The sequence below is a fragment of the Nyctereutes procyonoides genome, unplaced genomic scaffold (genome assembly GCF_905146905.1).
Source record: "Nyctereutes procyonoides isolate TBG_1078 unplaced genomic scaffold, NYPRO_anot_genome, whole genome shotgun sequence".
NCBI lineage: Eukaryota > Metazoa > Chordata > Mammalia > Carnivora > Canidae > Nyctereutes > Nyctereutes procyonoides.
The window spans coordinates 14,609,783-14,892,568 of NW_026575025.1; the positions used below are offsets into that span (position 1 = coordinate 14,609,783).

At 49.7% G+C, this 282,786-nt stretch overlaps 9 protein-coding genes across 15 annotated transcripts; 3 read left to right on the plus strand and 6 right to left on the minus strand.

The window, feature by feature from the left end:
* Positions 1-25,114: 25,114 nt before the first annotated feature.
* On the minus strand, positions 25,115-64,875 carry CD6 (CD6 molecule). Its single transcript, XM_055315164.1, has 13 exons — positions 64,815-64,875; positions 38,223-38,291; positions 36,911-37,261; positions 35,972-36,283; positions 34,807-35,109; positions 33,580-33,645; positions 31,014-31,154; positions 30,591-30,689; positions 29,417-29,539; positions 27,628-27,747; positions 27,147-27,401; positions 26,743-26,844; positions 25,115-26,009 (listed from the first exon to the last, which is right to left on the minus strand). The coding sequence occupies exons 1-13, from the start codon at positions 64,873-64,875 to the stop codon at positions 25,945-25,947; spliced, it is 2,067 nt and encodes a 688-aa protein (XP_055171139.1). The 3' UTR covers positions 25,115-25,944.
* A 12,220-nt stretch (positions 64,876-77,095) lies between these two features.
* On the plus strand, positions 77,096-90,077 carry SLC15A3 (solute carrier family 15 member 3). Its single transcript, XM_055313626.1, has 8 exons — positions 77,096-77,649; positions 81,244-81,533; positions 83,637-83,784; positions 85,215-85,325; positions 86,039-86,207; positions 87,619-87,777; positions 89,158-89,313; positions 89,778-90,077. The coding sequence occupies exons 1-8, from the start codon at positions 77,104-77,106 to the stop codon at positions 89,930-89,932; spliced, it is 1,734 nt and encodes a 577-aa protein (XP_055169601.1). The 5' UTR covers positions 77,096-77,103; the 3' UTR covers positions 89,933-90,077.
* On the minus strand, positions 89,995-102,705 carry TMEM132A (transmembrane protein 132A). 5 transcript variants are annotated; one of them, XM_055313611.1, is made up of 12 exons: positions 102,530-102,615; positions 100,402-100,528; positions 99,923-100,137; positions 99,475-99,693; positions 98,400-98,731; positions 96,932-97,081; positions 95,475-95,673; positions 95,233-95,376; positions 93,225-93,427; positions 92,279-92,552; positions 91,700-91,891; positions 89,995-91,263 (listed from the first exon to the last, which is right to left on the minus strand). In XM_055313611.1, the coding sequence occupies exons 2-12, from the start codon at positions 100,406-100,408 to the stop codon at positions 90,238-90,240; spliced, it is 2,961 nt and encodes a 986-aa protein (XP_055169586.1). In that variant the 5' UTR covers positions 100,409-100,528; positions 102,530-102,615; the 3' UTR covers positions 89,995-90,237. The 5 variants fall into 5 exon arrangements, with proteins under 5 accessions (XP_055169586.1, XP_055169571.1, XP_055169577.1 ...); XM_055313596.1 differs by having other exon boundaries at positions 100,402-101,416; positions 102,530-102,570; XM_055313602.1 differs by lacking the exon at positions 102,530-102,615 and adding an exon at positions 101,350-102,490.
* A 1,086-nt stretch (positions 102,706-103,791) lies between these two features.
* TMEM109 (transmembrane protein 109) lies at positions 103,792-115,484 on the minus strand. 2 transcript variants are annotated; one of them, XM_055308533.1, is made up of 5 exons: positions 115,473-115,484; positions 111,983-112,246; positions 106,809-107,053; positions 105,842-105,944; positions 103,792-105,385 (listed from the first exon to the last, which is right to left on the minus strand). In XM_055308533.1, exons 3-5 carry the CDS (start codon positions 107,043-107,045, stop codon positions 104,994-104,996), a joined length of 732 nt encoding a protein of 243 aa, XP_055164508.1. In that variant the 5' UTR covers positions 107,046-107,053; positions 111,983-112,246; positions 115,473-115,484; the 3' UTR covers positions 103,792-104,993. The 2 variants fall into 2 exon arrangements, with proteins under 2 accessions (XP_055164508.1, XP_055164498.1); XM_055308523.1 differs by lacking the exons at positions 111,983-112,246; positions 115,473-115,484 and adding an exon at positions 111,781-111,926.
* Positions 115,485-116,130: 646 nt separating this feature from the next.
* PRPF19 (pre-mRNA processing factor 19) lies at positions 116,131-126,524 on the plus strand. Its single transcript, XM_055315144.1, has 16 exons — positions 116,131-116,360; positions 118,017-118,166; positions 118,352-118,428; positions 119,216-119,357; positions 119,441-119,514; positions 119,636-119,698; positions 120,579-120,620; positions 120,758-120,832; positions 121,175-121,250; positions 121,408-121,517; positions 122,923-123,078; positions 123,307-123,376; positions 123,606-123,691; positions 123,995-124,165; positions 124,289-124,394; positions 126,010-126,524. The coding sequence occupies exons 1-16, from the start codon at positions 116,342-116,344 to the stop codon at positions 126,105-126,107; spliced, it is 1,515 nt and encodes a 504-aa protein (XP_055171119.1). The 5' UTR covers positions 116,131-116,341; the 3' UTR covers positions 126,108-126,524.
* Positions 126,525-136,009: 9,485 nt separating this feature from the next.
* On the minus strand, positions 136,010-140,578 carry ZP1 (zona pellucida glycoprotein 1). The gene is given in 13 exon segments (XM_055315165.1): positions 136,010-136,049; positions 136,276-136,354; positions 137,427-137,569; positions 137,630-137,762; positions 137,765-137,875; positions 137,959-138,063; positions 139,467-139,505; positions 139,508-139,559; positions 139,638-139,698; positions 139,700-139,806; positions 139,809-139,843; positions 140,448-140,473; positions 140,475-140,578. Coding segments are annotated over 13 exon segments (1,035 nt in total).
* Positions 140,579-153,300: 12,722 nt separating this feature from the next.
* PTGDR2 (prostaglandin D2 receptor 2) lies at positions 153,301-156,678 on the plus strand. 2 transcript variants are annotated; one of them, XM_055315000.1, is made up of 3 exons: positions 153,301-153,365; positions 154,031-154,157; positions 155,468-156,678. In XM_055315000.1, the coding sequence occupies exon 3, from the start codon at positions 155,476-155,478 to the stop codon at positions 156,676-156,678; it is 1,203 nt and encodes a 400-aa protein (XP_055170975.1). In that variant the 5' UTR covers positions 153,301-153,365; positions 154,031-154,157; positions 155,468-155,475. The 2 variants fall into 2 exon arrangements, with proteins under 2 accessions (XP_055170975.1, XP_055170976.1); XM_055315001.1 differs by lacking the exon at positions 154,031-154,157 and having other exon boundaries at positions 153,354-153,365.
* Positions 156,679-157,909: 1,231 nt separating this feature from the next.
* Positions 157,910-163,911, minus strand: CCDC86 (coiled-coil domain containing 86). Its single transcript, XM_055308775.1, has 4 exons — positions 163,165-163,911; positions 160,532-160,661; positions 158,966-159,040; positions 157,910-158,772 (listed from the first exon to the last, which is right to left on the minus strand). The coding sequence occupies exons 1-4, from the start codon at positions 163,833-163,835 to the stop codon at positions 158,653-158,655; spliced, it is 996 nt and encodes a 331-aa protein (XP_055164750.1). The 5' UTR covers positions 163,836-163,911; the 3' UTR covers positions 157,910-158,652.
* Positions 163,912-219,515: 55,604 nt separating this feature from the next.
* Positions 219,516-228,803, minus strand: MS4A15 (membrane spanning 4-domains A15). Its single transcript, XM_055313859.1, is given in 7 exon segments — positions 219,516-220,470; positions 221,382-221,495; positions 221,852-221,944; positions 223,982-224,038; positions 225,034-225,110; positions 225,113-225,149; positions 227,676-228,803. Coding segments are annotated over 7 exon segments (933 nt in total). The 5' UTR covers positions 228,114-228,803; the 3' UTR covers positions 219,516-220,353.
* Between the last annotated feature and the right edge of the window lie 53,983 nt (positions 228,804-282,786).

Consider the following 282,786-nt stretch of genomic DNA (forward strand, 5'->3'; position numbering starts at 1 on the left):
CTGTGTTCTTAATGGGTCCTAAATGTGGGTCCACAGATCAGAAGCACAGGCATTGCTAGAGCCTTGGCAAGGATTTTCCAATTGCTTTAAAAAGCTGTCTATCAATTTACATGCCAACATGGAGACTTCTTTTAAAAAATATTTGCTAAATTAATCAGTCATCTTTGAGCTGGCTAAAAATCGGGAGCCTGATGCAGAGCTCTGGGGTGCCATGGGTGGTCACCTACAGTTAGTTGGCTTCACGACCTCCTGCATCCATTCTGGTTCAATCCAACAAACATGCAGAGGGCGTGAAGGGAGGATTGGTACAAAGACATCCTGAAATATTGCACAAAAAGACCAAATATCATAACGTAGAGGTTAAAGGCAATTCTCTCCATACCCAAATGGTATTGATGTGTGTGTGGTGGGTGGGAGGGTAGATTTTAAGTAATTTTCAGGTTCACCTGAAGGATAAACTGATGAGAATTACCAGGACATTTTTGAAAAATGGGAGTGGTAAAAGAAAGCTGCCTTTATTATTAAAATTTTAGTGTTTTATAAAAACAAAAGTAGAGGCTAATATAGGCCAGCGTTTATCTTTTTTTTTTTTTATAGTTTGCATGCTCTTTTTTTTAAATTTTTTTATTTATTTATGATAGTCACAGAGAGAGAGAGAGAGAGAGAGAGAGAGAGAGGCGCAGAGACATAGGCAGAGGGAGAAGCAGGCTCCATGCACCGGGAGCCCGATGTGGGATTCGATCCTGGGTCTCCAGGATCACGCCCTGGGCCAAAAGCAGGCGCCAAACCGCTGCGCCACCCAGGGATCCCGGCCAGCGTTTATCTGATGGAAGGACAAAGGAAAGGCTTACTAAACACCCAATAATAAAAAAAAAAGGAAAATGAAAGTAGGTTTTAAAGTTCTGTAAATAAATAGGCATCATGAACAAAAATATAAATTCATTATTGATACCTAAGCACATGCAACATATAATGGGAAGGGAGACTGGTGCAGCCACTGTGGAGAACAGTATGGAGTTGCTCAGAAAATTAATAGTAGAAGTACCCTATGATCTAGCAATCCCACTTTTGGGTATATATCCGAAGAAAATGGAAGCACTCTATATTGTAAGACACTCGCACCCAGATGTTCATTGCAGGATTGTTTACAATAGCCTAGATACGGAAACAATCTAGGTGTCTTCGATAGATGAAGAGATAAAGAAATGGTGGTATATATATGCAGTGGAATATTATTAAGTCATAAAAAATAATGAAATCTGGCCATTTGTGACAACGTGGATGGACCTTGAGGGCATTATGCCAAGTGAAATGGCAGTTAAAGACAAATACCATATGATTTCTCTTACTTATAAGTGGTATCTAAAAAAAAAGAAAGAAAAAAGAGGACGCCTGGGTGGCTCAGTCGGTGTCTACTTTTGTAGTCAAAAGTGTCTACTTTTGGCTCAGGTCCTGATCCCAGGGTCCTGGGATTAAGCCCCGTATCATCAGGATCCCTGCTCAGCGGGGAGCTTGCTTCTCCCTCTCCCTCTGCTTCTGCCTCTCTCTGGTGCTCATGAATAAATAAATTAATTAAATCTTTAAAAAAAATTTTAAAAAGAGAATTTAAAAAAAACGAAGACCGTCAATACAGAGAACAGATTGGCGGTTGTCAGAGGAGGTGGTGGGATGGGGTAGGGTAGGGTGAAATGGGCAAAGGGAATCAAAAAAAGAAAAATAGTAGGTGGAGGCATTCTCTACAACATTTTTATGCTTTCATAGATGAAGAAATTTTGATTAAAATAAGATTTCTCCATTTATTCTCAGCCAATCAATATTTTAAAATATTGCTGCAGAGCTAATTATGTGTCAGATATTATACTAGCAAGTGGTGTGCAATGATAAAAAAATTGTCATACACTATATTGAAGTTAATAATAGGGGCGCCTGGGTGGCTCAATCGATTGAGCGTCAGACTCTTGGTTTTGGCTTTGGTCATGATCTCAAGGTTGTGGGATCCAGCCCCCGTCAGGCTCCACACTCAGTGGAGAGTCTGCTTGAGATTTTCTCCTTCTCCCTCTGCCCCTCCCCCTGCTCTCTTGCTCTCTCTCTCAAAATAAATAAATATATCTTTTTAAAAAGTAATATTGCCCCAATGTTTTCCTACTGTTTACAGTGTATCCTGGTGATCCAAAAGGCTATAAATGAGAAAAATTATAGGAAGGACCCACAGGAACTTGATTCTGGCAACTGTCAATCTATTTCAAAATTAAAAAGGTAATATAAACAAAGTATACAGCCAAAAAGCATCAGGAGCAAAAATTTAAGCCATTTGATAACTCAAAGCACATATTCCCAACGTGGAGGAAAAAGGATGAATATCCCTAGGATTTATTCATTCCCTTAACATTTATTGAGTGCTGTGATGGTTGAGGCATTGTTATAAATGCTGGGTATTCACAAATATATTTAAATATTTTAATATATATTTAAATATAGAAGTATTTAACTTCTATATTTCCTTAAGAAAATGATAAGACCTTAATGGAAAACTGGGTAAATATGAGAGCAATTTGCAAATGGGTAGATAGGATTGGCCAATAGGCATATTTAAAAAAATTTCACTTCTCTAATAATCATGGATATGCAAGTTAAGTCATCAATGAGGCATAACTTGTCAGTCTAAAATAATTTCAACACTTTGGAACAGTTCAACTAAGTTTTGACCCACTGAAGAGTAGATTGGTGAAAACATTTTGGAGATAATTTGATAATAATTTTTAAAATTATTTTATTTTGTTTTATTATTATTATTTTATATTTTTAGAGAGAGAGAGTGCTCAAGGGGGCAGGGAGGGGCAGAAGAAGAGATAGAATCATAAGCAGTCTCTGTGCTCATCTCACGACCCTGAGATCATGACTCGAGCAGAAATCAAGAGTAGATGCTTAACCGACTGAGCCACCCAGGCACCCCTAGTTTTTTTATTGTTAAAAAATATGTGAGGGGCACCTGGGTGGCTCAGTCTATTAAGTGTCTGCCTTCATCTCAGGTCATGATCTCAGTGTCCTGTGATCAAGCCCCACATTGGGCTCCCTGCTCAGCGGGGAGCCTACTTCTCCCTCTCCCTCTGCCCCACCCCCCACCCCAACTCATGGTCTCTATTTTTTAAATAACTAAAACTTTTTAAAAATATGTGAAATTCTGTGAAATTCTAGAAATTCTAGCTCTGGGACTTTATCTTAAGCAATGAATCAGAGATGTAGCCAAGATTTACTGATAAAGATGATTATTATGGCATTATCACACACACATATACCCACACAGAGAGAAAGCGGCTGTCCGAAGTGCTCAACATTTGAATAATAGCTGAATAAATTAAGGTGCATTTACACATGGACTATTAGGTAGATATTAGAAACCTTGTTTTCTAAGGAATTTTTTTTAAAGATTTTATTTATTTATTCATGAGAGACACAGAGGCAGAGAGAGAGGCAGAGACACAGGCAGAGAGAGAAGCAGGCTCCATGCAGGGAGCCCGATGTGGGACTCATCCCGGGTCTCCAGGACCACAACCCCGGGCTGAAGGCAGGCGCCAAACCGCTGAGCCACTCAGGAATCCCCCTTTTCTAAGGAATTTTAATGATGTATTACTAGAAAAAACATAAGCTGTAAAATCCTATGAATTTTAAAATTATATGTGTTTAAAAGCACACAGTGTTCCATACATATATGTAAAGTTCTGAACAGAAGTGGCAAATTTTGGCAAGACGCATGGAAGCTTGTTGACTTTGGGGAAGACCTCTTATTTCTATTTTATTTATTTATTTATTTATTTATTTATTTATTTATTTATTTATTTATTTAATTTTTTTATTTCTATTTTAAAACCTATATTTTATTTTTGAATTATTGCCAGGAGGAAGTAATGCTTTTGTGAATAAGAGCTATGTTAGGAAGTTAACAAAGTACAATTAGCATCATTAAACACACACAGCCATTTAGCAAAACACACAGGAAGGAATTCTAGCATCTCGTTGATGATTCGAATTTTGAACCATACCTTTATTATTTTTTATGTTTTCTGAATTTTCTACAAAGTAAGTATAGCTTTCATGGCCAGGAAATAAACCACAGCCTAAAACATCCACGTGACACCCCCACCCCCACTCCAGTCATTTTTGCACTCTCCAGGTGTTCAAAATGTCAGGAAACAATATAAGCTTATTTTTTTAAGATTTATTTATTTATTTATTTATTTATTTATTTATTTATTTATTTATTCATGAAATACACACAGAGAGAGGCAGAGACATAAGCAGAGGGAGAAGCAGACTCCCCATGGGGAGCCCAATGTGGGACTCGATTCCAGGATCCCGAGATCATTCCCTGAGCTAAAGCCAGACACTTAACCTCTGAGCCACCCAGGTGCCCTGGTATAAGCTTATTTTAAACCAATGTTAGTTACATTTCCAATCTATTTTCTTCAACCTCTAGATACTTTTTCACGTGAAAGACTTCTACATTTGAAGTAGTGGTTCCAGTTGTTAATCTGAAAAAAAAAGTGCAATAAATAATCACTATTTCACAGTCATTTCTAGACTTTCTGGGCACTCTTGCTCTGGCGGAGGTAGAAAAACATCGAGCATGGTGTTTGGAAACTTCACGTGCTGTTTAAAAATGAGTTTAGCTGGTAGAAATATAAACATGGTACAACCACTTTGGAAAATGATTTGACGGTGTCATATACAGTTGAACATGCATCTACCATACAACACAGTTAACCCCACTTCTAGGTATTCACTGGAGAGAAATGAAAGCATGTGTCCAGACGCAGCTTGTACATGGATGTTCATGGCAGTGATGCTCATAATAGCTCTAAACTGGAGACTTTTCATATACCCATCAACTGGTAGAGGGACAAACTGTGGTAGATCCATATATTGTCACAACAATAAAAAAAGACAATGATAACACAACTGCACGATGAAACTCAGAACATGGCACAGAGGGAGGAAGGCAGAAGCAGGAGTGCATATTGCATGATTCTATTTTTGTAGAAGTCTGGAAATGACAAAGTCAGCTATAGTGACACAGAGACTGTTAGTGGTTGCCTGGGGCCAGATGAGGGGGAGTGTGATGGAGGGAATGGGCAGGTGGGAACTTTCTGGGGATAACGAAGATTGTGGTGGTGGTTACATGGATAGATACATTTGTGACAATTTGTTCAACTGTCACTTAAAATGGATGCACCTTATTGTATATATATTATACCTCTGCAAAGTTGATTTCTTAAAAAAAGATTTGATTTATTTTAGAGAAAGAGAAGGAGCATGGAGAGGCAGAGTGGGGAGGGAGGGGCTGAGAATCTCAAGTAGACTCCTCTCATCATGAAGCCCGATGCGGGGCTGGATCTCACAATCCTGGGATCAAGGCCCAAGACTAAACCAAGAGTCGGACGCTTAACCTTAAGTCTGAGCCAGTCAGGCATCTTTGTTTTTTTTTTTTTTTTAAGCACCAACATGAAGCTTGAACCCCCATCCCTGAGATCAATACCTGAGCTGAGATTGAGAGTTGGATGCTTAACTGACTGAGCCACCCAGATGCCCTGGTTGATTTTTTTTTTTTTTGAATGAGCTCATTCTATGCAGAGCCAACTACATAATTAAGAATTATGAAGTTAGGGATCCCTGGGTGGCGCAGCGGTTTGGCGCCTGCCTTTGGCCCGGGGCGCGATCCTGGAGACCTGGGGTTGGGTCCCACATCGGGCTCCCTGCATGGAGCCTGCTTCTCCCTCTGCCTGTGTCTCTGCCTCTCTGTCTCTCTCTGTGTGACTATCATGAATGAATAAATAAAATCTTAGAAAAAAAAAAGAATTATGAAGTTAGTAGCAGAGCATTAAACCATGCACAGTGCTCTTCTGATTGTAGGGCCCTGCATGGGTTCTGCACTCATGACGCTGACCCTGGTTCTGTTTCCTGACTTTTCAGATAACTTCAGGTACTCTCGTGTGTGTGTGTGTGTGTGTGTGTGTGTGTGTGTGTGTGTGTGTGAGAGAGAGAGAGAGAGAGAGAGAGAGAGATACTACTTTACATAGATGTGATCTCACTACAGATGCTGTATTTAAATGTATTTTTTCCCTCAAAAATATGCTGAAGTTTTCTCTCTAAACCAGTGAATCCAGCTGTACATTGTTCTCTAGAGAACATTCCACAGTGGACTGTGTGCTGTAAATGAGTAAGCAATCTACTTTTGATAGTGTTTAGGATGTTTTCTGTTTTCACCAGTACCAGCACCCACCCCCACTGTATGGGGCTTTGTGCACAGAAATTTCTAGGCCCTTTCCCAGAAGCCTGAGCCCCTCCCCGCCAGGGTACCATCTCTGATGTGCCTAAAGATTGAAATGTGCCTTTCACATTTGCCTTCCCACATTCTTTTTCTCTTGAGCTTTAAATAGAGTGGGTAAGTCTCTATAATCAACTTTCTTTAGCCAGAGGCTTCTGTCACTACTCCCCCTCCAGGGGACCGTGCACCTGACTGCTTGCACCCGGAATCTGTCTGTGGCTCCAGAGGCCTGGAAGGAGGGCCACAAGGCTACATGTTGTGCCACGTGGGGCTCCTCAGGCTCAAGCAGCTGGTGGCCCTGTGTGTAGGGTCATCACTCACTATACCCTGCATGTCCCTCAGGCCTGCCATGCCCTAGGAAGTGTACTGAGCACCAGGATTTTCAGAATGTACCATGGGAGGATAGTCTTGTATTCTCACTGGGGAGGGATACTGCCACATTTCAAAAGAAGGGAAGTGTCAACTTACATTTTTACCATATACAGCTTGATGTTGGCTTTCCATGCCCAGAAGAGTCTCTTGGGCCTCCTTGCTGCGGGCTTCAGAGCTGACCGAGGCTAACTTGTGTGCAGTGTGAGGGACTTGGAGCATCCTTCTGTCACTTGGGCACACATTTATTTGGCACATGTCATCGTGGCAGGCCACGTAGCCCCATTTACAAGCATTGGGGTTGTTTGAAATGGAAGAGGATGGTGGCCTCTGACTAGCTCTATGCCTCAGGAGAGTCACCCAGTTCTCTCAGCTTCCACTTTCCCTATACAGTCGCACCTTGGCACCAGGTGATCTTTAAGAGTCTTTAGGTTTTCTTCCAGGCACCAAATGCAAGTGTCCTCTCTCTCCCCCTCCAGACAGGAGTCTCTTTTCTCAGCTTGGAAGGACAGCTGTGGCTTCTCTCTGCAGGGAGTCTGCCCTGGGCTCCCCAGAGGACCAGCAAATAACTCCTCCGCTAACAGAGAAGGTGAGCTTCCAGGGAACAAGGACATCTGATCAGGGAAGCTTGCTGTTTTATCTCGGCTGGACAGGCTGATCCCCTGTCCAGGGTCAGTGTGAGCCTTGACCACTGCTGAGAAGGGCTCTCAGGCCCCATCTGGACTCGGATCCCACCGAGAGAAGAGCACTGTAGTCCATCAGTAGTTTTGCTACAGGAAGAGGATATGCTAACTGCTGACCTAGGGAAGAGAGTCTGAGGTCAGTTGAGCTCAACGGACACTGGCACAGGGTGACCGAGGTTGAAGAAGGCATGAGGGTGTGGTGAGTGGGAGCAAGGGGTAGGGGTGGGAGCAGAGTCAGGGAAATGAAAACTTCTAAAAAGCAGGTAAGAGGGTTGATGAATGTCAATGTGGTTAGGTCACCCAATGTCTGCTAAGTGGCATTTATCAAAGTTAAGGTTCTACCTTGACACAGAGGGGCAGAGGCCCTGTCCCTGCTGACAACTGCATTCAAAGGAATGGCTCTCAGGTCCTTGAGAAAGACACCTGGGGTGGTAAGAGGTGTGTGGTAATCTCAGAGGGACAGAGAAAATGTTTACAATTTTTTTAGAAAGATTTTTTTATTTATTCATGAGAGACACACAGAGAGAGGCAGAGACATAGGTAGAGGGAGAAGCAGGCTCCTTGTGGGGAACCCGATGTGGGACTCAATCCCAGGACCCCAGGATCATGCCCTGAGCCAAAGGCAGATGCTCAACCACTGAGCCATTCAGGTGCTTCAGAGGTTTACAATTTTAGGTTTTTAAATAAATACTCCATGGAAAGGGAGCCGGCCTCAGGTATTTTCTGGAACAAATGGTAAATTCTTTTGGCTACCTCAAGCAAGTGTTTAAGACAGGAACGTAAAGAGGCTGGGTCACCCCAGGGATGTGGTTGTAGGCTGCTAGAAGCCATGCGAGCTTGGTCCATCCCTAGTGCAGGGGCTTGGACTGGATAGTTCATGCCGAGGGTCTCTGCAGTTCTTGGCCCAGAAGACCTGCCTTTCTTCGTCTTTGCACCAGGCTGTTGGTCTTCAGATGGGAAGGGACCCCAGGAGTCTTTGGGGACTCTATTTCCAGCAATCTCCTCCCAGACCACGTCCTTTCATGCTCTTTCATAATTTTACCTTTTCCCCTTACTAAAACCATGCAGACCTAACACACCCCCTAACAAACTACTGGGACACCCACAAAGAGGACGATTTGATGTGTTGGCCATGGTGACAACCAAATGACTCCAAAAGTACAAATCAAAATTTACAAGTGGGATGACTTCTCATATTTATCTTCAACAGAATCTTGAAAATTAAAAATCTCTGATGCTAGATTACTTTGTGGGGTTTAGCATCTAAGTTGGAAACAGTTGGCAAAAAACTGAGTGGCATCACTATAAAAAAAAAATCCCTTCCAGTGTCTTCTGGTCAGCCTGCACATCTATAAAAATGAAAAACGCTAGTACCTGTCTTGTTTTAGCAATAAATAATATCCATCTATGGATACATTAACTAAATGAGAGGGGTGTGGGGGGTTCTAAACACTTGACTAAGAAAGAGATGTTTCCAATACAATTTAACCTTTTGTAGCTAATAATCATTCATCAAAATTTTAACACCCATGTTATTTTTATTTGAGTGCTAGGAATAATGGTAATGATGATGTGGTTGAGGAGGTAGATTCTTTTTTTTTTTTTTAAAGATTTTATTTATTTTTTCATGAGAGACACACAGAGAGAGAGGCAGAGACACAGGCAGAGGGAGAAGCAGGCTCCATGCAGGGAGCCCGATGTGGGACTGAATCATGGGACTCCAGGATCACGCCCTGGGCCAAAGGCAGGCACTAAACCGTTGAGCCACCCAGGGATTCCGAGGAGGTAGATTCTATCAGAGTCTCCTGACCTCAGGAAATGGTAAAGTTTTAATATTTTAAGTTATATATACTTTTGTTTTAAAACACAATAGGATGATTACTATGAGATGTAAAAGCAGGAAAACATATAAGGATAATTATATGGAAGGACGAGAATAAGTGTTCAACAAGGAAGAGGAATGCTGTGGAAGTACTAACTGCTGAATCAGCTTATCATTGTGTATGACAATTGACCCTTGCCCAACACGGATTTGGACTGAACCCCTATACATGGATCTTTTCCTATCAATATACATATAGCACTGTAAATGTATTTTCCTTTCTTGTGATTTTCTTAGTAACATTTTCTTTTTTCTAGCTTACTTTATTGTAAGAATACAGTATGTAACATGTAAAATATATATTGATTGGATGTTTATGTTATTGGCAAAACTTCTGGTCAACAGTAGGCTACTAGAGGTTAAATGTGGGGGGAGTCCAAAGTCAAATGAAGATTTTTGACTGCGAGGGGGCGGGGAGAGGGGGTTGGCACCCCTAACAATGCCCATGTTGTTCAAGGGTTAATTGTATTTTTGAAACAGGTGATGGCTGTACAGTATGGGGGAAGCTATTTTTCTTTTTCTTTTTTTTTTTAATTTTTATTTATTTCTGATAGTCACAGAGAGAGAGAGAGAGAGAGAGAGAGAGGCAGAGACACAAGCAGAGGAAGAAGCAGGCTCCATGCACCGGGAGCCCGACGTGGGATTCGATCCCGGGTCTCCAGGGTCGCGCCCTGGGCCAAAGGCAGGCGCCAAACCGCTGCGCCACCCAGGGATCCCCTATTTTTCTTTTTTTATGATTTTATTTTTAAGTAATCTCTACACCCAATATGGGGCTTGAACCTACAATCCCAAGATCACGAGCCACACGCTGCACTGACTGAGCCAGCCAGGCGCCCCAGGAGAGGCAGATATTTACCTCTACTGTCTTAGGTTTCTGGCTGGGCCTGACAAACTGCCATAAAATGGATTAGTCCGAAGAAGAAAAGCACCACATTTACGAAAGTGTTTACATGACCAGGAGGTCTCCTGAGGACCCAAGGCCATGGCGGAATCTGTGTGCTTTTATAGCACATTGAACAGCGAGGGGCAATTGTGGGAAAGAAACAAAACCATAGGAGGGGCTAAAGAAAGATAAGAATTATTTTAACAAAGTCTGTTCATACAGAATTTTCTCAGTCGTAACTTCTGGTCCTTGATGATAAGAATATTGCTTTGCTTCTGGTATTCTAAGGAAGACACCTTCCATATGGGGATTTCATCTCCTGCTTTTCAGAAAAAAGAAAGAAGGTCAGAGTGTTTTTCTTGTCCTTGCTGCTTTCCCAGTGTCTTTAACCCAGAATAATCCTTATGCCAAAGTGGTGTATTTTGGGGTGGCGTGCTCTGCCTCCCTCCAGTGCCCCTGCTACTGGCTGCACTATTCACCACAGCTAGAATGTAGAAGCAGCCCTTTGATAGATATGAATGGATAAGCAAAATGTGGCATAGACTTAACAATATTATTCAGCCTCAAAGGCTGAGTACAAAGGGAGGAATTTCTGACACCTGCTATAACATGAACGGCCCCTGAGGATGTTACGCTAAGTGAAATGAACCAGTCACAAAAAAGCAAATACTGTATATTCACTCATGTGAGGTACTTAGAGTGGTTGAAATCAGAGACAGAGCCCAGGGGCTGTCGGGGGGATGGGGGTGGCAGGAAGGGGGTGTGTGCTTAATGGGGACTGGGTTTCAGTTTTACAAGAACAAACAGGCTACGGGGATGGACTTTGGGGATGGCTGCACGTTACAAATGTATTATTACTCTGAACTATACACTTAAACATGGTTAAGATGGTAAAATTTTGTGTTGTAAGTATTGTACCACAATAAAAATATTTGGAAAGAGAATAGGATGATGATGGATGTCAAAGTTCTATTCCACTAGGTTCATTTAAAAAGATGATGGTAACAGTGTTCTTCTAAAATGTTGGCATCTAAAATATGACACCGAGTATGAAATACAAATCACATCCTGCTTCATTAGACACTTGATGCCGCATTTTAGAAGACAAGCAAAGAAGGTATGAGGGCGTCTGATGTAGCTTTCTTGAAACCCTTCCCTGGACCAGGAGCAAGCCAACTGTCGTCTTTGGGACACTGTCTTTGTCCCAGCCCTCTGGGGCAGGGTTGTGGATGGCCTGCAAATTAAAAATGGTTTTTACATTTTTAAATAAAATAAGTACAAAGAAGAATATTTTGTGACAATAAAAATTGTATAAAGTTCAAATTTCTGTGCCCATAAATAGAGTTTGGTTGGAATACTGCCAACCTCATTCATTCATTTATGTCTTGTCTCTGGCTGCTTTCCTGGCATTCTGGAAGAGCTGAGTAGTTGTGACATGGGACTTATGGCCAGCAAAGTTTGGAGTATTCACTATCTGGCCCTTCGCAGAAGATGTTTGCCTATCACAGACTGAGGAAAACCTCCTTGTGGCTCTGGCTTTGCACATCACTGTGGATAAACCATTCCACCTCTCTGGGACTCAGGCTTCTCATCTGAAAAATTGTGCTGCTTGGACAAAGTGGTGTTTGAGTTCTGTACCCTCTCTAAAAATTTGGCAAGTCTGGGAAAATAGTTCATATTCAGGTATTAATGGGTTACACCTCCCAGGAGTACTCACCTTTAAAAATGACCCCTGTGGGGAGGGTGTCTGGGTGGCTCAGCTGATTAAACATCCAACTCAGGTGATGATCTCAGGGTCCTGGGATTGAGCCCCACATCGAGCTCCACGCTCAGTGCAGTTTCTTTCTCCTCCCCCCGCCCCCCGCCCCCCCTTTCTCTCAAATAAATAAAATCTTAAAAATGAATAAATAAAAAAAATAAAAATGACCTGTGAGGAGACAGCTCCTTAATCCAAAGGGGTGGAGTGCTAATGGCAGGGTTCCAGGCACTGGCCCTGGGTTGGTGGCCACAGTTTTGGTGAAGGGGGCTCTTCAGCATCACTTGATCTCAGGATTTGTGAGCAAAGGTTTGGGCAAATCAAACTGTCCAGGAACAAACGTCCACCAGCTTCCCTAGAGGCCACTTCTGGTTTACTCCCAGCCCACAGACTTCCTGGGGAGGCCTCAGGGAAGGTCAGGCACAGAACAGACCTGAAACAGCGTTGAGCTCAAGCAGGACTGGGTAGGTGCTTCTCATTCCCGCTGTCTCTCTGTGGAAAGCCCCCCTTTCTGTGTTGGGTGTGCAGGGAGTGCAGACCGAGAACAGGCCCTCCTGCCTCAGATCCCCTGGAAGGATCCTGTGCAATGTCCCACCTACTCTGGGGGTCTGTGCTGTGGGGTCTCAGACAGAGGGAAGCACAAAAAAGCAGAAGGAAGGGAGTGCTGGGCATTCAGGGTCTCCCTCTGACTCGCCCCAGCTTCCCCAGCCAGTACCAGCATGCTCTGCTTCCCCATGGGTCAAACATGACTCCGCCGGCTTTTGGGGAGGGACAGGCCTTGAGGAGTGGGGAGAGGGGGTGACGAACCCAGTGCCAACAGGATCCCAGCCTGGGTGACAAGCAGCCCTGTCCCATCTCAAAAGGTGTCTTCTCTGGCTCCACCCGCAGCTGACTGTAGCCAGTTGACACTTGGGGGAGAGGGGTGTCAACATTTCCAATTTTTCAAAAGTAGCCAGAAGTTTGGAATTCAATGTGAAATCTCCTGATTTCCAAACGTTGGCAGTTCGTTTAAAAAATAATTAAAAACACCAAGCTGGCCTCAATGAGCACTTCTGTAGGTCAAATTTGGGCTCCAGGTGCAGGATTGAGGCACTTGAGAGGGCAGAGCCTCAAGTCTGCATTTGGGACCCAGGGTGTGCCTCTGCTCTGGCGCTGCCCATGTGGCCAGCGGGCCTGTCACTAAGGTCCCCAGAGCATCAATTTCCTCATCTCCCAGGTGAGGTCCTCGTCCCCCACCTCACAGGCATCCTCAAGGTGTCCCTCTTTTCGTGACTTGGAAACTGGAAGTATTTCCTGATGACAAGAGAAGTGAAATTGGGGCTGGTTACCTGGTGGGTCGGAGGTGCTGCCCGCCACTCCATTTCTGGATGCTTCTGGAAGGGTGGGCGGGGCTTACCGGGGTAACTGCCTCATCTTGAGGGCCCCTCCACCCACCTGAGGAAGCCTCTCAGACAGGAGATGCTTAGATCCCCTGATCGCCACCCTGGGGAGGGGGTGGCGGCTCAGATGGCTCTGATAATATTGTTGCAACTGTTTTCCGGTTTTTGTGTAGGTGTTTTCCCCTTACAGGAAGATTAGCGACGGTCTGCTGTGTGTCTTCCCTGCTACACGCTCCCTGACTGTGGCTGTGACTGTGGCCGGCTTGAGGCCATCCTCACAGCGTCCAGCCCCTGATGTGGCCTGTCAAGGCAGGTGGCAGTCCGTTGGCCTTCCACGCCACGGATCTGTTTTTTTGTTTGTTTATTTGTTTGTTTGTTTGTTTTAAGATTTAATTTATTTATTCATGAGAAACACAGGGAGAGAGGCAGAGATAGGCAGAGGGAGAAGAATGCTCTCTGCAGGGAGCCCGATGCAGGACTCAATCCCAGGACCCTGGGATCATGACCTGAGCCAAAGGCAGAGGCTCAACCACTGGATTTGAATCCCGCCCTTGGCCAGACTCATACAAAGGAGACACAGGCAGTGACAGTGGCCGGGGCAGATGTCTGTCCAGATCACTCAGGCACCTCAAGTGCCTGGTGCAGAGCAAACATGCAAGAAGGAGGAGCAGGGTGCAGATGGAACAAAAGCAAAGGAGATGAGCGAGGAGGAGGATTCATTCTAAACCCCAGATATGCAAGAATTATTTCTTTCTGCTTTTGGAGTGTGTGATGATCCCCCCCTTCCTGACCAGGCCCCAAAGCCTTGTTCTCGAATTCTGTTTCATCTTTTCATCTTGCTTAATTAAGAAGTAATATACCCAGGGACTCTGGTGTTCAGAGGCAGCACTCACGGTTCACTCCGGGCTCTGTGCCTGCATGAGGGGGGTCTTCCAGCTAATGCCTCCCTACAGCATGGGGGCTCAGTGACAGCAAAAGGATGCCTCTAGGGTGGGTCTGGGACCCTCAGAAAATGAGGCATGGTATGTTGGCAAATTGAACACCAATAAAAAATAAATTTATTACAAAAAAAAGAAAAAAGAAAAAAGAAAACCAGGCATGTCCCATGGAGGGCGGCTTGCTGGCAGGTGGTGGGGGGATGAGGGAGCAGGCAAGGAGCAAGGCTGAACCCTTTCATGGTCTGAAATTGGGGCAGAAGTAAGGGATGACAATGACAATCCTTGACAACTTCAAAAAAAACTCTTTTGGGGACACAGATGTTCAGGTTGCAGCACTCTCTATTTATAGAAACACGCATCAAAGGAACCAGCAAGCCTACTTTTCAAATGGAGAGACAATTAACCAGAGGCCTTCCGATGCTGTGTAAAAGCTGTAGAATTCTGTTTCTCAAAGGGCTCGTGTGCCTGTTGCACCTGACTCAACATCTAGTCAGGCATCTCCATCCCATCTTTTCCCAGCGACAGGGAGAAATGATGACATGGGCTGGCAAGAAGGGCCCCAGGACCAGGCAAGGGTTTTCCTGATAGCTTCTTGAGCCAAGGGGCCAGGGGCATCTCCTTTGCCTTCACTATACTGGGTGACTAAGGTTGACACTGGTTCTCACTGCAACCGAGCCTTTTCCGTTTTCCAGGGCACAAGCAAACACCACCGGGAGGTGGGTGGCAGGCAGTAGTAGCTCCAGTTCTCATTTATCCACTGATATGGGCGATTCCGACGCTGCTCCAAGGAGATGTTTAGAAGGATCTGGATGTGACGCGCGAAGTGCAAGGGTCTGAAAGGTACTCACACAAAATCAAAGACTGCTCCCCTCTTCCTCTTCCTGTCACTCCCTCCCTCCTATTCTCCTTCCCGCTTCTCTCCCATGGTTGCTCTCTCCTTCCCCTCCTCAAATATTTATTGACCACCAACTGTATTCCAGACTCTTCTCTGGGCACTGAAGATACAACAAATAGGCAAAAATCTCTACCTGCATGGAGCTGACAAGGCAGTTTGTCTCTCCTTATCCTGTGGTCCTCTACTTGTGATCTGGAAGTCTTGTCACGCTGGGCAGGAGCCAAGATCTTTCATTTAATGTTCAATGAGCATTTATGGGCAGCAGGAGCAACGGGAGAGTCAGCACCACGTCCTACTCATCTTTGCATCCCCAGAGATGAGCAGAGAAAATGGCTCATCATAGACACTCATAAATGTATCGGTTATGTTGCTTTTGCTTAAGGACATTTGGTTAGATCTTGGCGTGTAGGAGGTGAGGACAGAAAAAAACTACAAAGCTCAGGCTCTGTCCTTGAGGAATGTCCAGCCTTCATGGAGAAAATATGGAAAGTCTAGGAAGGAAAAAGAACATATAGAATCAAGCAGCCAAAGAAATGGGCAGCAGATGAGGGAGCCAGCTTCCCACGGCTGGCAGGAGAAGGTTTGAATGACCCAATGGTACTGCCTGGAGTTGGGGGCATTCTGTGAGCTCGTGTTTGCCTTCACACGCATACAGGTGGCTCTGCTGGAAGTAGGCTTGTTGACACACAGGTGAGCACACACACAAGTATTTCTTGCTCCGTCTGTGGAGAGGACATAAAAACGGACTTGCCCTATTTCTGAGGTGAGGGTTGCACACAGAGACTCCCTTCCAGAGAGTACGGAGTAAAGGCTCACACTCAGGGGACTAATGTATCAAGAGCAGTGGCATTGCTTTGAAAGAATTACCTTCAATTTGTAGCAAATGACACTGCTTTTCCCCTTATAACAACATATTTCTTTTAAATGTGTGCCTGCTTCTGGGCTCACTTTTAAATGTATTTAATTTAGTTAAATTAACTAATTTAATTAACTAAATTAAAAAATATTTTATTTATTCATTTCACAGAGAGAGAGTGAGTACAAGCAGGGGGAGCAGCAGGCAGAGGCAGACGGAGAAGCAGACTCCCCACTGAGCCAGGAGCCCAACGTGGGGCTTATCCCATGACCCCCGGATCATGACCTGAGCCAAAGGCAGACGCTCAGCTGACTGAACCACCCAGGGGTCCCCATTTTTAATTTTAAAACAATCTCAGACTTAGAGAAAATTTGCAAGAATCATATAAAGAATCTCTGGATATCCCTCATTTCTGAATATCTTCCAGGGTTAATATTTTACTACTTGACTACCCCCTCCCTTACCAACACTCCCCAGAGATTATTTTCTGAACCATTTGAAAGTAGGTTGTCACTTTACTCCTAAATCCTTCAATATTTTAGTGTGCATTTCCTAAAAGAGAGAATTTTTAAGAAGATTTTATTTATTTATTCACGATAGACACAGAGAGAGGCAGAGACTGCAGAACCCGATGTGGAACTCGATTCCAGGACCCCGGGATCATGACCTGAACCGGAAATATATTCTAACACGTCCCACAGAATATTTGTTTTTTTTTTTCTTTTTTTTTTAGAATATTTGTTTTTATATAACCATAGTTCATGTATCAAAATCTGGGAGTTAATACTGATAAAATGTTACCACCTAATCTGCAGACCTCATTCACATTTCACCATCAGCCCTGGTAATATCCTTTACAGCAAAAGGAAATCCCAGAACACACTGCATTCAGTTGCCAGATCTCCTTAGCATCTTTAGTTTGAAATAGTGCCTGGATCTTTGTACTTTGTAATACTAGCATTTTTGAAAAGCCCATGCCAGATATTTTGTAAAATGGCTAGATATTTATTTTACAATATATTTAAGTTTTAAAAAGTATGGATCCCTTTAGAGAAGAACTACAGATATACGTAGGATATATCTATCGCACGTTCATTCCAGAGCGCCACCATAAAGTGAATATCCAAATAAAGCCAAGTGAGCTTTTTGGTTTCCTAGTGTATGGAAAAGTTATGTTTGTGCTATACTGTAGTCCATTAAGTGTGCCACAGCATTCTATCTTTAAAAAAAAGTGTACATACCTTAATTTAAAATATTGCCCCAAAATGCTAACCATCATCTGAGCTTTCAGTGAGTCATCAGTTTTGCTGGTGGAGGGTGTTGCCTCGATGTCAGTGGCTGCTGACTGCTCAGGATGGTGGTCGCTGAAAGTTCAGGAGGCCTTTGGGCAGCCCGGGTGGCGCAGCGGTTTAGCGCCGCCTTTGGCACAGGGTGCGATCCTGAAGACCTGGGGTCGAGTCCCAGGTCGGGCTCCCTGCATGGAGCCTGCTTCACCTTTTGCCTGTATCTCTACCTCAGTCTCTCTCTCTTTCTCTCTCATGAATAAATAAATAAAATCTCAAAAAAAAATAATTGGGGTGGCCCTGTCAAGTTCTTCAAATGAGACAACAATAAAGTTTACCGCATTGATTGACTCTCTTTCACAGAACTTTTGGGCCACCGTAGGCTTATTAGTTGCCCTGATTTCAATATTGTTGTGTCTCTGGGAATAGGAAAGCCCAAGGAGAGGGAGAGAGGCGGGAAACTGCTGGTCAGTGCAGCAGTCAGAACACACACAACATGTATGAATAAGGTTCTCCGTCTTTCCTGGGCATGGGTCCTGGAGCCCCAAAACAATCTCCATGGTCACATCAGAGACCACTGCTCATAGATCCACAGCAACTATCACAATAATGAAATGCTGTGAGAATTACCAACATGTGACACAGAGATACAGTGAACAAATGCTGTTGGCAAAGTGCCGCCGAGAGACGTGCTTGATGCAGGGTTGCCACGAAAACTGAGATTTTTAAGACGCAGTGTTTGCAAAGCACAATAAACCAGATCGTAATAAAGCGAGGTACACCTGGATTAAGTAACCGAAGAACAAATAGTCCACCGATAGAGCAAAACCAAGAAGACACACGGAAAGCTGGAGTTTGAGAGATGTTGGTTTAAATCAACGTCCGTCTGCTCCTGGCTCCTCATCCCACCAGGTGAAAGACTGTGGATCAAATGGTGAGACAGAAGCTATTCTAGACGGCTGGGTGGAAGCTCAGGCTTGGGCAGGGCATCAGGGTCTGGGCTCCCTCCCTAGGGCTGGGCAGAGGCTGGGAGGAAGGCATGCTTGGAAGTGGACAGGAGTCCTGGGACAAACAGCCCATAACATTGAGAATGAAGAAACGAGCTCAACAAAGCAGCAAGAAGACTTGTGTATGGATAGGACAGATGAGTTCTCTGGAACCAGAGGGAAGGTAGCTCAGGATTTTTACTGGGCAGCTTCGGTCAATGCTGTTGTATCCCCCCACACTATGGAGTGTTCCCCAGCACCCAGAGGAGCAGGATGGCCAGGTTACGTCAGGTCCCACACTAACTGTCCCCAGGGGGGATGGCCTGGGGACAGAAGGTCATGAAGGCCTGTGTGATCTAAGACCCCACTGGGGCCTTCTCCAGGGGAGGGGCTGCTCTGGGCAGAGGGGGAGTGTGGGTGTGACCCTGGGGGTCCTGCAGGTTCCCAGAAAGAGGGAGGGATGCGAGTGACAGCAGGACATGGGGTGAGCCATGGGAAGCTGGGGTGCTGGTGCAGAAGGGACCACAGGTCAAAAGGATGCTGTCATGGACCTGTGACAAAAGGTATCACTGTGTCTCAGAAGAGTTGGGGGCTGCTGACTCCAGTCGTGTTAGCGTCTCCTCCTCAGGTGAGAGCAACCTTCATGTCAGGCCCAGGTGTCTGAGCAAGGCCCACAGGAAGGCTGGGCATGCTTCCTCAAACAGGAGGCTTCAGAGGGAAGTATGACCCCTGCTCCTGTATCCCCCAGGGAGAGCGGAGTGTGGCCCATAGACCCAGGTGGGGAATGTGTTTGTGGATCATTTTTCTCTCCCTGCTGCAAGAGACTTGGAGGGGGATGAGGTGGGCCTGGCCCCTTGCCCAGTGTAGGGGGGGGGCAGTGGCGGTGGCAGGACACCCTGTAACAGAGGGGGTTGCTCAGAAGGAAATGAAGGCCCGGAGGATGACTCCCCCTTTCTCTTGCACTTGGGGGATGGGTAGGTGAGAGGGGTCAGGAGGAGTCTGGGGGAGGTAGCCAGGACAGGGCACCTGCCTTCAGCCACCCTCTGTCCCTAAGAGAAGACGTTTCCAACCCTCGATCCTTGCTGGGCCTCCTCCAGCCTGTCCCGTCTCAGTCTCCAGCCTTCTACTTGCCCATCTTCTTCCCTTTTCTCCTTCCTGCCTACATGTGGAATCCCTGCTGGCTGGGGCTCCCTCCGGGCCCTAGCTGGGTGGCCTTGAGCAAGTTTCATGGTTTCTCCAGGCTCTGCTTTTCTTACCTAGAAGGCAAGGGAGATGGGAATATCTTGCTGCCCTGAGAGCCCTTGAGGGTTAAGTGACAGTGGATGGGTAAGGGACTAGGGCAGCTCCCAGCGCAGGGGAAGGGAGAGAGGCGGCTTCTTCTGTTCTTTGTTTTTTGTTTGTATATTTTTTTTATTGGAGTTCAATTTGCCAACATATAGTGTATCACCCAGTGCTCATCCCGCCAAGTGCCCCCCTCAGTGCCTGTCACCCAGTCACCCCCACCCCCCACCCTCCTCCCCTTCCACCACCCCTTGTTGGTTTCCCAGAGTTAGGAGTCTCTCATGTCCTGTCACCCTCACTGATATTTTCACTCATTTTCTCTCCTTTCCCTTATATTCCCTTTCACTATTTTTTATATTCCCCAAATGAATGAGACCACAGAATGTTTGTCCTTCTCTGGTTGACTTACTTCACTCAGCATAATACCCTCCAGTTCCATCCACGTCAAAGCAAATGGTGGGTATTTGTCGTTTCTAATGGCTGAGGAATATTCCATTGTATACAGAGACCACATCTTCTTGATCCATTCATCTTTCGATGGACACCGAGGCTCCTTCCACAGTTTGGCTACTGTGGACATTGCTGCTAGAAACATCGGGGTGCAGGTGTCTCGGCGTTTCATTGCATCTGAATCTTTGGGGTAAATCCCCAGCAGTGCAATTGCTGGGTCATAGGGCAGGTCTATTTTTAACTCTTTGAGGATCCTCCACACAGTTTTCCAGAGTGGCTGCACCAGTTCACATTCCCACCAACAGTGTAAGAGGGTTCCCCTTTCTCCACATCCTCTCCAACATTTGAGTCGGCCTCTTCTGGCCTGTCTCTCCCTCTGTCTGCTACAGGATATGCTGCCTCCCACCTGCCTCCCTCCCTGTCTCCTCACGCACTCCCAGCCCACCCCAACCTCCGTCTCCCTCTTCTTTGTCTTATTCTGCTGCTATTTCTGTCCTTCCTCGATGATGTTGGTGAGGGGTGAGCCTCTTTTCATGTCAGGATGCCAGAACCGTGTCAAACTGGTAAACAGCTGAAGGATGTGGTGGGAGATGAACTTTCCACTGAGGCTACTTTGAACTCATCCCTTCTTCGATGGGTCTCCCCTGCTTCTCCCCACTTTGGAGACTCCATCCCATCTTTACAAAGCCAGGATGGTGGGGCGGGGGTCTCGGGCTATGGGCAGGGGCAGGCTACACTGAGCGGCCACGCGGGGCTCTGGCCACCCCTGCCCACCTCCAGGACCATGGAGAGGGTCTCAGGAAGGGCAGGGTGGGGTGTGGAAGCAGAACCTGTTGATGGGGTGGCCACCAGGGATGGGGATCTGAGCAGGGCTGGGCAGATGTGCTTTGGAGGTGAGATCTCTAGTGGAAAATGTCGGGTGCCCATAGGAGACGCCCAGCCAGGGCAGGAAAGCCCAAGCCCGTGCCCCTGGGAGTGGCCTTAGAGCCACGTGCTGTAGCCTGGGGTGTGGAACAGAGATGAGCCCCTGGATAATCGTGCCAAGCCTCCTCCTGGCCTTCTCCCTCGAGCTCTCCCCAATGTCTGGAGGATGAAGATGAGCTGTGAGGCCTGAAGCATAAATGGTGTGGCCTCCTGGCTGGGCATTCAGATCAGTAAGCACAGACCCGAGCCTTTGCAGTGGCTCTTCCCACCTCAGGGGGCCACGTGGAGGGGGAGCCAGGGCCTGGCCACACCATGACCCCCTGACAACCCTGCCGAAGGTCTGGATCTTCCCAAGCCTTGGTTTCCTTAGCTGTGAGGTGGAGATAATGCTCACGGGGCCGCTGTGAACCTTAATGTGTGAGAACCTGGAATATTCCCAGAAGAGCACCTGATACATAGTAAGTACAGGGAAAGGAAGCTGTTTTCATGTCACTGTCATCTTATCGCTGTGGCTGCCATGTTAGGAGGTCACCCCTCTACATGTGATCACTCTCCACATCCTGAGATCCTTCTCCACCCCCAGTCTTGGCATTTGGTGCTTGGCGACGACCCCCCAACTGGTCTCCCTCTAACCAGCCTTCACCTCACAGCAGTGATCTTTCTAGAGTATCTGTCTCGTCCCATCACTTCCCTGCCTTAGAAACTACTCAGGACTCCCCAGTGCCTGTAGGATGACAACCAAACCCTCGGCGGAAGTTATAGACCCTCTGACATTCTCTTTGGCATTTTACCCACGTGTGGACCCCAGTCCGCCCCCCACCCCCAGGCTTCAACCAACCTGTACCGTGCTTGCACATGTTGCCACTGGGAATGCCCTTCATTCTCTTTTTGGTCCAGTGAACTCCTACCTCATCCTTCAATGGCCCACTCATTTGTTCTCTCTTTTGTCCTGCTTTCCCCAGCAGAGTCTGTCAGAGTTAGTGGCTGCTTCCCCTCTGTCCACACAGCCCTCTGGAGCACTGTGTCGGAGATGCACGCCAAGTAGAGGGTGTGTGCTTGGGTAGCACATGGGATGAAACTCGAACATGGTATTACTTCTGAAAATCCCTTCGGAGAGTTTTCTGGCATGCCTTGAGAAGTGAAAAGAAGCAAGGAGCCTAGGAGTGTGGGTAGAAGGACCCCCGTCTTGTATAAAAATAAGCAGGGGCATGGGGAAGCAAGAGATATTAGTATTTGCTTATGTTTGCATCAGAGAAACAATACTGTCTACCCAGGGAGGGGGAAGAGTGACGAGAGAGGGCAGATGGGTGGGTAACAAGATTTTGACGATGTGCATTTGTATGTGGTTTGGAGATTTGAGCCATGTGCCCATTTACTGTTTAAAAGACAGAAAAGGAAAGAAGGAGGAAAAGAAAGAGGAAGGAGGGAGGGAAAGAAGCGAGGGAGGGAGGGAGGGAGGGAGGGAGGGAGGGAGAGAAAAAGCAAGCTCCCGTAGGAAGCCTCCTGTATCTGAGTCCTGTGCTGTGTCCAGCCAGACAGTTCTCCTGCCAGCCTTGGATCGCCCAGACGAAGTGATGGCTTTGTGTTCGGGCCTGCCATGCGTGAAAACGTTTAGTTGTTGGTGACTAAAGTGGCAAGATGCCCAGGCGGTGCAGAGTTCTCAGGGTCTGGGGAAACAGGGCCTCTCACCTCTCTCCTCCCTCTGTGTTTGTTCACTGAGGGGGACCGCAGGCTCCATTGTTCCTCTTCTTTCTGTTTCATAGCTGAGCAGATACACTGAAGATCATGTGGGTTAAGTGTGCCCAGGATGCGTCCCACTGTGCAGTGAAGTGGTTTCACACGGGGCTTTGGAGTCAGGTAGAGAAGTTGTACCTACGACCTGACAAGCTGTGTGACCCCTGGCGAGTCACTTTGCCTCTGGATCTCATTTCCTTATTTATAGATCAGGGAGGATAATACCTTTTCTGAGAGCTCTTATGAGGATTATGTGAAATAACATATGCCTGGTGCATAGCAAGTGCCGCTCACTGCCGTCATCACTGCCACCGCTCTCCCGGTGTGTACTGCAGGCGCTGGTTTCTGTGTGTCTGCCCCAGAGACTTTCAAGTCCCAAGGAAAGGGCTCGGTTTCACTCCTCTCTTGCTCTGGGGTCAGCTAGGGCATGGCTCCATGTAAGTGCCCAGCTAGTGAGTTATTTTCCATTCCTGAGCACACCCAGCAGGTGCCTGTGCTGTTGGTGGACAGACAGGCTGGTGTCTCTAGATCCCAGGGCCAGGCTGGGGCTCTGGCTGTGCCCAGCAGTGTGGCTTCAGGGGCCCAGGAACAGGAACAGGTGTCCACTGGAAGTGCCATGGTTAATGCTCAGACTCTGAAGCCGGACAACCGGTAAAGTTGCCTCTTTTTTAGCTGTGTGACTTGGCCATTTTACTTAACTTCTCTGGGCCTATGTTTTCTTACCTGCCACATAGAGCTGGTGTGAGAATTGACTGCCCTCAGCCTCTTCTTTTATTGGGCTGGACCACCCTTTACCTTGTGAGCTACCTGGTTTTTTGTGCTGTCTTTGCTCATGCCATCCCATTGACTTGGAAGGCCCTTTCCTCCCCACCCCTAGATAGCAAATTACTACTCATCCTTTACAACCCAGCTCAGGCATCACCACCTGCCCTCCTATCCCCGGCAAAGGTCTTTCCAGATGAATGTCTCCTTCCCTCCAGCTGGATCAGGAGCTCTCCTAGGCCCAGTTCATTCTGTCACGGGCTTGCAGTCATAAAATTGCTACAGTGCCTCCGTGCTCCTATGTAGCCCCTCCCCCTGTATTGATGTTTCTGAAATCAATTCAGTGCCCCATCCATATAACATCTTGTATTTCCATTCCCAGATCCTTGAGACTAGTGATAATGCCTGGTCTCTTAAGAGTAGAGAACTCAGAGGGTGCCACCATCTCCCTGTCTAAGCCCTAGAGAGTGGTGGGGGGGGGGCGGCGTAGGGCCGAGTTGTGACTTGGCAATTAACTTTGAGTGACCTTGGACAAGTCCTTTCCCTCTCGGGCCTCAGTGTCCTCATCTGAAAGATAACAGTGGGACAAGATGCTTGCCTCCACCAGCACCAGGGCGCTGGGACCTGGGGGATTGGTGGCTCTTTTCTTTTCCCCTTCCTCCTTCCAGGGAGCTCTCTCACCTCTCCTGAGAGAGAACATTCATTGCTAAACCTCTCTAATGCTTGCAACCACCTGTGTAGTGTCTACTACTGCCATGCCCCCTTCACAGGCAAACTTTACAGCAAAGGCTCAGAAATGTTGAGTGCTTGCCGATGGCCACACAGGGAGGATATGGGATTTGAACCCAGGCTGTCTGATAAAAAAGGCTTTCACAAACCACCTTGGGGCTCTGTCCGGGCTCACCCCAGCACTGGCTCCTCCCCTAAGAATCCCCCGCCTGCTGGGGAGGGTTCAGAGGGTCAGGAGGGGGCCATCAATCGCAACCACATCCTGTGACAGTTGCCTGGGGAGCGCTAGCTTACTCTCCGTCTTGGGACAGGTGAAAGGAGAACAGGCCCTACTCAGCCCTTCTGGGAAGGATCTGCAGCCCAGCCTCCTTCAACACCTGCCTGCTCTAGGAGGGCTCAGAGGAAACCCGACCCCCTGCCCTCACCCAGAAGGCAGATCTGGGCAGGGGCCCTTGCAGCAGCCTAAAATCCCAGCCTCTGAGCAGCTGCAGGGTTCCTCTGTATGAAGCCGCCCCACACCCCATCCCCACTGTGTATTCCTCAGCCTCATCTCCAACTCCTTCCTTCCAGGCTGCGGCCAGTTCTTTGTCAGGTGGCTCTGAGCAAAAAATCCCTTCACATTACCCTGTCTCTGAAATTATGGGGCCACTGAGTCAGGGCTCAAGTGGGGCAGAGAAGAGGGGGAGCAGGCTGCTGAACTCACAGACATTCTGTGTCCACCTCCTTCAGGAGGGCAGGCCCTGAGTCCTCCTGTTCCTGTATCCTTAGCAATTTTCACAGTGCCGGGCCATGGTTTCCAGTTCCCCATCTCCCCCTTGATGGATAGAACTGCCCTCACCCAGCACACAGAGACAGAGACACAGGCACACACACAGGCACACACAGGTCTGGGCACTGTAAGAGCTCAAGGACTCGTCACTCCACGCACGGGTTTTTATTCAGCAATTACTTTAATCTCAGAATACTCAGAACTGGGCACTAGAAGCTGGTTCTGAGCCCTCAGGCTGCCTGCACATGTCTGTGCTCAGGGTGAGTCAGCTGCGTGTGCTTGTGCTCCTCAGGAAAGCCCCCAACGGTGCTAGCAGACACAGGGGCTCCTCTCTGTGCTTCTGTCCCAAGGGACTGGGGCCCAACTCTGGGTCGTTGGGGGAGCTGGGCTAGGGCTGTCTTTGTATGCCACGGGAAGCTCAGAAGCAGGACCTTGTGTCCAGGGATGGTCCCTGCAGAGCAGGGAGGTGCCCTGATTGGCTCCAGGTCTCTAGGGGTAGGGTCGACCTGCTTGCTGTCAGCCGGCTGATCCTAAGTGCCCAGGTGGCTGCCAACCTGGGTCAGTGGTGTACCACCCTCAGCCCCAGACTCCACCTCTCAAAGCAACAGCAGCCTAGCAGCCCGCACATGGGGGGCACTGGGATGGGGCCCATTTTCTGCTCGCTCAGTACCACCAGGCCCTGACCTGAGACTCAGGGAACTAAAGCACAGACACCCAAGGATCAGAAGGGGTCTCAGAAGTCATTATGTTCAAACCTTCTTGCAGTCTGCTGAAAGGTGGCCGCTTGTTCATCCCTGAGACAGACAGCTCACTACTTCTCAGAGGCAGCACCCTCCACCTCAGGGCTGTCTGGGGCCAAGGGAGGGCTGTGCCAGCAGCTTCCGTTTGATGGATGGAGATGGAGCTGTGGGTGCAGGGTGAGGGCTTTCCCTGCGTCTCTCCAGAGGAGGCCTGTCAGGCCCCTGGGGGAATATGCGGGAGGACGGGGTGGGAGAGTAGGGGCAGGTAGAGTAGAGCAGGAGTCCAGCAGGAGGGAGCCACCTGGAGCCTTGCTGAGTCTAGCCTAGGCTGCTCCGATGTCATCATAGTCTTCGCCGTCAACGGAATCAGGCCGGGGAGTGGGAGGTCCTGTGTGGCAGGGAGGCTCGGGTCAGGGGGAGGCTGGTCACTGTCTCTCCAGGCCCATCGGACAGAGCTGAATGGGTCTGAGTCCACAGCCCTCCCATGTGATGCTGTGTGGGTGCAGCGACAAGACTCCCATCATGTTATCTTGCTCATTACCATCTCCCTTGCTAGAATGTCAGCCTCATCTGTGCACTTTAGGGCTGTAGTGCCCACGCCTGCACAGGAAATGATGGGCGACTTGAGTGCTGGCACTCCCCTTGCTACCGCAGTCTTCCCCAAGGGGCCATTGGCTACTTCTGCTTGAATACTTCCACTAATGGGGAGCTTATTTCCTCTCAAGGCATTCTTTGGATCTTTCTCTGTCCCGTCCACATCCATTTTTCCCACCTCCTCATATTCTTGTTTGTTTAAAAAACGAAAACAAAAAAAAAATCTTGAATGCCTGGGGGCTCAGCAGTTGAGCATCTGCCTTTGACCCAGGGATCAATCCTGGGATCCAGGATCGAGTCCTGCATCGGGCTCCCTGCAGAGAGCTTGCTTCTCCCTCTGCCTGTGTCTCTGCCTCTCTTTCTGTGTCTTTCATGAATAAATAAATAAAATCTTAAAAAAAATAACAACAAACCTTTACTTTTCTTCTTGGGCTAATGAATCCAAAGGATCTGGAGTTCCCCCTCTCATCCGCCCCCTGCTCCCTGTCTGTTCCTCCTTCCAGGACCACCTCCCTTGCCACTGGTACCTGGACACTCAAATTGCTCCGTTGAGGGGGGCTGGGGCGGTGGCTGGAAGTTCTGGTACCACTCCCCGGATGAAGTGCTGGAGCTGTCATCAGCCAAGGGCCCTGCTGGAAAGCCCGAGAACCAATCACTCTCTGCCTGGAGACAGCCAGCTTGAGAGCTGCCAGAGCTGGGAAGCCCTCATGACTCACAAGACTCCAGTTCCTGGCTTGACCATGAATGAGGAAGTGAGGGCCCAGAGAGGGGTGGAGACTTGTCCAAGCTCACACAGTACGTGGCTACAGAGCTGGGGCTAGAATCCTGAGCTCAGCCTGGCTCAGGGCTTCCAGCTGTATGCTTCCTCCAGCCAGGTCAGCTATAGGATGGGAACTGGAGCACACATGGGATCCTCCTGGGCCCAGCTCACCTGAAAAAGTAGCTTGGGAGCCAGCCAGCTCCAGGTTCGGGGGCTGCTCCAGGTGGGGGATCCTCTCTGCAGAAAACACCTGGGGGGTCCACGGAGGTAGCCTGCTGCTGGGGCTATTGCAATAATCCTCCCCAGAGGATGTGCTGGATTCACTGCTGCTCCTTGGGCGGTGTTGAGAGCCCAGGGAGGGGGTGTCTGCCATGTAGTGTCCAGTACCAATGGGTGGGACCTGGGACACGTTCATCTCTTCAAGTCCTGGCCCAGGAAAGGGAGAATGGTGAGGAAAGAAGCAGCAATGCAGCAAGAGGGCTTTAAATTAGACCCAAGAAAGAACTAATGGCCAAGGGGAATGTTAAAATCAGAAAGGATCTATCGAGGGGGGCTGCTGTTGGCATTTCTCAAGGTGAGCTGAGTTGCTAAGTCTGGAGTCAAGGTTGACATCGTTATCACTGCCTCCATGCACCTCTCCAGCCTGACTCACCTTCCTCCGGGGGGAGCATCTGGAACTGGTTCTGCTGGACCTCCTCACCTTCTTCCAGGAGGGGCATCTGGAACCGGTTCTGCTGGACCTCCTCATCTGTGATGCGGTGCCGCTGGGAATCTACAAGCAGAGTGGTGGTGAGGAGGGGTGAAGACCTACCTCCTCGCCCCTGGAGCCTACAGGAAGGGCTGCAGTGCCTTGGCACTTGGTGGGGGGTGCCCTGGGGCTGAATAGTGTGGGAGGACAACCCCAGAAGTACAGAGGGCTTAGCATTTCCCATCAGCTCCCGGGCTCTTATCCGAGTCCAGCCAGTCCTGAATCTCAGTCTTTAACCAGCATGGGATGAGGTTGCTTCTGCCCAAAACCCTAGTGCCTTGCCCCAGATACCCCTCCTTCTGCTTAAGGAAACAGGGAGAGTCCTGGGCTGTCTCCTTGTGCCCTCGGGGCTGTGGGCAGGAAGAGGGCAGATGGTGCCCCAGCTAGGGCAGAGTGGAAGCCCGGAGGTCTGGAATCCCTGCCTTCTAGGCTCTGGGGAACTTTTGCTTGAGAACTGGAGAGGTGATATGGATGTGTTGAATCTTAAGGACTTGAGAACCTGGGACCTTGGAGTCTGCGCTCTCAAACCTGGTATATAGAACCTCACTGGCAGTGTCATGGGATTTTAGACTCTCGTTCTAGCATCTTGCATGCCTGAGAGCAGAACCTCAGGTTCTAAGGATGCCTCACCCTGGTGGCTCCCAAATGCTGGTGCATGGCAAGGCAGAAGCACAGTCAACCACCTCCTTCCACAGAGGCCCTGGTCCAGCAGGTGAGGCACAGACGACCAGCGTCCCTAATCTCTATTCTCCACCCCCCTAAGGACAGACCCTCTGGCCTTCATCTGGACACACAGCTGCCCAGGATAGAAGCTTCATCTGTGGCCTCTCCTGCAGCTGGGGAGTTAGACTGTGGCAGGCAAGGCTGAGCGTGGCAGTGAGGGGGCATCCTTGGTACCCTGCCTGTCAGTGCTGAGCCTGCCTCGTCTTCCCTCCCCCTGCTGCTGTCCAGGAGGTGGAAATGGCAGTGAGCCGTTCTGGACCATGTTGATGAGCGCAACATCTTAGGGACTACACAGCAGCAAGAGAGAGGAAGGCTGGTCCCTGCCAACTTCTCAGGATGCCATTGTTTGGGGGCGCCGGTGACACACAAACTCTCATCCTAATTCATAGGGTGGGTCCCGGAGGGAAGCTGGGGGATGTTTGATGAGCTCCCAAGGGAGTCCCCCATAGCTGTGGGATTCTTTGCTCTAATGTCCAGCATTGCCTGGGCCCTGCCTTAAGCACTGTCTATCCTCCTCCTGTCCCCAGCAGGCAGGGAGGAGAGCTGGAAAAGCCAGCTGGGGGTTTAAACTGGGCTCCCCAGCAAGGTGGGGGAAGGGGTGAGGTTGATGGGCAGGAGGGGGCACAGAAGGGGTGTGAGCCTGTGAGAAGGCGTCTGAACGTGTCTCTTGCCTGGACTTCCTTGCTTCACGCAGACAAGGCCACCCTGGAGGTGAGTGTCAAGGGACAAGTCCTTCCTAAGACCCTGTGTGGCCAAAGGCAGGAGGGAAGGAGACTGAAGACACAGAGGGGTCTCTAGGGTCACAAAACACTTGGAGAGCTTCAGCGTAGGACCACTTTGAGTCAAGGGACACTCCACCGACAGCATGCAGGGTGATCTGGTGGGCCCCGCGGAGCTCCCCAGCCAACGGGATCTTCTCCCTGGTTGGGGGTGGGGTGGGGCTCTCAGGAGCCCGGGCCCAGGCACTCACTGTAAAAGGTGGTCAGGGCCACGGGAGGCTGGGTGCTGAAGTCATAGTGCTCATAGTCTGAGTCCGAGCTGGAGTCCGAGTCCTTGGGGGGTGGGGCCTGCGCCTGGATGGGCAGCATGGGAACTGGGGAGAGAGCAGAGTCGGGCAGGGCCAAGTGGCAGGCAGAAAGGTGCAGGGAGCGGCAGGAGCGCGCAGACGGTGGGGGCCAGACACACGGGCAGGGACAGCGCCAGGTCTCCCAGGTCGCCCGTCTTGTACCAGACTGTCCAGCCTGGGTTTGCCAAGCTCCCCCCCGCCCATTGGCTTATTTCCTTTGCTTACTTCCAAAACATAGAGCAGTTGCTACAGGCCAGGCGGGACACTTAAAACATGATCTTATTTGGATTATTGTAACGACTCTGTGAGGTGGGTACGTCGGCGTCCCCATTTTACAGCTGAAGAAACTAAGGCACGGGGGGGGGTCCTCACTGGGCCCAGAGAAGCAGGCAGTGTGACTCTTAACCCTTAGACTATGATAGTCAGTGAGCAAATGCTCTGTGCTTCACCTGTGTGCCAGGTTCTGCATTCATATTCCTTCCTTAAACACATGGATACCTTGCACAGAGAGCATTTATATCATTTAGCTGGGTTTGGTATCGGTTTTCTTGTCATTGAATGCTTTCAAATAAAGGTGGTTTAGTATAGTCACAGTGCAATGTGATTAAGCCTGAGTTCCCTAAGAGACTTTCACGAAGTATAAATCCGTGTGTTATAAAAGATGGATGACCGATCCAATTTTTCTTTCATTTAGAAAATATCAAATAAAATGATGTTCCAGGAAAATCTTGATGGGGCCGTGCAGGAAGGCTGATGGAGCAGGCCATTGAAAGAGGCCACAGTGTCACAAACCTACCAGCCAAGTAGCAGGGTGGAGCTTTCCTCTGAGAAATGCCCAGAGTCTGTATTATTCTAGAACCCCAAAGCCTAGCCCAGAATGACTACCCTGGAAGATCATCTGCCATTCAGGCCCAGATTGAGACATGACGTGCTCAAGGTCTCACAGGCACCCATGGGCTACCCGAGGTCTCATCTCCAGCTGGGGCACAGCTTTGACCTAAACACCACTGGCCCTCCAGAAAGGATACCCTTTCTGCCTCCCCAGCCCTCTCCACCCCCAGGGTGGGTGACATCCTACCTTCTTCTTTGGAAATGGTGATGGGGACATCTTGATAGCTATTGATCCCTTCTGGGGTGGTGGTGAGTAGGTGTGGGTTGTTCACCATAACAGGGAGGGCTGAGGGAAGGGAGGCAGACATTCTCCAGGTCATTTTTTGCTCTCTCCCAGTCTACTCGGTCCTATGCTCATTGAGACACCTTCCTCCTCACTTCCCCCTCAATCACACACTCACACACGCACAGAGTCTGGTCCTCCCACGGGCCATTTCTGCAGAGCATGCTGGGAAAATCCTTTCCATCAGGAGGTGACCCGGGGCCACGGCTGGGTGGCCACTGCTGGATCTCTCCTGCAAGGCCCACATCCCCCTGAGAGGGCCACACCTCAGGCCAGCTTCTTTCCCCCTCTAGGCCTTTCCAGTGACTCCCAGAACTCTGCACCTACCATATTTTCCTTTAACTTTCAAGAAGATGAAGGCCATGGAGATGAGTAAGCCAAGGAAGAGAATTCCCAGAGTGATGCAGAGGATGAGGAGCATTAATTCCCGGGGTTTCCAGTCCTCCATTGTCATGGTCACAGAAGATTCTGGAAAGAAACAAGAGCCCCAAGTGAGGGAAAAGGAAGAATGTATGTAGACCTCTCCTTGTGCTTCTTGCCTCTCCAGCCTCTCTGCAGCTCACCCACTTCCCTTCTGGATCTACCCCCCTCCTCTCTTCTTTTTTTCTAATTTGGCCATCTGCTTTTTTTTTTTTTTTATAAATTAATTTTTATTGGTGTTCAATTTACCAACATACAGAATAACACCCAGTGCTCATCCCGTCAAGTGTCCCCCTCCGTGCCCGTCACCCATTCACCCCCACCCCCCGCCCTCCTCCCCTTCCACCACCCCTAGTTCATTTCCCAGAGTTAGAAGTCTTTATGTTCTGTGTCCCTTTCTGATATCTCCCACATGGCCATCTGCTTTTAGGTGACTTGTATATAGTAGGTGCTCAAGAAATGCATATTGAATGAATAAATAATTGACCGGAGGAAACTTTCCCATGGCCACCAGCCCACAGGGATCTCTCTTTCTGTTCAACAATTATTGAGTGCCCACTGTGTATCCCATTTAGGGATACAAATATGACATCAGCATCACAAACCTTAAGGGGAGCTATTGATACATAGGTTCAAACCAATATGGCACCATGCTTGCTGGGATGGAGGTACGGGCAGGCATGAGGCCCTACAAGGGGCATCTAATCTCTAGGGAGGAAGACTAAGGCTGGCTTTCCAGGGACGGTAACTTAGAGCTACCTCTGGTAGCGAACAGACTATCAGGAGAGTGAGATTTCTTTCTGTGCCCTGGATACATCCTTCCTACCAGATGTGTCCTCCCTGAGGGTAGGGGCGAGGGCCATGATTCTGGACCTCCCAGCTCAGCAGCCCCTGCAGCTCTGGTGTGGCTTACTGTTTTCTCTCTCTTGGCCCTATCCCTGCTTAAGAAGAACTCAAAGGATGGACAGAGGCTGCTGTGGGGCAGGTGCTTGGAGCCCTGGTCAGAAGAGGAGACAGGGACCACCCCCTGCTCAGCGTATACAGCCTGGGGTGCATAGGCCACAGGGCTAGGTAAAGGGTAGTGACAGCATCATGGATGGGTGGGCGGTGGGATGAGATCCTGATCCCCTGGCTGGGGACACTGTCTGCTCTCCCCTCCCCCCGAGATGACCCCTGTTCTCATTTCCTTCCCTCTTCTCCATCTGCAAAGGGGGCAACGTGGACCAGGCTGGGAATTGGACTTAGCAGCAGGAAATGAGTGCAAGAGAGAGGCTGGGCTGTGGGAGGTACGGGGAGACCAGTGAATGGAGAGGCCCAGAGGGACAGGGCTGAGGGTGGGGCTGTTAGGCCAAGGGCTAGAGTATGGTCCTGGGAGGTGGGCTCCCTGCCCTGAGCTCAGAAAGAGACAGTGTGCAAGCTGGGGTCTGGGTCCCATTTGGAGTTACCCTCAACTTGCTCCCCAGTATTTCATTCCCTTTCCGTGTCCTCATCCACTGCCAGGTTCTCTGTCAGAACTCGGTGGCCCCCCACTCCATCCCCACACCGCCATCCACCCTCCTCTGCTGGAAGCAGGGGTACAGCATAGAGCCTGTGAACTTGGACCAGCCCCTGTGGCTATCCTGGCAGTACCAAGGGGCCCCATAACCATACACAATAATCATGAGACTAATGCTCAGACCCTGCTTACTGTGGACTCTGCACTGGTCTAAGTGCTTTAGAAAAACTCACTGGAGACTCACAACAGTACTCGGAGAAAGCTGCCATGATCACCACCCCCATTTTACAGTCAAGGGATCTGAGGCTCAGAGAGGTTAAGGTGTCCTCCATTACACAGCTAGTAGGAAGCACAGCTAGGATTTGAGCCTCAGGAGTCTTCCTGGAAGTCAGCCAGTGATCCGTAGGTGGCGGGTAGACCAAGCACAGTTCAGAGCCTTGGGTGCACACTCCAGCCCACGTTGGCTGGCTGTGCCTTCACCCTCTGAACCTGAGCTTCTTTCTCTGTGTGAGGGCTCCAAGGAAATCTCCCCCAAGGGGACCCCAGGAACGTTACAGAGCTGGGAAAGTGTGTGGGGAGAGCTCTGGGCCAGTGCCCAGGACATTATAAACACACTGACTGTTACTCTTGGCACACCTACCACTGGCTGGTGTCAGACCAGACCAGTGCTGGCTCTCCCCAGCTCTATCTCTTGCCCAACAGGATCTGACAGGAGGCTGGGCTCCTTTCCATGAAGTACCATTCGGGGAGTTGGGGAGTTGACGTGGCAGGAAGGGGAGGGGAGGAGCAAAACTACCCACAGAACAGAGTGCATGGCAGGGTGGGGGCTGAGGGAGAGGCGAGTCCAGTGTCTAGAGATGGAGGATGAGGGATACACCATTGGGCCTCTCCCAGGTGTGCACACGCATTCACACACATATGCACACTTGCATGCACGCATCCACCTCTCTCAGACACCGTGAACCAAGTGACACTCACCCACAGTGATCGGCTGAATACTTGCAGGGACTTCAGGAGTGGACAGATTGAGCAGACTCCGGGAGCCTGTCAGAAAGCACCAGTCATGTACTCAACACATATCACCGAGCACCTACTGTGTGCCAGTCCTTGTGTTAGAAACTGGACAAGACAGACAAGTGACCTGGAGTGAGGGGCATAGTCCCATTGGAAGGGGGTGGGCCATATAGTTAAGGAAACCTGCCTTTCCCACCCCCTGCAATAAGAAGGATCTCATGGATTAAATGCTGAGAAGTTTCTTTGGTTACAATAAGAGGCTAATAAAAGGAAGTATCCCTTCTTTCTGTAAAATCTGCTACAGACCACAAATCCCCTTTTCTGTTAAGTCCTGGGTTCACTTTTCACATTGGCCTCGGGGAGCTAGGAAGCTGACATTACCATCAGTATCATAATCATTTGACAGGTAAGGGATGGAGCTCACAAAGTCCTTTGTTGGCTATCACTTGATTTCCCAGCTGCCCCGCGAAGTGGCTCATATCAGCATCCACATATTCATAGAACTGAACGAAGCCTCCCAATGGGTAAGTGGCAGAGCTGGAGTCCCTAGCCAGGTGCCTAAACACCCCATGGGGAGGCTAATACCATGTTTCTTTGGGCCTAATGCTTTGGCTTTTTCACATTTTAGCACTTCTGAAATTGGGGTGATGGCATCGAGTGCTGCAATTGATGACATGTCAAGAGTTTATTTTGGCAGCATTTTTGTCCTTTATGGAACATAAAATAATAAAAGTGTGACATATCGGTGCCACCTTAGATTTGGTGAAATACAGTAGAATGTAATTCATAGTGTGGCTTAGCTGAAAGGAGAGGTACGGGGTGCTCCCCAACGGCTGCCACATGATTGGGGTGCCAGGCTCTGTCTCCCAATATTATTTTCCCATGATCACCTGCCCTGGGATGGCAGCTGGCTTCATCTCCTGAGCCAATTCCAGTCAACAGGGACCACTTCTTAGCATATAATAAGGCCTTAATAAATATTTGGGGGCTGAGTCAAGGCTCTGTGGGAAAGAATGCCATGTCTGCCCGGACATAGTAAGGGCAATAGTGTCTCTAATGCCAGCAGTTGTCATTCCTGACCTAGCCCAAGCTGTGGTCTCCTGGGCTGTCAGTTCCTCAGCTTCGGATTCAGTTGGAATTTCTGGTGCAAATCTGGGGAAGGGGATGAGATGGGGGTGGGAGGAGGGATACCTGAGCAGAGGACTCTGGCTGCGTTCGACTGGCTGCAGAGGTTGGAGTTGTTGAACCGCCAGGAGCAGTGCGAGAGGGTGGGTTCCTCTCCTCTGCATGAGTAGTACATCCTGCCCGGCAGGGAGTGGGGCAGCCCATTGGGTATTCTGGCCACGGTCCCGCAGCCCAAGGCCCGGCAGAGTACCTGGGCCTCCTGTGAGTACCACTCACTGTTACACACTGTGCTCCAGACCCCACGGAAATGTACCTCCACCTGCCCCTCGCAGGAGTCAGCGCCCCCAGTCAGGCGCCAGGACTGGTGCTCTGCAGGGGAGAAGTGGGGGTGGGGAGCAGAGTTAGGTCAGGATCCTCTGGCTGGGGGTGACTGGGGGCACCTGGGGGGCTTATTGGTTGAGTATCTGCCTTGGGCTCAGGTCATTTAACCCCAGGGTCCTGGGATCAAGTCCCGCATTAGGCTCCCCTCGGGGAGCCTGTTTCTCCCTCTGCCTGTCTCTCTTTCTCTCTCTCTCTGTGTCTCTCATGAATAAATAAATAAAATCTTTAAAAAAAAATCCTTTGGGTTGAAACCCCCACCAGACCAGACTCATGAATGCAAACACCCTGCAGCCAATCAGTCTCCAGATCCTGTGTACTTTCCCTCCTGCATCTGTGTCCCCCTCTCATCTGCTCCATCTGCTCTGGCTGCCACTGCATGTCTGCTACTCAAACTGTGGTCCTTGGACCTGTAATGTCACCATGGCATGAATCTTGTTAGAAATGCAGAATCTCAAGCTCTGCCCAGACCTACTGAATCAGATCTATCTTTACCAAGACCTCCCAACCCCTATTCCTGTGCACATTAAAGGGAAGCCCTGGCTGGACCAGAACTTCATAGCCTGGACTAATGATGGCCTCCTCAGGGGCTCCCTGCCTCCATCTCCTCTTGCTGCTCTGAACCCCCCTCACACTTCCTCCAGGAGGTGGGCAGGCTTATCCTTCTAACTCTGGATTGCCAGCTCCTTCTAAACTTCACCTGGCTTCCTTTCTTGGGGCACGTATCACTCCCTTCCCCGACTGTGCTTATCTGGGTCTTATCTTCCCTCGTGGACTTGACTTGGCACCAGCAGGGCAGGAGCCATCCCGCCCGGCACCCAGGCCCACAGTAAGTAAGCCACTGCCTGCTGACCTGAGCACACCACGCCGGCGTCCTCCTTATGACCGCAGTACCCGTCTCCTGGCAGCCCCGGGCAGTCCCACAGGTAGGCCTCGGCCCCGGAGCAGTTCACCTGGTCCCGGTGGATGGGTCCTCGGCCAGGGGCAAAGTGCAAGCCGGGCAGAGCCTGAACCGCCCAGCCGCAGTTCAGCTGCCGGCACACCACGTGGGAATCCTCCAGGTCCCACGTGTCGTCGCACACTGAACCCCACTGGCGGTGCTCTAGCATCTCCACGCGGCCCGCACATGGACTGCTACCGCCCGTCAACCGCACCGCGCGGTTTTCTGGGGAAGGAGGGGAAAGCGTGTGTGGGTGCTTGAGGAAGGGAGGGGTGGGAAGGATGGTGGTGGCTGCGGATTCAATGAGAGGGGCTGGTGATTCGGTGGGCAGGAATGGGGAACCCTGTGAGGACTGAGGCCCTAGTGGGCAGAGGTGGGGGACTCAGCAGGGCTAGGGACCTGGGGGGCGGGCCTGGAAGAGCAGAGCTGAGGGCAGGAAACTGACAAAGCTGAGGGCCCCTGAGAATCCGGCGTATTTATGGACATGGGAGGTAAGGGCAGAGGTAGAGGTCCCAAGCGAGAGAAGGTGCGGGACCAGAGACCCAGTTAGGATTGGGGACCCAAGGGGCCGGGTTGGGGACAGAGCAGACAAACTGGAGATCTAGTAGGGGGAGACGTCTGGGGGCCCGATCGGAGGACTTGCTCAGGGCTGGAAATGGGGCAAAGCTGCAATCCTGCAGTGTGGGAACCAGCTATGTTTGTGTCGGTGGTGGGGGTTGGGGGCGGGAGTGCGGGAGGAGGCCGGAGGGTAAGGCTTGGGTCCAGTGGCCAGGGCTGGGGACAGGAATGAGGGGCAATGGCTGAAGGGCTGAGGGTAGGGCAGACAGGGCGCAGGTGGTGGTCCGCTCGTACCTGCGCAGGTGACCTCAGCCGGACTCCCATTACTGTCGCATGCACGCTCCTCCACGTAGCAGAGCCGCCACTCGGCACCTCTGCACAGGACGGCGGGCGCCAGGGCTCGAGTGGCATTCAAGGCCTCGCTGGCGTTCCCCGCACCTGGCCCGGGTGGCAGCTCCAGGGACGGCGAGGTGGGCTGGGTGGATTCCGCGGCCCCGCCACAGCCCAGCGCACGACACACGGCCTCAGAGGCGCGGCTGTCCCAGAGCGCCCGGCAAGCAGGCTCCCAGGACAGCCTGAACCAGACCTCCACCAGCCCGCTGCAGTGGCTGCTCCCATTCACCAGGCGGACCCCGAGCTGCTGCCCTGGAAGTGCCAGACTCCAGCTGAGGCCTCCACCCACGGAGACAGGACAGATCCCAGGGATGGGAGTGGGGATGGGCCGTGGCCAGGGGCTCTACCACCTTATCTTTGACAATACCCCACTGGGCCCTGGGCCTCAGCATTCCGGTCTGCAAAATGGGGCTGGGCTGGTTCATCCCTGAGCCCCCTCTGAGGCCTGACCTGGTTCTCCTTCGTGTCAGGAGAGGGGAGTTGAAGGCAACTGTAGAGGTTAGGAAGCCTTCATTAGGTTTGGAGTGATGGAGAACCAGGGGCCCCATCCCCACAAATCTCCCCCTGTTGCCCCTGTCTCTGGAGCACCCTTGTGTGAAAGCTAGGCAGAGTCCTAGCTTCAGGGCCCTCCTTGGTACTGTGGGTGCCATGTTTCCCCCTCTGAGGCTGTTCTGAGGGTACTACTGGGGAGGCTGCTGTCATGACCTTGAAGCCCTGGAGGATGGATATGGGATTCGTGATGCGGCTGAAGACAAGCTACTTGGGATGGTGGTTCTCCTTTCCCCAGACACCCTCCTTGGGGAGTCACCTGTCCGTTTTTGACCAGGATTGCACCCCCAGGGTGGCATACACCTTGGTACAGAGTAAGTGCTTAATAAATATCTTTTGAGCTAATCAAGGACCCGCTTGATGGAACCACACCATCCTCACGAAGCATTCTTCAGCTTGTTCTCAACAGATCTCCTAGAAATGTACATTGAACATTTTGTCCACGAGTATGTGACATTTGATCAGTGGCCTTTCAAAGACGGTAGTTCTAAGACTGCTACATAGTGAATGTAGCAGTGGCACTTTGGGCATTGAGCCAGGAAGAAGTGTTATCTGAAGTTAGAGACACTGCCTAAAAGTCTGTTTCCCTTCCCCATCACCTGAGACAACACCTGCCTGGTCTCAGAAACCTGGCTGTGGGCCCCCAGAAGGAGTCTCAACTCACCTGGCTCCAAGGTCTGGCTCTTGGCACTGCTGGTGTTGGGCTGATCAGATGGGGCTGGAGTCAGGTGACCTGGAATCAACCAGTAGCAGCTGTGGTGGGTGAGTGAGCTTAGGGGGAAAGGGCACAGAGGTTACCTTGAAGGACAGGGACATTTTCTGGAGCTGTGGCTACATGAGGACTTTGAAATGCCATGGTCCTGGGCCATGGGCATTGTTGCCTCCATTCAGGGTAGAGAAATTCTCAAGCTCTGTTGCTGCAACTTCTTCCACTTCATCTTTGAATTGTATAAATGTGCTCAGAAATCAGAGCAGAGCAGGGAGGAACAACTGTGGGCTTTGGGGCCAGATCTATGTACTGGCTGGGTGGCTATGGGTGGGTTACTAACCTCTCTTGACAGGAATCCCAATTTCCTGGCCATAGCACTGAGGGCCATAGCACTGTAAAATACTTGACTACAGAAGAAGCTCAAAAATTGGAGTTATTGTTAGGAAAAACATTTTGGTTTGGAAAATCTGTTTCAGGAAATCCATACCAGACTTTGGGGTGATTGGTGCATTGGAGAGGGACTATCAGACTGCAAGCGCTTTCAGATGCTGAGAAACTAATGTTTGCCAAGGGCCGAACATATGCCAGCAAACATTATTCACAGAATTATTCCATCTTCCTTCAACCACGAAGTGAGGTAGATATTAGTGTTCGCTTTTTACAAATCAGAAAGCCAGGCCCAGAGAATAGAAATCCATCTCCTGAGCCAAGTGGTTGCCCCTTTGTTCCTCCAGAGCCTCCAAAGCAGCCTCTGCCTGGGCCCTTTGGCTTCTGTTTGGCTCAGCCAATGGGAGCTCCAGCAGAGATGGGAGGGAGGGAGGAGAATGGAGTAGGTGTGCATATTCCTCTGGCTCCTCCTCTGTGAGATCCCCCACCTGAAGGCTCTGGGCCCCTCTCCTGGACTCCCTCCTTCCTGGCCTTACTGTTCACTCCCTGCTCTTGCCTCCTTGGGTCCAGCGTGGCAACAGCTCAGCTGCTTGCAGTTCTTGCTTACTTTATCCTTTATAAATGGTCTTTTTATGAATAAATCCCTTCAAACTCTCCTATTGTGATAGTGCCACCCATTTCCTGTTGGGTCCCTGACTGATCCATGGCCTCGAGGCCACCCCTGCTCTGCAAGAAACAGAACCTGGATTTGAACAGTCTCCCAGGAATGTGCTCCATGCAGGGCAGGGAGATTGCAGCTTGTGGAGGCACAAAGGGAGGGCTGTGGCAGAGACTGTTGTGCTCCCAAGGAGCTCCTCTGCATTCGGGATCTCTGGTACTTAGGCTGGGCCATTGCTGTCTAGGAAGAAGGCCATGTGCTCACTGATAGGCCCATGTAGGTAAGAGGCAGTGAGCATGTGCCATCTCTTTTTTTTTCTCTGTTGTGCTAGGATTTGAGGCTCTGATGCAACCTTGAGATGGAGGGGGATGCTGCCTCCACCAGAATTTTGTATGAGAAGTGAACCTGTATTCCAGTTCAGATCTAGGTGCTCCCTGCAAAAAAACAAAAACAAAACCACACAACACCAAAACCAGAAGAGAACCTTTAGTGGGTTAAACCATGAAGATTTCAGCCTGTGCTTGTTGCTGATAGAGGGGTTACAGACTGATGTATGGCTGCTATAGATTCTTAGCCTCACCTAAGCAGATTCTTTGGACTGTGACACCCAGATGTGAACACACACACACACACACCACACCTGGCCTGCAGACTCAGTTCTCCAACAAGTGTCATCTGGACCCCTCCATCCCTTAGATTGAAAGTAATCAGGCCTAGAATCGCCTGTCCTCACCAAGTCCCTGGTTGGCTGCCCAGCCTGACCCCCTGGAGGGGAAGTGAGTCAGAATTCCGAGCACAGACTCCATGGCTAATGTAATATTCAGAACAAGAATTCAAAGGTCCACAAATTACGATGGCAGGATCCTGGTTCCCACAGCAACGGCCCCAGTGCTCCAGAGCCATTTTGGATGTGTGTGCTGGGGCACGGGGGAGACTGGGACGCTGGCTGCAGTGCGATTGCATCTGTGTATGTGATTGTGTGTGTGAGGGGTGAGCGTGCGGTTATGACCATTTGGGAGTGAGTGTCTTGGTGTGTGTGTGTGTGCGTGTGTGTGTGTGTGTGCGCGTGCACGTGTGACCATGTGTGTGTATGCAGAGGGCCAGAGCTTGGTTGTGTGTATCTCTCTGGGCCTGGGAAGCCACTTTCTCATGTGTAAAAGCACACAGGCTTTCTGAAGACTGGGAAACCCTGGAGGGCAAGGCTGTGTCTCTGCTTCTCTTTCTGTCTCTCATGAATAAATAAAATCTTTAAAAAAAGACACATTATCATCAAATAGACTGTCTCCTTAATTAGGATTAGAAAGAATGACAGAACATTGAAGATAAAACAATTAAATATTTTTAAAGATTTTATTTATTTACTTGAGAGAGAGAGAGAGCGCGCGCCCAAGCAGGGAGAGGGACAGAGAGAGAGAGAAGCAGGCTCTGCGATAAGCAGGGAGCTGGACATGCGGCTCAATCTCAGAACCCTGGGTCATGACCTGAGATGCTTAATTGACTGAATCACCCGGGCTCCCCTCAATATTTTTCTTACCACGCGGCTCAGTGTTATTCGATACTAAGTTCATTTACTAAGTTCAGTTATCCTGCGTGCCCCAGAAAATCATCTTGAATTGTGCCCCCGCCATTCTGCAAAGGATAGGGGATGGAGGATGTCCTAGTGGGAGAAGAAGAAGCTTCCCCCCAGCCCAGAGGGAAGGCAGGTTTTCAGGGCCAGCCCCAAGCAGGACCGGACAGGACCTTGTACAGGGTACCCCGGGCAAGATGCCAAAGGGACATGAAATAAAGGTGATTGAGGAGAGGAAAAATGAAGAGTCACCTTGCCTGGAGCCTGGGAAAATGGGACACATGTCCTCTTGTGTCACCCAGACCCATGGGATTCCCGGAGGCTGAAGAACTGGGGGACATGGAAAGGGAGGAGACATATCCACTGAAGGAGAGGCTGAGGGCCTCGCTGGCCAGCCCAATATCAGAGCAAGCCAGGCAGGGAAGCTGTCGGTCCCTTCAGGAGCTCACCAGAACATTGCCCTGGGCACCCATACAGGCGTGAGGGAAACATCTGCTGCCCCAGGCTCCAACCGATGTGTCAAGGAGAGCATAGGTACATAGTGATTGCTGAGTGGCTGATGGGTGAGACATGCTGCAGGGTTGGGGTTGGGGGCAAAGCAGGGTGGACTGGGTGAGCCCCACAGAGAGGACCAGCATGCGGTGTGCGGCATGCAACACCTGCCACAAAGCATATTGTGGGTTTTTTTTTTTTTTAATATCAGTGTGAAGTGTTGTGAGCTCATATGTCAACAACCTTAAGAACAGCAACAACAACAAACAAAGCCCTTCTGATCCAGTATTTTCACTTCTGGGAACCTGTCATGAAATAATCTGGACTACTACACAGAGATAATCCAGAACCAGAAAGTTCTAGATTTCGGGACGCCTGGATGGGTCAGTGGTGGAGCGTCTGCCTTCCGGATCGAGTTCCCCATCGGGCTCCCTGCATGGAGCCTGCTTCTCACTGTGTGTGTGTGTGTGTGTGTGTGTGTGTGTGTGTGTGTGTCTCATGAATAAATAAATTAAATCTTTTTTTTTTAATAAATTAAATCTTAAAAAAAAAAAAAAAGAAAGTTCTAGATTTCTTTCTCCAGCTGGGAAGCCTTCTAACTGGGTGACTCAGGCAGATCATTTAACTTTTCCTAGCCTCAGGCACTTGCTCTATGGAACTGGAACAGTAGGACCCTCTGCTCCCCACTGTTGCCACTCATCATGAATATGAAATGAGATGACCCCTGAGACCCTGCATGCAGCCAGGACTTAGAGCCGCTGCGTGGGAGACAGTCTTCCCCAATGTTGTTTCTAATTTTCTAATAGTAAGAACATTAGAAATCCCCCTGAGCTGGATACAGCAAAATTGTGAGATCGGTTAGGAAAATCAACACTAAAAATAGATGCAAAAAACATTCACAAAGTATTTTTAATGATGTGGCGAAAGTTATAAATACGGCTCCACTCTCCCCTCCAGCCTCTGCTGCCCCTGCCCAGCCTGGTTTCACGCTTCTGAGGATCTTCCAGGACCCAGGGGGAACCTGAGGTTGGTCCCCTATTCTGTCCTCTCCTTGAACCCTGGGACCTATTTCCCCTGTGGCCCCAGCCACATCCAATCACAGTGGTTTTGGAAATGAGCTGTTGATTCCCATCAGTCCCACTGGATTCTCAGGGTCATGGGGACAGGGAGTATTTCTATTTTGTTCACTCCTGTATCCCTGGCACCTGGCACAGTGCCTCACCCAGAAGGGATGTTAAAAGGATATAAATAAATGAAATTCGATCTCTACTACAGGGGAAAAAAAGCCGTAGGAAAAATAAAAACACTAGCAAGAAATATCCCCATTTTTTCACTCACTAGCAGTGAGTTTTATCTTCTCTCTCTTTGTGTTGCTCTAAATTTTTAAGATCTTTTACAACAAAATAAAAATTCAAGGTCTCCAAGGAAGCAAACAGGCCTTTTCTTTCTGGGGGAACACTTGGCTAGCTCCCAGGATGTCTGCTCATTCTTCCCCCCAGAACCTTGGGAGAGGACCTGGCAGGTCACGTGGCCATGACAGCCAGAGCCACACTAGGTCCTGGCGGCGAAAGGAGCAGTTCCTGTGCTCCGTGGGTCCAGGGGCTTCCTCTGCTGTAACCGTCAGCACCACTGGGGGCAGCATGATGGGATCGCTGGACCGAGCTGGAAGGAAGCAGGTCCCGGCTGATTATCATCAGCTTTCTGTGACCGAGGGTGGGTCTTTTATACTCCCTGAACCTGTTTTCTCACCTGCAAGACAACAGCTTGATAGCTTTCTGGACTCTTCTAGTTCTTCCATTTTTCCATTATAACTAGATAAAATATATAATGAAAGGTAGCGTCTATTGAACACTCACTGTATGCCCCGGAGACAACTGCTATCATTGTGCTTTATTCACATGTAGCAGCTACTTGAATCCTCACGACTACCCAATGAGGTGGCTACTATTAGCATCCCTGCGTCATTGTGGAGAAAACTGCAACACAGAGAGGTTAAGGAAGTTACCCACAGCCACCCAGCTGGTCAGTGGTAGAGGCAAGATTAGAATCTGGGCAGTCTGGCTCTAAAAGCCACTCTTAAATCACTATATTGTACAACTTCCAACATCCAATTGGTGTAGATGGGAATTCTGTCCTGTACTCTCAGTCTATCATTTCAGTGGTGGGTTCATATGCAAAGAGTTCTTATGTATAAATGCAACAGAGGAGCAGAAACCTAGAAATGTTAGAGATCATTTTGTCCAAAATGGAGAATTGTGTAGTGCTGCACTGTCCATTGAAATTTTCATTTTACTCAGTTCAATTCATCTAAATTTAATTTAAAAAATGATTTTTGATCCAGTCATTGGAAAACTTAAAAAAAAAAAAAAGAGCAACTTAGACCTGCAAATCTACCTTTTCCATAGTGAATTTTATGAAATCTAAATAGAGTAAGTCCTGCTGATGAAAATTAATGTCTCGATGGAGGTGGGCTTTAAGTACCAAGCACACACCATATTTTGAAGACTTGGTAAGGAAAAAAAAAAGCACAAAGAATGTAAAATAGCTCATTGAATAGCTTTCTATATTGACAGCATGTTGAAATGATATTTTGGACATCTGGGTTAAGTAAAATATTTCATTATGTTAACTTCATCTGTTTTTACTTTTATAAATGTGGCTTCTGGAAAATTTTAAATGACAAACGCAGCTCTCATCATATTTGCATGGTGTCAGGGAGAACATGGACCTTGCACCCACAGGCTAGGGCAGGAGTCCCAGCCCCGCCCTCAGGACCCAGGAAGGAGTCATTTAGACACATAAGCCTTAGTCTCCCTGCCGCAAGCTGGAGTTCATAGTGCTTCTCTCAGAAGGCTTTTTGTGAGCAAGTGTTTTGTAAACTGTTGAGACCACCCAGATGTGATTATTATTATTACCACCCAGGCCTACAATCTCATTGAACTGATGCAAAATCTGAGGCCTTGGGTAGCGGGGGGGTGGGAAGCATACCCCAAAGTCCACAGCGAGTCAGACTCCCAGGACACTGGTCCTGTAGCCCTGCTGCTGCTCTAGGACACTGCCAAGGCAGGGGCGGGTATGCCCCTCTCCCTTGGACTGTGCTGCTGGAGACCACCGTGAATCTTATTTATGTAGACCAGCCTTTTGTGTCCTGAACAAGGAGGACAAAGGTTGCAAGAAAGCCCACTGGCCTTCTTCCTGAGGCGCTCACTCAGGATATTTCAAGGGGTCAGGACTGGATCAAGGAGCTGTCCAGAGCATCCGCTGGCCCTCAGCCCCAAGTTTCACCGGATAGGCAAGTGGGACCACCATTCCCAGTTTGCAGATGGGTATCTGGGGGACAGCCAGATGGGCACCGAGTGTTCTATTTCCGACCCACACCGACAGAAAGTTACCCATCTGAAGCATTCTGTGTTCAAAATGCGTGGAGGAAAGGGAAAGACATTGTGATTCTTGCCATTGCTCTGATGGGAAAGGAAAGAGAAGGCCCCAAGACATGCCAAGTACCCATCACAAACCTCCTGGCCCTGGCACAGCTCAGCGATACAGCTGACATATATTTGGTACTTTTTTACACACCAGGCCTTTTCCTAATACTTTAAATGAATTAATTTCCTAATACTTTAGATGAATTAATTTAATCTAATTTAATTTAATTTAATTTAATTAATTCTCACAGCAAGCCCACAAAATGAGGCACAAGGCCATTTTAGTAGTTTGCCCAAGATTAGAAAAAAGCAGAGCTGGGGTTTGAACCCAGGCTATCTGGCTCCAGAGGCCAGACTCTTAACCACTCTACTCCACAGGTTGGAGTCCAGTGTCCTTTTCTCTGCTTCAGTGACGATGCTGAGGGTGGGGGTCAGGGAGCTCGGACAAGCCAGGGGGTCTTCCAAAGTCCTTCCAACTCTACGGTGCTCAGCAAGCCTTGAATGTAGAGATGATAGCCCACCCCCCAAAGGCGATACAGCTCAGCACTCAAGCCCCAAGGACTAATTTCCAAAAGGAGCCCTGATGCCTAGGATGAGCTGCAATAAGGGAGACCACCCTTCCTCGGGCAAGGGTCCCTGGGATGGCACCTGTCCCACAGCCCTCATCACACGGAGGAGACAAGACCACCAGCTTAGCCACGAGCTGCCCCTGCCCCTTGCCCACCAGACTGGCTCCAGCACCATCTGAAGCCCCTGTTTCAATTCTGAGGAGAAAGGGATGATTCGAAGGGAATCAACCACCAACAGAGCCAGGGAGGTAGGAAAGGCTCCCTGACAGGGAGAGGGCCGTGACTATGTAAATGTTTTTCTTTCAAGAAATTCCTCTGAGGTTGTTAAGGGGGAACAATCCATAGAACAACCAGAAAGAAAAACAGGACAACCTAGAATTCCATTAAAATTGGAAAGAAGCATGGTGCTGGCTCACACAAGTAACATATAACTTGATTCAGGGATCCCTGGGTGGCGCAGCGGTTTGGCGCCTGCCTTTGGCCCAGGGCGCGATCCTGGAGACCTGGGATCGAATCCCACATCGGGCTCCCAGTGCATGGAGCCTGCTTCTCCCTCTGCCTGTGTCTCTCCCCCTCTCTCTCTCTCTCTGTGTGTGACTATCATAAATAAATAAAAACTAAAAAATTAAAAAAAAAAAACTTGATTCAGGGCAGCTCGCGGTGTTCTGTCTTTGAAGGGATACGGAGGGGTTGTGACACCCAGTTGGACTGAGCTTTGTCAGAGACTAAGGCTGGCTTGGGGGCTTGGTTGGATAGCATGGCCCTTGCTTACAGAGGGGACTGGTGTCGGGTGGCTGTGGGGAGCAGACCAGGTTGTACCTGCTGGGAATCACCAATCCCAAGAAGGTTGGGGTGACCTCTCTTCCCTTGGAACCTCAGGTCAGTGACTTGGTGTTTTGGCCTGAGTTTACTTTAATTGCCAGGAGTTTTTGTTTGTTTTTGCTCTCTCCTCTTCTACTTAGGAAAAGCTTAGGGACACAAAAGAGACTCAATGTACACGCTATACTCCCCCCCCTCCCCCGGCCAATCCTCCCCAGTGTGATAGGATTAGGAGGTAGAGCCTTTGGGAGGGAAGCAGGGTTAGAAGTCAGAGAAATCCAGCCTTTTTACCTTTCTTGTGTCACCCTGTCACATGACAGAGGATGTTTGCCTGCATGGCATCCTTCCTGCACGTGCAGGGGGGTTCTATCCCCTCCACCATCAAGTCCAAGGGGAGGTCAAGGACAACAGCAACTCATAAACTCCACAGAAAGGGAAGCTCTACCATAAGAAGAATACAACATAGGGGCACCCGGGTGGCTCAGTGGTTGAGCGCCTGCCTTCAGCCCAGGGCGTGATCCCGGGATCCCGGGATCAAGTCCCACATCGGGCTCCCTGCATGGAGCCTGCTTCTCCCTCTACCTGTGTCTCTGCCTCTCTCTGTGTCTCTCATGAATAAATAATAATCTTAAAAAGAATAATATAACATAACTGGCTTTGGGGTCTGTTAGATTTCTGGAACTTCCCTGTTCTCTCTCTTACTCAAGAAAACAAAGGTGTATGAGTGACATTATACTGAGAGCTGAGAAATGAGTCTGTAACTGGCCTGCATCCAATTCCATTAACACCCACTGACCTATCACCACGTGCCGTGCCCGGAGCAGGTGCCTGAGATGAGTGTGGCTGGGAAGATCTGGGAGTGGGAAGGTCCATGGCCTTTCCCAGGCACCAATGCATCTCTCAGGAAATCCTGAGATTTTCATAATTCAGAATGCAGACTTTGGAAATAGACAGAATAGTGACCGAAACCCTCTCTGCTGACCCCTGGCTGTGTGACCTTGAGGGCCACGGAACCCTGCCAGACTTCAGTTTTAAGCTGACACTGTACACGATATCTGGGCCATAGCGCGTTGCCTTGAGGACTGTGTGAAGAACACGTGCGACATGCATAAGACATGGCATATGGCCGCAGTCATTACTATCCTGCATCCTGAGGCTTTGGCCCACTTCCTCTTGTCCAGTCCTGTGAATGGATAGAGGAGGGCATCAAGATGACTGTGAGGGCCCTTCAGCCTTTTCCTCTGTAAAGCAACTACTCCAATTCTCCAAAGACTACCTTCCTTCCTCCTTCTTCCCCATCTTTCTTATGAACCTCAGCAGAGCTGCCCCACACTCACATTTTCCTGCCCCCTTCCCTGGCTCTTCAAGATGGCATCCAATGGTCCTGGAGGTGAGATGTGGCCTGCGGTTGCCCCGGTAACAGGAGTTCCTCCAAAAGCAAAGGCTCCTGTAGTCCTGACCCCAAGACTTACTCAGGTTCCCATGCCAGACTATACCTTCTTTTCAGGTGCCAGGCAGTAAGATGAGACACCACTGAGCACAGAGAATCATGAGCAGCTCAATATAAATCCCAAGAAATAACAGGAAGGATGGGTTTCCAGGAGAGCGCAGCAAGTCTTTCACGGGCCCCATCTGCTTGATCCCCTATAGAATTCAGACCCCTGAGAGCAGGAGATGGATGTCAGGTCCCTTCCCTAGAATGCTGATTCAGCAGGTCTTGGGTGGGGTGCTTGAATCAAACTTGCCCGGGTTTGAAAAAACCTTTATAAGTTGCCTGAGTCATATCAATTCTATTTGCGAATCATTCTTGTGAGCTTACAGGGGTTTTTAATAGTTGTCAATTCTTTCATCTCCTTCATGATGCTCAGACAAAGGTATTCTTGCTGTCCCCGTTTTATAGATGGGGAAATTTAGGGTCTCAGAGGTTAAGGAACTTTCCAGAATGACAGGGATGAGAAGAGGCAAAGCAGGACTTTGAACCCAGGCAGAGGGTTTCCCGGGTTGCCTGAATTGCCACTTGATAAATACCTCAGGACATACAGTAAATGCCCAACAGATCCTAGTTACCATTATTCTTTCACAGAAATCCCTATCACTCACCTCACCTCCACCAACATTTACAGAATCACACCATGGCCAGGCCCTCTGTGGGCTCTGCTGTGGGAAGGTGGAGGTGAGGGAGCCCCAGGTTGGTCTGCAACCCAGAGCCCGGTCAGGAGGTCTAGGTGTCAAGAGCTGACTCAACTCCTTTCTCTCTGGAGGCATGAAGGATATCCTTAAGGAACCCAGAGGAGAGAGAGTCCAGGAAGTCACTGCAGCAGAGGGAATCTTTGGGCCAGGCTTTGATGGTCAAGGAGGGTTTCACTGGGGCAGAGGGGCGGACCCACAATTACTGAGGATTTCCTTTGTATGGAGTGTTTTATCTACATTGTTGTACAGAATCCTGGTGACAACCCAGGGAAGAGGGTATTACCATGAAACCATTTTCCTGACAAAGAGGCTCACAGAAATGAAGTTACCAGCTCAAGGTCATACAGCTTAGACTTGACAGACCCCAAATCCAAATCCAAGTTTGCTCTCCATGTTCACCCTTTCCACTACCTCAGGCAGCCTCAGTGAGAGGAGGTACAAGGGCATTCTGGGTAGGGACCACAGCACGAGCAAAGGCCCAGAGGCAGGACAGGGACTAGTATGCTAAGGTAGAGTGAAATTCAAGAATAAAATCCCCCAGAGCTTGGCCCCCTGTGCAGGAAGCAAGGCTGGGTTTCTGGGTTTCAGTGGAAGCCGAAACCTTGCTGGGACACGCTGGGTTTTCCAGGCGGCCTGTCCCCACCCACTGGCTCTTAGGAGGGACTCTGGTTCGAGAGTCTGAGAGCTGCTGGAGCAGCAGTTTCTGGGTGAATGAAGCTCGAGTGTGGGCACAGGATAAAAATCCCCCCAACTCCTAGAGGTACAGCTAACAGCTTCCTGAGGTGGCCTAATGCCCCCTTAAGACAAGGGACCCCTGACGTCAGGCACCAAGAGCTGTTGTAAGACATCAGCCTCCCTCTGAGAAGGAACCAAGGCCTTTCCCAAGCAGGTGACTTCAGGCTGGGACCAGAATATCTCCGGGGTGGAAGTGGGGGCAGAATATGATTTTCAGGTCCAAGGCCAAGCCCACACATTCTTAGCTGCCAGGCTTCAGAGTGCCCCATGTTCCCCTCCACAAGTCACATGCAAGGTGCTTGTGAGGTGGCCCCAAAATCCTTCCGCATTCCCTTAGTCAAAGAGGTGCATTCATTCATTTCTCACTCTCAGCCAGGCTTCATCACAGGGCCCATGCTGTGGTGGACATAGATGGACTCACAGCTTATTATAGTTGGGCGTAATCATTATCCCAGGGGTCAGAGCAAAGTACTCTGGGAAAAGTAGAGGTGGGAGGGAATAATTCTGAGTCCAAAGAGCAGGTGACAATTGGACAGTGTCTTAGAGGACGAATAGGAGTTCTCAGGGATGAAAAAGTGATAGAGAGAAAGAGCTGTCTGAGCCTTAGACCAAGAACCTGGGACATCTAACCTGCATCTTTCCAGAAGCAAGCGGGCCAGGAGGAGAGATTACCAAGGGCAGCAGCAAGCCACCACTCTCCGTACATCCACCCATTCTCCCTGCTGGTGGCCTGGCATTATGGCCAGGCTTCCCCCATCATTCTCCATCGTTCTCTGCATAGGTGCTTGAGCCCTGATTTAAATACTGGGAAGACTTGTTATTTTCTCAGCCTCTGCCCCCGTGATGACTAAGATCTCTGGTCAGTGCTTCTCCTCATGGTGCCCAGGCTTTAGGCTTGAATCCGGGGTAAGTAGAGGCCTGGCTGAATGTTCGGTCAGTACCAAAGTATGATTGACATTTGGAAAGTCTTGCAGAGGTTTGAGGTGAGAGCCCCAGGCTCTGGTCACCAGCACCCATTGCTTTGGGCTGAGGGTCTGGCTCAGCCAACTGACCTCCCACCTACTCATTCCCACCTGCATTCCACCCTCCTGATCTATTCCTCTGACTTGTGACTCTGTTTCCAAACTCCAGAGTCCTGGGGAGTAGAGAAGCCAAGAAGCCACCCCCATAGGGCTGGGGGGCAGCACGGTAAAGTCGGAAGTGTGTGAGATTTAGAGTCAGACTAACGTGGATTCAAATCCTACCTCTTCCTCTTCATACCAGGATCTGGATTTCTTAACCTCTCTGAGCTTCCGTGATCTTTCTCCACATAAATGTGGTGGTGATTTCACCTTCCTAAAGCAATCAAGAGATCAGCAGAGAAAGGAGGCACCACAGGCCTGACTTAGGATGTTTGCATGCACTATTCTTTCCTGCCCTTCGAAAGCCCCAGAGACTCCCAAACTGAAAGAATTTTCATAACTCTGTTGGTGGCAACACCCGACCTGAACTGATGCAAGGCATTCATAGTCCCTGCTTACTCCATGTGGAAAATCACACATTTTGCTGCAGAAATATTAATGTGTTTGATTCCAGGGGCTGACCAGGCCCTGGTCATGACATTACAAAATATACAAAAGGGTACCATGTTCACTTTGTGAAATCCAAACATTGTAGATTCTGAATTGTGCCTGGCCTCACAGATTCCAGGAAGAGATGGAGGACATGAAGTGGTTTTCTGTCCCTCCTCCAAAAAAGTAACTGTGTGGATCAGTCCTCCAAATTTAAGGCCAGAAAAATTGCCCTAACTTCCCCTCCCTCTTTCCCTCTACTCACCTTTCCTAATAGAAACCCTCCTCCAAAAAGAAGCTTGTGTATAAATTAATAAAGAAAAGGCAAGCAACAGAAAAATGGGCAAACAGCCAGAACAAGCACATCATGGAAAAGGAAACACCCAAGAGTCATAAACTTCTAGAAAGTACCCAGCCTCACCATCATTAGGCAAATGCAAAGTAAGGCCACAGGGAGATACTGTCTTAATATGCATTGGATTGTCTACGATTAAGACGTGGGGGTGATGCTGAGTGTTGAGAATGGAGGTGAGCAGGGACTCTGTACACTGCTGGGGGGAGCAAAGTCGGGACAACCACTTTATTATATGTGCTGCTGAAGCGAACACGCGACAACCACTTTAGAAAACATTTCCATAGTCGTGAGCCAGAAATTCCATTCCTGAGCCACAGACACACAGAGACACAGATACTGCTATGGGTTGAATTGAGTCTCACAAAAAAGGTATGTTAGAGTCCTAACCTCAGTGCCTAAGAATGTGACCTTACTTGGAGATAGGGTCTTCACAGAGGCAATCAAGGTAAAGTGAAGTCATTAGGGTGGGCTCTAGTCAACAGGACAGATATCCTCATGAAAAGGGGAAATGTGGACACAGGTGTGAGCACATAGGAAGAATGCTGTGTTAAGATAAAGGCAGAGATTGGACTGGAGTTCCTACAAGCCAAGGAATGGCAAAGAATGCCAGCAAAACACCAGAAGCTAGCAGAGAGGCCTGGAGCAGACGCTCCCTCACAGCCTGGGAAGGAAGGAACCAACTCTGCTGACATCCTAATCTTGAACTTTCAGCCTCCAGATCTTGAGACAACACATTTCTGTTGCTCACACAACAATCTTGGTACTGAGTTATGATAGCTCTAGAAAACGAAGTCACTTCTGCCTGTTAACAAAGGTTGCCTTAGTAAGAGGCAGGAGCTAGGGAGAGTCCATGGAAGCTTCCAGAAGGGAGAAGAGGGGTACTCTCAGGGTGCATGTACGAGCCCCTGCTTCACTTTCAGATGGCCAGACTCTGAACCTGCAAGTGCTTCCTGGGACCGTTTCATGACTCTGTTGACACGGCTGGACCGGAGACTGCCTGCACACATGCAAGTGGCTGGAAATGGACTGTAAGGATGTTCAAGAGGGGTGTAAAGCCCATCTAGAGTGTAAGAATGGAGAAGCTGGCACTCGAGTGTTCCCATTTTCCCTTGGAAGGGCTCAGAAACTTGCCTAGGGCCACAGAGGAGGCACTGGAGCCTGGAATCAGAGGCTCTCTTTCTGGACTCCACGTTCTCACAGCCACCCTGACAAATACTGATCAAAGCCAGCACGATGCCCATCTGCACACTCACCTTCATGTGATGAGAATGTGTTTCCGCATCTCTCTAGGGACTTGCAAACTCCCTCCTTCCAGAATGAAAGGTTGAGTTGTGTGAGGGCGCTGGGTGAGATTTCTTTTCATGTGGTTATCAGAACATTTTTACAATAAGGATGACAAATGTTTACAGCATGTGTGAATTTTCAGCTGGTGGGAGTGACAAGGAAAGATGGTGGAATTAAGCCCAGCCATTATTAGGATTTTAGGTAAGTCCCTGCCCCTTTGGGGGGCCTCAGTTTCTCCAAGCTAAAATGGGTCTACTGAGGCAGCTGGGGTCTGACTACTGGAATGGGAGGGAGCTCTTTGGCCTCTGATTGCTCCTGGTCTGAGGGGCCCCGCAGACTATACTTCCCTCCATCACAGCACGGCCCTCCCCTGTCCCTGCTACCTCCACCCACCTGACCCTGCCACTAGTGCATTGTTTCCCCAAATCAGGCAATTTAAGATCGGATATCAAATAGTACTCATTTGTGTTCTCCCTGTATATCAAATAAATGAATAAAATCTTTAAAAAATAAAAGGGGAAATGTGGACACATGTGTATGCACATAGTAAGAATGGATTTGTCTTTTTCCATTTCGTCAGGGCTCAGGTTTACAAGTCTGGGGTGGTGCTGCTCAGCTCTGAATACCCAACACTCTGTGCAAGGGGAGAGTGACCCAGGCTTGGATAGCAAGCTCTTTAATGTCACTTTGTTTTCAGTTTTTTGTTGATACGGACATATTCTATTTATTAAAGTAATATTTGTCGGAGATATGTGATGGTGATAGGTTTAAATAGACTAACTTAAGAGTGCCTGGGGGGCTCAGTCGGTTAAGCAGCTGCTTTCAGCTCAGGTCATGATCCTGGGGTCCTGGGTTTGAGCCCCATAGCGAGCGCCCTGCACTGTGAGGAGCCTGCTTCTCTCTCTGCCCCTCCCCCTACTTGTGCTCTCTCTCTCTCTCTCTCTCTCTCTTTCTCTCTCTCTCTTTCTCTCTCTCTCAAATAAATGAATAAAATCTTTAAAAAATAAACTTAGGTTTAAATGTGGAGTTTATCACAAGAGTTGTTAAATAATTGTATACACACAAAAGCAAATCTGATCACTAAAACTCTCCAAATATTTCCCATTTCCTGTGGGCTCATTACAAGCACCTGTGTGATGAATGTTCCCTGACATCTGCAGCCTGTCCACCTCCTCATCCCCCACTCTCCCTCTCCCGAGGCAATCTCCTCTAGCATGTCCCTCACCTATCCTCGCACTCCAGGGCCATCAGGCCCGTGTCCTCTCCACCTGAAAGATCCCTCTCCCCCATTTCTTGATCTCTTGGGATTCCAGACTAATCTCATCATTCACATCTCTGCTCAAATGCCTCCAAAGGCCTTACCTGCACCCTGTCCTACTCAGTCTTCTTTGCTATGCTTTATTTCCCTTGCCTCACATTTTCCTCTCTGATGTGACACTGTCTTAAAACATGCTTGCTCATTTCTCTATTTTCCCCACTAGAATAGAAGCTCGAGGATTTGTCCCATATCCTCAGTGGCCGAAAACGCTGCCCAACATGTAGCAGAGCTCAACAAATGAATGGCAGAAATTGCAAGTGGGGAGAGAAGTAGCCCTGGGAGCAGCGAAGAGTTGGACTGAGTTCCAACGTCTGAGGCGGGCAAGTTGGCAGCTGCCAGAGGTTCCACCTGAGGTGCTCACAGCTCGGCCTCATGAGTTCTGAGCCAGTTGGCTCCTACCGCTGAACCAGCAAAGAAAGCCAAGTCAGCGACTAAGCTTGTAGAAAGAGTGATGGAGTTATAACATCACCATCGAGAAATGGTGGTGATAATAACCAATTCAGGCCAGAAGCATTAATCATGTTACAACAAGCAGGTAAAGGTTTGAGGGGGGAGGAAAACGTTTATATATTCTCAAAGAATCTGCCTACAAGATACATATTTGTTACAAAGGAGAAAAAAATCACTTTACCTAGCAGACATCATCTTAGCCAAGCAACCAAAATTTGAACACCAAGATGGGCCCAGCTGACTCCATGTACCCCTTGATATGATACATTGAGAACACCAAGCACTTCTGTGCTATTCTTACCAAGGACACACCACTAATCATGAGGAATCATCGAACCAACCATGATCGGGGACGTTACACAGAATAACTGGACTATGGGGGCACCTGGGTGACTCAGTTGGTTAAGCATCTGCCTTTGGCTCTGGCCCTGATCTGGGGGTCTTGGGATCGAGCCCCACTTTGGGCTCCCTGCTCAGTAGGGAGCCTGCTTCTCCCTCTGCCTCTGCCTTTCCCCCTGCTGATGCTCTCTCTCTCTCTTAAATAAATAAATAAATAGATACAAAATAAATAAATAAATGAAATCTTTAGGGAAAAAAAAAAAGAATAACTGGACTATACTCTTCCAAAGATCAATGTCATAAAAGAGAAAGAAAGTCTGAGAAAATGTTCTAGATTAAAGGAAAATAAAGAGACATGAGAAGAAAGCATAGTACACCAACCAGAATTTTCTTTTGTCTTAAAGGACATTATTGGAACACCTGGCAAAATCTGAAAAAGGTCTGTGGGTTATCAATACAACATCTACGTTGTATTGATGTCAGCTATCTAATTTTGACACATGTTTTGTGGTTAGATGAATGTCCTTAAAAAAAAAAAGACTGGAGTATTTAGGAGAAAGAAACATTATGTCTATAGACCTACTCTCAAATGATTCAGGACCAAAGTAAGAGATAGACAAAAAAAAAAAAAAAAAAAAAAAAGGGTAGGCTGAGAAAATGTAAAGCAACTGTGGTAAAATGTTAACAGCTGGGGAATCTGAGTGAAGAGCATATGGAACTTGCAAATTCTCAGCCAGTCTGAAATTACATTGAAATAAAATGTTGGGGAGAAAAAGAAAAAACCTGAGAGGAAAAGAAGACAGACACCGAGGAAGGGATGGCCGTTGAGGTGTGTAGGCAGAGGGGGTGCCGGAAGCCAGCTCCTCACCTGCCAAGCTAACATCTAAGGACCCAGTCACCTGTGCTCACCTCAGACCACAGTGGACCACAGCCCGCAGCTGAGAGACCGCAGGACCCCCCCCCCCCCGCAGACTGGGCTGCCTACCCCTGCCCTGTGACCTTGGGCATGTCACCCCCCACTCTGCACCTCGAGTTTTGTCCTCTCACAAACAGGAGTAGTTGACTGGCAGCCCCCTGGGGTTTCTTCTAGCCCTGATACTGTCATGATATTTCTAGAATCCTATCTGGAGAGGGAGGCACATTTCTCCAAGGAGTTTAATGCATGTAGAGAGTGCCTTTACTTTAGTTGAGCTGATGGACGGAGGAAAAGATTCACTTTTGAATCTTCCTGAGCAGAGTGAGGGATGGGCACGGTTTCCCACCTCTTGGAAACCATGCCCCTGGCCCGGCCCAGCTCCCACACAGTCCTCCCAGACAAGGTGAGCACTCTACCAAAATTTATCCTAAAACATAGATCAAATCCTTCCTTTAAGCTCCATTTAGAAAGAGGCAGATGGGGACGGAGGGCTCGGTGACTAGAAAGTGACTCTGGTCTCAGTTCTGACAGCAACTGGCTGCATGGCTGGAGCTCTCTGAGCATCAATCAGTTTGAGCTTCCATCAAATGTACTTCTATAAAAGCCAAAGCTGTGCTTGGCTTTGTGCATAGCCATAAGGACACAGTGACTTCATTTCTGTGACTTCCCTAGCTCAGGACTCAGCAGGTGGCTTCCAAATTAGAAGTGGGGTGCTCAGGTGAGATCCCCAAGACACGCTGAGAAACTCCCAGCTCCTCACACAGCCCAAGGCCCCCAGCCCCATACATCAACTCTGTGGGCATCTATCTGCCTGCACAGCCCAGAGAGCCCAGGTCAGCTCTGCCATGATGGAATGGTTGGGGGAGGCCTGGCAACTATAGGATGGCCCTTCTAATGGGCCCCACCACCCCGTAATACAGGTGGGGGCCCAGGGGAAAGCAAGGGGATCACTCGCCCATGATGGGGTCCCTGTGAGTCTTCCAAGGGACCCCCGTGGCTTCTCCCTCAGCACCCCCATGCTGCCTCCCTGCTCAGGCTGGCCTTCCGGAGATTCCCTTGGCTGCCATTTTCTGGCAGAAGGCAGTCAGGCCACAGGTGTCTACAAAATGGTGGGCGGAAACTGGGGCTTCCCTCTGTTCTCTCTCTCCTGTCCCCGTGAGCTCCTGCCGCGGCTCCAGGCCCAGCAGCAGTCATGGCCACCTTTCAACACCCCCAAGGAGCCGCAGAGCTCCCCAAGTATTTCATAGGCAACATCCCATGAAGCCTCATCCCAGACCTGGGTGCTGAAGGTTGCTATCAACCCTGCTTTACAGCTGAGGAAACTGAGTCTCAAAGTGGATACACAGCCAGGACATGACTTCTGTCTCATGAGTAGCTTCAAGGCTTTTTGTTTTGTTTTGACCCAGGTTCCATGACAGCCCAGCTGACAGTGGGTGAGATGAGAAGTCTCCAGAGAATGGGGAGACCTTTCCTGAAGATATCTTGAGATATCTGGGGTCCGTGGCCCAAGCCCTGCCCATTTCCCAGGGCTAGGAAAGAACATGGATTAGGAGTCATCAGACCAAGCTAAAGATCTGTCAGCTGTGCATCTCTTAGCTGTGTGATCTAGGAAGTCATCTTACCTCTCTGAGCCTCAGCAGCCTCATCAGCAAAATGGAGGCAATAACTCATATTTCATACGGCTGCAATGAGGAGATAGATTTCTGAATTTGCAAAGTGCTGTCTGGGCGGCCATAACCTCTGTGATTGTGCAGCTCACCTCTTGAGATACATGGTTTATGTGCGTACTTTCTGTGTGCCGGTCACTGAGCTTGGCATTTTCATGAGTATTAGCTCGTCGAATGCTCCTCGCACAGCAGCAGAGGAGTCAGAAGGAAGAAAACAGGCAGGGCGGAGGGCCACCCCTTCCTGTAGCCAGCCCCTCTGGGCTTTCACCTTTGCCTCTCTGACCTCCAGGCTTCTGCTCAAATCAGTCCTGCCTGGAATGCTTTTCCCCCCTTTAACTTTTTATCTTGAAACTACAGACTCACAAGAAGTTGCAAAACAGCGCAGAGAAGTCCCACCTACCTATCACCCAGCTTCCCCGCCATAGTGACATTTTGTATAACTAACTAGAGTAAGTCACCAAAACCAGGAGGTTGATATTAGCGCAACACAACTAACTGATAGACATTTTACTCAGACCTCAGCAGTTTTTCACGCACTCATTTTTACAAATGTCGTGGCACCCTCCTTCTCTGTATGTCTAGCCCCTGAGATATTCGTGCACGCCTGTCTGGGAGGCCGCCCTGTGTCTCTGGGAGGCCCAAGAGCTCCCTCCTCAGACTTCTAGCTCCTGAAGGCAGCGTAGCCCTGTGATGGAGAATGTGGGTTTGGGAGCCCTACAGACATGGGTTTAAACTCCGCATTAGCCTGGAACAAAATTCATAACTTTCTGCCTTAATTGACCACCTGTAAAATGGGACGATTGCCCCAATGTAAGGTCAAGACAGGATCAGCTTAGCTGCTGTCAGAACAGTTTGTCCCCTCCAGTGCATGGTGATTATGGCTGTCATTGGATTGCACCTGTTGTCACAACTATCCCAGGCTGACCTTTGTGTGTTTTACTATTTTCCCTACAACACGTCAAGTGTCCAAGGGCAAACCTTCATATTTCACATCTCACTGTTGTACAGGGCCTGGCACACAGCAGGTGCTCAATAAATGATCGTAGATGGAGCTTTCTGCCAGGCAAGCTTTCCCTAGATTCATGGCATCTCTTCGGCTTTACCCTCACCCATTTCTGGCCTAGGTAGGTAAGTGCACAGCAGACCCCACGAGGGCTGGGCCTTGGTGAGAGCAGCCCCATTTGGCCCCATATGTCCATGAGAAGCCTTCCAGGGGACCCCAGGCCCTCAGAGACCCCTCCAGCTGCAAGTAGCTGGGGTAGATGCCTCAAATTTGGATGGAACCCTGAGGGCAGACAGCCGAAGACAAGCCAGGCCACTCTTCCCTGGGAAAGAGTGAGAGCTGCTAGTTGGGACACCTAAGCTGAAGTCCTGACACTTCCTACTTACAGACTTCAGACCAGTCTCTCAGGCTTCATAGCCTCTGCTTTCCTCATCTATACACTTGGGGTTGTCATGTGGGTAAACGAGCTTGTTCGTGCAAACTGCGTGTTAACCACTAAATCCTGTATTCACATATACAAAACCCTTTTCCTTGCTATGTAACATTTATAAGTTAACATTTTAAAGCACTGTTATATTCAGGCATTTTCCGATGCATTATCTAAATTAACTTTCATACCATGGTGAGGTGGGTTTGGTTTTTTTTTTTTTTTAAGATTTTATTTATTTGAGAGAGAGAACATGCACAAGCAAGGGAAGGGGTACAGGGAGAGGGAGAAGCAGACTCTTTGCTGAGAATGGTAGCCTCACACAGGGTTCCACCCCAGGACCCTGAGATCATGACCTGAGCCAAAGGCAGACTTTTAGCTGACTGAGCCCCCCAGGCACCCTAAAGTGGGTGTTTTTATTTGCAGCATCAGGCACACGGAAGCTAAGCAATGACCTAGGTCACATAGCCGGGGCTGAGAACCCAATTCTGCCTGCGGCCAGGGTCTATCACCCCACATGGCAGATGCCAGCTGGGGTTACCATGTTGTGTCCACCCATGGGCTGGTTTCTAATAGCTGCATCTCTCCTGCCCTGCTCCACAAACGATAAAGCCTTGAGGCACCAACATAGACTACAAGGATTTTTTGGCTGGGTCTTTCATGTTCATTTTGCCCATTTTTCCAGCAAAGGAACTAGGGCCAGAGAAAAGAATGAGCCTGTCCAAGATTACTTAGCAATCAAGAGCCAGAGTGAGTTCTAAGAATCTACCGCCACCTCATCCTTCCTCTGGGCTCCTCCTTCCATGCTGCAGGGACTCGATTCCAAGAACTATTGGGAGATGTGAATCTGGGCACCATCGTGACTTCAAGGCTCAGCAGAAATCCAGGGGGCTGCCCAGGGGGCCTGGAGACAGCCTGATATGGGGTCCCTGTGCCCCTGAGAAGGTGACCAGAAGGCTCCCCCCGGCTGTGTCTAGTGAGAGGAACAGATCATCTATCCCCATTGTCATTTCTCTGGATCAATGCTTCCAAAGTGTGAGGCATGTACCCAAGGTTTGAAAAATGATTTAGGAGGTCACTGACATGGTTTACATTAGCTGTATGAAGGAATTAGTGCCCTATAGTTCTCTTTCAGCTTTTCTGATTACTTGGAGGAGAAAGTCTCCCAGGGCACTCGTCCTTAATGCCTGACATCTAGAAACCCTCCCGTCTGAGCAAAGGAAAAGCAGTAACACATCTGAATCTCATGACATTGTTTTGTTTCCATGATGTTTATTTTCACCATGAAAGTGATTTACATCGGCTTTTTCTTTAAGGGAGCAGCATAAAGTTTCTTCTAAAAATGAATGTATTTACACTTTAAAACATCAATTAAGAGTATTAAGTGAATTGTCAAATAGATGGCAGCTTTCGCAAACACTGGGAAGGGGCAGGAACCAGGGCCCCCAGGAAGTGCTGCTCTAACTCTGGTCACCCTGGCCCTGGGGCGGGGTGGGCCTGGGCGTGGGGGGATAGGAGGCAGTGCTGAGGGTGGGAGGGAGGGTTGGAGGACACAGTGAGTAGACTGGAGATGGGCTTGGGGATGCCAGTCCCACCAGGGTCTGCTCAGTGCAGGGCTGAGCATCCGCACGGGTGGCAATTGGTGGTTTCATGGTTGTTGAGCTGGCCTGGTCCAAAGCCTCAGTTGGGGCCACCTGCTTAAGCCCTCCGTGTCCCCAGGAATACGGTTGGTTCTTCAGCCTTGGAATCCAACAGCTTTAACACTTTAATTCCTGAGCTTTCTTTTCAGACAGGGAGGCTGACTCAGAGTGGGCCTTGATAAACACAGACCGAATGAGTGCGTGTGGACAGGGTTTCTTACTCCTTCTAGATCCATCTGTAATAACTCACATTACCCTAAGAGCTTCCTCGTCCCACATCACCACTGCGGTGAATGCCAAGTGAATGCCCCCACCAGCCATTGACCAGTGACCAGAGAGCCAGACTAAGCCTGGAGAAATACACGAATGCCGGTCATATATTATTTATCCGTCTGTCAGTTGCAGTCTTGCCAGCAGAGAAAGAAGTGAAGGGAGAGAAGAGAATTGCTAACATTTGTTTCATTTGATCCAATCAAGTGGTGAAGCCCTCTGGGTTCTGGGGCAGACACTGAGAATCAGGTTCATAAAACTGGGTCCAGAGGTCGTGGGTTGAGGGACCAGCCCAAGCAGAGGGCAGAGGCTACTGAAGAGCACACTGCACACCCATCAGCAGCACAGGAGAGTCACATCTTACATTTCAGCAGAACATTAAAAAAGCTGACCTCATTTCAGTCCATTAAGACAGAGACACTCCCATCTGCTGGGGATAATCCAAGTTACCTGCTATGGGACAATCCTTTCCTCCTCGGTAAGTGGCTTTGAAGCCCAGACAGATTAGAATTTTAAAAATAAAGATGGCGGCAGTACATGAAAACCCATAGTAATTCTACATCTATGCTAAGTGTCAGCTGGATCAGTTGCTGTGTGTTGGTGCATGAAGTCCCATATTTGTGGTTTAACAACACTTGGGTGTTAGTATTTCTAATGTGTGTGACCGAGTAATTGACTTCAGTTAAAATTTTAAGTCAAAAATTTAAGAGAATGTGGCAGTGTCTGTAAACTCTATTAGAATATTTAAGAGAACTTAATATTCACTTTAAAAGTCAGTTTTTAGATCGGAAAGTATCCTCTGAAATCCCCTGAAATGGTTTGTTTCTTATTGGTATTTGAAGCAATTATAAGAGAATCAATTCATTAAATTTGTAGATGCTGCTTAGATGATCTAAGGCAGCGCTATCCGATAGAAACATAAAGCAAGGCACATATATCATTTACAATTTTCTACTGGCCACATATTTTACAAGTTAAAAAAGAATAGATAAACTTAATTGTAATTATAAAATGCATTTAACTCAACCTATGCAAAATATCATTTCAACACATAATTCATGAACGGGTTATTAATGAGATACCTTATGTTCTTTTTTTGAACACATCTGCAAGATCTGTTCTAGATGTTACCTTTCCAACACTTCTCCACTCAGATTACCATGTTTCAAATGCATATTCTGGTGAATGCTGTATGGGACATCACAGATCTAAGGGCACTTAATTAGCTGCATTCGTGAGTGGTATTTATTATTTAAGGAAGCTTATTCCATTTGACCTGATTTGATGAAATATTCACCAAAGGCTTCCTGAAAGTCACTGTTAAAAATTACTGGATTTATAAATAAAATGAATTTGGGATACTGAATTTACTAGTGAAGGAAAAAAATCAGATTTTTAAGAATTTCTTTTTAAGACAAATTTTTTTTAAGTAGTCACAAATGGCCTTTTGAGTACATGACGAGGGCAGCCCCCAAGGCCCTCCCTGACCTTGGTCCAGATAGAATAGAGGTCACCAACCTCAGCACAGCCCTTGGCGGAAAGGCCTGGTTATTTGTTACTACTTCACACACAGAATGTCAGAGCTGACTGAGGCTTTAGGGATTTTCTGCCCAAAGCACCCCATTTCACTGGCGCAAAACCAGATCAGAGGAGAATGCATGGTGAGTTAGAGGCTGAGCCCAAGCAATACCCCAATCTCCTGACCCCACCCAATCCTCCCCAATTGGGCTTCAAATTCATTCTCTCTGCCTCTTTCTCCCCAGTTGGCTGATTAGGAAACTGAGGCACAAAACTGGAGGGTAGGTGGACAAACTGGTCCTGGACCCAGGCCTCCAGGGAGCACAAGCAGAATTAGAAAGTGCTCATTCAACAGCACACACCCAGGCCCAAGGAGAGAAGAGCCCAGAGGAATAGCTGCCTGAGGCCCAGGATGGAGCCTGGCGCTGGGACTGCAAAGGAGAGCAGGTTAGGGGAGACCTGCCGAACCCCGAAGAGCCATGGCCAGGCCTGCCAGGGCCTCAGGGGGCCAACCTCCACCCGCCTGTGGTCCCAGAGCATAGCCTGATACCCCTGCCAGGACTTCTCTCCGAGTGAAGGCCCTAGATCTCCCTCCCGGGCCTCATTCTCCGAGCTCCCCTAATTCCGTGTTTGTTGTTTTTCTTTCTCTCCTTGGACATCTTAACTTCCTCTTCCCAACCTGATCTGCCCCACACACTGATTTTGCCAAGGAGAACCTCACAAGTAGATCTGAGTCTATGGCACTGCCTCGGGCTCAGTTGTGCTGGGGTTTGGCTTCTGCTGGGGGAGGGAAGAACTGCTTGGGTAGGCCAGGGGGAACGGCGTCCCCTCCTCGGCTAGCTCTAGCCTTTCCCACCCACTCTTGGGCTTTGTCGCACGGTTTCCTTCTGCCTGCAATGCCCGCCTGCCAGGCCATAGCCCTCGGCAGTAGGACACACACCACTGGGGAGCCTACGGAGGCTTTAAGGAAGCAGCATTTACAGCTTCTATATCTCATGGCAGGGGATGCCTGGGTGGCTCAGTGATTGAGGTCTGCCTTTGGCTCAGGTCGTGATCCTAGAGTCCCGGGATCCAGGCCCTCACGGGGCTCCCTGCAAGGAGCCTGCTTCTCCCTCTGCCTCGCCCTCTCTCATGAATGAATGAATGAATGAATGAATAAATAAATAAACAAATTTAAAAAGATTTCATGGCAGGGAAACTATTCCCTGCTCGAAGTCCAATCAGTCCTCCTGGAAAGTCAAGAAGAAAATGCCAATTGGGGGCTGGGGTGTCTTTATCACTGCCCCCCCCCCCCCCCCCCGCCATCTCCATCTCCCCTTCCACAGAGAGCACAAGTGTAGGCTTCAGGCTCAAGGGCTTTTGCATTTCTTTTAACTTTTTGCTGGCACGGAATTGAAATTGGTTTCCATCCCCATTTATCTTTATGCGTACCTTCATCTTTTATTTATGACACATGATATCGGTTTTCCCCTTATGATAGTGACATAAAGTTTCCTTTCAAAACTAAACTTGTATTAGTAACAAGTGAGGCTATTGAGTATAAATGCAGCTTTAGGAACATTAAGTAAATATCTGTACTGGGAGTGGAGTGGAGTGGGCCGGTGAGGGGTGTTGGGAGGGGGCAAAAGGACTCGAGTGTAGGGACCTTGGCTCCGGGAGCCCCTTCATCTCACCCTCCTCCTGAGCTCTTGCTGGGGCCCTGAGGACCACTTGCTGTCAGAAGCCACTCAGAGCCAGATCCCTTGGGGTCCTGGGGTTGGCCAGCCAACCTCCTGGTCCCAGACTTCATTCTGAGCCGAGGCCAGTGGTTGGGTGTCATGGGAAAGGACGGAGGGTGGCGTGATAGAAATGGGGAAGGAGGGACTTCCTTCTCTGACCATCTGTCTTAGCTCAGAGGCAGAAGGTGGCTGATCTCCAGATGCTCCTGGTAGAGCAAGAAAAGCCAAGTTACCCGCACGGAGCCAAAGGCACACACTTTCCCGCTCCCAGAGCTAAACAGCTTTCCCTGAACCAATGTGAGGTCAGGAACACGTACCTCTACATAGAGAGGGAGAAAAGAGCTGCCCCCATCCCCAAATAACTCCCCAGTTCTCCTAGTGGGCTTGGATGCCTCTCCTGATGGGGCCTCCCTAGGTCTCCTTCTGAAAGCAAAGTGAAAGCACTTGGGATCCCTACTGCCAGGTGGGCTCAGACTCCCTGGCCTAGAATTCTGTTTCCATGCATCTCCTCCTCCCCCGAAACATGAGGTCCCAACAGAGGCATGATGGACCCCTGCCCAGTTTCTGCCAGTTAGGACACTACATGCAGCAGAGGCCAACAGCATCTGATGGGCATAGCTAGCCCCCAAACTTTCTGGCTACCTGATGCCCCAGCCTGGATTTCGAAGTGCTTTGGCACTCAGGGAGAGCTCAGGATGGGGGAGGAAGAGCTTTCCCATTCATTTGTCCCATAAACTACCCTTACGGGCTGCACCAGAGAGACCAGCTATCCTCATCTCCCGTTCCTTCCCCAAGTTCTGTTTCTGGACAGTTCTACCATGAGCGGTAGAAGCCTGGTGAGTCCAGAGCCTCAGTTTTGAGGTTGAGAATACAATCATCCGTGGTCTCACCTTTCTGGAAGGCAAACTACTCCTTACTGAGAGTTGCCAAGAAATAGGGATGAGGGAGTTCCTGAACCTATGGTAGGAGGAGTCACCCTCCTCAGACCCTGGGAGGCGGCTCAGGGGACACCAGGCATGCTGCCCACATCCTTTCATGCCTGGGAGTCTTCTAGCACCATCCGGGCACAGCCCTGACCCCTCAAAAGGGGGTTCCTGGACCCTCTCCAGGTCCCAGCTCTGGCCTCCCTGGGACAGTCTTGGGTAAAAGGCTCTAGAAAGATGAGTGAGAAAATGACCAGAAAGAGGATCAAGAGGCCAGGAGCCAGGACCTCCAGCATGAGTGGTGGGAGGTGGGGAAAGAGGCCTTACCTGAGAGGGCTGCTGTGAGCAATCCAACAATCGCAGAGAAGAGCCACATGTCTGGTGCCATCTCTGACCGCTACGTGTGCCTGCCAGAGGGAAGAACCATCCTGGGGCCGGCAGGTGGATGTGGCTGCTGTGTGTTCCTCGAACCTGCTCGGACCTTAGCTGCTCCCGTTTATAACCTTCTCTCTGCAAGAGAGTGCTCCTTTGCACGCATGCGACCAAACCCAGCCTGTGAGTGTCTCTCACGTTTCTGTGCTCTACTTGTGGTTTTGGTCTCCAGGAAGCCAGGCTGGTATCATAGGGGCTGAGAGGGAGAGCCTGGCTGCCTCTGCTGTGAGCCCACCCAGCCTGGTTGAACCCCAGGAGTCACAGAAACACACACACACACACACTTTCTCTAAGTGTCTCCTAAGGAAAAGGGAAGTGAGGGCATGCTTTCTTTCTGGAGACCTGATATATAGTAGATGTTCAACCAACACATGTGGGAAGAATGGATGCCTGACCCACAGCCTGTCCCAGGCCACAGAATCCAGATCTTCTGGGATAAAATCCCAAGACTTACTTTGTCCTTGGGTGTGTTTATGGCTGGGAAGAAGGAGGGTGTGGTCTTGCACTTGCTTCAGTTTCCTCTCAGAGATTCAAGTGAAGAAGGGTCTGAGACATGGTGTGCACCCCATCTCCTTACAGGGTGGAGGTGTCCTCTGCGATGGTGCAGGTGGCTCCAGTACCTGCCCCCCACCTGTGGGCACTGGGCTGGGTGTCTATTCCTCAGGGAGAGAGAGGCATGGGATCTGGCCCAGGAAGGACAAGCAGGGTTTCAACAGGCAGAGAGGGGGAAGGCCTCCGGAAGGGTCAGCAGGAACAGCAAGAGGGCTATTCCCAGTCCCAAGGGCCAGGGCTGCTTGGGAAACTCTGAGTTGTTCAGCTTGTCTGCAGTGGATGCTGTGGGAAGGGGACAGGGATTTAGAGTGGGTTTTTTTTTAAGATTTGATTTATTTATTTTAGAGAGAGAGGGAGAGCTTGAGTCAGGGAAAGGGCAAAGGGAGGGGGAGAGAGAATCCCCAGCAGACTCTGCACCAAGTGTGGAGCCTGAGTTAGGGCTCAATCTCATGACCCCAAGATCATGACCTGAGCTAAAACCAAGAGTTGGATGCTCACCCGACTGAGCCCCCAGGAGCCCCAGGGACCTGGTGTGTTTCATTCACCGCTGCACTCCCTGTGTGGCACAAGGTAGTTGCAGAATAAATGCTGTTGAGTGACTGAAGGAGCAGAGAACGTTCTTTGGTGGTTTAAGCAGAATCCTTGGAGAAATGGAGTCCAGAGGAAACTGGCTCCATCCTGGCCCTTTGTCGTGTGACCTTATCTCCTGCCTGATGCTTCCTTTCTCTCTGTTTGCCTTCATTCCCCCATCTGTGGAATGGAGAGGACTTCTCCACTGGGTCCCCATCCAAGGGGGCATCGGTTGCAGGTTTGGGAGCCACAGAGAGCCAGGCCCCCTCCTCCATGAACCCTGCCTAGACCTGTGAGCTGGACCGGACTGTGGCTGCCCCCTGGTGGAAGGCCCCTGGTAGCACAGGCGGTGAATAGGGGGCCTTCATCCCCTGGGTTCACTTCCATTCAACTGACACTTAGGGAGACTTTGGTGTGGGAAACTCTGGAATGGGCTAGGTGGAAGATAAAGATGGGAAACCATATCCCTGCCCTCAAGGAGCATGGAGTTCACAAACTCAGGTGACCAAAGCACAGGCCAGGGTACGATGGACCCAGGAGAGGTGTCCTACTGCTGGGCAACATCCTGAGAGAAACACATCTGAATGGGCTGGAGGGGATGGCTAGACTTCTATTTCTGACAATATGGTAAGCAGCAGATGCTGAAAGTTCTCCTGATACAAAACACCAAAAAAGGGGTAGGGGGATAAAAACATTTATAAATATCTTTAGAAATGCAAAGCTGAGGAGCATCTGGGTGGCTCAGGGGCTGAGCGTCTGCCTTCTGCTCCGGTTGTGATCCTGGGGTCCTGGGATGGAGCCCCATGTCGAGCTCCTGCTCAACAGGGAGTCTGCTTCTCCCTCTACCCCTCCACCCTACTTGTGCTGTCTCTCTCTCTCTCGCTCTCACTCTCTCTCTCTCTCTCAAATAAAAAAAAGAGACAGAGAGAGAGATCATTGAGAGCAGAAGCAAACGTTCCCCTGAGGTACCTGCTGATCCCAGGTGGCCAAAAAGTTCAGTTTAATGGGACAAAACCTAGCGCCTGAGCAAAGCAAAATCAGAAACCTACCCCCTAAAGCAAAACAATGAAAAACAAGACTCACAGTGAATGAACTAGGGAAGAAAAACCTCTCCAAGGGCTCTGACAGAGAATGTGCTTGGCTCAGCATTGACTCTGAGTGGAAAAAAAAGAAATGCCAAACCTGAATGCTCCTAACCTCAAGGCCACCGGCAACTGGGGCTGAGAGGGAATTCACAGGACCTGTGAGGCAGAAACACCACCACAAACAAATAAACAAAGAGCAGGAGGATTTAAAGCAGATAGTAGTTCCTGGGGCACTTGGCAGAAACAAATGCAAAAATTCTCTCTGAAGGGAAGCCATCTGGCCCTTTTGTGTTCTGGGAGGTTTCTGATGACTGCTTCAATTTCCTCCCTGGTTATCGGCCTGTTCAAGCTTGCCATTTGCAACAACATGGATGGACCTAGAGGGTGTTAAGCTAAGTGAAAGAAGTCAGACACAGAAAGACAGATACTTAGATGTGGAATCTAAAAACCAAACCAAACCAAACTCATGGATCTGGAGAACAGAGTAGTGGTTGCTGGGGGTGGGGAGGGCAGCTGAGGGTGGATGGGCACAATGAATGAAGGGGCTTGAGAAGTATAGACTCCAGTTGTGAAATGTGCAGGTGATATGGATGTGGTGCACAACAGGGTGACCACAACAGTCAGTGGTATTGTGGTGCAGATTTGAAGGTTGCCAGGAGGGTGGATCTTGGATGTTCTCGTCATAAGGAAAATAAAAAAAATTTTTGTAACAGCAGATGACCAGAGGTACTTTCACATCTCTGCCCCCACAGGAGGGCTTCTATTTCTAGTTAGTAACTGCCTATGCCCTTGTTGATGGAAACCAGACTTGAGTTTTCCTCCTCCGTCAATGGCAGCTCCATGGAAGCCAGAGGTATGAACGAGTTTAGAGAGAAACATGAACACAACAGAGGTCAGGGTCATCTGTTTCTTTCTTTCTTTCTTTCTTTCTTTCTTTCTTTCTTTCTTTCTTTCTTTCTTTCTTTCTTTCTTTCTTCTTTCTTTCTTTTCTTTCTCCATGAGAGACACAGACTGAGAGAGAGGCAGAGACACAGGCGGAGGGAGAAGCAGACTTTATGCAGGGAGCCCAATGTGGGACTTGATCCCGGGACTGCGGGATCATACTCTGGGCTGAAGGCAGACACTAAACTGCTGAGCCACCCAGGCATCCCCTGTTCTTATTTCTTTGCACCTTCTGGACCTGTTTGGGCCTGAAGCTATTGTGTACAGTGAATCCCTTACAACCTGGTGTATGTAATACCCAGCTTATGACTAGCTCTTAGATCACCCAGTCTTTGGTGACCCATCATCAGGCACAAGTCTCCATGTAGCCAGCAGGAGATGGTTTTCAAATGACAAGTGGTTCTTTGCTATAGGAGTCATAGATTTACTCCAGGGCTTTGCTTTTCCCCCTTTAGAGCCTTCCAGATACTCCACACAGCATCCTCATTTTTTTTTAAAGATTTTTTATTTATTCATTTGAGAGAGAGAGAGTATGAACAGGAGGAGGGGCAGAGGGAGACGGAGAAGCAGGCTTCCCACTGAGCAGGAAGCCTGATGCGGGGCTCAATTCCAATACCCTGAGATTAGGACAGAGCCAAAGGCAAAGGTTTAACTAATTGAGCCTCCCCCAGGCACCCCCCACATAGCATCCTTATTCATCTTGGCATCTTTGGCATGATTGGACTTTGCAGGTCTTATGATCAGGTTAGCACAGCGGTCTGCATCATGCCTAGAACTGCCATAGAGCCTTCTCTTGCTCTGGGCTCCACTCAGAACTGGCAGCCCCTCAAGTCACATGAAAAATGGGTCAGAACAGAATTGCTAAGGATAGTCTATGCTCCAAATTCTAAACAAATCTACTGTGTACTGTGCCCTGTTCTTGGTAGGAGGGGATGCAAGGTTCAAAGTCTTGCTCTTTGCCATAGAGGCAGTATCCTGGCATGCTCTAGACCTTTGGATACCTAAAATCTTCTCCAACATGGCAGCCACCTAAATCTTTGTGGGGTGTGTGTCCCTCCTTTTAGCACACAGAGAGCAGCAGTTCTCAACCTTGTTGGTCTCAAGCCTCCTTTATATTCTTAAAAATTATCAAGACCCAAAGAACTTTTGTTTACATGGGCTGTACCTATTGATACTTACCATATTAGAAATTAAGTTGACACATTTTATTTTTTTTAAGATTGTATTTATTTATTCATGATAGAGAGAGAGAGAGAGAGAGAGAGAGAGGCAGAGACACAGACAGAGGGAGAAGCAGGCTCCATGCCAAGGGAACCCAACTCGGGACATGGCAGTGCTAAACCGTGGAGCCACCTTGGCTGCCCAAAATTGACACATTTTAAACATTTATTTAATTCATTTAAAAATAACAACAGTGAATTTATAATATGTCATTGTAAATAACATTTTTGATGAAAAGTTAGTATATATTCCTAACCAAAAGATTATTGGGAAAAGTAGCATGGTTTTACATGTTTTCAAATCTCTTTAATGTCTGACTTTATAGAAGACACTTGGGTTCTCTTATCAGCTTCATTTAATCTGTTGAGATGTGTTGTTTTGGTCAAAGGCTATGAACAAAAATCTGTCCTCATAATAACCAATTGGAAAAAGGAGGAGATTTTTTTTTTACCTTTTTTAGATAATTTTAGATATTCTTCTCTGATACTGCAACAATATTTGACAAGTGATGTTTTCTAAAGGTCAGCTGCAGTGTGAGATCTGAAATTTTATCAATTAACTTTAATTAACTGTTAAATTAAAATCCACTGGCCTATCTTGCACTTTGAATAGATCTTTTATCCATGCATGGTTCTGTATTAACATATATCAGTCATTCTGGAACATACTGGCTCACAAAAATTATGCAGATCTCCCAAATGTTGATATATTTCATTATATAGTATCAAAAAATCACATTCACTAATATCATCTATGATATCATCAGGAAACCTTAAGTCCTTGGAAGCTGTCAAGAGCATGGTGGCAGATAAGAGTCTTTCTAAAATTAAAATTTTCACTTAAAAGCTCCAATTTCATCACTGGCAGCAAATACTGTCATGTGTTTCCTTTGAAACGACAGGTTTCCTTTGCTTGGTTTCAAAACTTTTTCTGCCAAATTCTCCAGTCTGAATAACCATAGTTTTCAAGTAAAGATGGTGTTCCATGAAAAAAATCCCAATGACACAGCCTGGTGGTGACCGTGGCGTGGTGGGACTCAGCGAAAGAGTGCTATGCTATTTTCATCCTATCACATACACAGAATACTAAAAAATTAGGGGTGCCTGCGTGGCTTGTTTGGTTGGGCGTCTGGCTTCCGCTCAGGTCATGATCTTAGGGTCACGGGATCAAGCCTCACATCAGTCTTCCTGCTTGGCGAGGAGTCTGCTTCTCCCTCTACCTGCCCCTTACCCTGCTCGTGCTCTCTCTCTTTCTCTCTCTGTCAAATAAATAAATAAAATCTTTAAAAACAATTTTTTTTAAAGAATACTAAAAAAATTGGGCAGCCTGGGTGGCTCAGCGGTTTAGCACTGCCTTCAGCCCAGGGCCTGATCCTGGAAATCCGGGATTGAGTCCCATGTCGGGCTCCCTGCATGGAGCCTGCTTCTCCCTCTGCCTGTGTCTCTGCCTCTCTCTCTCTCTCTCTCTCTCTCTGTCTCTCATTAATAAAACTTAAAAAAAAAAGAATACTAAAAAATTGTGCATCTAATTGTGATCTAATAATGTTAATGATTTTAACTGTTTCATTGAGAACATTCTTAGGTAAAACTCACATTTTCTTCCCTGCTTATACTCTGAGCAGAGGGTGGAAGAATGCTGTGGCTTCTAGGACAATTTCATGTCCCTGCAGATTTACTCATTATGGCTTTTGTACCAGCAAACTATGTCAGTAAAAAGGCACATGATGTCTTCATTTAGTATGAAAATAGTTTTGACCTCCTAGATCACAGAAATGGTCTTGGAGACCCACAGGGCACCCATGGGCCTTTGAAAACCCCTGGTTCACAGGGAAGGGCTGAGGGTCTCAAGAGCTGAAACCTCGAACACCCGGAAATCCTAGCTCTTCTCTGAAGCATTGCCTGAGCCATATAATCCTTCTTCAAGGGGAGCCTGGGTGGTACAGTCAGTTGAGTGTCTGTCTCCTGGTGTTGGCTCAGGTCCTGGTCTCAGGGTTTTGGGATTGAGCCCCCACATCAGGCTCCACACTTAGTGCAGAGTCTTCTTGAGTCTCTCTCTCTCCCTCTGCCCCACCCCTCTGCTCTCTCTCTCTCTCTCTCTCTCTCTCTCTCTCTCTCTCTCTCGTAAATAAATCAATCTTAAAAAGCAAACAAACAAACAAATAAAGCCCTCTTCAGGGGGGCCGCCCTGTGGACATTTGGCAATAGGGATGTGCTGCCCAGTTGTCTCTTCTCTCCCATGGGCAGGATTTCAAGGCCTTTCCTCCCCTCTGATTGCTACCCGCTGGACCCAATAGTCTATTAAAATCAGCCTGAAGTTGAGCAGAAGGATACCCTCAATACCAAATTTGATCTTTGTGTAACAGTGCCTTAGAACCACATTAGAGCAACTCTGGGAATTTAGGAAAAGAAAACAAATCAGTATAATCCCATCACCTTGACAACCACTGTTCTATTGTGGCCTCAGGTGACCCAAACAATGTTGACTCATCCCGAATCTGTTAATAAAATCCCCAAGGTTTCTTGTTGTTGTTTTTGTTTGTTTGTTTGTTTGTTTGTTTTGTCCTACTACGACTGAGCCATGTCATTTTGGCCCTTTCCACGTGTGGCCGAGTGTGCCATGGAGAGGGCCTGACATTTAGATCTATCCACTGTCCTGTGGACATCTTTTGGTGTCTGGAGTCCACTGGCCAAAGTTTTTAACTAACTTTTCAGCTTTGGGTGAAAAGTGCAGAGAAATCACAATCATCTGACATCAGTGACCACTTTCATAAATTCTCCTGTGGCAATTTGAATCTTGCATTAGAACATTTGATGTTGAAACACGCTCACTGATGAGGTAAGATCTTCCCGATTAGTTTCCTGTGGCTGCTGTTAACAAATCTGGTGACAGATGACAGAAATGTATTCTCCCACAATTCACAAGGCCAGAAGTCTGACATCAAGATGTGAGGAGGGACACACTTCCTGCAGAGGCCCTCACAAAGCCTGTCCTTTACCCCTACCCTCATGTCTCATGGAGACCCCAGTTCCTTGGCACTCCTTCATTTGCAGCCACATCATCTGCTCTCCACTTCTGTCTTCCCTTCTATGTGGCTCTGTGTCCTTGCCCTCTGCCTTGCTCTTATGAGAACACTTGTCTATGGCATTAAGGGCCCACCAGGATAATCCAGGATAAGCACCTCCTCTCATGACCCTTAATTTAATGGCATCTCTTATCATATCAGGTAACAATCATAGGTTCCAGGGATTAGGATATGGATGTATCTTTTTGGGGGTTACTATGCAGCCCACTATACCCTTCCCCAGCAAACATTTGTCTAACAGTGGTTTTCTGCCTGCAGGGGATATTTGGTAATGTCTGATGACATTTTGATTGTTACAACATAGGGGAAGGAGTACAGCTAGTATCTTGTGAACAGAGGCCAGGGATGCTGCTAGCTACCCTATGATGCACAGGACAGCCCTCGCAACAAAGAAGCATCTGGTCTGAAGCGTCAATAGTGCCAAGGTTGAGAAACTCTGATTTATAGTAAATTATGATTATATCATACTCTATCTAAAAAGCCTTCACTGTCATCTCCATATCTCATTTCAACTTGGTTTTTCATTTTAGCCTTTATCATATGTGACAATAAATGTGCCGTGTTCTCGTCTGTTCTGTTTTATTCCCTTCTCTTCTTTTGCTCAACTGTTGCCCAAGTCCTGGAACGTCACCTCCACGAGGGCCCAGATTTGTGTCCATTTTGCTTATTGCTGTATCCTCAGCCACTTGCACAGCCTCCAACGCACAGTAAGCAATATCAACATTTGTTTTATTTATTTGTTACTTACTTAAGGTGCAGACGTTTCCTGAGCTCTTACATATGCCAACCACCAGGCTGGGTTATCTTGTTTTGATACAAAAAAAGCATACAGGGTAAGTATTTTTCATTCTCTACTATTCAGATAAAGTACCAATGAGGTTAAGTAACTTAATGAAGATCACAGAGCTCTTGAGAAGTCAAGACAAGGCCTTTGCTCAGTTGTCCAGCCCTGGAGTTCATCCTCCTATGTGCCTGGAACAGAGATGAAGACACAACCCCGTCCTCAGAAAGTCTCTAGTCTAATGGGATAAATAGGCAAGTAAAGCAGGCATTTATGACATGAGTCCCTGCAGGTGCCTCTAAGGGCTAACCTGAACTTGGGAAACTAGAGGAGACTTCTTGGAAGAGGCGACATCTCGGTCAAGTCCTGAGGGAACAGGATTCGTTAGTGATGGGAGGTTCTAGGCTCTAGCGGGGAGCAGCACATGCCAACTTCCAGAGATAGGACTGGAAGCTGACAGTGGCTGAGGGGCGGCATAGAGGCAGGGGGCATGGAGAGGGAGCTGCTGGGGGTGAGGCTCAAGAGGCAGCTCCATGTCAGCATGCTGGCCCAGATTTCACAGACCCCCTGCCACACCCCTTCCCCAACTTCAAGAGTAGCAAGAAATCTAGATTTTCATCTTTCTGAATGTTCAAGGAGGTAAGTAATTTTTTAAAAATATTTATTTATTTAGAGCGAGCGAGCGAGCAGTGGAGAGGGGTAGAGAGAAAGGGAGAGAGAATCTAAAGCAGATTCCCTGCTGAGCACAGAGCCTCACATGGGACTCGATCCCACGCCTCTGAGGTCATGATCTGAGCCAAAATCAAGAGTCAGACACTTAACAGACTGAGCCACCCAGATGCCCCATAAGCTAAGTAATTTTTTAAAAGATTTTATTTATTTAAGAGAGAGAGAGAGACAGGGAACAAGAGCACACAAGCGGCAGGGTGGGGTCAGGGACAGAGGGAAAGGGAGAGGCAGGCTCCCCGCTGAGCCCGATGTGGGACTCAGTCCTGGCACCCAGGCGCCCTAAAAATGTTTTAAGTTAAAAAACAATAATGAAAGCAAGAACAAAAACTTCACATCAGGTGGCCAAATTCTGTCTGGATCAAACTGCTTCTGTTTATGGGTCATGGTCACAGGCCATCTGCTCTGGGTCTCCTCAGTACTGAAACTGCTCTCCAGCTCCCTTAAATGTGGGTAATCAATGTTTAACTCGTGTTTGGGTGACAGTCACGTCTATGTTCAGAATGCCACTCCCGCTATCTGTAAAAGGCAGTTTTCCCCAGTGGTCTCCCTCGGTAAGCAGATCCCAGGACCTTCCCTAGCACCCCACCCAAGTTCCTGGCCCCCAAGCACCTCAGGAATGGGGACTAGACAGAAAGGAAGCAACTTAATTTGTCTCTTCTTTGATGCCTTTCTCTCTGTTTTTCTTCTGTTGACTACATTGTTTCAATGAAGTCACTTTCCCTTTGTCCTCCGGCCCCTGAAGGTCACTGGCAGCAGACCAGTACTCTCTCTCTTTTTTTTTTTTTTTAGACCAGTACTCTCATCTGCAAAACTCAGCCCTCTGGGATGGCGTTCATCACATCCACCACACTGGTGATCTTGCCAAGAGAGAACAGAGCTGAGTCTGATGTGACATGCACTTCATCATCATGCCCTGATGATCCTGAGCTTCCTCCAAGAAGAGGCAAAGGCAGCTTAATCTTAGCATGAGGGAGAGGCTAGGAGACCCCAGTCTCTGCCCACGTCATCCAAAGCATCTGTTCTTGACTGAAGTGGCTGGCACAGAATCCAGGGTGGGGAGCTCTGCTTTCTCTTCACCACCTCATATTATACTTTACCCTACATGGGCTTGCCTCATCCATCACAGCTTGTGTTTCTCACCTGATATTAAATTTAAGAACCTAATTTTGAGGGACATCTACAGTTCTTCAGTAGGTGAATGAATGGATACATTGTGGTCCATCCGTTAAGACAGTTATTCAAAAGAAATGAGGTATGGGGCCATGAAAAGCCATGGAGGAATCTTAAATGTGTATTTAAGAAGAAGTCAATCTGAAAAGGCTACCCAGTGCATGATCCCAGCTCTATGACATTCTGGAAAAGGCAAAGATGGAGATAGCAAATTCAGTAGTTGCTGGAGAGTGGGGGGTGGGAGTGGTGGGGGTAGGGAGTGGGCACATAAATAAATGCAGCACAGAGGATGTTTAAGGCAGTGACAATACTCTATGTGATATTACAATGATGGGCACATGTCATCATACATTTGTCCATAGAATGTACACCAAGAGTGAGCCCTAAGGTAAACTATAGACTTTGGGTGATTATCATGGGTCAGTATCAGTTCATTCCTGTTTAAAAATGTACCATTCTGGTGGGTGATGTTAATAAAGGGGAAGGCTGTGCACATTAAGGGCAGGGGGCATATGAGAATCTCTGTACCTCCCTCTCAATTTGGTTGTAAACCTAAAATTGCTCTTTAAAAAAAATCAATTCTTAAAAAAAAAAAAAAAGGACAAAGTTCTTGGCCCAGTGGAACTTCTATTGGGGAAAACAATGAACCAGCAATTAGACAAATAGTATGTGCTCTGAAGATATGAACACAAGACAGTGTGACCGAGGATGGGGGCTGGGAATCCAGCAGGCAGCTACCTAGGACCACCAGGAAGGTCTCTATGAAGAGGGCACATTTCAGCTGAAATCTGAATAAAGAGAAGAAACCAGCCATGCAGGGTTCCGGAAGAAGAGCAGTTCCGGCAGAGGTCAGAACTCAGCAGTCAGGGGAGCAGAAAGAATGTCCCCGGGGCTGGACTTGAGTGGCTGGGGACCGTCATGAGGTTGGAAGAAGGCAGGGGTCAGAACTCAGTGGGCTTTTAGGTTGAGTGAGGGCCAGCTCTTCATCCAAGTGCACCGCAGGGCTTGGAGGAGGGAGTGTTGAGGCCTGGTTTGGGTTAGTCTGAGATCCAGGCTGTCCAAATCTCAACTCACTTGTGGGCCTTCTATGGTACCGCATGCTTCCTGAAGGTGTCCCTGCTTCCTTCCCCCCAATAGCAGTTACACAATCTGAATTGCATTTGGAGAGCTTCCCCTGTCACCCAGGAGCCCCAGCGGTGGTTCAACCCCAGTTCAGTGATCTGGAACAGCCATCCTGCCCTCCCCTCCTACAGGTCCTCCGGGCCTCAGTCTCTGCATCAGTCAGGTGGGCGAGGATGGGGAAGAGGGGGAAACCAAAAAATACAAATGGTGTTTCCAGTTGTGTCACAGTAGCTTTGGATTGTGATTGGAAGAGGATGCAGCCAAAGTGGGATGAAAGTGAAAGATGGAAACTGTTCCTCCAGGCTCCAGAGGTGGGGGCAGGAGGAATAGGCTGGGGAAAGAGGGAGGTTTTCAGAAAGCTGGGCAGGCGGAGACCCTGTGACCCGCGCTTTCATTTCTCCTAAGCACCCCACAGCACCATGTGACCCAGAGTGGCCACAGAAAGGGGAAGCGAGGAGAGCCCAGAATTTCTCAAGAAGCGGAAAGCTGGACGGAGGCTGAGCCAGAGGGAGAGGCAGAGGGGCCCAGGGAGCAGAGGAGGCAGAGGTGGGGGGGGGGGTGGCACAGCAGAGGAGGTAGCCAGCCAGGCCCGTGGGCACAGAGCGAGCCCCGCGGGAGGTGCTCCTCCCCAGAGTGCAGGCCGGGTGTCAGGGCAACTAACCGGGGAGAGCAACAGGAAAGGAGGGGAAGGGGCAGAGAAGAGGGAGAAGGAGGGCGGGCAGTGAGGTCGCGAGGAGGGGGAGGAAGGGCGGAGGACGGAAGAGTCAGGCGTGGGGGCGGGCAGAGCTGAGTGTTCGGGACGGGGATGCGGAGGGAGAGGCTGGGCAGCCACTGAGGTGGGCGGGGGACGCCGAGGGGGAGGTGGGGCACGGCGAAGGGCGCCCGCCTGCGCGCGGGGGAGCGGGGCGCAGGCAGGGCCGCGGGCCGAGGATGCCCGCGGCCGGCGCCGGGGGGGAGCGGAGGCCGCTGCTGGCGCGGAGGCCGCGGGCGCCCGGCCAGTGGCGGCGGGCGGCGGCCGCGGCGGCCGCGGTGCTGCTGGTGGCGGCGCTGGAGCGCGCCGCCTTCTTCGGCGTCTCGGCCAACCTGGTGCTCTACCTCAACAGCGCCAGCCTCCACTGGGACGGCCCGCAGGCGTCCCGCGCCGCGCTCGTCTTCCTGGGCGCGTCCTACCTGCTGGCGCCGGCGGGGGGCTGGCTGGCCGACGCGTACCTGGGCCGCGCCCGCGCCGTCGCGCTCAGCCTGCTGCTCTACCTGGCGGCCTCCAGCCTGCTGCCCGCCACCGCCTTCCGCGACGGCCGCCGCGCCCTCTGCGGGCAGGTGCCCGCGGCGCCGCTGGGGCCCGCCTGCCGGGAGCCCGCCTGCGCGCCCGCCGCGCCCGCCCCGGCCTGCGCGCCCGCCGTCTACTGCGGGCTGCTGCTGCTCGCCCTGGCCGCCAGCTCCGTCCGGAGCAACCTCACCGCCTTCGGGGCTGACCAGGTGAGGGGCGCGCCCCGCGGCGCGCGAGGCCCCGGGAGCGCGCGGGGCCAGCGGGGATCTCGGGACCAGAGCCAGGCGCGACCTCAGACGAGCCCCTTCCCCTGTCTGCGCTCGGTCCCCTTATGGAGGGAAGAGGGGGCCCTGACTGCAGCAGCCATCGATGGCTGCAGGGTGATGACTGCCGCCCGTTTGTTTCTCGGCCTGTGCGCTGCTTTCCGTGAGGTGCCTCCTTTCATCCTCTTAACCGCGCAGGAGGTGGGTGGCATGAGCATGTCCACTTTACGGATGAGAGCGCTAAGGTTTCAGGGTATTAATCGACCCGTCCGAGGTCATGTAGAGAGCAGGTCAAGGAGAGGAAGGGCAACGAGACTTCAGGCCTCGCCACAGCAAGCCCTACCTAGTGTTGTGGGGATCTGGGGGCTAGGGAAGGAGCAAGCCTCCTCCAACCAGCAGTGTGAGACGTGGGGTCCCACAGACTTTCTCAGATCCCAGCTCTGCCACTCACTAGCCAGGAACACTTGGGCAAATATCTGAACTTCTGAACCTTTCTCTGTATGCCTTTGGACAGCACGGGGCACATAGGACGGATTCAGTGAATATTTACCAAATGAATGAGTGAGTGCCTAACAACAAGGCCATATTTTGATAGCTGTACTCAATGGGATATTAGACCATGACTTTAAGTAATAAGTAATATGATGAAAACAACCACATATGGTGTTGGTGAGCAAAAGCGAGGCAGAACTGCAGAGTATGATTAAAGTCATGTGAAAAGACTAGGAGTCAGCTAAAAGGGGAAACCGGAAAAAATTGTAACAATAGTGTGATCAGGCCCTGGACTCATTGTACTTCTCCCTTACCGCCTCTGTTTTTAAAAGGTTCTTTAATTGTACGTATTCACCATCATAGAGGGGACAGTTTATTTGCCAACACATAGCATAACACCCAGTGCTCATCCCACCAAGTGCCCCCCTCAGTGCCCGTCACCCAGTCACCCCCACCCCCCACCCACCTCCCCTTCCACTACCCCTAGTTCATTTCCCAGAGTTAGGAGTCTCTCATGTTCTGTCACCCTCACTGGTATTTTCACTCATTTTCTCTCCTTTCCTCTTTATTCTATTTCACTATTTTTTATATTCCCCAAATGAATGAGACCATATAATGCTTGTCCTCCTCCGATTGGCTGATTTCACTCAGCAGAATACCCTCCAGTTCCATCCACGTCGAGGCAAATGGTGGGTATTTGTCATTTCTAATGGCTGAGGAATATTATCCCATTGTATACATAGACCACATCTTCTTGATCCATTCATCTTTCGGTGGACACCGAGGCTCCTTCCACAGTTTGGCTATTGTGGACATTGCTGCTATAAACATTGGGGTGCAGGTGTCCCGGCATTTCATTGCATCTGTATCTTTGGGGTAAATCCCCAGCAGGGCAATTGCTGGGTCGTAGGGCAGGTCTATTTTTAACTCTTTGAGGAACCTCCACACAGTTTTCCAGAGTGGCTGCACCAGGTCACATTCCCACCAACAGTGCAAGAGGGTTCTCCTCGTAAAGGGGACATTTTAAAAAGAATCATTGCATCCTGCTGATGCCCACTGTTCGGCATCCTACACAGTTTCCAGTGTCCTTACCAAGGATCTACTCTTCTAGCCTATTTGGATTCCTTTGGTGATGGGGGACTCAGTTCCCCCAGGGCTGCCTGTCCATTCCTAGGCTACTGTTGACCTTCCTTTAGACTAGGAGACCCCCAACATCTGCTACTAGGACTCTCCCTTCTACTACTATTTCTGCTGCTTCTTTCAAGATTTTATTTATTTATTCATGACAGACACAGAGAGAGGGGCAGAGACACAGGCAGAGGGAGAAGCAGGCTCCTTGCAGGGAAACCCGATGTGGGACTCAGTGCGGAACTCAGTCTCAGGACCATGGGATCACGACCTGAGCCAAAGAGATGCTCAACCACTGAGCCACCCAGGTGCCCTGGAATCTCTCTTCTCCCTTCATTCCACTTTTTCATTGATATCCACTGTACCCCAGGTGCCCTGGGCTGCCCTAGGGGTCTGAACCTGACCCACAAGACAGGTTGGAAACACTGAAACAGACAGGGGCGGATTTGAGTTCTTTAAAAATGTCTCTGGCTACAGTGGGGAGTGGGTGGGGGTAACAGGAGTGGGTACACCAAAGTACCCACTGAGGGGCTGCTGCAGAATTCAGGGGGGCAGTCAGATGGAAGGTATCTGGGCGGGAAGGGTTGTCATCATCTGGCAGACAGCCATACCCACGAGCTGTATTTTTAACACACTTGCTGATTTCAGAAAGGGCCGTCCATCATTCTTGACAAAGTGCTTGTTTTGGGAGAGCTCATTTATATCCTGAATGGGCTGCCTGGTCTTCCCCTCAGAGTTGCAATTGTCATATACATTTGCATCCAGTTAATAAATGGAAGTGCCTGCACATAATGGGACTTACTCCATTTTCTGCTTGAAAGTCTACAGCAAAAATTCCCAATGCATGGACATGGTCCTCACCCTCTAATGCCTGGAGGACCCCTCAAAATCTCTAAGGGCATGCATCTGTATGGACTATAATTTTACCTTTGGAAAAGGAAAAAGAAATACTTACCTTATCCCCAATGCACTTATAGAAAGTAAAGCTTGACAAAGGAGAACAGTGGATTTTGAGATGCGGTGCTTTGTTGAAAGGGTGATGGGCATAACAGGGCACAGAATCACCTTGAAAGCTGACCTCTAGTCTTCACTGCTTTTTAGAAATGCAGACTCCTGGGCTATCCCTGTCCCAGACCTGCTGGGTCAGAATCTGGGACGAGGGTCTGGGAGAGAGAGGTGGGATCAGCCAGTGCAGCTGATCCGAGCCAGCAGGGCGCCTGGGGCCTGACTGCTGCAGATTGATCCAAATCCTGGGTAAAGATTTTGAGTCTTTCTGTCCTTGCTGGAGGCCTGATTTTTTTTTCCCCAACCAGGCCAGAACCCACTCAGGGGGCTGTGTGCGAGGCCACCTCTGTTTTCCCTGATATGCCAACCTTGTTTGACTGGGCATATATTAGAGGAAGCAAGTGGAAGAGAAGGCTTGGGCCACACTAGAGAACTCTGCATCTCCAAATTGCAGAGGAAATTCTCCATTAGAGTTTTAACTGTTCTTTCAGCAATACACATATGTCCTACCTAATAACGTGAAACAGACCTGATCATTACTGGCTTTCTTCTGATGATAGAGGTGGTATGTACTGTAGGTTGTTCAAAGACAAAGGAATAAATCAAATAGAAGTGAACAAAGTGGCATGAGAGACATCTGTTGTGTGCACCACTTGGTGAAAATGAGAAAATGTGTACCATGGGCATACAAAAATAGCTGTGCCAAACTTTCCTGATCATGAACTCCCAAGGGAAAGGTTTCTTTATTCAATCAACCAGTATTTATTTACTGAGTGTCTATTTAGTGATCAGGGACCAGGAGAATGCTGGAATGTCCACCCACTGACTCAGGAAGTATCTCTGTGGGAAAAGGAGGGCAGGTACATCATGGCAGGGTGCCCCTGGGCCTCCCTTACTCTCACCCCTGCCCAGCAGGTGATGGATCTTGGTCGCCACGCCAGCCGCCGCTTCTTCAACTGGCTTTACTGGAGCATCAACGTGGGTGCCGTGCTGTCGCTACTGGTAGTGGCCTTTATCCAACAGAACATTGACTTCCTGCTGGGCTACAGTATCACCGTGGGCTGCGTGGGCCTGGCCTTCTTCATCTTCCTCTTCGCCACCCCCATCTTCATCACCAAGCCCCCCACAGGCAGCCAAGTGTCCTCTATGCTGAAACTCGCTTTCCAAAACTGCTGTCCCCACCTGCAGCACCGACACTCTGTCAGGTAAGAAGGGCGCTCTTGGTTACGGGGGCCATGGAGACGTGCTGTGCTTCTCCCGGGGAGGCGCAGTCCGCTTGGAAGAATGTTCTGGGTCAGCTCCCATGGTAGCCCTTTATGACAACCTGCTGTGCAAGGGCCAGAGCTGCCCTGCTGTGACCTTGGCTGGTGATGGAGCTCAAGGTGGTGGTGGTGGTCCTGCCCACGGACTAACTCAAGAGAGTATAAGGCTGGTTGTGCATGGTCTTGACAGTGATGATCGAGGTAGAGGGGAGGTGTTCATCAGCAGCCACGGTGAAGATAATTCAGCAGTGATTGACAAAGGCAGTAGGACTGGCTGATGATGGAGACGATGGTACCAGTGAAGGCTGTTGGGATATAATGTAAATAATTCAACACCACAAGGATAGCAAGTGTAAGAAAATCTAAGAGGGCACCTGGGTGGCTCAGTCGGTTAAGTGTCTGCCTGCGGCTCAGGTCATGATCTCCGGGTCCTGGAATGGAGCCCCACATTGGGATCCCTGCTCAACAGGAAGCCTGCTTCTCCCTCTCCCTTTGCCCCTCCCCCTGCTTGTGCGTGCGTGCCCTCTCTCTCTCAGGCACTCTCGCAAGTAAATAAATAAATAAAATCTTAAAAAAAAAAAAAAAAAAAAAGAATGTCTAAGAAATCAGCCAAACTTGCTCCTCCTCCATTAGCTAGCATCCCAGGGAGGAAGGTTCAGAACAGTCCTTCACACACACACCAGCTTCCTTTTGCCCCTGTCCTTCCTAAAGTTAATTGACCACTCTGCTAAGCAAACATGTCTCCAGACCTTGGAGCCTGTTACAGATCCTATCAGTAGGATCTAGATGGAAAAAGGACAGGACATGTTTGTCTAAGCTGGTGCATTGTGGTGGGGTTTTGTTTTAATGATCCAGCTCAGCCCAACAAACCATCCTGGAACTCAGTTACCTAAGCAATCACATTTTATTACCTCTCATGATGCTGTGGGTGACTGGGCTCAGCCAGGTAGTTGTTCCACTTCTTGTGATGTCATGGGGGTGGGGGGCTACAGTCATCTGGGGGCCTGAAGGGATTAGAGCAGCCAAGACAGCTCACTTATGTGGCTGGAAGTCCAACAAAGGCACCTGGGGTCCCCCTTCATGTGGCCACACGCCTGTAGCTGGAGCTCCTCACAGTAAGGTGTCTGGGTTGCAAGACCGAGCCATCACTTCTGCTTGTTCCATTGGTCAGCACAGCCACAAGGCCAGCCCAGATTCCAAGGCAGGGGAACAGATGGCCTGTTAGTGGAGGAGTGGCATCCCACCCTAGGAGGGGAGACGCTGATAGTGGCCATCTTTGGATATGACCTCACTGGTGTTATCCCCTTCGGCATCTCAAAGGATGAGGCAAGACTCTTGAGCAAGAATGGATTAGAAATTAGAAATATGTCAAGACAAAGGGCAAAGGCAGGGGGAGGTCATAGCAGTGGTTGATCTATCCTGTTTCCTTAACATTTCCCCTGCACCCCTACCTCTCCACTGCCTCCATCCTCGTCAGGTAGGGAGAGGGCTGTAATAATGCCTGTTCAGGAAGATGGACTTGGACACAGGGAGTGAGGGTGCATTGGGGTATACCAGATCTGGGCTGGCCTCTCTCTTTCTCTCTCTCTATCCCTGTCTCTCTCTGAGTCAGGCTTAGACTGGGACTTCCCTGCTTCCCGCAGCATACTGATGCTGTGAAGCCAAAAATTCCCGAAGACTCCGCTCACCACAGTCTCTGGTCTACTTTTCCCGGGGACCACAGCACACGGCTCTTGGCTGGGAAGGGTTTTGATCAGCCACCTGTAAAAGAAAGGAGAAGATAGTGAGGGAGTGTAATGGACAGTCACTGGGAGGCTGGCTTTGGGGACAGTCGCTTCACTAACGACAAGGATGGCGAGGATGCTGGCTGAGGTGACGATGGTGATGATGGAGAAGGTGAAGCTTCTGGTGGAGGGAGGAGATGGGTCATTTCAGAGATGATGGCTGTGGTCACTGGTGATAGAGGAGCAAGACTAAATAGGGGATAATGGTGGTCATGGTGGTGGCGATGGCTGCTGTTTTATCTGCTGCCCCATGGCCCCACAGAGACCCTCAAGGCGCCCAACTGCTGCCTGACCAGAGGTCTCCCCAGCCTGGCCCTTCCCCCCAAGAGGACATTGCCAACTTCCAGGTGCTGGTGAAGATCTTGCCCGTCATGGTGACCCTGGTGCCTTACTGGATGGTGTACTTCCAGGTGAGCACCCTGCCCTTTTGCTCTGAGGACAGTGGCTCCCCAGTCCCCGGATGGGGCTAAGCTCTCACCATAGAAGCCCAAAGCACGTGGAAATGGGAGCAGGGGTTCACAGAGTGACCTGGTGCTACCTGGGGCCTGACACAAAGCCATCCCAGTAATTAATAGCATGAGGAACTCTGGAGACAAATTTGAGGCCCAGGGACTCCAATGTGATCCCATCTGTCTGGGCCTCATGTATAAAACAGGGAGCTTAGGGGTTCTAATAGCTCTAGAGCATTCAGATCCTCTGATGTGGCAACTGAGGCCCAGAGTTACCCCGTGCCCCACAGCCAGCTAGGGGCCACCTCAGGGCATTGAATTCTTTGTAGCAGTGATTCCCCCCTGGGTCTGTGTCTCAGAACCACCTGCAAGCTTTTAAAGCAGATTCTGTGTCCCACCCCAGAGTACTGAAAAAAGAATTGTTGGGGGAAGTCTCTAGGAAAATAAACTTCTCAGGGGATACTGGTACTCAGCCAGGTCTGAGAGCCACTGTTTCCCACCATTTCTTACGGGGAAGGTTAGTGCGATGTGTGTGTGTGTAGGGTGGCTGTGACCTGACTCCAACTTCTAACCCCCACATGACAAAGTCTTTGCCTTCCATACCCCTTCAAGAGGAAGCTTGTTTTGAGTTACACAAGATGGGGGTTATGCAAGGCCAGCCTGCTTCTTGGGGGTGGCATAGAGGAGACAGGACAGAGACATGGGGAGGGGGTCTGTCTGTGTCCATGGCTGATTCTCAGTCATACTGGTTGTCAGAATACTGATGTACTTATGTACCAGTTGGTCAATAGCTGTTGTCCTGAGCAGCCCGAGTGCCCTCCCTTGCCCCAGACCCTCGTGTGGGATTGTTCTGGATCCCCTGCATTTTAGAATACTACAGGGGTGATATGTGATGTGAAACTGGGCCCCTTGGAGCTTGCCCCTGCAGCTGAGCCCAGAGCCATGCTGGTGGGTTGATGTCTACCCAGTGTCTGTGCCACGTCCGCCTGTGGGATGAAGCTTGGCCTCAGTGTCAAATGAGAGCTCCCCATGGGGACAGCCATGTCATTATCTTCCCCATGTCAACAAACGTTTATCCACACTTCCTCTGTGTCAGGCCTTGGAGACACCAAATGTGAGTCATAACAGCTGTGCCTAGGCTCTGGGATAAGGCTGCACACACAGCTCACGGGCCTGGGAACAGAGCGAAGGAAGCTCCCTGACTGAGCCTGGCTCCTGAGGCGGAAGCAGGGTAGGCAGGTCACATCTCCCCGAGGCTGGGAGAGGGGACAGCTGCCCAGCTGCCCTGTGCTCCTTCTGAAGAACGCCCGTCTCGGAGCTTGCGGTCTCACCTCTCCTTGCAGGTGAGGTGGCCAGCTCTGTTCCAGCCATGGCTCCATCTCTCTTGGCAGATGCAGTCTACGTATGTCCTGCAAGGTCTTCATCTCCGCATCCCAAACATTTTCCCAGACGTTCCTGCCAATAGCTCCATGGCTCTGGGAGCCCAGGGTAGCGGCTACAAGGTGAGACCGGGTATGCATTCAGCCCCCATGATGGGCCTTGCTGGGTGTGTCCTCTCAAAACAGAAAGAAATTAAGCTGTTTTCATACCCAGGAGCAGGGGATCATCAGGAAACAGGAAAAGCACCTGGAGGATGGGGAAACTTGTGCCCCAGCCCAGGCATCCTGCTAAGATGGGGCAGCTTTGCTCCCACCCACTGCTGCTCTGAGGCAGGTCTCACTACCCTGTCTTCATCCCACTGACTCTCAGAGAGGTGCACCCACATCCCAGTTCTACCTTGAGTTCCCACACTCTCCGGGGCCCCTGGATCCCCAGATGTCTGCCTTTCACCAGGACTTTCCAAACCAGTTCCATGGTGTTTCAAAGACTCCTAACATCAAAGATCCTCAGAGCTGGCAGAGAAATTACATTTGCCACTATACCTTCATTCCTTGCCTGGGGCAGACATCACTAATCAATCCTGACCATGTTTTCATGCTGAGCCTGAGAATGTTTGCAGCAGCCATTACCAACTGATAGAAGCCAGAGGAAACTATTTGCCACCTCTGATTTAATCCCATCCCCAATTTAACCCAGCTGAGGAGTGTGCATTCCAGAGAGGGGAGAGGGCTGACCCTGGGTCACCCAAGGACGGTCTGGAGGCCAGCGCTCCCAACTCCAGCCCATAGCTCCTTCTGCTCTGCTAGCCTGTCTTGCTTGGACCCCTCTTGTTCAGATCCCGGAAGCCTGGCTCCTCCTGGCCAATGTCGTGGTGGTGCTGATCCTGGTGCCCATGAAGGACCACTTGCTCGACCCATTACTGCTGCGGCACAAGCTGCTTCCCTCAGCCCTGCAGAAGATGGCACTGGGCATGTTCTTTGGTTTTGCCTCTGTCCTTGTGGCAGGTGTGTGGGCCCAAGTGGAGGGACGCAGGGAGGGAGGCTGGCCTTTGTCTGCAGTTGGGGGAGGTTGGCTCCACTTTGGCAGGTGTTGGAGCCGTGGGTCTGGGCCACATCCACCCTCCTGCCGTGGGTGCCAGTCTTGGCTTCCCAGAGGGTGTGAGCTGAAGGGGATCTTCCTCCTCTGGTCCCCGGCCTCTCCTCATCTTGACAGATGAGGGAGCTCAGGACAAGAGAGGGAGAAAGATTTCCCCCAGTGGGATATAAGCTCCCTGAAGACTGTTTTTTTTTTTTTTTTTCTTTTTCATTCACTGCTATGAAACTATTCATGGACACCCAGTAAATGGGTTAAATGAATTTTTCAGACACTCAGCCACTTAAAGAAAAAGAATTTATCGTTTTACTCTCTTCCTTCTCGTTCAAAAGGATTTGAAGCCATTTATTACAAAGAGGCTCTGGTAAAGAAGCCTTTCATGCCACTACACAAACCTCTGTCCCTTTCACTCCTGAAGTTACTTAGCATCTTTGTGCTCTGTCTTTACAATGGCCATAGTCATTCATGCAGCCCCAGTGCAGGACCTGGGTTCTGCCCTCGTGGAATGTGGTCTAGCAGGAGTGTTGTGAGGATTCAAAAAAAGGCAGAGCTGTGAGACATCCAGCACTGTGCCTGGATCACAAGGAGGAGGCAGGGAAATCAAAGCTCAAAACCCAGTATTGTGTTGCAAGGAACGAAAACCAACCCAGGTTCTTTTTCAGCTCCGGGCTTTAATGTACGTTGTCCTATTTCATCCTCACAACAACTCTGGGATTGTTATTCTCGCTTCTTGCATAAGAGCACTGGTTCTTAGAGAGGTTAAGTGATTGGCCCAAGGTCACCACTAACCAGTGGCAGGGCCAGGATTGGAACCTAAGTGACCTTGCACCACATGCAGTGTTCATGCCACTACGGCACAGCTGTCTTCTAACAATGACCTCCTAAAACTTGGAGGTCAGGTTAGAAATCCTCCTTGATGCTGCAGGAGAGAAGTCACGGGATATGAAGGAAATGGGGCACAAAGAGGTGGAAATCCAGCCCCAAATACTCATCAGCTTGTGTGACTCTGGGCTGATTACTTACTCTAAATTTCTTTCTTCATTTGCAAGAATGCATATTAAATGCCCAGCACATAACAGGCTCTCAATTAATACCAGTTGTTCCTATTCTTGAGTGCCAAAGCCTCATTCTGAGCTTCCTAGCAGCCGAGGCAAAAATCAAGGCGTTTGCCTCCACCCTGCCCCCAGGCCATGGTTCTCCTTTCCTGCTGTTCAGTCAGTCATCAGTGGCCTAGGGAATACCCACCACGTGCCAAGCTTTGCTGTGGGCTAAGCTGTGGACCCGGGGCCTGGCTATTTATAGTGCACCTCTTTCCCCCACCAGGAGGCCTGGAGATGGAGCGTCTACAGTACATCCATCGCAACCAGACAGTGTCCCAGCAGATTGGGAAGGATGTGTACTACGCGGCACCACTGTCCATCTGGTGGCAGATCCCTCAGTACCTGCTCATCGGGATCAGTGAGATTTTTGCCAGTATCCCAGGTACCCCGGACCCCTCCCCTGTTCTTGCACCAGTGATGGGCTCTGCCTGAAGCTGCCTCCCAAGTCAAAAAGTCTCATGCGCACAGCTTCTGGAGTTTGCAGGAGTAGAGGAAGGCCAGGTTTTCTGAGTGCGGCTGCATTCACCCAGTGGATACTTACTAGCTCCCGGTTTGTGCCAGGCACTGTGATAGGCACTGGAGATTTGGAAGGATTAAGACGCTCCTTGGCAACCTCCCACATAGTCCCTGGCACCGTGTGCCTCATTCCCCATGTCTGTGCGTTGCTGTTCCCAATGCCTCGGATTCAAAGTAAACTTACTTTACTTAAAATAAACAAAGTATTTCCCCTTCACTGCTGAGCCTAAATGCCAGCTCCTTCATAAAGCCCTCTCCAAGCCCCCTGGTCACAGGGAGTCCTTCTAGCTCCTTTTATTCATATCTATCACAGCACACGGGTCACTGTGTTGTAATAGTGCAGTATGTTTGTCGCCCCCGCCGGACTGCGAGCCAGAGCTGTGGAGTGCAGGTGGGCTCTTCACTCAGCCAAGTAGCAGAAGCTACTCAGCCACAGGCCCAGGGCTGGGCTTTAGTGGGACTTGCTCAGAATTTTGGAGACCATCACACGGACAGTAAACTCAGTGGAGGGCTGTAGAAGTGACTTGACAGTGTAGGGAAAGCCCCTGGGACGAGGTGGGGAGGAGGCTGGTAGGCAGGGAAGGTGGAACTCCGCAGGTAGGAAGGATGTCACAGGCGGAAGTGAAGAGCTAAGGCTTGTGGGGAGTGTGTGCAAGGCTGGGGAGGTGTAGGGCCAAGCCTGGATGTTGAAGTCGTTCCTGAGGGCAATAGCTGCCACCGCCCCCCAGCCCTCCACCCCAGGGGGATTTTGGCAGGGAAAGGATCCCATCAGAGATCTTTTAGACAGACCCATCTGGCTGTGTGAGCAGGAAGAAGGGAGGCAGGGGGGTTTACAGGTACTTGCAGAGGCTGGGCAGTAAGTGATCAGGACTGTGCTTTGGCCCAGGGCAGTGGGAACAGAGAGGAGGGCAGACAGTGAGATTTCTGAGGTTGAATCAAAAGGATTTGATGAGGATGTTGAAGGTGGGCAGAGAGGGTAGGGGAGAGGAGGTGTTGCCCCTGAAATGGGAGACCCAGGAGGAGACAAAACAATGCAGGGGCATCCAGGTGGAGGTGTCCAGCCAGGGGAACAGATAGATGAGCAGGGCAGAGGCAAGGGGTCACTGGTACGCAGGTGTCATCCTAGCCATGGGTGGGCAGCCATACAGGGGAGGCCAGGATGGAGGCTTGGTGAGTATGGCTGGAGGCCCTGAGCCTCATCTCTGCTCCTCCATCAGCCACTTGGGTTTTCCCCCTCCCTCTGCAGGCCTGGAGTTTGCTTACTCAGAGGCTCCGCGCTCCATGCAGAGTGCCATCATGGGCATCTTCTTCTGCCTGTCGGGAGTGGGCTCACTACTGGGCTCCAGCCTCGTGGCACTACTGTCACTGCCCCGGGGATGGCTGTACTGCCCCAAGGACTTTGGTGAGTGTGGAGCCCTCCCTGGGATTGGGACGTGGGTGGTGGGGGGCTTGGAAATTGGGTGGCAACTATCAAGTGCTTTGATGCCAGGCAGAGTAAAACACAGGCTGGACTCAGGAGAGCCAGGTTCTAGCCCAAACTTGGCCAGTTGTCCACAGTGTGGCCTCCCTGCCTTGGGCCTCAGTTTCCGTAACTGTCAAAAAGGAATCTGTGAACTTAGCAGACCTCCAAGGCTCCTTCCCACTTCTGGGAAGTCAGTCATTCTGGCCTAGGAGTCACCTTTCTCTGTGGTATTAGTATTTTAAACCCCTAAAGGAACAGCCAACACGGAATTGCAGACACCACAGGAAACACTGTGGACCACCGGGTGTGAGAGGGCTGCCTGCCCACCCACAGCCCACACTGTTTCAGCTGCCAGTCCCAGGGGAGCCATGCCCGACCTGAATGCCAACCCCTCCTTTCCCCAGGGAATATCAACAATTGCCGGATGGACCTTTACTTCTTTCTGCTGGCCAGTATTCAGGCCGCCACAGCCCTCCTGTTTATCTGGATTGCTGGTCGCTATGAGAGGGTAGCTCAGAGCCCGGCCTCCCAAAGCTGTCCCAGCAGGGATAGGGGCTGAACACCGCCACCCCCGACTCCCCCTCGCTTCTCTCCCAGGACACAGGCAGCAGCAGTCCCAGGTGGGGGTTCCTTCAGTTTATTCTGTACCCAATATTACGATGAAATGGTTCTCATAAATAAGGGGCATAAGCCCTTCCTCACGAGCATGGTCCATCATGGGGAGGGCGCAGGGCAGAGGGGGCCTGAGTGGGCGTCCTTTTGAGAGACCAGGCAGGGGACTTGGATCAGCAAGCACCAGAGGGGGAGCAGGAGGCTGCCTGGGCTGGTGGCTGACAGTGCTGGACCAGGCAGGCCGGGGAGGGGTCAGGAGCTGCCCCGGATCCTCTCCATGTAGCTGCGCAGCTCCTCGGGGTCCTTCAGTCCCATGTCCTCACATACCCAGCGGATGTCCTCCTCACCTGCCACCAGGATGGACTGCACGGCCGGGGCCCCTACGGACTCCTGAGATAGCTCAGCCAGGGGAGCTGGCGCAAACGTCACAAACTCGACACGTTTCCGCCGTCCCCCCGCTTCCTTCCGGGCCAGGGTGCTTGAGGAGCTACTGGTGCCCCCGCCAGGTGCCTGGGCCACAGTCGAGGCCTCCCCTCCTCCCCCACTCTCACAGGGGCAGCCCCCCTCCCCCTGGGGCAGGCCTGGGGACTGCCGATCCAGCTGGCGGCTTAGTTCTTCCTGGTCTGTACCCAGCCAGACCCAGTTGTGGGGCTGGGGGGAGGCAGGGTCAGTGGCACCGTCGGGAGGCTCCTTGCGCTGGTAGCGCAGCACGAAGACCACACCGTTGACCAGGAAGATGAGGATGGCCAGGCAGAAGATGCCCAGCAGAGCGTACATGCCCAGCTCTAGGTCGGTGACCCGCTGAGGGGCCGGGACCATCTCTTCCTCCTCTTCCTCTTCCTCCTCCTCTCTGGCCTCTGCCTCTGCCCGCTCAAACTTGCCCTTCACAACCCCACTGCCCCCAATACCCCCTGCCTCCCATTGTTTACCACCCTCGCTGGCCTCCGTGGCTGGTGGGCCCTGGGCAGGGCTAGATGGGAGGGCGGAGGGCGGGGTGGGAGCAGGGGGAAGCCCTAGCCAGGCAGTGCCAGAGGCCAGTGGGACCCGGTGGCGGCCCCGGCGGCAGGGCTCAGGTGGGTGGAGAGCCACGTGCAGGGGCAGCCCCTCAGCACCTGCCCCACTCACCACCACCCCAAGCTGGGCACCCTGGTCCTTGGCTGGCAGGATAGCACCAGGCTCCTCGGCGGAGACAGACAGTCCCAGGTCATGTTGGTTGTAGAGCTCAGCGGGGACCAGGGTGTGGTCAGAGAAGGACAGCCAAAGGGAGAGGGCCACCTCCTGTGGAGCACACGGACACAGGCAGAGACATGCGAGGGCACGCACGCATGCACACAGAGACCACTCCCACAGAGACAGGCCACACGGAGGAAGAGGAGGAAGAGGAGGAAGAGGAGAGATCAGAGAAAAAACAAACACAGGCGGATGGACAAAACACAGGGAGAGAGGGGATGTGTGTCAATCACCTGGTTGCCACTCAGCCCTGGGGTCTGAGTCATTGGGAGGGTCCTCAGAGCCATCTAACCAACCTCCCACTGCCACACTCCAGCCAGTCACTGCTTGATCATCTCCAGCTGCAGAGAGCTCACTACCTCACAGGACAGTCAGTTCTCATTCTGAAAACCCTAAGGGGAGGGGTCCAGGTGCCTCCCAGCCCCCTGTCATTAGCCCCCATCTAGAGATGTTGACCTCACTCCCCTCATCCCCAAGCTGTCACCTGCTTTGGGGCGGGAAAGGCTGACTGTGCCCAGCACGTGGCTGTGACCTCCCCAGGGTGGGCAGTACCCCGGCTCAGGGCCAGTGAGATGCCCATCACCGGCTGCACCTGCAGCTCCAGCACCGAGACCTTGTCATCCGTCACGGCCAATGCCTGCTCCCCCAAAATGGAGTCAGACAGCGGGGAACGCACCTGAGGGTGAAAGGGAGCTGCAAGTTGTGGGGCAAGGGGGAGAGCAAGTGCACAGCCTCTCCCCTCCCATCCCCATCATCTGGACACACTGCTTTCCCCCACCCTTTGCATCCCATATGCCCTATACATTCATACCTGGACCCCAATACCATCTCTCTCTCAAGACCTGGTTCCCCCATGCTGTGAGGGATGCTGCTGTGAAGCAGCCCTTCATGCTGTGAGGATGTCCCCCATTACACAGGCCACCCTCTTCCTACCCAATCCCACTGGGCTCACACATGCCCAGGTACACTCTGGGCCCGTTCTGACACTCCTCATCCCTGCGCATGAACATTCTGGGGGGTGCCACCTATGCCCTTCTCTGGGGGAGAAGGGGGGTCTGCTCACCTCGATGGAGGTGACGCCAGGTTCCCGGCCCACCAGGATGCGGCCGCCCTCCAGCGAGGCTACGCGTGGGTCTTGTACACGTGCGTGAGGCGCCACAAGGTGGGTCACATCCAGCAGCCAGTCAGGGCCGAGCAGGTGGGTGAGGCGGCGGCCACCGTCCAGTGGGTGAGCCGCAAAGGGGACAAGGAAGCGCACGCCGGCGCGCTGGTACTGCAGGCGGCAGCTGCGGGGGCGCCTCTCAGCCTCCTCAGCAGCAGCCTCAGGCTCTGGCATCCTTGGGGGAGGTGGGGAAGAGCGTCAGCTCTGGGCCCCGCCCCTGAGGGACCCCCAGCTCAGCGAGGGGTGTACAGTCTTCAAACTCTGCAAGTATGGTTGCACCTCTACCTGCTGGCCTGGCACCGCGGCCCATTCCTAACTGGTGCCTATGCCTGTCCATCAAGCTGCTCTCACCCTCCCCTCATTCCTAATCTGAATTCTTGGGTCCTGGGGAGGTAGGGAGATCTCAGGGTGCTCACTATCTGGAAGGCCTGGCTCAGATTCCTGAGGCCACCTCACCCATGTACTCTGGTGGGACTCTCTTGATATAAGGCTGGAAGAACACAGCAGTGAACGTAATAGACAAAAAAACCCTCACCTTCAAGGTCTTACATTCTTATGGAGGAGAATGAAGGTGGTGGGCATACCACAAACAAGATGAATCGGGCTATACAGTAATTAGAAAGTGATCCGCACTACAGGGAAGTGCAGCATGGAAGGGGGAAAGGGAGTGCGGAAATCAAGACTACAAATAAAGTGGCATAAAGTGGCCATAAGCTGGGGGGTGACAGGCAGGTGAGCAGGAGGAACCAGAAGCAACTGGGCAGTTAGATCCCCGCTCAAGCCCATGGCCAACCTCTGTGCACTATCTCTCAGGTCCCAGAGCAACTTCATCAAGGTCTCCACTCACCCTTCAGTGGGGCCAGGGACCCTCCAGCCCCGGACCTGCTCCAGGGTGGTGTCGGTCAGCTCAATGCGCAGGGGCAGCAACGGGGCCCACACTGTCATCTGCAGCGAGGCCCTCAGACGGCGCCACCAGAAGTCCACCTGCACCCCTTGGGCACCCCGGCTCTCCTTGCCAGACACAAACACAGCATCACAGGTCTCGGACACCTATGGGAGGGCAGGAGCTGGGCTAAGCCTGGGAAGACAGGTATGGAACAGAGAGGGCTGCCCTAAGCCCTTACCATAAGGGGCAGGGCTGAAATTCATTCTGCACTCTACTGGCATGTCTCAAGATTAAGATTTCATCAAGGGGCACCTGCGTGGCTCAGTTGGTTAAGTGTCTGCCTTTGGCTCAGGTTATGGTCTCAGGGTCCTGGGATCCAGTCCTCTGTGGCTCCCTGATCAGCAAGGGGTCTGCTTCTCCCTCTCCTTCTGCCCCTCTTCCCTCCACACCCACCCCCCACCCCCCACTCATGCTCTCTCTTTCTCAAATAAATAAAATCTTTTTTAAAAATGCATCCAAGATCCATTCTGGAGGAACCAGCCATTCCCCAAGTTCACCTGGAACTCAGCTGAGAAAACTGGCTATTTACATGCAAAATCTTTGTTCTGGTAGTGGAGAGTTCGAACCCACACATTTGGCTCATTAGCCAAGATTTAGGCGTCCCCTTTTAGAATTTCAAAATGGAGAAAGCTGCCCGCCTTTTTTTTTTTTTTTTTAAATCTCAGGATCATTATAAAGCTCTAATAATTATCATTATTTTTAGCATCATGTATTACATTGTATTACTCTTAAAAGTCGTCATTGTTTCAGCTCCTGCCTCTCTGCTGGTAGAGTGTCTTAGGGTGCTTTTAATTCTTTTTTTTTGTTGTTGTTTTATTTTATTTATTTATGATAGGCACACAGTGAGAGAGAGAGAGGCAGAGACACAGGCAGAGGGAGAAGCAGGCTCCATGCACCGGGAGCCCGACGTGGGATTCGATCCCGGGTCTCCAGGATCGCGCCCTGGGCCAAAGGCAGGCGCCAAACCGCTGCGCCACCCAGGGATCCCCCCCTTTTTTTTTTTTTAAAGAGTGGGAGGGAGTGGGGGAGGGGTAGAAGGGGAGGGAGAATCTCAAGTAGGCTTCATACCCAGCGGGGTGCTGGATGTGGGGCTCCATCTCACAACCCTGAGATCATGACATGAGCCAAAATCAAGAGGTGTATGCTTAACTGACTGAGCTACCCAGGTGCCCCTGGATGCCTTTAATTCTTGTAACAGTCTAATATATTAGACTCTCCTCTCTAATACTGAGGCTCAGAGGTGAGGAGACTTGTCCACGATCACAGATAACAAAGATGGGTTTCAAACTAAAATTTGTTGGTTTCAACATACGTGTGTGGTTTTTTTTTTTTTTTTTTTAAGATTTTACTTACTTATTTGAGAGAGAGAGAGCACACACACAAGGGGGGGAGGGGCAGAGAGAGAGAAGGAGAAGCAGTCTCTCTGCTCAGCAGGGAGCCTGACTTGGGGTTTGATCCCAGGACCCTGCGATCACCACCCGAGCCAAAGGCAGACACTTAACCAACTGGGCCACCCAGGTCCCCCCCCCTTTTTAAAGTAAGCTCTAGCTCTATGTCCAATGTGTGGCTTGAACTCCCGACCCTGAGATCACGAATCACATGCCCTACTGACTAAGCCAGTCACGTGCCCCCAAGTATGTGGGCATACTCTTAACTTTCCCACATCAGTTCATTTTTTCATTACAGTAACAAATGCAGAAGGGCCTAAGCCGGGGCTGCTGGAGTGACAGAGCTCCTTCCCAACTGATGTTGGAGAGAGGAGGTGGGAACAAAAGAAGTTGAATCTGTGGTTCCCCCCACGAGGTTTCTGGTGTCCAGAAGCTGCTCTCTTGGGTACAAGAGTGAGGAAGGATGTGCATCGCTCTGCACACAAGTGCACACTTGCCTGGAGTTGGCACATGCCACTCACCTGCAGCACCTGTGTATTGGTCGACTCACAGCCAATGTGCTCTGTCACCTCCACCAGGGCCCCCCCATTGTCCACGGTGACCAGGCGTATGGGCACGTGCCTCGGCTCTCCGGTCAGTGGAGCTGTGTTCACCAGTTCCTCGGCCTGCAGGTGCAGGAAGAGCTCAGCCCCAAGCCCACTGCCTCACTTGGCCCCAGGCCTGGCCAGCCACAGGCTGGGGGGATGGGGGGAGGACTCCTTACCTTGGCCAGTGGGACAAGGGCTCTTACATCCCGCTCTGACACCAAGATCTCCCACACCATTTTGTCCTTTTCTGCTTCGGGGGCCTGGCCTGCATACTCCAGCTGCCATGTGACAGGGCGAGTGACTGCCACACCCCCACTAGTGCCATTCTCCACCAGAAAGTCCACCCACAGGAACTCGGAGAGTTCAGGAGGGCTGCTGGCCAGGAGAGAGAGAGAGAGAGAGAGAGAGAGAGAGAGAGAGAGAGAGACTGAGTGCTTGCTAGCAGCCAGGCACAGTTGGAAGCGCTGGCTATATTCATGAGACAAGTCCTATGACAACCCCCAATTAACAGGGGAGAAAATTGAGGTATGAACTTCTATAACCTGCCCAAAGTCACAGAGAGAAAAGTGGCAGGGCTGGGACTGAACTCAAGTATCCTGGCTCCAGAGCTCAAGCTCATATATTTGCAGCTTCTAGAAGGTGCACGCAGCCACTTCACCACCCTCCTGGAAAGCCTGCTGGTTCTCCTGACTTCTTACTCCCCTTCCATGCAGAATTCTGCCTTCCATGGCCATCCTCCTCTTCCAAGGAGGAAGAGTCACTTCAAAACCCCAGGACTGGCACTCAACCTCCTGAATACTAACCCTCACAGGTCCCTTTGATCAAGCACTGGCTGGATGCTTGCTATATAGTATTTTATTTTCAAAAACCCTAAGGAGGCGCAGTGGTTTGGCGCCTGCCCTTGGCCCAGGGCGCAATCCTGGAGACCCGGGATCGAATCCCACGTCGGGCTCCCGGTGCGTGGAGCCTGCTTCTCCCTCTGCCTGTGTCTCTGCCTCTCTCTCTCTCTCTCTGTGTGACTATCATAAATAAATAAATTAATTAAAAACAAAACAAAAACCCTAAGGGATGTGTTATTATCCCTACTTTACAGGTGAAGAAACAGGCTCTGGTCAGGGGTGTATTTTTTGGGGGGTGGGGGGATGTAGCGGAGGTTAACTGGCTTGCTCATGGCTACTCATCCCAGTGTCAGAACTAGGGTTCAAACAGAAGCTACCAAGCTCATGGCCTTGGCCAAGGCTCAGAGCATGAATAGTTCATAAATGTTAACTGCAGCTGGGCTGTCTTTGAAATACTAATGGCCCAGAAAAAGGGACCCATTTGATGATTGTGGGAGTAGGGAAGTGGCTGCAAGGGCTATAACTGGAGTAGCCAGGATAGGCTTGTGTCACCTGGAATGAGACTCATGGACACTCACTGAACTTGGTGTGCACCTGGGGATGGATAAATAGTAGCTGGATGAATGAGTATCTGCTCTGCACTGCATCCTGGAAGGAGTCCTCTGTGCTCCCTCATGTGGGAGCATGGGGGCAGCCCAGTGGCCCCCTTCCCTTGGGCCGCAGAAATCTGCTCACTCCTTCCTCCGTCCCCCATCACTGCCCCCCCACCTCGCCCTGGGGAGGGAGATGCCCACCTGGAGTCCAGCCCTGTGTTGCCAGCACGGTGGCAGATGATGAGGGTTGTGTGGTGCTTGGAGCCCTTGAAGCGGTCCAGCTTGGCAGTCCAGAGGCTGGGTTGGGCTGGGCGGGCAGCTGTCACATGCAGCCCCTTCTTCACCTTGATCCTGGAGAGAGGACCCAGGCCCCATGTGTCAGGGTGGGTGCTGAGCTATGGACTGAGTAAGTAGGAACGCAAGGGACCAAAGGCATTGGCCTGCTGCCTGGCCTCCCCAACTCATCTGCTCACAATCCTCTGATCCAGAAGGACTCCACTGCAACTCAGGGCAATGCACTCATTGCACTGCAGCCCTCCTCGACTCAGAGATCTGCCGCTTCCAGGGTCAGGTCTCATCGCATCCCAGCATCTGGGCCCTCCAGGATCTGGTCTAGTTTCATCCTGGGCTGTGACTTCCATCTGTTACTCTGCTTCGGTGACACCGAGAAAGTTCTTTCCTGGACACACAACTCATTTATGTCTCTGAGTCTTTGCTCACGACAGCCCAGCCTGCCCTTCCTTTCTTCCTCTGCTCCTTCTTCAAGCCTCCAGCATCTCAAATACTATGTCCTCTAGAAAGCTTCTCCTGTGGCAAGATGAATTTCCCACTTCCCTCAGCCCTAACCCAGGCCCCCACTGCACCTTATATGGCCACCAGAGCATAGGTGCACCTCCAGTGTGTGCCACCTGGCTCCCTTCCCTGTTGCTGGGGCCCCTTCACGCCAGATGGGGACCAGGCCTTGCTCATCTCTGTAGCTCCAGAGTAGAGACATAGGGCCGGGCATGTTTTAAACATCTGGGAAAGATCTAGTGAGTGTGCGAGGGGGGCATGAGAAGGTGTAAGAGACAGGGGGACAGGACAGGTACCTGAGAGATCCACAGGAACAGGACACACATTAATCCAAATGTGGGAGAGGCAAGTGACACTCTGAAAATTCTTGTCAGTGGAACTGGGTTGGGGGCTACTGTGGGAGAACTCTCTGCAGGGAGGGACGCAAAAAAAGAGAGCCTTTCCTGTGGGGAGGGGTGGGCTCTGTCCAAAGGTGAGGACATGCAGCAAGGCGGCAGACGGGAGAGCTTGTAGATGAATGTGATTGGGGCAGACACCCATCCTGGGGCATCAGAGCATTAACCACCCCCAGGCATTGCACTTTCCAGTCTTCCCTCCCTGGAGCCTCATGGCTGCCCTGTGAAGCAGGCAACATCGGCCTCATAGGACAGGCGTCTCCAGGAGGTGTCGGGGGAAGGGGAGCTTCCAACATCTGATGCCAAGTTCAGGGCTGTGCCCACTGCTGGGGCTTGCCTGCTGCCAGGACAGTCACGGTTCTTGGCCCAGAGAGGGTTTGGTGGGCCCATATCAGCAGAGATCAAGGACTCCAGTAAGGCACCTGCTCAGTCTTTCTGCAGAGGTCCCTGCCTCCAACCCATGCCAGGAGCTCTGGACTCACCGCAGGGTCAGGATGCTGGCTGTGAAGTTGTGCCGAAGCAGGAGGGTGGCACTGAAGAGCTGGCCTGGCCGCACAGGCACATCAGGGACCCGCAGGGTCACCGCCTCATCCAGGGGCACCTCTTGGTACTGTGGGGGGTCCGCTGGGCGCAGCTCCACACCACCCACTGGAAGGGCTTGCTCCCTGGGGTCCTCCTCCTGGCTGGGACCGCAGCCCCCAGGGCCCTCAGCTGCGGGCTCCAGCGTGTAGGCCAGCTCGGCCCGTGTAGTGGAGCCCTGGGAGAACCAGTGGGAGGGAAACTCCAGCTCCACCACACAGGCGCCTAGGGAGGGCTGCAAACACACAACGGCCATGGTTGACATGGTGGGGGAGGGGGTTCCAACACCCATGGCAGGAAATGCAGAGCTGGAGGGGCCCGTGGAAGGCAGGCCCAGCATGGGCCAGGGACATTTCCCAGATGACACAACTAGTGAGTGATGTGACTGGGGCGAGGTCCCCGAACTCGTCCAAAAGCCGCATTTCTCTTGCAAACAAACTCATTCCCAAGGGAGCCAATCCTAATGCCTCCCCCTCACTAGGCCCCAGGACCACCCTATGCCTTAGGCTTTGAAGATTCCCAAAGCCTCCAAAATATCTCTCCCTGGTAGATTCCCAAACAGTGCAAGCTGCAATTATAAAAGTAATACTAACAATAATGCAAACACTCACTGAGTGCTTACTCTGGGCCAGGTACTAGCATTGTGCCAAAAGCTTTTTGCAGTCGTTTCATTTGTTCTTTATTCCAGCTCCATAGGAGATAGGAATTATTATTACCCCATTTTACAGATAGGGAAGCCAAGTCCCACAAAAATTAAGTTACTTGCCTGAAGTTGTATGCAACAGACTAACTTCCTGAAAGGACCCTAAAGAAACCTTTCCAAGGGTCCCCACGGAAGCCAACAGAACAGGAATGCAGTCCGCTTGTCTGGGACTCCTAAACCACCCGGGAGTGGTGAGCCCTTTCTTCCCTGCCCTAGGACTGCCCTCTGGCTGGCATAGCAGGTAGAGCCAGCCTAGGTAGGGCCTGCCCACTCACCTGGAAGTGGCAGGCTTGGTGAGCAGTGCCTGCAGGATGTGTGGCATGGAGCCAGGCGCAGGGCAGGCTGCCAGGCCCTGGAGGCCAATCCTGCCCTTTGAGGTGGAAGAGGACTCGGGCATGGGGCTCCGCTGGAGTCACGGCCGCTTCCACCGACACAGCCCGCACATCCCACGGCACTGGCCGTTGGTGGGGCTCAGTAACCCGTGGAGGGACCACCTGGAGGGAGAAGGGGGGTGCTCAACAAACCAGGGGGCTGGGGGGAAGCAAGATCCGGAGAGATGGGATGCCAGGCTTCCAGTCCCAGTGTGGCAGGAGAGAGCATTTACATGCCTCTGGAATATGCAGAGTGCAGCTGGGGGTGGGAAAGACCCTTGAGCCACACACAGCAGACCACAGCTCTGAATCCTATTAGCCTCGGAGTCAGTCTTTGGTGCCCTCTCCTTACCTGCTGAGTGGCAAAGGGTGGGTAGGAGGCCCGGAGAAGAGGCTGGACCCTGGGCCATGGCTGCAGAAGCAGAAAGGTCTCAGACCGGGAGCCCAGAGAGGAGTTGGCAGGTGGATAATGGCCCACTTGCTGCACACGGAAGTGCTCAGGGGCATCAAGGAGCTCCAGGGTTGCAGGCAGGTAGATGGTGTCCAAGGGGTCCTGGTCACAGTCCACTGAAGAAGGAGAAGGGATAGAGATGGTGACAGCTCCAGAGCTGACTGGGGCTGAACCAGGCTCCAGCCCAGGGCACCGTGGTGGTGGGCAGTGGAGGAAAGGAATTATAAATGTCCCATCCCCCCAGGATGTAGGGGAAGTGGTCTCATTTCACAGATGGGGAAAGTGGGGCTCAAAGAGCCTCCCACAGGTAGCACGGGACAGGGCCAGGATGTGAGTGTACATTCGGGACTGGATGCCAGCTTCCAAACCATTCCTTCTACCTTCCATAGACTCAGGCCTTCCTCCCTTGAGGAGAACCTTCTCAACATCTCTTCCCCATTCCTGTCCTCTACATACTTGCTTCTGATATCAAGGCATTTGTGGGGCACAGTTCTTCCCAGGCAGGGTCTGTGTAGTAAAAGATGGTGGCAAGGTGAGCTTGGTAGAAGCAGAGACCCTTTCTCTGTCCCTGAATCCTTGGCCAGACTTGCCAGGGCATCCACCCTCCTGTCCCCTTCATCATCACCATGGCAACTACAGCTTCCTAAATGTGCTCCCTTCTTTTCCATCCCAACTGGGTACCAGAGTGCAAAAGTGGGACTAGGGTTGGGTGGGGGTGGGGGGACCGTGAGCTTGGGGAGAGGGTCAAAATAGTTAATGAGTAGAAGGGCAAAGGACCCCTATGACCATATTTGGTTTGTACCAAATTATTATTAGTTAGCCCCAATAAGAATAAATACTTTTAACACTAACTATATACAGACTACTATTTAAGACATTTTACATATATTAACTCTTCAGTTTATGTAATAACTCTGAGAACTAGGTTCTATTGCTATTAAATCCATTTTATGGATGTGGAAGATGAGGCTGAGGTTAAGGGACTTGCCAGGATCCCTCGGCTGGAGAGAGCTGGAGCTGGGAGTCAGGGATCAGGCATTACACACAGAGGGGGTACCCTGTTTCTCCATCCTATACCCTCTGCAAGGGTGAGCACTTCTGGTTTCAGTCCCTGGACTGTGGGTCTCTCTTCCATCCCTTAAGTCATGTTGCCTCCTTAAGGAAGCCCTTCTTGATTGCTTGTCCTCTCACCATTACCCTAGTTGCCTCATCTGAATTAGCTGTCTTCCTGTCTAGGGACAGAGGTTTCTTCTAATCATTCCTGAATCCCCAAGCTGGGCAGCTCTCCCTAGAGAGGATGTTCTGGGAGCCTGGAGGGCTGCGTTTACATCTTAATTCTGCCTCAATGTAGCTTGGATCAGTCATCTGACATCTTCACCTGTAGATTCTCTTCACCTGTAGATTGAGCATTTAGTGACAACTGTGAACAAGGGAGGGCTTTGGAAAGTGTGGAGTGCTGTCTAGAGGAGAGGTGATGGCCGGCCACTGAATAATGGATGTGACAAGGCTTCCCTCATCTCTCCGTATGAGAGGTTATTAGGGCTCCTGCTGGGTCCCCTGGGGAGGGAGCAGGTGGCTGAAAGCAGCCCTACAGACAGCTCCTTCTCTGCCCTATCCTGGGCTGGGGGGCTTGATGGTTTCAACCTCCTCCAAGACCCTCCCCACCCAGGCTCCACACGTTCAGCCCCCAAATCTAACAGAGGAGTGAGGATGGCTTCTTGGGGGCGGCCCCTGACCTGACCTCCGGCCTTCCTCCTGTTTTCTATTGCCTGGATAATTACAAGATGCCCTGTGGCCTGGCTCCCAGGACTCCCAGCACCCAGAACTCCGCTCTCAGGTGGGGGTGAGGCTAGCAGAGAATGCCTCACTACCCGGCCCCCTCCCCCGTTCCTAGCAGCCAGAGCCCTGCCAAGGGCAGTCTGACCCCCACCCTGGGCACAGGGGAGTCGCTGCCCCTTCCTCCAGTGATGCGGCTCCCCCGGAATCCAGGAAGGCACAGACGGGGCGATCCCCGAGACTCTGAGGTCGGAGGCTCCTTGGGGCAGGGGGAGGGAGGCTGCGCTCCTCGCAGGTCCCGGGCAAAGGGGCTGCTTCCGTGCCCTTGCGGGCTGGACCGACGGGGTGGACGGGGCGGGGGTGGGCGAGGAGCCGCTGGGCGCAGCGCTGTGCACCGCGTTTTAGGGAGCTGTGCGCCGGGGCCGGGGGCAGCCGGGCTCAGCGCCCGGGCAGGAGGGGGGGCTCGCGGAAGGAGCGGCCGGGCCGGGGCCGGGGCCGGGGCCGGGGCCGAGCCCGAGCCCGAGCCCGAGCCCGAGCCCGAGCCCGAGCCGGCTGGGCTCTGCGCACGAGGGAAGCAACGGGGCAGCGCGGCTGCAGGGCAGCCCCGAGGGGCTGAGACCTCCGGGAGCTGCGGGCCACGGCGCTCGGGGCTCGGTCGGGAAACCCGCGGCCCCCGGCTCGCCGCACACGTCCAGCCCGGCCCCGGCCGCCCCCGCCCCCCCGCCCGCTGACCTCTCACGACGTCCAGGGCCAGGGCCAGGGCCAGCAGGAGGCAGAGCCAGGGGCCGCGGCGCCCCCGGGGAGCCGCCACCGCGCGCCCCGCCATCCCGGCGCACATCCTTCCCGCGGAGGGCGGGACTAGGCGGGCGGCGCCGGTGGCCCCCGCCCACCCGCCCGGCATCCCCCGCTCCGCGCCGCTCCGCTCCGCTCCCCGCCGCCGCCGCCGCCGCCGCCGCCGCCCGGGCCGCAGCTCCCAGACAATGGAGCTCGAGCCGGAGCCGGAGGAGGAGGGAGCGAGCGCGGCACGCGGGCTGCCCCTCCGCCCCGCCGGGTCCTAGTGCCCTTCGGCTCTCCAGGCCCGAGCTCCCGGACCGGCGGTCGGAAAGCCGCTTCCCCGGGGACCGGACGGGCGACTGGCCCGCCCCACCAAGGGACTCGACGCGTTCTGCTGCCTCCCTCTCGCAAGCCCCTGCCCGCGGAATTAATGGCCACTTCCTCCGCCTCACGCCCGCCCCACAAACAACTCACCTGTAAAGGCATCTGACGTCTGTATCAGAACTGGCATTCGGGATTTGGGGACCTGAGCCCCAGCGGCAAAAAGGGGCAGAAGGGGGCCAGGGGACAATCATCTGGGCCTGCCCTGAGAGTCCTAGGCCACTGCTGTGGAGGAAGGTCTCAGGGGCAGACAACTTGAGTTTCATGCCCAGCCACATCCGTGGGAGAGGCCTGCCAGCCAAGGAGGGGTGAGGGCCCCTTTGCTCCCCACAACGGAGGTTCTGCCACCCAGGTCCTGGACTCCTGGACCAGCCCTGCCTACCAGGCAGTTAGAAGGAGTCCAGGCCAGGGCACTTGGCTGCACCGTAACATTTCTGTGGCAATTTAAAAAGAAAGAACAAACAAGCAAACAAACCCCAAATACCTGGGCCCCTCTACCCAACAGCTGATCCAGACTATAGGCCAGGTTGAGAACCACAGTGCAGGAAATTCCCATGTAGTGAGCAAAGGAGGGCGGGCAGGGAAATATGGCTGCCTGCGAGCAGCCTTTCATACTCTTACATACATGGAGGCAGGGGTGCCTCCCTTGCCCGCCCTCACAGACACACTGTTCCAACAGTATAGGTCACTTTCTGGAAGTTTTGTAAAGAGGGCATGCCTTCCTCATTTCTTGCACTCCAGGAGGGAAGGGTACCTGGTACCAGCCTTCTTTTTTGCTCCCCCCCCCCCTCTCCACAGAAATGGATTAAGCTGTAGGGAGAAATGAGAGCAACCGAGACTCAGAGTAAATACATTTTATGTGGAACAAGATAATAAAATAGCGTGCATTTTATTTAAAACCAACCAAGCGCTGATAAAAACATGTATCACTGCAGCTGTGATTCCACACCAAATCTTAACAGTAAGAGCTGGGATTTGAATTCATTCTTCACATCAAGTGCTGGCCCTGGCAGGGGATACCCACCTCCACCAGAGCCTCAGACGAAGAATGAGACCCCTGGTGGTGAGAGGGCTCCAGTGGCAGGCACCCTGGCCCTCTCGGAGCTTGTGAAGGGAAGGGGCCATGGTGTGCAGCTCTGGTTTTTCGGCCCTGCATTCCTCCTGGGCCACTGGAGTAGAGCCTGATCAGCAACTCCTTGGTGGCAATGAGTGGAGGAAGGGGGTGGAGAACCATCTGGAGCTGTGCAGACAAGATGCTTCTCCTTCAGTGTCTCTGAAATCCCCACGGGGGACCTGATGGCCACTGCAGGGTCCCACTTGCAGGCACAAGCCTATGAAGCAGTCACCTTTTGCTTTGGCTGAAGGGGAATCAAGATTCTGAGAGGGAAAAACTCTCTTCTTGACACAAAGCAGCCACAGTGCAATTTCCTACATACAGTATAGCAGCGGGCAAGTAGAGGGCCCTGCTGGCTCGGATTAAGGCACTTGTAACAGACTCATTGTGCATCCCCATTCCCAGTCCCGGGTGGGAACCTGCCCCTGGGCCTCAGGTCCCTGGTGCCCTGCCTCTTCCCCACGGTGGTGAGGCAACAAAGAGGACAGGAACATGCCTTGAGGGACTGTGGTTTGGGTGGAATGCAGGGCTAGAAGGAGACAACCAAGAAAGAAGCAGAGACTTGACAAAGGAGGAGCCATAGAAGGACAGGGGAGCAAGAGCGTCAGGAGGAAGGCAAGGCAGCAGCAGAAGGGAGACACTGGCAGTGATGCCCATTGAGGGCAGATGCACAAGCCACAGGGGAGGCCCTTCCAACCTGGCCTGAGGCAGGCTGGGAGCAGAGAGGGGGTGAGGACAACCAATTCCAGGCAGAGAACCTCAGAAGACAGGGCCCCTGGGGACCAGCATGGTCTTCCTCTTTGACTGCTAGGGATGAAGGTTCTGACAGTTCAAGAAAGGAGTGGGGTGGGGGGCTGGAAGGACGGCTGTGCGATCCAAAAGCAGTGCAGTTCTTTGGTATGAAGATGGCCTTGCCCGGGGTCCTTCTCACTCCTCTTCCACACTCCGGGGCCCCTTGGCCGCCCGCCTCTGCCGCCAGCGCAGCTCTTCCACCTGGCGCTCCAGCCCTCGGACCTTTGCTTCCAATTGGGCCCCTGAGGCCCGGGTGCCACTGAGCCGGCTCAGCAAGGCATAGAGGGTCAGCAGGGCCAGGAGGAGCAAGGCCCGGGTGGAGGGGTCGGGAACTGACCTCACCAGGGCCACAAAGCCGACCAGGAAGAGGACGAGCTTCAGACCCCACAGGATCCGCCCCAGCAAGGCCAAGACCAAGCCAAGGAGCAAGGACAGAAGCCAGTAGACAACTAGGGCCCCTGCCCCCCACAGCAGGAACGTCTGGACCTGGCTGGGGCTGAGCTTCAGGCCCTGGGTGAGGTGATCTCCTGGAAGAGGGAGAGTCACAGAATCAGCCAACCTGGAATGGTCAGGGCACGGGGGTGAGACCCAAAAAGGGAAGGCTTGAAGCCCCTTGCAAAGGAAAATTCCTTTCCCACAGGGTCACAAAGATGGGAGCCTGAATCTCAGCTCCTATTCCTGCTGGCTGGGGGTTGATTACTTCTTTTGGTTGAACCCGATCCATCTGCAAAACGAGAGTGATTCTCTGGGCTGCAGGTAACAATTAAATGACATACTAGGGCTTAGCACAATGCTTTTCCTGACATGAAGCAAACACCAGGAAGGTGGTGGCAGTCATTAGCCAGCTCTTATACTTAACGCTGGGGAAACCTGGCAGGTGTCAAGCAGCTGGGGGGACAGTCTGGGCCCTGAAAAGATAAAGCCCCACCAAAGGAAGTGACAGGCTAAGCTCCAGGAGACCTGACTAGTTCTCCGCTGCTCACCATCTAGTCCCAAGGCGTTGAGCAGCTGTGCAGCGATCCCAGACAGCGCGAAGAAGGCCACTGAGATGGCTGAGGAGATGGCCCACATCACCTGAGACAAGGTCTGTGAAAAGAGCAGGGCAGGAGAGGAGTCCACAATCAGTCTCCTTTAAGCCTCTGAGCCTGACTGGGCAAGGCCTGGAAGGAATGTGTCCCATCTCTCAGCCAGACATCTGCCCACCAAGCCTGGACAGCAGGCCATCTGTCCTTCCTGACCTGGAACTCGGGACATCTGGGCCCTAAATCAAGTGATTTGCTAGAACACATTGGTGATGGTAGTAGGTGAATGTGTGTGAGGAATTCATCAAATCTCCATAGTAGTCACCCTGTGACACTGAGGTTCTCCCAAGAATCATGAGGTTGCATGAAGCAATATCTGTGAAGGGCTAGGATGTTTCAATGAAAAAGGAGTCAATCAGCTCTACTAGATGATGGATTTTATAAATAACCATCTCAACTGTTTAGAATAACCTATGGAAAATACGTGATGCCACATCTGGCATGCCATTAGGTAGAAGGGACAGCCCTGGCTTAAGCCCCTGAGTCAGACCTACCTCTATCTCTACCAGTGAAGGAATGGATTTGGGTCTTGATATTTTGCCAATTTAAGACTTTAGGTCAGATTTAGACCAAAATCAGACTTTGTCATCCAGTGACGTGGGTTTATAAAGACTGGCTCATTTCTTAGTCTTTTTGGCAAGAAGGGGCAGGAATAAGGGAAAGAGCTAAAGGCCCTAGGGCAGGACTCAATCAATGGGACTGCAAAGAGCAGGTACTGTCTGGCTTCATTTCGTGGAATGTGGGGCTCTCCGCACCAGAGATTATGACACACAGAGGATGTAGAGCCAAGATGGGGTGGCCATGAACAACCTCTCCTCCTTTAACTCTCTTCACTGTGTGTGGTCACAGCAGGGACCACTTTCCTTACCTCGGAAACCAGGTGCGTGGTCTCTGGCCCCAGCCAGGCATCCAGTGTTCCCCGCACAGAACGACCCATCTGGCTCAAGAGATCAACTGGAGCCTCCTTCTTGTGCTGGCCTGGTGGCACAAAGTCTGAATGGGATTGGGATGATGCTGAGTGGAGGAGGACGAGGGCCACTAGGACCATCAGGATGACTTTGAACACATGCTTGCCCCACGGTGAGCTGCTGCCTGGGCCTGCCATGGCTGGGTCTGTCAGGAGAGAAGCACAGGGTGAGCAGGGAGTTAGAACTGGAACGGACACCTACTGTCCCAGCTTTGACCTGTCCCAACACCCTCCTCCACCCCTACCCTGTTAGCTGAGAAAGGCAGAACTGGGCCTTTCAACTGAAGCTGGGCATAACCATCTGATTCATAGGTTCCTCTTTCACATTTTTTACCACTTGCATATTAATTAACCAACAAGCAATCTTCGATGCCTTCGGGTGGTTGAGATCTAGGATTATTCCAGTTCTAAAAATCTGAAGGCTCATTTCTGGATCTTAGGTGTTATGGGCATAAAAATATGTGTAAGACTGTAATACTTTGTCCCCATGGAGGTGTAATCTACTTAAGATAAAGCTGATATAAAAAACAACTTAAAAAATAGCCCACAAATACAATTACTGCTGTGTAATGATGTACAGAGAAGTGCTCAGGCACGTGCTCAAGCAAGGAAGAATGGCATATATGCCATCTGTTCTCCAGGACCATCTATATGAGGTGGGAATTACCTCCATCCTGGAAATAAATGAGAAGATATTGAGACTTAGGAGTTAGGCATTTGCCCAAGGTCACTGAGCTAAGTAGAAAGGTCCGGATTTCAACCTGAGCTTCTGCTTCTGAATTGCATGCTCACTGGGAGTGAAGGTAACAGTGGATCTCTACCATGCCTACTCACTGGCATCACCTGGGAGCTTCAAAATTACCGCCTCTATCCCTGAGCCCAGGGGTTTTGATGTTGCCATCTGGGTGTGACTTCCGCTTAGACCTGCAAAAGCTCCCCTAAGTGATCCCACTGTGCCAAGCTGAGATCTACGGACACAGAATGATCTCAACTGCCCAGCCTCCAACGTAGGCAAAAGGTTAAAGCAAAACCTTCAGGGAAAGACATTATTATTAATAACAAGCTAACCAGACACCAACTATCTCATATGATAGCTGGCAACAGGTAAGCATTGTTACTTTCCTCCATTTTACTGATGAAGAAATTGAGGTCAGAGAAGCAGGAAGTGGAGAAACTGGCATCTGAACCCAGGTACAACTCCTTGTACACACCAGCCAGGTGTGTCATCTCCAAAGTCAGTCTCAAAAGTGACTTAGAAAATCACACAATAGATTATTCATAAGCTGAAATAAACTTGGCATCTACCGATCATCTCTGTGAATTGCTGGTGACAATTCACTTAACCACCTTTTGCTTTGTGCTCTGAGCTTGTCTGTAATATAATGAAACAGGCAAGTTAAGACCCAACAAGTACCAATTCATTGAAGCAGGTGTGGATCAGCCAAAAAAACATTTGCAAATTCACCTTCTCTTTGCCACTGTGCTCGAGAAATATCAAACAGCACCAACAAATCCCCTGTTCTCTTCCAGGCTCGGGAATGAGCCTGTAGCTTCAGGGAGTTTCCATGATTCAGATCTGATGATCAGAGGCTAAGCCATGCCCCTGATGCAGGAACAGCCAGGTGTTTGAAGTTTTTGCAATTACCAGATAGCTCAGGGAGTTGGCCAGAAATGGGAGCCATCAGGATGGAGTAGAAGGAAGATGTTTCCATTCTTACTTAGTGAAAAGGATAACAGTCCAAGTAAGAGTTATAAAAATAACATATCTGGGCACTTCCTGGCCCAGAAACAGCTGCCATAAGTTCCTCTTGAGGTCTGTGGAATCAAGCAGGGTTGCAAAACACGCTTTTGTGGGGAGCGACCTCAGGCTGGGAAGCCTTTTATTCTACTCTGTTTGGCATAAATCAACAATCAGGTGGTTCCTGTCTGCCAGTGGTCAGACATGAGGGAAGTACAGGTCAATTCCTGAACTATCTGACTATCTGGGTCATAACCACCCTGGGAACTTAAGAGAGCAGAGCTGCTATCTTGGGTTGGATCCTATATCCAAGGACCTCCACCAGGAGGGATCAGATGTTGTCTCTCTTCTAGAAGGTCAGGGTGACGTGAGCTGCCCACCCCCCACCCCCCACCCCCACGGCAGCCTCCTGCATTCTGTGCTAGCCTTAACTTTCAAGCAGCCATCTGCCCCAGTCAACAGGAGCTAGGGGACCTTGGAAAAACATCCCCCTTCCCTCCCTGTGAGGCCATCATTGCCTCGCCAGCTGACCTTTGGAAGTGCACCAGAAACCAAATCTAGCAGGATTCTAGAGTATGCCTTTTGCAGATAAGAGTGCAGATCACTGGCTGGTGATCTCTTCAAACTGTTTTATTTAACAGGATTTCTTCTAGGTGGCAAGAATCAGACTCATCGTCATTATACCTCCTCCTCACTGCAGCCCAATCAAATACTTTTAATACAAAGAAGCCATGACAGTCAAGAGCCAAAGCAGTCTCGAGCTCTGAGAGGAAATAAGTCTCAAACATCTTCGTCTCCTGCAATGCCTGGCCTCAAATGGTAAGCATTCAACAAATTGTGTGTATGTGTGGTGTGTGTGTATTTCTATTTATATACACAAGTGGCCATCTGCCTCAGTTGATTGTGCATGTATAGTGTTAAGCATAGTTTATTTGTGTGTGTGTGTGCGCGCGCGGTGCTTTTTAATTTACAAACTGTGGGCAGCCAGGATGGCTTAGCGGTTTAGCACCTCCTTCGGCCCAGGACATGATCCTGGGGACCCGGGATCGAGTCCCACATTGGCCTCCCTGCGTGGAGCCTGCTTCTCCCTCTGCCTGTGTCTCTGCCTCTCTTTCTCTCTGTGTCTCTCATGAATAAATAAAATCTTTAAAACAATTTACAAAGTGCTTGCCTTTTCACTCTCTCATTTAACTCTTACAACAATCTGACAAGGTTCTGCTATTCTACATTTTACTCAGAAAACTATGGCTTAGAGAGGTCAAGGGACTTGTTCAAGCTCACACAATAGAACCAGGGCTTGCTTCCAGAACTCAGGATCTAAACCTTGCCTCTTTGCTTGTTCCACACCCCTGTGCCCTTTCAGAAAGACCAGGTCCCTGCCCTCAAGGTACTTAAAGTTCCACCAAATAGCAACAAGCTCAAAGTGAGAGGACAACCTGATTTCCACCAGGAGATGATCCACCTGCTGGACTTACAGGTCACGGTCTTGTACCAAGAGGTATGACAACACCAAAAGATTGGGGCAAGACCTGCAGGATGGCTCAGACAGGGCCAGGAGAACCCAGATCAGCAGGCAAACGGCTTCACTTAACTATGGTAGTGAGGAGGCACTATATGTTTAGGTGTGGTTTGCCAAGAGGGCAGGGTGGAGCAGTCCACACACCCCCAGCCAAGGCTCCTTCCTCTGGTTGGCTTCCTTTCACACTATGAATCACTACGTGGCAGGAGGGGCAGCTGATTGAGTGCCCTCTGCTGGCCCTGATTTTCCCCATCGTTGCTCAGAGCTGCCCACGGTTGGAGCCGTGGTTTTCACTTCTGGTCCCAAATCAGAAAGGTCTGTGGAGCCTGTTCAAGCAAGAATGTCTGCCCCACTAGGGGCCACCTTAGACTCTCCCGAATTTTAGAGCCCTTGAGAATTTCTGATGCATGACCACGCAGCTGCCACAAACCATCAGCAGCACAGGAAGAAGTCTATTCTAGGCAAAGCCTCCAAAGTGTGGCAGTGCACAAAGGAACCCAGATTTCCATCCCAGGCTCCATTAGGCCACAAACTAGAAGCCACTAGCATATACCTGTTACTTAACCTGAATTCCAACCTCTTCCCCGTAAAACGGGGTTAAGCAGAGTTAAGAACTACTGCGCGTTTCTGCAAGTTTTGTAGACCTTAAGGGTCGACCGAAGTGTTGCAGTACACAGACTGCCAACACACCACTCACTACACTGTAGCATAATTTAGCAGTTCTTAGGCTCAGCCTCCCACATCAGACTTTGAGCGCCTCCGGTTAGACGTGACGACTTTTTTTTGGAATCCCCAGCGCCCAGCACAGAACGGCTAAGAGAGGCTGGTTAAATACTAGAAGCCCGTCAAGAAGCTGTCAGAGTAGCGAGGGAGACGTAGGGAGCGGCGGCTTATTTCAAAGTTGGTCCAAACAGGCAGCGGCCGCTGGAGAAGCACAGCTGCGGTGACAGGAAGCTCCTTGACCGGCGAAGCTACCACTCCGGGAAATGAAGTCAGCGTCCCGGCAGGTGGGGGCAGCCCCCGCCAAACCCCTGACAGCTGCTGCCCAGCAACTGCTTGGGGGCAGGGCCACGGGCGCAGGGCCACGGGCGCAGGGCCACGGGCGCAGGGGCGGCTTCCTCCCCGGGGCCCAGCCCCCCGCAGACAGGGTGTCAGGGGCATGTGCTATTTCGGACAGCAAGTCCCCTGCCAAGCTCTGCTGGGTGGCGTCGCTGGCGAGGGACGCGGCGCGGCCCGGGGGCTCGGGGTGGTGCCTCGAGAGGCTCAGAGCGAGGCCCCGGGGACTCCCCGCTGGGCCGTGGGGCAGGAGCGAGGGGCTCAGCGCTAGCTCCGCACCCCAGCCCGCCAGCCGCCCGCCCGGCCGAGGCCGGACCTCGGAGCGGCGCTCGGAGCCCTTTTCACCCCGGAAGCGCGCGCCTCGCGTCACCTAGTAACGACTCTCCCTGTTGCATAGCAACCAGGATCCGGGGCCGCAGTGGGTTTCCCCCGCCGGGCGCCGTCGGACCCCTCCCCGGGCGTGCTCGCCGGCCTCGCGGCCCCGTCCTGCTCCCACTAGCGGCGGCTGCCGCCTCCCCGCCCCGCGTCCTGCCCCTGAACCCGTCTCCACCGGCACTCACCGGGCTCCGACCACGACTGCCCCTCACGTGCGACTCGGTTAAAACGCCGCAGCTAACCCGCGCCTCAACTCCGGGCGTGGGTTCACCGTCTGCGCACGCGCGAGGCGGGATGAGCCGGGAGACCGACCGCTTCTCTCCCCGCCCAAACGCTGTGCCGTGGGCGCATGCGCGCGACCCCGTGCCCCCGTTTGCCCCCCACTACCGGAGCGTTCCCGCCGAGAAAGAGCTGGATCGGAAGTCGGAGCTGGGAACGGAAGTCTCTGGCTGGAAAAGGAGGAGACGGGACTCTCTGCGGGCTGCGGAGTCAAAAAACGGGATCTTTGAAATTCGGAGTCGAAGTCCACCCGTTTCTCCGATCCCTCAGCGTTCCGGGCGGTGTAGTCTGGAGCCAGGCAGCGCCTCCTGGGGCATTGTGGGAAGTGTAGTTCTAACCAAGAGGTACCCAGTCGTTTGAGGCACTTTGGCCCTAAAAAGGCACAGAGGAAAAAGGTGTTAGAGGAGCGGTAAGAGGCACCAGTACTGAGAAGTTGCATCCACCTCGAACCCTGCAAATGGCTCCCAAATGTTTACTAAATTTTAGAGAAGGAAAGGAACCAACTCCCAGACCCCATTTCTAAAAAAAAAAAAAAAAAAAAAAGGCAAGATCGTTGGGTTTGGAATTCCAGAAACCAGGGGTTTGGAATGAGGTGATCTCTTGCCTGCTTTGTGATTCTAGGCACGTTGCTTCATCCCTCTTGATCTCAGCTTTTCAACTTTACTATACAGCCCTAAAATACCACTTCACTTCACAGTAGGGTGTGAAGATTCAATCAAGTAAGAAGAGTGAACATTAAAAAAAAAAAAAATCCAAGTTGCTGTCCGAATACCTCTCTCACATGGGCGCCACAGGAAATCTTCTCTTAGATGTTAAAACAGTTACTGAAACTCAGCGCTCTAAGTCAGAATTCTTTTTTCCCATCCTCCCTGGATCAGCCTTCTAATTGTGCCTTTTTCCCAGACTCCACAACTGTGCACCAAGCAGCCCCTCGCCTCCTCCAGTTGCTTCTTTCCTTTAAATGTTCTTCAGGTGCGTCCATCTTCCTGCCTAAGCCAACGGTCTCTTTCTCCCAGCATCCGGGGTCTCACCTTCTACCTTTTCTAATAGTTGCAGCTTTCCTAACAGTTGCAAATTTACGTGTGTTTGTGAGATGTTTCTGATTTGTAGGACTACCACTCTCAGGTCACAGACTCCTGTGCAAGAAATGCAACTCCCTCCACCCCACTTCCATATCTCCCCAATCTCCCCACTATGGCAAGTCATTTTCTTTTTAACTCTCTTCCATCTGAGTAGTAGAGATAATCTCAGACAGTTCGGGGTTCTTCCCACCTTGGTTTTCAGAGTGTGCACAGTGTTTGGAAAATTAACATGAGGCCAAAAAGAGTCACTAATCTTCATCGTCAGTTGAGCCGCCTTGTCTTGCCTACTCTTCTGCTACTTGTCCACACAGGTTGCCACTAAATCTACCTGGGAAATGGAGCTTCTCCTGGGCTCCTGGCCAATATGTCCCCTTAATTCCCGAGTAGCAGCAGCCTTGGCTGAAGGAGCAAGGCATAGAGTTCCTTTCTCAGGATCTAGCCTACAAATATGCATATATCCCATATTTACTATGTCTTCCTTTCCTGCCTAAGGGATCTTTATCTCCCCTGTGGGAGTTTGAGATTCAGGGGAGTGAAGAGGACACTGAGATCAAGTTCTTATCCGTAATATTTACCCAAAAATTGATTTCCCTGTATCCTTTCTATCCTTGAGGGGCTGGCCTTTGAAATTCACAAGCCTTGAATGGACTTCCTGATTTTTCCATTCTTCAGTCACTTCATAAGCTCCCCAGAATAGGGACATCTCTGCTTTTGCTCACAGTGGAATCTCTAATGCCTAGTACATTGCCTGACCAGCACACAGGAGTACTCAGTAAGGATTTGTCCAACTAATGGATTCCTGGCTATCCTCCTCCAACCCATCCAGTAAGTGACTTCCAGAGGAATCTTTTGGAAGTGTAGCTATGATCCCATAGCTCAGCTGCTTTTCTACTGCCAGCCCAATTGGGTCTAATCACCTCTGGTTCAAGGCCCTGATTAAATGGATCCATCTTATTTCCTATCACATCTCAATATTCAAGATGCTTGGCCTGTTGTGCAGCCTTTCATTCAACCAACAATAGCTATGAAGTACCTGCTGTGTGCCAGGTGCTGGTTAGGCTCTGAGGAATAACAGACCAGAACAATGATGGTTCTGCTATCACAGAGTTTACAGTCTAGAAGACGCAGATATCAAACAGATACTTGTAAACAATGAAATACTTAAATGATTATAGCTACCAGAATGACCTGGAAGAGAATTACAGGGTGCTGTAGGGACTAAACTTCACTCAGGGGTCAAGAAAAAGGCTCCAGAGGAAGTGCCATTTAAGAGGAGATCTAAGTTTACTTTGGAAGGAATAGAGGGGAGGAGAGAGTAGGAAGGTGTGCCAGGCCAAGTAGCAGAACCAGCCAGAAGGGCTAAGTTTGAGGACTTAAATAGCTAGTGTGGCTGGAGGGAAGATAAAGCCAAGTGGCCAAGTGATGGAGGTCAGTATGAGCTATATGGTGCAGGACTTGGGAGCAAGTTTTCTCTGCCAGAAACACTCTCCCTCATTCAGGTCTCAGAAAAAAATTTCACCTCCTCAGTGATGCCCTCCCTGAATACCCAGCTTAAAGCAGCCCATCTCTCCCATCCATATCACCTCCTATCCGTCTTTCTCTTATTTGTTTTATTCTTAGCACCTACCTACCACTCTCTGGAATTTTCTTATGTGTTGGTTGTCTCTGCCACCTGCAGAGAGTGGCCTTAATAAAAGAACGTAAGCTCCAAGAGAACAGAAACCTCGTTCACCATTTGTACCTTCAATTATCAGAGCAGAGTCTGGCACTTAGGAGGCACCCAATCAATATTTGTTGAATGAATGAAAAGCCTGGAGAGTAGCAGAAATAGATTTTTCCTGGAAAGTGGATCACTAGCTGTTCTGAAAAAGGTGGATTATAAAGCTAGGCTGGAAGCAGGACCAATTAGGATGCTATTTTACTGCTGCCCAGGAGAGAGAATCATAGTTTGAACAACCTTGCTTGGATTCGGGGATAATGATAACAAACACCAAAATGTATATCGTACTCTCTGCCAGGCAAAGTCCAAAGCACCTTCTATTTATTTTACATTATTTTATCTGTTTTTAGGTAGGCTTCAGGCTTCATGCCCAGCGGCGTGAGCTCAACGCAGGGCTTGAACTCACAGCCTTAAGATCGAGACCTGAACTGAGATCGAGTCTGATGCTGAAATGACTGAGCCACCTTGGTGCCCTCCCCAAAGCACGTTTTAAATATTTGACGCCTCGCAACAACCTTTGAGCTAGTTCAACCTTTCTTATCATTCCCCCTTATTTTGCAGATGAGGAAATTAAGGAAATTAAGGCAGAGAAGTTCACACAGTTTACTAGCTGGGTAGTACAGCACATGCAATCTGACTTCAGAGCCCATGCTCTTGGCTGCTGTGTCATATTGCCCTTCGTAGCTGCAACTTTTATTCTCTTTGAGCCTTTGCTCACGCTTTCTCCTCTTGGTATGCTCTCTGTTCCCCTCTTCTATCTGAATATTACCCATCTGTCAAAATCAAGCTTGTTCACCCCTCTTCAGCCGAGAAGATTTCACTGATCACACCTGGCTGTCCTGCTTTGTCTGGATCCTTCATAGCCCACACCATGCGTTCTGTACGTGATTCCTGAGCGCATCTTATAGATGGCCACTTAGAATCCCACAGATCTGAGCTGGAAGGGGCCTGGCAGTCACGTAGGAAAGGGGTAGAGAAGGTGATGACTTGCCCATAATCACTGCGCAAATCGGCAGTGGAGGCAGGACCAGAACAGTTTCTTCCTCAATGCTAGTTTCTCTCCCCATCTGGATCTGGGCTTTTTCCACCGGTCACCTAACAGTGTCTCTCAGAGGGTAGTCGGAGATACACCTGCCTCAGAATCACGTGGGGCACGCGCTGAAAATGCAGACTCTCGAATGCAGGCTCCCAGGAAGATGCACTTTAACAAGTTCGTTAGGAAGTTCTCATACACTCCAAAGTTTGCAAGAAGAGGGTCCCACGAGCAGCGCAAGCCCGGGTCTCAAAAAGACGTTGCTCCGTACGTTGGCTTTAAATCCCACTGCATCATGGGAAATGTAGTTTGGAAACTCCTCTGCGCCAGCCCCCGGGAGCGCTTTACGGAAGGCGCCGAGTCGGTCCGGAAATGGCCGAAGGTTCCCTGGCGGGCCCTTTCCTGCCCGGTTGCATTCTGGGGAAGGGCAATTTCCGTTAGGTGCTGGAGGCTGAGGCGCGCCACCGACCGCATTCCCACGTGAAGCGCTACGCGAGCGCCGCTCGGCGGGGTCGCTCCCCGCTCGCCGCGGAGCGTCCCGGAAGCAGCGGGGAACCGGAAGCGGCCCGCGGCGGCGCAGAAGCGAACCCCCGAGGCCGGCGTGAGGCGCCTGGGAGCGCTGCGGCGGCGCCATGTCCCTGATCTGCTCGAGTGAGTGTGGGCTGCGGCCGGTCGCGGGTCGCCGGGGGCCTGAGCGCGGAGCGGGAGGAGCTTCGGGCCGCTGCGGCGCCGGGGTCGGGGCGGAGGCACTCCCAGGGCTCCGGGGGCAGGGCGGCGGCCTGTCAGCACCGCGGCCCTCCTCCGCGGCGTGGGAGGCGTTCGCGCCGCGCTTCCCAGTTTACGTGACGCCTCGAGTTCATTGTCGCAGACGTCACCGAGCCCGAGGACCTCGTTTGCGCCTCGAACCGGGGCCTGGGGGGAGGGAGCTGGTGCAGGGAAGCAGCGGTGCTGGGGAATCGGGCCAGGATCCCCGCCCCCCCCCCCCGCCCCCCGATTGGCTTTGTGATCCGATGCGGGCTCTGGGCCTCAGTTTCCACATCTGCAAAGAGAGGGCATCGCTGGATGACGTCTGCGGTCCCGCTCGGGGCGGGGGGCGGGCGGAGAGTCTGCAGTCTGCGACCGTCACACAGCGAGTTAGAGGCAGTGCCGGGGCCGGACCCAGGTCCCTGGGCCTCACCCTGCGCGGCTCCCGAACCGCGCCCGTCCCTGAAGCCCTTGGTTGTGGCGCCAGGCCCGATCCCGTTTCATCCTTGCAGGACTTCTCCAGAGCAGAAATGGAGAGCAGGGTTTTCCAGACGAGGGTGTGGGGCTGGAGGAGAGTGTGGCAGAGCTGGGTGGTGGGGCTAGTTTGTCCGACCTGGACGCTGTTTTTTTTTCCTGCCTTGTGCCGCGTTCCCCTTCGGCACTTTAGTGCGGCACGCGGGTGTGTTTCCAGGCTCACTGCGCCATCAGGTTACCGGAACATCCCTTTCGGGTTTGCTTCCAGCTCGCGAGCCCTGCGCTCCCCGCGGAACCTCTCTGGGAGTCCAAAGGGAGGGAGAAGGCAAGGAAGGGAAATGAGGGCCAGAAAAAGGAATCTTCCATAGTGAAGAAGCCACAGCTTGCAAAATACTCCACGTTCATTGTTTTCTTTCAGTCTCGAGGAAGTTTTTTCCCCCTATTCCCAGCACCATTCTTCCTTTTATTTGATGTTTCCGTTGGATGTTTACTGGGTGCCTGCTGGGCATCTGCAGTGCACTGGAGGTCAGACCAGCTGCAACCCCTGTCCTCAGAGGTGCGTAGTCTACTGAGGCAGGTGTGTCGGGGGTTGCTGTGAGGATGAGTCAGTCTATAGAAAATGTCTACAATCCTGCTTGGCACCTGATAAGCACCATATAAGTGTCTCTTCTCAATGTGGCACTTGTCACAGTGCTTTGCGATTTTTTTTTTGTCTGATAACCCATCTTGGCTCTAGACTGAGACTTGAGTAGCCATGTGTATCTCTGTGTCTTAGAGTATGATGGGTGCCGGGGCATCTTATTCCAAACGGAGATGGGTGGGGATTGATGATTGACCCCTCTGTAGATGTGTGGCATGTAGCAGTTGTGTGGTGATTGTTGGTTGACTACCTGCCGGGAGAATGATGGAGAAGCTAGTCATGTAGCTGAAAGGATGCTGGGGATACTACAAAAGTAGTGTCATGGCCTGCGCTCTGTTAGTTGAAAGTGGGGACATGCGGTTTTGTTGGGGCCAGTAGCCTGTGAGGTATCGCCTTGCCCCAGGGTCCCTTTCACCACCCCGCGCTCACCGCCTGCCTTTTCTCCACAGTCTCCAATGAAGTGCCAGAGCACCCGTGTGTGTCCCCTGTCTCTAATCATGTGTACGAGCGGCGGCTCATTGAGAAGTATATTGCGGAGAATGGCACAGACCCCATCAACAACCAGCCTCTGTCTGAGGAGCAGCTCATCGATATCAAAGGTGCCTTGGTGGCTGGCCTCCATCCAGGGCTGTTTTTGCTCAGAGCTTGAGAGGCTGGGAGGTGGTACCAGTGCACTGGAGGAGGAGATGGTGTTCTGTTAATGTAGGCTAAAGGGGAAAGAGATGGGGGAGACGAGGAGTCCCCGGGTTAGAGTTCTTCATACCTGCTCTCCCTCTCTTGGCAGTTGCTCACCCAATCCGGCCCAAGCCTCCCTCTGCAACCAGCATCCCAGCCATTCTGAAAGCCTTGCAGGATGAGTGGGTGAGTCCCTGGAACAGAACTGATGTTTGTCTGCTTGAAGAGAAGGGATCACTGCACTAGGACTTGGGGTGGGGAAGACGAAGTATTATTATTATTATTTTTTTTTTTTTTTTGAGGGGCAGGATGATAGTGGAGGAGGAGCCTGGTTGTTGAAGTCCCACAGATCTGGGTTCCACGCTTAGCTCCCTTGCTCCCTTGCCACATACCCTTGGGCATATTGCTCATATGTGAGTCCTGGTTTTCCTGACTCTAGGACAAGGATTTGTGCCAGTCTCTCAGGGTGTGGACAGAATTAGAATAAAGGTAGAGTATAAACCTTGCGATATCAGGGATTTGATTTATTAATTGGTATATCCCCAGCACCAAGGGTAGCACCTGGTATGTAGTGGTGCTCTGGAAGATGAATGAGTGACTACATCTTGAGTGGTCGTCTCGCACAGTACCCGACACAGCGAGGGCCTTGATTAATGGCAGCCTTAGTGTTGTTATTCCCTTGTGGGGAGGTGACGGAATGACATTGAGATTTGCCTGTAAATCAGAGGCGATGAGGGTGGGAAAGAGCTGGCTCCCACTCCTGTCTGTGCCCAGTATTTGGTATGAGGTAGCAGCTCCAGAGTGGCCACCAGCACATTCATGGTCCCTCACGTGTTGTTTGGGTTACCGGTACTGGCCTAGGCTGTGGGAATACAGGGCAGTGTCCTCTTCATCTCTTGATCAAGGGCTGACTCTTCTGCTGGGTGTTCCCTGCTCCTCCTCACCCCCTCACAGTGGCGTTTCCCTTCTTCAGGATGCAGTCATGCTGCACAGCTTCACTCTGCGCCAGCAGCTGCAGACAACCCGTCAAGAGCTGTCCCACGCTCTGTACCAGCATGATGCTGCCTGCCGTGTTATTGCCCGGCTCACTAAGGAAGTTACAGCCGCCCGAGAAGGTGCCACCTATGCCCCAACATCCCCCACTCTGGGCTGGTCCTGCTTTGTAATACCCCATTTTTAATGTATTCTTTTCTCTCAGCTCTGGCCACCCTGAAACCACAGGCTGGACTCATCGTGCCCCAGGCTGTGCCGAGCTCACAGCCAAGTGTTGCAGTGAGTGCACCTCCCCCTTCCTGCCTGTCTTGCAGCCCCTGTGTGCAGTGTCTCATGTGGCTCTCCTGCAAGTGTCCTGGGTGTTCTGTGCCTCCCTCACCTTTAACCTTCTTGTCTTCAGGGTGCAGGTGAGCCGATGGATTTGGGTGAGCTGGTGGGAATGACCCCCGAGATTATCCAGAAGGTAAGTTGTGGCAAGTCACTTGGTGGGAATGCTGGTGGGCCCTCATGTCTCACCATCTGCCTTGAATCCAGTATGAATAGAAATCCCACCCATGTGGTACTCCCAGCAGAGCAGTGCAGCGCACAGACTCAGGCCACACTGCCCAAGTTCATGCTTCTATATCACTGCTTAGAAGCTTTATGACCTTGGGCTGACTTAACCAAGTCTGTATCTCATTTTCCTTTTTTTTTTTTACATTGAGAAAAACAGTGTCTGCTTTGTAGATCTATGGGAATTTAAAAGATGGTGATTACCGATAAGTGCAACTTGTAGCTCTTACTGTTACCGGGCTATTGGGGTTCTTTGCATATCATAAAACACTGGTTACATTTTTACTTTTTTTTTTTTTTTCCTCTGATGGAGACAGAAGGTGAATTAACCATTTTTAGTTTACAGATAAAGAACTGACACTAAGATTCAAAGGTACAGGTCACAGAAGGCAGAGCAGGCCAGATATCAGGGCCAGTGCTGTGTTGCACTCACAGAACTTGTGTCTGGTCCATACTCTGACTGCATGTCCTCTCTCTTGGTGGTATAGACTTGGTCTGGTAGCACCACAGTGCTACTTGAAGTGCTCACTGTGCTGTTTGTCACGTCTGAGGCCTTGGGCCAGTGACTTCACTCCCCTCAGGTCCAGTGTCCTCCTCTGTGAAGTAGGGCCAGCAGCACCCTGTCATCGGGTTGGGGTGAGAATAAGAAGAGGAAATGCACTAGCCCTTAGCACAGAGCCTGGCAGATCACAAGTGCAGGTGACTCTTGGGGATGTGACCAGCATCCAGCATGCTGCTGTCCTGGCAAAAGAACTTGCCTCATGTTGCGTCCACTCCTCTCTCTTGTCCAGCTTCAAGACAAGGCCACTGTGCTCACCACGGAGCGTAAGAAGGTGAGCTCTCCTGGAGCCTGGGGCACTAGCGGCGGGTGGGGTAGGTGGCTGCCACCTTTGGGGCAAGAGGGGGTGTCATTGAATCCTGCACTCACTGCCGCTCTGGTTGGGGGTGTGGTGCATTTGTTTTTTCTCAGAGAGGGAAGACGGTACCCGAAGAGCTGGTGAAGCCGGAGGAGCTAAGCAAATACCGGCAGGTGGCATCCCACGTGGTAAGTGGCCAGATCCCCGCTGATTGGGCGGCAGGATGTGTCCTGCAGTGTTGGGGATGGTGTCTGGGCCTGGCTGCCGGTGTGGGGAGCAGCTCATGGGCCCCAACCCTGCTTCTGGCCCCAGCTGCAGAGTTCTCAAGGCTGTTCTTCTTGCTTGGTACTGGCTTTCCCAGCAATGCAGCGAGGACGGCACTGCACCCAGGCAGAAGGCCAGGTGCTGTGGATGAAGAACAGCAGTCACTCTTGTTCCCTGAGGCTGGGGGTGGCATGGGGAGGGTGTGTGGCTTTATGGCCGGCCTGGATTCAGCTATGTCTGGATTTGATGTTGCGCCCTCTGCTCAGGGCTTGCACAGTGCCAGCATTCCTGGGATCCTCGCCCTGGACCTCTGCCCTGCTGACACCAACAAGATCCTTACTGGTGAGAGCCGGCCGGGCCAAGCAGGCCAAGGCGGGGAGGGCAGCAGGGAAGGTGCATGCTCCTGTCCTCTGCATGTCCTGGGGACAAAGTACCTTCTCCAGCAGAGGGACCCAGGTGGGCATGACTCATTTTGGGGTATCATTTGGGTCCTTTCTAGGTGGGGCCGATAAAAATGTTGTTGTCTTCGACAAGAGTTCCGAGCAAATCCTGGCCACCCTTAAAGGCCATACCAAGAAAGTCACCAGTGTGGTGTTTCACCCTTCCCAGGTAAAGGGTTCTGCCAGTCACCCTGCGTTCTTCATTCCTGAGCCTTGTGTCAGCAGTTTAGTGTCAAGGACCCAGTCATCTGGTGCCCCCCACTGTGTCCTTGGTGAAGTGAATTGGACTCGAAAGAGTGCTGAGCCTCCATAGTGGGCACTGGGCCTTTGTTTGCAGTCGGGGATGCCCTATACTCTGTGTAGTCCTCCTAAAGCAGTGGCCTTCACATCAAGGGGCAGAGAGCTTGAATAAGCAAAATTCATAGACATGTTTTGTGTTAGGAAAAGGAAAAACCCTACAGTGTCTGTGGTACAAACTGGAAAACAAAGCTCAGCAAAATCTTAGCATACCCAGGAAGGACGGGTTTGTCCACATTCCCATAGTCCTCTGGGGTTGGTGGGGGGACTTGATGATGACTGTTGACTGTTGAAAGTGGTGTGGGCTACAATAGATGGAGAAGTGCTGGCTTAGGGGCAAGGGCTGCTCATTAGATGAGATTACTGTTAAAGGATTTGAATCTTCAGGTCTGGCACAGTTTGGGTCTGAGACTATGGGATAGTGCCTGAGTATGTGCTTCCCAATCAGCCTTTTTCCTTTTCTGTAAAGAAATTAGAAATAGATAAATAATTTTAAATTTTAAACTTATTTATTTTTTTGCATGTTCTTTTAAAGTAGTCTCTGTGCTCATCGTGGGGCTCGAACTCATGACCCCCAGGTCAAGGGTCACATGCTCCCCCCGACTGAGTCAGCCAGGAAGTGTATTTCAAATGGAAAGGTCTCCTTTTCTGCTGAGTGTTAATGGGTTATTTCTCTTATGAAATCCTATTGACGAAAGATGGTAGTTGGTTCCGCCTTACAGTTTTTAATGTCCTAACCCAAATACTTGGTGGGCAACACTATGTAAGTTCTCTCTCTGCCTCAAATTGTTCTGAGGACTAGCTTGCCCTTGCAGTGCTGAAGTATGGGAGGCACTGGAGTATGCCCTTGCAGCCTTTCCCAGGCCAGTGCTGTTCAGTGCCCACGCTATCCCTGACAGTAGCCATTAGCTGCATATATCTATTTAAACAAAGTAAAATGAACTAAAACAAAAAAATCAGTTCCTCAGTTGCACTAGCCATGTTCCTCTCTCTTGTTCAGGGAACGGTGTGGGAAATTGCTGTCTGGAACAGCTGTCCTTCTTACCACTAGGTAGTTAGGCCTCCTCATCTAGGCCAATGCTGTTTGATTTACCATTTTACATAGTACCTACTGTTGGCTCTCTTAGGTGTCATTAGGTGGGTGGATGGTTTTAGGCAGGACAGGGCTGAAAGAGAAGCAGTTGTTGGGGTTATGCCCATCCCTGGCTCCCTTTTGTAAGATTGTTATGGTCCATCTCTTCTGCCTTTGATATTCTGCCTCTTTGCTTTCCTTTCAGGAGCTGGTGTTTTCTGCCTCTCCAGATGCTACTATCAGGATTTGGTCAGTCCCGAATGCGTCTTGTGTGCAGGTGGTTCGGGCCCATGAGAGTGCTGTGACAGGCCTCAGCCTCCATGCCACTGGGGACTATCTCCTGAGCTCCTCTGATGACCAGGTGTGTGGTCCCAGCCCACACCCCGTAGAGGCCAGCTGGTCTCCAAGCTCAGAAACATCCTGGGAGGAGGGAACATCTTACCAACACCAGCTGGTTCCCCAGAATCCCAGAGGAGAATATTCCTCTGCTCGCAGGGGCTAGCTTTGCCAGGGTTTGCCTAATGAGGGCCCCTGCCTTCCTAAAGGGCACCCGCTTTCTTATTGGCTCTGTTGTCTCTGTGTTTTTCAGTATTGGGCCTTCTCTGACATCCAGACAGGGCGTGTGCTCACGAAGGTGACAGATGAGACCTCTGGCTGTTGTAAGTTGCTGCAGAGGGGCTGGATTCTATCATTTGATATTTATAATTTATATTATTTATTTTTATGTTTTATTTAGTCAGTTGCTTGTTTGCTTTTAAAATACACTTACTGTAAGCCCCTCCCGAATGCCAGGTGTCAGGGTGGGCGCTGTGTGAAGAGCGAGGAACCTCTCGCTGTGCTTCTTTTTCCTGTGGGCTCTGACCACAACTCCATCTCCCTCCCCTACAGCTCTAACCTGTGCGCAGTTCCATCCTGATGGACTCATTTTTGGAACAGGCACCATGGACTCACAGATCAAGATCTGGGACTTGAAGGTAGGACATGGGAGCCTCCACCCAGGCCCAGGCTCTGAGTTCTTGACTATGCAGTGTGATTATGTGCTGACGGCACCTGGCCCTGGGGGTGTCACAAGGGTAGAGAGACCGTGGCGCTGTGTGTGTGATGTGATAGGTGTGGTCCGGGGTTCTCGGGCTTGGCCATCTGCTTCTGCTGTTCCTGCTAGTTGACCTTTCATAAAGGCTGGAGGAGGATGGCTCAGAGGTAGGTTTTTGGTGAATGCCATCTTCTCCCTCTCATGACCAGTGGATGATGTTGTGCTATCCATCCTCAAACTGCAGGAGCGCACCAATGTGGCCAACTTCCCCGGCCACTCGGGCCCCATCACCAGCATTGCCTTCTCAGAGAATGGCTACTACTTGGCTACAGCGGCTGATGACTCCTCTGTCAAGCTCTGGGATCTGCGCAAGCTTAAAAACTTCAAGACGCTGCAGCTGGATAACAACTTTGAGGTATGCCCCTCCCTCCCCTGCTGCTCTTCATTTGTACTCATCGAATCATCTGAGCTGCCTCTGTTGATCCCTGACTGCCTCGTAGTTTCTGTTCTCATGTGACCCCTCTCCTGGTTCCAACAGGTGAAGTCACTGATCTTTGACCAGAGCGGCACCTACCTGGCCCTTGGGGGCACGGATGTCCAGATCTACATCTGCAAGCAGTGGACAGAGATTCTTCATTTCACAGGTAGGGTCTTCTGGACTCCGGGATCCCCAGGTCCCGGATGCCCTGGTGCAGAGCAAAGAGGGCAAATACCACTGGACTGGGAATTTCTAGGGGCAGGCGTGAGTTTGCTTGGGCAGCTTTTCATCACTACTTGAGGCAACTGAGTTGAGTGACTAAGAAAATGAACTCAAAATCATACTGCTGAGCGTTAAATGCTAGCTCTACCACTTCAGGTCCTCTTCAGGTTGTGTGACATTGGACAGGTTACCTAGTCTCTCTGGGGAATGCTAATAGTGCATATTCCACGCGGTGCTAAGGAGGTTTCGATGAGTTTATGTATACACAAAGTCCTCTGTTTAGTGTGTATACATGTAACCTGAGGAAGTAGCTGTGTGTATATGCGTGTGTACAAACACATACGTAAATAGGACAGCGCCTGGCACATATTAGGGATTTGCCCTTATTCAGCATTGCATCTTTCCTGTGGGATTGGAGCCATGACTGAGATCTAGGCCTTGCACTAACGGAATTTCCAGTCAGCCTAGAGGAGCAGATGTGAGACAGGTTTACAAATAATCATTTAATTGTTGTGAATGCTGGAGAAGAAAAGTAGAAGGGGTGGCACAGTGGGTGATAGGACTGCTAACCTAATAGCTGTGTGGTCCTGGGTACCTGAGTTTCCCTCTGAGAGCTGTAGCTTCTTCCTTTTTTTTAAATGGTCACATTGATACTGCTTTGCAGATTGTGCCAGTTGGTGACATAGACGTGGCACGCACAGGGACAGTGTGCCTGTTGCACGCTGGAGAGCTAAGCAGACGGCAGCTGTTGGCTGTTCTCTGTTGATGAAATTCTCATCCTCATTAGCAGGTTGTGGGCGGGGCCCAGTATGCTTCTCCTGCCCCCACATTCTGCTGAGCCCTGCTCAGTTTGTATGCTGCAGGGGTGTCCAGGCCTAATCGTGACCTTCACTGGGCTCCGGTGTTTTGGAGTTGAGAGAGGCGGGGTAGTGGGCTGGAAGCACAGCCTGGGTTCTGTAGTCGGGGCCCCAGGTGTTATCCTAAACCTAGAAGGAATTTGCTTTGCTGCTTGTGACTACCGGAATCCAGGAAGGTGTGTCACCCAGCCTCTTGTGCCCTCAGCCCAGCCCTGCCCTACCCTGTGCCCTCCGTCGGAACCCCTGAGCTAGAACTTATTGACAGACTGTCTCACTTATAAGAAAGGAGGTAGAAATAAATACATATAATAGCATTGAGGTTTTAGATTGAACAGAAAACTCAGCTAAGTTTTTAAAAATAAGGTGAGAAGTGGAAGAATGAGACTATGTCTGCTTGGTCTGTCGCTCTCTCTGCCAGCTCCCAGTGGGTTCTAGTAGCACTTGAACTGAGCAGAATTGCAGCAGCCCCAAAAGCTCAGATGAGGGGCAAAGCTCAGGTGAAGGGCGCTGACATTCCTCTGTTCACTCAGCCCACAACAAGAACTCGAGTGCCTACTGTGTGCCGGGAACTGAGTAAGGCCCAGGGCACAGGTGGTGTGTAGGCCAGACTAGCACCCTGTCCTCGGGGGTATCGGGGTGACTAGGAAACACTGAGCACTGACCTGGGGAAGCCTCACCACTGCCTCTTGTCTCTCTCCTCAGAGCATAGTGGCCTGACCACAGGGGTGGCCTTTGGGCACCACGCCAAGTTCATCGCTTCAACAGGCATGGACAGGAGCCTCAAGTTCTACAGCCTGTAGACCCTGGCCCTGCGGATCTGGGAGCTGGGCCTCATCTCAGTAGAGGGGTAGAATTAGGGTGGGGGGAGCGGGGAGGAAGGGGAGAGACTATTGGGGGAGGGGGGGTCTCTGGGGCGGGGCATTCACATCATTTCACTCTGGTCTGGGTGGTGACCTGAGAGCCATGGCGGCGGGGACCACCCTCATCCATGCCACCTCCAGCCTGACAGGAAGGATCACGGGAGGTAGAACTGTCACCCTGTGAAGGCTCTGGTTGGAGCCCAGGGCCTCTCCCCTCATGGCGTTCATTGAGTTGCTTCAGTTCCTGGGAGATGGGGAGAGGCTGAGCCAAGGGAAGTGTGAAGGGGATGGGCGTGAGGGCTCTTGCAGGTTTTTGTAAGCAGTGATTTAGTTTCATTAAAAAAAGAAAACAATAAATGTAGCACTTTCCTGTGTGTGTCTCTAAAGGGAGCCCCAAGCTGGGAAGGTCAGGGGGAGGGAGCACATTTGCTAGAAAGATGTTCATGTCCCTGCAGGCCTTGACCTTGTGTTTCTAGGGTCTTAAGGGTCTCACTCATGCCACCACTTCCTTGTGGGGTTGGCTTCTACAGCAACTGAGAGCACCTGAGACAAGAGGGAGAAGTGAGGGAAGAATATAGCTTTTTCTTGCCCATGAGGAAGTGTGAACATATCAGCAAGGACTCTAATGCTGTGGGTGCTACAAAACCTGCCCCAAGCCAACCCAAAAGATTTTTCAAACTAGCTTTTGAATATGGAAGGAGAGCTGGTTCCAGGGGAGACAGCCAGAACAGTAAATGAACATAGAAGATGAGGTATCAAATGCCTCTTGGAGTGAAAGTAGGGCTCCTTGGCTGCTGCAGCTGGGGTGGCTTCTTTCATGTGATAATGAAGCTGAAGTCTTAGTGCTCTGGAGCTGAAATGGAGGAGGGGTGTTGCTGGCAGGGGAAGCTTCTAAAGGAGGGGATGATCAGGGTGCCCAGAGGGGTAGGGAGGAGGCCAGGGTGTGTGGGGACAAGGTGGGGTGGGTGGCTGAGGGAGGTCTTCAGGAACCTGGGGGAGAGCAGTCCAGGAGTGTGTTGGGGGGAGTGGGAACTGTCATGCATTGTGCTGGGGCCCTGGGGCAGTGGGTCACGGCTCAGTGATCTACACTGGTGCCGCAGAAGACTGCCTGTGTTCTGCTGGGTCAGTGGTCCATGGTCAAGAAAGCTTGGGCATGCTGTCCTCTCCCTTGGAAGCTCACAATACTTATTAGCGGGTAAAGCCTTTGAAAACTGCAAAAAAGAAACCCTGTAACATTTGAACCCAGTTTCCACAGACATCTGACTAGGATAGCCTTTGTGCGTGTTTATCTGTGATCATCAGGGGAACTGGCCTTTGGAACACACGCCAAAGTTGTAGCTGTTGCAGACAGCCGCTGCAGGGGCACCTTGGAGTGCCAGCCTCTTGTTTGTTCAGGTCAGTTACCGCAGGACACCCAGGAGGGGAGTGACGAGGCGGCGTTTGGAATACCTAGAGGTTTTCCCACATTGGCCCAAGTAAGGCCAATTTTGAGTATACTGATTTGAAATGTGTGGGGTTGGCCCTTTTTAAGAAAAGAGCCGTCATGCAGTTACACTTCAAAAGGAGGAAGGGATGGAGCTATGGTTTGCTGGTGGTAGAGCGGCCTCTCCCAAGGTGGGGGAAGGGCAGACTGGACCTCTGAGCTAGCCCAGCACCTAGCCATTTGGCTGGTTCTTGGCTGGATGTGAATATGTGTTGTTAGGCTGGTTTCATTTCCAGGAAAACTGCTAAAGAGAAAGAGGGAGGTTCTCAGGGGATCTGTGGGTTGGGAGGGGCTGTGGTATGAAGCGTGTGTCCTCTCCATGCTTACGTGCAGTTTTTTGACAGGGGAGGGGCTAGGAATACATCTCATCTCAAAGGGACCACCATCCTGTCCCACCCTATTTCAAACCACTGCCCTGGAACTGGGGCATGGCCCTGCTCTCTTGGCCCTGGAAGCCTCACGTTGGCGTTAGAAGTCCTAAAGTGCTTTCACTCTGTCCTGCCATCTGTGCACTCATATCAGCTGTGTGCTGGACACTCTATGTACATTCTCTCATTTTACTCTTGAAACAACTTTGTTTTTAGCTGTCCAGCTGAGCAGCTTCCTGGGAAGGACCATGGCCCTCCCCCTCCCCTGCATTCTGGGCTGTGAGGCAGGAGTGAGGCAGGAACGAGGAATCCCAGCTATGGCACTCTTTAGGCTGGGGCCCTTGGCCATATTATTTGACTTCTCTCTGTTCTCGTTTCTTCAGAAGTTGAGGATACTGTACTTGGGGTATTGTAAGGCTTAGATGAGTTAGTCCCTAGATAAGTTTGTAGACTGCTGGGTGCACATGATATGTGCTGTGTATATTGTGCCAGCTGCTGCCACCAGCTGCTACTCCTGCCCCCACTACTGCTGCCCCTCCTCGTGCTGCCACCCTTCCTGCTACTCCACCCCCTACTGCTGTTCCACCGTTAAGGGAGTGATGCTACCACTCCTGTTACCACTTATGCTCACATTCCTACTGCTACCACCACTGATACAGCTACCACTTCTGCTGGTACCACTTCTGCTGTTGCCCCCCTACCACTGTTCCTCCTCCTCCTCCTCCTCCTCCTCCTCACCCTTTCACTACTACTGCAACTGACCCTTGAACAACTCAGGCTGGAACTGTGCAGGTCTACTTACGCATAGGTTTTTTGTTTTTTGTTTTTTTTTTTTTCTTCAATAAATCAGTACTGAGTGTATTTTCTCCTAAGATTTTCTGAATAACATTTTCTTCTGAGATTACGTTATTGTCAGACGACAGTATATGGCACGTGCACACATATATCTTTATCACCTGTAGACATTATCAGTAAGGCTTCTGGCTATTGGACTATTACTAGTTACATTTTGGGGAAGTCAAAAGTCATACATATATTTTCATCTGCTTGGGGGTGTTCGAGAGTCAGCTGTATGGCTTCTACTCCTGCTAGCACCACTGTTAGCACTGTCACTGTTTTTACCAGTACTTGTGCTACTACACTGCTGCTGCTTTTACCATGACAGCTATTTCTGTCCTGCTACACTGTTTGCTCTCCCCGGATTCTCCCTCCCTAAAGATGGGCTCACTCCAGGAAGCCACTGCTGCCCATCCCTGCCCTGGCAGGTGAGTGACCTCCCTTGGCCACGGTTCCCAGCTCTAGCAGAACTATGATTTTGGAGGTATTTATGCATTTGTCTCTTTCAGCTAGATTTTCATTTCAAGGGCGGGGTCGTGTACTCAGTGCTGTCTTTTTCCCCCCTTTTGACCTTATGTCAGGTTGCTGCTAAGGGGCAGACAGATTCAGATTCAACCTGGGCTCTATCTCGGGACACAAGAGCAGGGGTTGACAGTCTTGGTTATTTTGACCATAACGGAATGGAGAGCTGCCACCTCTCCAGCCTGGGCTCAGCCGCCGTGTGGGTGAAACTTTGGCAGTAAGGCCTGTCTTCAGTGGGTGGATTGGGGTTTGGTGGATTCTCAGAGGGCTTGCCTTTTCTGGAACCGTATTGTCAGGCTCATGAGTTTTCTATTTAGGGTCTAGGAGTAGTTCTAGGGATCTGAAGGGAAATTGTTTGGGGGTGTAATCAATACTTACTGCATCCTACATGAACTTGAGCCCTGAGACCGTTCATGCCTGGGCTTGTGTCTGGGGCCTGGGGTCCAAACTCCTTGTCCCTCCACTGTTGAAGGCTGCATGGCCTCAGGGCACTGAGCAGGGCGGCCACCTGGGGGCACTGCGGTTACATCAGTCTCTCCGCCAACCCAGCTCCAGGACTGCTCCGTATCAGGACAGCTGTGCCAGCAGGGGCTGTTACCCCATTCTACAGATGGGAAAGAAACTCCGAGTGCCTTGGCTTCAGGCCACCCAGGAAGTAATGGAGCTGCGATTTTAAGCCATGCAGCTTCAGAGACCAAACTGACTACCCTGTCCTCTGGGAAGACAGTGGGAGCTAACAACCCTCTGCGCAGTTTCCTAGTGTAGAGTTGTGGTTAAGTGCACTCTGGAGTCAGACACCAAGTTTGGATCCCAGCTCAGCAGTTCTCTACGACCACATAGTATCTCAATTTCTGCATCTGAAAACCTAACCAATGGGTGCCTGCTTCACAGGGCTGCTGAGGGTTAAGCAAGCCGACATATGTGGAGAGCACACAGTGTTGGCTACTGTCTCCCCTGCTTTTGTCTGCACTGGCATCCAGTGACGCTCTATGGGTCACAGCCGCTGATGCTCAACACTTGTGTTACCAGAATGAAGGCTCCACTGATGCAGAGTGACCAGAACATAGGCCAGTCAGGGAGGTGGTGGTGTGCAGATGGCTACGACCACAGGATTAGTTCTGAGAGGGGTGCAGATGTGCAGGAAGGGGTGTGTAGCTGCATGTCAGGTAGGTCTGGGGAGAGGTGACCGGCACATTGCGGAGAGGTGGGCCAAGAGCCGAGGTGCAGAGTGGCTGGTGAAGAAGGGGCTGCCGCAGCCCCACTGCCTGGCTGCTTGAAGGCCGGGAGGGGAGAACAATGTGGAGGATGGGTGGTGGGGAGGGCAAGTCATTTGGAGAAGTGCCCAGCAGCTTGTTTTTAGATTAGAAGGTTGCAGATCTCAACTAGCAGCATGTTTCCTCAATGGGAACAGGTCTTTAACATTTTTAAAGTTTCTTATTGTGAGATATTGGTTCAAAAGTGTCTCAAGCATACCTTTTCAATTTAAAGAATACTAAACACCCTTATATCCAACACCCAGAAGGACAGTATTATGGGCCCTCTGTGTTCTTTCACAAACGCAGAGGAAACTCCTACCCTGGGATTGGAGTGGATCATTCCTTTCTTTTCTTTTTGTAGTTTCACCACTATATTGTGTGTGTGTTGGGGGGGGGGGGTTACTTACTCTGGAACTTTATATACATGAAATCATGCAGCTGGCTTTCCCTTCATTTGCTTAACATTGTTCTTGAGATTTACCTGTGTTGACACGTGGTAATGGTTCATCCACTGTTGGGCAAAGGAGGGGCCCAATGGGACGTCCAGCAGGCTACTGGAACAGTGCCCCTTGGAGATGGAGGTGTGGATCCTGTGTGGCCCATTCACCCGAGGGGAATGTGCTCTGGGCTGGGGTGCCCGACCTGGTGCTGTGGTGCCGTCAGGCTGTGTGGTCATGAGGCACAGCTCTGCCATTGTCACCAGGGGAAGGGGTACAGTGAGTGTGCTGTGTCTGCACCTTGGTTCCAGCCGTAATCTGCTAGTTCATCTTTTGCTGGGGTGGCTGCACCAACGCTTCTCCCGGATACAGTCCTGGATTTATGTCCAACTTGTGCTCTTGGAGCTGTTTGACATTCTTGCTTGGAGGAGCACCAGCCCCTTCTGACCTAATTAGGGGGCTGAGGTCCAAGCTTTGTGATTCATCAGTGCCTTGGGCACTTGGGAATAGCTGGACTCTGAGGAGCCTTGTCAGAGGCCAGCCCCCTGTTTGGGGAGGCCAGCCTGCAAGTGATAAATCCAAACAGGTTAATTAACCCTTCCCTCATTGGTTGTGAGGTTCCATCCTAGGAGTATACCACAATGCATTGATATGTCCTATTGTTAACAGACCTACAGATTATTTCTAATTTTTCAATAATAAACAACATTGGGATCCCTGGGTGGCGCAGCGGTTTGGCGTCTGCCTTTGGCCCAGGGCGTGATCCTGGAGACCCGGGGTCGAATCCCACATCGGGCTCCCGGTGCATGGAGCCTGCTTCTCCCTCTGCCTGTGTCTCTGCCTCTCTCTCTCTCTGTGACTATCATAAATTAAAAAAAAAAAAAAAACTTACAAAAAAAATAATAACATTCCTGTGAACATTCTGGAGCAGTGTTTTTTCCCAGGATATTAACTTAGGAGGGGAGTTATTTTACAGATAATACTATAGGTAATGAGAAGCTCTTTACTAACATGGTTGTATCAGTCTATACTGTGATTTACCATGTGGATGAGCATTCCTGTCTTTAATACCCTTTACTAGCCCTTAGTATTTGCTGACTTTTTAAATTGTTGCTAGTCTGGTGGGTATATAATGCTACCTGAAGTTTAATTTTCATATCCATGATTACTAACAAGGTTGAACGTCTTCATCCACATCTAGGCAATTTATCTTTCACAAATTGCCTGCTTTGTTATTTGACTTGTCTCCACCCCCCCCCCCGCCCCAAGATTTTATTTATTTGAGAGAGAGAGAGAGAGCATGAGCAGGGCTAGAGGCAGACAAAGAGGGAAAGGCAGGCTCCCTGCTGAGCCGGGTGTCCAACATGGGGTTCGACCCCAGGACCTTGGGACCATGACCTGAGCAGAAGGCAAAGCTTAACTGACTGATCCACCCAGGTCCCCTGGCTTGTCTTTTTCTTATTGATTTGTAGTTGTATACATGCAGATCTATACATATACTTTTTTTTTTTAATACCAATCCTTTGTCCGGGTGTTGCAACTGTCTTCCCAGTTTGTGCTTTATCTTTTCATTCCATAGTGTCTTATGATTTTGGTTTGTAAAGTGCTGATTTTATTGTGACTATGAGAATTCTTTGAGATTGTTTGAAATCACATTTTTTTCAGGCAGGATTTGCATTTGCTCCTGCCTGAAGCCCAGGGATCACTTCAAGCTCAGCCATGGAGCTTTCTCTGATTGAAAGTTTGAGCATTCCCACCTCTGCCCCAGTCTAAGAATTTGGACCACACACACCAGAGAAGAAGGATTTGTAATTCTCGGGGGAGTGCTTTTTGTTGTTTCAAACTATCCAGCACAGAGATCATGATAGGCAAGACCCCTTACTGCCCCTCTCTGTGCAGTGGGCTTGTTTCTCCATCACTCTTGCCCTCTGAAGCCCCAGCTTCCATAGCGTGCCCAGATCTGGAGTCCCCACCTTTGGTAGGCTCTGGGCTTGACCTGTAGTCCCTCATTAAACCAGAAGGTCAAGGTCGCCAGGGTTCTGCAGAAGGCCCAGAATAGAAGCTGGTTTTATTTCTCAGACTTTATTTTTGGCCTCTGTGCAAGCTTCCCCCTGCCCCCAATCCCCGTACTGCTCAGCAATGATTTAAACATGTTTTTAAAGTGTGTATATAATATGGCATTTTAGTTTACTTCTGAAGATTGATCCAGGCATGTAGTCTTCCTGCTGCTGGAATAGAAGTGGCATTTTTATAGGAGATGTCCTTACAGAGCTACTTGGGCATGCGGCCACACTTTAGGGAGTCAAATTTTTACCAGAGCTGAAGTAACAGGCTGTGAAGTGTTCTCCCCCTTCCTTGCAGGCAAAGTAGGTGGACCTGATCTCAGCCATAATGTAAGTGCGAGGGAGCGCAGGGGTAGGTGGAGTGGTAGGGGAGTCCTTCAGGTCCTACCCTCACTGCAGCCACAGCCCTTACCTCTCCTCCCCAGAAGGGCAGGAAGAGTGCAAACCTGAGAGGCCCCTAAGCAGCTCTGCTTCCTGCCAAAGGTCGGCACAAATGGTTTGTTATCATCCCCATCAGGCCTGACCCAACTTTTCTGAAGGCTCAGGTTCCTGCTTGAGTTAGGAGGTAGCTTAGGGGAGGGAAGAAGTTTTACACTGGGCAAAATTTGGACTAGATTTTGTGATCTAGGAAAGTCAAAGCTGAGATGGTTGTCTCCAGGGAGAGCAAGGGGACCTACAGCTGCAATGACCCTCACTGTTCATATATTTTGGACATTTGTTTCTGTAAACAGAACCCTCAGACATAGAAGTATTTATAAAATCTGTGTACAAGGACTGATTACCAACGTTCTTAAAATTCTTTACCTGTGTACACTTGATAGTAGGAGAGAAACCCCTGAACTACCATGTCAGTAGCAAAAAGCAAATGGATACTTTTGTAATTATGTAGGGTAATATGGTGTTTGCCATATTCACAGATAACAGTGTGAGGGAAAATTATGGCTGCATAATCCTCTGGAACAACAAGATGGAAGAGCTCCACAGAAGAAAAGGTGGAAGGCTGATTTGGCAGGAAATCCGTAAGATGAAGATGCTGCCCCCCGGACTTGGGAGAGCTCTCTGCAAACAGAGAGTGATCAGGGGAGCAGATAAGAGACACAAAGAGGCAGTTTACAAGACCCAAGTGGCTATAAAGATGCTTGTCTTCTAATCAAAGAGGTATGTTATTTAAGAGAGTAGCTTTATTTTTTGAAGATTTTAAGTAATCTCTACACCCAAAGTGGGTCGAACTCCCAATCCTGCGATCGTGTTCATGCCCCACCCACTGAGCCAGTCAGGTACCCCCAAAGGTATAGTTTAGATCAGCAATGCTATTTGGCTTAGGACACTCATGTGGCAAAGCTTTATTAGCACGATACTGATCTGTGATGGCAAGGCTGAGGGGTAGGGAACCAGCACCCTGTGCTCCTATAGAGCCCTACAGGACTGCTGGACCAAACTGTACCCCTTCTACAAGCTTCTTCTGAGAAGATAATGTACAAAGAATTTACATGCTTAAGTGAGGATAAGCTGTGTTAAGCACCAATAATAGATTTGGTTTCCATCAAAGGGAGGTAAAACACATCACGGTTTAACCGCAACATGGATGAGAAGGCGTCTATTAAAAGTGATAGGAAATAATACAAGATGTCTACCTTTGTGGTAGAAAAACAAACCCCGGAGATAAGTTAGTTACATAATGTGATTCCATTTGGTATCTGTACAATCACACTTTGTTCAAACACAGCATGGGCACAATTCATAGAACTGCCCTCCCACGCTGCTCCAGATGCTTACGTGGGCTTGGATGCTGAAGGCGCTGGTAAGAAGAAGAGTTGGGGCTGGTCAGAAGAACCAGCTCCCTGACCTCACCTGGAGCAAGCCAGCCTGGCTCCTCCAACCACCACCAAGCTCAGAACCATCATGATTTCACACGAGCCCTGAGGAGTACAGCCTGAGCTCCCCTCCCTTCCGAGCCAAGAAAGTGAACAGAACTGGCTCTCCCTAGTCACAGATGGGAAGATGGGCCCAGATAAGGGAAGCTACACAGCTAACCTCCAGAGCAAGTGTCTGGATCTTCTGGCCGAGTGTTCTATTCTGCTGCCTCCACTAGAAAAGCCTAACAGGCAGCACTTCCCCAGCCCCTCTTTATCTGGGCTATAAACTGGTCTTCATATTAAAACAAAACAAAAAAGTAAGCATTAAGTTTGGGGCAGGGGAAAAAATTCTAATAAATAGCACTCAGTAAATGCTGGCTGTTATATACCATTCTAAGGATTCTTGTTAGTTTCTTTTATCCAACACCCCTGTGGGGGTGGGTATTACCCCCATTTTACAGATGAGGAAACAGGCCCAGAAAGTTCAGTAACACAATATCACACAGCCAGTAAGAGCCAGAGCCAGGGTTGTCATGAAGCAACCTGGCTTGGGAGTCTCCATAGAGGATCAATATCCTAAAGACCAAAAAGATGGAGCAGGCCAGAGCCCAGGAACCCCCACACAGGGTCAAGGCACAGCGTCAAGGCCTTGTCACACATGCTCAGTAGGCTTGAGATTATGGTTTATTTATTTTATTCACCTCTCTGGCCTTCCTGGAGCTTCTGGGCTTGGCCTGGCTTAGGCCCACGGAAATGCCAACCCCTAGGACCAGGGCAACAGCCACCAGCAGGAGGACCACCCAGGGGAGAGGCCCCTGGTTGGCATTCCTGGAGGAGCCTGCAGGAGAGAGGGGGTTTGAGGGCTTGCAAGGCAGAGTGAGGCCTCTCCAGCAGTCTCTGTGCCGCTGGACCTTGGTGATCACACCCGCAGAGCTGACAGCTGCCCTGCCGCAGATAAGGCGGACTGCATCTCTTCGCTTAGTTCCCTGCTGACTGCTGTTATACCACCTCTGGTCTGCGCTATGGCTGAGTGTCCCCTGGCAGCACACAGCCCTGGCACCTGTGGGCCATGGTAGAGGCTCCTGCCTGTAGGAACCCTCAAGGCTCACTGGGTCTGTAGAGCTCACGAGGCTCTGGGGCCTTATAGCGTTGCCACAGGGAGCATAGGATTGTCGTGGCCCTGTGCTTCTGGGGCTAGTCTGCAGCCCCTGGTTTCCCAGAAGCCAGGAACAGGCCTGCAGACATAGGAATGAAGACCCTCTCCAGGGTCCTTTCCCTAGACTCACTTGCAGGCCCCAAGCAGCACATCATGGACCAGGTCTCCAGACCTGAGCAGGAGCAGTCTGAGGGGCTGCAGAAGTAAACCTGGTGGGAAGAGAAGCTCAGGGCACGGGGCTGGCTGTGACCCACTGGAGGAAGCACCAGGGCAGGGACCCAGGACCTAGGCCAAGTCCAGCCAAGCAGGCAGGTTGAGGCCTGGCTACGTGGACCAGTGTGAAGACTGCAGGCCCTCCTGCTGAGGCTCAGACCCAACAGGTGTTGCCTCACCACGTGGAACCTGCTTTCCTCCTTCCTGATGGCTCGGGTCTGCAGAAGAGTTCCTGGCAGGCAGCAACACTGCACATGGTGGAGCCCCAGCCTTTGTGTGCTCCACCAATGCTCACCTAACTGCAGAGCCCCCCACAAATCCCAGGAGTTCTGGTCTCTCAGGAGGCGGGACTTCACAGGGCTGCAGGGACACATGGAGCGGAGGACAGGGGACAGGTTGTCCCTGCTTCCAGAAACAAGGCCAGGGGCAGCTCCCCGAAGGGGCAGAAGCAGGAGGAATGGGTGGGGCTGACTCAGCCCCTGGAGGCCCAGCCAACAGATGTGCCTCTGTCCAGCAAGTGGGGGGTCTGCGGGCTCCAGGAGAGCCCAGTAGAGAGAGAGATAGAGTTAAGCCCCCCTACCAGTGCTAACCTGTGAAGTCTGCCCACATCTGGTATGATAATGTGCAGCTATATCAGAGTACAGAGGTCTGTGTGTAGTAATAGGAGAGAGAGGTACTGCTCAGTGGACCAAGTTATAGGGTAGCTGGTGGCCTGTTTGTGTGTTCTGTAGAAAATCTAAATATATACCCTAAGTTTGTTTACCCACCAGAGAAGCTGCTGGATTATAAATTTTCAGAAGAGATTTACGTCAAACACACTGTTTCTAGAGTCAGAAGCAAAGTCACTCTAGAACACTGTGGCCAGGATTCAGATTTAGGGTCGGTGGCATCCACTTTCCTTCCTCCTTCTCAATGCTTTATGGGTTGCCTCTGGGCTGAGCATCCCCCACGAAGCCCCATCTGGGGAGCTGGGTCAGCTACAGGTCTCAGAATGCTGGAGAGCTTTGGGAACCAGCTGACACGGAACAGATGGGGAATAGGCAGGAAGAGGCACGCGGGGTTTCTTACATCTCCTGAGGGTCCTCTGGGAACCAGGGTCTGGGAGGGCGAAGGTGGTCACAGTGCAGCACTGGCAGTGGGAGGAGAAGGACACCTCTGCCCTGTCCAAGGGTACCACTTGGGTCCTGTAGCTGTTCCTGTCAAAAGGACACCTGGGAAAGAAAGTGGCCAAGTAGGCAGCAGGGGAATCGGGGAGGTAGGTGGAGTGACACCCTGGGGCAGCAGAAACATCCCCTGCCACTCATCTGTCTGATAGGATGGGCCACTGAGGCTGCTGGAAGGGGCAGGCACCGGCAGAGGCCCAGCACTGGTGCAGCAGCAGGACCAGACTGGGGTCTGTGCTCTCAGGAGCCAGACTCCCACAGGGACAGGCTTGCAGGGCAGCCTAATGTTGGGGTAGTCCCTTTCCTCTTAGTAGGAGCAGAAAGTCTCATCTGTAGGGCGAGGGGCCTATAAACCTCCGTGGGCTGAGTGTGGGGGAGCAGGGCCAGCACAGAAGGCCTAGGGACCCCGTACCCTTGGTGATTGGAGCTGGAGCCACAGGGGCCGGATGGTGACACGGGGGCTGGTGGGGGCCGTGGAAAGATGGACACCTGGAGCAGCAGTAAGCCACTGGCATTGAAGATGCAGCACAGGTGAAGCCTGAGGTCAAGGGCCAGAGTACGCAGGGGTGGGGCGGGGGGAGGAGGAGACACAGCATCAGGATCTCTTTGCTTGGCAAGCTGGACACCCGCTCCATGGATGCAATGAACAGGGCATGGTCTGGCACCACTGAGCCCACGCTACGGGACCCCACACCCCTGCCCATGTCGTGGCCCAGGACAGCTCAGGCTGGTCAGACAGCGCCCTGTGGTGTCACCGTCCTTGCAGTGGTGGGTGGGGTGCCATGGGGACTGGGGTTGCCTGCTAGCCTACGTGATGCCACACACTCTCAAGTGCAGGGCCATGCCCAGCACACCGTGTTCTGCTTGGGAAGCTGACCTCATACTATCCCCGTCGACCTTTACCTCTGGCTCCTAAGCGCTCTCCCTTTACCTGAGAGGGGGTCCATGGGGAAGACACCCTGCAGCTAGAGACTGGGCCTGGCATGCACCTGAAGGCCTGGTCCGAGGAGCTGTCCGCTTACCCCTACCAGCTACAGCAGATATCCCGTCACGCTCCTTCCCTGGGCAGCCCTGGGGCCGAGTTCAGTTTTGGCTAGCTCCCCCAGCTCATAAATCCCAGGGTCTACAGCACAGCAGGTGCATCCTTCCCACCCCCTGGCCTGTAGGCACTTAGGATTTTAAAGCAAAAGACATCTGGGCTGGCACACGGGCAACCCACCTGGCCCTCGTGGCAGGTAGGTGGGGAGAAAGACACCTTGGCACCCAGCTGGGGTCACACAGGACTTTTTTCATACAAAAGTATTAGGTCTACCTGACAGGGTGAGCAGATAAGAGTTGGTGCTGGGGCCCCTGTACTCCAAAGGCAGGTGGGACAAGCACAGGTGCCCTTGGGGCAACCCCAGTGGCATCCTAGGTACTGGGGTGCTCCTGCCACCACAGTCTGCAGGTCCCAGGGACCCCTTTCCACCAGAGGCCCTCCCTCAGCTCCTGCTTCCAGCACAGCCCCAGAGAGCTTCCGCCCAGGTATCTCCTGCCTCATCTGTGGCTTCGTGACCTCTGAAAGGAAGAGGCAGCTACAACCACACTCACAGCCTCCGCTTTTTCCATGGGCCTTGAGGGGGATGCTTGTGGCTTAGTTTCTGAGCATGGTTCTTGGAGGGACGAAGGCAAATGGTCCTGAGGACCCCAGCTTACTCTCCCACTGTGGTAGCTTCTGCCTGCCAGGTGTGGGCAGCCCCCCCCCCACATCAGTCCTGAGGCAGGGCCATTCCCCCTGTCTGGTAGGGGAGGCCAGGGAAGTGCCCAAGGGCTCTCTTGAGACCACACAGCAGCTAACAGAGTTTGGACCCCAGCTCAGATGGCTCCAAAACCTGTCCTAAACTCACCTGTGCCCCCTTCACACCCAGGCCCACAGCGTGGCCTGTTCTCTGCTCCCCCTCACAGAAGGTGCCATCCTGCATGATGGAGCCCTGTGGCCCATTCAGACATCAAGGTCAGACACCAGCTGGTTCTCAAGGACAAGCTGGTTGCCAGCCACCTGGGGGGGGGATGACAGCTGGGTGAGGCCCTCCCAGGGGGAGGTCCTGGGTGCCAGCCCGTGGCCACCCCCTCCTACCTGGACTGTGGTCCCACAGTGGATAAGCAGGAAGTGGAAGAACACGAAAGACCCCAGCTCCAGTCTGGGAGCAGCTGGAGGGGGTCTAGAGCATGTGGATATGGGCCAGCGTGATCCCATGTGCCAAGGCTGTTTCTTGGGATACCGCCAGGACAAAGTGGCCACTTTGTCCTGCTCTAACTGTCCAGTGAAGCACTGGACAGTTGCTGGGACAAAGGCATATCAAAGAGGCCTATCGGGCCCTCGGGGTTAGTGTTCATGCAGCACAGACACGGGGGGCAGGCTGGGCCACAGTATTGAAGTGCCCTGGGACTTCGGAGATCTGGGTTCTCTTCCTTGCTCTTTGTGCCGGCGTTGGCTCTAGTAACCCCTCGATGGACCAGGTTTTCTCCTCATGACAACAAAAATGAACTAAAGAAGTAGGATTTTATCTCTAAACTGGACTGTTCCAGGGGCCTTGGGTTGGCTCAGTTGGAAGAGCGTGGGACTCTTGGTCTTGGGGGCATGAGTTCGAGCCCCAGGTTGGGTGTAGAGATTACTAAGACAAAACAAAACAAACCTTAAAAAAAAAAAAAAACCCAACAACTGTGATGTTGTAGATTGAAGATACAGGACTGCATGTAAAGACAGATTTGTTTCTGGTTCCCGGGACGTCCAGTTCCTCTGGACCCCATCCAGAGGTCCCCTTTGCAGCCATTTTGGGGCTCAGGCTCTCCTAAAAACAGGTGTGAGGGACACAGCTGCAGCGCTAGGGGAGGGGCTGGGGGGAAGCCCTCCTACCCTTCAGGATTCAGGTGTGGAGAGCTATACCTATGTTACCATAGTAACGGGGAACCTCTGCTGTTGTCATAGCAGCAATCAGCCTGCTGACAGGCTTCCTTGGAACCTCTCCTTACTCTGCAGGGGATGTGCCTGGAGGCCACCTGACACTGGTCCTGCATTGGATGCCGACCTGGGGAAGTGACTGAATGGGGAGGACATAGGAAATGGCCACACAGGGCAGGAGACTTCCACGGACATGGAGGGAGTTGGCTTCCTCAGCCCAGTCAAGGGCGAAGGGGTCACTCGCCGTTCCAGAAAGCCCAGACACAGTATGTACTCAGAGAGGAGGCCTATGTACCTGCGTAGGGTAGCTTGTCAACCCCCTGTGTTCCAGGGTGCCCCACTGGGGTTGAGCCTGGGTGGGATTGGGTGGTGGGTCCAGGTCCGAGGGACAGCAAGGCAGGGGCTGAGTGGACAAAGCTGTGCCCTGGGGTGGGGTGGAGGGGCTGGGCACGAGGGGTGGAAAGGGAGAAGCTTATGCATATGGTGCCAGGCAGGAGTCCAGAGTCCAGGCGTGGCCAGGTTTAGGACAAATCAGAGTGACTTCTTGTGTTCCAGCAACGTGACCATTGGGCAGGACCACTTCGACGAACACCCTCAGGTGGAAGTGCCTGTCCTGTAGGGAAGAGGGGGACCCAGGAGAGCAACTAGGGGAGTCCACCCAGCATTCCAGGCAGAGGCAACAGCAGCAAGAGACCAGCTGGGGGTCAGGCCGAGAACTAGGATTGTGGGCTGGTCCTGGGAAGTACCTGCACCCAGGATTCAGCAACCACCCCCTCCCCCTGCCCCTCCCCCCACCCGCAACCTTCCAGCCCAAACGCAGGTGTGAGGAGAGCAGCAATCAGCTGTGAGCTCCCTCTGCAGCCTGACACTGTGCCTGGGCAAACGGGCTCCCAGCTGTGGGCTGCCCCCTTCCCCCCCCACCCCCCCACCCCCGCCGGGCATAAGCCATCCCCACTTCTTGCAGCACAGGAGGCAGAGAAGACAGCAGGTCCCAGGGGCTTGGCAGTGACCCAGTGGTAGCAGGCAGAGCAGTTGCTTACTTCACATTGGTTCCCAAGTTCATCTGGGGCTGGGGAGAGACAGATGGCAGGGAAGCTTCAGGAGCTTTAAGGGTGAAGCCAGAGGCTATGAGATCCGCTGAGAAACCCCACTCCGGAGCAGGCAACACCAGCTTCAGCCTTAGCTTGGCTCCTGGTTTCCTGTGTGTCCTTGGGCAAGCACCTTCCCTTCCGGGCCTGTTTCTACATCTGTAAGAGAACAGCTTGGGCTGGTCTTAGGATCTTTCCAGCTCTGGTGCCTCATGAACAACACACAATAGGAATCAGGAATGGAAAATAGTGGAGAGAAAAGGTTAGTCGGGGCTCAGGCACCGGGCTGGGTTCTCGTGAACTGGGCTATCCTCATCCTGGATGAGCCTGCCAAGGCACGAGCATGAGCTTTCCTGGATGTGTATGATGTGGGATTTTGTGACCCATCTGCCAGGCTAACTGGTTGCTGCAGTCACTGGGCTGGGTGCTCACCCACCATCTCAGCCCAGAGCCCTGGGGCCTCTGTAGGTGCAGGCATCCCCCTGGACTTGGCAAGGTTGGGGTCATTTTCCCCATCTTACAGATAAGGAAACAGGGGTTCAGAGAGGTTAGGCCAGTTGTTCAAGAACACAAAGTTTTAGAAGCTGCAGATTCAAATTCTCCCTTTGAAGCCCGCCCCCTTTTCTCCATAGTAGGCCATGCCCGCCAGGGCCCTGCCACTCAGAGTGGTCTGACGTCAGCTGAGCACGGTTACAGGTGCAGAGCCTGGGGCCTACTGAATCAAGGCCTGCATTGCAGTAAGATGGCCGGTGCACACTTACCTGAGTGGCCAGGGAAACTGAGGCTGGCAACTCCCCTTCCTCTCTCCCCTTCCCTAGCATGGGGACAAGTGGGGGCTGAGAAGCCTCTCTTCTTGTTCCTGTTGCAGGGGAAGGATCCCAGCTCCCCACTGCCGGCCAGGGAAGTGGGGGCCAGGCTTCAGCTATACTCATCTACCACCTTGAAGCAGATAGCGGCCGTCAGCAACAGCACCACACAGCAATTCCAGGCTGTGGCTGAGGCTCCTGCCATCAGATATCCCACAGCAACCATGATAGTCCCCACCCACTCACCACCAGTGAGGCCCAGGACTTATAAGGGGGAGATGGCCAGTGGAAACTTTAGGGCCAAAGGGGGGCCCACCCGAGGAGCCCTGCCTGGCCTCCAGCGGCTCCTGATGAAATTCCTGCCCTGAAGGCCAGGGAAGGCACCCTCCTAGTCAGGGTCTCTGATGGGCTGCCCCAAAAGCTGCCCCTCACCCCGACTTCCTGCTTTCCAGCTGGGGCTTGATGCCACTCGGTCAAGTGATCCTGGCTGGGAGGGGGAGAGGACAGAGGCTTCTAGTACAGGGGAGGCTGCAGGTAGGTGGAAGGGCTGGTTCCAAGTCCTTCATCATCCCCTCCTCCCTGCCCAGGCTGGGCATCCCCAAGTCCTTCATCATCCCCTCCCTGCCCAGGCTGGCTCTCGAGGTCCTCCTGCCTGCATTGGCGCCTGCAGGCCACCAGAAGCTGCAGGGACTGTGGGGGTGGGCAGCAGGCCTGGTTAGGTCACTAACTGGGTTTTTGGGGCATCTGTGCAGGCCCCAGAGGCCGTGATGCTGTTCCTGCCCTGAAAGCAGGCAGATGGATGGGGGCAACAGGCTGGTAAACAGACTGTAGCCCCTCGTGGGGCTCTCCTGACAATCAGGACGATTGACAGGATGTGGCTGTTACTAACGGAAAATAACGATGGACGATAAACATAATGTGGCCTCCTGGATGGGATCCTGGAGCAGAACCAGACCGTAGGTAAAAGCTTAGGAAGCAGACTTAGGTTAATACCAGTGAATCAACAGTGGTTCCTTAACTATAATAAACATACTCCCTGAATGTGAGGGTCACCATATGGGACCCTGGGTGCAGTGCACATGGGACCTCTGTGCTTAAATCTGGAACAGTTTTGAGAAAAAAGTCTATTAACCACAAGAAGGCTGGCTCACAGGTGACAATGCTTCCCCTGGGCCAGGTAGTCCCAAGGCCTCACTCAAGGCCTCATTACCACTATCCTCATTTTGGTGGGGTGCCTCCCCCGGGCCCTGGCAGAGTCGGCTCTGCCAAAGCCAGTAAACACCACTGAGCATGAGTCGCAGTAGGGCAGCATGTAGCTTGGTAGTTAAGAGTCTGAAGATCTACACATGGCCAACAGACACATGAGAAAATACTCCACATCACTCTTTGGCAGCAGGGAAACACAAAACCACAATGAGATACCACCTCACACCCATCAGAATGGCTAAAATTAATAAGTCAGGAAATGACGGATGTTGGCGAGGATGAGGAGAAAGGGGAACCCTCTTGCACTGTTGGTGGGAATGCAAGCTGGTGCAGCCACTCTGGAAAAGAGTATGGAGGTTCTTCAAGAAGTTCCTTATGACCCAGCAATTGCACTGCTGGCAATTTACCCCAAAGATACAAATGTATTGATCTGAAGGGGCACCTGCACCCCAAAGTTTATAGCAGCAATGTCCACAATAGCCAAACTGTGGAAAGAGCCCAGATGTCCATCGACAGATGAATGGATAAAGGAGATGTGGTAGATATATACACAGTGGAATATTATAACTCATTCATCAAAAAAAATGAAATTTTGCCATTTGCAATGATGTAGATGGAGCTGGAGGGTATTATGCTAAGCGAAATAAGCCAATCAAAGAAAGACAATTATCATGAGATCTCACTCATGTGGAATTTAAGAAACAAAATGGATCATTAAGGGAAGAGAGAAAAGATGAAATCAGAGAGGGAGATAAACCATAAGAGACTCTTAATTATAGGAAACAAACTGAGGGCTGCTGGAGGGGATTGGGGTGGGGGGATGGGGTCACTGGGTGATGGGCATGAAGGAAGGCAGGTGATGTAGTGAGCACTGGGTGTTATATAAGACTGATGAGGGACGCCTGGGTGGCTCAGCGGTTGAGAGTCTGCCTTTGGCACAGGTTGTGATCCTGGGGTCCTGGGATCGAGTCCCACATTGGACTCCCCGCAGGGAGCCTGTTTCTCCCTCTGCCTGTGTCTCTGCCTCTCTCTCTGTGTCTCGCTTGAATAAATAAAATCTTAAAAAAAAAAAAAGGCTGATGAGTCCCTGACCTCTACCTCTGAAAATTCATTATATGTTAGTTAATTGAATTTAAAATTTAAAAAAAGATAAAAAGTGTATTTCTGACCTCAAATATCTAAGATAATCACTAAAGTATTAAAATAAGGGCTTTACCTCTGTCCAGTTCTGCTATAAGACTCTTACTATAAAGAAATATGAAAATTGAAAAAAAAAAGTCTGTCTCCAATCAAGCTCCTACCTCCTTCTAGCCTTGTCTGGAACACATCCATTTCTGGGATCATCTTCCTGCTTGTGAACTGGGGATGAGAATGCTTACCTCATAGTGTGGACAGAAAGACAGGCAGTGACCAACATTGTGTGTGACAAATTCTACATGATCACGATTTAGTGCTTGAACTTCACTGTGATTAGACCTGAAGAGGGGGAAGCTTGGAGGATCGCCCTGGGTACAGAGCAAGCGAGGCACAGACTGGGGTGGTGGTGGTGGAAGTCAGAAGTGTAGGAGGCACAGGGGTGGTGGTGGGAGTACTTTGTTGAGGCAGAAGGGAATTTAGGGTGATAAGGGCATAGGGCTGCAAACAGTGGATTTCAGGCTGATTGGGGTCCCCAGAGGGGTGAGGGCTGTTGAGATGGGTTTTTCCTGAAGGACAGTGGAAGGCTTTAAACTTTTTATTTTGAAATAATTTCAGACTTACCAAAAATAATTTCCATATAGCCTTCACTCAGGTCCTTCAAATATTGTTAAAAACAGGACAAGAGGCCCCTAATGGAGTCACTTATGCTAAGCCCCATGTCAATAAAACAATTAGTTTTGGCTCTCCCAGAAATGGAATCTTAAACCGGTCAAAAAAAAAAAAAAAGGAATCCCCTGATTAGTACTGGCTAGTAATCTGCTGCCCAACAGACCACTGCCATCCCCTAAAGGAAAGTGACCTTGCAATTAGCCAACTAGTGGGAGTCTTTTTGGACAGCTCCTCAGGGCGGCCTGACTCATGAATGGCTGCATAAAGCCAATAGGACGTTTAAACTTTACTCAACTGAATTTTTTTTTAACAGTGTCTTCTTATGTTTGTTTTAGTTCTTTTGCTTTCCATGTGTATAGAGACACCCACATCCACACTTTCTTCCATGACATTTGAGAGCTGTTTGTAGATGGCTCTCCTCTTACCTCTGAACACTGCAGTGTGGTACTTCCTAAAATATAAGTAAAATGATCAAAACCAGGAAATCAACATTGGTATAACACAAATGTCTAATTTACAAACCATATTCAATTTACCAACTGTCCTAGTCATGACTCTTACAGCAAAGGAGAAAGCTTTTTTCCTAGACCAGGATCCAATGTGAGACCAAGATCACACTTCCTTACCCTCCTCCAGCCTGGGACCATCCCTCTGTCATTCTTTGTTCTTCATACCCTTGATGTTTTGAGGAGTCCAGTCACTTTACAGAATGGCCCTTGCATGGGTTTATTTGGTGTTTCCTCCTGATTAGACTCAGGTTATGCATTTTTGGCAGGTGTATTAGTTTGCTAGGGCTGTTGTAACAGAATAGCATAGGCACACGGGTGGCTTCAATGATCGAAACATTTTCTCACAGTTCTAGAGGCTGGAAGTCCAAGATCAAGGTGTCAGCAGGTTTGGTTTCCTCTGCAGTCACTCTCCTCGACTTGCAGAGGGCCGCCTCCTCCCTGTGTCCTCACGTGGTCTTTCCGCTGTGTGCACACATCCCTCGTGTCTCTGTGAGTCCACATTTCTTTTTCTTATAACAACACTGGTCAGATCAGATTACAGCCTATCCTCACAGGCTCATTTTAACTTAATCACCTCTTAAAGGCCCTGCCTCCAAGTACAGCCCCATTTTCGGGTGCTGGGGGTTAGGGCTTCCACATATGAGTGTGGGGGGGGTCACAGTTGTGCCCTTCACAGGCAGGAATAGCCCGGAAGGGACGTTGTATCCTTCTCAGGACATTCTCTCAGCAGGCTCACCGTACTGGTTTGCCCTATTAGTGCGGAGGTAAGTTTGAATGCTTGGGTAACATGGGGTCTGCTGGGTGCCTCCACTGTACCATTACTGTTTCTCTTTGCACGTGGGAAGTACCTGATAGGGAGACCCTCTGAGACCCCTGTGTGCGACCATCCTGCTCCTCAGCAGACATTCACCCAGGTGTGGTGATTTCCCGGCTCTATCATCCCTTCCCCCTGTGTCTGTGTCCTGCTGTAGCCCAGAGCTCTTGCTGAGGGCAGCGGTGGGAGTTTCAGGTGGCGGAGAGAGCCCCAGCCAGAGGAGCTGAGAACCTGGATTCTATTCTGCTGCTCAGGAGCGAAAGGACCTTCTGCCGTCTGTAAAGTAGGAATGGGAATGATTATGGTGGGGATGAAATTAGATACACAGAAAGCTCCATGTGCATGAGGGCAGCGTGTCTCCTAAGGGCCTGGAAAGGCAAGAAAAAAACAAGGGAACTTCCTAATGGGTAAGGGCAGAAGGATGTTTTTATATATATATATTTTTAAGATTTTATTTATTTATTCATGAGAGACCTAGAGAGAGGCAGAGACACAGGCAGAGGGAGAAGCAGGCTCCCTGTGGGGAGCCCGATGAGGGACTGGATCCCAGGACCCCAGGATCATGCCGTGAGGTGAAGGCAGACGCTCAACCACTGAGCCTCGCAGGTGCCCCCAGAAGGATGCCTTTGAGAAAAGTTGTGCCAAACTGTCCTCGAAGGTGGGGAGGGTGAGCCCTGAACATTTGGTTAGGATTCCAATTCTTGCCATAGCTCACCAGCACTAGAGCTCATCAGCCAGAGAAGGATGCCAGCTCCTCTGCTCACCCCACCAGAGACCTTGGAAAAATCACCCACTCACTGACTCGATTTTCTCATCTGTGTAACGGTGGGGGCCAGGAACAGTACCTGCCTTGTAGGCTTGCTGTGAAGATGAAGTAAGAAGACCAACGGAGGGCAGTCTGCATCGCTGGCGTACAAGAGCAATACAAGCCACCGCTGTTTTTATTGCTGAGGGAAGAAGGTCAGATTAGAGTGACCTGACTTGGGATCTTGGCTTCCCACTTGGCCTCTTTTCTAAACCTGTTTGTCTATCTCTTAGCTCTTTAAATTTCTTTTTTTCTTTTTTTTAAAGTGGGGCTTCAATTTCTTTCTGTAGGATGGAATTAGGAACAAGATCAACTTGTGGGTGCCGAGAGCCTGAAGGGCTCCCTGAGTGAGTCCCCATTCTGCCTGCTTGTGAGAGCCAGGGACAGAGAGAGGGTGCCCCAGGGAGGAGGACTGGGCCTCTTCCGGCTGGAAAGACAAGGGTGGTCATGAGGTTTATATGAGCTTATCAGGCAAAGTGCTTAGCTAGCTACCTGGCACACAGTAAGCACCCCATAAATGTGAGATGTGAGATATTGTTACGTGTACTGGGGTGAGTAGTGTGGCCCTCAAAGGGTATGTCCACATTGTAACCCCTGGAGACTGGGAATATGACATTGTTTGGAAAAAAGGGGCTTTGCAGATAAAATTGAGTTAAGGATCTCAGTGAGATCGTCATGGATTGTGTTGGTAGGGCCTTAATCCAGTGGCCAGTGCCCTTAGGAGAGACACATGGGGAGAAGACCATATGAAGTGGAGGCAGAGCCTGGAGGGATGTAGCGCCAAGGGAAGGAGCCCTGGGGGGCTACCAGAGTTGAAGGAGGCAAGGGAAGAGCCTTACCTTGGGACCTTAGTGGGAATGGTCCTGCTGAGTCCTACATGCCAGACTTCTGGCCTTCAGAATGAAGGAACAGCACAGTTCTGTTGTTTTCAGCCATCAAGCCAGTGGTATTTTGCTATGGCAGCCCTAGGGTGCTAATCCACGAAGGTAGGTTTTACAAGGATTGACAGGCATATGTATGGGCCTGAGAGAATCAACAATAACAGGAAGTTCTTGTGTGGTGCCCACCATGGGGGAGAACAGAGTCAGAGTGAGTGGCATTAGGACACAGGCAAGGATGCATCCAGAACGGGTCTACCCGCCAATACTAGAGATTCATTCTGGTTAGCAGACATTCATTGGGGCCCCTGCACACATCAGGCCCTCTGCTTGGCTTTAAGTGAGGAGCTGATGAAATAGGAACAGTCTCTGTCCTCAAGTCATGAGGGTGGAGCAGCTGAGTGAGAAAGTCAGCACAGAGGGCAACAAGGCAGTATAGAAAGTGAGGCAGGGATGCGGGAGCGAGGAATGGGAGGTAGGGTCTGAGAGGATCAGCAAAGGCTTCCCAGAGGAGGTGACCTCTGGGCAGGGTTTTAAAAGGGTGAATAGGAGTTCAAAAGGCTAAGGGACAAACTAGTATTTGTTGTGCCCAAGATTGCGAATCCGAGAAAACCACCGAGGAGCCGACACCGATGCAAACACACGAGGGTTTATTTACAAGCTCGAGCTTGGGTCCAAGTGCACCCGACACAGCGGAGCAGAGACTTGGACCCCGAGGTGGGTTACAGCAGGGTTTTTATGGGCTGGTCTAGGGGATTTTCAGAAGGGCTGGATGAATTTCTTAAGCGCTGTTTTCATTCCAATTTGGGACTTTCTGTCTCTGTCGAGGGTGTTCTGAGCTCTGTTCTCATTCTGATATGGGACTCTCTGTCAAGGGCGTTCTGTGGTTTTTCCCGTGAAGTTCAGCTCTTATTCACAGGGGCCTGAGATGGCTGTACTTGTGCTGATGCTAAACTTGAGGTGGAATGGCCTTGATTTTCTCGGCCTCCACAGTATTCTCAAGCTGGGAGCAAACAGTATAAGAAGAGCCCAGAGATAGCCTGGCCTGCACAGGGTGTTGGGAGGTGTTGATAAATACCAACGGATGTGGGCTATGACTGGGGAGTGCCAGAAACAGAAGGGGAGGTGGCTGGGACCAGACCACCCAGCGCCTTAATGGCCAACACAGAATTAGGCCTCCTCTTGAGCTCCATCTAGGCTTTCCGCAAGGTCAAGTCACATTGCCTCCCTGCTGCTTGTGGGCGATGCCAGGGCCTCCTGGGCAAGGGGGTTGATGGAGTCTAGGGCAGGTTCTACCTGCTTCCTGCTATGCCTCTCACTTCCTGTTTGATTAACTTCTGTAAAAAGGTCAGAAAGGAAAAAGGAAGTCTACTTCCTAAGGTAGGAGCAGGGGGGGAAAGGTGGGGAGAAACGGGAGGAAGCTGGGGGATGCGTTCCCTTGGGGACCATTCCCTGGACCGCTGGTTAAACCATGTGTGATGTCGTAAGCAGTGTCTTGGGAGCCTGAGACACTCAGCGTCTGGGAAAGAGGGACTGCAGGATGGGGCAGGTGAGAGGAGTAAGGGATTCCACCCAGCAGCCATGTAAAGGCACTGGGGTGGCTGGAGATGATGGGGATGCTGGGGATGAGGGAAAGGTGCAGGCGCTGGTGGCTGGTGTGCTGGGTCCTCCCACAGGCTGCAGAGACCCAGGAGTAGTCTGCTGGGCTCGGGTTTGTCTCCCTGCCTGCAATAGCTGCAATAGATTACAGAGATGGACCTGATTTCTGCTCTCACTGGCTGGGACAGCAAGCTTCAGGCCACAGAGAAGCTTGTGCTTCAGGGACTCGGGCCTGCGCCCAGGGTGGGTGGGAGGGGTTATTGGACAGGTGGCCAGGGCTGGGCTGAAGACCCCCCACCTTTCCCCAGCCACTCATCCCAGGGCTCAGAGAAGCCCACCCCATGTGGCCCCGTGGGCAGCTACATCCCCACTCCTCAGGTGGGGACACCAGCTTCCCTGAGAGTGAGGCTCTTGAATCTCTATACCCTCAGGTGGGCCCCTCTCCCCTTCCTGGGCTCCCACACATTCTATCCGGGGAAGCACAGCCCCATTGGGGCCCACAAGTCAGCATCACTGCAGATGGCTGCCATGACAATGACGATTCCTGCTTTGAGTGCCTGGAGCCCAGAGGTTCTGCGGGTTGCTTCTTATAGCATGGCCTTCTTGGCTTCCAAAATCAAGTTTGCAGCAAATACGGAGGTGGAAGAGGCAAATGTAATGTCCAGAGTCAGGAAGAGGTTGACATGGAAACCCAGTGCACTAAAATAATTAAGTGGCAGCTGGCCCTTGCATCATCCCTCGGTGGCCAGCTCTGTCTGGCCCATCCCGACACTCACAGCAGGGAGGGGAGGCATTCAGGAAAGCCCCTGGGTAGCAGTGAGCAGCTCTCCCGGGTGGAGCTGCTGCTCTCTGCTCCCAGCACCCCAGGCCTAAGGACTCTGACTCTCCTTTCTGGGGGGATCAGTGTTCTCCATGCTCTCTTCAGTACCGGGGTCTGCTGGGAACCTGACAGAAATGCAATGTGACCCACTGTACCAGACACTCTGGGGGAGAGGCCCTGGGCTTGACCTGCCCTCTGGGAGGCCCGATGTGTGCTCAGCTGAGCTGAGAATTGCTGGTCTGTCCTGTTTCAGGCACTTCCCAGAGGACCCTAGTCACCCTCTACCAGACTCTACCCTCCTTGAAGGACCCTCAGCAGTCCTGGGGTCCTCCTCCTGGCAACACCAGCCTGACACTGTGGAAGGCTCTACAAGGTTCTCCGGTTGGATTCTCTCCTAAAACTCATCCTGAGCTCTTGATGTCTGGTCACTGGGGCCCCTGGTCCCTACTTCCAGCCAGCAAGCCCCACCTAAGGCTCCCTTCCCCTCTTTGCTTCTGTCTACCCCCAAGGCGCTCTCTGAGGGGCAGACGCTGGCTCCTCGTTCCTGATGCTTTTGCCTCCCGGTCCCAGCATCCTACACGCAGGGACCCAGGGACCGTGGCACTGCGGCTCCACTCCGGGAAGAATGCAGAAAGGTCCATCTCCCCCGTGGGAGTGTAGCCGAGGGGCCAAAAGAACCAACGTTACTGCCTCCTTGACGGGATGAGCACTGGGTGTTATACTATATGTTGGCAAATCAAACTCCAATAAAAAAAAATATACAAAAAGAAAGAAAGAAAGAAACTGTCTTAGGGTCTCGCACATCTGGACGACTTTTGTTTGTTTTAGCAACTTTCAGAAGTGACTCCTCAGGAGCCACCACAGGGATTACAGGGTTGGCAACAGGAGTTGGGGAAAGGTCAGAGGAGTAGAGGTGTCAGTTAAGAAGGCCATTAGCAGGGCTGCTGCAGGAGGTTGTGCAGATGTTCACTGCACAAGGGTACCTGATGGAGGAGGCAAGGGAGGGCTGTGGTCCTGAGAGGGGGCTCAAGCCTGACACTCCCCTGCTGAAATGTGCCCACAGGAAGGAAGGGGGGACTCTTTCTTAGCCCCAGGAGCAGTCTGTGCACCAATCCTTGCGTTTTGGGGCAGGGGCTGTACAGAAGGGGTCCCTCTTACAAATTCTACTTGACTGCTTGTGAAGTCACTTGCCCAAGGTCACACAGCTCGGGGGTGGCAGAGCCAGATCCACACGCAGGCACTCTGGCCAGAGTCCCTGAGCTCGCCACCACACTACACTGACTGCCCGGCCTCAGATGTCCATGGGCCTGTAGGTTGGGGGTGGAGGTGGGTGGGGTGGGGGCACTTTCTCCAAAGCAGGATGGAAACATCTGCCCATTTTCTAGGGAGGGCTGCAGGCACTCGTCTTGGGAAGACCAGGCCCTCCATGACCTACAGGAAAGGAGACTTCCCAGCATGATATTCTGGATAATCAAGTCACTTAATGATCTGCCATCTTGGGCTGCAATAAAAAAATGTGACCCTTGTCAGAAGGTCACAGGTTTTTACCCATTCTTCAGTCAGGATCACAGGTTCTCCGCAAGTTGATTAAGTGCCAGGCCCCGTGATGGAGCCTGGGTCTAAGTGGAGGACTCCTGCAGAGTCAATCCCATGGGAGGGAGTGCCCTTGCCTTGATGTGGAGGCACTGAGTTTTTAGATTTGTTTTACTTCTGAGGTGCTGGGACGCTAAGCTTGAATGAATGGTTCCTGACCCCAGGAGGCTGGGTCCTTGAAGACCTGGAGAACAATTAAATGCAAACTCCTATGGTTCTGTAAGCTCATCTTAGGGCTCTGAGCCTATTTTAAATCAAAGCTGTATTGCCCTTGCCCTACAGCCTCTACCCCCTCCCCCCAGGGGAGAAAAGACCTGTTTTCCATGAGCACTGACTGTGTGCCTGGCACTCTGAGTGAGGTTCAAGCTGCCAAGCCTTCTGGGGAGACAGACGGCAAAACCGGGGCCCCGCAAGGGGAAGTGGCTTAGCTCCCAGCTAGGGCTGCAGGGGCGGCCTGCCTTCTGCTCTCCCCACTGCTGACCCTGCCTTCCTGAGGATTCTGGGGTCAGGAGAGGGCAGCCCAGGCCAGTGGACGCATGCACGAGATGTCCTCTCCCTCATCCACCTTTCCTACACCGTGGCCGCCTCAACCACAGCCCCTTATGCACACTTCCATTCCCCCACATGCACCCACACCACCCTAGGGCTTCTGCAAGACCTCTTGTGGAAGGGGACAGGGGTGCACAGGGGCTGCCAGCAGTTCTGTCCCTTTCTCATTGATGGAGACTAATGTTACTAGAATACCAGTGTGACAACTCACCCTCTGCTGTCCCCGCCTCCCCACCCCACCCCTAAACACCACACACACACACACACACACACACACACACACACACACACTCTGGGGCGGATAGCCATTTCCTCCCTCAGCCTCACTCCCCTGCCTCTGCCTGCCTGGTGCCACAGCACCTCCTCATCCGGCTGCCAAGGGGAGCGGACTGTCTCCAGGGCTGAAAACCTGTGCTCCTTCTGTGCCCAGGTAAGGAAGTGATGGCAGAGGGGCTGGGCAGCCTTAGTGCCCTCTCTGAACCCATAAAGGAAGGCACAGTTTTGCCAGGGGAGCAGCTCCTTACAGCTAGCAGAGAGTTGGGTTTACCAAAGACCAGGGGGGGACAAGCTGCTGGAAGAAGGGAAGGGCATGGAAACCACACAGGCAGTGTGGGTGGGAGCATTACAGGAGCAGTTTTAGGGTAACTGACTCGAAAAGCTTGCGTTCTCTACCCCTAACCCACACCAGAGCAGGATCCTAGCTGCTGGGTTCCCTGGGAATCTCAGTGGGCTGTCTCCATGCAGCCAGAAAGATCAAACTGGATGGGTCCTGGGGGTGTAGCAGGACTGTGTTCTCTCTCAGAGTGTCCCCACGAGACCTGGCCAAGGGGCTGCTGAAGGGAATGTCTTGGTGCAGAGAGGGGATAGTGCTCATTTGTCTGCTGGGTGGAGTCCCAGCTGCTTGCTGCTGCTGAGCCACGTTGGGCAAGTTGCTATGTTTCTCTGAGTCTCAGTTAACTCTTCTGAAACACGGGGGTTCACATGATCACTGTGAGTGCAGTTGCTCTGCAAACTCTAAAGCGTGGGAAGCATGAGCATTCTCAGGGAGCACAGGCCCAACTGCTCCCCACGCACCTACCTACCTGCGGTCTCCAGCTCCAAGGGCTCATCTGCCTGGAAGAGTCTAGTGTGATTCCCAGGGGCCTCACCTCACAAAGGACCGCAGCACCTGGAGAAAAGTGTGGATTTTCTCATCTTAGCCAACAGTGTTTCCCCTGGAAATGTGAGTACTAAAGACCATCCCCCACTTCCCTTGCTTCTTTCTCCATCGAAACTTCCTTATAGCAGGAATGCAGGAAAGAGGACAGGCTGAGCCCTAAACAGTTGCTCCTCTACTTGCCGGTGTTATTTGGGGGCTTGGGTCTCAGTTTACTCCCCTGTAAAATGAGATGGAGTGGAGTTCTGAGCCTTTCTTCTCGAGTCCTGAGCCAGAGAGCACCTACATAAAGGGCCTACCCCTCTGCTCTCCCCAGTCTCAACCAGCTTTGCATCCGGTGGTCTTGGGTTTTTGATGAGGCTGTGGGTGTGCACATCTGAGGTGTCTGCACATCTGTCAGACGCTGGCTTCCCCAGCATTTACCTGAGAAGTTGCTCAATTAATATCTGCTGAATGAGTGAGTCACTGAGCAAATAAATGAGCATCCCCAAGGAGTGGGGAGCCGGCACATGGGCTCGGCTGTCCCCGGGTAGGGGACAGTTCTCTAACCCTATTGGGCCTCCAGGGCCCTAGTCTGGTAGTTCCTCATGCCCAGCTCTCTCCTCTCTCTTATCTTATTTCCTCTCCAACTATCAGAGTAGGGGCTGGCTCCACAGTTCAAGGCTAACACACCCAACCTACCCCTGCTGTGGGAGCAAAGGGCCAACTGGAGAAGCTGCAGAGCCAAGATCTGAGCGTGGGACAGGCAGGGAGGGCACATCCCTTAAAGGCACAGACTTCTCCCACTCCCCTTCCCCAGGCCACCTGTCATCTCAGGTGGGGCCTCCTTCTGGCTCCAATGCTGCAGGGATGGGGAAAAGGAATCCTGCATGGCCTGGCTTTGTATCTGTTTCCATGTGATCCTAGAGGGCCTGCGGAATAGTAATCTCAACACTGTGCTCGCTTAGGCGTACATATACTAAAATAATCTCAACACTGATGCGGTGCTTTCTGCACGCCGGTTCCGCTCTCAACGCTCATGTCTGTAAACTGGCTGGACACGGCCAGCAGCCCTAGGAGCTAGGGCCGGTTATGAACTGACATCCATGTCACAGATGAAGAAACAGGCTCGGGAAGGTTAAATGGCTTGTCCGAGTTTGCACAGTGAGCGGGGTGTGTGTGTGTGTGTGTGTGTGTGTGTGTGTGTGTGTGTGTGCAGCTGGGATGTAATTCCCCCCACCTTAGTGTCTTTGCTCAATTTCCCTGATCCCTCCCCCTCTCCCCACCCTCCAGGCTTCATCTATACAATTCATAGGTGGGATTCCAATGTCCTGGGGGAGGGGGTCCCCAGCTGCTCTGGCACCACCTACCTCAATGCCCCCTTCTCTCCGCCACAGAGCCTACCATGTCAGCCAACGCCACCCTGAAGCCCCTCTGCCCCATCCTGGAGCAGATGAGCCGCATCCAAAGCCACAGCAACTCCAGCATGCGCTACATGGACCACGCTTCGGTGCTGCTGCACGGGCTAGCCTCGCTGCTGGGCCTGATGGAGAACGGACTCATCCTTTTTGTCGTGGGCTGCCGCATGCGCCAGACGGTGGTCACCACCTGGGTGCTGCACCTGGCACTGTCAGACCTGCTGGCCACTGCCACCCTGCCCTTCTTCACTTACTTCCTGGCGGTGGGCCACTCGTGGGAGCTGGGCACCACGTTCTGCAAGCTGCACTCCTCCATCTTCTTCCTCAACATGTTCGCCAGTGGCTTCCTGCTCAGTGCCATCAGCCTGGACCGCTGCCTGCAGGTGGTGCGGCCAGTGTGGGCACAGAACCACCGGACGGTGGCCATGGCCCACAGGGTCTGCCTGGGGCTCTGGGCACTGGCGGTGTTCAACACTGTGCCCTATTTCGTGTTCCGGGACACCATCCCGCGGCTCGACGGCCGCATCATGTGCTACTACAACGTGCTGCTTCTGAACCCGGGGCCCGACCGCGACGCCACGTGCAACATGCGCCAGGCAGCCCTGGCCGTCAGCAAGTTCCTGTTGGCCTTCGTCGTGCCACTGGCCATCATCGCCTCCAGCCACTTTCTTGTGAGTGCGCAGCTGTGTCACCGTGGCCGCCGGCGGCCCAGCCGCTTTGTGCGCCTGGTGGCGGCGGTGGTGGCGGCCTTCGCGCTCTGCTGGGGGCCTTACCACGTGTTCAGCTTGCTGGAGGCGCGCGCGCACGCCGACCCCTCGCTGCGGCCGCTCGTGTGGCGCGGCCTGCCCTTTGTCACCAGCCTGGCCTTCCTCAACAGCGTGATCAACCCGCTGCTCTACGTGCTCACCTGCCCCGACGTGCTGCGCAAACTGCGGCGCTCGCTGCGGAGCGTGCTGGAGAGTGTGCTGCTGGACGACAGCGAGCTGGGTGGCCCGGGCAGCGGGCGCCGCCGCCGCTCCTCTGGGCCCCGCCAGGCCCCCGCCGCCCGCCCGCCACCGCCTCTGTCCGCACCTGCACGCCTGCTTGCCTGGCTGCAGGGCGTCCGCGGGCGGTCATCGCAGAGGGCCCGGTCCAGGTCCCAGGACGAGAGGGGCCCCCTGAATCGGGTGCTGAGCACCACATCGGGGTAGAGCGCAGCGACTGGGCACAAGTGGGGGGGGGGTGTCAGGCAGGGGAGCTGGGCTCCGCGTCCCAAAGCGCCTCGGGTGACTCCGTCCCATCTAGAACCGTCAGGGGGCAGGGCGCCCGGATTCTGTACTTCACCGAGCTCCCCGGAGGCGAAGTCAGCGCTGCTGGCCAGCGGACCCGAGACCAACGCGGGTTGGAAACCATAAGAATTGCTCCAACTTGAGAGGGGTGGCCACACGTTCCTGGAACTCAGCTTCACCTGATGGTTGGAGGGGGAAGGAGGTAAGGATCTTTACAGGAAACCAGTGATTGCGTTTTGGAGAAGTAAACTGGGACAAAAGGTTTGGGAAGCACTGGTCTGGTCTAACTTGTCATGTAGTCACCTACCCAACGTTTGTTGAGATGCTCGATCCCAGGGATGGGTTCTGTTAGCCCCAATTTCTACTCATGATCCAACTGAGGCACACACAGGCCGGGCCACTAGCCCAAAGTACAGGGTCTGCATACTCACTGTTATGCATGCCGAGGTTCCATTATCCCTTAGTAAGTGCAAAGGCACCCCCTGACATACCCAAGGTACCGAAGGTCTGGCTGTAAGGGGCCCCATATCTCTACCCTTCTGACCCAGCCCCGCCCAAGGGGTTTATAAGGTATCGAAGGTACCGTGGTCAGCCTGGGCTAATCCAAGTGCAGTGGGCATCTCTGCTGAAGGTCTTCTTGTTCTTAGTATTTGAATGTGCACAGCAGCCTCTGAGACCATAGCACATGACATGTACAGGCCTGGTATTCCATGGGATGCCCTGCGGGCGATGCTGGTAATCCTCATGTTTCCAACACCTGCGTCCCAACCACGTAGAGGCTGGGTGGCTGTCCTTTCCAGTGCGTGGATGTGACGGCTACCTTGGACCTCCCTTGTTAACACATGCACTGTGCCATGTTTCCTCTACCCACCATGCACTAGAGGACAAAGAGCACTGCACTTGGGTCTGTCCCAGGGCCTGGTGCAGAGCTGTGGCCAGTAACTGTCTGGTGGGTGAAATGCTAGTCAAGAGTGGAGGGAGAGACTTTCTTGGGATCTGGGTCCAGTGCTGCTTGAGCCACTCCTGGCTGGGGGCCTGAAGGCGGGCCGGCCAGCTTACTGTTTACACAGCAGGGGCTCAGCAGACTGAACAAACACCCATCTTATCACCTTGCCACACTCCCTGCTTCATTTGTAGCACTTCTCACAGTCTGATACACAATACTATTTCCTTGTTTATTATGTTTTTTCCATCAGAATGAAAAATGCCCCTTTGCGGGCAGGGGCCTCCGTCTGTATTCCCCATACCTAGAATTGTGCCTGTACACAATGGGTGTTCAATAAATATTTTTATTACAGACTGAATGGTTTGAGTGAATCAGATCTGTGGGGCTTCTGTAGAGTCCAAAAGAGGTGAGAGGGCGCTGGGGGGGGGGGGGGGGGGCGGGGCGGGGAACCTCATTCCCTGCAACCTCCTTCACCTTTCCGTGTTGAAAACTCGGGGAAACCGGGTTCCAACAGCTGGGTGACAGGGTCAGTGGGCTGCAGAGATACCCAAGGCAGCCTTTGGGATGGTGCAAGGGGAACTGGTTCCTGACTGCAGTCTCCTGGTCAGGGGCGAACCCATGACCTTGAGACAGAAATACACATTTTGAAGAGTCACCCTCCAGTTGTCAGCTCCCAAGGAACCAGAGAACTGACTCTTTGTGGTTGTATGGCACTTGATGAAGGAGGAAGGAGGCAGGGGTGGGCTGAACCTGTTCCCTCCTCTAGTTCTGCCAGGCTCCTGGCTTCCTAGGGCTTGAGAGCCCTCAAAGGCTTATAGCCTCTCTGGGGTGGAGTAGGGTGGCACTAGTGTTGGAGTACCACATCCCACAGAGGCGTGTGACCAGTGGCCCGACAAGTGCCAAGTCTGACATAGTGGCTGGTCACAGGAGACTTCTGGGTTGTCCTGAGCTCAAATCTTGGCTGCTGGCTGCTGGGATGGCTGTTTCTGCAGCAGTGCCAGCGTATCCCTCTTCTGAATGGAGCGAAGCTGTTTCTTCTTTGCCCGCTTGAGCTTGGCGGGGTTTCGGATCTGGGGGTGGTGTGAGAAGAGGGCATTAGTAGGTTGTAGTCTCTGCCCTGTGCCCCCGGGGGAAGGGAGGCTGCCCCACAGGGGTCTGGATTACAGAACAAGGAGAGGTCTCGAGGCAGGGGTGTCGAGGCATCTCGAACACAGTGCCCAGCCTGGCTGCGGTTCAGATCCCCGTGAGCAAGACAACACTCACCACTTGGACAACCTCTGCCCTCCGCTCATTCTCCAGGCGGCGTTTCAGGTTCTCAGCCCGGCGCTGTTTCTTCTCCTGGAACACACAGGGGGATGAGAATTTGAGTCTGGGAGCTGGGACAGCCCTGGTTGCTTAGGTCTCAGAAGAGTCAGAGCTGGCTGAGTTCCCAAGGAGAGGAAAGACCTTCACCTTAGTTCAATTGTTCCTGGTGGTATGTGGGGGTAGGGCCAGCAAGGAGATATGCCTGTGCCCGTGGAACCAGAGGCCCACCGTGGTGGGAAGTTCCTGACTGCAGCCAAGAAGTTGGGCACCTGGTCACGTAGCCTAGAGAGGAGGATGGTGGGTAGGGGGCAGTGAGACACAGGTGGCTCCCCCCACCTGGAAGCTTGGGCATACACAGTGGTCTCTTCCCTCCTTCCCACCCTCACAGGGTCGCCTAAGGTTTGTCCAGGTGTGGGGCTGGGAGGGGTGGAGGCCACAGGGAAGAGGCTCCCGAGCTGTCTGGCCCTGACTCAAATCCTGCCTCTGCTACTCCCAAATGGGTGACCTTGGCCAAGCTGCTGAACTTCTCTGTGCGTCAGGTACCCGGCCCAGTGGGGACACTGCAAAGATGGATCTAGGTGGAGTCCTTCTCGGGAATGGGAAGTGCGGTGCCTCCTGGCTATGTTGCCTGTTGTCCCTGGTGGGGCCTGAGGCCACTGCATGGTCAGGAGAGCAGAGGTGGCCTGGGCCCCAGAGGAGGAGAAAGGAGAAGTAAGATATGGGCTCCCGTCAGGGGAAGGGTTGGGCTGGGGGCGCTCCTGGGGGGCGGTGACAAGAAGTCGGGTCTTGCCCAAGAGGGAGTCAGGGCCACACAGGAAGTATGATAAGGAGTCGGCACACAGCAGCAGCCACAGTCTGCAGCGCCTCAGCCACAGGCTGGACCGGTGGGGTGACTCAAAGCAGGGGATAGAGGGCTGAATGTACTGGCCTAGCCCCTGCCCTCGGTGGCCAGGTTCTGGGTGAGGTGTTTGCCTTCTCCCGTGCCCTGGGATCACTAGGCAAGTAACATCCCTGACAACCCCAGGCCTGGTGTGCTGCCTGCTGGGGCTTCCTGGAGACTGGAAGGGGTCGATGGGAACCTCTAAAGGGGCATTTCTGGCCTGGGGATGAGTGTCAGGGAGCAAGCTGGAGGGAAGTACAGGCACCCACCTTGCTGATAAGTGGTAGCTGTTTCTTGGAGAATGATGGCCACAGTACGAGGGATAAGCCTTTCTCCTATGGAAGTGCGGACCCTGAAGCCCATCTCACCAAATGCTGCTATCAGCAGTGAGAGCCACCATCGGGGTGGGGAGCAGGGGGACTTTGTCCTGGGCTCCTCCCCATACTTGAGTCTCTTACAGAGCCCTGGGCCAAACTGGACCTTCCACTGGGCTTTCCCACCCTGCAGGCCATATTGGACTTCTGCTTCTGGCCAGGCTCCCTGCCTCCCTGTGGCAGTTAGGTGCCCCCCTCCAAGGCCTATTACAGCAGTCACCGGCTCAGCTCCCTGAGCTCCAGCCTCAGCCTGGTTGGCCAGCCCCTCACCTGCTGGCGTTTCTCCTTCTCCTCCTCTAAATGCCGGGCGAAGTCCTTGGCCAGCTTCCTCTCCTGCCGTTCCTTCATCTTCTGTTGCCAGGATGTACGCAGGGGCTTGCCCTGTACCATCTGGGAGAACCTGGATGGGAGACAAGGGATGAGTGCTCAGGTCATCCATGGGAGGCACCCATGCCTCTTCTTCTCTCAGCTCCAGGCTCTGGGTCTTCCTCCTCAGAACCCAGGCAGAACTACATGCTCTCCTGCCTGCTTGCCAGGCAGGCACCCCTCTGGGTCTGCAGAAACGGGGGCAGGAGTGGGCCCCTATCATGCCAGCTGCCATTTCTTAAGCCCTAGTTGTGTCCCTTTTTACAGAGCAGCAAACCAAGGCTCAAAAAGGTTAACTGCCCCAAGTCACCTTGTACCTGAATGGCTGTCAAGACTGAAATCCCTGTGTCTGTGATGAAAGGCCAGACCACACAGTCTTTCTGTAAGGTTCTGCTGCTTCTACCAAGCCAGGTCAGCTTGGGAGCTGATGTTTCTGGAAACAGGGCAGCCTGTTCCACCTCCTCAGAACAGCGTGGGTGGTATGTGAAAGTGTGGTGGGCATGAGAGGGTATCAGGGGACGTCTTGGATTTCCTAAGTGTGATAGTGACATCACAGTCCCAGGAGAAATGGGACTACCTCAGTAAGAATGCATACCGCAAGAACGTATGGGTGGAATAATCAATCTAGGACGTGCTGGGAAATATTCCAGGAAGAAAAATAAAGGAAGGCATGTCATGGAGCAAGATGAAGCAAGACCACTGAGCAGGTGAGGAGAATGGGGAGGGTCATGGACTTTGCTCTCCCCTTTCCTGTAGGTCTTTCCTCTTGAGCTATCTGAAGCCCCTCTGGCTGTCCTGTCCTTAGCAGATCCTCTTATAGTGGCCTTTTTTGTCTCCTCCACCAATTTCTTGACTTATGAAAGAGCTCTTCTTCATCCACTTCCATTATATGGTGCTCCAAACTGTCATAGCAGGCTGGCGGGCTCGCCCTAGCTTCTGAAGGCTGCAGGGCACACAGGACAGAGCCCATTCCCTCCATGGGAAAGGGTCAATACTGCTCTTCTGGGTCATCTTCTCCCCTTCTTGGTCTATAGGAGTCTAGTACACATAGCCTGGGGCTTGACCCCACGCCTATCCATCTTCAGCCTGGTTCTGACCCCAGGAACCCCTCGACTGCCCTCTCACCCTCTCCCCAAGGACTTCCTGCTGAAGATCTGACATCTTAAGCACAGGACGACGGGGCTGCAGCACACATATCCTCCCTACCCGTCACGAGAAACCCAAAGGGACAAGACAGTGAGGACTTGGACACACAGAGCCACAGTTCTGCCAAGCAGAACTTTCTGTAATGGTGGAAGGAGTCTATACTGACAGTCTGGTAAGGCAGCCACTATTCACACTGGCAGCTGAGCACTTGTGATGAGGCTGGAGTGATGGAGGAATTCAGCGTTTAAGTTTCTACAGTTTAATTAGCTTAAATTTAAATTGCCACATGTGCCTGGCAACTAGGCTATTGGGGCAAGGCAGTTCCAGAGCACCGGTTTTACAAGGCGGTCGAAGGCAGACAGGCCTGGGTATCAAGGCCTGGATCCACCTTCTACTACTTGGATGACCTTGGACAAAGTAGCTGGAGTTTCAGCGACTTCCCACGTTAAATAGAGACGAGAATGGTTCCTGTTCCAAAGGATGGCAGGAGGACTGAGACAAGACTGGAGAAGCATTTCAGCACAGTGATCTTGCCCATGGCAGGTGCTCAGTGAACAGTGACCTTCAGAGAAGGGAGATGGCACACCCGAGGAGCGCCGCGCAGGTGGCATTTGGTCTGAGCACAGAAGGGGAGGCTGCATCCACTGCCTCTGGGCTCGCTCACCACCCGCCGAAGGTGCTTCCTCAAAGACCCCAAACATCAATTCACTGGCCCTTGGGCCACAAGACCGATCTGTAGCTTCTGAACGTGTTCTAGTTCTATTGCCACCACCTCCTCACTGGTCTCTTTCACCCCTGATGTTGTATGGCCTGATAACCCCCCCCCCCATTTCTCTGCACAGCCTCGAGTTCCCCATATGTAAAATGAGGATGATCATAACACCAGCTGCTTCCCAGTGCCATGAGGCACACTGGTCCCTCTGTCTGCAAGGCCCCTCGCCCTGGCGGGTCCTTGCCAAGACGCTTGGCAGTGTTCTACATGCTCAGCACTCCATACTACTTTTTCCCACAAGGGCAAAACAACCGTAACAGATGCTAGCTAGTTTTTATCAAGTAATGTCTGGTTTACTTGAATCTGCTTCCCTCACTGCAAAGTGAGCAGAGGTAATGCTTGTTGAATGAACACACAAACCCAGGGCTCCGGGAGAGGTCCACGGGTACTCTGAGGAGGAAAGCATCGCAGAAATAACCTTCGTGGGCACCGTCTCACCCTCCCTGAGATCCCGGACCATCTTACCATATTCTGATTGTAATCACCTATTTGTGCGAGCACCTCCCCCCCCTTTCCCTGCAAATGCGAGCTCTCTTCATCCCTGGGTCCGGCTCCAGGCTACACTGGCATCCCAACACCACAGAGAACCACATCCCTGCCCAGCTGTCCCCAAATTCACCTTTTCCTGGAGCAGTCCTTCCACACCCGCCCCGACTTGGGCTTCCCCTTAGGGACTGCAAGAACCTCCTCCACCTCCTTCAACTTCTTAGACGCTGCGGCGGGGACGGGAGAAGGACTTGTCCGCTTCTTCGCCCCGAGGTCGCTTCTCACCGTCTCCGTGGCCGGAGGTGGCCGGCTCGGCTCGTGCTGACCCCGGGGGGGGCCGGGTGCCCGGGCGCTGGGCTCCCGCGGTGGCCGTGAGGGCTCCGGGCCCGGCGCCTGCTGACCCGGGTAAGGCTCTGGGGATCCCAGACCCGGCTGATGCCGGGGCGACCTCGGGGCCGGCTCCGAGTCTGGCTCTCCCCGGGCCCGGGAGGACTCCGCGGACGCTCCGCTTGGCTTTGGCTGGAAGCCGGGGGGTCCTAGAGCCGACTCCGCAAGTGTCCGGGGCGGCCCCGGGCCTCCGTCCTGCCGTACAACAGGCGGTCCCGGGCTCGTCTCCGGCCGGCGCGGCGGGGACCCCAGGCCGCGCTGCCGCCCACTCCGAGGAGACCCGGGCCCCCTCGTTTCCTCCGGGCCCGACCCGAATTCCGCAGGGGCCCGTCTCGCCCGCACACCGGGGCTGGCGCTGTCGGGGGCTCCAGGGACCAGGCCCTCCAGCCGCCGACCGCGCCGCAGCGCCGCAGCCATGGCCCAGCCCGACGGGCCCGAACCTGAGCTCACGTGCAGCCCCCACGGCGTCGGGCGGGAGCGGCGCGGCGCGGCGCGGCGCGGCGCGGCGCGATGACGTCGCAGCCGCCGCGACCCGGCGCCGCGGGCGGGGCCGCTGCCGGAGCGACCGCGCGGGCGAGGCGCGGGGCGGGGGGGGGCGGGGGGGGCGGGGGGGGCGGGGCCCCGGGGCCTCCGCGGCCGGGGGGTTCTCGCGTGGCGCCTGCGTCCGCCTTGCGTGCGGCTGACTCGCTCTCCCGGCCGGTGGGAGCTTGCGGGGGGAGGTGCGGCCGGCGGGGGCCGCGTCCGCGAGGGAAGACGCCGGAGACAGGTCCAGGGCCCTCGGAGACAGCGCAGGGCTGGGCGGACGCCTGCGGCCGACCCTCGCCCGCGGGACGGGCCCGCCCCTGGGGCCGCGGCCCGCGTTCGTCCCGGGGTCCTCGCGCGCGCACGAGCTGGTGCTTCGGGAATGGCCCAGAGTTCCTGCCACCTGGTGGGCCCTGCAGCCGGACGCTCTTCCGCCTTGAGGTCTTGAGTTACCTGCTGGCCGCGACCCTGGCCGTGACCCTTCCCCTCCCTCCCCGCGCCCTGGGCTTGAGCCGGCGTCGTAGCTCTCCCCGGCCAGCACTTTGAGCGTTCACGGTGAAGCCGAGGTGGCTTCCTCCTCCAACCCCAGTTCTGGAAACAGCCATCAGGTCATCACTGATCTGTTTTTTGTTTTGCTTTTTTAAGCCAAGACAGTTCCTCGCCCCAGCGCCCGAGCCTGCCTTCTCCCGTCCTCGTCCTCTTCTCCTCTTCGGGAGAGCCAACAGGAAGAAGCTTTGCTTCCTCGCAGCATGTATCTGAGGAAGAACGTCCTGGAAGCTGCCCAACTGTGTCCCTTAGAACTGCCTGGGCATGGCCCCCGGGGACCCCAGGGCCCTTGGCCAGCTGTCCTCGTGACTGCTTTTACAAACCACTGTTCCTCCAGCTGAGGGGCTATGAGAGGGCCTGGGAAGCTGTGCAAGGAGGGTGCTTAGTGGACAGAGAAAGAAGGTGGGGCCGACGTGCAAGCCCTCCTAGCTGAGCGCTGTCCCCACCTGCTGAGGCACTCTGCTGACTCCGGAGCAGGAGTGAGTGTCCGGCTGGGCCCAGGGTGTCTTGAGTCCTGATCAAGGAGGAGGTGAGGAAAAGAGAAACCCAGGCAAAGGTTCCTGGAGGAGAATCCCTTAATACCTCCCGCCCCTTGGCTGAGGCCACACAGCAGGCACCCCAGACGCATCCTGATGAGTTCAGCCTGCTGAAATCACCTCCCCAAGGGTAGCACGATGGCACGGCTTCTCCATTGTCCCTTTATGTCGTCAGAAGTGGTCGCAGCCATATACAGTAATAATGTGTCTGCCTCTGCCTTCCTGGCCCTTCTCAGTGGTTCTATCTGTAGGCTCGGGGCCTTCTATCTGTAGTTCTGGGGCAGCTCCGCTTCCCACTGCAGAAGCAACTAGGACCATCCCTCCTCACTCAGCTCTCCCAGCCCCCAACTCTTGGTGCCTTAAATTCTCTGCTCCAGCCTGGAGGCCCCAATGCCTGCCACCCAGAATCAAGCCTAGTGTGCATTCCAGGGTGGCTGGAGGAGACTGTTTCTGCTCCCTGCTTCCTGAGCCCCTGTCCTCAGCTGGAGGGGTTACTCACAAAGGCCAGGTAGATTGTACCCAGCGGGCCCTGCTTAAAATACGTCAGAGTGTGGGGTCTCAGATGCCTGCCAGGGTGGTGTGAGGAAGGGAGCTGTTTTATAGACATTTTTTGAATCAGGGTGGAGGCATCAAGTGAATCCTGGCCCCCAGCCCTCCACTGCCTCCTGAAACTTGGTTTGTCAGTGTTGTTATAAATGGTGTTCAGGAGTGCAGGGGAGATGCCTGAACTTTTCAGAAAAGCCTGATGTGGCAGTCACTGTTGGGACTCCTATGCTTTCTACTGCAATCATCCTGGCCTCCATGCCCTTGGGAGTGGGGAAACGCTGCTGAGGGATTCTCTGCCCTCCACAGGGGCCCCCAGCAGGACCGAGCCCTGTGGAGGAGGCTGAGAAGGCAGCCTGATCATTCATGCATGCTTTTTTAGCTTCTTCCCGGTCCCTGCCTCACTTTCTCACTTCCTTGCAGGTGCTCGCTGTGCTCATTTTCTGAGCAGACTATTTGCATGTAAGTCCTGTCTCACATTTGGGTGTGGAGGAACCCAGCCTAAAACGCTGGAGTGAGCAACATCAGGCCAGGCATTTTTTTTAAGGGTTCTCTCTCTCTAAACCCATTCAATCCTCACAACAACCCTGTGAGGCAGGTGCTGTTGATATGACTCCCATTTCACAGATAAAGAAACTGAGGCACAGAGAGGCTGGGACACTTGGAAAGGTCACACAGTAAATAAGTGGAGGAGGTGGAATCCACACCAGCTGTATGACTGCAGAGCCACAACTCTTAAGAGTAAGTCTTCCTGTTATCTGGCCGAGGAAATTGAGGCACAGAAAGGCTAAGGTGTTTGCCTAAAGGCACACGGCTACACATTGAGGTGCTAGGATTATAGTTCCAGAGCTGGGCAGCTTAGTTACCTCGCAAGTGCCCTTCACGTGGGCCTTGCTTGCCTGTTCCTCACACTGATCCTGGTCTGTGCACTCACTGGGAGGTGCTGGGCTGGCTACGTTGCCCCATGGGCTGGCTGTGATTCTGTATGCCTCACGCAGTGGGCAGGGCACACTGAATCAGCACTACCCGCTTACTTATGTATCGTGAGATCTGCTGACTGAAGAAAACTATGTGCCCACGAAGATATGGATCAGGTGTTCTCTGAGCCACTGGTCTTCTATCCTGCCTAGGGTGCTACAGCAAAAGGGGTTGACCGTCTCCGGATGTCGGGGGCCTGTATCTGTACAGTCCTCTGCTCAGCATTGAGATTGGAAAAGGCCAGGAAACGGGTCCTATGGTCCCCAGCGGCACTCACCGGGCAGTCACTAAGTGCCAGGCCTCTCCTGGGTGCTTGTGCCATCCTGTGGCACATCAGTGCAAGAGGGTGATAGCTAGCACCAGATAACATTTGCTGAACGAGGGAACGGGGAGGGCTGCTCACCGCCACCTTGCAGGGTGTGGGCTGGAAGGCGAACACCTGTGCCAGGTAAGAGGCAAACATCCCCATTTTCCTGACAGGGAAATCCAAGACTGGAAGGGGTCTGTCATTTGGCGCAGGGTGACACAAGGGGAAAGAGGCATGAGTGCAAGGACAGGACTGGAATTTGGGGCTTCCTGACGCCATGCCCACACCCTTACTCTCCCATCACTGAGCCAGGATTGGAAGCAGGGGGAAGGACAGGGTAGGGGGTAACTGGCAGTGGGACATCACCTGGTGTGGCCAGAGTGAAGACAGGGCCCTGATGAGGTGGAGGTGTCACAGGGCTAGGCTGCCCTCACGGGCCCACACGACTGGACTGCCCTCTCTTCCACCCTAATGTATTTGAAGACAGTTTTCTTGTAGCTTCCCCAGAATTGTCTTTTATCCTGGCTGAACATCTCCTGCTCCTCTAGCTGTCCGTCTCACAACGACACAATAAACCTTTGGGAAGGACAGTAGCGGTTCTCTACAACCCTTCCCAAATGTGGTGTCCCCCGGGGAGCTGAGAGTGTTTGTCATCTGCCTCTTCCACGATTCCTATCAGTGTGGCTAGGTCCCCGTCCTCTTCCCAATGACACTTGGCCTTGTGGCATTTGGCTTTGACCTGCTGGAGATCCAGCTTTCTTCCTTCAATACCTGCTCCCCTCTCTCTTTGCGTATGTGAACTGAGCTTCTAGGAACCTCCAATCAGACCCTACTGAGAACGTGCAACAGGACATGAGTTATCTCGTCAGTTCTTATCGAGTGCTTATCTCAGAGGTTCATCTTTTCTTCGTGTTCCCAGCAGCTCGCAGTGACTTTCAGGTCCTCAGGAGGAGGGGGCAGAGACCTCAGAAGAAGGGTGCGGGGGTGAGGTGGGGAGTGGTACCTGGGACCCTTGGCATGAGACCTCCCAGTTGTCCCACGGGGCAGGGAGGCTTGTTTACAAGTTACAACTTGTAACCAAAAGTTACATCTCTAGTTTACAAGGTTTGTCTAGACTGGATTGGGAAGAGGCCACTCTGCAGAGTTCTCACCTACCTGCGAAGCTTATCTCTTGATCCCTCATGGCATTTGTAGGTTTTGCTAAAACAGTAAGGGGGAGAGTAGCTCCCTCCCAAAAAAGACAAGACCTCTGCCAGCATCCGCAGCACATTCTCCTGCTCCAGGCAGGTCAAGGAAAGAGTGAGGGGTGGATTGGGGAAAGCACACCTGTGCCAGGTGGGAGGGAGAGTCCCTGGGGAGGGGCCATAGCAGCTCATACCGCATCTCATGCTTTCCCCACTGTGTCCAACAGCAATGTTTCTTAATCATTGGGGAGCCTTGGAATCATAGGAGGGCATGTTGAAACACAGTCTGGGCCCTGACCCCAGAAATTATGATTCAGTAGGTTTGGGGTCGGCCTGAGAATCTGCATTTCTATAAGCTCCCACGCGCTGCTGCTGCTGGTCCTTGGGCCACACTTTGAGGAGCAGCGTCCTGCAGGAGGGAAGCAGAGGTTCGTGAAGAGTTTTCCTGCTTCATTTTCCCAGAAAGGGCAGGGCCAAGCTCACCATCATCCTGTCACTTATTTACCCACCAAATGGTTATTGAATGTTTACTCTGTGGCTGGAGCTCGGAGTACAGCAGTGAACTGGGCAGTAGCGGTCCCTACCTGGAGGGTGCATACACGGTCTTGGGGCACAGACATTAAATGCTTGAATCTTAAAACTTGAGCAGAAATCCTTTTCCCTATTTTTCAGGCAAGGAAATAGCATTGCGGAGAGGTCATATGACTTGCTGCTGGCAGAACTTGAACTCAGGACATAGCTCAAAATGAGGCCACTGTGCCCAGGCCATGTGTCATCTCTAGTTTACAGGGTTTGTTTAGATGGCAGAGCTACAGGCCCTGGTGTCAGTAGGTGACAGCCTTCCTTATGTATGGAAGGGGAAAGAGCTTGACAGACACTCCCATGCCCACACCCACAACTCTCAGTTCCCAAGACCTTCATTATTGCTGAGTTTCACAGTGAGTCACTTCCCCTCCTTTCCTCTCTGTTGGTTAATGCCTCTCCTCTCATTCCCCCTAATGTTTGTTTTCTCTAGGCCCTGGCCCTTCATCACTGTGATGATATCTGCTCCACTGAGGGATGCCTCCTCCAACCAAGATGGCAGCCTCATCTCCATGGCAACCCCTAGAAACTTTGCCTTGGTGACCAAGTTGCAAATTGTGAGGTCCCTTTCCTGAAGCATGGACCAGCGAAGTCCCTGCTTGAGGATGGGATCTTCTGGCTCCAGGGCTGGGAACTCTCAGCTCACCCCACCTCTGCACACTCTAGTCGTGCACCGCAGCCCGCCCCAATTGGACTGAGCCGGCTCGCTGAATGCCAGCTTGGTGACAGGTGGTTTCTGCTGAGTCAACAGTCTTGCTTTTCTGTTCTTCTTACTCACTTTCCAGAATGACCTCAAGCTCTCTAGGAGCAAGATGGAGCAGCTGGCCCTGACATCCACTGGGTCAGCCAAGCTCATTTTTCTGGATCTTGCATCCCAAAAGCTCATTGTACCAAAGGACCATTGTAGAAATAAATAGATCTGTTCCTCCCAAAAGACCCTTCATATGTTTACAGATTTAAGAGCATATCATTTGTGGTAAATTTTAAGGACATAAAAACTGTCGTGATATTGATGAGAAGATATTTCATTGCAGTGGATGGAAAATACACAAAACCATGGCAGTTTACCTGGAAGTTTCAGATGGTAGAGGTTCTTTCCAGAGTGGCTACCAAGCACGGAGGGCGGGTGCTGGCCAGGATTATCTCATTTCATTCTTATGGCAACTCCCTGGGGAAGTTGCTCCTGCCACCCTGGTTTTCAGAGAAAGAAGAGGCAGCTGGTAAAAGGCAGAGAGGATTTGAATGCAGGACTCTGCCCCCAAAGTGTGTACGCCTTCATCCATACCTCCCTGCCTCTGTTTTTGCCGTTTGACCTACATCAAGAATAAGCCCTGCGGGCGGAAATTTCAGGTCACTAAGAAAGTGTATGCCTTCCATACAGAGCAGAAGCTGACCAAAGAGTTACTCTGCTGCTCTTTCACTTCCCGTTTAAAATCAAATATTACACAACACTCAGATATTATCACTTTGTGCCTGCATGGTTTTAGAAACCCTTCTACCTGCATGATGGTTCCAGGCAGATCTAGATACCCCTCTTTTTTTATTTTTATTTTTTGATATTACACACAGAAAGGGGGGGGGGTAGAAGATTGTATTTTCTAAAGTTGCCCACAACAGTATCTGCCATCCATGTGCTCTTCTTCCAATGTGACCTTGATACCCCTTCCCTTGATGAGTGGGGTCTGTGTCTCTCCCACATCCAAATTTGAAAAGACCTTTGTGATTTCCTTGGCCGAAAGAGAACAGCAGAACTGTTGCTGTAGGACATCTAAGGCCAGATGATAAGGATGTCATGCGCTTCTGCCTGGCTCTCATGGCACTCTCGCTCTTGGGATCAGTTGCCATGTTGTGAGGAAGCCCACATCACCATGTGCAGAAACCGCATGGAGGGAGAGGCCAGTGAAGGCATTCCAGCTGGAAGCCCAGCCAGGGTCCCAGCTGGCAACCACATCATCTGCCAGGCATGAACCAAGATGCCTCCAGATCCTTTTAGCCCCCACGTGTCAGGTCACTCTCCACTTTGCATCTTCCCAGCAGAGGTCCCCAAAATGATGGAGTGGCAACAACTCTCCCTGGTTTGCCCTGTCTACATTCTGCACCGCAGGACCTGTGAGCATCATAAAGTAGATCTTTACATCACAGGGTTTTGGAGTTGTTTTTGATGCAGCCATGGTAACTGGAACTGAAGGTATTTACTCACACTCAGGTGTCTAAGGAGGAACATCTCATGGCCTTTATTGTACCTTCTCTCGAGCAGCTGTGATGTGCAGGGGCTATGTTAAACATGATTGTATTATTTTAATATCCTATCTTTGAATTCATAGTAGTATGCATCTTAAAGGCAAAAGGGTGTGGTCCTCAAACAATTTAATCAGAATACCATCTTGATTGTAATTTATCCATTATCACATTTTATTTTATTTTTTTCTCATCACTTTTTTTTTCTCATCACTTTTTAATATTACATATATAATATTGCACCCAATCAGCCCTATGACTTCATTGGAGATAAATTGGTTGGGCAAGCTCTTCCTTGTTCTTTAGTAACAATAAATTAATATATTTTACTAGCTTACTTGTTTATTATTTCCCATCGGCTAGAATGTTGGTGCCCTATGGACAGGATTTTTTTTTTCCTGTTGTGTTTGTTACTGTACTCCCAGGGTCCAGACTAATACTTGGTACTTAGTAGTTGCCCAATAAATAGTTATCAAATCAGATAATGTCTGAGTGTTGTATAATATGAGTTAATGGAGATGAAATATCAGGTGGACACTATTTTTGATAGTGATTCCTCAAGAGAATTTTGTTAATTCTCCATAGGCTAGTTGTCACGATAACGTAACTTTATTTTGGGGGCAATGTCTAGCTCACACTGTGGTGGGAATTTCTTGAGAATCATAGCAAAGCATAGAATAGAGTAGAGATGAGAACAGAGAATAGTTAACAGACTTAAGAGTTAATAGGTAAGAATAGGTAAGAGTCCCAATCTTTTCTTGAATTTAAAAAAAATCATAAATGTGTTATGCGTGGTAGGGAGGCTTCAGGTGCATACTAAGGAGTTTATTCAAGATGTTTCTGGACATTCTCTAAAGGGATATAGAATCAGTCAATGAGTAAGAATTAATTCGAGCAAACTTTCTTTGTTCCCTGACATGTTCTGGGTGTCATGGGTCCATCCACAAGCAAGTGTAAGGTGAGAACACTGTCCTCGAGACAGTGTTGAATGCTTTGTTGAGTTCAACTGAAGCCTGTGAGGCAGCCAACCCAGGTGGAGAGGGAGGCCCAGGGGTAAAACTGATCGGGTTTCAGCAGCTGAGGTTCCTAAGGATGAGGGAATATCAAGGAGGACTTCTTGGAGGAGGCAGGTCTAGGCGGGCAGCTTCCCCAGGCACTAACTTAGAGGAACACTGAAACCCCATAGGGATTTATCAGAAATCTGCCTGTTAACTTGGGTTTCCACCTGTAGATTCTCACGGAGCTAGTGGAAAGAAAATTAGTGTCTCTTTTGCCAAAATACTCGTTTTTTAAAAAATATATATTTATTCATGAGACACACACACACACACACACACACACAGAGGCAGAGACAGAAGCAGGCCTCCAGGATCACACACCCTGGGCTGAAGGCGGCCCTAAACTGCTGAGCCACCCGGGCTGCCCCCAAAATACTCTTAAACAGATGATTAAGTACTTAAGTAGGTAATACTCTGAAGTACAAAGAAAATCTTCTCCCTAGCCACTGGCACATGTCCTGCCCGCCCCCAGGGGGTAATTTTGTGATGTACACTGTAAGTTGCTGTGTCCACTGACCTGTCCGGCCATGAGGCCAGCCTGCTGGCAGTCCCTGGAGTGGGCATTGCCAGTCAGCCCAGATCCTGAAACCAATTAGCGCACAGCAGAGGGCTGTTTACCAAGATCATACCTGCAAGCCTTTAAATGTCTCCTAAAAAGTTGTTGGTCACAATAGAACCTACAGAGAGAACACCAAGACAGAGTGTAAACCATGAACATCTGAAAACAAGTGGCAAATCTCTTTGGAGAGAGACTTGTTTGCTCCCCAGCAAGTCACTCTGCTCTGGCAACTGAGTGATGCATGCCAGTTTTGTATGACGTGCCCGAGAGAAGAAGCAGGAGAGAAAAGACAATTCCAAATAAGCTAGAGCTCTGTTTGCTGCACGGGATACAACTCCATTTTGAAAGTGAAGAAAGAGGGTTCCGACTTTTATTTATGGGAAAGACTTCTTCCTCTCCTAAGTTAATATTAAACAAATATGGAAGATTATTAATTGGAGGCATGCCAAGTGTTTCTGAGCTGCGCTGCAGGTGGGACCATTTCTTCCAGGTTGCATTGTCCTGTTGGTAAGCCTAATAAAACATGTGGAGGAAGTTTGGAACCTCCCAGAGGCCTTGATTAGGACTGTGGTCAGGGTGACCACAATTGGAGGAGTGGGTATCAGCAGGTGTCCTGGAAGAGCCCAGGAAGGCACAGCTTGGTGTCTCTGTCCTATGGTTTTCCTGGCTGTTCCTTCTTTGACCAATTCTGTTCTGTTCTGCAAATAAGTATCTTTCTGAGGACAGCCTTGGGCAGATCTGATCCACTGGGACCAGCAACCTCAGCAGTTACTCAGGTTCAGTGTTTGATGCCACACTACCTCCTGGTGGCCTCTCCTCATATTTCTCTGGGGCTTTCTGAATGTTGAGAACAACTCTCCTAGGGGCTACTGTGCGCTCATAGCTTATCATCCAAATGAGAGCCTTTGTGTCTCTGGGACCCAGGAAGATGGGTGTAAACTAGACCTGTTCCAAGGACATAGAGGTCACTCTACGTTGGTACCTCCCAGGTACTGGGGTGTGCATTCTGCAACCTGCTGTCATGTGACAGAGGTGGGCACCAGGAAGTGATGCTCTTCCAAATGTCTATCAACAGATCAACAGAGTTTTCTCCACCACGGTGAGACATCTGGTTCATGCCAGTTCACCACCAGTGTTGGATCCTTCAGAATCAGTTACACCAAGTGTTAGTGTTGCTGGCTGCGGGGTCCAACCACCTCAGCTGTGTGCTCCCAGGCTGTGTGATTGGAGGGCAGGTACTTTACCTCCCCCCAAAATTAGTTTATTCTAGTGTAAAATGGGGTGCAGATTGGCACCCAGGTCACAAGTGTGTTGGGAGGAGGGACTGAGATGCGTGGGTAGAGACCTGGGACATTGCTGGTGCAGGATGCCGCTAACTTTATGGATGACATCACTGCATCCATCAGAATTCTCGACATGGGACACACGCTCTTTCTGTCGCACTGTTTTCAGATGCAAACCAGGTAAGTTGAACAAACTTGGGGGCTGTTTTATGAAGGACTTGGGGTATGAATATTTAGGGCAAAAGCTAGTCTCCACCTCTCCTGTGTTCTCCTCTGATTTGACCGTGTGATCTCCTGAGAGGCCTCAGCATGTGTTTCTCTCCTTCTGAAGGACCCTTGTTCACTGGACCTAGTAGGCTTTTAGTCCTTCCCGAGATGCCGGCTTCAGGGTCACTTCCTCTGTGCTCCTGTTACACGCTGGAATCCCCCAAGTGCCAGAATGCCCAAGTTCCTGATGGTTTCGGCTAGATGCTGAGCTCTGTTGTGGGGAGACCACCCTGCCTGGCTTGCCCCCCTGTTTCCCCAGCACCTGCATTGGGGTCTGGTACAGAATGGGTGCTCATGCATTTTGTCCACGAGAATTTTCTCCACAAGGATTCTACTAAAGAAAGTCTGTCAGAGAAAGTCTGTCATATCATAACTCCTGAGATTTCTACTGGATTCTTCTGGGGGAAAATAGGGTATAGCACCATAGAAAGTGGGATGCCTTGGCCTGGGGTGAGTGGATGTTGTGATGATTACTTTTATGTGTCAACATGGCTGGGCCACAGTGCCCAGATATTTGGTCAAATATTTTCTGGATGTTTCTTTGGAGCTGTTATTTTGGGAAGAGATTAACTCAAATCAGTGGATTTTGGTAAAGTAAATTGCTCTCCAGAATGTGGGTGGACCTCATCCAATCAGTTGAAGGCCTGAACAGAGCAAAGACTGACTTTCCTCTGGTGAGAAGGCAATGTCAGCCGATAGCCATTGGACCAGAACTGCAAATCTTCCTGAGTCTCCAACCTGTTGGCCCTATCCTATCAGATTTTTAATATTTATGTATTTATGTATTTATTTATTATTTGTATATTTTTTATTGGAATTCAATTTGTCAACACATAGCATAACACCCAATACTTATCCTGTAAAGTGCCCCCTCAGTGCCTGACACCCAGTCACCCTATCCTTCTGTCCAACTCCCCTTCCGCTACCCCTTCTTCCTTTCACAGAGTTAGGAGTCTCTCATGTTCTGTCACCCTCTCTGACTTTTCCCACTCATTTCCTCTCCTTTCCCTATGATCCCTTTCACTATGTTTTATATACCCCATATGAGTGCAACCATATAATGATTGTCCTTCTCCGATTGACTTACTTCACTCAGCATAATACCTTCCAGTTCCATCCACGTTAAAGCAAATGGTATTCGACAATTCTTTTTTCTTTTTGTAGTTATTTATTTATTTTTTAATAAAAATATTTTTTATTGGTGTTCAATTTGCCAACATATAGCATAACACTCAGTGTTCATCCCATCAAGTGCCCCCCTCAGTGCCCGTCACCCAGTCACCCCCTGCCCGCCCACCTCCCTTTCTACCACCCCAGTTCGTTTCCCAGAGTTAGGAGTCTCTCATGTTCTGTCTCCCTCTCTGACATTTCCCACTCATTTTTTCTCCTTTCGCCTTTATTCCCTTTCACTATTTTTTATATTCCCCAAATGAATGGGACCATATAATGTTTGTCCTTCTCCAATTGACTCATTTCACTCAGCATAATACCCTCCAGTTCCATCCACGTTGAAGCAAATGGTGGGTATTTGTCATTTCTAATGGCTGAGGAATATTCCATTGTATATATAGACCACATCTTTTTTTTAATAAATTAATTTTTTATTGGTGTTCAATTTACCAACATACAGAATAAAACCCAGTGCTCATCCCATCAAGTGCCCCCCTCAGTGCCCGTCACCCATTCACCCCCACCCCCCGCCCACCTCCCCTTCCATCACCCCTAGTTCGTTTCCCAGAGTTAGGAGTCTTTTTCTTCTCCCTTCCCTTATATTCCCTTATATTCCCTTTCACTGTTATTTATATTCCCCAAATGAATGAGACCATACACTGTCCTTCTCCGATTGACTTACTTCACTCAGCGTAATACCCTCCAGTTCCTTCCACGTTGAAGCAAATGGTGGTTATTTGTCGTTTCTAATGGCTGAGGAATATTCCATTGTATACATAAACCACATCTTCTTTATCCATTCATCCTTTGATGGACACCGAGGCTCCTTCCACAGTTTGGCTATCATTGGCAGTCTCCCAGTCCGCGCCGGCCTGGATGCTCCGGGGGCGGGTGCTGATCTGCACGGCTCCGGGGCGCCCGGCGGCAGGAGGGTCCTCGCCGCCCTGTGTCCTCCCGGCCTGCGCCTGCCCCGGGGGTGAGCATAGGATCCCGGGGATCCGGGGCCTGCGCTGCTGGAATCGCGCTCCCGGGCGCAAGGCTCCCGAAGGCAGCAGGGCGCAGCCCCCTCCGCCCGGAGCCGCCGCCTGAGCTGACCGACCGGCTTCTCCCGGGGGCCTCGCCGGGCCCGCGCACGGCTTGCGGTGCGCTCACCCCGGGGGCACCTCCTCCGTTAGTGACTCGGGGAGACTGGAGGCTCCCCTGCCCCTCCTGCCGTTCTGCCCGATTCCCTGCTAAGCACTTTTCTGTCCAGGAAGGGCGGACGCGGGGTTTTAAAGTTCCCGCTTCTCTGGGGCTGGGCTTCCCTGTCCCGGCGGCTCTCGGCTTCAGCCTGGCTCCTCGCGGTGCCCCTCCCCCACTTGATTCTTTTTTATTTGACTCTTTTCCGCCTTCCTACCTTGCAAGAAGCCAAAACGCTTCTCTCTGTAGCGTTCCAGCTGTTTTCTCTTTATTTTCTTTTTTTTTTTTTAATGATAGTCAGAGAGAGAGAGAGAGAGAGAGAGAGAGAGAGAGAGAGAGAGACAGGCAGAGGGAGAAGCAGAGGGAGAAGCAGGCTCCATGCACCGGGAGTCCGATGTGGGACTCGATCCCGGGTCTCCAGGATCGCGCCCCGGGCCAAAGGCAGGCGCCAAACCGCTGCGCCACCCAGGGATCCCCAGCTGTTCTCTCTTTAAATCTCAGGTCGAATTCGTAGGTGTTCAGGATGATTTGGAAGTTATCTAGGTAAGTTGGTGGGACCAGGTGAGTTGAGGACCCTACTCTTCTGCCAGCTTGCCCGGCCCCCCTATCAGATTTTAGACTCAGCAAACTTCTGTAATCACATGAAATGGGTAAAGATGTTGAAGAAGAAATCTCAGGAGAGACTTCCTCTCTCCTCCACCTCCCATCCATCTGAAACTCCTTCCTTGGGAGGCATACTGAAACAATTATACTTTTTTATAAGTGTATTTACACTCAGGGCTTGCTACCTATACGTTTGCCCTCACTGGGCATTTTTCTGAGAGTTGCCTGGTGAGATGGGTGGAATATATCGTATGTAAAATATTTTTATTTAATGCAGCAGGGGCTTGAGACACAAAATCAGGTTGTTAAGTGAGGAATGGGTGAATCCTACTTGCTTGTCTATCTATGCATGTGGACATGATATTCCCAGGGTCCCCAGACACACGCACAAGATGACAAGATAAGACTTTAGTCACTACATCCAGACAGATATGATCCCAGCTGAATGTCAACCTTTTATTGATAGCAAAGCAGCAATGTTGGGAGATGCTTCCAAGATACCATGAGGAGGCCTGTGTCCATGCCAGTGTGTGTGTGTGTGTGTGTGTGTGTGTGTGTGTGTGTGTAACTGGGGAAATGATCTGTGAAGCTGGGAGGTCCGGCCCCACAGAGACAGGAACAGAGAGACAGCAGAGCCTCGGAGAGGCTCACAGGCCATGTTGAGCTCAGCTCCCAGGAACAGCAGGTGCCTTGGGCTCAGGGAGTGGCCAGGGGCTGCTGTACCTGCTGTGCAGGGCTTTCAGCAGAGGCTGCTAGAGCCATGGGCACAGCCTCAGCTGGGTCCAGGTACTGGAGTTGGGAAAGGAAGGAAGAGCCAGGCTACTTGCCTTCAATTCGAAAGCCCCTGCAATCCCATGATCCTTTCAGATCCTTCCAAGCCTGCTTCCCCTTGACCCAGGCTTCCCCTTCAGCAGGCCAGGCAGTAGCTGACTGTGGGCTTTGGGCTGAGTTCTGCTCAGAGCCATGGCATCCCCTGGAAAGAAAGTTGCCCAGCAGTCATATCTGGATTCTGGAGCTGGCTGTGATCTCAACTCTCTGAGCTTCACTTTCATCTGTGATAGGGGCATCACAATCCCTTTCCTACTCCCTAGAGGCCCATTATCAGGACAGGGAAATGAGCTGTTGCAACCATCCTCTATAACACAGGCTCAGCTTCAGGTGGCAGCCAGGACCCAGAGGCATCCCCCTGGGGGAATCCTCAGAGCAGCACCTCTAGCACAGATCCAGAGGGGCTCACCCTGGCCACTGCACATAGCTCCCCAAGTGTAGATCCAGAGGGGTTCACCCTGGCCATTGCATACTGCCCAAGTGTAGACTCAGAGGGGCTCACCCTATGCACTGCACACAGCCCCCCAAGTATAGATCCAGAGGGGCTTGCCCTGGCCTCTGCCCAGGAGCACCCCCAGTATAGACCAATAGGGCTCACTGCAGCTACTGCACAGAGCACCCAAGTATAAGTCAGTGGTATTCACCCTAGTCACTGCATAGGGGCTACAGGGGAGTGGCTTCTGTCCCCTACCCCCACCCCATGGGGTGCTCTTGTTGTCATTCCTTCCTTTGCTTACCTTGAAGGTGCTTCTGTCCTGTCCCACAGAGACCTCACTGACCTACTCACTGGCCACATGTAGCAGAAGGTGGCTCAGAAGCCCAGGAAGGTGGCCAAGGGAGTAATGCCCAGCTCCAGGACAGACGAAAACAGGAGCAGCAACAAAAGACTCTTCTGGGGCACCTGGGAAACCAGCAGCAGGAAGCCCCTCAGTCTGTGCTCCTGGGAGTCAGTCAGCAGATCTGACCAGGAAGGTGTGTACCAGGTACTGGGCTGAAGGCTGGCAGGGGAGGGGTAAAGGAAGAGAAGCTTCCAAGAGGAGTGGTCATCAGCCACCCCTTGGGCACCTGCTATGTGCTCATTTAAATCCCACTCAGGGGCCCCTGGGTGGCTCAGTGGTTGGGCATCTGTCTTTCACTCAGGTCATGATACCAGGGTCCTGGGATCTAGTTCTGTATCGGGCTTTCCTTCTGCCTGTGTCTCTGCCTCTCTCTGTGTGTATCTCTCATGAATAAATAAAATCTAAAAAAAAATCCTCATCACTTTCTTAGGTAGGTGCTATCATTATGCCCATTTCACAGAGGATGAAAGAGGTTCAGAAAAACAGAGCCACACACTTGTTACAATGAGCATTGGGCATCAGGTGTTATAAGTGACAAATCACTAAATTCTACTCCTGAAACCAATATTACACTCTATGTTAATGAACTAGAATTTAAATACAAATTTGAAAGGAAAAGTAAAATGATCAAAAAGTCAAAAAAAAAAAAAAAGAAGAAAAAGCCACACAGCTACTAAGTTGAAGCTGTCCAGTTCCAGATCCCACGTGATCAGCCACTTAGAGTTCCCATAGCAAAATTATAGAGTGGTCAAGTAAGCAAATAGAAGAGTGTCCAGTGTGTTTGGCACTAGATCACTGGTGACCTCCACACCAGAACTGGGGAGCTGAGGGGAGGTGAGGAGGCATAGATAGTAAGAGACTCTTGTCTGTGAAAGGGGCAGGAGGCAGGACCACAGTCAGAACTGGCAGGATCTCAGAACTTAGGAGGATGGGAAGGATGGAGGAGGGAGGTGAAGGTGGATCTAGAGTGGGGGAAGAACAATTTGTACTCTCCTGGCAAGGAAAGCATGGACGGGGCTGTGTGGAGACTCAGGTACACCTGGGATCATGGGCAGGAAGTGGAGTTTTGGGGCTGTGGGGGAAGGTCTGGAGTCACAGTCAGTAGGGCTGCTGAGGGGGTCAGGACAGGGCGGCAGCGGACAGTGTGTTTCTGCCCTCCCATGTTGGACCCCGTTGTGAAGAGTGGTCTGGCCCTTCTTGGTCCTTCCCTAGGACGTAAGTGGACAGACAGGACTCCAGCCAGCCTTCCCACCCCCTATTTTTGCCACACAGGGGGCAATGGTGGTGGCCGCATGATATATATGCCGGTTGTTCTGCAGATCTGTCCCAGACCCCAGTCAGAAGACAGTACTTCACTGGTGAAGCCCAGTTATCTGGGGAAAAGCCTGGAGCAGACAGGTCTGGGTGGAGTTCTGCCTCAGGCACTCTGTAGGTATGTGACCTTGAGCTAATCAATAAAGCAATTCAACCCCATTCCCCAGCTCAGGCTTTGGTAAGTGGGAGTTATAAAACATCTCTGGGGAGTTGTTTCCAGGATTAAAGGGTACACAGAAGGGTTTCAGGTGCGGGTTCTCTGGCCCCTCTACCTTCTGGGGTGGAGGCACTCACGTGGGTGTACCTGCTGCTAGCAGTCAGCTCCACCATGAAGGCGCATATCCCGAGGCTGGCGCACAGCAGGCTGACCAGGTGGAGCCCTGTGCTGACCTTCATCTGCCCAGGGGATTGGAGCATCTGTCACCACCCAGCCAGCAGAGAAAGGTGCTGGCCTCGTGGGCCATCCATCATAGGCTTCTTCCATGGGCTTTTGATATGGGGAGAACTGTTGGCCTGTCTGGGGGGCACTAGGAGCCCATTGCTACAGGGTAAAAAGACATCTCTGCTCTGACTGTGGAAGCTCATGGGCCACAGACACAAGATCTGCTGCTGCCCCAGAAGCAAAGCCAGCCTTATCGATCAGCCAGAGGACCCCTCTGGAGCCAGTGGCACACATACTCCTCCTCCTTCCTGTGCCATGGCAGACAACACTAATCAACCCTCTTAATCCGCCAGAGTTGGCATCGATATAAAAGCTACCCGCCCTCAGTTGTAGGTTTGTGTCCTCCAAAAAGATACGTTGAATTTTTATGCATGTGACTGGGATCCTATTTGGAAGTAGGATATTTGCAGATGTAATCAGGTTATTCAGGTCACACTCTGTTAGGCTGGGTCCTTAATCCAATACACTAGTGTCCTTATCAGAAGGGGGGAGACACATGGGAATGCCATGTGATGAAGGAGGCAGAGGGGAAGTGATGCAGTCACATCCAAAGAATGTCAGTTGTGGGGGGGGGGGGTGCCAGCCACCACCAGAAGCTCGGGGGAGGCCAGGAAAGCTCTCCCCTAGAGCCTCAGAGACAACCTGATCCTGCCACCACCTTGATTTGGGGTGTCTGGCCTCCAGATAGAGCAGGCTATGAATTTCTGTTGTTTTAAGCCTCCCAGTTTGTGCAGCCCTAGGAAATGAACACACCATCCCAGTTCCTTAGATTCAAAATCCTGGCTCTGGTGTGACTCAGAGGACAGGTCTCTAAAGCTCTGACCCAGTAGGGTTAATGCCATATGGGTCTGCATTCAGCCTGTCCCATCAGGGGCAACATGGTGGTGGTGGTGAGGGCCAGGCTGTACTGAGGGTGTGGAGGACTGGTTTACCTGACAGGCATAGGTGGACAATCTGGTGTTCACAGAAGGTTGGCAAGCCCCCCACCCCCACCCCAACCTGTGGAAAGGCTCCCATGAGGATCCACCTTCCTAGGAGGTTTTCCAGGATGAGGTAGAGGCAGTGGCTGAGGAACTGTGCAGTTTGCTGTTGGCAATCAGGGCGGCCACTACTGTAATGAAGAACTGCAGAGAGGCAGGAGAGAGGCAGGAGGACTCATGGCCCCAGAGAATCTGGGGCAGCTCTGATTCCCAGTAAAACCCTTGTGCTGGAAAGTTTGCCATCTCGGAAGGATTTACCCTGAGGTGAATCTTACTGGACATCTCTGGCTCATCACAACGTGGCCAATTAACAGGGAGGAATGGGGGTTATGGCAAGAGAGGACACACGGTCTCCCACCGGGCTCTGCAGAGCTCAGTAGGACAGAATTCTAGAAGGTGACCACTAAAGACTCCTAGGGACCTTGTTCACTACTTCTCAAACCATCTGAGCATACAAGAATCCTAGGCACTTGTTAAAATGCAGACTGATTCAGTCTGTCTGGGGTAGGGCTGAGACTGCATTTCTAACATGCTCCCAGGGAAGGCTGGCGCAACTGGTCTGCAGACCACACTTTAAGGAAGGACCAGTCTCTTAATATAAAGATGAAGAGAGGGATCCCTGGGTGGCGCAGCAGTTTAGCGCCTGCCTTTGGCCCAGGGCGCGATCCTGGAAACACGGGATCGAATCCCACGTCGGGCTCCCGGTGCATGGAGCCTGCTTCTCCCTCTGCCTCTCTCTCTCTCTCTCTGTGTGTGTGTGTGTGTGTGTGTGTGTGACTATCATAAATAAATAAAAATTAGTAGAATAGGTATGATTTCTTCTTTAAACGTTTGATAGAATTCCCCTGGGAAGCCATCTGGCCCTGGACTCTTGTGTCTTGGGAGGTTTTTGATGACTGCTTCAATTTCCTCCCTGGTTATTGGCCTGTGCAGATTTTCTTTTTCTTCCTGTTCCAGTTTTGGTAGTTTGTGGCTTTCCAGGAATGCGTCCATTTCTTCTAGATTGCCTAATTTATTGGCGTAGAGCTGTTCATAGTGTTTTTTAAATCGTTTGTATTTCCTTGGTGTTGGTAGTGATCTCTCCTTTCTCATTCATGATTTTATTAATTTGAGTCTTCTCTCTCTTCTTTTTAATAAGGTTGGCTAATGGTTTATCTATCTTATTAATTCTTTCAAAGAACCAACTCCTGGTTCTATTGATCTGTTCCACAGTTCTTCTGGTCTCAATTTCGTTGAGTTCTGCTCGAATTTTAATTAACTCTCTTCTTCTGCTGGGGTCGGGTCGATTTGCTGTTTTTTCTCTAGCTCCTTTATGTGTAAGGTTAGCTTTTGTATTTGAGTTCTTTCCAGGTTTTGAATGGATGCTTGTATTGCGATGTATTTCCCCCTCAGGACTGCTTTTGCTGCATCCCAAAGATTTTGAACAGTTGTATCTTCATTCTCATTAGTTTCCATGAATCTTTTTAATTCTTCCTTAATTTCCTGGTTGACCCTTTCATCTTTTAGCAGGATGGTCCTTAACCTCCACGTGTTTGAGGTCCTTCCAAACTTCTTGTTCTGATTTAGTTCTAATTTCAAGGCTTTATGGTCTGAGAATATGCAGGGGACCATCCCAATCTTTTGGTATCGGTTCAGACCCGATTTGTGACCCGGTATGTGGTCTATTCTGGAGAAAGTTCCATGTGCACTTGAGAAGAATGTGTATTCAGTTGAGTTTGGATGTAAAGTTCTGTAGATATCTGTGAAAACCATCTGGTCCGGTGTATCATTTAAAGCTCTCATTTCTTTGGAGATGTTGTGCTTAGAAGACCTATGGAGGGTAGAAAGAGCTAGATTGAAGTCACCAAGTATAAGTGTATTATTATCTAAGTATGTCTTAACTTTGGTTAATAATTGGTTTAAGTATTTGGCAGCTCCCACATTCGGGGCATATATATTGAGGATTGTTAAGTCCTCTTGCTGGATAGATCCTTTAAGTATGATATAGTGTCCCTCTTTGTCTCTCACTACAGTCTTTGGGGTAAATTTTAGTTTATCTGATATAAGGATGGCTACCCCTGCTTTCTTTTGAGGACCATTTGAATGGTAAATGGTTCTCCAACCATTTATTTTCAGGTTGTAGGTGTCCTTCTGTCTAAAATGAGTCTCTTGTAGACAGCAATTGATGGGTCCTGCTTTTTTATCCAGTCTGAAACCCTGCGCCTTTTGGTGAGGCCAGCATCACCTTAATTCCAAAACCAGACAAAGACCCCACCAAAAAGGAGAATTACAGACCAATATCCCCGATGAACATGGATGCAAAAATTCTCAACAAGATTCTAGCCAATAGGATCCAACAACACATTAAGAAAATTATTCACCATGACCAAGTAGGATTTATCCCCGGGACACAAGGCTGGTTCAACACTCATAAAACAATCAATGTGATTCATCATATCAGCAAGAGAAAAACCAAGAACCATATGATCCTCTCATTAGATGCAGAGAAAGCATTTGACAAAATACAGCATCCATTCCTGATCAAAAGTCTTCAGAGTGTAGGGATAGAGGGAACTTTCCTCGACATCTTAAAAGCCATCTACGAAAAGCCCACAGCAAATATCATTCTCTCTCTTTTTTTTTTTATTTTTTTTTTTATAAATTAATTTTTATTGGTGTTCAATTTACCAACATACAGAATAACACCCAGTGCTCATCCCGTCAAGTGTACCCCTCAGTGCCCGTCACCCATTCACCCCCACCCCCCACCCTCCTCCCCCTCCACCACCCCTAGTTCATTTCCCAGAGTTAGAAGTCTTTATGTTCTGTCTCCCTTTCTGATATTTCTCACACATTTCTTCTCCCTTCCCTTATATTCCCTTTCGCTATTATTCATATTCCCCAAATGAATGAGAACATACACCGTTTGTCCTTCTCCGGTTACTGTGGCCAAGTTCAAAAAGGGTGTTGCCTGAGTTCTTCTCTGGGATTTTGATGGAATCTTGTCTCACATTTAGATCTTTCATCTATTTTGAGTTTATCTTTGTGTATGGTGCAAGAGAGTGGTCCAGTTTCATTCTTCTGCATGTGGATGTCCAATTTTCCCAGCACCATTTATTGAAGAGACTGTCTTTCTTCTAGTGGATCGTCTTTCCTCCTTTATCGTATATTAGTTGAGCATAAAGTTCAGGGTCCACTTCTGGGTTCTCTGTTCTGTTCCATTGATCTATATGTCTGTTTTTGTGCCAGTACCACACTGCCTTGATGAACACAGCTTTGTAGTACAACCTGAAATCTGGCATTGTGATGCCCCCAGATATGGTTTTCTTTTTTTAAAATTCCCCTGGCTGTTTGGGGTCTTTTCTGATTCCACACAAATCTTAAAATAATTTGTTCTAAGTCTCTGAAGAAAGTCCATGGTATTTTGATAGGGATTGCATTATACGTGTAAATTGCCCTGGGTAACATTGACATTTTCACAATATTAATTCTGCCAATCCATGAGCATGGAATATTTTTCCATCTCTTTGTGTCTTCCTCAATTTCTTTCAGAAGTGTTCTGTAGTTTTTAGGGTATATTTTGAGAACCATTTGAATGGTAAATGGTTCTCCGACCTTTTATTTTCAGGTTGTAGGTGTCCTTCTGTCTAAAATGAGTCTCTTGTAGACAGCAAATAGATGGGTCCTGTTTTTTTATCCAGTCTGAAACCCTGCGCCTTTTGGTGAGGCCAGCATCACCTTAATTCCAAAACCAGACAAAGACCCCACCAAAAAGGAGAATTACAGACCAATATCCCCGATGAACATGGATGCAAAAATTCTCAACAAGATTCTAGCCAATAGGATCCAACAACACATTAAGAAAATTATTCACCATGACCAAGTAGGATTTATCCCCGGGACACAAGGCTGGTTCAACACTCGTAAAACAATCAATGTGATTCATCATATCAGCAAGAGAAAAACCAAGAACCATATGATCCTCTCATTAGATGCAGAGAAAGCATTTGACAAAATACAGCATCCATTCCTGATCAAAACTCTTCAGAGTGTAGGGATAGAGGGAACTTTCCTCGACATCTTAAAAGCCATCTACGAAAAGCCCACAGCAAATATCATTCTCAATGGGGAAGCACTGGGAGCCTTTCCCCTAAGATCAGGAACCAGACAGGGATGTCCACTCTCACCACTGCTATTCAACATCGTACTGGAAGTCCTAGCCTCAGCAATCAGACAACAAAAGACATTAAAGGCATTCAAATTGGCAAAGAAGAAGTCAAACTCTCCCTCTTCGCCGATGACATGATACTCTACATAGAAAACCCAAAAGCCTCCACCCCAAGATTGCTAGAACTCATACAGCAATTTGGTAGCGTGGCAGGATACAAAATCAATGCCCAGAAATCAATGGCATTTCTATACACTAACAATGAGACTGAAGAAAGAGAAATTAAGGAGTCAATCCCATTTACAATTGCACCCAAAAGCATAAGATACCTAGGAATAAACCTAACCAAAGAGGTAAAGGATCTATACCCTAAAAACTATAGAACACTTCTGAAAGAAATTGAGGAAGACACAAAGAGATGGAAAAATATTCCATGCTCATGGATTGGCAGAATTAATATTGTGAAAATGTCAATGTTACCCAGGGCAATTTACACGTTTAATGCAATCCCTATCAAAATACCATGGATTTTCTTCAGAGACTTAGAACAAATTATTTTAAGATTTGTGTGGAATCAGAAAAGACCCCGAATAGCCAGGGGAATTTTAAAAAAGAAAACCATATCTGGGGGCATCACAATGCCAGATTTCAGGTTGTACTACAAAGCTGTGGTCATCAAGACAGTGTGGTACTGGCACAAAAACAGACACATAGATCAATGGAACAGAATAGAGAACCCAGAAGTGGACCCTGAACTTTATGGTCAACTAATATTCGATAAAGGAGGAAAGACGATCCACTGGAAGAAAGACAGTCTCTTCAATAAATGGTGCTGGGAAAATTGGACATCCACATGCAGAAGAATGAAACTAGACCACTCTCTTGCACCATACACAAAGATAAACTCAAAATGGATGAAAGATCTAAATGTGAGACAAGAGTCCATCAAAATCCTAGAGGAGAACACAGGCAACACCCTTTTTGAACTTGGCCACAGTAACTTCTTGCAAGATACATCCACGAAAGCAAAAGAAACAAAAGCAAAAATGAACTATTGGGACTTCATCAAGATAAGAAGCTTTTGCACAGCAAAGGATACAGTCAACAAAACTCAAAGACAACCTACAGAATGGGAGAAGATATTTGCAAATAACATATCAGATAAAGGGCTAGTTTCCAAAATCTATAAAGAACTTATTAAACTCAACAGCAAAGAAACAAACAATCCAATCATGAAATGGGCAAAAGACTTGAAGAGAAATCTCACAGAGGAAGACATAGACATGGCCAACATGCACATGAGAAAATGCTCTGCATCACTTGCCATCAGGGAAATACAAATCAAAACCACAATGAGATACCACCTCACACCAGTGAGAATGGGGAAAATTAACAAGGCAGGAAACCACAAATGTTGGAGAGGATGCGGAGAAAAGGGAACCCTCTTACACTGTTGGTGGGAATGTGAACTGGTGCAGCCACTCTGGAAAACTGTGTGGAGGTTCCTCAAAGAGTTAAAAATAGACCTGCCCTACGACCCAGCAATTGCACTGTTAGGGATTTACCCCAAAGATTCAGATGCAATGAAACGCCGGGACACCTGCACCCCGATGTTTCTAGCAGCAATGTCCACAATAGCCAAACTGTGGAAGGAGCCTCGGTGTCCATCGAAAGATGAATGGATAAAGAAGATGTGGTTTATGTATACAATGGAATATTCCTCAGCCATTAGAAACGACAAATACCCACCATTTGCTTCAACGTGGATGGAACTGGAGGGTATTATGCTGAGTGAAGTAAGTCAATCGGAGAAGGACAAACAGTGTATGTTCTCATTCATTTGGGGAATATGAATAATAGTGAAAGGGAATATAAGGGAAGGGAGAAGAAATGTGTGGGAGATATCAGAAAGGGACACAGAACATAAAGACTCCTAACTCTGGGAAACGAACTAGGGGTGGTGGAAGGGGAGGAGGGGGTGGGGGGATGGTGACGGCACGGGGGACACTTGACGGGATGAGCACTGGGTGTTATTCTGTATGTTGGTAATTGAACACCAATAAAAATTAATTTATTAAAAAAATTAAAAAAAAAGATGAAGAGACTAGGGCAGTTTCTTCCCTGGTCTCATTCTAACCTAAGTCATGGGTCTGGGAAGTGATAGATCTGAGTCTAGAAATCAGATGTATGACTTGAAGTCACAGGGGAGCTGTTGCAGCAGGGGCTCTGTTTCTTGACTTATGGGCCAAATGTGGGACCCCTCATCCCTATCCCACCCCAGGAACTTTGCCTTCCTTGGGCTAAACCTCTCAGGGTAGGGGCTCCTTTCTCGCTGCTCCTTTCCTCCTCAACCCCATGCTCAGTGAAGCAACTGTAGCCTCCGGCTGACCACTCCATAGCCCAGTTTCCAACTTGGGCCACTCAACCCTGCATGAGTGTGTGAAGTGGGGTGAGTGAGAGCTTCCCCTGGAGCTCAGGACAGTTCTACATCCTGCAGCTTCACCCCCATTTCAGACTCAAACTGACCCCAAGGGCCCAGGGAAGGAGCAGAGTTCCCAGGTTCCTGTAGTCCCCCTGTGGCTCCCCAGACAGCCTGCCACCACTGGGCAAGATCTCTACAGTACTCACCAGCACTCCACCAACCAGCAGGTACCAGTAAGTGGTGGGAAACTCCATGAAGTTTAGGGCAGCAGCCAGGATACCCCCACTGCTGACAAGAAGAAAGCCAATAAGGATCTGCAGGGCCTGTGGGGTAGGGATGGGGGTGAGCTAAAGCCCCAGTGGTCCCTGGAAGGGCTCTTTCATTCAAGGACTCAAATGGCAGAGCTGAGCAAGTCTTCATCCAGATGTTACTGCAGGGATCTTAGATGTTTGTCCAGGTGTTACTGCACAGAAGGATCTTAGGCAACCTCCTCATCCACCTCATGACTTGGCAGTGAGGGAGACATAGGTCTGGAGAGAATGAGTGCCTTGCCAAGATCACCCAGCCAGTTGGGAGCAGATCCAGGACCCCCCATCCCCATCTGGGCACCACCAATTTGAAGCCTTGTGTTAGGACCATCTTGGGCATCCAGCCTGGTCCTCCTTTGTGAGATGTTATCAATTAGTGTGTTGGTTCTCTCCAGGGTGCCAGGCTCTGAGTGTGTTAAGGACTCTCTATGCATCAAATCATGTAGCAGTCAGACCCCTGGGAGACAGGCACCCTTGTCACTGTGATTCAGACAGGAAGTAGGCTCAGCAAAGCATGTCACTTGCCTAAGGTCTCCAAGCTGGCATGTGAGTTTGTGTGTGCCGAAGCACAAAGTCTATGCTCCTTTCTTGCTATGTATGGCATCTGTGTAAGCATCCTGGTTGTTTCAACCTTGCCTTCCAGAATTCTGGGTTGACTCAGCCTAGCCTGATGGCCCCAAATTTGTGGTCATTTGTTCCAAGCTGTGACAGGCACCCTCCTAGGCTTCTTTGATCCTGAGAGCAGCACTGTGACCTTGCCTTCGACATGCTGCATCTCTGACGGGTAGCTTCTCCCAGGTCCCCTCTGCTCTTTCTATCCTTCATGGCCCATTGGGAAGGTAAGTGAGCCTCCACTTTGGAAACAGGACAGAGTCTCCAGTTGGTGACTGCATGATTTGGGATTCAAATGTCTGGCTCAGCTGCTACTCTGACATCAGTGCCAGACAGACATCCTTGGCTCACACCTCAGCTGACCACTGACCAAGACACACTAAGGTGTGGCAGGGAGAGCCACATGCAGGTGTGGGAAAGGGAAGTCAAGGGGAACCAGAGAGAAGCTAACTTCTTTTTTTTTCCTCTTTTTTTAGATTTTATATATTTATATATATTTATTTTCATGAGAGATGCAGAGAGAGAGGCAGAGACACAGGCAGAGAGATAGAGAAGCAGGCTCTATGCAGGGAACCTGATGTGGGACTCATCCCGGGTCTCCAGGATCACGCCCTGGGCCAAAGGCAGGCGCCAAACCCCTGAGCCACCCAGGTGTCCTGAGAAGCTAACTTCTTACCCCAGAGTGGCCCCAGGAGGCTGTCACCCTGCTCACTCAAGTAGCCACCCTCCAGGATGTGGTGGCAGCCCCAGCCTTTCCTATTTTTCCAAACTGGAGGCCACGCAGATCTCTCAACCTTGCAGATCTGTCCTATTTTCCTGCTATTTTAACTTTTCCACTGGAATATGCCTTTGGCCCTATAAATCCTGCCTACTACATAGCTGCTGGGACTGGTGGTGGCTGTTTTGTGTCTACCTTAGAGGGAGGAGGGTCTCTGGGGATTGAGTGGTTCACTTACTCCCAAGGTGGTTGGCTGTCCCTGGAAGAAGAGGTCCTTCCTGTTTGGGTGGGCATTCCCTGGGATCTGGGGCTGCAGGGAGGGCTCCTCTGGGCTCTGCCATGGCACCCTTGGGCTTTTGGGGGCCAAGGATATCACTGGCTGCTGCTCCCAGCTTGTCACCACTGATAAGCTGGCTTCTGAGGGCAGTTGGGCTTGGGACTGGGCTGCTTCTGGCCTGCCAAAGGGAGTTGGGTTTGGGGTCCTGGAGACTGCCGTCTCTGACATCCCCTCCATGGAGCTTCTGGACACATACATAGGTCATGTAAGGATGAGATAAAACATTCCCAAGCAGATCCCCATTCCTGGGTCCCAGTTTCCCCATCTGAAAAGTAAAGCTTCATTGCCAGGAGAGGTCATTGGTAAAGTGTGGGTGGATGGCTGTGTAATTTGTATCATTAAAAGCAAAAGGCTGCATGTCTGCAGAGACTGATAGGTATGCATCTTAAAAAGGGCTAGGCAGGAAATAAAAGCCAGAAACAGAATAAGACTTCACAATGCCATCTGTGTAAATAAATACACACTGAACTGTTCACATACAAAAATACATACACTAAAACTACCAAAGTTGCTGACTGGGGCTAGAGGATGAGAGTGGGGATGCAGGTACAGGGAGCAGTTGAAGCAGGTGGGGGAGAGGTAATGTGTGGACTGGGTGATCCCCCCCCCCCCCACCTGGGTTCACACTTACCTTCAAGTATTTACAAGTTTGACAAGCCCAAACTCCATTTCGCTCATGGGAGATGGAGCTAGCTTGCCCGGATAACACGCTGGCCTCTGAATCAGGACAGCGGGCTACAGACTCTGTTTTTCCTGCTTGAGGGCACCACTCCCATGCCCTTCTTCCACCCACCTTCCCACCTTCCTGCTCAGCCAGGCTAGTTAATACCACCACCGACTCCACAGCTACAGCTGTGTGTACAGCTCATTAAGCATTAATGCCTTCAGGTAGGCTCCCCTGCTTCATTACTAAGCATCCCTTGAGTTGTGTAGGTCTGGGAGTACCATACCCTCTTTGCTTAGGTTAGATGCATGTAAATAGGGGGATTCTATAATGCATTCATGCCTTCTGAGCCCCATGTCCCATGTTCAGCCCACAGCCTCATGCTGCCTTCCTTAGCAAAAATGAGGGACATTATAAAACAAAGCCACAGAAACACAAAACACCTCAAATTACAAGTGAGCTCACAAACAGTGAGCTGAAAGGTCCCTGGAGTCCGAGGCTTGCAGTTCTGAGCCTTTTCCGTGACTATAGGGCCATCCGTCAGCAGCCTGGGCACCTCCTCACCTCCCCTAGCCTGGCCTCTACTTGAGCCATATCTATAACTCACCACCTTCTCCCTACTTCCGTCACTGCTGCTCAGTCTTGCTTGATCACAACAATCAGCTAGGTGCTTGCTAAAAATCACTGACACTTGGGCTTCACTGCTAGCCTGGCCTTTGGAATCAGCCTGTCCTGGGGAGGTGCCTGGGAATCCTGGCCTTGAGTACCCCCCTTCCCCAGGTGATCCCTCCACTCAGGCCAGTTTGCAGAATGCTGGCCCATTTACCCCTCCAGTCCTCTGGCCCCTGCTGCATTGCCATGGACTAATGAGGTCTCTTAGCTGTGAGCCTCTGCACTGATAGCTCAAATCCCACATCTGAGCAAGTCAGTTGGCCCCTCTGAGCCTCTGCTTCCTCACCTAAAAAATGGAGAGAAGTATCTATCCTTGAGGATCATGTGGGATGAAATGCCACGCTAAATGTAAAGCACCTAGCACAGTATCTGACCACATGAGTGTTAGCTTCTTCTTCCTGCCAGATGCAAACCATCTGCAAGAATAATGGATTAGAGCCTTGAAAATGTTCACCTCTTGGGTCCTGTAGTCCTGCCTCAGATGGACCCCCTCATATGCCCATCTGCCTTCCATGGAAATAGTTTCATCCCCTATAAAAGCCTGTGGGTTTCCTTTAATAAGTTGGTGTTTGCCGATTGCTTGCCAGCCTCATGTCTGCTCAAGACCATCAACCTGGTGATGGTCAGGCCAGCATCCCCCAACCCTCCACCTGCTGGAGGCATCCAGAACCCCAGGTTCACTATTTCACCAAGCTCATTGCAAACACCACAGTTGTCCCTCAAAGGTCAGCCCCTATTCCACTTCCTTTGCTTGCTGCCACCTTCACTCTTTCTGGGTCTTTTTTGGGGGCCGCAGTGGGGGGAGTAATTATTTTCCTAGACTTACTTCACCACCCCGAAGGCAATATATCTTGAATTCAGTGGGAGCTGGCAGATGACAGTAGAAGGATCACTGTTGGGAGAAGACGGGGGACGGGGCCTATCTTCTTCTTTGACTAAAGGTATTGACTTGCTGTTTGACTTTGGAGAGACCTTTCTCCTCGTGTGCCTCAATTTCTTCATCTGGAAAATGGAGATGTTGGACCAGATCATGAGCCCCAAGGCCACTTCGAACTCTAACTGGCATTCTTAGTCTCAAGTATACATTCCCAGTATAATTGTTATTGGCACAGAAAAAAATGTGTCCATTGTCCAGGTGTGTGTGACTTCCATGTCTAACATTTTTTTTTGAGATTTATTTATTTTAGAGAAAGAGAGAGTGAGCATGAGCAGAGGGAGGGGCAGAGGGATAGAAAGAAGCAGACTCCCTGCTGAGCAGGGAACCTAACATGGGGCTGGATCTCATGACCTGGAGATCTCAGTCTCACAACCTTGAGATCACAACCTGAGCCGAAACCAAGGGTCAGCCACTCAACTGACTGTGCCACCCAGGCACTTTCTACCATGTCCACCATTTCCGAGGTCCTGCCTGGACTCTGCCAATATTTCCACAGAATCTAAGTGCCATAAACCAGATGTTTGTGTCTCTCCAAAATTTATATGTTGAAACCTGACCTCCAATGTGATGGCATTTGGAAGTGGGGCCTTTGGGAGGTGCTCTGCCCTCACAAACGGGACTGGTGCCCTTATGAAAGGGGCCTTAGCAAGCTCCTTCGCTCCTTCTGCCATGTGAGGACACAGTCTGTGAACCAGAAAGAGGGCTCTTACCAGATATGAAACTGGCCAGCACCTTGATCTTGGACTTCGAGCCTCTGGAACTGGGAGAAATAAAGGTCTGTAGGTTAAACCACTCAGCCTATGGTATTTTTGTCATAGCAGTCCAACTAAGACATAAGATTTCAGCAGGACTTAGGGGCTCACCTGAGTTAACCAGTGATTGTTCTAAAAGTTGCACTAGGATTCCAATAAATATGCTCCCTTGTGACCAGGAATGTTGCCCCTCTGATGCTCGGCTTTGTCATATGTGTGCAGGGAGGGTATCCTCATGCCCGGCCTCTTGTGGGTGTTGAATCAGATCCTGCTATCTCCCCTCTGCCCAATTTGGGGAGGATTTCTGAGCCAAACCCCAGCCACATAGCTATTCCCTCCTTTAGACTTCATTAAAAATGAAGAGATTGGCCAATCTTCTTAGAAAAGGATTGGTCCTAAAAGGTGATTGATTAATAAATGGGGTAAAGGATCCAGGAGGATCTCAGTGCAGGAGGAGCTACCATGTGAGGGCCACATGTTCATCATGAGGAAAGGGACAAAGATGGAGTGTTTTGGGGACCCCAAGGGATGCTGACAAAGGTTCACAGAGAATAGGAGTTTGCTGGGACTTCCTTCCTGTGCCGTCTCAGGAAGAAACACGGAGAGATAAGCCCCAAGCCTCTGGTCCCCAAGAGCTTGTTGGAGGAACAATAATGAGTTCAAGTCCAATAATGAAACTCAAGTCAGCTCTGCTGCTAACATGCTGTGGGATGTCAGGCCGCTTAACCTTTCCCCTGAGTTTCAGTTTCCTCATCTGTAAAATAATAGGAATGGCCAGGAATGATTAGTATTGTCAGAATTCTATGTGATACTGTCAGCTCCATGCACATTTCTGGGGAGCCGAGCAGCTCCGTGGCTCATGCTACCATGGACACAGAGAAGAATCAGGATCTATTGGATGCACAATTGGAGATGCCCAAGGGGCAGGGAGGTTGGCCAGGTCTCTGCCATGCTCCCGGGGGATGGGTACCAAGGAAGGCCAGCAAGCAGTGAGTTCCCAGGGGAGCCAAGACACCAGTTTGGAAATTCAGTAATTCTGCCAACAATGCTCTGTCACCCCCCCGGGGCTTCTAATTTGTACCCAGACCACAGCAGAGATTTGGCAAGAGCAGTGTCCCACTCTGGGTTGAACACTTACTCTTATCCTCTGTGTTATTATCCAGACAATGGAAGGAGATATACTGATGAAAGGAGCTTGCCGTCCAGCAGGCAGGATGCTCACAGGTCAAGGGGCAAGCATCTGTGGCCTGGGATGTAACTCCCTGATTCATGAGCCTTGTCTGACCAACAGGGTCTTGACTTCGCTGTTTGGAAAGTAAGTGACTTGTTTCCTTGTTTTCCTCTTGTTTCCTCTGGACTTACACTTTCTTTATTCATTTATGCAACTTACTTGGCTCTTGAAGGGCTGGGAGTTTGAGACTCTTAAAACTAAAGGGTCACCTTGAGAGTCAGTGTGCCATTCTGGAAGGGGGAGGAGGCTGATGAGCTTCTCTAACAGCCACAAAGACCACCCTTGGAGAGCTGGTGGGTAACAGGCCTGCTCCTGGGCTTCCTCCCTCTCTCCTCCATAGAGCAGCCACTCCTCTGGGACTACTCAGCTGTCCTCTGGAATCACAGGTGAGAGGGTCTCAAATAAATGTGGCCTCTGGGGACTCCTCTGTTCCCTTCCTCCTCCCTTCCCTGTTCTCAGCCATGTTCTCCAAGATGAGGCAGAGGGCCTGGTCTTGGAAATCCTCTGAAGGAGTCTTTCCAGGATTTGGAGTGGAAGTGGGAACATGGGACAGCGGCCGCAGGACGCAGAGCAGAGACCTGCAGAGAGGGCAGGAGGTGAGAGTAGCATGGGGTTGGGGCTGGATGGTGTCACTCTGCCCCACATCCACCAGACAGGGACCTGGATCAGTCCCCTCACACTCATGGGCCTCGGTTTCTCCTCTGTGGCATGGGAACAACTGAATGCAGGCTCACCGCCCCTGTCTGAAGGCCAGGAGCAGGTGCCACGGCTTCCCTGTGGCTAGCAGGGAGACAGGAAGGCAGAGAAGACTGCTTGTCATGCCAGGTGGATGGGGCAGAATGACCTGCAGGAGGAAAGGACTGTGCCTTTCCCCTCTTCTCCTCCAGTTTGCAGCTTTGTTCCTTCCTCCTGCTAGAAAGGACAGACAGGTCTCCCACGAGCTCCAGAGAAAGGTCCAAGCTCTTCTCTCTGAGAGAGCAAAGAGAGAACTAATAAAAATAATAGCACCTTTGAGTTTGCAGTGCTGCCCTAAAACATGCTTCCATGCAGATCTCAGGGGATAGGTCTGACCTGCAACTGTGTGAGGGGGGGGGCTGAAGGAGGGAGGGAGAAGTGGGCGATTGGTTAGGAAATGTGAGCAGCCCTTCTTGGGGGAGGCAGCAGGTCTGGGGACAAATGAGATGGTGTGGGGTTCAAGAATGGTGGCCACCCAGGGAAGATCCCCAGCACCCAGCCTCCAGGGCAGTGGGGGGAGGGGAGAAGGGGCCCCCAGGCCGAGGGTGTAAAGGGCATCTCAGGGGTCAGCAGGCAGCAGCCTTTTGTGGCCAAAGGGGCAACAGAGGATGTAGTTCCCACCCTCCGCATTCCAAAGACAAATTCCTGGACTTTGTAGATGACCCAATGAAACTGAGCAGAACTCCACTCATGACAGATAAAAGATATCCTATCTTTCACTATCAGCCAGATTTAACTCAAGACAAGTAAAAAATAGAATGTTTTATTAGCTGCAGGATCACAGCCCTCTCTAGAGCTTTTCTGCAAGCAAAGGGTTGGGGGTGGGCCCAAGAAAGAGACAACCCACTCCAGGTTGGTGGGTGGCAATTGTAATACCAGCCAAGGGAACTTATGTACCAGGCTTGTGTTGGGTGGCAGTGTGACGAATGGGTCCCTAGACCTACCCTCCAAATCTTAAAAGTTTATCAAGAGGCCCTCACTGGACTCGGTCCTGTATGCCACGCAGGTGTTTTCAACAGCACATCACATCTCTAGGTTGTGACATTGGAGCAGCCTTTGGGGGCAGGAAAGTCCAACAGAACCCACATTCCAAGGACAGGAGTGGGGTGAGTAGCCTCCTTGTACCGGGGTCCAGCTCCCGGGTCATTGGTGGTCATGTTTTGGTTTGGTTTGTTTAAGATTTTATTTATTTGACAGAGAGAGAGAGGTCACAAGCACAAGCAGAAGGAGGGGCAGAGGGAGAGGGAGAAGCAGGCTCTCCACTGGGCAGGGAGCCTGATGCAGGACTCCATCCCAGGACCCCAAGATTATAACCTGAGCCAAAGGCAGACGCTCAACCACTGAGCCACCAGTTCCCCAGGCGTAATGTCTTTTTTTGACCATGTTTCCATGTTTAATTCCACGGAGGAGGGTAATGGGGTCAGTGCAGGGACTTTTCCTGAAATCATTCAGAGAAAGTTACTATATTTAAGTAGGTGCACGCTGACATGGCTTAGGATGAAGAGGGGAGGCCACAGGGCAAGACACCCACACAGATGTACACACACGACACTCAGACCCTTTTTGGGCCTATTTGCCCTCCTGCTGTTGGAGTCTTCGGCCCACAGCTGCTTTTGCTCTCCAAAGGTGCACCCTCCTCCTCTGAGCTGCTCTTCCTCTCTCAGCTCTCTCTGCACTGTGTGTGCCACCTCCCTGCGTGCCCACGTAGCTGCATGCTCCTACCTGTCCAGGTGGATTGGCCCTGGCTTTGCTGGCCTGTGAGGCCCCGCACAGTGTCTGAGGTCTCACCCTCAAGGCGACACATAGGCCCAGCCCCGCTCTGCTTTACACCTGCTGTGCCACCTTGGGCTAGTGGTTTAACCTCTCTGAGGGCTAGAACTGCTGGCCAGAGGAGGGCGGGAGACTGACTGCAGGGAGGGTCTTTACCCACCCTTTGTTTGGCAGGATTAAACAGGCAAGAAGCTCCCCATTTCCAAGCTCTTGAGTGCTTGGAAAGCACAGCAGTTTGCCCCTGAGCTGATGAGCCAGAGGTGTAATTGCTGGCTCCCACTGAGGTGGGAAGTTCTCCAGACTTTGTATACCGTGGTCTCAGAGAGATCTTTCTAGAACGTAAATCAGTGGGTCCCTATGGTCGACAGCACATGAATGGAAGCCCAGGCCTCATTCTAGCACAGTTCCCCAGCCTCGGCAATATCGGCATCAGGGGCTAGATAATACCTTGCTGGGGGATGGGGGGCTGCCCCGGGCATCGTGGGCAACTCGCAGCACCCCCAGCCTTCACTCACTAAATGCCAATAGTATCATCTTCCACGACCGAAGATGTCTCCAGACGTTGCCGATGAGAACCTCTCAACCAGTTAAATGCGAGTCATTGGAGGTAGGTTGTCGTGGGGGAGGTGTGCAGATTTGATTTTTTTTTAAGATTTTATTTATTTATTCATGAGACACACAGAGGCAGAGACACAGGCAGAGGGAGAAGCAGACTCCATGCAGGGAGCCTGATGTGGGACTTGATCCCAGGACCAGGATCACGCCCTGAGCTGAAGGCAGATGCTCAACCACTGAACCAAACAGGTGCCCTGAGTTCTGTGGATTTTAAAGGCTCGTGGGTGGTTCTGATCCAAGTCAGACCTCTGAGCTGCCCCCTGGGTGCCCCCCGTCCTGCCAGCGACACTAATCCTCAGCAGACCTCCAAGGTGACATGTAACCTCATCAGGGTCGACTATTCACACTCGGTGCCTTCTCTCCTGCCCTGTTCCAGGAGTTGAGAGAGAGGAAAGTTAGGGTTTAAAGAGCCAGGGGGGCCCCCACTGCATTCCTCAGATGCCCTCAGCTGGTCTGTTTTGTATTATTGAACATTGGATAATTTATAGGATTTTCAAGGATAAGTCTCTACATGACTTTGACGCCATGGCTAAAACTGAGTCTGCTCAGGCTGCTGTAACCAAGTGTCATAGGCTGGGTGGCTCACATGGCACATTTATGTGTCACGGCTCTGGAGGCTGGGATTCCCAAGGCAGAGTGCCCGTGTGGTGGGGCTCTGAAGCAGGTCCCTTCCTGGACCACCGGGGGCTGCTTCTCTTTGAAACTTCACGTGGCAGGGAGCCAAGACAGGGGTGAGCTCTCTCCTGCCTCTTTCAAGGGCACTAATCCTGGTGGCAAGGTCCCAACCCTAGTTGCCTAATTTCCTAGGGCCCCATTTCCTAATACCACCACACTGGGGATAAGGGTTTCGACACAGGCATCTGGGGTCGGGGAGACACAGACGTTCAATCCATAGCAGTGATTCTTATCTTACCTTCTGACTGTGGGTGCTGTGGAGGGGGGGTTTCTGTATTTGGAAATTCCATCTGTAATTTCATAACTGCTTCCTGCCTCCCTAACCTCATGCCTTTGCCCACTCTGTTCCCACCCTCAGGACCATTCCTCCCTCTGAGGCCCAGAGCAGACGGCCAGTCTTCCTGCAGCACCTCCCTGACTGCTCTGCCCCCTGTCCCCATGGAGCCCCACCTGGTCCTTCCTGTGGTCACCCTGTGGTCCTGTGTTTACTGTCACTGCCCAAAGCCATCCCTCAGGGGGTCTTTTTTATCTCTGTTTCAAGTTCCCAGCTCTTCCAGCACCAATCTAGGTATGTTGCTGTTGGAGGTGTTTCGTGGATGTGGTTGATGGACTGAAAGTGAAGGAGATGCTCCTGGGTGGTCTGAGTGGGCCTGATTCAAGCAGCACGAGGCTTGAAGCACAGAAGTGGAGCTTCCCTTGTGGGGAAGGAATTCCAGGTGTGGAAGGCAGCTGCAAACGGAGCTGGGAGACCCTGCCGGAGTGGTCTGCCTGGCAGCTGCTCCCCCTGCTGGGTGCTTGCCTGGCCAACCCCCATCTCTGTGTGTGTGTCTCCCACTGGCCTTGACTCCAGCTCAGTACTGACAGATCACACTGTCCAGCTCTGGCAGGGGCCTGGCACACAGTAGGCAATTTGCTATAGAATGCACACAAGGCAGCAGGAGTGCTGGGGCAGCTGTGGGGAGGTGTGAAGGAAGTGGTGGCAGCATAGGGGCCGGGGGGTGGGGTGGGGAAGGAGAGCTGAGCAGGGGCTGATGGCTGTGGCCTAGGCACAATTCTGGTCAGTGGGGACCTGGTGCTGTGGCAGTCCCTTCCCTGGGGGCCACGTGGGGCAGTCTTCAGGCCTCCACTAAGATGACCTCTGGAGAAGAGGACTGACTACTTCCCTGCCTCTGACCTGTGCCCCAATCAGGTCCCTGCCATTCCTCACAACCCTTCCACCAGTTACACACTTATTTGTGTGATGCTTAGTGGCTGTCTGCAGACATAGAGCAGTGGGGATGGGTCTTCACCTGTGGAAGGAAGGAATGAGCACAATGCTCTCATGCCTCTGTGACCTGCCTCGAGCTCCCAGGGAAGGAGGGGCAGCATGTCCTGGGTAGTAGGCAACAGCACCAGACCCAGCTCCAGCCTCGCCACAGTCTAGGGCCTGCTAGATAACCTTTCATACCCCTGTGCCTCAGTTTCTCCATCTGTCACATGAGGGGTTAAGTGAGATCACCCATCAAGATTCTTCCGGTATGAAAATTCTATGAGACTGGGAGGTAGAATCCCAGGTTCCAGGGCCTAAGTGAACTTTCAGCTCAACCACAGAGGGCAGACCTGCTTCCTTCTTGTCAATGGGATGGGATGAGTGGGTCCACTTGCCTTGCTTCCCAGACTTCAATCCATTCAAGCTCTACCTTCACAATTTGTATATATTCATCTGTATCTTGTATGATTATTTATTTAATGGCTTTCTTTAAATGAACCTTCTTTAAAATATTTTTTCAATTCATTGGCTTTTAGTATATGCACAAAGTTGTGCAATGATCACTACAATTGTAGAGCATTTTCATCTCTGCTTGCAAAACACCTGGACCCATCACAACTTTGTTTTAGCTCACACACAGGCCCTATACGAAAGAGCGCACTGTGTCACATCCATAATTGGGAAGCCAGTGTCACTTGCTGTCATAGAAGACAGCCATAAAAGCAGACCCAGGACAACAGAACAGCGTGGCTAAGTTCCGGCTTAATGCCATACCCCTGCACAAGGTCTGCTGTCTCTGGGTGGAGACAGCAGCTGGCATTAAAGAGGTGTTAAATATCAGAGAGGGCGACAGACCATGAGAGACTCCTAAATCTGGGAAACGAACAAGGGGTAGTGGAGGTAGTGGAAGGGGAGGTGGGCCTGGGTGATGGGCACTGAAGGGGGCACTTGACAGGATGAGCACTAGGTTTATACTATATGTTGGCAAATCGAGATCCAATAAAAAAAAGAGGTGTTAAAGATAAGGCAGTCCCAAAAGGAGACTTTCTCCCTAAAGGAATCCAAGAGACTGAAGGAGATTGAAGAGGAATTACCTCCGTCCACATCCGCACTGATGTCATTTATCACCATGCTCAGCCTACACCAGGGCCTCCTCTTCCCCACGTCTATGCTTCAGGGAACCCTAAGTCTATACTTTCACATCCACAGTCTTCTCTGACTCTCATGACCACTCTGTGGGGGAGGAACAACCATTCCCATTCTACAAATGGGAAATGGAGGCTCGTTTCCACAATGAGTCAGAGGTGCAGGAAGTTCTTAGTCCAACGACCTTCCCATCCCCTCTGAGGATCGCTCTCTCTCCCGCACTGACCAGGACCTGTGGCTCTGGGTGTGTTCATTCCTGGGAGCCCACCGCTCACAAAGCTGGTCCCTCCCCCGGCCTAGGGGTAGTTGGTGGTGTCTTCACTGGGGATGGAAAGGCCTCACTCTCTATGGGCCCTGGGGGACTGAGCACTCTGCTTTATTTGCCCCAAGGTCACCGAGGCATCCCTATTAAGCAATAGCATCTTGAGGCCAGCTGTGGCCATGACACCTTCCTTCTGTTGGCTCATTGTCACAGAAACCTAGTGTGCAGGAGCTCATTGGGAACCTAACAGTCATTAAGGCCAGTGTCCCCCAGCCCCTAAGCTCATGAATCCCTTTATGGTCTTGGTAATTGTATGACCCCTGGGAGTGTTTCCAGTTGGTTTTCATTTGTGCATGGCATACCACAAAGAAGAAACTTCAAGCAAAAAAAAAAAAAAAAAAGAAAGAAAGAAAAAAGAAAAAGAGCTGTTATCACTGTCTTCAATACAGTACTATGAAGTTAGTGTTTACTGTATTTGAGATTTATATACTGTACATTCAGCCATTACAGAAAGGCCAGTTTTGACATCTTCCTATTTGATAAGTGATGTGAGCTGTTCTCTTTTCTTTTTCTTTTTTTTTTAAAGATTTTATTTATTTATTTGAGAGAGGGAGCCAGAGAGAGTGCAAGCTGGGGGAGGAGCAAAGGGAGAGGGAGAAGCAGGCTCTGTGCTGAGCACGGAGCCTGATACGGGCTTGATCCCACGACCCCAAGATCATGACTTGAACTGAAATGAAGAGTCAGTTGGTCCCTTAACCAACTGAGCCACCCAGGCGCCTCTGTTTTGTTTTCTTAAAGCAAAAACCCAACAACTGTAGGAAAAGTCAGGTATAAAGAATGACAGTAGCTGTGACAGTGACCCCCATGCTTGGGCTTACTAACTGAGGGACAAGCAGGGCCTGGCGCCCAAGATGTGATGCAGCAAGAAGGGCCCAGCACCACCTTTGGGGAGCTCTCCCTGGCATTCATCCTGCATTGAACCAAGCCTCAGGGTCACTGTCAGGTGACAGGAAAGAGGAGGATGGGAGGGCACTAGGAGGATGAAGGGCACTAGGAGGAAACAAGCAGATATTCCACAGACAACTGTTCTTTTCATGAGAAAAAAGTTGGGAGGATTGTTCTAGATGAAAAAAAAAACAACAAAGTGATGTAACAATCAAATACAATGCATGAAATTTGATTGGATCCAGGTTAAACCTAAAATACAATAAAGAACATTTCTGGTCCCATGGGGGAAATTTGAATATGGACAGTACATTAGTATTATGGAATTATTATTAATTTGTTAATGTGATAATACTTTTGTGACTATGTAGAATGCCCATATTCTTGGGAAAGAATGCAGGGGGAAGAATATAGGGATGAAGGGTCATGGTATCTGCAGCCTACTTTCAAATGGTTCAACAAAAAGAGCTTATATGTGGATGGATGTGTGCATATGTGTGTATGTGCACACATACGGTGGGTATGGATGGAGAAAGAGGAAGCAAGTGTGTAAACCTGACACTTGTCTAATCTCCTTTTCATTGACTGATTGTCAAAGCAAACCACCATTCTAGTACAATGTCCTATTTTACAGATGAGGAAACTGAGACCCAGTAAAGGATGGGTCTGAGTCAAGCTCATCGAATAAGTTACAACCAAGCTGGAATTTGCACCCAGGTCCCCAGACAGCTAAGCTGAAGTTCTTCCCTTCATGTCCCTTGTCCTAAACATTTGCATGGCCCTTGACTCCCTGATGCTCCCTCTGAGCCCAGTGGCTTCTGCTTTACGTTCTGCTCCAAAGCCAGCTGCAATCTATAGAACCAGCAGATCAGAAGTGGAGAAAAGAGGCTACAGACAAGTCAGTGACCAAAACCAGAGGTGTCAGCCAGGAGTGGCAACAAGGGAGGTGACAATAAGAGAATTCAGACAACCTTGAACCCCAGGAATATTCAGAGCACCCTTGATGTGGAGGGTATTTGTACACAAGGGGATGTTCTAGGGCTGCTATCCCTACAACTGCAAACCTGGGCAACCACATGGCAAGCAGCCTGTCTAGGAGGATGGGGTGCCCATGAGCTTGGAGGGCTGAATTTGCCATGGAGACTGTGTGGTAGCTCTCAAACGGGCAAGTGTCATCTGACCAGTGAGAACACAACTCCTGGAGAGCAGGGCCTATCCTATAACCATATCAGGTGCTGCCAGGAGGCAGCACCTCACTTTGGAGCCAGAGCGCTCAGGTCCAAATCCTGGCTTTGCCACCTACCAGCTGGGTGCCTTGGGGAAGCTTGCTTAACTTTTCTGAGCCCGCGTGAAATGGGGATAGTAACTGACCCTACATCACAGAGTGATGGGAGGGGCAAATGATACCTGTGTTGGCCCAGAGTCAGTAGCCCAATGAAGATTCACAGAGCGAGTGCTGCCATACCCCAGGGATGAGAGTCCGGGCAGAGGAAGGGCAAGGGGAAGGTTCAGCCCCAGGGATGTGCCTGCAGCATTTGTGAAACCTCAAGGAAACTAGGATGGCTGGAGCAGAGGGAGCAGGGGGTGCAGAAGCAGTGGCTGACATCACAGCAGTCGGGTAGCAAGTGGATTTTGTTTTCACTGTGTTTACATTGTTTTTGTGCTTGGCTTCCTTTTATGGAAAGTTATTGGCTTCCTGTTTATTGTGGATACAAAGTATATGTCATGAGAAAGTGATTTTTCATGAGAAAAAAAATCCATCTATGGAAACAAAAGAGGAATGGAGTGGAGTCCACAAATAACAGAAACCCCAGATTGTCCTGGGATGATGGCATTCGGGAGAAGAGCAGCTGGCCCTCACTTGACTTACTTGGCGTGACTCCGAGCCTGCTGGTTCACTGGCCAGCGTGGCTCTCACTGCTGGAGTCCTGAACTTGACTCCTATGTCAGAGCTTTCCCCGCGGGGAGGCCCCAGATTACTTCATCCCCCTATCCTGTCCCCATATAGAGGGAGACACTGAGGCCCAGAGAAGCAAGGAGATGCATTCACGGTTTGCTGGGAAGAACTGGTCCCAGTTTCTATCCGACTCAAAGTCCCAGCTGCCCCCACTCCTGGCCCAGGGATTCAGATGTATACTTCCCCCCAGACTCACCCCACAGCCCCACAGGGACAAGCTCCAGTGTGTCCACCAGTGATCCGAGGAAGCAGATTGGGATGGGAGAAGGTGTAGAGTGAGGCCTGGGATCTGTTCCTGGGTGGGTAAGACCTGGCTGTGCTCTGGTCCCCTGATATAGCTCTGGCCAGCCAGTCGGGTCCTGGGGTGCTATGGGGAGGTGAGGGGCCAGGGACCTGCAGGTCCCTTCTGTGCCTGCAGGAATGGGGACCACCCCACCTCAGCCACCAGCACAGGGCAGATGGTTCTAGCAACGACACCGTTTGCTCCTTTCTGGCAACTACTCCCTCTGAACTGGTCTATGCCTGAGCAGGAAGAAGGGACCAGGGGGTGAACTCTGACAGTTTGGGGAGCCCAGGACCTCCATACCTGTGCTTTTGCTCATCTTACATGTCACCTCAAGTCATATGCTGATAGGACAGTAGAGGACTTGCTGGCCACCGCCTGAACTCCACTGATATGCCAGCAAAAAGGGACGAGACGTCTTTTTGCAAAAAAAAGGAGCCACTGTCCCTGCTGCTCACATTCATGGAGTGAGTGGCCAGGTAGAAAGCACTGACCACTGGCTCCCTTGTGGAAGTCTCAAGGTTCCCATGGAGGTGACGGCTGAGGCTCGGGGAGGGACTTTCAGAAGGCTGCTGTGCACCTCTCTCCACCTTCCTGTCCTGGAGGAGGGAGCGGGGAGAGGCCCATGGGAGACAGTGGACTGGCCCTTGTTCTGGACCTGCTCCTAGTGTGCAGGGAACCTGGGGCAAGTCACCCACTCCACCCAGTTCCCTGATGAGGTTGAGCCAGGTGCGTGGCAGGGTCCCTCCCAGCCAGAACACATGCTAGGGCCGCACTGCCCTGTCTTCATCTCTGGTTCATGACCAGGCTGCTGCCAAGCCTGTCCCTGGCAGTCTTTTCCGAGGTAGAAGAGAGCACAGAGGCCTCTGGGGGAGGTCAGGCTTGGCCACTCACTGCTTGTGTGGCTGTGGGGAGTTTCGTAACCCTGCTGGGCTTCATTCTTCCTGTTCAGAACAGGAGAGCAGAGCCTGCCTCCCAGAGTGGCTGCGAGCGTCCTGGAGACCTCAGCCAGGGTGGTGTAGCCCCCAGGGATGCCTGTGTCCTGGTGCCCCAGCCCAGGGACACATCAGGCCACATGGCAGAGCAGACAAGGCTGCTAATGAGGTTAAAGTTAGATGGGGATGATCTTAGATTCTCTGGGTAGGCGCCTGGACCCCGCCCCAGAGCCTCCGGCCGTAGAGCAGCCCTGCCAGCACAGCTGCGTGTTGCCCGCAAGACCCCTTCAAACTGCCAGTGTCCAGAACCGTGGGATCACACCGCTGTGTCCGAGCTGCAGAGTGAAGGATGATCCATAGCCATGGCAAGGGGAAGCAGTGGCCGCCACCTGCCCTATGGCGTTTAGCCAGGTGCCTGTCGCACAGCGATGACTGTAAGTGGGAGCACTTGTCCCACTTGTTAATTCCTGCAACCAGGGAGGGGGCCTCGGCCTCCCTGTCCTGAAGACTGACTCAAGGCTTCTCACAGCTCTCTGATGTCTTAACGAGATTTCTTGCCAGACAGCCTGGCCCTCACAACCAGATTGGGGCCACCACTCACACTTGTGCTGTGTGGACTCTCAGCGGATGGATGGCACCCACGAGGGAACCATCAGAGGGTCGAACTTGCAGGGTCACGGGGAATTTGGAGCTCGTGTTTTTATAGTGTTCTCAAGTTCCAATTCTAATAGGGACTTTTTCCCTAAAAGAAATGAGCCTAGAAAATCACATCTGTTCAGGGTCACTGGCAAGGGGAGCAAGGCCAGTCTATTCTAGAACGTATGTGGCCCCAGCCTGCTGCTCTGCTGTCCCCCCGGGCGGAGAGTGGGGGATGCAGGGCCATGGGTTAGACACACCTCAGTGTTCCCTTAAGGGCTGACTGGCCTTGGGAAGGGGACCTCCCTAAGCCTCAGTTTACTTATCTGTAGGATGGGGAAGTAAGTACCCACCTTGAAGAGATTGAGAAAATTAAGCTAAATCAAATTATGGGGCAGGGAGGTGGTGGTGGTTGTTTTTTCTTTTCCAAGTTATATTACTCTAAAGTGCTCCACAGCAGCAGTGCCCAGTAGCCTGAAATAGTCCCTTACGACACCCTCCTCACATGATCCCTCCATAGCCAAACCTCACAACTTGCTGTAGTTCTCCTGCCCTTCCCTGTGCCATCCCCATTGCCCGCGACCTTGCTTCTGCTGGAGGCCCCTTCCCCCACCTCACCTACAAGTCCAAAACTTGCCTGGCCTCCACCCATCTCCCCATGAGAGCTCCCTGCGCCTCGGGCCACAGAGCAGGGTGCTGTGCTGAGTACCTCTCACATTTTCCTTCCGGTGGTCCTGCCATGTCTTCCTCAAATCCACCTTCCCTGCCCTGGGCCTTGTCTCCCCTACTGGATGGCAGCCGCCTCTGTCTGTCCTCAACGCCCCCCGCCCCACTACATGCTCACAACATGACAAGGGAGTGAGGACTCGGCTCCTCACGCACCCCTGCATGCTCCTCCCCTTCCTGAGCCTCGTGTCCCCATCCCTTGCTCCAGGAGGGCCCTCACATGTGCCTACCCACGGTCATTCCTGCACACTGTGATGGCCAATGAGCTCAGCAGGAAGAACTCCAGGACAGTGAAGTAGAGCAGGGCCAGCTCTAGACTCTGGATGTGGATCTGGAGGAGGTTGGGGGAGAGGGAGACAGGAGGACTCCCTGGTCCCTACACCCCTCCGGGGGCCACAGCAGGGCTCACATGCAGCCAGCAGGGGGCAGTGGGGGCTCCCACTGCAGGTATTCCCCGGAGCAGGGTCTCCCTGGGGCTGAGACTGGGTCCTTCACAGTTACTGCTCTACACCCTTGCCTGGGACACTTGGGTCCTCAGTGAGTATTTGCTTAACCTTGGAAGTCAGGAGAATCTCGTGGGTGTCTGGTGGAAATGCACGTGGCTTTAAGTGTCCTCTCCTCTAGCCCCACTTGGATGGAGGGCTGAGGCTCAGAGAGAAAAAGCATCCTCTATAGTTGGGGAGAAGCTGGGCTTAGGACCACCATGCAGCCAGGGCCTCCCACATGGTACGAGCATTTGATGGGTGTGTGTACATGGTGGGCCGACAAAGAATAACCAGCCACCATGGTCAGGGACCCCGCCCAGAGCCCGAAGCCGCCACATGGAGGGTCCAGCCTGCCTCCTGCTTCAGGAGCACTGGTCTGTGCTGAAAAGGCACTGGGCTCGGAGTTGTAAGGCCTGGCTTTCAGTCCTCACTGCACCCCTGACTTGCTGTGTGGCCTTGGTCTACTAATTTGGCTTCTCTGGACCTCAGTGTTCACTCCCTTAAAATGGGGTTAATAAGGTAGACTTAGCCCAGTCTGCGAGGCTGCTATGGGGCTCACCCATAATGGGGTCACTGGGGCTATGGGATTTAGAGTGCCCTGAGCAGGGAATCTGCAGCTCTAGACTGTGGTCTTGAATTTGCCCCTTCCCCTCTCTCTTCCTCAGTTTCTATAACTATAAAAATGGGACTGGACTCCATGACTCGAGGCTTCACCTGGCTTCCTAATAATGACCAGGGAGAAGCCAGCATCCCCCTTTGCTCTGTGCCTCAGGAGGGACAGAGTGGGAAAAGCTTGGCTGGGAACCTGTGCCTTGGTTCTGGAAGGCTTCCCGAGAGCCAGAAATCTCCTCTTGGCTAAGCCCAAAGCAACCCTTCCTGGGAATGAGAGGACTCTCGGGCCGGGGTATTCACTGTGCTGGTGGGGTATGGCCTCCAGATAGGGAACGCAAAGGACTCTCCAGAAAGAGATCCTTGGTAATGACAAAGAGGCCAGGTAGCACATAGAAGAAGCTGATGGTTTGTGCTATCAGGCAAAGTATCTTCTATAAACAAAATCAAAAGTCAAGATCATTGTCCCAAAGCAGAGACCCACATCTAGGTCCTGTGTCTGGGCCTGTCAGGTGCTTGCTCTGTGGCCTCAGGAAAGACTCTGCCTTCTCTGGGCTCCTCATTCAAACATGACTTTCTGAGCTAGCTGACCCCCAGGGGTGAGGACGCCCAGGAAACTTTCACCTTCTATGGGACAGGATTGGGGCAACCCAAGGGCTGCCTCCTGATCTAGACTTTGTAAGTGAAGATGGATGTTCCCACCATGGTCTCCCTCTTAAAACTGGTCTTAATTATCCTGGCATCAAAAATGTTGCCTGGTCAGGGACTGGACACCCCAGTGTCCCCTCACCCATCCCCTTCCCCACAGGAAAGAGCAGAGGGAGCCTTGAATGTACCCAGTCCTCACAAACTCTGTCTCCTTTCCCACCATCAAGGTCCCTGAAATGCCTCCATTCATCACCATCTTGGGTGAAGCATTACTCCAAGAGCGAACCATTGTAGTGTGGAAAGGGTATGGACATATGGAACCTCTGGCTTATACCACAACGGACCTCTCTGCAGTAAAGTCTCCCTGTGCTCAGGCATAGGGAGGAAGATGCTTCTGGCTCTGGAAGGAGCCCAGCCCTGGAGCAATGGGCTGGTCTTTGCCAGCATCCCCTGCCTCTGCAGGGGAAATGGTATTACACTGTCCTGTTTTCTATGGTTCCTGAGAAGGCAGGGGACAGCCGTGGCCCAGCCCATCTTGACAGGCACAAATGTGGACCAAGCCAGGGCTTCTGGGGCAGACGGTGGGCTGAGGCCATGAAGTAGGAGAGGTAGGGATGGTTCTTTCATCGCTCATGTCCATCTGGTCAGTCTTGTGTTGGTGCCTACCCCGGGTGGCTGCTCCAGCCTACCTGAGCTAGAGAGATGCTCAGACACCTGCTGCCCCCACAGGTTAGTGTATGGGAGACAGACAGGAGATGGGGAAGTCCAACAAGCTCTGGGGACACAGAGGCCAGCCATGGCATGTCAGGAAAGACTGTCAGGTGGACAGGGGGCATGTGGGCTGAGTTTGGAAGAACTAGCAGGAATAAGTCAAAGCCAGGAGGGAATGTGCTGCTGGGAGTGGGCAAGGTGCTTGGGCTGGGGACAGCACAGCGCAGGGGAGGACAGTGTCGTGTTTGGCTGGTCGTGTCACTCAGAGATGAAAAGCAGATGGAAACCCAGCTGCAGGCCTGGCCTACAGGCCATGCTGACCTGCTGATGTTGAAGGGGCACCAGGGGGCACTCAGGCACCAGGGAGGGTGCATAGCTAACAGGGTGGGCGGTGCAGTCAGACTCGCTCTACAGAGCAATGGCTCTGGCTGCTATGGGCAGAAGGGGCTGGACAGCACCTCCAGGCCAGATGTGAGGACAGAACTGGGGCTGGCCTTAAGGACCAGGGACCCTTCTGCTTGGATACCCTTTGCTCTCCGGAAGACTCCCACTCCCAGCACATCGTGGAGACCTGCCTCCCAAATCTCCACTCCACATGGAGGCTCTTCACAAAGCTGACCCAGGCAGGGACGGAAGGGAGTGGCCTTAGTGCTCCCACTTCCAGATAAGTCTCCAGATATATGTCTGTCATTATCACCAGGATCCCTGAAATGAGGAACTGCAGGCCAGATTTGAAAGAGACGTTAAGAGAGGTCGGGGTTCCTTGAAACCCCCAAGTTCACTTGAAACCCCTGGTGGCTGGCTGGTGGTGGAGAACCATTCCTCTGACCAAGGAGCTCCCCCTGCCCACCACACGGCCCATGCTGGTCTTCTCTGTGCACACAAACTCCCACACTTGGGATCCAGCTGTGCCCTGCGCTCAGATGCCCTCCTGGCCCCTACCTCCTCCCTGCTTTGCCGGCCCAAACCACCCCTCTGGGATTAGCTGCACTATCTTCTCCACTCCGACCCTTTCTCCATTCCTGAATGCTATAGTTTGGAGGATATGAGCTCTGAATTCTGAGGTCCCTGGTGTATTCCTGCAATTATTCACTCAACTGTCAGCTGAGTGCCTACTGCATGCCAGTCACTGAGACCACAGGGGTGAGTAGGCACTGCATGTGGAGATGGCCCATCACTGAGCACTGAAAGCCCAGAGCTGGGGACAGTGGACTGCAGTGATGGTGGGGTCAGGACACCTGCCCGAGAGGGCACCGTGGGAGCTGGGACTCGGTATGTGTGCAGGACTCCAGGGGAACCCAGGGTGGGGGGAGGATGCCTTGGAGAGCCTTTGGGAAACTGTGTGCTCTGGTCTCCCCTCATCTCCCATCCTGGAGCCAAGCCTTGCACCCTGTGCTCCCACAGACCCACTCTGACAGGGCCTTATGATCCACAGACAGCCTGGCTACCCAGAAGCTGAGGAAGATGGAGCCGCCCCCAGCTCAGCTTGCTCTCCCCCTGCTGGATGCACAGGTTGGAGCAGGGGAGTGTGCAGAGAGTCAGGAGTGCTCCCCTGGGATGCAGGCCCCAAGAAACCTCCTTGGAAAGGACCGAGGACACAGAGGCAGAGGCAGGGGGACTGAAGAAAGAGGCTTTCCTCCCAGTAGCTCATTCTGGTTCCCAGGCCTGCCTGCTGACGCCGGCATCCGGCCCACGTTTTGGCACCTACTCACAGAGGCAGTCTGGCAGAATGGATACCATGACTTCAGTGCCACCAGGTGAAGACTTTTGATGGTAGAGACCAGGCAACTCCCAAACAACAGGCAGAGTAGAGCAAGGACAATATGGAAGGCCTGGGGGAGGGAAGGAAACAGGCAGCCGGCATTGGGAGCTTGGTGCCCTATGCCGACTGGCTGTGCTGAGTCCACCTCCTCCCTTCTAAGGGATCCTGGTAGGTCTGCAGGGCAAGAATGGCTCCTTGGAAAGGCCAGTGGGAATCAAGTAATCTTCCTTCCATCCGGGGTGCTGCTGGGGCCTCCTGGGGTATGGTGGGGGCAAGGGGGAGGGAAGGGAAAAGGAGAGAGATCTGTTGAAGACTTCCTAGGAGCATGACACTGAGCCAGACTTGGTGCAGGTGTAATGGCCTCTCCTACCCTTCAATGGCTTTTCCACTGGAGGCTTCCTCATCTCCCTCCCTCCTCAGGGCTCCCCAGCAACCCTCTCCCCTCCCCCTCCCCCCACCATGGTCCCAGGAAACAGGTACTCACACCCAGCTCCATGAGAAGACTGTTCCTTTTCCTGGACTTCTTCTGGTGCCAGGCTGGAGGTAGGAAGCTGAGTGGGGTCAGCAGCTGGGGCAGGATCAGCTGGCCAGGCTGGGTCAGTCTGTGGGACTGCCATGGTGGGAGTTGCCATGGCGGGAGCCCTCTCACTTCCGGCCTGGGAATCACTGCGGGTGCTCCATAGGCTTCTGGTGCCAGGACTTGACCCAAGGACGTCGGCGGTAGATGAAGGAGAGAGGCCAGGTCAGAGCCATCCCATTTCTGGGGCTCATACCTGGGTGGAACTCAGCAGCCCATCACCTCTGTTCTCTGATTCAGGGCCTTCCAGAATAGGCTGTCCTGTCCAGTAACCCCTGAACCTAATTTGACCTAGAACAACCTGGCTTCTGGGCATGGGGAGAAACAGCTGCTTGAAGCCTCGGTGGCATTGCAAGGACACCATTCCTTTGGGGCTAGAAGAAAGGGTCAGACAAACTTCCCAGCCATTGCAAGAACATCACACCTGGCGTTGATGATGCCTCCTGGGTTTGGGCTGCTGGAGAAGAGGAAGGAGGGAAGCTTCTGCGGAGGACCTACTAGAAGCCAACACTGAGCCAAGAAGTCTGTATTTACATATGGGTCAACATTTACAAGTGACTTCTCTGTTCTTGGCAATGGGATAAGCATTTTTCATGCAGCATCTGATGTTGTCCTCATCCCAACTCTGAGATAAATATATGCTTGCTTCCATGTTGCAGATGAGGCCCAGAGAGGTTAAGCCACTTGCCCAAGGTAATGACTGGGCTGAGACTCAAGCCTGGCAGACCAGCTCCAGAGTACATGGGCGTAAGTCCTGCAAGTACTGTGGCCTCAGTGAATGAAAGTAAACGCTCTGGATTTGAGATAAGAGCATGAGAAAGAGGTTGAGAGAAAACTTTGCTGGGGACTGGAAGCACCACTTGCTGAGGCGCCTGGTCACTATGTTGCATATTAAGCTGGGGCCCACAGGGCCTGGGGGTGCCTGCTGATGGTGAGAAAAGCTGATGTTTCCCAGGAGAACTGGGGTGGGATGGGGTTAGGAGGAGAGGAGAGCCAGTTTATGAGAATCGAGGCAGGACACAGTTCTCCATGGGGATGGTACTCACGAGCAAAGTGGGTAGGGTGTTCTTACTCTTTCTGGAAAAGGCAGGGTGGGGTGGGGGGGAGTGAATTCCCTTCCGTTTTAATTCCAGCCATATGAATTCAGGAAGGTGTATTAGAATACTTCTGTTTTGCAGTTTCCCTGCCATGGAGGTGATGGCAGTAGCAGGAAGAGCTTTGGAAGCCTGGGGGGACAAGGGGCCTGGGTAGTGAAATCCCAGATGGGGCAGGAAGGAATTGATAGCATCCAAGAGCTCATGGGTTGGTGAGCACCAGCTCTGCCCTAGGCTGACCTCTCTCCAACCCTGGAAGTTGGCTCCATTCTACAGAAGAGGAAGTGGAGGCTCAGGGAGGTCTAGGGCCAAAATCACACAGCCAGAAAGTGCCTGGGATTTGGGCCCTTGAGTGGTCTGACAGGCTGCTAGGCCCTCTGATAAATGGCTCTACTGGCCTGTAGTGACTGTCCTGATATAGGGGAGGGTGGGGACTCCAGCAGCTGAGCCCAGAGACACATTGTGGTATGACTCTGACCTGGCTATGCTTGGAAATTTGTCCTCTTAATTCCCAGCATTTCAGGGTGCCCGTGATACAGCCAGCTGGATGGAGGTATGTAGTTGGAGGCAGAGGCCTATCGCAGTAGCCACTGGCTACACCTCAACTTCTCTGGTAGACTCGGGAGGACAGAACATGGACCCAAGCCTGGAAGGAAGGAAGACTTTCTCAAAGTGTGTCCTATGGAACACTGTCCTCACAGATCAGCAGCAGAAGGGTTCCATGGTCAGATAAGTTTGGGAAACCCTGGATATCTACTTTTCTCCCTCTTTAGCATAATAAGTGTCCTGAGAATTCCTGCAGAGGAGTGCTCTATTGTAGTAGTAAGGGCATTTCCCAAACGTAATTGGCCAGGGAAGTTTTTTTCTCAAAGTGTATTGATTCTACTGTTGTTCTATGAGGAATACTTCTGGGCAAAGTGACCTTAAACTAACAAACTCTGATTCTAGGGGTCCTTGGCTTTTTTCCCCCTTCCATTGGTTTCTTCCTGTGCATATTGTGGTGGGGGTGGCGACTGGACTGCGATCTCTGGGGACCACATCCAACTTTAATTCTCTCCCAGGATAGGGAGCTGCTTTGGAGATGTCCTGCCACCAGGAGGGAGGGGTGCTGAGGGCAGGACTTGGCGAACCAGAGGGTCCCAGTTTCCAAGGAGGGTGTGAACTCTGAGTCTGTAGAAGGCTTATGCTCTGTTGCCCTGGCCCTCCATCCCTCCAGAAAGCAGTGCAAGGCTGCTTGGGGTGGAGGTGAGCTGACATTGGGGGTTGGCGAGAATGAGGGGCAGTGGGAGGGCTGCTGTTAGCCTCAGCCCCTCCCCCACCTCCAGCCAGCTCAGGACCCACAGGCCCAGCTAGTCTGGCATCCCCAGCCAGGGCCCAGATTCCCTTTGTTCCTTCTGCTTCTGGAAGGCAGGGCCGGCAGGGACTGAGGCGAGGAGTCCCCTCCAGCCCCCAGCAGAGTGGACCACATTATAAGTGCTGGATGTAGGTAAGCCTGGCTCAGATCCTGGCTCTGTTCCCAGGAGTCCGACCTTGGGCAGTTTGACAACATCTCATTATCTCCTTGTCACATGGAGGGTGGGGGTGCTAGTGCCTCTCCTGGGAGTGGGGATGGGTGTTGTAAGGATTAAATGGGATAATGTTTGCAATGTGCAGGGCCTGGCATCTAGCAAATGCTCAATAAACATCACTCTGCCACATGCCTGGAATCCCACTGCCCAGGCTCCACTTGATCCTCACCCATTTCTCTGTTAAGACTTGACCGATCCTGTCCTCATAGTCCTCAGGGTGATCATGGGGGAAAAGGGTGTGAGAATTTGGGGCTCCTCGGGGAGGAAAGAAGGGGTGCTAAGGGAAGGAGAGGACTGGGTGTACTGAACTGGTGGTCAGAGAGTCATTTGGGGAGTCTGAGCTGAACACCACAGGGACCCAGGCAATAGTGAGTGAGATCTGACAATGAGAGGTTTGTGATGGAGCAGAGAAAACCTAAGGCCCTGATCAGTCTGTGCCAGAGAGGCCTAGCTTCTGAGGGTGCTTGTGGTGGGGGTGGCGATTGTGTGTCAATGTGGGTGTGTGTCAACACGCGCATGTGTGTTGGTGTGCATGAGTGTGTGTGCATGTGTATATGTGCATGCATACACGTGTCCGCATGTGTGTCAAGCAGAGACTGACAGGAATTGAGAGATACTGAGTCACACCATGTGACAGAGGTGCTGGTGGGAGGCTGGGGCCATCCCTAATGGATGGGGTTTTAGTGGCTGCCAGTTAGAAAATGGGAGGGTCCCCCACAAGGAGCCCAGGGGCCCGCAGGAAACAGAGGCCTCGCTCTGGGGTGGAGTCAGGAGGCCTGGACTCTGGTAATACCGTCCCTGAGTGGTTCTGGGCAAGTCCTTTCCACTCTTTGGGACTTGCTTCCTCCTAAGGGTATGTGTGTATGAGTTTCTGGATTGGAATGGAAATCGCTGTGACTCCTCTCAGCTGGCAGCAGGATGGGCTTTAGGGAGTGAGCTCTTCGCTGAGGTAAATGCTGTTGGTACTCCCCACTTCCCATGGTCCTGGGGAGTCGGGTGCCTACTGCCAGCTGGTGTCATCTTTGGTGCTAAGGGCTTATAACTGCTCCCTCCTGGGGGTTTAATTATCCACCCCCCTAGCCTACAGCCAATGACTGACTGGCATGGAGTATGAAAGGACAGTCTCCTTGCCTCAAGGAGGGACCATGTGTGTGCTCCTGAGCACCCCTTGACAGTGGGATCAGGCTGCAGAAGCAGTCGGATGAAACCATATCTCTCCTCGGCTCGTTTTACCTGTTGTGCCCAAGATTGCGAATCCGAGAAACCACCAAGGAGCCGACACCGATGCAAACACACGAGGGTTTATTTACAAGCTCGAGCTTGGGTCCAAGTGTACCTGACTGACCCCGAAGTGGGTTACAGCTGGTTTTTTTATAGGCTGGTCTAGGGGATTTTCAGAAGGGGTGGAGGAATTTCTCAAGTTCTGTTTACATTGATGTGGGGCTTTCAAGAGCATTGAGCTCTGTTCTCATTTTAATATGGGACTTTCTGCCAGGGGTGTGGGCTCTGTTGTCTTTCTGATATGGGATTCCCTGCCGAGGACATTGAGGACATTCTGCAGTTTTTCCCGTAAAGTTCAGCTCTTATTCACAGGGGCCTGACATGGCTGTACTTGTGCTGATGCTAAACTTGAGGTGGGATGGCCTTGATTTTTCTCGGCCTCTACATTACCTACCTCATCCTGCTTTTTGCTCTTTGTCTCTTGAGAGCACCTCCCTCATCAACCAGTTGCCCAAGAACCCCATCTCTGGCTCTGCTACAGGAGAATCTGCCCACAGACACTCCCCTCCTTGTTCCTGCTGTGGGGGATCACTCACCTGGCCCTGGGACCTCCACTTGGAGCTTCCAGCCATGCTCTGCTCCCTGGACCCACTTCAGCCCCTCGGAGATGGGGCTGGAAGATCAGAACATCCTTTCACATTAGACTTTAGGTCTTTTCTCTCCCGGCCCCACCTTCTGCTTTGTACTCAGCAGTGCGTGAGTGGACTCCCCAACCCAGGCAGGTGGAAATCTTTGCACCCTCTTTACAGCTGGAAATGTCCTTTGGCAAACCACCTCATTGACCATTTAATCTGCTAACAGAGCAGGACCGATGGAGTGAAGATGCTTGTAAACCTTCGTAGAGTCCCTGGGTGAGCCTTCTAAAATATCTTTCTAGTTTTGGATACTTTCAGACATTCCCCAAAGTAGAGAGAATGGTCCAGTGGATACCTACATGCCATCCCCCAGGGTTGCAATGGTCAGGGGTTCACAACCCCCTTTGTGTACCTGCTCCTACTCCTCCCCCATCGGGGAGCAGCATCCCACAGTTTGTAAACATCGTAGTATTATCTCTAAAAAATAAGGACTCTTTAAAAAGACTATGACCATATGCCACAACTAAACAAACCACAGGACATTTTGGTGCCCACTGGTGCCCTGAAGCTCAGGGAAGTGCCCTGTGCATCTACAGGACTTTCTCCTCTTGCCCAGCCTCTGCTACATACTAGGTTTCAAATATCTGGTCAATGTTGATGTTTCTCTGATTGTCTCAGGAACATCTTGTTACTGTTGGTTTATGTGACTCAGGATCCAGGCCCTCAAACTTTATCAGTCAATTTGGCTGGAGGCCTAAGCACACTGTCCCTGCCCTGCCCCTGAGCATGGCGCTGCATTCTTGGAGTGTACAGATCTTAGTGGTTCATCTGGCTCCTCCTTCCGTGTTGCTAGGCTGAGGGTACCGACAGAGCCCAGCTGCCATTCCAGGTGGCCACCCTGTCGACGTCAGCTTGGTGAGCATGGCGGAGCACTTCAGAGCCCACTCTGGGTCTGAGCTGCCTGAGTTCAGACCTTGATTCTATCACTTTGTGGCTGTGAGCCTTGGTTTTCCCCTCTGCAAAGTGGAGACAACAATAGCTCTGGGGGGAGTTGCGAGAGGGTTCAGTGAGCTAACATATTAAAATGCCTACAGTGGGGCCCGAACTGTGTCATCACCAAGCACTCAACGGGGGTTCCTCATGCCCAGGAGTCATGCATGTCCCACATTAGGCACAAAACCAGGCAGAGGGCAACCACACGTGTGCTCACTGCAAGGTGACTCACCTTCTCTCAGGCCTGCTGGACTGGGCGGCCCTTCTGTGAGAGGTGAGGCCAGGCCATGAGCAGCTCTGGAAGATCCACTTCTCCTGGCAGCACACCCACCTACCTACCGCAGTCTCCCCGCTGATTCATGCCCAGTGACCTCCCGTGCTGTGCGCACCTGTCAGCAGGTGCTTTGCACCTATTCATCACCCACATCTTTATTATTTTTTAAGATTTCACTTATTTACCCGAGAGAGAGACAGAGAGAGACAGAGATAGTGAGAGAGAGCACAAGTGGGAGAAAGAGGGAGAAGCAGACTCTCCACTGAGCAGGGAGCTCAATGTGGGGCTCGATCCCAGGACCCCAGGATCATGGCCTCAGCTTCACTGACCCAGGTGAGCATCCCAGGTGCCCCAATCAGCCACATCTTTAATTCCCTAATCATGGGATGAACATTTTTCTAGAAGCTGTGGTTTTTCACTAGGTTAGAGGCTTCTGCTTTGCCATTCAGTCACATACAACATATAACACACGCACGCACAGACCATCCTGCACCCTTGGTCATTAACTGACTCACTCATTCACAGAAGCCTTACTGAGCACTCACAACGGGCCAGGCACGCTGCTATGTGTGGAGGCCCAGGGGTGGGGTAGAGGCCATCTGCCTGGCCTCAGAGGAGCTCAGAGGACGTGACAGGCAGGATAACGGCTCCCAGCATGTGCACGTCCTGATCCTGGAACCTGTGGCTTTTTCACCTTCCATAGTAAAAGGACTTTGTAGATGTGATTACGTTAAGAATCCTGAGAGGGGGAGAGTATCCTGGCCTACCGGGTGCCCCCCGTATAATCACGGGGTCCCTCCACCAGGGACCCAAAGGGAGCAGACCCAGTGAGAGTGACTGGAAGGGGTGGGGCTGCTGGCTTTGGAGATAGATGACAAGGTCACACACCAAAGGATGCAGCAGTCCCAGGAAGCTGGAAAAAGCCAGCAATCAGGTTCTCCCCTAGAGCTTCCACCAGGAACGTGGCCCTACCAATACCCAATATTTTAGGACTTCTGACCTCCAGAACTGTAGGGTGATAAACGTGTTGTTGAAAACACTAAGTTCATAGTAATTTGTCACTGCAACAACAGGCGACTGATAAAGTCCCGCGGTGGAGATGGTCAGGGAGGCAGGCAACTTTCTGGTGGAGAAGGGACATGACCCTGGATAGGTGGTATGGGAACAGCCCAACAGAGGCCACCTCACCTAGACCAGGGAGAGAAGAATGAGGATAGGGAAGGCTTCCTGGAGGAGGAGGCATTTACACTGAGATCTGAAAGCAGTTGGGAGTTTAGTGGGACAGACAAGAGAAAGGGCGGCAGGCTGGGGACTGCACTCCATGGAGAAGGACTTCCCAGCTTCAGCACAGCTGCGAATGTGGGTCAGGTGCTGGAAGAGGTGGGAGGAGACAAAAGAGGGCAGCAGGCTTTGTCTCCAGGGCTTTGTTAACCTTGTGGGAACATTTGGACTTTAGCCTCATGGCAAAGGAGAACCCCAAGTGGCAAAGCAGTAGCACCATGGCTTTTGTGCCTTAGGTAAATCCCTCTGGCTGTTATCTAGCTGACAGGTGGCCTGGTCAGCTGAACACTGGGGACACAGGCTAGAAGGTCCGCAGACTGATGTCATAAACACAGGTGAGAAGTGACAGTGGTCCAGAGGAGCTGGAAGGAGGGTGGAGCGAGTGGATGGGGTTGAGAAGGGCGGGGAGAATTGGTGGGGTGATTATATGTGAGATGGAACTGCTATTGTTTAAACAAAGCTTCTTAAAAGCCCATTGATCTTGGTGACAATGAGGTCAATGACAGCAGCCTCCGAGAGATTTCAGCAGAGTGAGCAGGAGGGGGGAGGCAGACTCCATTAAGAGGAGAAAAGTAAGCCCTCCTGGTGGGAGGGCTTTCCAGGGTCAAGACAAATCTTTTAAGCCTGGAGAGAATGGAACATACTACATTTTCACACTTGGAAAATTTAATTGGGCAAAAACTCTCTGCTCCAAGTCCTCCAATCTCGTTTCTTGCTTCTGAGAGCCAAGCTGGTTGTAACCCCATTCCACTTCTGCTCTCCCACAAGCTGGGAACCAGAGCTCCCTTAAAGGGAAAGCTGAATGGTGCCAGCCAACCACCTGCCTTTGGGAAGACCTCATAGAAGGGGCAACATTAAAATAGGGTTTTGAGGGATCCCTGGGTGGCGCAGCGGTTTGGCGCCTGCCTTTGGCCCAGGGCGTGATCCTAGAGACCCAGGATCGAATCCCACATCGGGCTCCCGGTGCATGGAGCCTGCTTCTCCCTCTGCCTATGTCTCTGCGCCTCTCTCTCTCTCTCCCTCTGTGACTATCATAAATAAATAAATAAATAAATAAAATTTAAAAATAAAATAAAATAAAATAGGGTTTTGAAGGAGCAGGAGTTCGTTAAATGAAGAAGTGGGGGTGCTGAGAAATGCAGCCCCGGCCCAGTCCTTGGGATGAAGAAGCAGGAGGAAGGAAAAGAAAGGGTTTATGGAGAGCACTTGGGTTTTGGACCTGGGGAGCCATGCAGTGAGACACAGACTCTGATGTTAGCTGGAGCTGAGTTCAAATTCCAGCATTGCCTCTTACTAGATCAGTGCCCTTGGGTTCTTTATTTGACCTCTTCAAGCTCCCGTGTCCTCCATTGTAGAACGGCCTATGAATGCCTGCTTGTTGGCACTCAGGTGGGGGCAGACCAAGTGCCAGGATCACACCACACAGACCCCAGCTCCCAGAGATGCCTCGGTTCTGTGACAATGGGACCCAAGTCTTCTGATAAATATGGAACAGATCTTTGTAGCCCCTGAGGTTGAAAAGAAAAAGTCACTGCAATGAGACCAGCTCAAAATGTAAGCCACACAGTTTATTTCCGTCCACAGTATGGAGAAGAACCATCCACCAGGACTTTTGACATTGTGTCTCCTTTGCCCCAGCCCCGTGGGTGGTCACCTTCAGAGGCAGCTCTGCTCCCCAGAGGGGGAGAGTGAGAGAGGGAGGGACCGCCAGGACTGTGTACCTGTGGATGCTGATGGGGTGCCGAGGGCTGGCTTTAGCCTTCCCCTGAAACCTCCCCAAACCTGGCAGGTGAGCAGTGCTGGAGTCAATAGCAACTCCACTTTACAGATAAGGAAAACAAGCTTTTCCAGAATATTCCCTTACTTAGAGCAGGACTTCAGGGATCCCTGGGGAACTGGAAGGGCCTTAAATGCCATCTAGTTAATGCTTTGGTTTCCAGGAAAACTGAGCAGCAGATGACAAAGCACAGAGCTGGTCTTGGAGCCTGCAGACCCAGAGGTCAGGCCACAGCTAGCTGTGTGGCCTCAGCGCTTGGACTTAGTACTCCTTTCTGGAGGATTCTGGGCTGCTGAGCTTAATGGTCTTCCCAAGGCTTGAGGGCAGCCATTGAACCTGTCTGCCAATGAGGCCTTGGCTGCCTCCTGTTGACCAGAGAGAAATACAGAGGAGCACATGGGGACATTCCTAGAAGGGGAATGGGGCCCAGGACGCTGGGGGACGGTTCCTTGACATCCACTAGCTCTTTTAGAAAGGAAGCCACCGAGGGAGATGTGTGGGGATGTCTTTGGGGAAGGCTTCACTCGGGCGCCACAGTAGTGAGGATGGGGTGGGGGGAGAGGCTGGGCCCACAGGAGGAAAGCTGGCTTCCAACCGCGGGGAGGCCTCTACTCCGATGACTCCTCAGGCATATACGCCACATTGTCATAGGCAGGCGGTGGAGAGGCTGCGGGGCTGGGGATGCTGAAGTCCGTACTCAAGAGGCTGGGCAGGAAAATCACGGGCTGCAAAGATAAAGAGAACCCTGATATCCTGGAGGGCGCTGGCGCCTCCAGGCGGCCTTGCAGCCGTGTCCCCCTGTGGACGTTCTGAGGACAGCGCCCTAGGAATGAACCCCGAAGTGAATTGGCCTGACTCATCTGTAGGATCGAATATTTCAAAAATACCTACGAGGTCCAACGATGACCAGGCGCTGCGAGTACAGCAGTGAACAGAACAGACAGAAGCCGCGATTCTCTAGGAGCTGAAGTTCTGGCGTCCTTTCTCCCTGGGCCTCCCCTGCCCTGGCTCCCTCTGGGGAGTGGGGGGCGGTTTAAGGTTCAAGGGGAACCCTCCGGGTTGGTTTCGTTCCCTGTGAGCACGCACTCCTCTGCGCAAAGCCTTTCAGCGGCCTCATCTCCAGTTTGCAAAAAGTCCGCTCCGGAGCAGCACCCGCGCCCTGGTGTCGTGGCTGCATTTCCCGCGTGGGGCCGGTGTCACTCCATCACCAGCTCCTCTGCCGCTTTTCCGTCTTCAGTCTTCTCCAGATTTGGGGAAACTAAGCTAATTTCCCCGAGTCGTCGTCGTGCTGCCTCTGCACTGGCCCCACCTGCTTCAAGGCCTGTGAGCTCCGGGAGGGTCCCGCTCAGCCATGCACGGCACAGCCGCTGGTCCCCCGCGCGCCGGCCCGCTGCTCGGCACCGGGCTAACAGCCCTCGGCGCTGCCGCTCCCCTGGGGCCTCGAGGAGCGGGGCGCCGTCTTCCCCAGGCCGAGGAGCGCGCGCGGGTGGGGAGGTACCCGGGGAGGCGTCTCGCGGCGCAGTCCTTCTCCATTGCTAGCCCGAGGAAAGAAGCAAGAGGCTGGAAGAGGAGCCGTCCCAGCCAGCAGCCCTCTTCAGAGGCCCCGGTTGGGGCAGACGTGGGGCAAGGGCGGTACTCACCGTGCTGCTTGAGCGTGGGTGGCTTGACACCCAAAGTAGGTGATGACCGCAGTGAAGAACTCCAGGGTGGTGACGACGGTCAGCACAGCCAGAGAGCCCCCGCCCGCATCCTGGGGCCCACACCCACAGTCAAGGCAAGCCCAGCACTCTAGGGTACAGGAGGAAAGGGCCCCGAGAGACCATAACTTGCCCGAGGTCCCACAGCCCCACGGGGCAGAGCTGGAGCTGGAGCCAGGCCACCTGCAGCTGGTCCTGCGGCCTCCCAGCCGCTTCTCCTGGGCTCTCTCCCCAAGCCCCGGTAGGCCAGTGGGGCTATCAGGACTGACAGGTTCTGCCCCTGCCCAGGACCCTGGGGCTTCCCCTGTCACACCCTCCTGCCTACCACCGCCGCAGGGCGCCCGCCGCCTCCTGATGTGGCTCTAACATCCTCTGAGCATTCCCACTCCTGAGGTGTCTGACAACACACCCAGCTAGTGACACCAAAGTCCGAGAGCAGAATGGCTGTCCCCGCAAAGGCCCCCAGGGCGCTTAGAACGTTCATCCCCAGGCTGCTCCTCACCTGCAGGAGGGAGACAGACATGAAGAAAAGGAGCAGAGGGAAGAAGCCAGGAGGAGAAAGAGGAAAGGACGGAGGCAATAGCCCTCCCTGCCTTGGGGTCCTGTGCCCAGGGCTCCGTGGCCACCCTGCCATGGGAGCGGTGTGCTTCCGGACTCCTCTTCCTTCTCCCGTGTCCCTTCCCTACCCCGGGCCTCAGGGGCTGCCCTGAAGCCTTCCTTACTCTGTCATCTTGGGAGAGGGCCGATCTCCTTCATGGCCTCTCTGGGTGCTGTGTGCAGCGAGCTCCAGGCTCACATCGTACCCCCCACCCCAGGCTGAGCACCCTGCAGCTGCAGCTGCCCCAGGGGCAGGAGTCAGGGAGACCTTCTGCTGGGACACTGAGGAGAGGTTGGAGTTGGAGAGGTGATGGGGTCATTTCTGTGAGGTCCCAGGTGGGCAGAGCGAGGGGATCCCTGGGTGGTCCAGGCCACCACTCAAGGCTCCCTTTGCAGCCAGAACTCGATACTCTTGACCCAGTGGCGGGAACCTGTGGCTAACTAAGCCTTGGCTCTATACTGGGGACCACTTGCAGGGAGCTGGGGCTGCGGGACCTGCTCAGGTTCAAAGATCCCTGACTCCTCTTTTTCTTTTCTTTTCTTTCTTCTTTTTTTAAATGACATTGAGGAAGTAATGGAGACCAGAGTGGCCTCACAGGAAATCAGTTAATTGGTTAATTAATCCAACAAAGTGCTACTGAGTAGCTGCTGCAGCCAGGCATTGTTCCAGCCACAGTGAGCATTAGGGACAAAGGTCAGGTCCCAGCACTCCTGGACTTTATGGCCTGGGGGTTCCTGAGTCTAGTTCCATCCGGTTATGATCCATTCTTCACCAGGTGCCCAGCACTGGACAGCTCCCAAGAATGCAAATAGGACAAGGAATATCCACTTCCACTCCCAGTGGCCTCCCTTAGATAAAGTCCCTTAAAATAAATCCCAAGGTCCCTTCTAAGCTCTGATTCATCTCTCTCCCCTCTCCCTCTCAGCCGAGTTGCACCCTCTCTACCTCCTTCGCCTCCTGTAAACTGCCCTGACTCCTTCTGTCCTGATGCCCAGGCTCTTCCCACCGGGGATGCTGGCGCCCAGGATCCTCTGTGACTGTCTCCCTCTGAACAGCGAGCTCAGAGGCACCTGCCCTGGGACCCTAAACTGTTCGTTCTGAGAGGAATGACTCCCACACTACCCCGTGTGCTTCCCCTGTGACACTCTTCATGCTCTGCAACTACTTTGTTAGTTGAGTTTGGGTGTCTTACCAGACACCGGAGTGTAAGCTCCAGGAGGGCAGGGACTTGACCTTCACTGCTGTGTTCTCTGAGCCTGGAGCTTGCTGCATGCTGGATGCACCTCAGTTCACAGCCCTCATTGCTTCTCGTGACTTGCAGAGGGGTCCAAGCCTCTGCCATGTGGACCTACTGCATCTCTCCACTTGCTTTCCCAGAGCTCTGCCCTGGTCAGAGGGAGCCCCATATGGTTTTCATAGCAACCCTGCCCATGGCCCCTCCTTGCCTGCTCGTTTTCCCTCTGTATTTTCAAATCCTGTTCTTCCACCAATGCCCAGCTTATCCTCTCCTTTTTCAAGAGACCTTTCTGGTCTTCCCTTTCTCTGAATGATCATGAGCACTTGGTCTGGGGACCCTCACTTTCTGCCCTGTATTGTGAAATTATCTTGGTTCCTCCTGTCCCATGTCTGGGAGCACTCAGCAGGCCCGAGGAAATGTTTGTTGAATGAGTGAACAGATGGGATGGGAGGGGCAGAGTGGAGTAGTCCTGGGTACCCGATTCAGACTTACCAAACAGGAATCCCTGGGTGGCGCAGTGGTTTAGCGCCTGCCTTTGGCCCAGGGCGCGATACTGGAGACCCGGGATCGAATCCCACGTCGGGCTCCCGGTGCATGGAGCCTGCTTCTCCCTCTGCCTGTGTCTCTGCCTCTCTCTCTCTCTCTGTGACTATCGTAAATAAATAAATAAAAAATAAATAAATAAATAAATAAAAAAGACTTACCAAGCAGCTGGTGTGGCTCTTCTCTGCTGCCACTGAGAGGGACCCAGAGATGACAAACTGTGGGGGGGAAGGGGGACCCCAGTGACTCTTCGCCCAGGACACCAGGTAGGGAGAGGGCAGCAGCCTCTTGGCTATCACCTGCCCTGCTTTCTGGATCTGTCTGTAAAGGTGTCCCCTGATTACTAGAAGGCCCGTCCAGGGAACTCAGGCCATAGCTGGCAAAGTGAATGATTTCAGTGACATCATTCACATGTTATGCAAACCTAGCCCTCTCTAAAGGGGGCATTGTTACAAAGTGATATCACTGTTTGCTGCAAATCCAGGGTTAGTAACTAGCTCTCACATGCCTTACTTCTAATTTCCCCAAACTCTGGGGTAGGCTGGGCCAGGACTATGCTTCTTAGATGAGGAAGCCAGGGCTGGAGATTGGGTAACTTGGCTAAGGGACTCCATGGTGACATGTGGTGGCAGTGGAGCTGGGATTCAGACCCCACTGACCTTGCTCCCAAGCCTTTGCTCTCCCAGGGTGGCTGGGAGACTCAGGTGTAGACAGGGCTGTGTAAACGCTGAAGTGCTCTCTTGATGTTGGAGATTTGCCATTAATCATGTGCTCCCCAATTCTGCTGCAGGGGACAGGGTGGGGGTGGCCAGGCTGGCCAGGGTATGGGCAGAGGAATGGATTGGGGGGCTTCAGGGCTGGTCAGACCCCTAGAGGACAGAGCTCTTGGTGGGCTAAGACCCATGGGAGGGGGCGGTTGAAGGGTTTCTGCAGGCTGGGGTTTGGCTGCAGGGTGAGGTTAGTATCCAGGTTGTACGGGGTGGTTAGTATCTCTTATCCCTGCACTCACCCCTGCATCCGTCTGTTTTGGGAACCTTCTCTGTGCCAGGCTCTTTCCTGGGAGCTTTTCCTAGGCAGGAGTGGCGCCTAGCATAGGTGTGTGATTAGGGTTTGCAGTTAGGACTTAGATTTAGACCTAGGTCCGCTGTGCCCAAGAGAATGTGGTATGGCGGGCGCAGAGCGGGAGGTGAGCCCCGACAGCCCGGGCACTCACGCAGGCTCCTCCCCAGAAGGGGACGCCGCCTTCAGTGAAGAGCATCCCTGCGTGGCCATGGCGGGCCAGGAGCTGCAGAAGCCCAGGTGGATGAGGCCGATGAGGATCTGCACTGTCTGCGTGGACCGCGCAGCTCAGCCAAGCTGGCAGGCCGGCCCCCCTCCACCCCTCAGCCTCTGGGAAGTAAACTCGACTCCGTTCTTTTGAGGAGACATCCACGTAGCAACCCTGAAAGACTGTCTAAAGAAGGAAAATCAGCTCCCACATCCACGAGACCCCCCACCCCCACCTATTTCCATGTCTTTACGGGTCTGCATCTTTGTGCTCTGACCCATAGATCCCAAGCATCGCTGTGTTGTTGCTACCTGGTTTCCTTAGCTTTCATTTCTTCTTCTTCTTCTCCTCCTCCTCCTCCTCCTCCTCCTCCTCCTTCTTCTTCTTCTTCTTCTTCTTCTTCTTCTTCTTCTTCTTCTTCTTCTTTTTGTATATATATTTTTTAAATTGGAGTTCGATTTGCCAACATATAACAACACCCAGTGCTCATCCCGTCAGGTGCCCCCCTCAGTGCCCATCACCCAGTCACACCAACCCCCCTTTCCACCACCCCTTGTTAGCTTTCTCATTTGAGCATCTATCACTGATTCATGCTAGCTAGGTGCTGGAGCTGCCTCCTACCCAGCTGACATCTGGACGCAGATCAGCACCCCACTGATCCATTTCCCAGAAGTAGGATGGTTTTCCCAAGGAAGGGGCCATGTGGGCTTCTGGTAAGTAATGCCATATGTTTTTTGTATGTTTTTTGGTAAGGATTGAATTCTAGAACTGAGTGGGGACACTGGAGGACCCCACATTCAACCTCTGCCTAATCCGGGAACTCTTTCCAGCTCCTGATTTCTCAACAAGCCCCATCAATGAGGAGGTGCACAGACACTCAAGCCATTGTGGTCTGTGTACTACTGGCAGTTCTCACTGTAAACAGCCAGAATCATTTTTTTGGGGAGTCATGTGGAAGAAGCATTATCTTTCTGACTTGAGTGTGCTGGGAAGTTAGACATTTATGGCATGGCCACTTTGAATCTTCTGTCCCATTTTCTCTTGAGCTGCATGTCTTTCATCTTTGCAGCTTGCTTAGGTGGCATGGTGTCCCAGCCACCAGCACTGCTCCCCTCTACAGGCTCTTCTCCTACTATTGGACAACCCCACTGCTGTGACCACAGATCAGAGAACATAGCTGCCTCTGCCCACATGCCCGTCTACACTGAGCAACGTGCTGTATGTTTTATAGACATTATCTCCTTTAATCCTAACATGATGAAGGAGGTATTTCTATTCTAATTTGGAGACAAGGAAACTGAGACTCAGAGATGTTTAGTAACTTGTCTGTAGTCACCTAGGATGAAGGGGCAGGCCAGTTAACTCTAAAGCTGGTGTTCCTCTACTGGGTGACACTCCCAAACACCTATTTGTAGTTTCCACATTCTGTGTTTTCCAGCAATTTATAATTGTCTTACCAAATCCCTCTGGAGATCATGGGTTTCCTGGTCTGCTCTGAGGCTTCAGGAGTCCAATGGCTGATGACACCACCTCTGTTCACTGTCTCTAATCCCTTCACACACCAGGGGACATGGTGCGGTCTTTAGTGTATTCAAGCCAGAGCTCCTGGATGCTACCAAGCAGGGGGTTGAAAGTGGAACCGTATAGTTAGGCCATCCTGGGGAACAGGATGCCCCTTAGCAACTGTGTGGCCTTGGACTTTGACCAGCCTTTGCTTCCTAATCTGTCCAAAGGGAACTGTGGTCCTGTCTCACAAAGTGGTGATGAGAATCTAAGGAACCAATGCATGCACATTCCATGGCTCTGTGTGTGCTCCTCTCAGGGGTGCTGCAGCCATCGTCACCACCACCATCATCATCAGCATCAGCACCATTATCATCATAAGCATCACCATCACCAAGGTCATCATCACTATTGCCTAAGCTATGTTTCCATCCTCCATTTGGAGGAACTAAGGCCAAAGGACAAACTGAAGAAACTATATTTGTAATGTATAAGGCTGAATATATTTATCTCTCTGTCTATTTGATATTTTCTTCTTGCCCAGAGAACTGTTCTCAAGGCCATCTGAGATTGGCAAAGACCTTATGGGACATCTTTCATGGATCACTCCAACTCCATCTCATCTCCCCCCTTCCTTTGCTCATTACATCCCAGCCATGTTAACCTTTTAGTTTGTCCTTGAACAGTTCGAATTCCCACCTCAAGGCCTTTGCATCAGCTGTTCCTTCATCCTCTGAGCACTCCCCTCTGCTCCCCATCTACCCTTGGCTTCAGCATCCAGGTTTTAGCCTAAATGAACCTGTCTGATCATCCTTGCTTGTTGCCCCTCCCACATCCATCATGTTCAATCTCATTACCCTGCTTGGGATTATTTTAGTCATTTGTCTGCTGGTGTGCTCTCTCTGAGCCCTGTGGAGGATGGGCCCATCTGTCTGGTATGCAGCTGAATCCTCAAGTCTCCACTAAGTATTAGGGATTGTCTCTTCCCCTCTGAGGTGGTGAATGCTCTTGTGCTGGAGCCATTCTCTCCCTGCCTGGCACCTCTGCATACACACATGCCTCAGAGGGCCTGGGGAGGCTCTTACCCCTAAAGCTTTGGGCTCTCCAGTCAGGAACATCTCCATGGGCCGTAGATCAGGCAGCTGGATGGCCCTTGGTGTCTGTACCCCCAGTGGCTCCTCAAACTGCAAAACCCCAGGAGGCTGGCACATGGAGGTGGGCAGGATGGCCGGAGGTGGGCGGAGGCCACTGGCATTGCTGGGTGGGATGACGACAAACACCGCATTGCTGGCGGGAGCTGCAGACATGGTGCTTGGAGGGCCTGGGAGACAAAGGCTTGGGAGATGATGATGACACTTATGCATTTGCATGGAGCCTGCGTAAGCCTGCTCACTGCAGCCCCTGAGGACATCCCCAAAATCTCTGATTATCAATTGTCGTTGAGGGAACTTCACTCCGAGAAGTGAAGGATGTCCTAAATCAAGGGCCCCTAGGTGAGGCAAGGCCAGGACTTGATTTCTCATCTCTGACCCCAGAAGCCCTCCTCTCAATCTTTGTGCTATATTACATGGAAAGGACGTTTAGGAGAAGCATGTACTTAAACTACCTCCTTTCTCTAGAGAAGGCAAGTGACTTGCCCAAGAACACACAGCTAGTGTGAGGCAGAGCTGAAGCAGCACAACCTTCTTTACTCATAGATTGGAACTCACCTGCCATTTCCTGTCCCTCAGCCTCGGCTGATGAGCTGGTGTCAGTTATGACCCTGGGCCATTTCTGGCTGTGGAGGCTTTCTCTTTGGCCACGCGAACAATTGCTATTAATGTAGCTGAGAAATACATGGATTATAGAAGCACTGTGTGGGGTTGGCCTAAGCAAACACTTTGGGGAAAAGCACTCAGCTGTCAGATGATGAGTTTACTAGGGCCCAGAAGATTGATGAATGAATCTGCCAGATCAGACAATGAAATTAAAAAGTCAGCCCTATCATTGGCATTAACAGGTTCAGTGCAGGCTGCAGAGACAGAAGTCAGCATTTGAATCCTGGCCTCTCTTGCTACTGTAAGACATGGGACAAGATGGTCACCTCCCCTTGCCTCAGTTTCCTTACCTATAAAATGGGAATAATGACACTGTTACCAATCTTATAGGGTTTGGCATGAATTATACTGGAATAATGCACATGAACTTGATCCAAAGCACTGTAGTGTGATTTGTTATAAAGCTATTTTTCTAAAATGTTTTCCTAAAAATAAGATGTATAAACTAGTCACAATGAACAGTTCATTTTTTAGCAGTTTAACAGGGCATTTTTTTTCTGTGCTCCGAGAGCTATCAGACACGCTTCTCACCACGGGGAGCCAGTTTGCAGACGATGCAGCAAATTCTCTGTGGGTCTGCAAAAGCTCTGAGCCTCCTGGTTCTTGGGGTGATGATGCTCACGTGTCTCCTGGGGGGCCTCTGAGCCATTTTTTGTGCTATATCTGACCCACATCGGTGGACAGAGTGCTGGACTTGCTGCAAAGAAAAAGCAAAGAGTACCCATAGGCTGTTAGGCAAGTTTTCCATGACTGGAGGCACCACCCAGGAATTCATAGTGACTAAGCTCCACCCTGCTTCACACTGCCAGGTACCAGGTTAACAAGAGCTTATAATAGACTTGTTTTGTTTTTGAGGATTTTCTTTTTTCCAAGCATTTCAAAAATGTTATTTCTTATACTCACAAGGATGCTCTGATAATTCCTGAGAGTTTATTTTATGGACAAGACAAGCAAGGCTCTGAGCAGTAGAGGGATTATTTGGGTGACACGGCTGCTAGTTGGCAGAGCAGGGGTTCAGGTCCAAGTTAGCCCATCTCCAAAGCCTGCCTGTATCCTCCTGTGGCTGCCCCAGTGATTGAGATCTGCCCATGGTTCCAGCTCTCTCATTCTGGGTGCCTTAATATTTGTTGTGGCCGCATGACTTGTTTTTGCTAAATAAATGTGACTGGAAGGAAATACACAGCTTCTAGGTGGAGGCATTTAGTTTCAGAGAACCCAGGCACCTTTCTCTCTTGATCACAGTGACTCGCAATATTCCAGACAGAGGCTGCTTCGTCCATCTGGGTCCCTGAGTGCAGATGATGGGGAGAGGAGCTCCCAGGGCAGATGAACTCAGGGAAGAGATAAATCTTTATTGTGTTAAGCCAGAGCTATTTGTGACAGCAGCATAATATGGCTTCTCCTGACTGTGACACTCTCCAAAAATGAATGGAAATAGGGATCAGACAGAGTCCGTGTCAAGGAGCCTAGAGGCTAATAGGAGAAGCAAGAGAAATTTGCTCTTCAGTCCAACAGGTGATTATTATGCATTTATGATGAGCACCAAGTGTAGGGGCTGAGAATACAGAGGTGAGTTAAGACCAGTGTCCTGCCCTCCTGACACCTCGAAAGGGGGAGAAGGGCCAGTGCTAGGAGAGGTCTGCAAAGTGAGGGGGAGCTCAGGGATGTCCCCAAGGAGGACATGGACTTAATACAGGGGTCCTCGGAGGCTCTGCTGTCACCTCCCTCACCCCATGCAATTGCTATTCTCTTTCTCTTCTTCAGTCCCTTCTCTTCCGCACACATTGGCCTCCTCCACTCAGACAGACATATTTGGGAGGCAGACACGGTTGCTGAGGACACTGCCAGCTATGACCTGGTCTGAGAGTCCAAGGAAGTGAAAGAAGGAGTGAGGAAGCAGAAGACGGGGAGTCTGGGCAGAGGAGGGCCACCTGTATCACAGGTCCCTGCCAAGGGGAGTATGCACACCGGACACTGAAGCCTTCTTTTCGCTCTGAGGGAGAAACAGAGGGGGAGGAGTGATGACTTTAAGGACCTCATTCACTCCTGGGTTTAAACCCTGCCTTTGTTGGAGGGAGGGGGCCAGTGCTTGTGCCCCACTCCCCAGAGTAAGGATTCTAAACCACTTGGAGTCCACAGAGCAGCAGGGTAAAAACTAACCACTGAACCCATCTAATTTTCTGCCTCCTCAAAGCAGTTCATTTAAAGAGATTACCAGTGTTCTTGCCAGTATCTAGAAAGGATATGTGACACCCAAAAGGAAAGAGGGACAGAATTTTAGAGTAAAAGGACAAAAGCTTTCCATGGAACAGATGCAACTTGGTTCACTGTTTTGCCTGTAGAGTTGTCATTTCATACGGGATGGGTGAAAACTGCCCGACATCTAGGGTGGGTTGTGGAGAGTTGCTGAGCCTTCCCTGTGGTCTGTCCTGGGTCTTCCCTGAGCAGCACTGGAAGGGAGCAGTTGGAATTAACAACATCTCTCCTGGGTCAGAGGTGAGAACGTGCTGAAACCAAGATCTCACCTTCCTCTCCCCTTCTCAAGAAGGGAAAACACCTAAAAATATCTTTCTGTTGCTAAGGTGGGACTGGGTGGCAGTCCTGAGCACAGAAGTGTCACAGAATTCCCGAGACTCAGAATCTCCCCTCTCCACCCACCCTTGCTGCTGGGACAGTGCCTCGGCACCCTCAGGCTGGGGACCATCCCTTGGTCACATTCTGGAGGCCACCTGGCCCATGCCACTGGCTCTGTGACACCCAGAAGGAAAACTTTTTTCCTTACCAACCAATCAACCAGCTCACCTTAAACACTAGTGCATGTGAGCCAGGGTCAGTCATGTGGAAAAGAGGGGAAGTCATGGTCTCCTGCCTCCAGGAGTTTATAGGGCACCCACCAGCAGAATATCACCTGTGACAGATGCAGAAGGCCCCCAGACACCAATAATAGGCATGTTATGAATGCCTGAATGAGCAAGAGTAGTGCTGGCTCCTCATATGCACAGCCCTGTACAGTTTGTAAAGAACTATCATCTGTAGGGGAACCACGGACCCTTACAACAGGCCTGTGAGGTAGGTGTTATTCAGCCCATTTTGTAAACTGGTAAAATGAAGGTCAGAAATGACAGTGTAGAATCCTAAAATTTGTGTGGAACTGCAAAAGACCCTGAATAGCCAGAGCAATCCTGAGAAAGAAAACCGAAGCTGGAAGGCATCATGATTCTGGACTTCCAGCTGTACTACAAAGCTGTGGTCATCAAGACAGTGTGGTACTGGCACAAAACTAGACACATAGATCAATGGAACAGAATAGAAGACTCAGAAGTGGCCCCACAACCATATGGTCAATTAATCTTTCACAAAGCAGGACAAAGTATCCGCTGGAAGAAAGACAGTCTCTTCAATAAATGGTGCTGGGAAAACTGGACAGCCACATGCAGAAGAAGAAACTGGACCACTTTCTTACACCATACACAAAAGCAAGTTTAAAATGGATGAAAGACCTAAATGTGGAACAGTAAACATCAAAATCCTAGGGGAGAACAGACAGAGACCTCTTTGACTTCAGCCATAGCAACTTCGTATTAGATACATTGCCAGAGGCAAGGGAAACAAAAGCTAAAATAAACTTTTGGGATTTCATCAAGAAGAAAATTTCTGCACAGTGAAGGAAACATTCAACAAAACTAAAAGGAAGCCTGTGGAATGGGAGAAGATGTTTGCAGACAATATATCTGATAAAGGGTTAGTTAGTATCCAAAATCTATAAAGAGGGCAGCCCCGATGGCTCAGCGGTTTAGCGCTGCCTTCAGCCCAGGGTGGGATCCTGGAGATCTGGGATCGAGTCCTGTGTCGGGCTCCCTGCATGGAGCCTGCTTCTCCCTCTGCCTGTGTCTCTGCCTCTCTCTCTCTCTCTCTCTCTCTCTGTCTCTCTCTCTCTGTGTCTCTCATGAATAAATAAAAAATCTTAAAAAAACCCAAAATCTATAAAGAACTTATCAAACCTAACAACTAAAAAACAAATATTTTAGTCAAGAAATGAGAAGACATGAATAGACATTTCTTCAAAGAAGACATCCAGATGGCCAACAAGCACACGAGAAGATGCTCCACATCACTTTCATTAGGGAAATGCAAGTCAAAACCACAATGAGATACCACCTCATATCTGTCAGCATGGCTAAAATTACCAACACAGGAAATAACAGGTATTGGCAAGGATGCAGAGAAAGGGGAACCCTCTTGCACTATTGGTGGGAATGCAAGCCACTCTGGAGAACAGTGTGGGGGTTCCTCAAAGAATTAAAAATAGAGCTACCCTATAACCCAACACTGCACTACTAGGTATTTACCCAAAGGATATAAAAATACAGATTCGAAGGGGTACATGCACCCCGATGTTTATAGCAGCATTATCAACGATAAGGAAACTATGGAGAGCACCCAAGTGTTCATTGACTGATGAATGGATAAAGAAGATGTGGTACATACATGTAATGGAATATTACTCACCATCAAAAATGAAATCTTGCCATTTGCAACAATATGGATGGAGCCAGAGTGAAATAAGTCATCAGAGAAAGACAAATATCATATGATTTCACTCATGTGTGGAATTTAAGAAAGAAGACAGATGAACATAGGGGAAGAGAGAAAAGAAAAAAAAGAAGGAAACAAGCCATAAGAGACTTAGTAGTAGAGAACAATGGAGAGAGGTGGGTGGGGGGTGGGCTAGATGGGGGATGGGCATTAAGGAGGGCACTTGTGATGAGCGCTGGATGTTGTGTGTTAGTGATGAATCACTGAATTCTACTCCAGAAATCAATATTGCACTGTATGTAAACTAAGTAAAATTAAGAGGAAAAAAAAAAGAAATAACAGTGTGGTAGAGTGGGACAAGCTGTGGACCTTGTCCTTGAGCATATTTGTCAAAAATGTTAAAACAGAGGTCTCAGCTGGGGGGTGACTGGGTGGTACAGTCAATTGAATGTCAGACTCTTGATTTTGGCTCAGGTCATGATCTCATGCGTTGTGGGATTGAGACCCAAGGTGGGGCTTCACACTCAGCAGGGAGTCTGCTTGAGGATTCTCTCCCTCTGCCCCTTCTCCCTCTCTAAAATAAATAAATAAATCTAAAAAAAAATAAGTCTTAGCTGAGATGATGATGATGCTGAGGTGAGCTATGTCACAGACACCCCAGGGGGACTTGCAAAGCAGGGGCCCCGATGACCTGCTAGATGATTTGCCAGCCTCATCTGCAGGGTTGGGAGTGGACACAGAGAGGTTTTAGATCTGGGTACTGCGTGTGTAAGGGAGGGGACACATCTCTCTCTGTTCACCTTGAGACAAGGGGGAGAGCTGGCTTTAGAGGCTTGGAGAAACTAATAGGCATCCCTTGCATTTTGGACTGGGAGCGGGGGAGATATAGGGGTTCCCAGGAGATGGGGGTGTCTCCACAGATCCCATAAAACCACTCTGCAGAGAGTCGGTCTGAACCCTGCCAGTGTCAAGGAGGGTGAAGCTAGCTTACTGGAACAGTGTCAGATGCCTGTCTCCCTGCCTCCTCATCTCCTTCCCGTTAACCAGAAAACACAGTTACTCAGCTGGGGGAAGCGTGGGGGAGGGAAAGCTGGTGGGACAAGCATGGGAGGCCCACTAAGTTCCCTTGCTCCCTGCCCTGTTCTGGGCCGAGGACTCGCGTGCCCGAAATCTAGTCATAACGTGACACAGGACTGGCCACTTGGGTGAGTAAATTGAGGCTGCTCATCTCACCTGAGAGCAGCCAAGGAAGCCATGGGACTGCCCCAATTCCACCCGGACACAGTCACTGTGAGTTTAAAACAGAGTGCCCACCTAGTGCCTGGCGCAGTGCCGGGCACACTGTCCATGCTTTCCAGCTTCTGTTAACAACCTTTTGAGTAGGCCCTATTATTCTTCCCATCTTGCTGGTCAGGAAACTGAGCTTAGAGATATTAAGTGAGGTATATGATCTGGGGCAGGTCACTTATTCTTCACAGGTCTCAGTTTCCCCATCTGTACAATGGGCCAGGGGGATAGTCCCAAAGAGTTCTTAAACCCCCTGTTGGCACTTGGACTCTGCTGCTCTGGAACTTGAGAGGAGGTGAACTGTGCTCTCCCTGGGGACTGTTCTCCAGGACCCCCTTGGACAGGCAGGGGCACACTCTACCCAGGAGGGAGGGCTCATTACTTGTCACTTTGAAGATGGGCAGGTGACTTGCCCAAGGTCAATGATCAGGATGAGGAATAGGGCTGGGATGCACACCTGTAGGTCCTGTGACTCCACCTTTGCTCTTCCCCAACTTCCTGCAGCCCCCCTTATCTAAGGGTTGCACTGTTAGGACACAGAGGCTGCCCCAGATGGCCCCATGGCACTGACTGCATGGGCTTCCCCGGCTTGATCCAAGGTCCTCTGGTCTTCAACTGCACTGACTCATGGACCTCACTGCCTTTGGCTGGGCTGAGCCCCCCATCAGCCAGGACTTGTGAGCATCTCAGGGAATCATCTTTATTCACATGGAGCTGGAAGCAGCTTTGCTCCTTCACAGTTGGAACAGCTGTGGGGAGGTGTTACCAGCTGGAGGAGAGAGGCTCTAAGGAGGATGTCTTGGATAAAATGTGCAGAATCACATCTGGCAGGGGGTGGGGGTAGGGGGGTGCTGCACGGCTGGGAGGAGGCAGCTTTGGTTAGTGGTTAAGGTCATGGGTCCTAGGGTTAGCCTGGGGAGAATCTACCTGACCACCCTTTGAACTTAATCAGCTGCATGACCTTGGGCAAGTTGCTTAACCTCTCTGGGTCTCACTTTCCCCATCTGTCAAATGGGTGGCTGTGATGTTGGTGGCAAGTGAGGGGCTCTAGGCTTTCAGGGATGCCTTGTCCACCTTCCCCCATCTACCAGCCATGCTTCCTGACCCCACCACTCTTGACCGGGCAGTAACGTGCTCCTTGAGTCTGACCCTGTGACATTGGGCTGCCAGGAGGCTGTCCAGGCTTCTCTGACCCCAGGCCTCCAGGATGGCTCAGACCTGCCCTACTGGCCTGCAAAGGATGCTGACAGGTGCACAACATATGATGGAGGAGGGCAGGCCTCCCTGCTGCCCTTGCCCTCCAGACTGACACATGCCCACAGCGTGGCCCCTCAGCAGGGTTCTAGTCTGCTCTGCTGCCCACACCTCCCTGGGGGCCTGCAGGCCGGGGCAGCCCTTTCCCCTCATTGGGCCTTTCCTTCCGCATCTATGAATGGGGCTCCAGGCAATATTTGCCCCTCAGTCCCTTTCTCCAGCTCAATATCCCTGCATGTCCATCTCTTTCCCTTGGAGAAGTGAAAGGGCAGGGTGCCTATATCTGGGTTACAGTCACCTTTCTGCCCCACTCAGGGTCGGGGTTAGGTGGAAAGGAAGACTCTAGTTCCCTGGGAGTATGATTAGGGTCCTAGGGTCTCTAGGGGATACCTGAGTCATCTCAGGCTAGCTTTGAGGAGAGAAGAGAGATGCCCCTCCTTCACCCACCACTGGAGGGTCCCGAGCCGGCGGATGCCTCTCAGCGGAAGACCAGTAGTTCAGATGGCCCTGGGGGCTGTCCTTCTAGATCTTAGTGCCAGGTGGGTGGGACCCCCCAAGGTCCCAGCATTCTTGCCCCAGTGGTCTCATCCTCCATCCCAGGAGGATCTGATGCCCCTGCCCCTTTTCCCAGCAAGCCCCAGGGAACTGGAAGGGCAGCAGGTACTCACTGGGCTGCTTCTGCCGCTGTGCCCGCGATGCTCGCTCCCCACTGCCTCTGCTCGCCAGCCCACAGCTGCCTCTCCTGAGTTCACACATCTTCATGTGAGAGGCTTCATATTTGTGTGAAGCTTGGAAATCTGCTCTGCGGTGAGCTGCTGCCTCTGGGACGTTTTCAATCCCCTCCTGGCTCTGGGGCCTCCACCCACCTGGCCTGGCGAAGGGGCTGCAGCAGCTGAAGGTGGAATGGCCCAGAAGAGCATTGAGTTCTTTCCTTTAGTGTACAGAAGGGGAAACTGAGTCCCAGAGAATCAAGTGGCCTGCTGGGGGCCCACAGTTAGCATCAGAGCTGTGAGTGGGATCCACCTTGGCCTTTACCTTCCTGCCCACGAGGAGGGACACTCTGACTGTAACCAGGAGGCTGCTTGACTTCCTCCCACTGAACTTGTCCCACACTAGAGAAGAGAGGATGGGTGCACTGCTTTCTCAAGGCAGGGGGCAGTGTGTATGGGTGTAGGAGTGAGTGTGTGTGCAGGGTGTGTGAGCAGGTGCGGGCACACAGGTGAGCATGAGGCCATGTGCATGATGGCATGTCAGTGAGAGAACATGTGGATGTGTGTGAGGGTATGTATGTATGAGTGTGTTGGCCTGAGTGTGAACGTGTATGAATGTATGAGCATGAGTGTGGGTGGCATACATGACTGCATGTGTGTGTGAGTGCATGTGATGGTATAAGTGAGTGGGCATAAGTGACTGCATTTGAATATGGGTGAGTGTGTGAATGTATGGTCATGTGAACGTGTGTGAGTGTACATGGATGTATGTGAGCATGTGTGAGGTGTGTTTGTGTGTGTGAGCACAAAGAGTGGTATTCAAGTAGCACACGCACAGAGAACTTGTGCCTCTGTTTCCAGATTTGGGTTTGTGCCACTATCACCCAAGAGGCCTCTGCAAAGTCAGGAATGAGCACAGGACCCGTGGCCTCAGGAGACAGTCGGGGGCCTATCCAGGGGCCAGCTGTCACCTAAACGAGGGACAGAACAGTTGGCACATTGGCTGAAAAATGGCCCCAGCTCTCTATGCCCTGGTATAGCCACAGCTATTCTAGAACTGGAGCCTGTTTCCCTAGGCCCTTGACCCTGGGGTCTTGGGGGGACATCCTTTGCCAGCAGAATGAGGTGGAAGCAGCCTTGTGCCAGTTCTGACCTGAGGCCTCAGGAGGCCTGGGCTGTTTCCCTTCTGTTCTGGAAATCAGCAATTGCCACAGAACACAACCAGGCTAGCCTGCTGGAGAACAAGACATGTTGAGCAAAGCCAGATCAGTCCAGTCATCCCCACCGAGGCCCCATGCACATGAGACAGGGAGTCACCAGGGTCAGCAGGGCCAACTGGCTAGCTCTCAGCTGAATGCAAACGCATATGAGAGTCCTGCCAGGCCCAGATCTGATTGAGAGAACTGCCCAGCCAACCCCTAGGCCCTTGAGCAAAAGGACGCACTTCAGTGGTACCCCTTGAGTTTTCGTTGTTGTTTGTCATGTGGTCATGTTGTGGTGGCATCGGACTGAAGCCATCCATGTCTTTATGGTGGGCTTTTCATGTCTCACATTAGTGACATGAAGCTGGGGACCAAATAAGCTATGCTAACTCGCTGAGAACTAGAAATAGCAGGAAAAATGGAAAGTCCAGACTGAGCCCAGCACGAAGCCCCACCCAGTCCTCTCCCAGGGCTTGAGCTCTTAGCCCCATTGGGGACCTGTTCCTTTCATGACTTGGCTGCTCTGGATAGGTTTTTCAGAGTGGCAGCGCCATTTACATTCCCACCAGCAATGCATGGGATTTTCAGTTGCTCTGCACCCTCATCAGCTCTTGGTATTATCAGTATGTTCCCTTATAGCCATCCTAATAGGTGAGCAGTGGTGTTTCATTGTAGTGCAATGACTAACTATTGAACACCTCTTCATGTGCTTATTTGAAATTCTATATTCTTTGTTCGTTTTTTGTCTGTTTTGCAATGGGATTATTTGTCTTATTACTGTTGATTTTGGAGAATTCTTTTTTAAATTATTTTTTAATTGGAGTTCAATTTGCCAACATATAGCGTAACACCCAGTGCTCATGCCGCCAAGTGCCCACCTCAGTGCCCATCACCCAGTCACCTCAACCCCCTGCCCACCTCCCTTTCCACTACCCCTTGTTCATTTCCCAGAGTTAGGTGTTTCTCATGTTTTGTCTCCCTCACTGATATTTTCACTCAAGAGAATTCTTTATACATATTCTGAAATGATGATATATTGATATGAAACTACACAGCATCCACAAAGTTAGGAGCTCTGGCTTTGAAATCCAAGCCTCAGTTTGTACTTTGTTACACTGACTTTGTCATGGGTGATCCTGTGCCTCAGTTTCCTCATTTGTAAGTTATGTTTTGGGAATTCCACAAGACAACAAGTATAAAGAGTTCCTGTACTATAAGGTTCCTTGTTGGATGGTGAGCTCTAAGAGGCCAGGGGCCATGTTGGTTCTGTTCCATTTTGTACCCTGGGCCAATGCTGCACTAGGGGATCACTGACACAAGATACTGGTTAATACTGAAATGCTTTCATTCTGGTCATCCTGGGCCCCTGAGACCTCCAGACTCATCTGTCCAAACTCAGGCCCCCTCACTTCCTCATGATCCAACAACTAAAGTGCTAATGCCTGGCTAGAAGCCTATGTGCCCCTGTGTTGGGGCCTTTGTTCATCTGAATTGAATGGTGCCATTGGTGTACCAGTTGCTAAATATTTGGGTTTTCACCCCGGGATGTACCCTGAGCACATAGCAGGTACGTATATATATATTTGTGTAGGTGACAGTATCTACATGCTGCCCAGCACATGGGTGTGTGTCCCTCCCCTCCCCCTTCACTGTCCTGGCAGTGCTCTGAATCAAGGATGCAGGTGAGGGGCTGCTTGGGATGCAGGTCATGAGCAGGGATGATGAAGAGGGTATTGTAGAGCCTTGAGCCTGCAGATTGTCCTCCCTAGTGGAGTGAGAGTAGATTCCCCCAGGAAGAAATATCAGAAAGGGAGATGGAACATGAAAGACTCCTAACTCTGGGAAGCGAACTGGAGGTGGTGGAAGGTGAGGTGGGTGGGGGGTGGGGGTGACTGGGTGACGGGCACTGAGGGGGACACTTGACGGGATGAGCACTGGGTGTTATTCTATATGTTGGCAAATTGAACACCAATAAAAAATAAATTTATAAAAAATAAAATAAAATAAAATATTGGAAATATTTCTGGAGAAAAAAAAAAGATTCCCCCAGGAATTCCTCCCCAGCACCATGAACAGGCACAGCTCCCAGGCCAGGGGTACCTTTTGTTTCCCTACCCATGGGGTTATACATGGGAACTGGAGCCTTTTAGAGAAGAAAGGAAGCAGGGGGAGTTGGAGTGTGGAGGCTGTGGACCTGTTTGTGTCCAATACTCTGTGACTGTGGCTCAGAGAAGGATTTTCCTGAGCCTCTGTTTCCTCATCTATAAAATGGGCTGAGGATACCTACTTATATTATTGTTGGAGATTAAATATTCATACTCTGTGAAATGTAGGTGCTGCACACATATTAGTTGTCCATCCCCCTACCCTTCCAGCCCTCTGGCTCTTGGATTAGAACGCGGTCTGGAAACATACTCTGAGCAGTCCATAGTGGTCACAGGGACCTCTGCTGATTGGTGACACCAATGTGTCATCCAGAGATCCTGGCCTGGGAGGCTTCAGGCTCTTGTGTGTGAATAGGATGGGGTTTGGGTTCTTCACACATTGTGCTGCTGCCTCTTCCTCCCTCCTGTTAGAAAAGATGGTTAAGTATGATTATTTATCGAAGTTATGTGTGAAGCAGATGTCATATTAGCAAGAGAAAGGTTTTCTGGTCATTTCCTTGATGTATCAGTTGGAAATAATCCTGGAGGTCTGTAAGGAGCCCTGCCAATTTCTTGCATGGCACCAGGAATATGGTTTCCAGCATTTTGACCTGTGGCCTGCTCTCAGACTGGAGCCGGGGCTCTGGAGGAGGGTGGAGAGGGACAGAGAAGGAGATGAGGGGGTGCCTCCCATAGCTGACTGTCTATGGGTTGAAAGGCACATGCAGGGGCCCTGTTAGTCCCTAGGGCACCTTTGTACTTACCTCTTGTCAAGTAAAAGTAGTGTTTTAAGTTTGCGTGTATGTCATTGTACACCTGAAAAGCACTCCCTCTGAGGCAGGTCTGGGGCATGTTTTCCAGAGCTCCAGCAGGCAGCACACACGCCTATATGCTCTTCCACTCACTCCCCCAGGAGCGTCAGCCATAGCGTGCGCACTCTCTGGTGCTCCTCCTGCTCCTTGGGGGTGACCGTATCAGGGTTGGACTTTCAAGAGTTTCATGGTAGAGGCACCACTCCAGCACTGGTCTCTATATAGTGTGCACACACCAGAAGTGACTGAGTAAAATGCACCCTGCCATTCACCAGGGTTGAAAGGTGCCTAGAGCCTGGGGGACATTTATGAATTAACAAGGCATTAATCACAAACAAAAATGAAGCTTAGGAATAAAGAAGGGAGAAGATGGCTATTCATCTGGGCTCAGCAACAGTGCTGAGGTTTCATGGGCATGGAGGTTTCAGGGAGAAGGGATCTTCTGCCACGATGGTTTCTCCTTGTCACTGAAACAGGCATGCTGTTCATCTATAATTGGACAAAGCCAGCTACACCTTCAGGGGGTTTTATCACTGGGGCATTGTTGGGATGGGAAGGGTTGGCAGGGCTTGTAATGTTGGCCAGGCTGGTGGTAGGGTACATAGGGCCCATGGTATAATTGGAGAGGATGGTGGCAGTAGTAGTGTGGGCTAGGTTGGCAATGAATATAGTTGGAGCTACTGTCATGGTCTGAAAGGCAAAGGATTTGAGGAGATCACCTTCCTCTGTGGTAAATTGTAGAAATAGCCACAAATTATTCTCCTTCCTGTTTCCATGTCTTTGGATGGACCCTCCCTCACGGACGCTGGGCTTGGACATATAATTTTCTTTGCTCAACAGAACAGTAGAAGTGTGATGCAAGCAGAGATCTGGAAATTCTTTGCACATTGTGGCTTGCTCTGTCTTGTTGCTCTTTGGAATACTGAGACTGCCTTACAAAGAAGCCTGGGCTGGCCTGCTGGACAATGAGAGACAAGTGGGCCAGTTGTTCCTGTTGACAGTCTTGTTAACTGCCAGACATGCAAGTAAGATCACCTGAGATCATTTAGCCACCTGGCAACTCATCAACTGACTACAGACTCTTGGTGAGCCCAGCAGGGATCAGCTGAACTGGCTGAGGTTAGGAGACCTGCCCAACAGACCCAGAGAATCATCATCTATATAAAATTTGAGATTGTTTGATATGTAGTAAGAGCCAATTGACAGAAGTTGGTAGTTAAAAGTGGGGTAACAAAAATTGAATATACACATTGTCTTTAGGATTAGGTGGCAAGAGGAGTCTGGAGAAGCAGAGAGGAACCTGCCCTAGTGGGCTGGATATACGGTTACTCATGGAACACAGTGGTTGAGCACTGTCACATTTAGGAAGACAGGAAATGTATGTAATAACTTTTGGATTGGGCTGATGAGATTGTCAGGCAGAATATTGAGACTGTGGAGCCCCTGGTTGCCTCCATTTGTGGTTGAGTGTCTGCCTTTGGCTGAGGTCGTGATCCTGGGGTCCTGAGATTGAGTCCCACATCGAGCTCCCTGCATGCAGCCTGCTTCTCCCTCTGCCTGTGTCTCTGCCTCTCTCTCTGTGTTTCTCATGAATAAATAAATAAAATCTTAAAAAAAAAAAGGCATATTGAGACTGTCAGCTGGTTGTTCCCAGCTGCATATGATAGAGTACTGCAAGAAAGGGATCAGATGGAGGATGATTCAGTTTGCAAGTAGTAATTACAAGGGACTATATAGATCCTGGAACTCGATGAGTCAGAAAATAACACTGCCTCCTGTTTCCTGGGTCCCCAACATATAAATGATATTCAAAGTAAAGCTAGGCCTGAAAACACAGACCAAATCTTTGTTAAGATCTTTGGAAGACTTAACCAGTACTAGTGGGCCCTCTTGGCTAGACTCAAAGGCTTCTAAGAATCTTGAATTTGTGGTCTCACAAAAGCCAAATCCCAAAATATATATGGGCAGATTTACAGAGAGGAGTGTCTACTAGGCCTGTTGGACTTCCAGCCTCCAGAATGCTTTTGCCTTCTTGCCTCCCCTACTGGTGTTTCCTGGGATAATCTCTGAGATAAATGACTTGGGGTGGGGGTGGGGAGAGGCCCAAATAAGACAAGGACAAGGACATAGGGTCAGCACCTCCTGTTCATGTGACAGGCTGTCCCTCAGTAAATTCCTGGGAGCAGGTAGTCTTGTGAGCTTCAGTGTGGCAGCCACTCTGCCTGATTGCTTTGGTGCCTGCTGCCTCTGAACAGGAACAGAGCAGGTGTGAGGAGGGGCCTGCTGGCTTCTGAGTCCCTGTATCCTCTTCTGTAAGATGGGGTTTACTGCACGTGCCTCAGGGGTCACAGGGTTTTGCTCAGGGCTAAATAACTTTTGGACCTAGCAATTGTCATACTAGGGTAGAATTCTGCTGTGACTCCTTCCTGCTCTGGAAGAACTTTGTAAGCAAGTCATCCAAGATTCTTGGAAGCATGGGGTTCTGGCAGTCCTGGTGCTCACCATCAGGGCCGTGATCAGATCTGCAATGAGAATGAAAATCCTGACCAGGACGAAGAGCATGCTGATGATGCTCATGCCGATGCTGCCATGCACCTGGAGGAGGCCAATGGAGAGGAGATAGTGAGCGCCTGAGGCCAGGCTTGCAGGAATTCTCGGGGAGCAGGAAGAAGGAGGAGCAAGGGTAGAACAGTTAGGCAAAGCAGGGAAGCACATTTATTCCACATGTCGTGACTCGAGAAAATTTCTCAATGTGCAAAGTCCCCAGAGTAGGGCAGGGGCTGTATGTGTTTGGGAAATTACCTCTATAACAGATGAGGGGCAGGAAAAGAGCTTCAGAAGCTGTGTTGGAAGGATGCTGCAGTGCTCTGCAGAAGAAATGAGCAGGGATTCGGGGGGAACATGAAAAGAGGCTCTGGGCTTGCCTTGAGAGAAGGAAGTGGGCAACATCTGATCCTGCTGATGGGAGGCTGGAGTCTGTGTGGCTGGGTTGATGGGGGAAGGTTCTCAGACCCAGAAAGTACAATATTCAGTTTTAAAGGATCTGCTGCCCAGTGCTGAAGTGCTGAAGTCAACACTCTCCGTAGCAGGCTGCCTCCCTGAGATGGGGGTAATAAGATGCAGAGGGAGAGGGAATGAGGAGGAAGGGACTGTGGTCTTTCCTTGGGGGGGGGGGGCGCTAGGGCAGCTGCCAGGCAGTGTAGAGACTGAAGAGTAGACTTCAATGGAAGTCAGACATTGGAATCAGGGGGGACCAGGAGCTCCCAGGAATTGGCAGAGATCTGGAAGGAAGCACTGGATTTCCTGGAGGCCCCAGGAGGAGCAATCCCAGTGGCGGGGCCAGCTCTGCAGCCCTGGAGTCAGCTCCCGCAGTAGCTCCGGAGCTCTCCGTCTGCAGGGCCTGGAGGCTCGGGGGGTGGGGTGGGGGGCGGCTGATCTGCTCAGCTCGGGGCAGGAGCGTCCTTGCTGTCCTGGGCCCTCCCGGACTCTGCCTGTCCCGGGGGGAGGCCGGATCCTGGGCTGTGTCCCGGCGCCCTGTGCTCTGGGGCCTGCGGTGTCAGAATCCCGCTCCCGGCAGGGCAGCCCCCTCTCCCGCCCCGCAGCCCCCTCCGCGGAGCCACCGCCCAAGCCCCTCCGAGCTGCTCCGGGTCCCGCTGTGCCCGCTGCAGCCCTTTGGGAGCTCGGCGCACTCTCCCCAGGGCGCAGGTGCCTGTTAGTGTCCCAGGGAGCCCGAGGGCATCCCCGCCCTCCTGGGTCCTGCTCCAACTCCCTGCGAGCACCTTCCCCCCCCCCCCCCCCCCCGGAAGGTTGGTGCAGCCCCTGCTTCTCCGGGACGGGGCTCTCCTGTCCTGGGGACACTCGCCCCGGCCTCAGCCCGGCTCCTCGCGGGGCCCCTCCCCCTTGGAGGCCTTTTGTTCCTTTATTTCTTTTTCTCCGTCTTCCTACCTTGATAGAAGCACGAACTCTTCTCACTGTAGCATTCCAGCCATTCTCTCTTTAAATCTCAGGCCGAATTCGTAGATTTTCAGGATGGTTTGAAGGTTATCTAGGTGATTTGGTGGGGAGAGGTGACTTGGGACCCTACTCTTCCGCCATCTTGTCCGTCCTCCATAAAAAGACTTATTATAAAGTATTGGGTCACTTGACTTTGGAGGCCAAAAAGACCTGTCATCTGCTGTCTGTAAGCTCGATCCAGGAAAGCTGATGGTGTAGTTTGAAGGCCTCAGAGTCAGAGGCTGATGGTTAGTCACCAGTGAAGAGTCTGATGGCCTGAGGACCAGGAGTGCCAAGGGCAGAATTATGATGTCTCAGCTCAGACAGAGAGCAAATTCAACCTTCCTGTGTCATCTCATGTTATTCAAGCCCTCAGTGGATTGGATGACGCCCATCCCACTGGGAAGAGCCATCTGCTTCATTCAGCTCACCAACTCAAACACCATTATCTTCTGGAAGCACCTTTACAACATATATAGCAATGATGCCTAACCAGATAAACAACTTTTAGCCTCTCGTGGCCCACTTAAGTTGACACATAAAATTCACCACCAGCACAGATGGCAGTAATATGAAACAATTTTAGAACAACCTTTGTTATTGTTTTTAAAAATTAAATGAAATTAAATTAGCTCCCTGTATCTCATGTGTTTTTTTCCAGTTTGATAATTCATTTTATGTTAAAGCTGTCTTAGATATCTTCTGTGACATGTTTGCATGAGACACATGTAGGTTGACACGAGTGTGTTGTACTGGTGACTTAAATGCCACAAGTGGCATGGCCTTTTCTCCTGTTATTTTACATGGTTATTCTTGATGAAGTCCCAAGTAAAAGTATATGACAACTCCATTCCTAGGAACTTCGACGTAGGATAAAGCCTGAAAGTTATTCATTGAGTTCTGGACTTAGATAATTACAAACAAGTTTATCTTCTTCATGAATGTCTCATGGGACATTCAAAAGTAATGAGAGACAATTCACCATTGTCTGATGATGTAGAAACCAGACAGCACAAATCCCACTATGGAATGGTACTTCCTTTGCCAAAGATTTGCTACAGTATGCCTCTTCAGGATGAGTGGAAGCATGTCCCTGTGCAAGAACTAACATCATGACAGGCAGTGAAATACTTCTGAAAGTCTATCCTAGGTTTGGTCTGCCCCTTTCTGTTAATAGTGATCATGCACTTTACAGGAAGATGCTAAAGGAATTTTGTAAAACTACAGAGACTTATGAATGCTTTCAACTGTGCACAGCATCTGGGATTAGTGGGGGCAGTAAAGCATGCAAGCGAGTTACAAAAATTAACTAGTAGAATGTGACCAGAATGTGAGCTAAAATGTCTAGAGGCTCTGCTCTCATGCTTACAAGCTTGAGATCAGTGGCAAACATTACACTTAAACTCTTCCCACATGAAATGTTAATGAGCAGGCTGGTGTGACTGCTGATTCCTCCTCTGGCGGCTGCCCACTGGCCTGAATTCATGGGCTAGAAAATGTTGTGTTAGATATCACAAAGTAGTAGTTAAGTTTTTAGGAGTTCCAAATGTTTTTAGGAATATTTATTCATGTGAGAGGAGAACTCACAAAAGGGTAGAGAATTGTGACCATGCAAGGTAGTGTGAACCTGCTGTGGGAAGGCAGGGCAGTGAGACCTGGAAAGGGCCCTCAGGTTCATGTGTTGAAACCAATGAGGATTTCTTATAGCGAGTTGAGGTGAGTGGATGGGCCTCCTGATACAGTGCTTCAGTTCTGATTATTAAAACATCATCATTTAAGCTCTTAAGGCTCAGAATTGATGATTTTTTAGACTTCAGTTTCACATATGATTCCAAGTTTGCCCCCTGCCCTAAGGAAGGTGGCCCAGTCTTTTGGTTCCAATGGTTTGTAGGATGGTTGGTGGGAGGGCTGGGGACTGCCCTCTACCTTTACCTCATTCTTGTATTTGTAGTGGGTACCAAGGAGCCACGACTTTTCATGGAGAGGGGACCATTTTCCATGTTTGCTACATGACTGCCTATGCATATAATCCCATGTCAAGATATGGTCTTCTTTCTGAAGATTCTATCTTCAATCTAGGTGGGTACAGAAGGCTTCTATTATCTATAAAACAAGCCATTCAATTCTGAGCACTTCTTTTAGGTGGAGGTGGCCTCTCTTGTAGCTTGGCCTCATCTTCCTGCTGACATCATCAACATGCAAATGCCATACTTCTGTTGGATGCTGAAATGAATGGATAAACTTTTGTAAACCTAACACCCTCTAGTTGAGTAGGGGCAATATAGTGCACATTACAGTGAAAAGGCACCTCCATTAATTTTCTAGGGTAGCGTAATAAAGTATCACAAAGCTGGAGGCTTAGAACAACAGAAATTTATTGCCTCTTTGTTCTGGAGGCCGGATGTCCAAAATAAAGGCATTGACAGGGTCATGCTCCCTCTAAAACCTTTAGGAAAGGATCTGTCCTTGCCTCTTCCTCACTTCTGGTGATTCCCCAGCAATCTGGCGTTTCTCAGTTTGTAGATGGACACATCCTCCAATTCTCTTGTTTTCATATGACGTTCCCTGAGTCTTCACATCATTTTTCTGGTGGTATGTGTGCCTCTGTGTCCAAATCTCCCCTTTACCTAAGGACACTAGTCATTAGAATAGGGCTCACCCATCTAAATTTGATTATCTCTATAAAAGACCTCATTTCTTTTTTTTTTTTTTTATTTATGATAGTCACAGAGAGAGTGAGAGAGGCAGAGACATAGGCAGAGGGAGAAGCAGGCTCCATGCACCGGGAGCCTGACGTGGGACTCGATCCCGGGTCTCCAGGATCGCGCCCTGGGCCAAAGGCAGGCGCCAAACCGCTGCGCCACCCAGGGATCCCAAGACCTCATTTCTGAATAAGGTCACATCTGAAGTACTGGGGTCTGGGCTCCAACATATCCTTCTGGGGGACATAATGTGACCCACAACAACACCTCCAGCAAGCTCTCAAGTGGTTATTTTGGACTTAGAATGTTGAGTGCATATTCTACTTTCACAGTGGGACTCTGGTCACTCATTCTTGGAAAATAAAAATTCCATCCAGCCTCCTATGTCATCGTGCTAGAGATATAATGATAAGGGCTAATAAATGACAAATAATAATTTATCGAGGGAGTAGCATAAACTAGGAACTCTTCTAAGTCCTTTAATGATGTATTATAATTTAATATTTGCACCTACTCTGTGGGCTAGGAACTATTATTTCTGTTTTACAGGTGAGGAAATAAAAGCACAGTGAAATCAAGAGTCTTGCAATTGCTACACTGACATCATGTCTGCCTCTAGAGTCAGAATATTTCCTTCTTTCAGATGAAGGAGTCCCTTTACTCAGGCCAATCTCCTCTAACCTGAGATAACATAGACCTGAGATAAAGTAGACATTAAACTTTACTCTCCTATGTCCCCTGGACTGGCTGTATTTGTCTGTGCTAAGTCAGATTGTTTTTTAAAAAGGGTAGAATCAACCTGTGATCAAATTGCATCCTTTATTGAAGAAGTAGGAAGATACACCAGAAAGGACTTCATTAGCATGTATTTTCCATGGGCCTCTTGAAAAAAGTTACTGAGTTCTTCACTAATTCACAGTTAATCTTTTGTTCTTGACTGGAGTCACACTGGTTCTTTGTACTTTTGTTCTTGACTGGAGTCACACTGGTTCTTTGTACGTTAATGTAGGGGCAGTGGATTCTGAGAGTGAAGGACCTGGGTTGGGTGGATGAGAACAGACTGATCACTATTGTACCGTAAAATAAGAGCCTCACCTTGAGCCACTGAGTCAAAACAAGATAAAACAACAGTAATGACAAACAAACAAATGTGTAAATCTAAGTTGTGATCAGCTGAAACCACCCACTCTGTCCTGGGGGAGATGTAGAGGTGCAAGAGACCTCTGGCCCATCAGTGTTTCAATGAATTACAATCACCACATTAAACTAAAATATTAACTCTTCAGAAAATAACTTTGACCCTCAGTTGGCCTGTGGTGAGTGTAAAGATTCCACTTGGGTCCTCTACTTAATAATCTAGGTCAGAAGGAGAAATAGCTCACAAGCCATGGAGTGTATAGTTGTCTGGCTTAGACTACAGGATTTGGAGGAGTCACTGCAGAAGACAGTCTAATGGGAATAGCCTATGTGGTGAGATGAAGCGAGGTGAACGAGGTAGGCATCATAGGATGGCATTAAACTACTACCGACTTGTTGACTGTCTATCGGGAGGATCATTGCTTCTACACACATTTGACTGAGGATAAGTGAAACCTTCCAAAGCAAAACCACAGATAACAGAAGACTACTATATATGAGCATAAAGTTTGACCAAGAAACCCAGCTGCTAGGAAGCTTTCAGCAGCACTCTGGTACTTATAGTCTAAGTTCCAAATTCTATAGTAGGGTGGTTGAGCCCTATTAGGAGCTGGCCTCAATGCACCTCTCCAGCTTCACTTTCCGTCACTTTTCTCTAAACACTATGCTACAAGAATTCTGGAAACCTGCCCTGCTGGCTCAAGGCAGAGTTTTAGGTTCACTTATCAATATGCATGTTCTGTGGGGGGATTTAATGATCTATTTTGGAAAAACTTAGACAAGCCATAGAGGTTAAGGAGATAAGATTATCAGCCATTATGATCAATTTCCTACTATTTAGTGATTGTTTCTATCCTTTATTCTATTAATGTAGTATATTATATTGATTTTTTTTTCCAATTAAAAATTGTGTTGACTCTTTGAGGAACCTCCACACCGTTTTCCAGAGTGGCTGCACCAGTTCACATTCCCACCAACAGTGCAAGAGGGTTCCCCTTTCTCCACATCCTCTCCAACATCTGTTGTTTCCTGTCTTGTTAATTTCCCCCATTCTCACTGGTGTGAGGTGGTATCTCATTGTGGTTTTGATTTGTATTTCCCTGATGGCAAGTGATGCAGAGCGTTTTCTCATGTGCTTGTTGGCCATGTCTATGTCTTCCTCTGTGAGATTTCTGTCCATGTCTTTTGCCAATTTCATGATTGGATTGTTTGTTTCTTTGCTGTTGAGTTTAATAAGTTCTTTATAGATCTTGGATACTAGCCCTTTATCTGATACGTCATTTGCAAATATCTTCTCCCATTCTGTAGGTTGTCTTTTAGTTTGGTTGACTGTTTCTTTTGCTGTGCAAAGCTTTTTTTCTCAGCCATTAGAAATGACGAATACCCACCATTTGCTTCGACGTGAATGGAACTGGAGGGTATTATGCTGAGTGAAATAAGTCAATTGGAGAAAGACAAACATTATATGGTCTCATTCATTTGGGGAATATAAAAAATAGTGAAAGGGAATAAAGGGGAAAGGAGAGAAAATGAGTGAAAATATCAGTGAGGGTAACAGAATATGAGAGACACCTAACTCTGGGAAACGAACAAGGGGTAGTGGAAAGGCAGGTGGGCGGGGGGTTGGGGTGACTAGGTGATGGGCACTGAGGTGGGCACTTGATGGGATGAGCACTGGATGTTATGCTGTATGTTAGCAAATTGAACTCCAATAAAAAAACTGTGTTAAAATACACATAACATTTATCACTGTAACCATTTTAAAATACCCAGTTCAGTGGTATTAAATACACATATGATGTTGTGTGACCATCACCACCACATCCATTTTCATAGTTCTTTACATCTTGTAAAAATGAAACCCTTGACCCATTGAACAGTGTGATTCTCCACTCCCCTGTATTGAATCCTGGTAACCCTCATTCTATTTTATGTCTCTAGGATTTTGACCACTCTACCTCTCTCACATGGAGTGGAATTACACAGTATTTACCTTTTTGTGATTGCTTTATTTCACTTAGCATAATGTCTCCAAGGTTTATCCATGGTGTTGCAAATTTAAGGTTTTCTTCCATTTTAAGGCTAATATTCTATTGTATGGATATACCACATTTTACTATCCATTCATTCATTGATGGACTCCTTCAATGATTGATTTCCACCTTGCCACATTTTAGCTATTGTGAATAATGCTGCTATAAGCATGGGTGTACAAATACCTCTTTGAGATCCTGCTTTTTGTTTGTTTTTTGCAGAGGAGTCTGTATTTTATTTCGAAGGCAAGGGGGCTCGCCAAGGGTTTTTTTTTTTTGTATTTTTTTATTGGAGTTCGATTTGCCAACATATAGTAGTTATCCCATCAAGTGCCCCCCTCAATGCCTGTCACCCAGTCACCCCATCCCCCGCCCATCTCCCCTTCCACTACCCCTTGTTCATTTCCCAAAGTTAGGAGTTTCTCATGTTTTGTCACCCTCTCTGATATTTCCCACTCATTTTCTCTCCTTTCCCCTTCAATCCTTTTCACTATTTTTTATATTCCCTGAATGAATGAAATCATATAATGTTTGTCCTTCTCTGATTGACTTACTTCACTCAGCATAATACCCTCCAGTTCTATCCATGTTGAAGCAAATGGTGGGTATTCATCATTTCTAATGGCTGAGTAATATTCCATTTTGTGTGTGTGTGTGTGTGTGTGTGTGTGTGTGTGTGTGTGTGTATACCTCATCTTCTTTCTCCATTCATCTTTCAATGGACACTGAGGCTCCTTCCACAGTTTGGCTACTATGGACATTGCTGCTATAAACACTGGGGTGCAGGTGTCTCAGTTTTTCATTGCATCTGTATCTTTGAGGTAAATCCCCAGCAGGGCAATTGCTGGGGCATAGGGCAGGTCTATTTTTAACTCTTTGAGGAACCTCCACACAGTTTTCCAGAGTGGCTGCACCAGTTCACATTCCCACCAACAGTGCAAGAGGGTTCCCCTTTCTCCGCATCCTCTCCAACATTTGTTGTTTCCTGTCTTGTTAATTTTCCCCATTCTCACTGGTGTGAGGTGGTATCTCATTGTGGTTTTGATTTTTATTTCCCTGATGGCGAGTGATGTGGAGCGTTTTCTCATGTGCTTGTTGGCCATGTCTATGTCTTCCTCTGTGAGATTTCTGTTCATGTCTTTTGCCCATTTTATGATTGGACTGTTTGTTTCTTTGCTGTTGATTCCTGCTTTCAATTCTTTGGGAGATATATCCAGAAGTAGAATTGCTGGATCCTATCATAATTGTATTTTAAAATTTTTGAGGAACGCCATCTTTTTTTAGCATCTGTACCATTTTACATTTCCACCAAGAGCGCACAAATGTTCTAATTTTTCCACGTTCTTGCCAATACTTCTTATTTTCCAGTTTTTATTTTTTTAAAAATTTTTATTTCTTTATTCATGAGAGACACACACACAGAGAGGCAGAGACACAGGCAGAGGGAAAAGCAGGCTCCAGGCAGGAAGCCTGACTCAGGACTTGATCTCAGGACCCCAGGATCAGGCCCTGGGCTGAAGGCAGCACTAAACTGCTGAGCCACCCGGCCTGCCCCAGTTTTTTTGTTTTTTGATAGAAGCCATCCTAATGGGTGTAAGATGATATCTTATTGTGGTTTTGATTTGCATTTCCCTGACGATCAGTGGTGTTGAGCATTTTTGCTTATTGGCTATTTGGAGAAATGTCTATTCAAGTCCTTTGTCCATTTTTGAATTGTTAATTTCTATTGTTCTCTCTATATTATGGATATTAACTCCTTATCAGATGTATGATTTACAAATATTTATCTGATTCCATGTGTTGTTTTTTTTACCTCTGTGGATTATCTTTTGATGCACAAAATTTTTAATTTTCATGAAGTCCAATTTGTCTGTTTTTACCTTTGTTGCCGGTGCTTTTGGTGTCATATCCAAAAAATCATTGCTAAATCCAATGTCATGAAGTTTTGTCCCATATTTTCTTCTAAGAGTTTTATTAATTTAGGTCTTCTATTTAAGTCTTTGATCCATTTTGTGTTAATTTTTGTATATGGTGTGAGATAGAGATCCAAATTCAGTCTTTTGCATGTAGAAATCTAGTTTTCCTAGTAGTATTTGTTAAAAAAGACTACTTTTTTCCACTCTTGATTCTACTGCACCAATTTTTAGATCTATCTTTATGCCAGCACCACAATGTCATGATTACTATAGCTTTGTAGTAAATTTTGAAATTGGGAAGCATGAGTCCTCCAACTTTTCCTTTTTTTTTTAAAGACTTTTTAAAGAGCAGTTTTAGGTTTGCAACAAAATTGAGAAGACAGTACAGAGATTTCCCATGTATCTCTTGTCCCTACACATTATTGACATGACTCACCAGTATGCTACATTTGTTACAAAGGGTTAATCAGCATTGACATAATCACCCAAAGTCCATAGTTTACCTTAGGGTTAACTCTTGCTGTTGTATATTCTATGGGTTTGGGCAAATGTATAATGACATGTTTTCACCCATATAATATACAGAATATTTTTACTGCTCTAAAAATCTCTGTGCTCTATTTATGTTCCCTGCCCCCCTTGGCAACCACTGATCTTTTTACTCCATAATAAGCAAACATAGCCATAGTTTTGCCTTTTCCAGATGTCATATTGTTGGAATCATATAGTCCGTATATTTTTTAAATTGCTTCTTCTGTTTAGTAATATGCATTTGAGGTTTTCCCATTGTCTTTCTGTGGCTTGATAGCTGATTTATTGTTAGCACTGAATAGTATTTCATTGTCTGGATGGACCACAGTTTATTTGTTCATTCTCCTACTGATGGACATCTTGGTTGCTTTCAAGTCTTGGCAATTATGAATAAAGTTGCTGTAAACATCTGTGTGCAGGTTTTTGTGTGGATATAGTTTCAACTCTTTTGGGTAAACACCAAGGAACATGATTGCTAGATTGTATGATAATGTGTTTAGTTTTGTAAGAAACCATTGAAACAACTATCTTCCAAAGTGGTTGTACCATTTTATATTCTTACCATTGCAATGTGTGAGAATTCCTGTTGCTCCATCTTCCCATCAGTATTTGGTGTTGTCAGTGTTCCAGATTTTGACCTTTCTAATATGTGTATAGTGGTTTGTTTTCTTTTTTAAATATTGGTTTGTGTCCTTTCCATTTTCATATGAATATTAGAATAAGTTTATAAAAAATCATCTGAGAATTTGGTAGGGATTGTGTTGAATTATAGATTTAATTTGGAGAGAATTATCGTCTTAATATTAAATCTTCTGATCCGTGACCATGAGTTTTTTCCCATTTGTTTAAATCTTTAATTTCTTTCAATAATGTGTTCTAATTTTTGGTGGACAGGTCTTACACTCCTCTTGTTAAATTTATTCCTAAATAAAAATTATATAAGCACTTTATTTTTTGATGTTATTGTAATTATGTTCTCAGGTATAGAAATAACAACTGAGTTTTTAATGTATTGATTTTATATCCCACCAACTCGTTGAATTTTTTTTTGAACTTGTTTAATCTACTAGATTTTTTTGTGTGGATTTCTTAGTATTTTATATACGCAAGATCATATTAGCTACAAAAAGAGTTAGTTTTACTTTTTCCTTGACCAACCAACCTGCATATTTTTATTTCTTCTTATCATCTAATTTATCTGGCTAGAACCTCCAGTACAATGATGAATATAAGTGGCAAAATCAGACATCCTTGTCTTGTTCCAGATCTTAAAGCAAAAGGATTCAGTATCTCTCCATCACATATGACGTTAATTGTGGATTTTTTTCCCACAACTAGATGACCCTTTTTAGGTTGAGGAAATTCCCTTCTATTCCTAGTTTGTTTGTTTGTTTGTTTTTTAAATCATAGAAGGGTGATGGATTTTGTTAAATGCTTTTTTCTATGTCTATTGAGATGGTCATTTTTTAATTTCTCATTTTATCAGCATGGTATTTATCATCATGTGTTACATTGATTGATTTTCATGTTAAACCAGCTCTGAATTCTGAATATAAATCCTAATTGGTCATGATGTATGATACTTTTGTTATATTGCTGGATTCCATTTGCTAGCATTTTTTTCTTTGAGGTTTACACATTTATATTCATAATGGATCCTGGTCTATAGTTTCCTTTTGTTTGATGTATTTGTTCGGTTTTGGTATCAGAGTAATACTAGCCTCATTGAATGAGTCAGGAAGTACTCTGTCCTCTTCTTTTCTGGAACAATCTGTAAAAGATTAAATTTTTTTCTTTTTTTTTTTTATGATAGTCACAGAGAGAGACAGAGAGAGAGGCAGAGACGCAGGCAGAGGAAGAAGCAGGCTCCATGCACCGGGAGCCCGATGTGGGATTCGATCGGGGGTCTCCAGGATCGTGCCCTGGGCCAAAGGCAGGCGCCAAACCGCTGCGCCACCCAGGGATCCCCACAATCTGTAAAAGATTAGTGTTAATTCTTTAAATGTTTAGTAGAGGGGTGCCTGGGTGGCTCAGTCAACTAAACATCCAGCTCTTGATTTCTGCTCAGGTCATGATCTCAGGGTTGTGAGGTTGTGCCCCATGTTGGGTTCTGCACTGAGGATGGAGACTGCTTAAGATTTTCTCTCCCTCTCTTCTGCTCCTTCCCTCACCACTCCCACCCTGCTTGCACGCATGTGCAAATGTGCTCTCTCTCTTAAAAATATTGTTTAGTAGAATTTACAATTAGCCACCTGGGACTGGGCTTTTCTTTAGGAAAAAAATTTTGATTGTTAATTCAGACTCTTTTTTTTTAAAGATTTTATTTATTTATTCATAGAGAAAGGGGGGGGGGGAGGCAGAGACACAGGCAGAGAGAGAAGCAGGCTCCATGCAGAGAGCCTGACGTGGGACTCGATCCAGGGTCTCCAGGATCATGCCCTGGGCACAGGTGGCGCTAAACCACTGGGGCACCGGGGCTGCCCGTTAATTCAGACTCTTAACCTGTGGTGAATCTATTCAGATTTTTATTACCTCTTGACACAGTTTCAGTAGTTTGTATGTTTGCAGGAATTTGTCCATTTCATGTAGGTTAACTACATTGTTGGCATATCATTATTCACAGTATTCTCTTTTATCCTGTTTTCTGTGAGGTTGTTGGTCATATCCCTCCTTTCATTCATGATTTTAGTAACTGAATTCTAATTTTTTTTTTATCTTGGTCAGCATAGCTAAAGATTTGTCCTTTTGGGGGAGTAGGGGTTCTTTTAAAAGAATCAACATTTGGGTTTTTTTTTTCCTGTCTTGTTCTATTCTTTCTTTCTTTATTTTTTCCATCTTAATCTTGATTATAACCATTCTTCCCATCACTTTGGGTTTAGTTTTATCTTCTCTTCTAGTTTATTATAAAAATATTTGTTTTAATTTTAATGCCACAATAGTTAACATACAGTGTTATATTAGTTTCAAGTGTACAGTATAGCGATTCAACAATTCTGTACACTACTCAGGGCTAGTCATGATAGGTATACTCTTTAATCCCCTTCACCTATTTCATCCTTCCCCCCAACGCCATTCTAACTTCTATAGGTGGAAAGTTGGGTTTTTGATTTGAGATTTTTATCCTTTTTATTTTTTTAAAATATTTTATTTATTTATTCATGAGAGAGACACACACACACACAGAGGCAGAGACACAGGCAGAGGGAAAAGCAGGCTCCATGCAGAGAGCCTGATGTGGGACTTGATCCCAGGTCTCCATGCCCTGGGCTGAAGGCAAGCACCAAACCACTGAGCAACCCAGGCTGCCAGAGATTTTTATCCTTTTAAAAAATATAGTATTTATTTATAGTAATAAATTTCCCTCTAAGCACTACTTTAGATCTATCAAATAAGTCATGGTATGTTGTATATTTTTTTAAATTCATCTCAAGATGTTTTCTATATTTCCTTTTGATTTCTTCATTGACCTTTTGGTAATTTTTCTTCACTTGTTATCATTTTGTTCCACGGAGCAGATAATTTCAATTGACCTGTCTTTAAGTTTGTTGATCATTTCTTTTATCAGATCAAATATTCTATTGAGCCCCTTGAGTGATATTTTCATTTTAGTTACTATGTATTTTTCTCCTCTAGAGTTTTATTCTTTCTCTTGAAACATTGCTTTAATACTTTCCTTTAGGTTTTTTACATATGGTTTCTCCAGTACTTTGAGCATACTTATAATAGCTAATTTAAAGTCTTTATTTTTAAGTTCAATATTTAAGGGTCCTTTGATGCAACTTCTATTGCTTTTTTTCCCAAGTATTTAGGTCACATTCTTCTGTTTCTTGGACTACCTTATTATTTCTTTTGTTAAAAACCACATATTTAAAATAATGTAGCAACATTGGAAATCAGATTCTCCCAGGGGTTGTTTTTGTTATTCTATTGGATGGTTTTCTGAACTAACTATGTATTTATGTTTGTATTGAGGTATTTATGTTAGGCTTTGATGTCTCTGTTCTGTTAGCTTAGTGGTCATTAAATGATTGGACATAGGTTTTCTTAACTGCTTTGAGCCAAGAAATTTCCCAGTCTTTGTTGAAAAGCCGTGTGTGTGTGTGTGTGTGTGTGTGTGTGTGTGTGTGTGTGTGTGTGTTTGGTTTAGTCTTCAAAGCCTTGGAAGACTGGGTGCGGCTCTACCTTAGCTATCACTTTGTGCTTGTAGACGGCTTCAGGTCAGCCAGAGGTGGGAGATTATTGCCAAGTCTTTCCTTGGCACACACACATCTCTGCATATGCACATGGTCTTTATTGCCAGGTACTGTCATAGTTTCAAGGTCCCTAGTGGACATCTTACTCCCCAGTTTTTTCTATGAAGTGTTTTTGGTAAGCCTCTTGTTCTTTCCAACTGTTATCACTGCTTTAGGCAAATGCAATGTTAAATGCCACTGATTGTTCTGACAAACATCTCAGATAAACTTTCACAATTACTAAGCTCTGAGACCCATAAGGAAGGCCTTGCCAGTGGGCATTTCCAGGGAGCTGCCAGACAATTCAGTAACAATGCTCTGGGAATGGGGCTTTTTTGGGGGAACTCCAATCTCAGGTTTTCTCCTCTTGTGGTGGTTAGACTGGTGTTTCTCACAGATACTGTGGTTGCAAGGTTGTTTTATTTAAATGTTACTGTGGAGATACAGCAAGGTGGAAGGAACAAGGCAAATTATAATCACAAAACTCACGGTTCGAGTCATCAATTTTTTCTTACATAAATGCTCCCTGGATTGTTTCAAGTTTTTTGAGTAATTTCCAGAGTTATGAAATGTTAATTTTGACAAGTTTTGCCGGTGTTCTCATATATTTTATGGAGGAATAGATTTTTAGAGAGCCTTATTCTTCTTTTCCAGGAGTACTCTCTTCAGTGCCCTCTAAAATCTTTATTTTCTGAAGGGATATGTAGATCCCAAACGTTGGAAACAAAAATTTATAACCTAAATTTGAATTTCAGAGTCTATAGCATTTGATGTCCCCATATGACTGGTATGACCCATGAAACTCCCTCAGTCTGTATATTGACTTTATTAATCTCTTGAGTGAGGCAAGTCTAAAAGACATTGGGGTGTATGCGTCCCTTTGAATCAGCACTTTGGGTAAATTCCTAGTAGTGCAATTGTTGGATCATAGGGTAGTTCTATTTTTAAGTATTTTTAAAAAGATTTTATTTATTCATTAGATACAGAGAGAGAGGCAGAAGCAAGCTCCACACAGAGAGTCAGATGTGGGACTCGATCTCGGGTCTCCAGGATCACACCCTGGACTGAAGGTGGCGCTAAACCGCTGAGCCATCCAGGCTGCCCTATAACTCAGGAATTTCCACACTGTTCTCCAGATTGGCTGCACCAGTTTGCATTCCCATCAACAGTGTAAGAGGGTTCCCCTTTCTCTGCATCCTTGCCAACACCTGTTGTTCCCTGTATGCCTATTTTTAGCTATGCTGACATGTGTGAGGTGGTAGCTATCTCATTGTAATCTTGATTTGCATTTCCCTGATGTTGAGTGATGTTGAGCATCTTTTCATGTGTCTGTTGGCCATATGTATGTTTTCTTTGGAAAAATATTTATTCATGTTTTCTGCCCATTTTTAAACTGAATTATTTGTTTTTTGGGTGTTGAGTTTTATAAGTTCTTTATATATTTTAGATATCTACTATCACTTTATCAGGTACATCATTTGCAAACATCTTCTCCCATTCCATAGGCTGTCTTTTAGTTGTATTGATTGTTTCCTTCTCTGTGCAGAAGCTTTTTATCTTGGTGGAGTCCCAAAAGTTTATTTTTGCTTTTGTTTCCCTTGCCTCAGGAGACATATCTAGTAAGAAGTTGCTACATTTATGGCAAAAAGGTTACTGTCTGTGTTCTCTAGGATTTTGATTGTTTCCTTGTAAAGAGGGTTCCTAACAGAAGCTGTTTTATCCTGACTGGCCAGCCAGAAACAGAATTACTCACTCTTTTCACTGTATTCTGGGTTACACAATGCAGCTACAATCCACCTGATAATGATGCATGTACAGATCACTTCTGTGATGGTGCAGAAGAGTAAATATTGTAAAAGCATACTACCAGCCAACTGAATTAAAAAGGAAAGAAACAGTCCTCATATTAATAAGCCATTTAAAAATTATACAAGAACAGCACTTAGTAAGAGGGAATATATACCATTCATCATATCAATCTCACACAACCACGATTATTTTGTGTATTTTTCATAAGAAAAAAATATGTTTTAAATTGATCAAATGCTTATATATGTACCTTGCCTTCTGTTAAGTACTAATTCTAGCAACAACCTGCAAGTTGGATACTTTTATTTCTCTTCTATACATGACAACACTGAAAAGCAGGGAGATTAGTATTGTGGGCTGCGTGGTGGAATTCATTCAGGGTCTGAATGCCCATCTTTATCTCTTTTTATACTTTCTCTTTGGTAAGACTGATTGCATGCAGATACCTGGGCAGCTCATTTGTTGAGCATCTGCCTTTGGCTCAGGAGGTGATCCTGCAGTCCCGGGATTGAGTCTTGTGTCAGATTCCCCACAGGGAGCCTGCTTCTCCCTCTGCCTATGTCTCTGCCTCCCTCTCTGTGTCTCTTATGAATGATAAATAAAATCTTTAAAGAAAAAAAAAAGACTGCATGATTTGTGTTTTTCCATTTAGTGCACACATAATTTGCATGTTCTATTTTCTTTTGACCCATGTGTCATAAACATTATTACATGTACTGGGTAGAGCCATTCTCCCTCTAATGGTTTCTAGTTTGTCTCAATACTCCTCACTTAAGATTCCACCCCCCCCCCTTTTTTTTATTTATGATAGTCACACACACACACACAGAGAGGCAGAGACACAGGCAGAGGGAGAAGCAGGCTCCATCCACCGGGAGCCCGACGTGGGACTCGATCCCGGGTCTCCAGGATCACGCCCTGGGCCAAAGGCAGGCGCTAAACCACTGCACCACCCAGGGATCCCGAGATTCCCCTTTTGAGAAGCAGAGATTTATCTCACTGGTGATTTCACACTTTCTGGGTTATTTTTTTTCAGCATTGTTTGTCTTTATGACCCCAAATACTGAGAATTGTCTGGTCCCAGCACAGGGAGACCTATCATCTACCTGTAAGGAGGCAGATAAGTTTAATTCATGGAAGGAGGTATCAGAAAGCTCATTTGGTCAGAGATTTAAAACTTGCTCTCCCACTATAGTAATCACAATAAAGCCGATAATTTTATCTACATCTGCTTGATTCTTGTATCTTAATTGGTTCAGAACATGAAAGGAGCAAAGTGAGTGGCTCTTTACTGGCCAGCAATATTAGTTTCCTAGGGCTGCTGTCAAAAAGTGTCACACCTGAGTGGTTTAACACACCTGAAATTTATTATCTCAATTTATTCTGGAGGGTAAAAGTCCAAAAAAAAAAAAAAAAACGCATCAGCAAGAGGATGCTCCTTCCAAAGTCTTTAGGAGAGGATAATTCTTGCTTCTTTCAGCTTCTGGTAGCCTCAAATGTTCCTTGGCTGTAGCAGCATAACTACAACCTCTGCCGCCATGTTTGCATGGCCATCTTCCTTCTGTTAAATTTCTTTCTTTTAATAAGGACACTAATTTTATTGGATTAATAGCCCACCCAACTCTCATATGAACTTGTCCTAACAAATTACGTCAGCAAAGAATCTATTCTCCAATAATGTCACATTCTGAGATAATGTGGATTAAGGCATTTCTTTTTTGGGGGACACAATTCAACTCCTAAGAGTCTGTCTCTGTCTTGCCTCTAAGTTTATGTTCCTCCCAAGTACAAAGTATATTCAACTGATCCCGATATCTCCCAAAGTTTTGACCTGTATGACATAAACTCCAAGACTAAAATTTGACCTAAATGTCATCAGATCAAAAAGCTTAAAATCTCATCATATAAATTATCTAAAATCAGTTATGGATGAGACTCAGTATTGTCCATTTTGGGGTAAAATTCCTCTCCATTTGTGGACCTGTGAAACCAGGAAACAAGTTATCTACCTAGTGGAACAGGCATTGGCTAGATATTCCAATCCCAAAAGGGAGGTATAAAGAGGAAACAAGGGGTCATGGGCCCCAAGAAAGCCCAAAACCCAAAAGAGCAATTTTTTAGATAGCCCAGGATCCCAGGATCATGACCCAAGCCAAGCCATCTGGGCACCACTCTTAGTTTTCCTTTTTGCTTTTTTTAGTCGATGTACTAATTCTATTTTCCAATGTTTTTATGCTTATATATTTTTATGCCTATTTATTTAATCTGTGATTTCCTTTTATATTAGGCAAGTAGAGCCATTACTATTTTTTTAAACGTTTTCTTTTTTATTTTATTTTATTTTTTTATATAATAAATTTATTTTTTATTGGTGTTCTATTTGCCAACATACAGAATCACACCCAGTGCTCATCCCGTCAAGTGCCCCCCTAAGTGCCTGCCACCCAGTCACCCAGTCACTCCCCACCCTCCTCCCCTTCTACCCCTCCCCAGTTGTTTTCCCAGAGTTAGGAGTCTCTCATGTTCTGTCACCCTTTCTGATATTTCCTACCCATTTCTTCTCCCTTCCCCTCTATTCCTTTTGACTATTATTTATATTCCCCAAATGATTGAGACCATATAATGTTTGTCCTTCTCCGATTGACTTACTTCACTCAGCATAATACCTTCCAGTTCCATCCACGTTGAAGCAAATGGTGGGTATTTGTCGTTTCTAATGCCTGAGTAATATTCCATTGTATACATAGACCACATCTTCTTTATCCATTCATCTTTCGATGGACACCGAGGCTCCTTCCACAGTTTGGCAATCGTGGACATTGCTGCTAGAAACATCGGGGTGCAGGTGTCCCGGCGTTTCATTGCATCTGAATCTTTGGGGTAAATCCCCAGCAGTGCAGTTGCTGGGTCGAAGGGCAGATCTATTTTTAACCCTTTGAGGAACCTCCACACAGTTTTCTAGAGTGGCTGCACCACTTCACATTCCCACCAACCATGCAGGAGCGTTCCCCTTTCTCCACATCCTCTACAACATTTGTGGTTTCCTGCCTTGTTAAGTTTCCCCATTCTCACTGGTGTGAGGTGGTATCTCATTGTGGTTTTGATTTGTATTTCCCTGATGGCAAGTGATGCGGAGCATTTTCTCATGTGCTTGTTGGCCATGTTTATGTCTTCCTCTGTGAGATTTCTGTTCATGTCTTTTGCCCATTTCATGATTGGATTGTTTGATTCTTTGCTGTTGAGTTGAGTAAGTTTTTCATAGATCTTGGAAACTAGCCCTTTATCTGATAGGTCATTTGCAAATATCTTCTCCCATTCTGTAGGTTGTCTTTGAGTTTTGTTGACTGTATCCTTTGCTGTGCAAAAGCTTCTTATCTTGATGAAGTCCCAATAGTTCATTTTTGCTTTTGTTTCTTTTGCCTTCGTGGATGTATCTTGCAAGAAGTTACTGTGGCCAAGTTCAAAAAGGGTGTTGCCTGTGTTCTCCTCTAGGATTTTGATGGAGTCTTGTCTCACATTTAAATCTTTCATCCATTTTGAGTTTATCTTTGTGTATGGTGTAAGAGAATGGTCCAGTTTCATTCTTCTGCATGTGGCTGTCCAATTTTCCCAGCACCACGTATTGAAGAGACTGTCTTTTTTCCAGTGGATAGTCTTTCCTGCTTTGTCCAATATTACTTGACCATAGAGCTGAGGGCCCATTTCTGGATTCTCTATTCTGTTCCATTGATCTATGTGTCAGTTTTTGTCCCAGTACCACACTGTCTTGATGACCACAGCTTTGTAGTACAATCTGAAATCTGGCATTGTGATGCCCCCAGCTATGGTTTTCTTTTTTAAAATTCCCCTGGCTATTCGGGGTCTTTTCTGATTCCACACAAACCTTAAAATAATTTGTTCTAACTCTCTGAAGAAAGTCCATGGTATTTTGATAGGGATTGCATTAAACGTGTACATTGCCCTGGGTAACCTTGACATTTTCACAATATTAATTCTGCCAATCCATGAGCATGGAATATTTTCCATCTCTTTTTGTCTTCCCCAATTTCTTTCAGAAGTGTTCTATAGTTTTTAGGGTATAGATCCTTTACCTCTTTGGTTAGGTTTATTCCTAGGTATCTTATGCTTTTGGGTGCAATTGTAAATGGGATTGACTCCTTAATTTCTCTTTCTTCAGTCTCACTGTTAGTGTATAGAAATGCCATTGATTTCTGGGCATTGATTTTGTATCCTGCCATGCTACCAAATTGCTGTATGAGTTCTAGCAATCTTGGGATGGAAGCTTTTGGGTTTTCTATGTAGAGTATCATGTCATCAGCGAAGAGGGAGAGTTTGACTTCTTCTTTGCAAATTTGAATGCCTTTAATGTCTTTCTGTTGTCTGATTGCTGAGGCTAGGACTTCCAATACTATGTTGAATAGCAGTGGTGAGAGTGGACATCCCTGTCTTGTTCCTGATCTTAGGGGAAAGGCTCCCAGTGCTTCCCCATTGAGAATGATATTTGCTGTGGGCTTTTCGTAGATGGCTTTTAAGATGTCGAGGAAAGTTCCCTCTATCCCTACACCCTGAAGAGTTTTGATCAGGAATGGATGCTGTATTTTGTCAAATGCTTTCTCTGCATCTAATGAGAGGATCATATGGTTCTTGGTTTTTCTCTTGCTGATATGATGAATCACATTGATTGTTTTACGAGTGTTGAACCAGCCTTGTGTCCCGGGGATAAATCCTACTTGGTCATGGTGAATAATTTTCTTAATGTGTTGTTGGATCCTATTGGCTAGTATCTTGTTGAGAATTTTTGCATCCATGTTCATCAGGGATATTGGTCTGTAATTCTCCTTTTTGGTGGGGTCTTTGTCTGGTTTTGGAATTAAGGTGATGCTGGCCTCTTAGAACGAATTTGGAAGTACTCAATCTCTTTCTATCTTTCCAAACAGCTTTAGTAGAATAGGTATGATTTCTTCTTTAAACGTTTGATAGAATTCCCCTGGGAAGCCATCTGGCCCTGGACTCTTGTGTCTTGGGAAGTTTTTGATGACTTCTTCAATTTCCTCCCTGGTTATTGGCCTGTTCTGGTTTTCTATTTCTTCCTGTTCCAGTTTTGGTAGTTTGTGGCTTTCCAGGAATGCGTCCATTTCTTCTAGATTGCCTAATTTATTGGCGTAGAGCTGTTCATAATATGTTTTTTAAATCGTTTGTATTTCCTTGGTGTTGGTAGTGATCTCTCCTTTCTCATTCATGATTTTATTAATTTGAGTCTTCTCTCTCTTCTTTTTAATAAGGTTGGCTAATGGTTTATCTATCTTATTAATTCTTTCAAAGAACCAACTCCTGGTTCTATTGATCTGTTCCACAGTTCTTCTGGTCTCAATTTCGTTGAGTTCTGCTCGAATTTTAATTAACTCTCTTCTTCTGCTGGGCGTAGGGTCGATTTGCTGTTTTTTCTCTAGCTCCTTTATATGTAAGGTTAGCTTTTGTATTTGAGTTCTTTCCAGTTTTTGAATGGATGCTTGTATTGCGATGTATTTCCCCCTCAGGACTGCTTTTGCTGCATCCCAAAGATTTTGAACAGTTGTATCTTCATTCTCATTAGTTTCCATGAATCTTTTTAATTCTTCCTTAATTTCCTGGTTGACCCTTTCATCTTTTAGCAGGATGGTCCTTAACCTCCACGTGTTTGAGGTCCTTCCAAACTTCTTGTTCTGATTTAGTTCTAATTTCAAGGCGTTATGGTCTGAGAGTACGCAGGGGACGATCCCAATCTTTTGGTATCGGTTCAGACCCGATTTGTGACCTGGTATGTGGTCTATTCTGGAGAAAGTTCCATGTGCACTTGAGAAGAATGTGTATTCAGTTGAGTTTGGATGTAAAGTTCTGTAGATATCTGCGTAATCTATCTGGTCCAGTGTATCATTTAAAGCTCTCGTTTCTTTGGAGATGTTGTGCTTAGAAGACCTATGGAGGGTAGAAAGAGCTAGATTGAAGTCACCAAGTATAAGTGTATTATTATCTAAGTATGTCTTAACTTTGGTTAATAATTGGTTTAAGTATTTGGCAGCTCCCACATTCGGGGCATATATATTGAGGATTGTTAAGTCCTCTTGTTGGATAGATCCTTGAAGTATGATATAGTGTCCCTCTTCATCTCTAACTGTAGTCTTTGGGTAAATTTTAGTTTATCTGATATAAGGATGGCTACCCCTGCTTTCTTTTGAGGACCATTTGAATGGTAAATGGTTCTCCAACCTTTTATTTTCAGGCTGTAGGTGTCATCATGATATCTATTCAGTCTCCGTTTTTGTGGATTGTTCCATTGGACTTCTTCTTAAAGGGGAATTTTGAGAGTCCCCCTTAAAATTTCTTGCAGAGCTGGTTTGCTGGTCACATATTCTTTCAGTTCCTGCCTGTCTTGGAAGCTCTTTATCTCTCCTTCCATTCTGAATGAGAGCCTTGCTGGATGAAGTATTCTTGGTTGCATGTTTTTCTCATTTAGGATCCTGAATATATCCTGCCAGCTCTTTCTGGCCTGCCAGGTCTCTGTGGAGAGGTCTGCTGTTACCCTAATACTCCTCCCCATAAAAGTCAGGGATTTCTTGTCTCTTGCTGCTTTAAGGATCTTCTCTTTATCTTTGGAATTTGCAAGCTTAACTATTGAATGTCGAGGTGTTGAATGGTTTTTATTGATTTTAGGGGGGATCTCTCTATTTCCTGGATCTGAATGCCTGTTTCCCTTCCCAGATTAGGAGAGTTTTCAGCTATGATTTGTTCAAATACATATTCTGGCCCTCTGTCCCTTTCGGCGTCCTCGGGAACCCCAATTGAACGTAGGTTTTTCTTCCTCAGACTGTCATTTATTTCCCTTAATCTATCCTCGTGGTCTTGTAATTGTTTGTCTCTTTTTTCCTCAGTTTCCCTGTTTGCCATCAAGTTGTCTTCTATGTCACTCACTGGTTCTTCCACCTCGTTAACCCTCGTCGTTAGGACTTCTAGTTTGGATTGCATCTCATTCCATTGATTTTTAATTTCTGCCTGATTGGATCTAAATTCTGCAGTCATGAAGTCTCTTGAGTCCTTTATGCTTTTTTCTAGAGCCACTAGTAGCTGTATAATAGTGCTTCTGAATTGACTTTCTGACATTGAATTGCAATCCAGATTTTGTGACTCTGTGGGAGATAGGACTGTTTCTGATTCTTTCTTTTGAGGTGAGGTTTTCCTTCTAGTAATTTTGCTCAGTGCAGAGTGGCCAAAAACAAGTTGTATTGCGAAAAGGAGAAAAAGAAAGAAAAGAAGGAAAGAAAAAGAAAAAAGGAAAAAAATAGAGAAAAAAAGAAAAAAGAAGAGAAGAAAAAGCGTAAAAAAGAAAAAATGGGGGGGATGTAAACGGAAATCAAAAAGCAAAAAACAAACAGACAAACAAAAAACAAAAAAACAAGGGGGAGTATCCTCTGATTCTGTATACTGTAAGTCCCTTGACTTCCCCTGGAACTTTCCAGTGCTGTTTGGTCAATAATTTGTTTTTCCCCTGTCCCTCTAGCTGGTCTTCTGGGGGAGGGGCCTGCTGTGCTGATTTTCACGTGTGAGCACTTGGCGGAGCTGCTCAGCGAAAGATATTTAAAGATATTTAAGGTGTTTATCCGGTGAGGCCACTGTGAGGCTCAGTGGGGGTTGTTTACCCCGTGAGGCCCCAGGAGGAGCAATCCCAGTGGCGGGGCCAGCTCTGCAGCCCTGGAGTCAGCTCCCGCAGTAGCTCCGGAGCTCTCCGACTGCAGGGCCTGGAGGCTGGGGGCGGGGGGCTGATCTGCTCAGCTCGGGGCAGGAGCGTCCTTGCTGTCCTGGGCCCTCCCGGCCCCTGCCTGTCCCGGGGGAGGCCGGATCCTGGGCTGTGTCCCGGCGCCCTGTGCTCCGGGGCCTGCGCTGTTGGATTCGCGCTCCTGCCCTGCAGCCCCCTCCGCGGAGCCGCCGCCTGAGCCCCTCCGAGCTGCTCCAGGTCCGCCGTGCGCGCTGCAGCCCTTAGGGAGCTCGGCGCACTCTCCCGGGGCGCAGGTGTCTGTTAGTGTCCCCGGGAGCCCGAGGGCATCCCCGCCCTCCTGGGTCCTGCTCCAACTCCCTGCGAGCCCCTTTCCGCGGGGGAAGGTTGGTGCAGCTCCTGCTTCTCCGGGACGGGGCTCTCCTGTCCTGGGGACACTCGCCCCGGCCTCAGCCCGGCTCCTCGCGGGGCCCCTCCCCCTCGGAGGCCTTTTGTTTCTTTATTTCTTTTTCCCCTTCTTCCTACCTGAAAGAAGAAGCGCGGACTCTTCTCACTGCAGCGTTCCAGCTGGTCTCTCTTTAAATCTCAGGCCGAATTTGTAGGTTTTCAGGATGGTTTGAAGGTTATCTAGGTGTTTTGGTGGGGACGGGTGACTTGGGGACCCTACTCTTCCGCCCTCTTGCCCCCCCCCCCCCATTTTCTTTGAAGAGAGAGTTTATCTACTTAATATTACTTGATTAAATTTTACCTTTCCCAATTGGTAAAGTGATCGCCCATTAAAATGTTTTTGCCTATACTAGATTTCTCAACTTTGTTCTTTTATCTATTTTTTTAGTGTGCAAATACTAAACCCTTTTTATTGTAAAGCCTAATAATAGTTTAATATCTAGTGCAGTAAATTGGCCCTCACCAACCATCCTGTGGCTTTCAGACTTTCTCAGCACTTTTCACCAATCTTTTTTTTCCATCCATACACACTTCAGAGTAGTTTTATTGCATTCCTTCTAAACTTTTGTCAGAATTCTAAATGGAATTGTATCACATTTATGTATTAATTTGAAGTATCTTGCAATGTTGTGATATTGTGAATTGCATTCAAGAATGTACTTTCTCAAAGTATTCAGTTCTTTTTTTCTAGCCCTCATTATGTTTTTATAGTTTTGTTGTTATTTTGATCGGGTTACTTATTGTTTTTTCTACTTCAATATTTAAGTGGTGATTGCTAGTGTAAAGAAAACATATTGGGGCACCTGGGTGGCTCAGTTGGTTAAGCTTCTGACTTGATATGGGCTCAGGTCATGATCTCAAGGTCACAAGATCAAGCTTCACTCTGGGTATGGAGCCTGCTTAAGATTCTCTCTCTCTCCCTCTCCTTCTCTAAAAATATATTTATGTTAATCATATACTTTTGTCTTTTACCCAGATATTTTACTGAACTGTTTTGTTCCGGTAGTTTTTTAGCTGAGTCTTTGCGATTTTCTAGGTATCTTATCACTCTATCTTCACATAATGATAGTTCTGATATCTCTCTGAGGCTTCCAGTGTTTCTTTAGTTGGACTAAAGCTGATTTTTTAAATATTCCCTTGGCAAAAATTTGGAGGATATGCAGTTTGTTTTTTATATTTCTATGCTGAAGGTAGCTGTTGAATTTGGTTGCCTTTTCTGTACCTTGCCCAGTACATCATACATCATTTAGCATAGTTTTCTTCATTTATGTCTAAAATTTGGATCCATTTGTTATTAAACTTGATACTTACATGTGTCCAAATATATTCATTGGCATCTGGATGATATGTGAAACAGGCAATAATAAATATAATCATACCAATTATAGAAAAGCAGGTACATAAGATGTTCATAACAAGGCTAGAAATAAGCTGCAAAAGACATAAAAAAGAAAACTGGTCATGGACAGCATAAACAGGTTTTGATGAAGCAATCATTTTGTTGTCCTCTCTAGAACATTCAAGTTGGAAATTTTTTTATCTGATTCTCTGGAATCCTACTGTGGTTGATGTCCTGACTCTGCCTCAAATTGGTCTGGAACCCAACAGGATAAAAACATTTCAGATGAGGTATTTATTCAGCAAATAATTAAACAGTGCCTACAACATGCTAAACATGCTAGGGATAAATTCAGGCTTCTACTCAAGAATCTCACAACCTAATGGAGGAGACAAAATGACAAACAGTTTCATTTAATAAAATTCCATAAATGTCATGCTATGAATAAGCCTCAAGTCCAGGATCTGCCAGTGTCATTCCTACCTCAGCAAAGCCACCATACCAGTTAATACTTTTCCATAGTTCCCAACTTGCCTCAAGATAGCATCCACTCAAAAAAAAAAAAAAAAAAAGATAGCATCCACTCTCTTGGGGATGGCATTGTGGATCTTGCACGATCTACAAAGAGAAACTTTGCCCCTTTGAGAAAAGGCTTCGAGGGTATTGTATGTATGCATAAATGCATAAAGGATAGTTACATTTTAAAGAGGATTTTTTTTAATAATGGGAAGAAGGAGGTGATTTGATGCTGATCAACCAAAGAAAGAACTTAAGCGGCATATTAAGGTTTGATTGTCTAGAAGGCAGCCTTCTTTTATTCCAGGTGCTCTCCTCCCTGGTTTAGTTTTTATGAAAGAAGTTTATCAGACTTACAAAATCCAGAAGAGGGAGGATCTACCTCTCTTTCTTCAATCCGAAGGAAGCAGAACCAGGGCATTGCCAATCCAATGAAATGCTCTTCCTAAGGGTTGTGAATCTTGAGCAAGTAACTTAAAGATGAACAAAAGCCTGGAATTCATTTCTAGAACTGGTGGCTGGGATGTCATGCAGTAGAAGCAGTTGGACCCTTGGGTGCTAGAGGGAAGCTATGATTTAGTGATGGTAATAGCCGGGTCAGATTCTCCTTGTTAAAAAACAGCTAGTTATTGCACTTCTGGGCTTTCTGTTTCTGGCTTCTGAAACTCTCTCTGATCCTATGTATTTTCTAAGCTTGGTCCTTTACCTCCTAGGTGCTATGACCCTTGCTTCTTCTCAGTAGATCCTGTCTTTCTTGATATAGCCAGATCCAGTTCACAGAGGTGGACAAAATTGAGAAAATGTATTACAGAAAAGAGAACAGCATACAAAATTTTCAGAAGCATGGAAAAGCAGGTCTTCAGGAAAATGACATTTTCAGTGTGGCTGGGACACAGGGCATGAAAGGGAGTTGTATAAAATGTGGCTGGAGAAGTGGGCAGGGATTACTTTATGAGGAATTTAGAATGCTGTGCTAAGGATTTCGATTTTATATTTTTGAAGTGTAGAGCTATAGTGATGAAAGTGTCAGCTAGAAAAACTCTTCTTTAGTACAAAGTCAGGTTGTACACTCAAGCAAATGCACACTTACAATGCCTCTGGACACTTACCCTATGACCATTTATGGGGTTAGAGAGGCTTATGAACCAGGATCACCTATAAAAAGACATTTATGTTCCAAAAAAATCCTAATCAAGTATTTTGTTTTTTTTAATTTAAATTCAATTAGCCAACATATAGTACTTCATTAATTTCAGATGTAGAGTTAAATAATTTATCAGTTATGTATAACAACCAGTGCTCATTTCATCACATGTCTTCCTTAATGCCTGTCACCCTCCAGTAAACCTCAGTTTGTTTCCTGGAGTTAGGAGTCTCATGGTTTGTCTCGCTCTCTGATGACTTCCCATTCAGTTTTCCCTCATTCCCCCTATGACCCTCTGTGCTGTTTCTTATATTCCACATATGAATCAAGCATTTGAATTAAATATGCAACATTATTAATATTTGAAGTGTTCTGCTTTCAGTATGAGAGTGTGAGGAATTCCATGGATCAACTCCTCAGCCAAACTTAGGAAAATTACTAAAAAACCCCCAAAACTCCCAACATTTAAAATCTCCAGAAACAGTCCTGATAGCCTACAACAAATGAAGAAACATTTAATCAAGACACTGGGAAGCTCCAAACCCTCAGCTATTAAAGTGGGGATGTCACTCAAAGAGAAACACTCCATTGTGCCTGTGCTTCATCCTAGCACCAGAGTTTTGTTTTTTGTTTTTTTATTTATTATTATTATTATTATTATTTTATAAATTTATTTTTTTTATTGTTAACACCAGAGCTTTGACTCAGAGATTTTGTTTGGGAGATAAGTAAGCATCCTAGGGTGACTGTGGGTATATCTAAAGCTGCATCCACCCTTGAGGAACAATTTAACACTGACAAGGAGAAATAGACTTCACTAAATAATTTCAGCCAGTCCTTTAAAAAAAATCACAATAACAAGCCCTAGGGATGACAGGGTGGCTCTGCCTTTGACTGAGGTCATGGTCTCAGGCATCTGAGATGGAGTCTCTCATTGGGCTCCTTGCTCAGCAGGGAGTCTGCTTCTCCCTCTGCTCTCACCCCCTCACTCGTGCTCCCCACCCTTCTTAAATAAATAAATAAATAAATAAATAATAAATAAATAAATAAATAAATAAAATCTTAAAAAAAAATAAGCCCTAGGGTGGAGACCTAGTGCCCAGAGTCACTACAATATATTATATAAAATGCCTAGTTTCCAACAACAAAAAATTTATGAGACAGGCAAAGAAACAGAAGTGTATATACACCTATACACTTTGACCTATACACCAGAAAAAAAAAAAAGCAGGTAACAGAAACTGTGAGAGTGGCCAGATGTAATCTTTATTAGACAAAGATTTCAAAGTAGTCATTATAAAGATGGTTAGAGAACTAAAGTAAATGATTAAACAAGTAGAGGAAGGTCTGCTGATAATGTTGACTATGGAAAATTTTATGGCATAAAATATGAAACATATGAAATACATAAATTCTTAGCAATTGGTAAACTCTGGCAGCTGACCAAAGAAGAAATAAAAAATCTGAATATATCTATAACAAAATAAGAGATTTGAATTAATAATAAAAAACCTTCCATGAAGAAAAAGCCCAGTTCCAGGGGCATCTGGGTGCCTCAGTATGTTAAGCATCTGCCTTTGGCTCCAGTCACGATCTCAGGGTTCTTTTTCTTTTATTTTTTCTTTTTTTAAAGATTTTATTTATTTATTCATGAGAGACAGAGATAGGGAGAGGAGAGAGAGAGAGAGAGAGAGAGGCAGAGGGAGAAGCAGGCTCCATGCAGGGAGCCTGATGTGGGACTCGATCCCAGAATTCCAGGATCACACCCTGGGCCTAAGGCAGGCACTAAACTGCTGGGCCACCCAGGGATCCTCTCATCTCAGGGTTCTGAGGCTCCCTGCTGGGAGGGGAGTCTGCTTCTCCCTCTCCCTCTGCCTCTCCCTCCACTCGTACTCTCTCTTTCTCTCTCAAATACATAAATAAGATTTTTAAAGAAAAAAGCCTAGGTCCAATTGACTTCAATGGTAACTTTTACCAAACATCTAAAGAAGAATTAATATCAATTCTTAACAAACTCTTCCAAAAATACAATAGGAGGGGGCGCTTCCTAACATTCTATATTTAATTACCCTGAGACCACAACCAGACCAAAGCATCCTGGCAGCAACAACAAAACTATACCCCAGGGAAGCCCGGGTGGCTCAGCGGCTTAGCACCGCCTTCGGCCCAGGGTGTGATCCTGGAGACCTAGACTGAGTCCCACGTTGGGCTCCCTAAATGGAGCCTGCTTCACCCTCTGCCTGTGTCTCTGCCTCTCTCTCTCTCTCTGTCTCTCATGAATAAATCTAAAAAACAAAACAAAAACTATACACCAATATCTCTTATGAACGTGGATGCAAAGATCTTCAACAAAATGCTAACAAACCTAATCTAGCAACATATAAAAACCATTATACACCATAACTAAATGGGGTTTATTCCATTGATGCAAGGCCAGTTCAATTTCCAAAATCAATTAATGTAATACCCACATGATCATCTCAATAGATGCAGAAAAGACTTGACAAAAATCCAAGACACTTTCATTATTAAAACACTCAAGAAACTAGAATAAATGACATCTTCCTAAACTTGGTAAGTATCTATGAAAAACCCATAGTGAACATGTTTACTGGTTGGCTTACTTATTGCATCCTCACTGGAAGCTTTCCTCTTAAGATCAGAAAAAGACAAGAATGTCTGCTCTCATAACTTCTACTCAGCATTGTATTAGAGATTTTAGCCAGGACAGTTAGGCAATAAAAAAACAAACAAACAAAGGTCATCTAGATTGGTCACGGATCTATTCACAGATTACATGTTCTTTTATACAGAATAGCCTAAGAACTAAAAACTATTAGAACTAATAAATAACTTCAGTGAAATGACAGGATACAAGATTGATGTACAAAAATCAATGGTATTCCTATACACTGGAAAAGAGCCATCTGAAAATTAAATTAAGAAAACAATTATGCTGAGTGAAATAAGTCAATTGGAGAAGGACAAACATTATATGGTCTAAATCATTTGGGGAATATAAATAATAGTGAAAGGGAATAGAGGGGAAGGGAGAAGAAATGGGTAGGGAATATCAGAAAGGGAGACAGAACATGGAAGACTCCTAACTCTGGGAAACGAACTAAGGGTGGTGGAAGGGGAGGAGGGGAGTGGGGGTGACTGGGTGGCGGGCACTGAGGGGGGCACTTGATAGGACAAGCACTGGGTGTTATTCTGTATGTTGGCAAATTGAACACCAATAAAAAATTAATTTATTATTACAAAAAGAAAAAAAACAATTCCATTTACAAAGCATAAAAAAGAATAAAATATTTAAGAATAAATTTAACCAAAGAAGTCCAAAACATACTCTGAAAACTAAAAAACGTTCGTGAAGGAGTATGCAAAAATATCCACATTCAAATGGATGTGAAGATGTAATACTGTTAAGATCAATACTCCCCAAATTGACTTGCCGATTCAGGGTCGTCCCTATTAGAATCTCAACTGTTTTTCCTTATAGACACTGATAAACCAATCCTAAAATTCATATGACTTTGAAAGAGACTCAGAATAGTAAGTAACAATCTTGAAAAGGAAGAGCAAAATTGAAAAAGAAGAGCAAAAATGAAGAGCAGAAACTCCCACTTTGATTTTGAAATGTACTACAAAGTAATCAAAGTTTTGTCGTACTGGTATAAGAATAGACATATAGACCAATGAAATGGAATTTGAAGTCCTGAAAGAAACCCACAAGAGTGGCAAGACAACTTAATGGGGAAGAAATAGGCTTCTCAAAGATTACGCTGGGACAACTAGATATTCACATGCAAAAAAAAAAAAAAAAAAAAGAAAGAAAGAAAAAAAAGAAAAAGAAATATGGCCCTTACATTACATCATCAACAAAAATTAACTCAAAATGGATATGAAAGACCTAAACATAAGGGCTAAAACGATAAAATGCCTATAAGAAAACAGGCATAAATCTTCATATATTTGTTTTTTTTTTTTTGTAATGGATTTTAAACAGGGCATCAAAAGCAGGAACATCAAAAGAAAAATAGATAAGTTAAGGCTTCAACAAAATTAAAGCTTCTGTGTTTCAAAGAACACTATTCAGAAAGTGAAAATACAATCCACAGAATGGAAAAACGTTTGCAAATCATATATCTAATAAGGGTTTCTATGTAAAATACATAAAAACTCTTAAAACTGAATAATGATAAAAAGCTAATAACTAATTTTAAGATGGGCAAAAGACTTGAATAGACATTTCTCCAAAGAAGACATACAAATGTCCAAAAGCATGAAAAGATGCACGACATCAGTAATCATTGGGGATATGCATATTTATGCCACAATAAGATGCTATTTTAGACCCACTAGGATGGCTATAGTCAGAGGTCAGGTAATAAGTTGGTGAGGATATGGAGAAATAGAGTAATAAGTGTTGGTGAGGATATAGAGAAATAAGAACCCTCACACACTGCTGGTGGGGATATAAAATGGTGTAGTCACTTTGAAAACACAGTCTGTGACTAACTGTATAACAGGTTATTTTAGTTTCTGTTCTGTGGAAAGTGTAAAGCATTCCAACAAAGTTTTTTTTTTTAAAATAAATTTATTTTTTATTCGTGTTCAATTTGCCAACATATAGAATAACACCCAGTGCTCATCCCATCAAGTGCCCTCCTCAGTGCCCATCACCCAGTCACCCCCATCCCCCGCCCACCTCCCTTTCTACTACCCCTAGTTCGTTTCCCAGAGTTAGGAGTCTCTCATGTTCTGTCTCTCTTTCTGATATTTCAACAAAGGGTTTTAATGTAGATCTTTTTTTGCACTCATGCTGTTGATTGCTAAATGTAATAGTCTGATCATGACGCTGAATAAATGTGTCTTAAGAAAAAAGGAAAAAAAAAACATAGTCTGTCATTTCTTCCAAAGGTTAAACAGAGTTACCATACAACAGTGCAATTCCACTCTTACTTAGATACTAAAAAGAATTAAAAACACATGTTCAAATAAAATTTTGTACACCAGTATTTATAACAGCACTATTCGTAATAGCCAAAGGTGGAATCAACCCAAATTCATCACTGATGAATGGATAAACAAAGTGTAGCATAGCTGTACCATGGAGTATTATTTAGTTATAGAAAGGATGAAGTTCTGATATACTAAGTGAAAGAAGCCATTCATAAAAAATTACATATTGCCTTTTTATGATAGCTTTTTAAATAAAATGTCCAAAATAGGCAAATCTGTGGTGCCAGAATATAGGTTTGTGGTTTCCAAGGGCTGGGGAGAATGGGGAGTTGTGGTAGGGGGAGCAGTAGCTAAATGGTGCATGGTTACTTTCAGGGGTATTCAAAATGTTCTAGAATTAACTGTGGTGATAGTTGCACATATTTGTGAATATACCAAAATTAATTGAATTGTACACTTAAAAAATCAAAATTGATTAAGCTCGTATATATTTACCTAGACGCTACAGATTTTCCCAGGTTAATATGAAAATAAATAGGTAGGTTTTCAGAAAATAAAAGTTATTAAACTCAAATAAAGAGGGCACCTTATTCATTATATTAAAAAATAATTTAAAAAGTGTTCATGCAGAAGACATATACCTTACACAAATATACATATATTTATTTTCTGCTTTAATTTGTAGGGGATGCACATGAATTAAATATAAGTAACACTGTACTTCTTAGGAAAAGATGTTAAACTAAGAAACTTTTTACTAAAAATACTATTTTATCCTGTTCTTAATCTTCATGTTCGAATGCCCTAGGGCTTGGTCCTATTTCTCTTTTCCTCTTTGCTATGCCCCTCCATTGGAGTACTTGACAAGCCTCATCATGTTAAATATTATTTCATACCTAAGATTCCCAATTCCATCCTTCCAATTACTCAAGACAAAAGCTATGCTTTAGTCCCTCTCTTTTTTTCACACCTAGCACTCATCAGGAAATCCTGTTGGCACCACCTTCAAATATATCCAGTAGCCTAGCACATAACATCCCCTCCATTTGATTTTCTCTGTCCAAACCACTCTCCTCTTTTCCCTGGCTGACTGTTAGAGCCCTGTAACTGGCCTCCCTACCTCTAACTTGGCACATCTTGCATGCAGTCTCAGAGAATTTCAGTCGGAATGATCCTTTCAAGACACTCCCTCATCACGTCACTCCTCAGAATACTTCAGTCTCTCCATGTTTTCCCCAGGATGAAAGCTTGTCTAAGAGGCCTCTTTGACTACAACCTTACTGGCTTCCTTACCAGAACATGCCAGACATACTTTCACTCTATGGCTTTTCCAATGGCTGATCCCTTTGCTGGGTATGCTGTTTCCTCTGCTATCTGCATGGCCTTCTCCCTCAAGCTTTGCTCCAACACTTCCTACTTAATAAGGCTTACTTAGATAATCATATTTAAACAGCCCCCAGTGAAAGCCCCTTTCATGTTTTCTTTTTTCCCATGCCAGCTATCACCTTGTAGCACACTGAATTATTTCTTTATTTATTATGTTTATTGTCTTTATCACCTATTAGGATAGAAGTTCCATGGAGGCAATCAATCTTTGTTTGTTCAGTGATACATCCTACATGCTCAAAACATGCCTGAAGCTCAATAAATATTTTTTGATTGGGTTATTGGAATTTGAGCACCTGATATTGGCTGTGTTAGGTGCATTATGGTACCTAAGTATAACAGAATATTGTGTTGCCAGCCGAACAGTTTTTCCAAAGCATTTTTTCATGACTTGATAAACAATGATTTGATTTCTCCTTGTGAAGTTGAATCACATTAGTTTGGGAAATTCCAGGACAAGTATCCCTGAGGTAGATGAGTCTGTGTTTCTGTAACGAGAGATGTCAAGTGCTTCTAGAGAAGGAAATAGAGTTGTTCTACATGAGACACAAACAGGAGTTTATTTTTGCTTCTTGAGGTGGAATGAGGAGAGGGAGAGGAAGGCGGGGAAACAGCAAGGCTGGAAGTTTGGGGGGAGAATTATAGAGGCAGCCAAATCATGGCTAGAACTTAGAGGCATAATCTTCCCGCCCACCATCCCTCATGTAAGGAAAAAAAAACTTTTTGTGAAAACCAAACAAGAAGCCAAGTTTGTTTACACTTTTTTTTTTTGATGTTGTGAAGCAAAATTGGGACAGTATGCACAAATACAGAAACCAAAGCACGAGAGCATCAGTTCTAGGGATTTGCAAAATTCAAAGGGTGCTTCATGGGCTTTGAGGTCAACTGTACTTATATATTGGAAAATGTGTGGATTGCAGGTAAACCTTGGTAATACACTGAAAAACTTCGAAAAAGCCTAGGATAAAAACTGATGGTAACAGTGGTAGAAGGTTAAAAAAAGGTATAAAAACTTAATGCCAATAGTTATACCCAGCAAGTTGCTGCTGAACGAGATAGCCTCTAGCATCTCTTTGATGCTGTTCTTTTGGGTTGCGGGGTAATGAAAGTAGGCAGATCCTTCACTGTATTATGAAACAGTATTTCTTCAGTTTCTTCTTTTACTAGTCCCTTGTCTTCCTCTGTAGACTTTGATTAGTAGAGCTGACATTAATTGAATGCTCACAGTGTGCCAGGAGCTCTTGCTTATTCACTCATTTAATCCTTCCCACAGTCCTTTGAGTTGGGGGTAGGAGGAACCACATGTTTTTCAGACCAAGAGAGTGAGGCACAGAGCAAAAAGCAACCTGCTCGAGTTCACACAGTCAATAGTAGAGTAGTTAGAATTTGAATTTAGGCAATGGACCTCTAGAACTATGATCCCAACCACAGTGGGAGAAGGTCTAAAGGAAAATGTGACTCCTTTGTTAGATGTATTTTAATCATGCTTGAGCTGTATTCTAATGATATTCTTTAGCTCTGAGTTTGCTGAAGGCAATTCTCTTTCCACATATTATTTTGTCTTATGCCCTTCCCCAATGAAACACTAAACTTGCCCCACCTGCCTTTCCTCCCTTCACAGGTCTGACTCCCAAGTCATTTTGTTTGGTTACATATATCCCTTTAGATAGCTTGAAGTGATTTATTCCATCAAAATCCTCACATCCAATGCCTTATAAACTCTGTTTTTCACACGGCACCCTCCATAAAACCCATACTTAAAATATGCATTACAGTGCACGCATCCTTGTAAAAATAAATGAATTTCTTTCCTACTCAAACATTTGGAAAAGATTTATCTCCCAAAAAAAGCTGGCTTAGCAGTAATATTTTCTTCTCTTCAGTTTATATCAGGTAGTATTTTTAGTTCAGCATTACTCCAAAGAATTCCAACATACCTTGTATTTTGTAGGATGCTTCTGTACGTGTACACTGGTGGATCCTGAGCTGATGAACTGGGAGATAGAAACAGACATTTGTAAACATTTACTCCTGTTGATGGTCCCCTAAATAAGCACTTTCACAATGCCAATGACATTCTTGAGATCCAAAATATTACTGAATTCTCAGAAGAAAGAAGTTTAATTACTTCAGTTCTGTGATGACCACTAGTAGATGTTCTCAAATATGGATTCACTATTTCTCTGTTAACAGGTGTTACAGAAATGAAAAGAAATTTTAACATCTCTGGTCATTAAGGAACTTTCACGTTGGTGATGGGACTTATCAATTTCACAATGACTTTACGAGGAACGGGCAGTAGGTAGTTCATATGTTTGGACTGTCATTTAGTAAGCTTATGATTTAAATTATTAGAAAGTAATCTCTAGTGGCCAGTGAGGTGGCTCTCACTTGCAAATACTTCCTCCCCTAATGCTGTAGAAGAAAGATTTCATCAATAGGAAATAATTTCAGAAAGCATTTGATTTGAAGAGTGACACCTTGTCTTGCACAAACATGTTCTGAGTGCTAACATCACCTTCTGGCACCAATTGAAAGAACTGTTGTCCCTGATAAATGAAGAACTTAATTATTTTCCCCAATGGTAGATCTTATACCTGCCTTCAATCTGCCCATAGCACTAACAAAAGATGATTCATCTGAAGGGGACTGGGAATCTTGCAATCCAGGAAAATGAGTTCCTGTCAGGGAAGCAGAAGTACCTTAGCCTGATTTTTCAAAAAGTCTCTGACACTTTCCTTCTGGGTCACTCTGTAGAGTTACATACATTTTCTAAGTCTCTATTCCCTAATTTGTAAAATGGGGATCAATAATAGTGATCATGGAGTTGCTGTGGCAATTATATAAAATAGACCTGAAGCACTTTTGGAAGGTGCCCGATTCATACTAGAATGAAACAATAATTTCTATTTGTGGCTGATTTCTGCTGTTAGCTTCTCTTCTATATCTTGAACTTAGGATCTTTTCTAGATGCCTTGTAATGGGTGATTCATTGTACTCTTTCAGTTCAAAGCATTTCTCTTTATGGCACATAATTCTTTCCAGAAATTTCTCAGTGTTGGTAAATGCCCTCAACTTGAGGACTCAGGCTGTAGGAAGCCTTTAAAGAAATGTCTTCTGAGATGCCTGGGTGGCTCAGCGGTTGAGTGACTGCCTTTGGCTCAGGGAGTGATCTGGGAGTTCCAGGCTTGAGTCCCACATTAGGCTCCCTGATTGGAGCCTGCTTCTCCCTCTGTCTAAGTCTCTGCCTCTCTCCTGTGTCTCTCATGAATAAATAAATAAAATCTTAAAAAAATAAATTTTTCCCATCTAGAGCACTTATTACTATGTGTCAGAGCCCTTTTATAAAAAGTTATTGCATTCTAATCTTTTCTGCCTTGAAACCTTGTTTTTGGTTGAGGAGTGCAAAAGGGTGCATAAGGAACTAATGAAATCCTTTCTCCTCCAAGGGGAAAAATGGCTTTGGGTTACCTTTCTAGCTATGTTCAGTTGGATGCTTGCTACAACTGGAATATCAGTTGTATTAATAGGCTATGATGCTCATGGATATAACGAACCTTGATGGATAATTTGCTTCTGGGTTGGATATAACTATGAGCAAACAATAACTTGTGGGAAGCATGGCTTTGGGCTTCCCTGAGAGTAGTACCTTATAACTGGGCATGTTTCTGTTGGGTACCTCAGCAACTATGACTATGGAATTATTACATTAACAATATCCTTATTTGAAACACCCACTTTAGAAATCTTTGTTTCATGTACCCAAATTTCTGTTGGCCTTCCTATGTCTCTTCTTTTCTCTTTCCTTATGTAATCTCTCTAAAAATCACTATGATACCCAGAGATATTAAGTTCAGTCAGGTCTTTGGATTTTCACTCTGGCAGGAGCAGGGGGTGGTGGTGGTGGAGGGAAGAAAGCCTTATAGATATCCAGATAGCCACTCTCTTTTCAGGGATACACCCTCAAAATCTCTCTGCATGCACACCTCTCCCTCTCAAGGAACTTATCAAAGCATGCAACAAACATAAAAAGACTGAGTATACACTCTATCCCTGCCCACCATTTTGGGTGTTTCCATAGCAAAATGAGCTCCACAGAGTCAGACACTGGGTTTTTATCCATTACTTGATTTCTTGAGTAAGTCACTGGACAGATTAGAAAAAAATTAAAATCAATAGCAATATGGTATACTCACAAATGGTGCTGACCAAAATATGTAAATTAGTGTAACAACAACAGGGATATGACCAGTTTGTTTCCTGTCCTCTTCTGAGATAAATAATGCAAAACAAAGAAACCCCAATGCACAGTAAATTAGGCCATTCATGATTTGCACAGCCTGTGGGAAGAGAGAGTCATCATTACTACTCAAATCAAATCTATCATGGACAATTGCAATATGGCATAGCAATATCCAGTTTATCCTGGTATTTCTGAAGCAGCAATAAAAGAACTACATGTCAGGGAAGAACCAAGATGGATAAAGAAAGAGCAGGCACAAATGGATGGTGAGGTCTCCACATTTATTTAAACAGGGAATATGTGCTTTTGTTTCATAGGCATCTTCAGAGATATTTCATATTTAATTTTCTAGTTGGCTCTGTTAAATAAAAATCAGAGGCCTATTTGTCAGTTTGGTTCAGGAGGACACACTACCAAAAAGAGGGCTATTGGCCTTGAGGATCTCTCAGGCTCTGTCAATTCCTCTACTTCATACTGTTGGATCTGTGAGATCAATCGTGATCGGCAAGTGAGTTCTCGTTCTTTATCACTAACCCCAAAAGGTACTTTTGGACCTTGTCTTCATTCTTCATTCTCTCTTGTCTGAGAGTTGAGCTTCAGTCTCCTTTTGCTCTGCCCACTCTCATATTCTATACTGACTCAATTTGTAACTACTCTCTGGATCAGAGCCTTAGGCTTTGTACAAAAAAGCATGAAGAAAGACTCTCCAATGACCTCTGATTTTCTATAACTCCTATGTGAAGTATTCCTTTGTGCCCTTTGTGGAGTAGGGACTTATTCTCCAGATGGAGTGGAGCCACAAACACACACTAGTGACAAGGGTGCCTGCCACCACTGAAGCAGGCCAGGAAGGTCAGTCTTTTGTTTTAGCCAGGCCTTCACTTATTAGATGAGGCACATCTGCATTATGGAAGGTAATCTGCCTTATTCAAAATTCACTGACTTAAATGCCAATCTCCTCTAAAAACACCTTCGTAGGAGGGGATGAGGAGATGAGCAAAATGGCCCAAAGGGAGTGGGAGATACAGGCTTCCAGTTATGGAATGAATAAGTAATGAGAACAAAAGGTACAGTGTAGGGAATATAGTCAATGGTATTATAATAGTGTTGCATGGTGATAGATGGTAGGTACATTTGCAGTTAGCATAGCATAAGGTATAGACTTGTCCAGTCAGTATGTTGTACATCTGAGATGAATGTAACATTGCATGTCAACTGCACTTCAATAATAAATAAATAAATAAATAAAAAATAAAAACACATTCACAGAAACACTCCAAATAATGTGACCAAATATCTGGGCATCCTGTGGTCCAGGTAAGTTAATACATAAAAATTAACTGTCACAGAAAGTCAAGAACTGGCTATTGGGTAATGAAACTCCTCTTCCTTGAAATTTACACTGAGACAACACAAAAGCATGCATTTATTGGTTACTCACACCTTTATCTGGCACATGAGGGATGGCCGTTTGGGATGGGATCAAACAGACTTGTACACTCTTGCCACTCTTCAGAATCAACTCCTTTCTGGGCCATCCACTCTGACTTAATGAATTCAGTGGAGGACTCAGGAGGATTTAGTAGGAGGAACTCAGTAGAAGACCTTAAAACCTTCCTCCTCTCGATGCGGAGAAAAGAGAACGCTCTTAGACTGTTGGTGGGAATGTGAACTGTTGCAGCCGCTCTGGAAAACTGTGTGGAGGTTCCTCAAAGAATTAAAAATAGACCTGCCCTACCACCCAGCAATTGCACTGTTAGGGATTTACCCCAAAGATTCAGATGCAATGAAACGCCAGGACACCTGCACCCCGATGTTTCTAGCAGCCATATCCACAATAGCCAAACTGTGGAAGGAGCCTCGGTGCCCATCGAAAGATGAATGGATCAAGAAGCTGTGGTTTATGTATAGAATGGAATATTCCTCAGCCATTAGAAACGACAAATACCCACCATTTGCTTCAACGTGGATGGAACTGGAGGGTATTATGCTGAGTGAAGTAAGTCAGTCGGAGAAGGACAAACAGTGTATGTTCTCATTCATTTGGGGAATATGAATAATAGTGAAAGGGAATATAAGGGAAGGGAGAAGAAATGTGTGGGAAATATCAGAAAGGGAGACAGAGCATAAAGACTTCTAACTCTGGGAAATGAACTAGGGGTGGTGGAGGGGGAGGAGGGCGGGGGGTGGGGGTGAATGGGTGACGGGCACTGAGGGGGACACTTGACGGGATGAGCACTGGGTGTTATTCTGTATGTTGGTAAATTGAACACCAATAAAAATTAATTTATTAA

Excerpts from the sequence above, each read along its gene's own strand:
- CD6 (XM_055315164.1), bottom strand. The coding sequence starts at position 64,875 with ATGGCACCAGACATGTGGCTCTTCTCTGCGATTGTTGGATTGCTCACA. Across the intron at positions 36,284-36,910 it reads GGCTGAGGTCACCTGCGCAG|AAAACCGCGCGGTGCGGTTG; the intron begins GTACGAGCGGAC and ends CTCCTTCCCCAG. Across the intron at positions 30,690-31,013 it reads GAAAGTTAAAGGAAAATATG|CCCTCCCTGTTATGGTGAAC; the intron begins GTAGGTGCAGAG and ends CCCTTCCCTCAG.
- SLC15A3 (XM_055313626.1), top strand. The coding sequence starts at position 77,104 with ATGCCCGCGGCCGGCGCCGGGGGGGAGCGGAGGCCGCTGCTGGCGCGG. Across the intron at positions 81,534-83,636 it reads CAGCACCGACACTCTGTCAG|AGACCCTCAAGGCGCCCAAC; the intron begins GTAAGAAGGGCG and ends ATGGCCCCACAG. Across the intron at positions 86,208-87,618 it reads TGCCTCTGTCCTTGTGGCAG|GAGGCCTGGAGATGGAGCGT; the intron begins GTGTGTGGGCCC and ends TTCCCCCACCAG.
- TMEM132A (XM_055313576.1), bottom strand. The coding sequence starts at position 102,698 with ATGCCGGGCGGGTGGGCGGGGGCCACCGGCGCCGCCCGCCTAGTCCCG. Across the intron at positions 99,694-99,922 it reads CACCCTTTGCCACTCAGCAG|GTGGTCCCTCCACGGGTTAC; the intron begins GTAAGGAGAGGG and ends TTCTCCCTCCAG. Across the intron at positions 95,674-96,931 it reads AACACAGGGCTGGACTCCAG|CAGCCCTCCTGAACTCTCCG; the intron begins GTGGGCATCTCC and ends TCTCCTGGCCAG.
- TMEM109 (XM_055308533.1), bottom strand. The coding sequence starts at position 107,045 with ATGGCAGGCCCAGGCAGCAGCTCACCGTGGGGCAAGCATGTGTTCAAA. Across the intron at positions 105,945-106,808 it reads CCACGCACCTGGTTTCCGAG|ACCTTGTCTCAGGTGATGTG; the intron begins GTAAGGAAAGTG and ends CTCTTTTCACAG. Across the intron at positions 105,386-105,841 it reads CAACGCCTTGGGACTAGATG|GAGATCACCTCACCCAGGGC; the intron begins GTGAGCAGCGGA and ends TCCCTCTTCCAG.
- PRPF19 (XM_055315144.1), top strand. Across the intron at positions 123,377-123,605 it reads AGATGAGACCTCTGGCTGTT|CTCTAACCTGTGCGCAGTTC; the intron begins GTAAGTTGCTGC and ends CCTCCCCTACAG. Across the intron at positions 124,395-126,009 it reads AGAGATTCTTCATTTCACAG|AGCATAGTGGCCTGACCACA; the intron begins GTAGGGTCTTCT and ends CTCTCTCCTCAG.
- PTGDR2 (XM_055315000.1), top strand. The coding sequence starts at position 155,476 with ATGTCAGCCAACGCCACCCTGAAGCCCCTCTGCCCCATCCTGGAGCAG.
- CCDC86 (XM_055308775.1), bottom strand. The coding sequence starts at position 163,835 with ATGGCTGCGGCGCTGCGGCGCGGTCGGCGGCTGGAGGGCCTGGTCCCT. Across the intron at positions 160,662-163,164 it reads AAGGACTGCTCCAGGAAAAG|GTTCTCCCAGATGGTACAGG; the intron begins GTGAATTTGGGG and ends TCTCCCATCCAG. Across the intron at positions 158,773-158,965 it reads GGGCAGAGGTTGTCCAAGTG|ATCCGAAACCCCGCCAAGCT; the intron begins GTGAGTGTTGTC and ends CACCACCCCCAG.